General features: G+C 42.3%; 7 protein-coding genes across 15 annotated transcripts in view; 6 read left to right on the top strand and 1 right to left on the bottom strand.

Moving 5' to 3' along the window:
- Window positions 1-71,424, top strand: part of LOC106569068 (ras GTPase-activating protein nGAP) — a 100,393-nt gene extending 28,969 nt beyond the window's left edge. For 2 of the 6 annotated variants that reach the window (XM_014140017.3, XM_014140014.3), the window contains exons 2-18: window positions 8,015-8,142; window positions 8,456-8,579; window positions 31,360-31,466; window positions 40,240-40,352; window positions 52,644-52,797; window positions 53,111-53,209; window positions 53,665-54,219; window positions 54,415-54,559; window positions 54,702-54,846; window positions 56,751-56,987; window positions 57,205-57,406; window positions 58,764-58,963; window positions 59,549-60,560; window positions 60,712-60,846; window positions 61,136-61,338; window positions 63,477-63,564; window positions 70,357-71,424. In XM_014140017.3, the coding sequence (XP_013995492.2) occupies window positions 8,015-8,142; window positions 8,456-8,579; window positions 31,360-31,466; window positions 40,240-40,352; window positions 52,644-52,797; window positions 53,111-53,209; window positions 53,665-54,219; window positions 54,415-54,559; window positions 54,702-54,846; window positions 56,751-56,987; window positions 57,205-57,406; window positions 58,764-58,963; window positions 59,549-60,560; window positions 60,712-60,846; window positions 61,136-61,338; window positions 63,477-63,564; window positions 70,357-70,524 (3,815 nt within the window). In that variant the 3' untranslated portion in view covers window positions 70,525-71,424. The other 4 variants (XM_014140016.3, XM_014140015.3, XM_045694086.2 and 1 more) reach the window with 4 other exon arrangements.
- A 371-nt stretch (window positions 71,425-71,795) lies between these two features.
- LOC106569111 (ATP-dependent RNA helicase A protein) lies at window positions 71,796-85,999 on the top strand. Its single transcript, XM_082960682.1, has 12 exons — window positions 71,796-72,725; window positions 72,811-72,951; window positions 73,059-73,180; window positions 80,849-81,001; window positions 81,302-81,434; window positions 81,787-81,935; window positions 82,107-82,268; window positions 82,411-82,538; window positions 82,697-82,914; window positions 83,160-83,275; window positions 83,418-83,618; window positions 83,924-85,999. Exons 1-12 carry the CDS (start codon window positions 72,540-72,542, stop codon window positions 84,060-84,062), a joined length of 1,848 nt encoding a protein of 615 aa, XP_082816808.1. The 5' UTR covers window positions 71,796-72,539; the 3' UTR covers window positions 84,063-85,999.
- A 22,304-nt stretch (window positions 86,000-108,303) lies between these two features.
- Window positions 108,304-192,857, top strand: LOC106569067 (laminin subunit gamma-1). Its single transcript, XM_014140013.3, has 28 exons — window positions 108,304-108,924; window positions 154,898-155,202; window positions 158,561-158,691; window positions 163,322-163,491; window positions 164,217-164,405; window positions 165,148-165,265; window positions 165,650-165,748; window positions 172,487-172,623; window positions 172,828-172,950; window positions 173,080-173,269; window positions 173,470-173,582; window positions 174,254-174,475; window positions 175,146-175,334; window positions 176,366-176,611; window positions 176,810-176,963; window positions 177,277-177,419; window positions 177,670-177,848; window positions 178,060-178,216; window positions 178,532-178,737; window positions 178,942-179,021; window positions 179,292-179,429; window positions 179,603-179,747; window positions 180,086-180,235; window positions 188,451-188,565; window positions 188,828-189,027; window positions 189,340-189,498; window positions 189,976-190,075; window positions 190,293-192,857. Exons 1-28 carry the CDS (start codon window positions 108,552-108,554, stop codon window positions 190,547-190,549), a joined length of 4,788 nt encoding a protein of 1,595 aa, XP_013995488.2. The 5' UTR covers window positions 108,304-108,551; the 3' UTR covers window positions 190,550-192,857.
- A 6,965-nt stretch (window positions 192,858-199,822) lies between these two features.
- LOC106569065 (laminin subunit gamma-2) lies at window positions 199,823-214,548 on the top strand. The gene is made up of 22 exons (XM_014140011.3): window positions 199,823-200,092; window positions 201,457-201,630; window positions 201,835-201,955; window positions 202,143-202,267; window positions 202,363-202,494; window positions 204,681-204,870; window positions 207,243-207,355; window positions 207,619-207,834; window positions 208,102-208,278; window positions 208,464-208,679; window positions 208,827-208,963; window positions 209,989-210,145; window positions 210,401-210,606; window positions 210,739-210,818; window positions 210,925-211,062; window positions 211,209-211,353; window positions 211,843-211,989; window positions 212,241-212,355; window positions 212,770-212,966; window positions 213,216-213,377; window positions 213,567-213,666; window positions 213,871-214,548. The coding sequence occupies exons 1-22, from the start codon at window positions 199,966-199,968 to the stop codon at window positions 214,122-214,124; spliced, it is 3,429 nt and encodes a 1,142-aa protein (XP_013995486.3). The 5' UTR covers window positions 199,823-199,965; the 3' UTR covers window positions 214,125-214,548.
- A 2,529-nt stretch (window positions 214,549-217,077) lies between these two features.
- Window positions 217,078-228,860, bottom strand: nmnat2 (nicotinamide nucleotide adenylyltransferase 2). Its single transcript, XM_014140012.2, has 11 exons — window positions 228,635-228,860; window positions 225,347-225,435; window positions 224,586-224,653; window positions 223,425-223,503; window positions 220,170-220,299; window positions 219,866-219,946; window positions 219,699-219,743; window positions 219,400-219,476; window positions 218,936-219,037; window positions 218,671-218,738; window positions 217,078-218,152 (listed from the first exon to the last, which is right to left on the bottom strand). Exons 1-11 carry the CDS (start codon window positions 228,717-228,719, stop codon window positions 218,050-218,052), a joined length of 927 nt encoding a protein of 308 aa, XP_013995487.1. The 5' UTR covers window positions 228,720-228,860; the 3' UTR covers window positions 217,078-218,049.
- A 1,139-nt stretch (window positions 228,861-229,999) lies between these two features.
- On the top strand, window positions 230,000-261,993 carry LOC106569064 (nonsense-mediated mRNA decay factor SMG7). Of its 4 annotated transcripts, none has more exons than XM_014140007.3 (24): window positions 230,000-230,335; window positions 232,011-232,045; window positions 237,989-238,106; window positions 240,710-240,842; window positions 245,320-245,491; window positions 245,615-245,686; window positions 245,859-246,009; window positions 247,741-247,876; window positions 248,128-248,290; window positions 248,590-248,749; window positions 248,960-249,030; window positions 249,130-249,190; window positions 249,315-249,434; window positions 252,519-252,936; window positions 253,129-253,267; window positions 254,854-254,993; window positions 255,190-255,450; window positions 255,630-255,995; window positions 256,954-257,100; window positions 257,774-257,848; window positions 258,131-258,284; window positions 258,442-258,612; window positions 258,810-258,976; window positions 259,149-261,993. In XM_014140007.3, exons 1-24 carry the CDS (start codon window positions 230,310-230,312, stop codon window positions 259,254-259,256), a joined length of 3,564 nt encoding a protein of 1,187 aa, XP_013995482.2. In that variant the 5' UTR covers window positions 230,000-230,309; the 3' UTR covers window positions 259,257-261,993. The 4 variants fall into 4 exon arrangements, with proteins under 4 accessions (XP_013995482.2, XP_013995481.2, XP_013995480.2 ...); XM_014140006.3 differs by having other exon boundaries at window positions 230,001-230,335; window positions 232,014-232,045; window positions 255,184-255,450; XM_014140005.3 differs by having other exon boundaries at window positions 230,001-230,335; window positions 255,184-255,450.
- Window positions 261,994-281,129: 19,136 nt separating this feature from the next.
- trdc (T-cell receptor delta constant) lies at window positions 281,130-284,799 on the top strand. Its single transcript, XM_045694084.2, has 5 exons — window positions 281,130-281,171; window positions 282,470-282,763; window positions 282,932-283,009; window positions 283,155-283,264; window positions 283,394-284,799. The coding sequence occupies exons 1-4, from the start codon at window positions 281,132-281,134 to the stop codon at window positions 283,262-283,264; spliced, it is 522 nt and encodes a 173-aa protein (XP_045550040.2). The 5' UTR covers window positions 281,130-281,131; the 3' UTR covers window positions 283,394-284,799.
- Window positions 284,800-288,358: the final 3,559 nt, after the last annotated feature.

Genomic DNA, 288,358 nt, shown 5'->3' with positions numbered 1-288,358 from the left:
AGAGGTGTCACTACAGTCCCTGGTTCGATTCCAGGCTGTATCACATCCGACCGTGATTGGGGCTCCCATAGGGCGGTGCACAATTGGCACAGCGTCGTCCGGGTTTAGCCGGGGTAGGCCGCCATTGTAAATAAGAATTTGTTCTTAACTGACTTGCCTAGTTAAGTAAAAAAAATTAAAATGTATCCAGGCATGTCTGTGGGCTGAGCATGTAAAACAATTTCACTCACTCCAGTAGCGCTGTGCATTTAATAGAATGGAATGGGACTTATTTTTAGGACGTTTTATGGTGCATGAACATGCCCATCTCGATTGTAAATGTCAGCATTTAAGCCAGCTGAATTCCTGTCATGTTCCTTTACTCATGCATGCCTGATTAGAAATGGAGTGCCACTGCTTTGCCGAGATAAGTTGTTTATGCTCAGATGGTCATACATTCATTCACATATACATCTATCCTCTGTATTGGCCTCCTGAGTGGCACAGCGGTCTAAGGCACTGCATCTCAGTGCTAGAGGTGTCACTTCAGACATCCTGGTTCAAATATAGGCTGTATCACAACCGGCTGTGATTGGGAGTCCCATAGGCGGCGCACAATTGGCTCAGCGTCGTCCTGGTTTTGCCGGTGTAGGCCGGCATTGTAAATAAGAATTTGTTCTTAACTGACTTGCCTAGTTAAATAAACATGTTTTAGATGTGCAATTATCTAAAAATGACACTTGTGCAAATTATTATACATTTACATTTTAGTCATTTAGCAGGCGCTCTTATCCAGAGCGACTTACAGTAGTGAATGCATACATTTCATTATTTTTTTCCCATACTGGTCCCCCGCGGGAATCGAACCCACAACCCTGGCGCTGCAAACACCATGCTCTACCAACTGGTAGAGCAAACACCATGCTCTACCAACTGAGCCACATGGGACCAATTATAAAAAGCACTGGGTTCTAGTTATCTTTTCGTGATGATTATGAGGCAGGGGTGCGTTTGTGGCTAGAACTGAGGCCTCAATGCTCAGTCTTGAATCACTTGACTCCTCTAAAAGGAAGTTATTTTCATGAAGCTCACCTAGTAATAACCAGTCTGTTGTAACCTATGCCATAGAGATGAACAATGATTTATCTATATGGCCTATGCTACCTTATCATATGTTATCTTTGGGAAAAGCAGCAGTATATAAGGTACGTCCCAAATGGCACCCTATGACCAGGACCCATAGGGAATAGAGACGCAACCCTAGTCTGTCTTGTGTCTTCCTACCCCCTTCAGGGAGCAGCTGGTCAGAGAGAGAGAGAACACCTTACTGTGAATACAGATAGCCCTCCATACTAAGAAAGCATAACAAAACCCCCTGAATCACCTCTCTGTGGTCCCACATGGCTTACAGCAGGAATGCCACACAATTCAATAAAGACAGGGCCACATTCACGTGCCAATCAGTTAATTGCAATAATTTCTTCCTTTTGAGTCAGGCTCCACCTCTATCGCTCCAGCTACCAATTACTGTTGTTAATATGCAATGTTCTTGAATAGCTTGCTTTTGTCTTCTGGGATACAAAGGCCTGCATTTCAGCTATTGTAGTTAAGCCCCTGTAATATAGGGAGAACAATACAGCTATTATATCCTATTCCCAATTTTGTGGTGATTTATTTTTTTTATTTAGTGACACTGCGTGCGTGTAGCTGTGTACAGTAGGTCAGTTTCAGTACCACACCTCTCTCTGTTTGTGTCTGTTTGTATTCTAAACCCTCCTCTCTTTCCTCCCTCTCTCCCCACCTGTTGGCCAGGTTTTCTGGATAAAGGAGATGTCAGGCCATTGTCATTGGAGGAGCTGCTTTTATTTACTTGTTGCCACAGCAACCTGGCTATTGCTTACAAATAGGTATAGGTTGGTCTCTGTCTGTGTAGGGCTTGAGGTTAAGATTGTTGGCGCACACACAGCATCCTCTATTGCCCTATGTAGTAGAGGCTCTGGGTGTGGACCCACCTGGCAGCAAACACTATGGGAATTAAGGGTGGCGAAATGTATTACACTTTTACCGGTTGCAGCCTAAAATGTAGGTTTATGTCCCACATGATAATTGTGTTATGTTATTCGGCGTGGTGAGTCACCCTTGAGATAAAGGACGTTGTTTTATAGACGTCTTTAAACAAGTGGTAAATGCCTCCAAACAGTTTCCCCCCTCAGAAAGAAAAGACTGCGAGAGCACTGTGGTCATTTGGCAGAATATTCCCCACCATATTTAAGCTTTTCAAACAGCTGCTACTTCCCTGTTTTTAATCACAGCCGTAAGCAAATTCAGTAGGCTTATAGTCTACTTCTGGAGAGGTCAAAACTGAACTAACTTTTTTTTTTTCTCGAGAAACCATATTTCCCTTTAAGCTTTTTTCCTGGGAAAATAGAAGTGAATTCTCTATTTTGAGCCGCAAAGGAGAAGTTCAAGATCCTATATGCCGACTGCATTACAAATAGGTCTGTGTGTGAATGTCTGTGTGTCTGTGTCGGGGTTTCAGTTAGGAAAATGAGGTGCTGGACATTTGACCAGCAACATTTTTGGGGAAATAAATATGCCAATTTACTAATTTACTGATCAGTTTACCTATTCTGTTAGTCAGCTTGTCAAGTAAGAAATAGACTCTGGGACAGTTGTGGGAAGATGGATCCTAAGGCCTATGCTACATAAACAACATGTTAAAAAGCAATGAGTCTGATGCAACCGATCAGAACGTTTAGCTTAAAATGTTGATAAACAATTTCTTCACATTATAGTGCAGCAATGCGCACAAAGCAGTAGGCAGTTGTTCCATAATGCAATTAGCAGGAATTCGTTGTCAAAAGGGCACTGCACGTGTGCACAGTTTCATGTGACAGAGATAGAAATATCCATTAGAAATGTTGAGAGGGGATCTAACAGGCTACTTTGAAGCAATGTAAGACATGCCTCATAATATGTATTAAAAGAGTTCAGGTTTCAAACAGTTATGTATTTGTTTTTCTAAATGCAGAGCCTACTGCCTCCAGGTCATTGCAAAGGGTCATGTGAGGTGAAGCCTGCCTTCCTTTGTTTGAGATGCTGCTGCAGCTCTCGCTGCATGCTGTACGCATGTGATTAAATAAGATGCATTACAAATATACTTTGGTCTACACACACAGCAATTTAATTACACTAAATTAGGCAAATGAACCTATAGAACGGTAAGCATGACCAGGCAAATGTATTTCCATCAATGAAAAGGCTAAAAAGCATTATTTTGCACAAATGATTTTTTTTTTCTTCTCCTGGACAATTGGCCGGTGGCAATTAAGTTTTTCGTCTTTTCTCATTTTTATAGGCCAAAAGCCGGCTATTACCGGATAGCGGAAACCCTGGTCTGTATGTTTGTGTGTGTGTTGAGGAGGATCTATCCTGTATTGGCAGTGATTAGCAATCAAAGTATGCCCCTGAAACCCCACCCTGGACAGGTGGCAGAACCTCACCCTGGCTCTCAGACATTCCAGACAGGCCTCTGGAGGGTTGGGTTTCTCCCTGGCCATGTGGACTGGGCCTGGTCAGGGCCTGCAGCTGGACATCTCTGCCTGGTTGAGGACTGACCAGAGTATTCATAGATGCCACAAGTGCCAGTTGCCTTAGTTCCAGTCACACATTCTCTCTCTCCCTCGCTGTCCTCTCTTTCTGTCTTTCACACATGTATTGTAGACACACACCCAGTCAGAGGACCTCTGTTTCTCTCACTGTTGCCGCTATTTGTGTACTTTGCTTTGACCCCCTCCGGGTCACAAACTGGCAACGTTCTTTTACTTCCAGCTGGCAAGACTTCGCTGCTAATTGTTTTCAGACCTGTATACCTCACAAACAAGCATATGGCAGTATGGGGGCTCAACTCTAGGACACCCACACAGTGACGACCTCATTACTCAATAACCAAAAGCATTCCCTCTCTGTGAGCTGGGGAGATGGTCTGATGTCTCTATTTCCTTTCTCCTGACGCTCACTTAGGCCAGGCAGCAATCTCACACACACACACACACACACCACACACACACACACACACACACACACACACACACACACACACACACACACACACACACACACACACACACACAGACTTCTCTCTGGTCTAGAGAAGTTGACTCTTTGGCTGCTTTTTGACTGTAACATCAGTGTTCCACTAGTGTATACACCCTTATGTTATACTAGGGAAATGGTTTCCATAGCTAGGGCTGACAGTGAGGAATTGTGAAGAGCAGAATCAACAACCTCTGCATAATCAATGCAGTTGCTTTGTGAGAAGGTGTTAAAGTTCAGAGTTAGCCATTGTTATGTAAATACAGGGTGAAAGTACCAGTGGCCTGGCTTTGGTCCCAAGTGAGAGCAGGTCCACTGGACCCATGGCCCAAGTGAGACACTGGTGCTGGCCCGCGTAGATGGAAGCCGATAAAGCTGAGCCTTTTGGGTAAATCCTGGATGGAAATGTGCCATAAAAGTGGCTCTGATCGTTAATGCTTTTCATTGAACTTATTGTAACTGTCAAAGTGTCAGTGACAGATATAGGACCTTAAGCCCTCTGTCGGTCTGTTTCCAGGATGAATGTTAAGTGAGGGGGAACGTGTTTCCTGTTCTGTCATTGAATGAACTGCTTTGTTGCACCCACACAACTCTGTGCACAGTGCAAGTCCCCATCACCCTATAAACCCCCAAATGCGTTACATCTTTTTGGGTCGTATTTCCCAGGCTCAGATTAAGCCTAGTCCTGGACAAAAGCATGCTGTGGAGATCCTTCATTGAAAGTGCTTTTTATTCCAGGACTCGGTTTAGGGCCTATCCTGTGTCTGGGAAACCGGCCATTTTGATTGAATTAAAATCCTTCTTTGCTAGCCTACAGTTTTGCTGGTGTTGATCGCATTGACATTGCTTATATAATTCATTTTTCTTGGATATTCTAACGCTTTATGAGTGTAAATGAAACCAAATCAAATTATGCCTGTTTGAGTCGTCTCTGAAGTACTTGCTCTGCCTCTGGTCAAAGACCTCAGTCCTGAAAATGGGATGGTGACATCAGATAGCAAATGGTCTTAAACCAACCAGGCCAACAAGCTTCTGCAGTCGAGCGTAGATGAGTTATATAGTGAGATGAATTTGCAACAGCAGTCTTCTGACTAAATGGTCACATCTACCTTAAATATATTTTTTTATGTAACCTTTATTTAACTTGGCAAGTAAGTTAAGAACAAATTCTTACTTACATTGACGGCCTCCACCGGCCAAACCCGGACAACGCCGGGCCAATTGTGCATCGCCCTATGGGACTCCCTATCACGGCCGGTTATGATACAGCCTGTTGGCTGATACAGCCTGTCAATAGACTGTTGGTAATTAGGCCTAGTTAGTGACGAGTGTAAGGGTTTCTGTGGATGTGGTAGTTGGATATTCTTACAGGAGAAACACAGAATACTCCAATTAGTTTTTTTTACTCCTGCTTAGGTGAGGCTATTTTGTGGAATTTGTGGCCGCTTTGAATTCCCTTGAGAAACGTGGCAATTTCACACAGTAGACAGCCACATTTGAACAGTAGCAGGTGAGAGAAGATTGTGTTCTCTTGGGTGTTGAGGCAGTGAACCTTTGTGGTACATGATTTAATATGCCTACAGAAATATCTGGTAACGTGTACATTTCTCTGTATAGACTACCATTGTACAGTATAGTGCTGTCATGGGATGGGGAAAACATCGGTGGATGCAGTTTTATTCTTTTCAGTATTGAAGATTTAATGACAGACGTTCCAGGGATGACACACTCAAGTTTAGTTCATTCTTTTGTCTCAAAATAACTTGAAGTCGCTGTATTTCGGAAATGATGAGTGATAAATTGAACCGCATGTCTGAAAGAAAAAAATATCTTATTCCCTCTCGTCTGTAATCTGTGTATGGGAAAGTTGGCCAGATTCAAAAGGAGCTGTGCTGTTCACTCCTCCGCAGTCAATTAGTCAACTGGCACAGAATGTCTCATTTGAGCTCTCAGCTCACATACCCATATGTTGAACATAAACAATGAATACATGCAGCCAGCCATCCTATTCAAAGCAGCCTACACTATCGCTGGATTACGTTCCCCCCTCGCCCACGTCTTCTATATTCCGTGTGTGTGTGTGTGTGTGTGTGTGTGTGTGTGTGTGTGTGTGTGTGTGTGTGTGTGTGTGTGTGTGTGTGTGTGTGTGTGTGTGTGTGTGTGTGTGTGTGTGTGTGTGTGTGTGTGTGTGTGTGTGTGTGGAGCAGTCTCCAACACAGTGCTGCGGCCAAAAGGCGGCACATTACCATCTCTAGTCAGACACTATAAAAACATGTCTGTTTACTCTGTCATTACATCCGTGTTTGTTGAGCCGGCGTTGTAAAAACTATTTGCTATCAGCCCTCGTCATTGCACTCTGTCCTATTGTTCAGCACTGCTTATTGCTATTGGAGTACATTACAGGGTTGTGGCCAGTTAACATGGAGGGGGGGAGGGGCAGCATTGGTCTCCCAAATGGTACCCTATTCCCTACATAATGCACTACACTATATAAGGAATAGGGTGCCATTTGGGACGCTGCCAATGACTGACTCACTTGCGGGAAAGTACATGAACCTCTGGGAATAGGGCCTCCTTTGGACTCAACCTTGTTAGTCAAAGGAGATTGATTACGCCTGAAGGGTCGCCTATAGACCTATAGCCCTTCCCACTTATGCTTGGTGACATGGAGGCATGACCTATGCACTCTTATTCCACAACTACCCTGCACCAACCAGACAGCTAGCCTATCATCAGGCAGATGCACCCGGTGGGTTGATGAACCTTGAATACAACACTTTAATATTTAATCCCAAAAAGCCCCCTTTCGCTTGCAATGACCTCATCAACTATAATTGCCTGCCTGCTATGTCTGCTGCCTCCTAAAGCATTGTCTGCATCCCAAATACCACCCTATTCCCTATATAGTGCATTTTGGACCCTGGTCAAAAGTAGTGCACTATATAGGGAACAGTGCGCCATTTGTGACGGAACCATCTCACCAGTAGGGAAAAGGTCACATCCTGCAGAAGACATCCTGTAGGAGCAGTGAGGTAGTTAATGGACACAAGGCAGTGTACCTCCATCACATAATGATGGGTTGACAGACAGCTGTGAATTAATTAAGCAATAAGGCCCGAGGAGGCGTGGTATATGGCCAATTTACCATGTCTAAGGGCTGTTCTTATGCATGACGCAACGCGGATATACCACAAACCCCACGAGGTGCCACATTGCTATTATAAACTGGTTACCAACGTAATTGGAAGAGTAAAAATATACAACAGCTTTCAGCCAATCACCATTCACATACTTTTGCAGTAATTCTATTGCTAGTTTAGGTAGGCTATCAAGCTTGGTTTCAGGTATGATGATAATATATTATTTCTTGGGCAAGGGGATTAAACTCCACACACGGCAATGATTTTATTTTATGACAAGGTATGGATTCACCTTTTCCAGTTTTGCATGTCAATATTAAATTAATCTATATAGGATGTAATTGAAGGCCTGCAATAACATGCAGTAGCCTGACAGCTGAAATCCATTCTTTGTTGCTTAGCAGAGGACAACTCTGCCCTCTACAGACAAGTTGTGATGACTTCACCTTATTTTCTCTGGGCTCAACAGAGTTGGTGCTAATTCAATTTCCTACCTAATGCTGGTTCCTCTGTCAGTAGAATCAACAATACAGCTGTGTCTCATGATGATCTATCTTCTGTTAGGCAGCAGACTTTGATCAGTCAAAATGAGGCATAGCCCAAAAAGCAGTTCACTTCAGTATGGCATCCTATCATCACATACAAAAGGTGGTGTATAAAGTAAAGTTGAAAGGGTGAAGAGAATGTTCATTATAACCCGTTCCTTAACTTTTTAAAGTTTAGTATCTTCCTGATTTACAGTGAGATCTTCTGTGCTGCTTACTCCCTCCTGAGGTCTCTTTCTTCTCCCCTCTGTGCAGATGTGAAGGGATCACCCACACACCGCTTTTCCTGCGGCCAGTCGCCCTACTCCGAGACCAGTATGTGGGAGAGGAAGTACTGCATCCTGACTGATAGTCAGCTCATCCTGCTCAATAAGGAGGAAGAGGTGAGTAAAGTTCCTCCTAATACTACCCCCCCCCCCCCCTTCTACCACCATGCACACACACCATTTCAGAGGAATGGTGTGGATAGTGAGGGGGCTGAGTCTGACATCTTAACTCTAAAAATATATCCCGTCTTCTATGTGTGCAGGAAACATTTACATTTAAAGAGAAGACCTTAATATTGTATATATGTCCCAGGCTGATCATGGTCCTAAGCTACTAGGAAAACTATTACTTATTCAGTATACGTACTATACATTTGCTGACGATGCCCTACTTAAAATGCTTCCGTTTTTTTCCCTCTGTGATTTTCAGATGCCAGGTGAGGTGGTTGATAGTCCTACAGATTCGTCAAAGGGCAGGATCCTGCGTCGGACAGTCAGTGTTCCATCAGAGGGACAGGTCCCAGAGTTCCAGGCAGAGGGCGCCTCCATTCTAGGTAAGACTGCCACAGACTGAAGAGGAGAGGAGGGAGCATATACAGGGCATTTGGAAAGTATTCAGACCCCTTCCCTTTTTCCAGATTTTGTTACGTTACAGCCTTATTCTAAAATGGATTAAATAAAAAAAAATCCTCATCAATCGACACACAATACCCCATAATGAGAAAGCGAAAACAGGTTTTTTATTTTTTTGAAATGTATAAAAAATGAATAACAGATACCTTATTTACGTAAGTATTCATACCCATTGCTATGAGACTCAGAATTGAGCTCTGGCATCATGTTTCCGTTGATCATCCTTGAGATGTTTCTACAACTTGATTGGAGTCGACCTGTGGTAAATTCAATTGATTGGAAATGATTTGGAAAGGCACACACCTGTCTATATAAGGTCCCACAGTTGACAGAGCATGTCAGAGGAAAAACCAAGCCATGAGGTTGAAGAAATTGTCCTTTGAGCTTCGAGACAGGATTGTGTCGAGGAACAGATCTGGGGAAGGGTCCGAAAAAAATTCTGCAGCATTGAATGTTCCCAAGAACACAGTGGCCTCCATCATTCTTAAATGGAGTAAGTTTGGAACCACCAAGACTCTTCCTAGAGCTGGCCGCCCAGCCAAACTGAGCAATCGGTGGAGAAGGGCCTTGGTCAGGGAGGTGAACAAGACCCTGATGGTCACTCTGATAGAGCTCCAGAGTTCCTCTGTGGAGATGGGAGAACCTTCCAGAAGGACAACCATCTCTGCAGCACACCACCAATCAGGCCTTTATAGTAGAGTGGCCAGTCGGAAGCCACTCCTCAGTAAAACACACGACAGCCCGCTTAGAGTTTGCCAAAAGGCACCTAAAGGACTCTGACCATGAGAAACAAGATTCTCTGGTCTGATGAAACTAAGATTGAACTCTTTGGCCTGAATGCCATGCATCACGTCTGGAGGAAACCTGGCACCATCCCTCCAGTGAAGCATGGTTTGGGGATGTTTTTCCATCTGCAGGGACTGGGAGACTAGTCAGGATTGAGGGAAAGATGAACGGAGCAAAGTACAAAAAAATCCTTGATGAAAACCTGCTCCAGGGTGCTCAGGACCACCGACTGGGGCGAAGGTTCATCTTCCAACAGGATAGCGACCCTAAGCACACAGCCAGGACAACAGCCCTAAGCACACAGCCAAGACAAGTCTCTGAATGTCCTTGAGTGGCCCAGCCAGAGCCTGGACTTGAACCCGATCGAACATCTCTGGAGAGATCTGAAAATAGCTGTGCCGCGACGCTCAACATCCAATCTGACAGAGCTTGAGAGGATCTGTATAGTCCCTATGCCCAAGAACACTAAGGTAACCTGCCTAAATGACTACCGACACGTAGCCTGTCTATAGCCATGAAGTGCTTTGAAAGGCTGGTCATGGCTCACATCAACACCATCATCCCAGAAACCCTAGAGCCACTCCAATTTGCGTACCCCAACAGATCCACAGATAATGCAATCTCTATTGCACTCCACAGTGCCCTTTCCCACCTGGACAAAAGAAACACCTGCATGAGAATGTTTTTCTGGCTGTGTGGTGCCAGGATAACAACCTCTCCCTCAACGTGATCAAGACAAAAGAGATAATTGTGGACTACAGGAAAAGGAAGACCCAGCACGCCCCCATTCTCATCGACGGGGCTGCAGTGGAGCAGGTTGAGAGCTTCAAGTTCCTTGGTGTCCACATCACCAACAAACTAACATGGTCCAAACACACCAAGACAGTCGTGAAGAGGGCACGACAAAGTCTATTCCCCCTCAGGAGACTGAAAAGATCTGGCATGGGTCCTCAGTTCCTCAAAGTTCTACAGCTGCACCATTGAGTGCATCCTGACTGGCGGCATCACTGCCTGGTATGGCAACTGCTCAGCCTCCAACCGCAAGGCACTAAAGAGGGTAGTGCGTACGGCCCAGTACATCACTGGGGCCAAGCTTCCTGCCATCAAGGACCTCTATACCAGGCGGTGTCAGAGGAAGGCCTTAAAAGTTGTCAGAGTCTCCAGCCACCCTAGTCATAGACTGTTCTCTCTTATACTGCACGGCAAGCGGTACCGGAGCGCCAAGTCTGTGTCCAAAAGGCTTCTTAGCGGCATCTACCCCCAAGCCATGAGACTCCCGAACAGCTAATCAAATGCCTACCCAGACTATTTGCATTGACACCCCCCCCCCCCTCATTTATGCTGCTGCTACTCTCTGGTTATTATCTATGCAGAGTCACTTTAACTCTACCTACATGTTCATATTACCTCAATTACCTCGACTAACCGGTGCCCCCCTCACATTGACTCTGTACCGGTACCCCGTGTATATAGTCTCGCTATCGTTATTTTTCTGCTGCTCTAAAAAAAAAAAATACATATTTAAAAGGCCACTCTAAAATGTGCAGTTTTGTCATACAACACAATGCCACAGATGTTTTGAGGGAATGTGCAATTGGCATGCTGACTGCAGGAATGTCCACCAGCGCTGTCTCCAGAGAATTTAATGTTCATATCTCTACCAAAAGCCGCCTCCCACTTTGTTTTAGTGATTTTTGGCAGTACGTCCAACCAGTTACCTCGTGTAACCACATCAGCCCAGGACCTCCACATTCGGCTTCTTCGCCTGTGGGATCATTTGAGACCAGCCACCCAGACAGCTGATGAAACTGAGGAGTATTTCTGTCTGAAAAACGAATTCTGATTGGCTGGGCCTGACTCCCCAGTGGCTGGGCCTGGCTCCCAAGCCTGGCTCCCGCCCTCTTAGGCCCACCCATGGCTGCTCCCCTGCCCAATCCTGTGAAATCCATAGATTAGGGCCTAATAAATGTATTTCAATTGACTGATTTCCTTATTTGAACTGTAACTCAATATAATAATTGTTGCATGTTGCATTTACATTTTTGTTCAGTATAGTTACCAATCTGTTACACCAATGCACTGACTAGAATGGGAGAGGAAGACTTTGGATGCATCCCACATTTCACCTTATTTAGTGCACTACTTGGACCAGAGCCCATTTTTTTGGCCAGAGCCCTGTTCGAAGTAGTGTACTAAATAGGGAATAGATTGCCATTTTGGGATACACATTTTTGTTAGCTTTAATGAGAGGATGTGCCGCACACAATAAATTCATTATATACAGAGGCCTTCCCCCATAATTGATATATAAAAAAATGAATTAATAAATACATGTTATATGTATGCAGTTCTGTGTGAGGACTTGTGTTTTAAATGCATACAGACACATCTGAACATTACTAACTGCTGCAACAATAATTAAACTAGTCTGCAATTTTTTTTAATCTTCTCCAATGGCTCGGGACCGTAGAGAAACCTTGAAATTCTTTATCTGGATGATGGTTGATCACTATCCATGTATCCCTCGTTCGTAATACACCCTGCGACAAAGAAGCAGTCTGCAAGTATGAAGGACAATGGCACAAACGCATCTGTTGAGTGGATTAAAAACTGCCAGCAGTGCCCATTACATAACTACAGCAGAGCTTTTTAGAAAATACGACAGAGCTGCAGCAGCAAGATTAGCATCAACTGAAGTAACTTAAATCTCTTATGATGAGTATGTGGACTGCTGCTGACCTCTTCCCTGCCTGGTCAGTGAGAAACAGCTGTAAGATCTCAAAAGGAACAAAATTACAAGTTGTAATAATAACAAAATGACCGCTATGTTCAGTGTCTTGTGTCTGTTTTCATGAGGGTTTCATTTAATTTATGCCAGTTAGTGTTTGCGTTCTACTACTGCTGTCCATAGGCCGGGAAATGCTCTGTAGAGTCGGTGTCTTTGGGAATGTATCAGGGACAAAGTACCCTGTGTCCAGTCTATTGCTCCATCTCACAGGGTCTGAGTAGCATGGCTGACCCTGCTGTCTTAATGTGGGCTTTTCTCAGCCAGGGCATTCACTGGGGGAATCTGCGGGGGTACGGCCGCTGGCTGGAGGGATGCTGGGCTGGGGGTCAGTGGGAACAGGGAAGGGGTCTTTGGGCTGGTTGTTTTATGACTGCAGCTGATGGGTAGAGGAATGAGGATGAACATGGGCTTACATCCCAAATGGCACACTGTCCCCTATATGGTTAAAAGTAGTTCACTATATAGGGAATGGGGTGCCATTTGAGATGCAGCCCCTGTAACTCAGGGAGTCATCCACCCGTGAATAACCTCTTAATGTTTTCTGTCCTGCCCTCAACCAGGGGAGAGGGCCTTATTTATATGTTAATCTATACTCTTGTTTGACAAAGTGTCTGCAATACTGGGTTTTAGGCCAATACTGGGATTCTATGGACATTCAGCTATCATTTTGATTGACATGTAGAGCAAACAGAAAAAGATGAAACTTTCTGAGATGAATGCAGTCTTCCTCCTTTAATATTGTCTTTTTGTTTTCTAAATATGCTGTTGAGAGATGCACATTTTAATAGAGCTCTGGGCACATAGCCTATTTTGCTGTTTAGATTTATTCTACTAGGGAAATAATGACTTTGCCACCATGTTGTTATATTCCTCCACCATTGGCATTTTTTAGATGACCAGTTTTTGTGACATATGACACTGACTGGCATTTTTAGAGGGAAATCAGTGACATTTTTGGTACTTCTTGTCAACCACACCAAATCATTTACAAGTCATAAATCTCAGTGCATTGGGCGCATTCGTCCCCTCCGAGGTGTGTATACAACAACAGTATTTGAATTCAACTATTTCACTGACTTTTCCTGTACTCCACCTGTAACCTTGTAGTAAGAGGGTTAATACAATACAGGTCGCTTGGTCAGCTGAAACCTGAGGTTGCTGCATCGATGAGATGACTGATATGTGAAGGTTATGATATGCGTGTGACGAGGACAGCTTTATACTCTTGAATGGAGGAATTTTGACTTGACATTTCTGCAGGGCAACACACGTATTGACATCAATTTGTACAATCAACCGTAAATAATTGCCTTATCATTTGCCGCACACCCCCTTTTTACTGAGGCGACTGAGGGGCAGAGGCTTCGCTCTGACGGGTATGTTTGACGATGCGTCTTGAGTACGCATGTGGAAGGGCTGCTATTGTATTGTTCATTTCAAAAGAGAAGAGAGGGGGTGTGTGGGTTTGACCGGCTTGGGCGCAGGCTTTTCTGCATTCCTGCGTGTCTTGAAAGGAGTCAAAATAACAGCCAAGACGAGATAGTAAGCGAGCACCAGGATCTTGTAAAATTGCTTGGTATTTTCAGCAAAATGTGATTTCTGGATTGTAAACTATGGAATACATATGGGGTAAGTTCAAGTCGTTTTAATTAATATTTTTTACTTGCCAAACAATTCTAGAATTCAAAGAGAAATTCTGTGAGAACTCTTGGGTTGCTACTCAGGAGGACCATCTGTACTGTAGAGTTTGTGCAAAAATAACCTTTCCAAGCGCAACCTGTTACTTTTTGCCACTCGAAACAATTGAATTTGTTTGGATGTTCCATCAATTTGTCTAGTCTTTGGTCAGAAACATTTAGGCTATGCCTATGTTATATCCTTGTTGTAAGATACAATGTAACATAATTTGGCTATATGTAAAAACGCTGTTACTTTTAGCATGTTGACAAGCATGTGAAATTGGGGTCACGTAATCACTCAAATTATTTCATATCTATTCTCCAAGGTTATCGTTATCTGCCATCCATAACTTGAACATAATAAACAATGGTTACTGTCATCTAGTCGGGAACGTATGTGAATACATTTTTCCGGTTCCTTGCACTTCACTGCAGATATAGTTAGCCAAAATGTTGAACACTGTCTGGGTTTGACCACAGCTGTCCTTAGGTCGTTGCTTTTCCACAGGTATGTCTGGAGAATGGAGATTATCATTGTTATTTCTACAGTATTCGGAGGCAATCTCATTACTTCACTTGGTTTGTCAATCAAAAGGTTGTTTATGATCGTTATGAAATATATTTGCCAAATAGCACTTATTACAGGCTATAGCATCTGTCAACTCTGTCACAACTCTTTTACTTACATTCTCTCCTTGGGGAAAACACTTCTCTGTATTTACATTTCTGTTGATTACTCTGCTCACAGCCAATGTTTACTGTATTTTGTTGCCAGAGTTGGGCATTTCTAATTTGCACATTTATGATGACTGCGTACACATTTTTTGAAGAAAATGTCATTACAGAGAAGTGTCGGTACCTGCCACAAAGCATTCATGTGAAAATGGACAGGGCATGGAAACGGTTATGTAACAGTGGATAAAGTCAAGAGCATTGCATTGTTACCTGGACATATAACTGGTTCCATGAGTTGATAGGAATTCCTTGTATAGTTGTAATACAGTTGGACAATGGATACATTGCATTGCGTCATTCAGAACAAGTGGCAGTGTCAATGGTTTCCGATGAGGATGATTTCATGGCATACAGTGAGGGAAAAAAGTATTTGATCCCCTGCTGATTTTGTACGTTTGCCCACTGACAAAGAAATGATCAGTCTATAATTTTAATGGTAGGTTTATTTGAACAGTGAGAGACAGAATAACAACAAAAAAATCTAGAAAACCGCATGTCAGAAATGTTATAAAATGATTTGCATTTACCAGTTGTATGTCCAGGTAACAAAGCCATGCTCTTGACTTTATCCACTGTTACATAACCGTTTCCATGCCCTGTCCATTTTCACATGAATGCTTTGTGGCAGGTACCGACACTTCTCTGTAATGACATTTTCTTCAAAAAATGTGTACGCAGTCATCATAAATGTGCAAATTAGAAATGCCCAACTCTGGCAACAAAATACAGTAAACATTGGCTGTGAGCAGAGTAATCAACAGAAATGTAAATACTTTTTTCCCTCACTGTACATGTTGGGACATGTTTTGTGAAACTTCCCTTATCTGATTACATTAATTCTAGATACAGTGCATGAAGACACCGGTGATGCTGTAACACAAAGAAGTTGCCAACAGTGGCTCATAACTGTATTTTTTTCCCCCTGTCTATACCTTACTTGAGGCATTCAGTGTTTTGTATAGAGCAGGGGTTTTCAACATTTCCTTGACCAGGGAACCCCTCCCAGGCAAACTGGTGACCCAGGGACCCCCCACCATACACTATATATACAAAAGTATGTGGACACACCTTCAAATTAGTAGATTTGTCTATTTCAGCCACACCCATTGCTGACAGGTGTATAAAACCAAGCACACCGCCATGCAATCTCCATAGACAAACATTTGGCAGTAGAATGGCCTTACTGAAGACCTCCGTTACGTTCAATGTGGCACCGTCATAGAATGGCACCTTTCCAACTAGTCAGTTCTTCAAATTTCTTCCCCGCTAGAGCTGCCCCGGTCAACTGTAAGTGCTATTATTGTGAAGTGGAAACGTCTAGGAGCAACAACGGCTCATCCGTGAAGTGGTAGGCCACACAAGCGCGTAGCACATAAAAATAATCTGTCCTCGGTTGCAACACACTACGAAGTTCCAAACTGCCTCTGAAAGCAACGTCAGCACAAGAACTGTTCTTCGGAAACTTCATGGGTTTCCTTGGCCGACCAGCCACACACAAGCCTAAGATCAACATGCGCAATGCAAAGCGTCAGCTGGAGTGGTGTAAAGCTCGCCGCCATTGGACTCTGGAGCAGTGGAAACGCATTCTCTGGAGTGATGAATCACACTTCACCATCTGGCAGTCTGACGGACGAATCTGGGTTTGGCGGACGCCAGGAGAACGCTACCTGCCCCAATGCATAGTGCCAACTGTAAAGTTTGGTGGAGGAGGAATAATGATCTGGGGCTGTTTTCATGGTTCGGGCTAGCCCCATTAGTTCCTTAGTTCCAGTGGAGGGAAATGTTAATGCTACAGCATACAGTTACATTCTAGACGATTCTGTGCTTCCAACTTTGTGGCAACAATTTGGGGAAGGCCCTTTCCTGTTTCAGCATGACAAATGCCCCCGTGCACAAAGTGAGGTCTATACAGGTTTGACGATATCCGGGTGGAAGAACTTGACTGGCCTGCACAGAGCCCTGACCTCAACCCCATTGAACACCTTCGGGATGAATTGGAATGCTGACTGCGAGCCAGGCCTAATTGCCCAACATCAGTGCCCGACCTCACTAATGCACTTGTGGCTGAATGGAATAAAGTCCCCACAGCAATGTTCCGACATCTAGTGGAAAGTCTTCCCAGAAGAGTGGAGGCTGTTATAGCAGAAAAGGGGGGACCAACTCCATATTAATGCCCATGATTTTGGAATGAGATGTTCGAGCATGTGTCCACATACTTTTGGTCATATAGTAGACGTTAGCAAAATACTTCCTGTCTTATCAGGTGAATGATAATAGCAAGGAGAAATAATCAACGTTTTAAAATGAATAGATTTGGTAGATCGTTTTTCATTCTTTTGACCTCCCCACAATATAATTGGACGAGGAAGTGTAAACTGTGCTATTAGCTAGAAAGGTAACTCCAAAACATTTTTGCTATGTGCAGCTTTTTAGCTGGTTAAACAAAGGTGAGCCATGTGTTGGCAAAAATTAATGTTCAAGTCAAGAAAGCTTACCAGCAGCCAGCGGCACTTGCCGCATTCGTAGCCTATTCGCGCATGCTTTTTCAAAACCTATGTCAGATGCTCAATATTAGGAGTTGAGAAATAAAGTTGACATCATTAGAAAGAAAATATTATCTTATCTACTGTAGGTATGTCATAACAAATAATTGTATTCTGTTGCTTGCGCTCTTCATAAATACATTGAAATAAAGAAATAAATTGCAGACCCCTTGCAGTACCCCCAGTTAAATAGCCCTGGTATAGAGCCCTTCACACTTTTATTTGTTCGTAGGTTTTGCTTGTCATAAGGCAAACATTGTTTCGCCACGTGCCCCTGTGCTGACCTTACAGTGCAGGTGTGTCTGTTCTGGTTCATGATTGGACAGTGAATGGAACAGAGTGTATTTCACATTCCACACATTCTTCACACAGTTGCCGTGTGCATCACGCCTTACCATTGATATGCCTTCACTTCACAAAATATACACTCGTTCCCACACCACCATGTTGCTTGTGTAACACGTTTCTATGTACCAACTGTGTTTTTCCCCCTTGTTGTGACATCTGTGGACAACCAGCACTGAGTTTGCAAGTTTTATGTATTAAGAAATGCATTTCTATGAAGGCTGCCCCTATAATCCTTTCTAAAATAACCCTAAAGCTGCTGTTCTGTAGTAGATCCTCAACTCCACTTAATCTGTTTTCATCACCCAAATCATTCAGATTTTTCTTTCTTTCAGCATCATCCAAATGATATCACGAATGAACATGATACATGCCTATCTATAAATTGTTACAGTGGCATTCTATCAAATGATGTATCAATTTCTTCTTCGCTGACTGGCTGTCAGTGTTTGCCAATCCAGCCTTTATCTAGCACAGTATGTCAAGGTCACCACTCAGGGCTGTATACAGGAGCTAGTGATGAGGCAAGCAGTTGTCAGGCAGTCTGGTGGGGCCCGTCCTGCAGACAACATGGTCCAGTTTCAAATGGCACCCTATTTATTCCCTAAATAGTGCACTACTTTTGACCAGGGCCCATCAAAGTAATGCACTATATAGGGAATATGTTACCATTTGAGACACCTGCTGCATCCGTTCCAGAAAATCCAGTTAAACAATTGATCCGGTGCAGGCCTTCCTGAAATCGATATCGTGTTAAAAGATAAGCGCAGGGTTAAAATGCATTGCCTGCCATGTGGGGAAATTAGGCCATCGCTGTAATTAGAAGTGATGCTTGCTGGGAGATTCCTACCAGAACCGTCTTTATACCAGGTAGCTGCTAGCCTAATCATCTGGGCCCGTATTCATAAAGCATCTCAGAGTAGGAGTGGGGATCTAGGATCAGGTCCATTCATTAGCCTATAATCTAAAAGGCAAAAGTGAGCTTAGATCCTCCTTGTTAGCATGTACAATAGCTGATATGGTAGGCTATTTGTATGCTGTTTCTCCTTCAAGGTACTCCATTATTTCCAAAAATAAGGGGTTAAGATATCACAATGTAGCATGCATGCTATTGATCATCATATGGTTTCAATAGATCACAATTAATTTGATGCAACTTGATGAAAACATCCTTGTTTGTGGGCTCCATTGGCCACTCACCACTTCATTGTGCTTGCGATATCTGATATGAAGTGTGGATGGTGATCATCAATAATTCATATTTAGAAGTACTTGGGGGTGTTATTAAACTTAGCCCAACCCTAAGTTCTTGATTAACTCACAACACCCACACCATTGCTGCTACTGCACGATAAGGACTATAGAAATCATATTCCCTGAGGATAATTCTGCAGTTTAAGTAACTTTCAGTGTTGTGTCACATGCTGCACAATGGTCATCAATGTAGCAAAATTATGCAGACGAATATGCACTAAACCTCTGAGGTAGAGGACAAGGCACTGCTGCACTGTTCAAATACTGTTACCGGGGATTGCTGATCCACAAATCTGTATTGAGTTCATTGTTGTTTTTCCTAGGTGTCTCTCCCAACAACTGCATATTTCTTACCACTGAGTTTTTGGACTAATGAGGGATATTTCAAAGAACAGCTTTTTAGCAAGGGTCTGGAGTTTTATCTGTGTGGATTGCTGCATAGTAACTTTGTAAATTAACACGAACTCAGTCTTTGTCATCTTTTTGTGTATAAGGAGAAATCTGGCTGGATCTTGCAGTTAGCCCTAAATAGTGTATATTTCTCATTTTCTGATTCACTAGCTTGTGGCAAATCTTCCAATTTTGGAAATTGCCATTTCCGACTGACGTTAAGGATTGTCTTGTAAAAAAAATCTCCCCCCTCCCCCCACCCTTGTCCCTTACTCCCCCCCCCCCCCCACCCTTGTCTCTCTCTCTCTCCCCCGCACCCCCTGTCCCTCTCTACCCCCTACCCCTGTCCCTCACACACAACGATGAGAAAGCCCCCAGGGTTGTTTACTACATCCGTCGAATAAGGCTGCAAGTTATTTTGTAATTAGCCTTAAAGCGTGGCTCTAGATTTGTCCTGTATGTCCTGTGGTTCCAGCAGTGAGGCTGCATTTCAGCTGCAGTAGCAGTCCAGCAGATGCTCCAGTACACAGAGAGAGGGAGGGGGGGAGGGAGCGCAACTGAAGAGGGAAGTACTTGCAGTACTGTTCTGTTCTGTTGAGAGGAACGGTGGAGTGCAGTTACAGTAATTGATTGAATAAATGCGGTAAAATCTCTTCCGCTGCTGGCATGCCAAAAAGGAGTCTGATGAAGTGAAGGTTAGAATTGCTGCCAAGAGGAGAGAGTGAGTGTGATAGGGAAAGAAGAAGAAGAGGGAGGTAGATAGCAGAGGGAGACTCCAAGAGAGAAGGGGTGCGAGAGGGAGACCAGGAGAAGCATGGAGTGCTATTTCAGGGAGAAATAGGTGGGATGCCAGACTGCAGGAACAAAACTAGTTCATTAAGAAAACTGAGATCCTTGGATGATCTTGAAAGAAATCTGAGATCAATGGGATGGCTTCATAGTACTGTAGAAGATGAACAGTTAAAAGGGAAATGACTTCGCCTCGTTAGCTGATGGTGATGTTCTGTGTTTAGCCAATCGGATGCTGGCTAACCCTGTCCATCTCCTCCTCAGATGATGGGGAACAGCTGTGACCGAGGTACTGACTCACTCTCCCGTCTTTTTTCTATAGACTCTATTGTTTGAAATTAAGTTGATTATTCATGCTTAATTCTCATATGCGCAGAGCATCATCGTTAAAAAGCTGTTATGTTCGGTTCTGAAGTTTGTCTGTTTATTTTCATTTAGGGTCTGTACTGTATACATGCAACGCTCCATATGATGGGTTTGCTACCATCTTTCACGAACACTGAACTGAAGATGTGCGTAAATTTGATCATCTTTACTTTGTGCTGTTTGTCAATGTCCGTAGTTTTATTAAGTAGTAAGGGTGTGCATTAAGTTTGATTGGTGTCTCTCTTCCCTAGCCAGAGATCTCAGTCTCCTCTGAATCAGAGTAAGTGGAGTTGAGCGTCTGAAATCCCGCTCACAGGGTGGTGCGCAAGGCGCTCAATGTCCTTCCCTACCGCTAAAACATGCTCCTTGCTCAAAGGGAAAAAAAACTCAAAATTCCCTCCATTCATCCTTTTGTTTAAAATCACAATTTAACCAACACCCATCGATTTGAGACTACATGGACCTACCATTTGATTTGAAGTATGGAAACCAAACCATATGATTTTAATGAAAATTATTTTAATAAACAACATGAAAATGTGACTGTAAGAAGCGGTCATCATTTAAATAGGCTACATATTAATCTGTATATAAACACTAAATAGGTCAGGAGCCAAAATGGGTAGTCTAAGAAGGAACAAACATTTTATTATTTAGACTATATCATTAGCCTATTATTTCAATTATTTCAAGGCTATAGCCTACAAATAAAGCATTTGCAAGTGTGACACAATAGGCTGGCAGGAACATTAAGCGCTCAACATTTAAACAACATTTTGTCTTATTCAATCGTTCATTCACTCACTCTTCTAGAATGTAGAGACAAACAGGGCAATTTAAGAGGGTGTTATGAAATGAATGTAAATTACATTAACTCTAAACATGCTAAATTCTCAGAGAAAATCATCTAACTTTTTAACCATAAATGGTAGAAACATGGGGTTTAGAATATTGTTTTTTTCTCTCTATTGAATGAACATATTTGTATAAACCATTAATTAATTAATCATTTTATGGGTGAACACCCTACTTGTTAGGCTTTTGAATGAACTTTTAGAAGTTTGGCCAGAGTCTCTGGATTCAGGCTCATGCGATGGTGCCTGCAGAGGCCAGCAGTGGAGAATACACTCTGCAGAACCACTGGGGATGCTAAACACCCTTTGGGCCACTTTTGCCAGGCGTGGGAAGGGATACAGAGTTGTCTTTCCAAAAGGTGATAACATCCTCGTCTGCGTTGCTTCTCACGGCCGTTAGGTACTCCTCTACCTCTTCTTTCTTGTCTATAGAGGACAGCTGCTGCTGAATGAAGTAGAAGCTGAACATGCAAGGTCTTTTGGGCACTTTGTTTTGCTAAGGGGCAGGGTTAGGTACTGCTGGTGCTACTGGTATGGCAGATGCACCTGCCAGAGGAGCGTTGATAGCCTCAGTTTCCTTCACAAGGAGGTCTCATCTCTCCAAGAGATTACGCACCAGTTCATCCCTTATCACCCACTAACTTTTAAACCTGGGGTCCAGGACAGCGGCTAGACAAGATGTTTATCATTCTAGTACCGCCTGTACCGAGTGGAAACGTTATCTGATGGTGTTCCTGCAAAAGCAGCAATGTCTATGGACAGATACAGTAGTCAACAGTGTATTTATTTCAGACACAGCAGGGAGAATCATGCCCAGGGTCCCCAACCCTTTCTGAGGTCAGCTAGTGGTGTCAGAACCTCCGCCAGGACCTGTAGGTGACGTACCTTGTTTAAGGTGAGTTTTGCATCATCGGCGGTAGACTTCAGTTTGTTTTGCCACAAGGGGTGTCTTTCGAACATCGTCAACACAGATTCAATCATGCATAATTGGATGTTCCATCTTGTCATGCAGCCTGATGTGGGACGTACTCCCAATCTGTCCCTTTCCTCTGTGTTCAATGTACACTTCCTAATGCTTTTCACAAGTTTCCCCACTTTCTGGATCTGTCCACTAACCCCATCATCTATGTTAAAGGAATCCTTCATTGCGAGCTGAAGCATGTGAATTTGGCACTGTAAATGGAGATTTGACTTTGAAGTACTGGTTTACCATCATGTCCACGTTGTTGGCTATATGGTCAGTTTGGAACTGAGAGCCCAGGTGGCACGCCCTCCTCTGTGTCGGATGCCTCATCTTTCTCCTGTCCATCATCATTGATCTCCTCAAAACCAGGTAAGTTGAAGGCCTTGACCATGTTGCTTGCGCTGTCAGTCACCACTTGCAGGATGTTCACCTGTCGCTGCACGTTCCAGTTCCTCAGGACACTTTCATATTTCTGGTAAATGGCCTTTGATGTGTGGTGTCGTTGAGCTGCGAGCACATACAACAACACTGTGTGGCATTTATATTTTCCTTCAATGAAAGTGGCGACAATCCCCAGTAAACTGTCCCCTTCTGCTAATCCAAATGTCCATTGACACAACGAAACCATCACCTAGTTGCAATAGGTCTCTCAGCTTGGCTTCCATTTCTTTGAGGGCATGAGGCATGAGGATGTCTCGGACCGTACTATAAGCAAAGCAGTGTGTAGCCTGGTTGTGCTGCACTTGAAAAGTACCACATCCCTTCCCGTTCTCCCTTTTTGTTACGGGCTCATAGTCCAAGTGAACAATTTCAAAGAAAGCCTCATCGAATTGCCTCTTTTTCTCCTGCGACACTGCTGGGACTTTACGGGCAGAAAAGTCATCTTGGAATGTGTCTTTCTCCTGCAAGATGCGTTGCTGCAGCGTCTCGTTTTCTATAAATACAAATGAAAGCTTAATTAGCCTAATGATAGCCTACCTTAAATTGGCACCACAATAAGCCAAGACACACAAAGTAACGGATATACGCCTAATCAGACATGTAGCCTACATTTTTATATACTCCTCAATCGGCGTGATAATAAATTGAAATTACTTTAATTGTCATGTGAATGAATTTTTATTGTCATATGGAAAACATGAATTAGGGCTGGGTGACATGGCCTAAAAATCTGCTTTTTTAAAATATTTGTATGTATGGGTGTGGGTTGTATGGGTTCTATTTTTTTTTACATTTTATTTATAAATCTCTAAATAAACGTTGTACAATTTAAATGTCAAATACAATGCATTTCAAACAGTCAGTAATAATGTAATGAATTCGGCGTGTGTGAAATTAGGCTAAATATAAGCCCCACTCATAATGTTATTATTATTTGCAATAATCACTGATCTGGGTTTCAAGTCCGTCTATGAAAATGCAATTTTTGTTAAATGTTACCAGAACCATGCATAATGCACATTCACTAATAATGACAAAGTTTTTGTAGCAGGCATTATAGAAAATTAACACAGGTCTCATAAACAATTCCTCAAGCACAAGCCCACATGCTAGTGAGTAGCCAGCCAGCTAATTTTTATATTTCAAGTTTAGCCAACTTGGATCTATTTTCTAGCCAACAAGGCAGAACAGTTGAAATGTTATGAACACTCCCTTCTGTCCGTCTCCAACTGTATGAACAGTATGCTAGCCTGTCCACTTTGTTCAGATGTTGAAATCAAGTGGCCTACCTTATTTCTCAAAATAAGAACAATTTGCCAATTCCTTATATAATTGTGTTTTTATGCTTATTGTACTGCACACCATTTGAGGAGTTGAGACATAAAAAGGGTATCGTTAGAAAGGTTAACTTCAACTCTTTTACAGTAAAATAATGTCTCAAAGTCCTTATGACCGATTCTTTTGGACCAAACCTTAAATGCAGTTGAAAACATGTAAACAAGCAGACATCAACGCTCATAAGAAAAAAGATTATTGCATTTGGAATATGCAAAAACATTAATTCAAATGAATTTGATATATAGCCTAGCCGTAACATGAATTATGATAGCCTTTCAATTATTCCAATATTAATAATAAACAAGGCTAAAATCATGAAACAAAACATGTATTTTTTCTATAGGTAGGCCTAAAGGTTTTTAGGCAAAATAACAACCAAAACGGAAAGCTCCTTGAAAGAGGTCATGTGTCAGGCCTATTGGGCCAAAATCAATGATAGCCTATTGTATAGATAATAAAATGAACTCAACTTTTAAGAGGTTGGATTTTTTTGTTTATATATACTTTTCTACAATGACACACTTAGCTAGCTACCAACCTCGTTCCTTTCTGTTGGCATGTGTACATAGTACATTTGCACGGGTGTTTTATCAGTTTCTTTATGAAAATATTTAGCAAACTCCATGACTGTAGCTAAAGCAAGGGGCTATAGTAGCACACAAGTACAGTACCAGTCAAAAGTTTGGACACCTACTCATATTTTTACTATTTTCTACATTGTAGAATCATAGTGAAGACATCAAAACTATGAAATGACACATATGGAATCATGTAGTAACCAAAAAAGTGGCATTCTCTCAACCAGCTTCATGATGTAGTCACCTGGAATGCATTTCAATTAACAGGTGTGGCTTGTTAAAAGTTAATTTGTGGAATTTCTTTCCTTCTTAATGTGTTTGAGCCAATCAGTTGTGTTGTGACAAAGTAGGGGTGATATACAGAAGATAGACCTTTTTGGTAAAAGACCAAGTCCATATTATGGCAAGAACCGTTGAAATAAGCAAAGAGAAACGACAGTCCATCATTACTTTAAGACATGAAGGTCAGTCAATCCTGAAAATGTCAAGAACTTTGAAAGTTTCTTCAAGTGCAGTCGCAAAAACCATCAATGATGAAACTGGTTCTGGTTCTCAATGATGAAACTGGTTCTCATGAGGACCGCCACAGGAAAGGAGTTACCTCTGCTGCAGAGGAATAATTCATTAAAGTTACCAGCCTCAGAAATTGCAGCCCAAATAAATGCTTCACAGAGTTCAAGTAACAGCTGTTCAGAGGAGACTGTGTGAATCAGGTCTTCATGGTCAAATTGCTGTGAAGAAACCACTAGTAAAGGACGCCAATAAGAAGAAAAGACTTGCTTGGGCAAAGAAACACGAGCAATGTACATTAGACCTGTGGAAATCTGTCCTTTAGTCTAATGAGTCCAAAATTTAGATTTTTGGTTCCAACCGCAATGTCTTTATGAGACGCAGAGTAGGTGAATGGATGATCTCCTCATGTGTGGTTCCCACAATGAAGCATGGAGGAGGAGGTGTGATGGTGCTTTGCTGGTGACACTGTCAGTGATTTATTTAAAATTCAAGGCACACTTAACCAGCATGGCTACCACAGCATTCTGTAGGGATACGCCATCCCATCGTGTTTGCGCTTAGTCCCACTATCATTTGTTTTTCAACAGGACAATGACCCAAAACACACCTCCCAGGCTGTGTAAGGGCAATTTTACAAAGAATAACAGTGATGGAGTGCTGCATCAGATGACCTGGCCTCCACAATCACCCGACCTCAACCCAATTGAGATGGTTTGGGATGAGTTGGAATGCAGAGTAAAGGAAAAGCAGCCAACAAGTGCTCAGCATATGTGGGAACTCATTCAAGACTGTTGGAAATGCATTCCGGTTGAAGCTGGTTGTGAGAATGCCAAGAGTGTGCAAAACTGTCATCAAGGCAAAGGGTGGCTACTTTGAAGAATCTCAAAGATGATAAAATATATTTTGATTTGCTTAACACTGTTTTGGTTACTACATGATTCCATATGTGTTATTTCATAGTTTTGATGTCTTCACTATTATTCTACAACGTAGAAAATAGTAAAAATAAAGAAAAACCCTTGAATGACTAGGTGTGTCCAAGCTTTTGACTGGTACTGTAGCTTACAAATAAATGCATGCTATGCATGCTGGGCTCTGAATTATGATGCATGCAATAGACCAACTGGGCTACTGCCAGGGGTGCCAAGAGGACAGTGTCTGAGGAAGAACTTGATATAGCACTTTGCAAAGTAGCCTTTTTAATAGCTGACTGCTGCAAGCTGTGTCTCACAACCTTTCTGAAATGTGGGATCGGTCGCCGTATGTGGTGTTGCTCTAGCCTAGACGTTCTCAGTTCATTATCTTGTCCGGTAAAACTTGTTTTCTTTACAGAGCATTAAATGGTTCTGGCTTCTTCTTTCACAGCACAGGCTGCATTCATGTCGCACAGGGCTTATCCTCAAGGGGCTAAATTTAGCTTCCAATCAATAGCTCCCTGGATATCGGCCAGCGATCTCAATGTGACGGATAGTTTGGGACTTCTGTATTTGGAAGACGTGGCTTTCTTTGCTCTGTGCAGCATTGGTAAGGCAGACGGTAGTCTGGTATACAGCTGCAGCAGCAGAACTGGCTGTGGAAGTCTAGGAATGTGTTCTAAATGGCCCTGTATTCCCTATATGGTGCATTGCTTTTGACCAGGACATTGGTCAAAAGTAGTGCACTATATAAGTTGGGTAGGAAACTACACTTTACAAAAATATAGATTAGGACCTAATGAATTTATTTCAATTGACCGATTTCCTCATATGAATTGTAACATAGTATTAGTCAATGAATTTGTTGCGTTTATATTTTTGTTCAAATATAGATTCAGCCATGGGTCTAATATTTGGCGAAACGGATGGTCGGGGGGCCAGAACATAATTATAATTTGGGCACTGCAAATTGACCACAACTAAGCACAAAAAGAGATTTGTATTTGAAAATATAAATTTCATACATTGATTACACACTGTTACAAAGTGGGATTGAAATATACACTGCTCAAAAAAATAAAGGGAACACTTAAACAACACAATGTAACTCCAAGTCAATCACACTTCTGTGAAATCAAACTGTCCACTTAGGAAGCAACACTGATTGACAATAAATTTCACATGCTGTTGTGCAAATGGAATAGACAACAGGTGGAAATTATAGGCAATTAGCAAGACACCCCCAATAAAGGAGTGGTTCTGCAGGTGGACCACAGACCACTTCTCAGTTCCTATGCTTCCTGGCTGATATTTTGGTCACTTTTGAATGCTGGCGGTGCTTTCACTCTAGTGGTAGCATGAGACGGAGTCTACAACCCTCACAAGTGGCTCAGGTAGTGCAGCTCATCCAGGATGGCACATCAATGCGAGCTGTTGCAAGAAGGTTTGCTGTGTCTGTCAGCGTAGTGTCCAGAGCATGGAGGCGCTACCAGGAGACAGGCCAGTACATCAGGAGATGTGGAGGAGGCCGTAGGAGGGCAACAACCCAGCAGCAGGACAGCTACCTCCGCCTTTGTGCAAGGAGGAGCAGGAGGAGCACTGCCAGAGCCCTGCAAAATGACCTCCAGCAGGCCACAAATGTGCATGTGTCTGCTCAAATGGTCAGAAACAGACTCCATGAGGGTGGTATGAGGGCCCGACGTCCACAGGTGGGAGTTGTGCTTACAGCCCAACACCGTGCAGGACGTTTGGCATTTGCCAGAGAACAACAAGATTGGCAAATTCGCCACTGGCGCCCTGTGCTCTTCACAGATAAAAGCAGGTTCACACTGAGCACGTGACAGACGTGACAGAGTCTGGAGACGCCGTGGAGAACGTTCTGCTGCCTGCAACATCCTCCAGCATGACCGGTTTGGTGGTGGGTCAGTCATGGTGTGGGGTGGCATTTCTTTGGGGGGCCGCACAGCCCTCCATGTGCTCGCCAGAGGTAGCCTGACTGCCATTAGGTACCGAGATGAGATCCTCAGACCCCTTGTGAAACCATATGCTGGTACGGTTGGCCCTGGGTTCCTCCTAATGCAAGACAATGCTAGACCTCATGTGGCTGGAGTGTGTCAGCAGTTCCTGCAAGAGGAAGGCATTGATGCTATGGACTGGCCCGCCCGTTCCCCAGACCTGAATCCAATTGAGCACATCTGGGACATCATGTCTCGCTCCATCCACCAACGCCACGTTGCACCACAGACTGTCCAGGAGTTGGCGGATGCTTTAGTCCAGGTCTGGGAGGAGATCCCTCAGGAGACCATCCGCCACCTCATCAGGAGCATGCCCAGGCGTTGTAGGGAGGTCATACAGGCACATGGAGGCCACACACACTACTGAGCCTCATTTTGACTTGTTTTAAGGACATTACATCAAAGTTGGATCAGCCTGTAGTGTGGTTTTCCACTTTAATTTTGAGTGTGACTCCAAATCCAGACCTCCATGGGTTGATAAATTGGATTTCCATTGATTATTTTTGTGTGATTTTGTTGTCAGCACATTCAACTATGTAAAGATAAAAGTATTTAATGAGATTATTTCTTTCATTCAGATCTAGGATGTGTTGTTTAAGTGTTCCCTTTATTATTTTGAGCAGTATATTTTATTTGTCATTTTTTCATTGATCCAGACAAAATACTCCATAATGTCAGTGAAAATAAAACTCTATAAATGTTTACAAATGTAATAACTAAAATAGTCGTTGAATAAGTAAACCCCTTTGTTTGGCAAGCCTAAATTAGTTCTGAAGTAAAATGTGGCTTAACAAATCACTAAAGATATTTGGACTAAATAATAGGGGTTGACATGATTTTTGAATGGCTATTCTATCCTTTGTCCCCCATACATACAGTACATCTGTAAGGTCCCTCAGTCAAGTATTGAATTCCAAGCACAGATTCAACTAAAAAGACCAGGGAGCTTTTCAAAAGTTTATAAAGAAAGGCAGTTGTAGGTGGATGGGTAACAGTAGCAAATCAGACATTGAATATATCTTTAAGCATGGTCAAGCTAATAATTATGCTGTGGATGATGTATTAAACCATCCAGACACATCAAAGATTCTGAACTGAGCTGTAGAACAGGAAGGAAACTGCTTAGGGATGTCACCATGAGGCCATTGGTGATAGTAAAACAGCTATAGAGTTCAGTGGCTGTGATGGGAGAAAACTGAGTAAGGATCAACAACATTGTAGTGACTCCACAATAATGACCAAAATGACAGAGTGAAAAGAATACAAATATACAGAACTAAAATATTCAGAAACATGCATATGTATACAACAAGGAACTAAAGCAATACTGCAAAAAAAACACTGCAAAGGAATACACTTTTTGGACTAAGTGCAAAGTGTTATGTTTGGGGCACACGCATCACTGAGTAACTGCCTCTTTATTTTCAAGCATGGTGGTGGCTGCATCATGGTATTGCTATGCTTGACATCGGCAAAGACTGGGGAGTTTTTCAGGATAAAAACAAACAGGATTGAGCTAAGCACAAGCACAATCCTACAGGAAAACCTGCTTTACACCAGACACTGGGAGAGGAATTCACCTTTCAGAAGGACAATAATCTACAACACCAAGAACAATCTACACTGGAGTTGCTAACCAAGAAGATGGTGATTGTTCCTGAGTGAAAAAGTTACAGGTTTGACTTAAATCTGCTTGAAAATCTATGGCAAGACTTGAAAATTGCTGTCTAGCCATGATCCCCAACACCTTGACAGAGCTTTAAGAATTTTGAAAAGAATGGGCAAATATTGCACAATACAGGTGTGCAAAGCTCTTAGAGACTTACCCAAAAAGACAACAGCTGTAATCGCTGCCAAAGGTGTTTCTAGCATTTATTGACTCAGGGGGTTGAATACTCATCTAATCAAGGTATATTGTGTAGATCATTGACCAAAAATGACAAGTATACAGTGCATTCGGAAAGTATTCAGACCCCTTGACTTTTTCCCCCAAAATGTACTTTACAACCTTATTCTAAAATGGATGAAATAGTTTGGATTACATAGTTTTTTCCCCCTCATCAATCTACACACAATACCCCATAATGGCAAAGCAAAAACAGGTTTTAGAAAATGTTGCCAAAATAATAAATAAAATATCAAATTTACATAAGTATTCAGACCCTTTACTCAGTACTTTGTTGAAGCACCTTTGGCAGCGATTACAGCCTCAAGTCTTCTTGAGTATGACGCTACAAGCTTGGCACACCTGTATTTGGGGAGTTTCTCCAATTCTACTCTGCAAATCCTCTCATGCTCTGTCCGGTTGGATGGGGAGCGTTGCTGTACAGCTGTTTTCAGGTCTCTCCAGAGATGTTCAATCGGGTTCAAGTTCGGGCTCTGGCTGGGCCGCTCAAGGACATTCAGAGACTTGTCCCGAAGCCACTCCTGTGTTGTCTTGGCTGTGTGCTTAGGGTTGTTGTCTTGTTGGAAGGTGAACCTTCACCCCAGTCTTAGGTCCTGAATTCCTGGTGACTTTTGTATTTTTTGGCCCATGGGCAGCCTGTTTCCGACCCCTGATATAGGTATTAAGGTGCCATTTGGGACATAGCCAGGGACTCAGGGAAGAGAAATTGGGGTGTTTTTCAGTTGAGGGCAGCTCTGCTCCAGGAGGCTAGGCTGAGCTGACACTCCGGTGCCCAGGCTTACTGAGGCCTAGCAGCTGGAGTCCAATGATAATGGCCCTGCCCTGCCACTGTAAACTGAGACCACCGGAGGGAAAATGAAATGTGGGTTGAGTCCATCCTCATCCTTGACACACATAGCCATAACCTTACTGAGCTTACTGGAAGAGACAGAATAGGTTGTCAGAACAGACCAAAAATAAAATCTTCTACAGAGAAATAGATTAATATTGTCATGTTTTTATTTTCATCATCCAGAATGTTCACAGAGGATTACAGGGAAGCGAATAACACTATGTGACCTTATAGCAGGAACCTCAATGTCAATGAATTACAGACCCCTCTGAATAGCATTCTGAGATTTATTTTACATTTTTACTTGAGTTAGTGCATTCATTCAATGCTATAGCTTGTCTTTTGGGGGACCACAACACAGACTCGTGGCAGCTTGTGGCCTGAGGTAGTTGCTTGCTCGGTACAGCCCACCTCAGTCTCTTCCTTGGTGATCTAGATATCGTCAACAGCTTGTACACCCATCACTCTGGCTCCCTCTCCCAAATGTGGCAGCATCTGTGTTCATCTAACGCAACCTCCCCCAGTCCAAGGCAGCTAGCTAGATTGATTGAGTAGTATTGAGTTAGTGGAGTAAAGTGCAGACTCACTCCTCTTGTCTGTCCTGTCTAATCTCTCTGTCGCTCTCTCTTTCTCTTGCTCGCTCTCCTTCTCTCTCTGTCTGTTGTCCACAGAAGTGTCTGGTGAGAGGTCCCCCAGGAGGCGGAGTATCTCAGGCCTGGGGAATTCAGAGAAGAACATATCCCTCGACGTACCCAACTCATCTCCCTTCAAAGTACCGGTGAGTGCTATTGTTATGATTAGAAAATATGTTTATTGTCCAATGTACACGGATGTCCAACGAAAACTTGTCTTTTGCTTTAACAAACCCCTCAGAAAAAAACACACACATTAGACATTTTAAGCCTCTTTGTACAGTTTCACATACAATAACTGTTATGTTGGAAGCAATTAGGAAGCCATTAATATTTGTTGCCGTTTTATATTATTTTGCTATTTTATATTATTTTGATATCCAGAAGTCTTTCCCTTGTTTGAAGCGTATGGGCAGACTGCAGACCCAACCCTCTCTGTACTTGATTAGGCTTTATTTCAGTTAAAACTCCACCAAAGCCCCATTGATGGCCATGGGCTTTCAGCAGCTCAGTCAGTGTTAAAACTCTCCGTTATAAACATGGTCTTCCTATTCCATCCTAGGACATGGATAATATCAATCTAGTTGTTTTTTCTTTGCGCCGGCAGGACAGAACGTCAGAGTCCGGTAAGATCAGGGGTGGTGGTGTGTGTCTCTTTATTAACATCTGGTGGCGCGATCTCAATATTAAGGTTCTGCTATTCTGAGTTAGAGTACCTCATGGTAAGCTGTAGACCATACTATTTACCAAGAGTATTCATCTGTAATTTAAAATAGCCGTCTATTTATCATCACAATCCGATGTTGTCATTAAAACCGCACTCAACGAGTTGTATAGGGCCATAAGCAAACAAGAAAATGCTCATCCAAAGGCGGTGCTCCAAGTGGCCGGTGATTTTAATGCAGGAAAACTGAAATCTTTTTTACTTCATTTCCACCAGCATATGTCACCTGTGCAACTAGAGGGATAACAACTCTAGATCACCTTTACTCCACACACAGAGACATGTATAAAGCTCTCCCCCGCCCTTCATTTGGAAATTGGACCTTAACTATATCTTCCTGTTTACAAGCAAAAACTCAAACAGGAAGTACCAGTGACACTCTCAATATGGAAGTGGTCCGATTAAGTGGATGGTAAGCTACAGGACTGTTTCGCTAGCACATATTGGAATATGTTCCGGGATTCATCTGATGCCATTGAGGAGTTAACCACATCAGTCACCAGCTTCATTAATAAGTACATTGATGACGTTGTTCCCACAGTGACCATATGTACATATCCCAACCAGAAGCCATGGATTACAGGCAACATTCGCACTGAGCTAAAGGCTAGAGCTGCCACTTTCAAGGAGCAGGGCACTAATCCGGATGCTTACAAGTAATCCCGCTACGTCCTCCAACGAACCATCAAATAGGCAAAGTGTCAATACAGTACTAAGATCGAATCCAACTACACCGGCGCTGACGCTCGTTGGATGTGGCAGGGCTTGCAACCTATCCTGGATTACAAAGGGAAACCAAGCAGAGAGCTGCCCAGTGACGGAAGCCGACCAGCCAAGCTAAATGTCTTCTATGCTCGCTTCGAGGCAAGCAACACTGAACAATGCGTGAGAGTACCAGCTGTTCCAAACAACTGTATGATCACGCTCTCCGTAGCTGATGTAAGACCTTTAAACAGGTTAACATTCACAAGGCCGCAGGACCAGACTGATCGCCAGGACACGTACTCAGAGCATGCACTGATTAGCTGGCAAGTGTCTTCACTGAAATGTTCATCCTCTCTCTGACTCAGTCTGTAATACCTACATGTTTCAAGCAAACCACCATAGTCCCTGTGCCCAAGAATGCAAGGTAGCCTGTCTAAACGACTACCGCCCCGTAGCACTCACATCTGTAGCCATGAAATGCTTTAAAAGGCTGGTCATGGCTCACAACACCATCATCCCAGAAACCCTGGACCCTCTTCAATTCACATAGCACCCCAACAGCACCACACTGCCCTTTCCCACCTGGACAAAAGGGACACACACCTATGTGAGAATGCCGTTCATTGACTACAGCTCAGCGTCCAACACCATAGTTCCCTCCAAGCTCATCACTAAACTCAGGACCCTGGGACTGAACACCTCCCTCTGCAGCTGGATCCTGGTCTTCCTGACGGGCTGCCCCCAGGTGGTGAAGTTCGAAACGACACATCCGCCACGCTGACCTTCAACACGGGGGTCAGCGTGGCGGTCCCCTTCTTTCAGGGGTGCGTGCTCAGTCCCCTTCTGTACTCCATGTTCACCCACTACTGCATGGCCATGCACGACTCCAACACCATCATTAAGTTTGCTCACCGACGACAATGAGACGGTCTATAGGGAAAAGGTCAAAGACCTGGCAGTGTGGTGCCAAGACTACAACCTCTATCTCAACATGGGCAATACAAAGGAGCTTGTTGTGGACTACAGGAAATAGAGGGCCGAACATCTCCCCATTCACATCGACGGGACTGTAGTGGAGCGGGTCGAGAGCTTTAAAGTTCCTTGGTGTCCACATCACTAAGGACCTATAATGGTCCAAACACACCAACACAGTCATGAAGAAGGTACAACAATGCCCTTTGCCCTTCAAAAGGCTGAAAATAATTGGCATGGGTCCTCAGATCCTCAAAAGGTTCTACAGCTGCACCATTGAGAGCATCTTCACTGGCTGCATCACGGTTTTGTATGGCAACTGCTCGGCATCTGACTGCAAGGCGCTACAGAGGGTAGTGCGTACGGCCCAGTACATCACTGGGGTCAAACTCCCTGCCATTCAGGACTATACCAGGCAGTGTCAGAGGAAGGCCCTAACAATTGTCAGAGGTTCCAGCCACCCAAGTCATAGACTGTTCTCTCTGATACTGTACGGCAAGCGGTACGAGAGTGCCAAGTCTGACCAAAAGGCACCCGGACAGCTTCTACCCCCAAGCCATAAGACTGCTGAACAGTTAATTAAATGGCTTCCCGGACAATTTACGTTGACCCTCTCTATTATTTATTAAATATATTTACCTTAATTGTTTTGCTCTGACTCCCTTGCACTGGTTCTACAGTATGCACACTCACTAGACTCTACCTGTCACATGGAATGACGCTGGAGACGAAGCAGGTATGGGGAGTAAAACATTTAATAAACAACGGACATGGAACGAGACAGGAACAGCGTCAGCAAACGAGTAACACAAACAAAAAAACAATTAATGCAGAAGCGGGGAACAGAGCTGGGGAACTGACAAATATAGGGGAGGTAATAACAGGTGATGAGTGAGTCCAGGTGCCAACCGAGGCAACAAAACCTCTCGAGCCAGCCAGGGCGTGGATGCAAGACGGGCTGGTTTAGGCACCCCCGGTTCCATCGGCAGCGGAATCCACCCCGACGTCACCAACAAAACAAAAAACAAAAGAAAACTCCTGGACTGGCTGGGCGAACAAGAACTGACTATCTGGCTGAGGCCGGACGTGGGATGGGTGCCATCTGAGGCAAGGAAACCTCTAGAACCAGCTAGGGCATGGAAGCCTGACGAGCTGGCTAGGCACCCACGGTTCCATCGGTGGAGACCCAGAGCTGATGCCACCATACCAACTGGAACGCCAGTACTCCCTGATGCTTTGTGTGATGGCTTCTGCATTCTGTCACATGGATGGACGCTGAAGAGACGGAGCAGGTATGGGGAGTAAAACATTTAATAAACAACAGACATGGAACGAGACAGGAACAGCGTCAGCAAACGAGTAACACAAACAAAAAACAATTAACTTCCTACCTGGCCAACATCCGGTGAAATTGCAGAGTGCGAAATTCTAAAATACCAAATTCAAATATTTAACATTCTTGAAAATATGTGTTATAATCGATAAAATTTAAGACAAAATAAACTGTTTCCAATACTGGATGAAAACAACGTGAAGCGAGCTCCAGTTCACGCGCATCAAAACAGTAGAGTCCACCTGGAGTGACACTTACCATGAATAGCACTACTTCTTCATTTCTCAAAAGAAAAACATCGAACAAACAATTTCTAAAGAATGTTGACATCTAGTGGAAGCCATAGGAACTGCAACCAGGCTCCTAATAATAAGGGTATCCCATAGAAAAGAAATGGAAAATCCTATGACCTCAATTTGTTTTTTTCCCTGGATGGTTTGTCCTCGGGGTTTCGCCTGCCTTATCAGTTCTGTTATACTCCCAGACATTATTTTTAACAGTTTTAGAAACTGTTAATCTACCAATTATATGCATATCCTAGCTTCTGGGCCTGAGTAACAGGCAGTTTACTTTGGGCACGCTTTTCATCCGGAGGTGAAAATACTGCCCCCTACCCAAGAGAGGTTAATGCAGAAGCGGGGAACTGACAAATATAGGGGAGGTAATAACAGGTGATGAGTGAGTCCAGGTGAGTCCAATATCGCTGATGCGCATGACGAGGGAAGATAGGTGTTGCTTAATGGATGATAGGAGTGCGTGATGCAGGGCAGCCTGGCGCCCTCAAGCGCCAGGGGTGGGAAGAGAGGAAGCAGACGTGACACTACCCACACACTCACACATACTACATACACACACATGCGTACTATTGTAAAGTGGTTGTTCCACTGGATATCATAAGGTGAATGCACCAATTTGTAAGTCGCTCTGGATAAGAGCGTCTGCTAAATGATGTAAATGTAAATGCATATTGACGCCACACTCACACACACACTTTCACACTTCACACTTCTGCTGCTCTGTTTATTATACTGTATATCCTAGTCACTTTTACTCACATGTACATGCTGTATTACCGCAATTTCCTCATACCCCTTCACATTGACTCAGTACTGGTACTCCTTGTATATAGCCTTATTATTTTTTTGTGTTACTATTTCCTTTTTTATTTAGCAATTATATATATTTTTCTTACTTTTTAACTCTGTACTGTTGGGAATGGGCTCGTAAGTAACCATTTCACTGTAAAGTCTACACCTGTTGTATTCGGCGCATGTGACCAATACCATTTGATTTGATTTGAAACCAATCAAGGATTTCACCATGAGGCCGTGATAGAAGAAATGAGGATGGATAAACAACATTGTAGTTACTCCACAATACTAACCTAAATGAAAGAGTGAAAAGAATAAAGGTGGTACAGAATAAAAACATTTGAGAACATGCATCCTATTTCCAATAAGACACTAAAGTAAAACTGTAAAACATTTGGCAAATTAACTTTATGTCCTGAATACAAAGCGTTATGTTTGGGGCAAATCCAACACAACAAAAATAATGATGTGCAAATATTGTACAATCTAGGTGTGGAAAGCTCGCTGCCAAAGGTGACTCTTTAACATGTATTGACTCAGGGATTGAATACTTATGTAATCCAGATATATTTGTGTTTTATTTTTCATATATTTTTTGTAGATCGTTGACAAAAAATGACAATTAAATACATTTTAATCCCACTTTGTAATACAACAATGTGAAAAAAGTCAAGGAACGCGAATCCTTTCTGAATGCACTGTAATGCAGTAATTTAGACCACGGCCCATAGGGTGCACTATGCAGGGAATAGGGTGCTTCAACCTTGTTAGTGAAAGGGAAAAGGGGATACTTAGTCAGATGCACAACTGAATGCATTCAACTGAAATGTGTCTTCCGCATTTAACCCAACCCCTCTGAATCAGAGGGGTGCGGAGGGCTGCCTTAATCGACACCCACGTCATCGGTGCCCAGGGAGCTGTTGTTGTTGGGGGTTAACTGCTTTGCTCAAGGGCAGAACATCAGATTTTTCCACTTTGCCGGATCGGGGATTAGTTTACTGGCCCAACGCTCTTAACCGCTAGACTACCTGCCGCCCTCTCTGTTATACCACCACGTCTCTCATAGAGCTACATTCTGATTCATGTCATTCTGGTCTCCTCAAAATGAAGCAGTACTTGTCATTTTTGTGTTGGCCTAAGGAGGAGGGATTATCCATAGAATTACACATAGAACTCATTTAATAGGAGCTCTGTGGGTTTATCTAGCTAAATCTTACCTTACTATAGCTTCTCACAGAATGCATCAGCATTTTTCACATTCTCAGACGTGGACTTGAAGTCTCGAACCAACTCTGTGCAGTTGTTGTGAAGTAAATATGGAAGTGTGTTATGATAGATATATATATATATATATATATATATATATATATATATATGAAAACTTTTGCCTCCTAATCAGAGACTATGTGGGAGTGTGCCTCAAAGGACTGCGAAAACGCAGAGACATGTTTTTGGTGATATTTATAGCCAAAAGAATTGGGCCATGCATCACCGTAACTCATATCTCTGGCCTGTTATAGGGTTTCTTGTTACGCGCTTAGAAGATTTTGTTAAGGATAGATGAAGAACAACTTCTACATTTGAAGAAAAACTTCTACTTTTAAAAAGGTCTCTGATAGCTTACATTTTTTTCTATGTCATGTTTTAGATTCACCAAAGGGTCTAGCCTACTTCCACTAGTGGGTAGGTGACTCATGTTTGTCTGCTTAAATGTTTGTCCGTTTCTATAGACAAGCTATTTTACCTGCACAGCAATATGGGAATGTTCCCAGTGGTGTAAAGTAAAAATACTTAAAAAATACTACTAATGTAGTTTTCTTTTAGGTATCTGTACTTTACTATTTCAATTTTTGACAACTTGTACTCCACTACATTCCTAAAGAAAATATTGTACTTTTTACTCCATACATTTTCCCTGACAACCAAAAGTACTTATTACATTTTGAATGCTTAGCAGGACAGGAAAATGGTCCAATTCATGCACTTATCAAGAAAACACGTGATCATCCCTACTGCCTCTGACGGACTGACTAAACACAAATGCATCTTTTGTAAATAATGTTGCAGTGTGCCCCTGGCTGTCCATGAATTTTAAAAACAAGAAAATGGTGCCGTCTGCTTTGCCCCTTTACCCCTACCAATGTGTACATATTACCTCAATTACCTCGACTAACCTGTTCTCCAGCACATTGACTAGGTACCTGTACCCTCTGTATATACTGTAGCCTCGTTTTTGTTATTTTGTGTTACTTTTGTTTATTTAGTAAATATTTTCTTAACTCTATTTTTCTTAAAACAGCATTGTCGGTTAACAGTTTGAAAGTAAGCATTTCACGGTAAGGTCTGCACCTGTTTTATTCGGTTCATGTGACAAATACACTTTGATTTGATTAATATAAGATTTTTTTTTTTTTTTACATTTGATACTTAAGTATATTTTTGCAATTAAATTTACTTTTGATGCTTAAGTATATTTAAAACCAAATACTTTTAGACTTTTGCTCAAGTAGTGTTTTACTGGATTACTTTTACTTGAGTACGTTTCTATTAACGTATCTATACTTTGACAATTGGGTACTTTTTCCACCACTGAATGTTCCCAATGGTGTAACCTGGCTGTTTCAAGTAAGAGAGATTCAGGGTGTCTGAAGAGTGGGAGTGCTGATAGGATCAGGTCCGTGTAATCTTATTCATTATGATCTAAAAGGCAACACTGATTCTAGATCAGCACTTCTAATTAGAGACGTCTAGGTTCCTGGCACTCTCAGCCCTCACTATTGAGTAGCTTCTATCTACTGTAACATCCCCCAACCAGGTGCTGGTTGTGGACCAAGTCAGTGATGACTGCCGTCAGCTTGTGCTGACACAACAGGCTTTATAAATTCAGGCACCCATGGGAGCATAGGGGAGAGGATTGTGCTGTTATTGTCTCTGACTGAAAATGAGCTGTTTGAAACTCACCTCCTCCACACTGCCAAGGTGAATGAGAGTGACAAAAAGCTGACAGACCTCCTGTCCTCTCTGTGGACGTAAAATGTTTTATTTCTCTCTACCTCTCCTCATTGTGAATAATTTTACAAAGCATATAAACATCTAATTATAGTGGAGTGCACTTCCTAGTGTTTATTGCAGCTTTGCTAATAAGTAACATGGCTTTCCTTTGCAGACTTAGCAATACTCTCTCACTGTCAGAGGTCACAATATGTACTCTGTGTTGCATTACCATATCCTATGTCAATATACAGGCCAGGGTAAGCATTATACACTACTCCAAGATATACAATATCTGCCTATGAATAATTTCAAAATTACAAGTGTCTTCTTTCAACCATTGAATTAAGTCATAAAAGAACAACAATTGCATATATATAGTGACCTTTTACCCCAGTATTACTCACATCTAACACCCAATCACTTCCTTGAGCTTTTTCTGCTTAATTTACAGTGAAGGGTGAGATATCAAATAAAACATGATCTGGATATATATATACCTATATAATATATCTCCATGTTTTATTTGATATCTCACCCTTCACTGTAAATGAAGCAGAAAAAGCTCAAGGAAGTGATTGGGTGTTAGATGTGAGTAATACTGGGGTAAAAGGTCACTGACTACACCCCGTCTCAGCTCTGACTCAAGACCCCTATTGGTTTCAATGTGACCTCGTCATAGTATTCAGTCTGAGTGGGGTTATTTCACAATACACTACCAGTTTCCTATGTGTCACCAGAGCATGACAATGGAATTCACTCTCCAACGTGGTCATTGTGGTCAGCTGGTCAGTCACACTGTAGTTACTATATCACAAAATGAGCAAACAAAATCTAAGACAGTGATAGTGTTGTACAAAACTTCATTCTAGTTCTATGTAGGCTACACATTACACAACATTCATTGGAAATTCTGAACTGACAGAGTTTATGACCGGTGTGACACATTAGCCATTCATTGGTACAGCAGCTCTCCCAATGCAGACAGACTAGTTGCAACAGCTGCTGATGCCCACAGTAGAGACAGCCAGACATACTAACAAATGTGCGTCTCTGAGTGTAGCACTTCTCCTGAAGGTCATTTCTTCTGTTGTGTTTTTCAGGGGTTTTTCAGCAAACGACTGAAGGGATCCATAAAGCGGACGAAGAGTCAGACCAAACTGGACCGCAACACCAGCTTCAGACTGCCCTCCCTGAGACCTTCAGAAAATGACAGGTAGGCTGTTCAATTCTCTCCTTCCATATTTTTTTAATGTTTTAATACCAAGGAACTGAATTCACATCTCTTTTCTTAATTCTGCCTCTCTATGAGTGGATTTAGGCCTATCTACTGATCATCATTTGGTTATTCATTTTTCACCACCAAAGTATAGCTGATATTGTAGATATTAAAATGTGGAAGAAAGGCGGGGGGGTTGTACAGCCTTTTAAGAACATAGCCACATCTTATGTTCCCACATTATGTTCCCATCCATTATCAGTCCTGAGTGCTATTCTGAGATCTGTCTTTGATTCCAGGATTATAAGCCTGTGAAATAATGGCCTTACTGTAAACCTGACTGCTTTCTTCCCTCCCTCGCATGCAGTCAATATAATAGGACAATTAGGCATTGTTGTATCCATGCATGTGAGACCAAGACAATTGTATTCCACAGTGCGCTTCCTCCCTCCGTTGGTCTGAACAGGGAGCTAATGTTGATATATTTGGGGTTCTCAACGCTGCAGTGAGTTTGCTGAATAGTATTGTTCTGAGGAGGGGGGCGGAGGGGCAGCAGACAGTGGGCAATGTCAGTGAGTTGCCTGCCCCCCTCCTCCCCATGCGGGTCCCTGCCTGGCGGGCTTCCTCTTTGCTCTGAGATGGGGTCTTCCCCATGCTGGGCTCTTTGCCGCCTGCCGAGGGCCGTGCCAACCGTTGATATGCAGCTCCGTTCGCCAGGCAAAATATGCAGCTTCAACCACTACACAGATACTCAGTCACTCACTCACTCTGACTGTTCTGTGCAGATTGTAGCCTACAGAGTTAGTGATGAACAGGCTAGCGGCCATAGAGAAGTACTGTATCTATCTATGCTAGTGGCTGAGCGGGTAGCTGGTAGGCTACGTGCATATAGTACTGTCGAGCTTTGCTCAGGCTGACATGACATCTGTCACTGTGTAGGACTGTACGCCCATGTGGATGACGTCTGCCTGCCCCGTGAGCCAGAGTAGTGAAAGTGGACTTTAGAGGCATTAGAGCCAGCAGGAGTCAGGGATAATGGTCAGAGTGAGGCGGAGATGCAGCCTCTCTCTGCCATGGTTAACTAATGTGAGTGACTCCCAGTAAGGACCATACTACAACATCAGCATGGCCGCCATGGCGACCAGCGCCTTCCTATTCACTCTTAAGGAGGGCCAGGAATTCCCACATGGCCAAGTCGCTGTACTTCAGGTAGGGCAGCATCATAGAAATAGAATGAGAACTCATTCTAGAACTCATTCTAGTTCTGTGGACAGCATGTCTCCTACTTAGAGAACGCTGAGCTGAATGACCAACGCATTGTTTGCTACATTTATAATGATCTAATTGGTTTATAGATTTATAGATGGGTCATGTAGATGGGTCATGTTTCCTCTGCTGTAAAATGTGATTTTATTTTTTTATTTAACCTTTATTTAACCAGGTAAGCTAGTTGAGAACAAGTTCTAATTTACAATTGCGACCTGGCCAAGATAAAGCAAAGCAGTGCGACACAAACAACAACAGAGTTACACATGGAATAAACAAGTGCACAGTCAATAACACAATGTGTGTAAATGGCGTGAGGTAGGCAATAAATAGGCCATAGTAGCGAAATAATTACAATTTAGCAGATTAACACTGGAGTGATAAATGAGCAGATGATGATGTGCAAGTAGAGATACTGGTGTGCAAAAGAGCAGAAAAGTAAATAAAAACAATATGGGGATGAGGTAGGTAGATTGGGTGGGCTATTTACAGATGGACTATGTACAGCTGCAGCGATCGGTTAGCTGCTCAGATAGCTGATGTTTAAAGTTAGTGAGGGAAATACAAGTCTCCAGCTTCAGCGATTTTTGCAGTTCGTTCCAGTCACTGGCAGCAGAGAACTGGAAGGAAAGGCGGCCAAAGGAGGTGTTGGCTTTGGGGATGACCAGTGAGATATACCTGCTGGAGTGCGTGCTACGGGTGGGTGTTGTTATCGTGACCAGTGAGCTGAGATAAGGCGGAGCTTTACCTAGCATAGACTTGTAGATGACCTGGAGCCAGTGGGTCTGGCGATGAATATGGAGCGAGGGCCAGCCGACTAGAGCATACAAGTCGCAGTGGTGGGTGCTATAAGGGGCTTTGGTAACAAAACGGATGGCACTGTGATAGACTGCATCCAGTTTGCTGAGTAGAGTACTGGAAGCTGATGATGTTTTGTTGTTTCATACCTTCCCTGTGGCTCAGTTGGTAGAGCATGGTGTTTGCAACGCCAGGGTTGTGGGTTCGATTCCCACGGGGGGCCAGTACAAACACACAAAAAAAGACATGAAATGTATGCATTCACTACTGTAAGTCGCTCTGGATAAGAGCGTCTGCTAAATGACTAAACTGTAATGTACATGTTTACTGGAACAATACTACACAATAGTACACTGTTTTTGTCCCATCTGAACCAGCTGAATTATAGAAATGAACTGCAGTTACAACATGCAATATCATGCCAGGTTGAATTGTATGTGATTCTGCTTCAAAGTACTACCAGTTCAGAATCATATGGCAGCATTTTGTTAATTCAAGGACTTGGTCACAGCCGAGTAAGTTCCTATCCTTCCTCCCATTAGACGTATCAGGTTTCCATCCTAATGCAGTGGACATGGTGAGGGCTGGCGTTCAGACAGGCAATCTGATTAGCTTTCAAAAGACTTTGTGGATGGGGGTCAGCAGCAGGTTTTTAAAGAGCAGACTCCCTCAGAAATGTACTCTAGTGTTAGCTTTTTCACCACAAGTGCTCTGTGATGAATTTCAGTATGTAGGCTAGTTATCCACTTCGGTACTGATATACACACTGATTGTTCTCAACATAATGCATATTTCTCATGTTCTCATAAACAGTGTTATGAAACGGCTCAAAGCACAACAAATGACCTTACCGCCCACAATGTGTTTACGACTTTAGCCTAACTGTGACACACAGGTACAGATCTCAATAAATACCCAGGTTGTGAATCACATAAGTAGCATTGTTGTATGTATGCATCTGTGGCATCCATCGCTGTATTGAGAGGGCAGATGTGTTTCTGCCCAAATCCTTAATCTGGGTTTACATAATTCAGTTGGCTAGGTATGTTAAAATGGCTGATTCCAGGAGATTACGGGGGCACATATGTCCTCTGCAGAAGACACAGGCACAATGGATGGATGTGCGCTAGTAATTAGTGAGGCGGCTGCAGACCTGAAAGAAGAAGGCCGAGGTGTCTGCTTTCTCTCTCCTCTGTTGCTACTCATATTACTTGTTCCAATGGGTAGGCATCAGCACATCCCACTCCCTTGTGTGTGGGATTTTGTGTGATCCCCTTTATAAGCTTCTGTTCTTCAAAATAACAGTCTAAAGACTACCTGGTTGATAACTTTGTTGTGACACTTTACAAGCAAGGTAACGTGAAGAAAATGGGTTCCCTTTGTATATGGGGAACTTAAGCAATCATGCTTTGTAAGCATGTTGCAAATCTGAGATGTAGGGTGTGTTCCAAATGGGACCCTATTCTGCCTAGTGGTTAGAGCGTTGGGCCACTAACCGAAAGGTTGCTGGTTCGAATACCTAAGTCGACAAGGTGAGCAAGACACTTAATCCGAATTTACTCCTGGGGCACTGTACTGCTATGGCTGACCCTGTAAAACAACACATTTCACTGCACCTATCTCTTGTATGTGACAATAAAACATATATATATATTATATACATTTTTTTCTTCTAAATAGTCCACTGCTTTTGACCAGAGCCCTATGGAAAAGGGAATAATAGAGGTGCCATTTGGAACACATCCCATGGTAGGTATAGGTCATCTTCATGCAAGAAGCACTGTCCTGTAAGGAGATAAGTTGATAAATAGTGAAGAATGGTATTGTGACACTTGGTAGAGCTTGGACGATAAACCGAAAATGATCGACACCGACCATACCAAGCACTTATTGCAGGCATTTTGCTGATATCGTTCATTATGATAAGTAGTCTATACTAGAGAAATGTCAAGTTTGATGTGAAATAAGGTTGATAATATGGGTTAATGTTAATGGGACAATTGGTGGCTACAACCATCAGACTAGTAGTAGTTGTTTAAAGAATAGTACAAAAAAAAACTGGTGCACATTGTTATAAATGTATCGTTATCGCATCAATTCAGGCAATTTATCACGATTTGAATTTGTCTATATTGCCCAGCTCTAATGCTTGGCCAGTGAGGTAGGAAGGTAGGATGATGTTTTATAGTTGTATGTAGGCCATGACGCTTTAACCCAGACATGGGCCACATAATTAATGAAGACTATTTGCCAGGCCATTGTGGCCAAAAGCAACAGACAGACAGTTTGTTTTCTCAGCATGCTATCAGGATAACGACACCTCAATTCTCCAAATGCCTCAAAAGACAAACATATTTCATTATTAAGGCTATGGACTTTCAGAATAATTTATGTATTTGTGACCAATGTTCCCTCCAAAAACAATTGGGCACTGAACAAATTTCAGGTCAGCTGAGCACAAACTTGAACGTTGTGAAAATTTGGTACAACTTTTGGCACACGTTTACTGTAAACACTGAGGCTGTACCCGCTTTAAATTACAGTTATAACAGTGGCCAAGTAGGCTACTGTGGCTATTTGATCATAATGTAGTACTATCAGTGGCCTACCATAAAATGAAAAATGCATCCCATAACATTTTAACATGGAAATAGCTGTTCTATCATTCAGCCTACAGTAGCAGCCAATGTGTGGCGTTCAATGTGTTTTTTTTCATGGAATGTAGGTCCATGAAAAAGAAAACATGTAGGGATTGACACTAACCTGTTTATCCACTTGTCCTTCAGACAAGGAAGTGACTGAAAATGCTGATGCATTTTATAACGTGAAACCACTTTACAAAATAAAATTCATTATTATTCCCATACCATTATTACAGAGAATCAGACAAAATTATGCAACCCTCTGCTTATTGATTACTTAGCTTATTCTCAAAATACAACGCTGCCCCTTACAGAAAAAAAGCTCTTTACCTGACTTGCTTTTCAAAGATGGCTGGAAATGCACACGTTTCGTGCTCTTGTAGGACGCCACCACTCCCCCATTGCTGACTAGAACGGATCTATAACTGGGCTAATAACGCTACAACGCTCGTGACCAATGTTCGCTCTAATTGTTTGGGGCACTGAGCAAATGTTAGGTCTTGTGAGCGGAAATTTTTACGTTTGAGAATTTTGTACATCTTCCGGCGCACGTTTACAGTGAACACTGAGGCTGTACCCTTACAGTTTTAGGCAGTAGCCAATAGGCTATTTGAGCATAATGTAGGTCTACCAACAAAAACAATGGAGCAAATCCCATAACATTTTCACATGGAAATAGCTTTTCTATGATATAGCCTACAGTAGCCTAAATGTGGTGTTCAATGCAGGCCTACATTGCATGAGACTTAAAAAAATAAAAAAATAAAAAAACATTTTTACATTATGAATGATTTTTTTACTTGGTCTGTAACACCATGGGCCAAATAGGTGACAGTAAATTGCATTGTATTGCGTTGTGTGATGCAAGAAAGAACTTCACAAAATAAAATTAATTATTATTACCATACAGAGAATTAGACAATGTTGGCTACCCCTAAGCCTATTGGCTTATTTGCATATTCAAGCCTGTCTGAAATACAACACTGCCCCTTTAAGACATAAGCTTTTTACCTGAGTTGCTTTTCAACGACTGCTTGAAATGTAGCCTACACGTTTTGTGCTCTTGTGGCCAGCAGTAACTCCCCATTGCTGACCTATACTTATCTATAACTGGGCTAATAACTCGCTAACTAGCAAAGAATATCAACAAATGTTCACGAGCGCATTCAAGAACCCTCGAGAGCTACCCGCCAATAGAATGCTACTCCGTTGCGCTCTGGCTCTGCCTACTACAAAATCACAGACTCAATCTTGCAAAGTTAGATTTGTTTTGGTTTGTTGCATTGAAAAGGGGCTGACATAATGTTGCTTTGATCACAAACTTTGATCTATATAGTGCAAACTAATGGAGTGAATTCAATGACGTTCAATCTCTTGCTTCTGAGCGCAGCTTAGAGGGAACATTGCCAATGACCATACTATAGTTAGAATAACACACATCATGTTGAAAGGGCCTCTCAGAAGGGCCTTGAATGTCTTTTCTTTTAACTGTTAGATTTTTCCAACCAAGTTTCCCTAAAAGAATGGCTAAGATTTGCCTCTTCTCAGACAGTCTCCCAGACAAATCTATTGTTATTATGGTATACAGCTTTATTTTATTACAATAATGCCTCCAGACTACTTTCTCCTAAATTGTCTCACTGTCTTCAATAACTCGTAAACACACCATTGATTGTCTGGAATTGTCAGGGCTTTCGGAAGGATCGGACCAATACGCAGTGTGATCGTAGTTCCACATCTTTTATTCAGTCGTGAAACTAATGCAATAAACTATAAACTTGAAATACAAAAACAAGAAAGCCGTGATGCAGAGCAGGCATAATAATCACCCATAAAACACCAGTGGGACAAACATCAACTTAAATATGGCCTCCAATTAGAGACAACGACAACCGGCTTCCTCTAATTGGAGGTCATGCCAAACAAAACCTAACCTAAAAATACAAAACTAGAAACTAAACATAGAAATATAAAAACAGACAATTACCCCCTGTCATGCCCTGACCTACTCAACCATAGAAAATAACAACTTACTATGGTCATGACGTGACAGGAATCTCTTACTTTCCTTCAGACACTCAAGGGTGTCCTGTAATTCAGAATAAACAGCTTTAACTGCTTTCAATTAATCTTTGGTATTAACCACCGCTAATGCCTACTTAGTTGTCTTCTAAAGAATGAATGATTACCAGCAACTGAAAGTGACAACAGATCAGAATCTAATTGCAACGATCTGTCCATTACTATCTATCCAAGAAATATTGCTTGTACATTACCCTTGCAAATTAATACATATGAGATATTTCTTGGTGATGTTATACTGCCATAGAAAATGGTCATTTACACTGAACAAAATATAAATGCAATATGCAACAATTTCAAAGATTTGACTGAGTTGCAGTTCATATAAGGAAATCAGGACAATTGAAATACTTTAGGCCCTAATCTTTGGATTTCACATGACTGGGATTACAGATATGCATCTGTTGGTCACAGATACCTTAAAAAAAAGGTAGGGGCACGGATCAGAAAACCAGTCAGTTTCTGGTGTGACCACCATTTTCCTCATACAGCGCGACATATCTCCTTCGCATAGAGTTGATCAGGCTGTTGATTGTGGAATGTTGTTCCACTCCTCTTCAATGGCTGTGCGAAGTTACTGGATATTGGAGGGAACTGGAACACGCTGTCGTACACGTCGGTCCAGAGCATCCCAAACATGCTCAATGTGTGACATGTCTGGTGAGTATACAGGCCATGGAAAAACTGGGACGTTTTCAGCTTCTAGGAATTGTGTACAGATCCTTACGTAATGTGGCTGTGCATTATCATTCCTGAAAAATTAGGTGATGACAGCGGATGAATGGCATGACATTGGGCCTCAGGATTATTTCACGGTATCTCTGTGCATTCAAATTGCCACCAATAAAATGCAATTGTGTTTGTTGTCCATAGCTTATGCCTGCCCATACCATAACTACCATGGGGCACTCTGTTCACAATGTTAACATCAGCAAACCGCTCGCCCACATGACACCATACATGCTGTCTGCCATCTACCCGGTACAGTTGAAACCGGGATTCATACGTGAAGAGCTCATTTCTCCAGCGTGCCATTGGCCCTCTAAGGTGAGCATATTCCCACTGAAGTTGGTTACGAAACCGAACTGCAGTCAGGTCAAGACCCTGGTGAGGACAATGAGCATGGAGATGAGCTTCCCTGAGACTTTGACAGTTTGTGCAGTTTCTTCGGTTGTGCAAACCCACAGTTTCATCAGCTGTCCAGGTGGCTGGTCTCAGACGATCCTGTAGGTGAAATGGTGGAATGGTGTGGTCTGCGGTTGTGAGGCTGATTGGAAATACTGCCAAATTCTCAAAAATTACGTTGGAGGCGGCTTATGATCGAGGAATGAGCATTCAATTTTCAGGCAGCAACTCTGATGGACATTCCTGCAATCAGCATGCCAATTGCACGCCCCCTCAACTTGTGACTTGTGTGGCATTGGGTTGTGTGACAAAACTTCACATTTGAGTGGCCTTTTATTGTCCCCGTTACAAGGTACACCTGTGTAATCAGCTTCATGATATGCCACACCTGTCAGGTGGATGGATTATCTTGGCAAAGGAGAAATACTCACTAACAGGGATGTAAACAAATTTGTGCACAAACTTTTAGAGAAATACTTATTTTGTGCGTTTGGAACATTTCTGTGATCTTTTTTTATCCTCAACATAAAGAGCACAGGATTTTGAGCATATATCTTTCAGTCGCTCTGGATAAGAGCGTCTGCTAAATGACGTAAATGTAATGTAAATGACATGTGGCGATTATGTAAGGCTACTGTTATTATATTATAATGTGGCTATCATATTATGCATTTTGTGTTGTGCATTTTCAATAAGCATGTGTTACCTTGCTACACATTTGTCAGTGATTTTTATCCTTTGACTAATGTCCCCCTCTCCTACCATGTGGCTATTATGTAAGGGTATGTTTTTGTGTTATGTATTTTCAATGATCATGTATAAACGCATGAAGCATTTTGATATTGTTGCATTTTGAACATTCAAATGAATGGTTTGCCAGTTGGAACGCATATAGTCCTTTGCTAAACAACACCTTCAGCCAGTGACTTCCATTCCCCTCCACTACCTGTAGTGTTGTGCTCTGATGGAAAGCCCAGGTTGTTTTGTCCAAGGTGTTTGTGAGCACAGCAGCACATCCTCCCTCTGTCATCCTCTGCAGCTGCTTTAGAGAGTCAAGTCTCCTTGTAGGGGCATCTCTATGGAAACTGGCCCAAGGGGCCAATGGATTGGCCAGCCCAGGTCCCTGTTTACCATCTGTGAATCAAAGGAAATCTGCAGCAAGGAAGAGCGAAGGGCATTGGAGCTGCTGGTCCTTCTTCACTTTTCAGCATTTCATGGGGGTAGAATGAAGAGTTGCGACTGTATGGTAGAGGCAGTAGAACCAAGAACAGCGAACTAGAACCGAGAAGAGAAGAGAACCGTCCCAAAGGGAATGTATTGAGCTACAGAGAGAGATGCTCTGGGGATATTCCTTCAAGTGCCTGTTTAGATGTTTTTCGTAGGTATTACTGCTTCCTGAAATGTTCTAGTGAGTGGTTGGATGCTGGAATAGTACGAAAAAAGCTTGAATTCCTTACAGAAAGACAACAGCTGGTTGTGTTGTGTTTTGGGATCACATGTAGGCGACAGCATTGATTCTCAACTGGTGGGTCGGGAGGTTTTGAGTGGTTCGTGGGTGTCCCAAAAAAATTATTATCTCCAATCTGAACTTGAATGACTTAAACCTGGTAGAAAGTGTGTAGACATTATAATGAACCTACCGTTTTTATAATGATCTCTGAACAACTTTTCTTCAATCACAGTATTTTCAATATACTGCTATTAGCAGTGCTATTTTAGTTGATTTTGTGGTCTCAAGCCAGTGAGTTTATTAACATTCTTCATCAAGAATATGGGCAACATTTTATTATTGACAATGAAAGAGGTGGGAATTTTGTACCCTTGTCATATAATTGTAACATTATTTACTATCAATATATAGCATTAAAAATAGTTTTCCAGATTGTATTTTGGCGATTCTTTTTCATGATGCAAATATTGGGTCGTGACTGAGACAACCTGGTTCAATTTGGATCCCGAGGCAAAACCAGTTGAGCACCACTGGGCTACAGTATATTACTTTTTCATTGTCCTCCAACTTTTTGTGTTGTGTTAGTGGCCATTTCCTTTCTGTGGTATACCTAGTGAATAATACAACTAGTCAGTGGAGGAGCCCAAGGTCATTTGACTCATTTTAGGATTTAGAGCCTTGGAGCAGGTTACTCTGCCATGCTTTGAATGCTCTGAATTTTAATTTTTTGATTTCACCTTTATTTAACCAGGTAGGCAGTTGAGAACAAGTTCTCATTTACAACTGCGACCTGGCCAAGATAAAGCAAACAGTTTCACAAATACAACAACACAGAGTTACACATGGAGTAAAACAAACATACAGTCAATAATATAGTTGAAAAATAAGTCTATATACAAAGTGAGCAAATGAGGTGAGATAAGGGAGGTAAAGGCAAAAAAGGCCATGGTGGCGAAGTAAATACAATATAGCAAGTAAAACACTGGAATGGTAGATTTGCAGTGGAAGAAAGTGCAAAGTAGAAATAGAAATAATGGGGTGCAAAGGACAAAAATAAATAAATACAGTAGGGGAAGAGGTAGTTATTTGGGCTAAATTATAGATGGTCTATGTACAGGTGCAGTAATCTGTGAGCTGCTCTGACAGCTGGTGCTTAAAGCTAGTGAGGGAGATAAGTGTTTCCTGTTTTAGAGATTTTTGTAGTTCGTTCCAGTCATTGGCAGCAGAGAACTGGAAGGAGAGGCGGCCGAAGGAGGAATTGGCTTTGGGGGTGACCAGAGAGTTATACCTGCTGGAGCGCGTGCTACAGGTGGATGCTGCTATGGTGACCAGCGAGCTGAGATAAGGGGGAACTTTACTTAGCAGGGTATTGCAGATGACCCGGAGCCAGTGGGTTTGGCGACGAGTATGAAGCGAGGGCCAGCCAACGAGAGCGTACAGGTCGCAGTGGTGGGTAGTATATGGGGCTTTGGTGACAAAACGGATGGCACTGTGATAGACTGCATCCAGTTTATTGAGTAGGGTATTGGAGGCTATTTTCTAAATGACATCGTCGAGGATCGGTAGGATGGTCAGTTTTACGAGGGTATGTTTGGCAGCATGAGTGAAAGATGCTTTGTTGCAAAATAGGAAGCCAATTTAGATTTAACTTGGGATTGGAGATGTTTGATGTGAGTCTGGAAGGAGAGTTTACAGTCTAACCAGACACCTAGGTATTTGTAGTTCTCCACATATTCTAAGTCAGAACCGTCCAGAGTAGTGATGCTGGACGGGCGGGCAGGTGCAGGCAGCGATCGGTTGAAGAGCATGCATTTAGTTTTACTTGTATTTAAGAGCAGTTGGAGGCCACAGAAGGAGAGTTGTATGGCATTGAAGCTCGTCTGGAGCGTAGTTAACACAGTGTCCAAAGAAGGGCCAGAAGTATACAGAATGGTGTCGTCTGCGTAGAGGTGGGTCAGAGACTCACCAGCAGCAAGAGCGACATCATTGATGTATACAGAGAAAAGAGTCGGCCCAAGAATTGAATGCTGTGGCACCCCCATAGAGACTGCCAGAGGCCCGGACAACAGGCCCTCCGATATGACAGACTGAACTCTATCGGAGTGGTAGTTGGTGAATCAGGCGAGGCAATCATTTGAGAAACCAAGGCTATTGAGTCTGCCGATGAGGATGTGGTGATTGACAGAGTCGAAAGCCTTGGCCAGGTCAATGAATAGGGCAGCACAGTATTGTTTCTTATCGATGGCGGTTAAGATATCGTTTAGGACCTTGAGCGTGGGTGAGGTGCACCCATGACCAGCTCTGAAACCAGATTGCATAGCGGAGAAGGTGCGGTGGGATTCGAAATGGTCGGTAATCTGTTTGTTGACTTCGCTTTCGAAGACTTTAGAAAGGCAGGGTAGGATAGATATAGGTCTGTAGCAGTTTGGTCCAAGAGTGTCCCCCCCTTTGAAGAGGGGGATGACCACAGCGGCTTTCCAATCTTTGGGAATCTCAGACGACACGAAAGAGAGGTTGAACAGGCTAGTAATAGGGGTTGCAACAATTTCGGCAGATAATTTTAGAAAGAAAGGGTCCAGATTGTCTAGCCCAGCTGATTTGTAGGGGTCCAGATTTTGCACCTCTTTCAGAACATCAGCTGACTGGACTTGGGAGAAGGAGAAATGGGGAAGGCTTGGGCGTGTTGTTGTGGGGGGTGCAGTGCTGTTGACCGGAGTAAGGGTAGCCAGGTGGAAAGTATGGCCAGCCGTAGAAAAATGCTTATTGAAATTCTCAATTATAGTGGATTTATCGGTGGTGACAGAGTTTCCTATCCTCAGTGCAGTGGGCAGCTGGGAGGAGGTGCTCTTATTCTCCAAGGACTTTACAGTGAATGAAGAAGTTATGTTGTAAACTGTAACCAACTGCCATATTTTTGTCTTCCAGATCCCGAGGGCTTCCTAAGTTAAAGGAGTCGTGTTCTCACGAGTCCCTGCTCAGCCCGGGCAGTGCAGTAGAAGCCCTGGATCTGGGAATGGAGGAAGATGTCTATGTTAAACCTCTCCACAGTAGCATATTGGGACAGGAGTTCTGCTTCGAGGTAAGTCTAAACAGAAGTTAGTCCCGTTTGACTACTTTGAAGTACTACTTTGATGATAAAACTTTAAGCTTTTAGCAAGTAATGGAAGATCACAATCCTGATGATGCATAGTGAAAAGAGCACACTGACAAATTGCAAATTATTATATTACTTGGATCATTTAGCTTACTGATTTAACAAGGCTATATTTTTACATTACATTACAGAACAATTTTACTGTATGTTCTTTGTCTTTGATAAAATCACAGGTGATATAATGCATAGAAGACCTTGTTAGTTATGCTCCTCGTGCTTCTGTCTCGGTCTTCTCCAGGTGACCTACTCAGGAGGAAGTAAGTGTTTCAGCTGCTCCTCAGCCTCAGAGAGAGACAAATGGATGGAGAACCTGAGGAGGACGGTCCAGCCAAACAAGGTGAGACCAGAGACATAGGTTTGCATCCCAAATCGCACCATATTCCCTTCAAAAGTAGTGCACTATGTAGGAAATAGGGTGCCAATTGGGACATAGACATATTGATGCCCTTTACATTGTCCTAATGCTAGTTAATGCTACAATATCCTCCTTAACTTCACTTCTTGTTCTTTTCAATTTCATCTTCTTAACAATGTCAGTTTAGTGTCACTGTTCCCCCCCCCCCATTGGGGCGGCAGGTAGCCTAGTGGTTAGAGTGTTGGGCCAGTAAGCGAAAGGTTGCTGGATCGAATCCCCGAGCTGACAAGGTAAAAATCTGTCATTCTGCCCCTGAACAAGGCACTTAACCCACTGTTCCCTGGTAGGCCATCATTGTAAAATAATAATTTGTTCTTAACTGACTTGCCTAGTTAAAGAAAAATGTTTTGATCCAGTACTCATTTGATGTCTTCCAGGATAACTGCCGACGAACTGAGAATGTCCTCCGGTTATGGATCATCGAAGCCAAGGACCTGCCTCCCAAGAAGAAATACTTCTGTGAACTGTGCCTGGATGATATTCTATACGCCCGCACCACCAGCAAAACCCGGGCTGACTGCCTGTTCTGGGGGGAACACTTTGAGTTCTACAGCCTGCCGTCTGTCCGTAGCATCACCGTGCACATCTACAAGGACGTGGACAGGAAGAAGAAGAAGGACAAGAACAACTACGTGGGCCTGGTCAACATCCCCATCGGGGGGGTGACAGGGAGGCAGTTTGTGGAGAAGTGGTACCCAGTCAGTACCCCCACCACCAGCAAGGGTAAAGGAGGAGGGCCGTCGATCCGGATCAAGTCCCGCTTCCAGACCATCTCCATCCTGCCCATGGAGCAGTATAAGGAGTTTGCAGAGTTCATCACTAACAACTACACCATGCTGTGTTCTGTTCTGGAACCGGTGATCAGTGTGAAGAACAAGGAGGAGATGGCCTGTGCCCTGGTTCACATCCTACAGAGCACCGGACGGGCCAAGGTAATACATACACTTTAGAAACTCCATCTCTGCTCTGTAAAGACTACTTCTCTTCATCTTTTTCATAACATTGTCTGCCACTGTGCCTCCCTCCCTACACTGACCATAACTTCCATCTATTTGCCCACATTAGTACATTAAGTACCGTACTGCAGTTTTTCTCAGTAAATCAAAGTTCCCTCTCCTCCTCCCCAGGACTTCCTGACAGATCTAGTGATGTCCGAGGTGGACCGCTGTGCAGACCACGACGTCTTGATCTTCAGAGAGAACACTCTGGCCACCAAGGCCATAGAGGAGTACCTCAAACTGGTGGGACAGAAGTACCTGCATGACGCACTAGGTGAGAGGGCAGGGTTTATTATAGAAGACATGACCTTATATTGATTGCTGAATTGGCAGGTTTTCAAAATATTCCATGGGTTTTTGGCAATGCCGTATTACTGTTCTTCAACCCAGTCTGTATTTTTTCCTGGGTACTGTAGGAGAGTTCATCAAAGCGTTGTATGAGTCAGATGAGAACTGTGAGGTAGACCCGGGGAAGTGCTCCAGTAGTGAACTCCCTGAGCACCGGAGCAACCTGAAGATGTGCTGCGAGCTGGCCTTCTGCAAGATCATCAACTCCTACTGGTGAGATCAGCCCCTCAGCACTGTGAAACCTAAAGCCACATAGCCTGCTTCTTAACTTCTCAGGGCTACGTGGGACGCTAGCTGCAGGACACACTATTCAACAGCCAGTGAAATAGCATGGCACGAAATACAAAACAGCAAATATCTCATAATTTCATTTTCTCAAACAATCAACTATTTTACACCATTTTAAAGATAAGACTCTCGTTAATCTAACCACATTGTCCGATTTCAAAAAGGCTTTACGGCGAAAGCATAAAATTAGATTATGTTAGGACATAAACTTCACCAAAAAAAAACACAGCCATTTTCCAAGCAAGGACATGCATGACAAAAATCAAAAGTACAGCTAAAATATTCACTAACCTTTGATGATCTTCATCAGATGGCACTCATAGGACTTCATGTTATACAATACATGTATGTTTTGCTCGATAAAGTTCATATTTATATCCAAAAACAGCATTTTACATTGGCGCGTGATGTTCAGAAAATGTATTCCCACCAAAACGTTCGGTGAATGTTCACATCAATTTACAAAAATAGTAATCATAAACGTTGATAGAATTTACAACAGTTATTGAAAGAATTATAGATACACTACTCCTTGACGCAACCGCTTTGTCAGATTTCAAAATAACTTTACGGAGAAAGCACATTGTTCAATATTATGAGTACATAGCTCAGCCATCGAAGCAAGCTATACAGCTACCCGCCAAGTTCTGGCATCAACAAAACTCTGAATTAGTATTATAAATATTCTCTTACCTTTGCTGATCTTCGTCAGAATGCACTCCGAGGACTCCTACTTCCACAAGAAATGTTTGTTTTGTTCGAAATACTCCATATTTATGTCCAAATACCTCAGTTTTGTTTGTGCGTTCAGATCACTATCCAAAGGCATAACGCGTGAGCACAGTACCAGAGACGAAAAGTCAAATAGTTCCATTACCGTTCATAGATACATGTCAAACGTTGTTTACAATCAATCCTTAGGGTCTTTTTAACATAAAACGTCGATAATATTCCAACCGGACAATAGCGTATTAATTTAAGAAGAAAAAGGAGGGGCGCGCTGGCGGGCTCGCACGTCACCAAGTCCTTTGTCCATAGGCAGTTCACTCATTGACTGAGCTCCTATTTTCTGCCCAGTAACAGGAGAAGGATGAAACACATTTCTAAAGGCTGTTGACAGCCAATGGAAGCCTTAGGAAGTGCAACGTGACCCCACAGACACTGTAGTTTCGATAGGGATTCAAAAGAACTACAATTCTCAGATTTCCCACTTCCTGGTTGGATTTTTCTCAGGTTTTTGCCTGCCATATGAGTTCTGTTATACTCACAGACATCATTCAAACAGTTTTAGAAACTTCAGAGTGTTTTCTATCCAAATCTACTAATAATCTGCAAATATTTTCATCCGAAAATGAAAATACTGCCCCCTATACCTTAAAGAGTTAAGGTCAATGACCCTGAGCCACATAGCCAGAGGGCCTTGACTTGCCTCCACTTAAGGCAAGCCCCAGCTCCTTGTAAATGGGTAGCTATGACATTATGTGAATAGAGAAGAATATCTGCAGCACTGCGGAACTTGAAACACAGATTTGGGGTACTTGTTTAGTCTTGTTGTTTTGAAAGAGATAGAGATGGAGGATACAGCATGTCTGGCTTGGCTTCAATTTAGTGATGATGTAAAGTGCATGCTGCCACCTGGTGGTAATATGTGGTGGTGCTTGTACATTTTGTCTGATTCACACCACGGTCGTCACACTCGGGAAACCAGCATCTTAACCAAGAGGACATTCCCTCTTGGGCCGAGTGTTACACTAGCAGGCAGGGCTACCTCATGAGCTTGTGATTCCAAATAATCTCCTATACACTGACTCTTCCCTCTGCCTCCCTAGTGTGTTCCCGCGGGAGCTAAAGGAGGTGTTTGCAGCGTGGAAGCAGCAGTGTCTGACCCGAGGGAACCAGGACATTAGCAAGCGCCTTATCAGCGCCTCCTTGTTCCTCCGCTTCCTCTGTCCCGCCATCATGTCCCCCTCACTCTTCAGCCTCATGCAGGAGTACCCTGACGACCGCACTTCCCGTACCCTCACTCTCATCGCCAAGGTCATTCAGAACCTGGCCAACTTCGCCAAGTAGGTTTCGCCTGTTGCTGGTGGTATGGTAGACCACGGCTACGTATATAAACGGCCCCCTATAGTACATTACTTTTGACCAGGCCCTGACTCTGTATAGGGAATAAGGTAGCATTTCGTTTAGAATTTCACCTTTGCAAATTGACAAGACAATCAAAGCATGTCGCCCTAAGTAGAAAGTGCATCATATGAACGCTTGTTATTGTCCGTGTCCAAGGTTTGGCAACAAAGAGGAGTACATGGCGTTCATGAACGACTTCCTGGAGCACGAATGGGCAGGTATGATGCGTTTCCTCACGGAGATCTCCAACCCAGAGACCATCTCCAACACGCCAGGATTCGAAGGTTACATCGACCTTGGCCGGGAGCTGTCTGTCCTCCACTCGCTCCTGTGGGACGTGGTGTCCCAGTTGGACAAGGTAAGGAAGACCTTGGAGTGAGAAGCAATGATACCTCTGTTAACAGATGTTGTAAAAACATAATTTTCATCCCAAATGGCACCCTGTTCCCTTTATTGTGTCACCCTGTTCCCTTTAACTACTTTTGACCAGGGCCCATAAGGCATTACATAGGGAATGTAGTGCAATTTGGGACACATTCATATCTTTTGTAAGCCTAATGAAGAAAAGGAAAGCGCTGTACTTTAATGAGATGCTAAGGCTCCTAATTGTGGCCCTTAGTAGGTTTCTGTTGAGTTAAGAGGCTCTGCTGCAAATGATACCTTGCAGTGGTGTGTAGTGGGTTTGGGTCTGCCCATCTGATTGTGTGTTATCCTGACAAAGATCTTTCTTTCCCTAATCTGTTTGACTACTACGTTTGCAGGCTTGGAGGGGATTTTTACAGCTGCTATGAATCTAAATGCACAAATGTATGATTCTGAGTAATGCTGAGTGTAATAATGTTTTTCTGGATGAAATGTGGGTAGATGGGTCTAATAAGATCACTGTGACATAATCCCGTGCAATGGTCTAATAATATTAAGTGCCGTTAGGACAAGTCTGCCTAATCAGCTTACACCACATTGACTTACATCTGAAGCCTGCCGTGCCGTAGCTAAAGGGTTAGTTAACGACTTTATGAGAAGAGAGAAACTTAGTTATTACTGTCCAGGATGTTTTTACCCCACATTTCTTTCACTAGGATGTTCCTTAATGTCTGTCGAGTCTAGAAGTCGTATGTTAAAGGTTTTACAGCAGGGTAACATCACCCACTCATTCACTGTTCCCACCACTCCCCCTAACCTTAATCCCGCAAGGCTCCTGCGCTGTACATCAGTTTATTTTAATGCATGTTTATTCTACTGCGTTATTTACACCCCTCTGCACAAATGTTCCGTGAACCCTAGTTGTTTTACAACATCCATTTAAATCCTTCCTGCATCTTACCTCACAACCTTCTGTATTCGTTTGCCCTTGATGCATGTTTGCTGTGTTTGGAATGTCTGTTATTTAGTGGCATGTGTTTACATTTTTTACCCCAAACTTATTAATTTCCTTATGTTTTTTCCTCTTATGTATCTACTTTCTTTCCTTTTGCCTCTACGCCCACCCTTTCCCCCTTTCCCCTTTTCCACTCCGCCCAACACACACACTTGGTGTCTTCATGGTTACACTATCCCGCCAATACCAATGCATTATGGTGCCTCTCATTGCCAACCAACCAACAAATCCAACCCATCAATCCTCCGCCCTCCAAACCTTCTGCCATCCTCATTCCACAATGCTGGGTGACGTGGCCTGGTGCTGCTGCCCCTTGTCTTGGTAACATGCAACCCAGGGTGAAAATTCCTTCCTGCAGGCGACCGTAGCCAAGCTGGGCCCCCTGCCCCGCATCCTGGGGGACATAGCCCGCTCTCTGTCTAGCCCCACACCCATCCAGCAGCAGCTCCGACGCTTCCAGGACTACAGCTCCTCACACAACATCAGTGGCAGCATCTCCTCAGGCCTGCAGAGGATATTCGAAGATCCGGCTGACAGGTAGTGCTCCAAAATGGTCACAACTGCAGCAATGGTATTGCCAATCACCACCCAGCCATGCATGGCCTAATTCTGTGGTGTAGTTATTTTCAAAGGATGTTTCATCTGGTGATTTTGTGCCAGTTATCCCAGAGGTTGAAAGATGTTGGTGTGCTCATGCATTTTATATAGATGAGTTGTTTCATGGTGTATTGACTTGGGAGATGACTTGCTGCTAGGATCTTTCTAAATAAAGCTGCAGCTAGAGACTTCCTATTTTTAGCGGCTGTAGAGGTAATGAGGGAATCCGAGATGGAGGGTTTTAAAGTGAATCAGCGTGAACATTGTTGCTAAAGGAACATTTGAGTTAAACTTGAAAAGAAGGTAGCTTACATTTCATGTAGTGAGTCCCAAATGGAACTCTATTTCCTAGTCATTTATAGTGCACTAATTTTTATCAGACCCCTATGGGCCCTGTTCAAAAGTAGTGCGCTACATATGGAATAGGATGCCATTTGGGATGTACACATGTTCTTGGTCTGGTCCTAGCTTTGGTTTCGGAACTCTCTGTTAATGTGTTGTGTGTTTACTGTCCACGTTTTGCAGTGAGGTTGGCAGAAACAAGTCCCCAGTCCAAGAGCATGTTACGAACGGCCTTCACCGGGGGAAGCACCCTCTCCTGGGCCAGCAGTCGTCCGGCCATAGCATGAGCTTCTCAGACAAGGATGAGAGAGAGAACCTCCTGCCCAGCGGACGCAGCATCTCCCTGGTGGACCTTCAGGACTCTCACATGGTCCAGAGTGGCAAGGGACCCCTCCCCCTCCACGATGCTCCCCCCAAGCTGAGCAGGGTGGGCTCCCAGCTTTCTATCGGACACCCCCACCAAGCTACCACCTCACAGTCACACCAAGCCCTCCACCAGAAGCCCTCGTTACAGGACAACCTCCCCCAGAGTGCACCCCAGGTGCGTCGGCCCCTGCACCCTTCCCTCAGCCAGCAGAGGAGCCTCCAGCCCCTGTCTTTCCAGAACCCTGTCTATCACCTTAGCAACCAGACACAACAACAAACAGCAGTACACTCCACAACACACTCGGTCCACTCCCACTCAGTGCACTCCCTGCAGCCGGACTCCAGCTCTGAGAACCTGAGCACCGATAGCTCCCGCAGCCACAGCAACTCGGAGGTTGAGTTTGGAGGCGGGAGCCAGGGGGGGAAAGGGGGCAGGGTCCCGTCCAATAGCAGTCTGGAGGAGTTCAGCCGGCGGAGCACGCAGAGCGAAGACTGCTCCACGCCGCGCCGCCACAACCTGCCAGACCACCACAGAGGAGCCCACGCTGTGGCAGTGCCCAGGCAAAGCAGCACGGCCCACATCGTAAGGGTGGAGCAGCAGAGCCGCAGCGGGGGGAGTGGTGGGGCCCGAACGCCCCGCTCCCTGCCCCGCTCCCTGCCCCACAGCGCCTCTCTGCGCAGCAGCAGCTCCATCAACACAGAGCCCATGCCTATCCCCATCCAGGCCCAGCCAGGCACAGGAGGCCGCTCACACCAACAATCCACCTGCTCCATGGAGAGCCCTGTGCCCGCTGTCAGGAGCGTGGCCAAGCAGCAGACGCCACCGCAGGTACTGGTCTGGCATACAGAACTACACTTCACACACATTCCGCTCCGACACCCCTATATAATAACTGTTATTATTATTATCAAGAAATAAAGTGTGGCCAAAGGCACTCAGGGTAGATTTGATTGACATACATGTATCTGTGGTGGTGCAGGTGGCATCGCCGGTAGAGCCAGTCACCATGTCACCGGTAGAGAGGACAGCGGCGTGGGTACTGAATAATGGCCAGTTCGAGGACGAGGCGGCCCCAGCAGATCAGAGCAGGGAGGACAGCAGGCACGCCAAGAAGGTAAAGACACAGCCAGAGTTACAGTCAATGAGGGTTTGATGGCCAAAATATTTCCAAGTTAAATGACTGACTTCTTCCTAATCATCCAAGTCAACACATCAGCCTGCTAAGCCAGTGTAGGCAGACAGAGATAGTCTTAGTCATGACTAACATGATCGTCCCCTCCCTCCCTCCCACTCACTTTCTCTTTCCCTCTCTCTCTCTCTCTCTCTCTCTCACTTTCCCTCTGTCTGTCTGCCTCGCTTTCTCTTTCCCTCTATCTCTGTTTTTCTCTCCTCTCTCCCGCCAGTATGAACAGGAGATCTCCAAGCTGAAGGAGCGCCTGCGGGTGTCTAGTCGGTGTCTGGAGGAGTACGAGAGACGTCTACTGGCCCAGGAGCAGCAGATGCAGAAACTGCTGATGGAGTACAAGGCCCGCCTGGAGGACAGCGAGGAGAGGCTGCGGCGGCAGCAGGAGGAGAAGGACAACCAGATGAAGAGCATCATCTGCAGGTAGGCATTACTAGGCACCCTCTGGATGATTTTGCTTAAAACAAGCCCATACTCCAGTCGGAATTCCTTTGAATGAATGAATGAATGATTGAATGGAAGCAAAATCACAGATTGACTGCTTAATGGCGTGTCTATAGTGTCTTGTATAGTTGTCCCAAATGGCACCCTATGCCCTATATACAGTGCATTCGGAAAGTATTCAGACCCCTTGACTTTTCCCACATTTTGTTACAGCCAAATTCTAAAATGGATAAAATAATTTTCTTCCTCATCAATCTACACAGAATAACCCATAATGACAAAGCAAAAACAGGTTTTTAGAAATGCCTTACTTGCTTAGGGTCTGAATACCTATGTTATGAGACTCGAAATTGAGCTCAGGTGCATCCTGTTTCCATTGATCATCCTTGAGATGTTTCTACAACTTGATTGGAGTCCACTTGTGGTAAATTCAATTGATTGGACATGATTTGGAAAGGCACCCACCTGTCTATATCAAATCAAATGTATTTATATAGCCCTTCTTACATCAGCTGATATCTCAAAGTGCTGTACAGAAACCCAGCCTAAAACCCCAAACAGCAAGCAATGCAGGTGTAGAAGCATGGTGGCTAGGAAAAACTCCCTAGAAAGGCCAAAACCTAGGAAGAAACCTAGAGAGGAACCAGGCTATGAGGGGTTGCCAGTCCTCTTCTGGCTGTGCCGGGTGGAGATTATAACAGCACATGGCCAAGATGTTCAAATGTTCATAAATGACCAGCATGGTCAAATAGTAATAATCATAGTAGTTGTTGAGGGTGCAACAAGTCAGTAACACAACAGTAAGTGTCAGTTGGCTTTTTCATAGCCGATCTTTGAGAGTATCTCTACCACTCCTGCTGTCTCTAGAGAGTTGAAAACAGCAGGTCTGGGACAGGTAGCACGTCCAGTGAACAGGTCAGGGTTCCAGCAGGTCTGGGACAGCAGGTCTGTTGACAGTGCATGTCAGAGCAAAAACCAAGCCATGAGGTCGAAGGAATTGTCCGTAGAGCTCCGAGACATGATAGTGTCGAGGCACAGATCTGGGGAAGGGTACCAAACATTTCTGCAGCATTGAAGATCCCCAAGAACACAGTGGCCGCCATCATTCTTAAAAGGTTTGGAACCACCAAGACTCTTCCTAGAGCTGGCTACCTGGCCAGACTGCACAATCAGGGGAGAAGGGCCTGACAGAGCTCCAGAGTTCCTCTGTGGAGATGGGAGAACCTTCCAGAAGGACAACCATCTCTGCAGCACTCCATCAATCAGGCCTTTGTGGCCAGACGGAAGCCACTCCTCAGTAAAAGGCACATGACAGCCCACTTGGAGTTTGCCAAAAGCACTCTCAAGCCTGAATGCCAAGCATCACGTCTGGAAGAAACATGGCACCATCCCTACGCTGAAGCATGCTGTGGGGATGTTTTTCAGCGGCAGGGAGACTAGTCAGGATCGAGGGAAAGATGAATGGAGCAGATCCTTGATGAAAACTTGCTTAGGACCTCAGACAGGGGCGACAGTTCACCTTCCAACAGGACAACGACCCTGACTTCGGGACAAGTCTCTGAATATCCTTGATTGGCCCAGCAAGAGCCTGGACTTGAACCCGATCAAACATCTCTGGAGATAACTGAAAATAGCTGTGCAGCGACACTCCCCATCCAACCTGACAGAGCTTGAGAGGAACTGCAGAGAAGAATGGGAGAAACTCCCCAAATACATGTGTGCCAAGCTTGTAGCGTCATAACCAGGAAGACTAGAGGCTGTAATTGCTGCCAAAGGTGCTTCAACAAAGTACTAAGTAAAGGGTCTGAATAATTATGTAAATGTCATATTTCCAGGGGGGGTTTATTGATATATTTGCAAAAAATTCTAAAAACCTGGTTTTGCTCTGCCATTATGGGTTATTGTGTGTAGATTGATGAGGGGAAAAAACAATTGAATCCATTTTAGAATAAGGCTGTAACATAACAAAATGTGGAAAAGGGGAAGGGGACTGAATACTTTCCAAATGCCCTGTATAGTGCACTACTTTTGACCAGGGTCTACCATTTGAGGTGCAGCCTATGACCTCCCCTTTAGGTTTGTATGCATCTGAGATGGCAATGCTCTGTCACTCACAGGTTAATTGCTGTAGAGGAGGAGCTGAAGAGAGACCATGCAGAGATGCAGGCTGTCATAGATGCCAAGCAGAAGATCATTGATGCACAGGTATAGTAACAGAAAACGCTACACATATTTTGTCTGTACTCTGTGTAGGGCTTGAATAAATCCAATACTCAGACCACCCCCTTATGAATGAATCTTCTACTCTCCATGGAAACCGATTCATTCAGTCTTACATTTGGGGTTGCTTACCATTGTCTTATATCCTTGACAGCTTTTCAGAGCAATCTGGAAATGCCATAGATGGTCTCACTAGAGGCACATAACATTTGCTATCGCTTTTTGGGCTTTTAACAGGGCTGTTTATCAGCTCGTTGCCTCTGAAGACTCTTTGAGAAGGTCATACTTTACGTCAACAGATCTTCAATACCAAGCAGGGAAAGGGGAGAAGAAAATAGAAAATATATTATTGCCCCATCAAAATACATATTTTAAATGCTTTGACTTTTACAAATGTCTACTTTCTTTACCATGTTATCTTTTGGTCAGAGGAGATATAATTGACACTAAATGTAAAAGTATAGACTTGACATGCAGTTAATTCTATAATCCCATCCAAACAACACTTTTCAAGCTTTGGAGGGGGATGGAGTTCTTGTACTCTGTATTGGAGCAGAGAACCTGTTGACGTGCTCACTATCACTATGTTCCACTGAATTCCAGGTCAATAAAGCAAAAGAGGTAATCCAAGCAGGCAAGTAAACCAGTCAGTCCTCAGGTTTTGGAAAATGCCGGTAAGCCTTGTATGAGCGCAACCACACTTGACACCCATTCCTGCCCTCCCTGCCAAAAAAAGTACTTATTCGTGTGCAGACTAGAGGTTGTTTGGCATTGCTTTTGGATTTCCCCATCAGTCACAATATAAATATAAAACATAATCTAATACATTTTCATTACTTTTGCAGTTTGAGTACACCCCTGCTGCTACTCTTAATGTTTCTCCATGTCCGATGTCAATATCATCTCAGACACAAAGTGGCGCTCATAGTTAATAATCAACAATATTATAGTATGAGAATGTCTGTCACGAGATGGAATTAGGGCTGTAAATATTAAGCAGCTACATTGATGTGTTCACCATATCTGTTTCTCCAGGAATGTGTGTTGTGAGTTGCGCTCTTAGCAGATGATAGCTTTGGCTGCTTTTCACCCTGCCTTCCTAATTTAGCTACTGTCACTCCCAAAACCCATTTCCCCTTCCCTCCTCTCACTCAGTTCTGCAGGAACAGTGCCATGACCTGGCTAGATGAGGTTGCCCATGGCTAGTGACACAACTTTATTTTGTTGCAGATTTCAAGGAGAGCAAACTGAATCAGTTTTCCTCCATCTAGGATGGCATCACAGTGGTGGTCATTGGGGGGGACAATCAAATATATAGTGTAGAGGATAGTTCAGTCTAAGGGTTAGGCATAGAATTGGGATTTCAGTAAAACAATGAAATGATAGTTGAATACAAATAATGTGTTTACACAATATAAATGTATAATTGTTTTCAGTTGAAAGCCATGCCACTGTTGACATGTAGGCTCTGTGAATGGTATACGAATGGATAGATACAGTACTAGTCAAAAGTTTGGACACATACTCATTCAAGGGTTTTTCTTTATTTTTACTATTTTCTACATTGTAGAATAATAGTGAAGACATAAAAACTATGAAATAACACAAATGGAATCATGTAGTAACCAAAAAATTGTTAAACAAATCAAAATGTATTTTTGATTCTTCAAAGAAGCCACCCTTTGCCTTGATGACAGCTTTGCACACTCTTAGCATTCTCTCAACCAGCTTCATGAGGAATGCTTTTTCAACAGTCTTGAAGGAGTTCCCACATACAGTGGCAAGAAAAAGTATACAAATCCTTTGGAATTACCTGGATTTCTGCATAAATTGGTCATCAAATTTGATCTGATCTTCGTCTAAGTCACAACAATAGACAAACATAGTGTGCTTAACCTAATAACAAATGATTGTATTTTTCTTGTCTATATTGAATACATATTTTAAACATTCACAGTGTAGGTTGGAAAATATATGTGAACCCCTAGGCTAATGACTTCTCCAAAATCTAATTGGAGTCAGGAGTCAGCTAACCAGGAGTACAATCATTGAGACAAGATTGGAGATGTTGGTTAGAGCTGCCCTGCCCTATAAAAAAACACTCACAAAATGTGTGTTTGCTATTCACAAGAAGCATTGCCTGATGTGAACCATGCCTCGAACAAAAGAGATCTCAGAAGACCCAAGATAAAGAATTGTTGACTTGCATAAAGCTGGAAAGGGTTACTAAAGTATCTCTAAAAGCCTTGATGTTCATCAGTCCACGGTAAGGCAAATTGTCTATAAATGGAGAAAGTTCAGCACTGTTGCTACTCTCCATAGGAGTGGCCGTCCTGCAAAGATGACTGCAAGAGCACAACGCAGAATGTTCAATGAGTTTAAGACGAATCCTTGAGTGTCAGCTAAAGACTTACAGAAATCTCTGGAACATGCTAACATCTCTGTTGACGAGTCTACGATACGTAGACACCAAGAATGGTGTTCATGGGAGGACACCACGGAAGAAGCCACTGCTGTCCAAAAAAAACATTGCTGCACATCTGAAGTTTGCAAAAGTGCACATGGATGTTCCACAGCGCTACTGGCAAAATATTCTGAGGACAGATTAAACTACAGTTGAGTTGTTTGGAAGGAACACACAATATGTGTGGAGAAAAAAAGGCACAGCACACCAACATCAAAACCTCATCCCAACTGTAAAGTATGGTGGAAGGAGCATCATGGTTTGGGGCTGCTTTGCTGCCTCAGGGTCTGGACAGCTTGCCATCCTCAACGGAAAAATGAATTCCCAAGTTTATCAAGACATTTTGCAGAAAATGTTTAGGTTGTCCGCCAATTGAAGCTCAACAGAAGTTGGGTGACTCAACAGGACAATGACCCAAAACACAAAAGTAAATCAACAACAGCATGGCTTCAACAGACAAAAATACGCCTTCTGGAGTGGCCTGACATCAACCCGATTGAGATGCTGTGGCATGACCTCGAGCAGTTTACACCAGACATCCCAAGAATATTGCTCAACTGAAACGGTTGTGTAAAGAGGAATAGTCCAAAATTCCTCCTGACCATTGTGCAGGTCTGATCCGCAACTACAGAAAACGTTTGGTTGAGGTTATTGCTGCCAAAGGAGGGTCAACCAGTTATTAAATCCAAGGGTTCACATACTTTTTCCACCCTGCACTGTGAATGTTTACACGGTGTGTTCAATAAAGACATGAAAATGTATAACTGTTCTGTGTGTTATTAGTTTAGGCAGACTGTGTTTGTCTACTGTTGTGACCTAGATGAAGATCAGATCAAATGTTATGACCAATTTATGCAGAAATCCAGGTATTTCCAAAGGGTTCACATACTTTTTCTTGCCGATGTATGCTGAGCACTGGTTGGCTGCTTTTCCTTCACTCTGCAATCCAACTCATCCCAATATATCTCAATTGGGTTGAGGTTGAGTGATTATGGAGGCCAGGTCATCTGATGCAGCACTCCATCACTCACATTCTTGGTCAAATAGCCCTTACACAGCCTGGAGGTGTGTTGGATCATTGTCCTGTTGAAAAACAAATGATAGTCCCACTAAGCGCAAACGAAATGGGATGGTGTATAGCTGCAGAATGCTGTGGTAGCCATGCTGGTTAGGTGTGCCTTGAATTCTAAATAAACCACAGGCAGTGTCACCAGCAAAGCATACTCACACCGTCACACCTCCTCTATGCATTACGGCGGAAACAACACATTCGGAGATTATCCTCTGCAGCAGAGGTAACTCTGTGACTTCCTTTCCTGTGGTGGTCCTCATGAGAGCCAGTTTCATCATAGCGCTTGATGGTTTTTACGACTGCACTTGAAGAAACTTTCAAAGTTCTTGACATTTTCAAGATTGACTGACCTTCATGTCTTAAAGTAATGATGGACTGTCATTTCTCTTTGCTTATTTGAGCTGTTCTTGCCATAATATGGACTTGGTTTTTTACCATATAGGGCTATCTTCTGTATACCAACCCTACCCTGTCACAACACAACTGATTGGCTCAAACACATTAAGGAAAGAAATTCCATGAATACATTTTTAACAAGGCACACCTGTTCATTGAAACGCATTCCAGGTGACTACCTCAAATCAAATTTTATTAGTCACAAGCGCCAAATACAACAGGTGTAGTAGACCTTACAGTGAAATGTTTACTTACGAGCCCCTAACCAACAGTGCAGTTTAAAAAAAAAATATGGATAAGAATAAGAGAGAAAAGTACAAGTAATTAAAGAGCAGCAGTAAAAAATAACAATATATACAGGGGGTGCTGGTACAAAGTCAATGTGCAGGGCCACCGGTTAGTTGAGGTAGTATGTACATGTAGGTAGAGTTATTAAAGTGACTATGCATAGATGACAAATAGTCTGGGTAGCCATTTGACTAGAGGTTCAGGAGTCTTATGGCTCGGGGGTAGAAGCTGTTAAGAAGCCTCTTGGACCTAGACTTGGCGCTCCGGTACCGCTTGCCGTGCGGAAGCAGAGAGAACAGGCAATGACTAGGGTGGCTGGAGTCTTTGACAATTTTTAAGGCCTTCCTCTGACATCGCCTGGTATAGAGGTCCTTGATGGCAGGAAGCTTGGCCCCAGTGATGTACTGGGCCATACGCACTACCCTCTGTAGTGCCTTGCGGTCGGAGGCCGAGCAGTTGCCATACCAGGCAGTGATGCAACCAGTCAGGATGCTCTCGATGGTGCAGCTGTAGAACCTTTTGAGGATTTGAGGACCCATTTCAAATCTTTGTCTCCTGAGGGGGAATAGGTTTTGTTGTGCCCGCTTCACGACTGTCTTGTGTGCTTGGACCATGTTAGTTTGTTGGTGATGTGGACACCAAGGAACTTGAAGCTCTCAACCTGCTCCACTGCAGCCCCGTCGATGAGAATGGGGGCGTGCTCGGTCCTCTTTTTCCAGTAGTCCACAATTATCTCTTGTCTTGATCACGTTGAGGGAGAGGTTGTTGTCCTGGCACCACACTGCCAGGTCTTTGACCTCCTCCCTATAGGCTGTCTCGTTGTTGTCGGTGATCAGGCCTACCACAGTTGTGTCATCGGAAATGTAATGATGGTGTTGGAGTCATGCCTGGCTGTGCAGTCATGAGTGAACAGGCAGTACAGGAGAGGGCTGAGCACGCACATAGGTGTTCCTTTTGTCCAGGTGGGAAAGGGCAGTGTGGAGTGCAATAGAGATTGCATCATCTGTGGATCTGTTTGGGCGGTATGCAAATTGGAGTTGCTCTAGTGTTTCTGGGATGATGGTGTTGATGTGAGCCATGACCAGCCTTTCAAAGCACTTCATGGCTACAGACAGGCTACGTGTCGGTAGTCATTTAGGCAGGTTACCTTAGTGTTCTTGGGCACAGTCACTATGGTGGTCTGCTTAAAACATGTTGGAATTACAGATTTGGACAAGGAGAGGTTGAAAATGTCAGTGAAGACACTTGCCAGTTGGTCAGAGCATGCTCACAGTACACGTCCTGGTAATCCATCTGTCCCTTTGGCCTTGTGAATGTTGACCTGTCTAAAGGTCTTACTCACATTTGCTGCGGAGAACGTGATCACACAATCTTCCTGTACAGCTGGTGCTTTCATGCATGTTTGAGTGTTATTTGCCTAGAAGCGAGTAGTTTAGCTCGTCTGATAGGCTCGTGTCAGTGAGCAACTCTCGGCTGTGCTTCCCTTTGCAGTCTGTAATGGTTTGCAAGCCCTGCCACATCCGACGAGCGTCGGAGCCGGTGTAGTACGACTCTATCTTAGTACTGTATTGACGCTTTGCCTGTTTGATGGTTCGTCGGGGGGGCATAGCGGGATTTCTTATAAGCTTCCGGGTTAGAGTCCCACTCCTTGAAAGCGGCAGCTCTAGCTTTTAGCTCAGTGCGGATGCTGCCTGTAATCCATGGCTTCTGGTTGGGGTATGTATGTACGGTCACTGTGGGGACGACATCATCGATGCACTTATTGATGAAGCCAATGACAGATGTGGTGTACTCCTCAATGCCATTGGAGGAATCCCGGAACATATTCCAGTCTGTGCTAGCAAAACAGTCCTGTAACTTAGCATCTGCTTCATCTGACCACTTTTTTATTGATCTAGTCATTGGTGCTTCCTGCTTTAATTTTTGCTTGTAAGCAGGAATCAGGAGGATGGAATTATGGTCAGATTTGCCAAATGGAGGGCGAGGGAGAGCTTTGTATGCGTCTCTGTGTGTGGAGTAAATGTGGTCCAGAGTTCTTTTCCCTCTGGTTGCACATTTAACATGATGATAGAAAGCTGGTTGAGAGAATGCCAAGAGTGTGCAAAGCTGTCATCAAGGCAAAGAGTGGCTACTTTGAAGAATCTCATAAAATATTTGTATTTGTTTAACACTTTTTTGATTACTACTTGATTCCATATGGGTTCATAGTTTATGTTTTCACTATTATTCTACAATGTAGAAAATAGTAAAAAATAAAGAAAAACCCTGGAATGAGTAGGTGTGTCCAATCTTTTGAATGGTACTGTATATATAAAAAATATCTTTTCGTTTTAAAAACAAACATGTCGCAATGCTTGGATATGAGTTTGTTTTATCTATAATTTTGGCTGCTAAACAAAAACTATTTCAGACTTCGCTTGTGATATTTGAATTTCACCATCTACAGAGTAGTAATCATCCTTTAGCTTATCCTGCTAATTCGTTCTCCAATGTAAAGTGAATGTTTTTCTCTCTTTCTCAATCCCTCCCTCTTTCCCTTCTCTCTTTCTCTCTTCAGGAGAAGAGGATAAGCTCCCTGGATGCAGCCAACTCTCGGCTAATGAGTGCCCTGACACAGGTGAAGGAGCGCTATAGCATGCAGAACCTGCACAACGGCCTCTCGCCAACCAACCCTACAAAACTGTCGATCACTGAGAACGGAGAGTTCAAAAACAGCAACTGCTGATTTAGTCGGACAGTGCAAGATGGTGTTATGGTCACACTCTCTCCATGCACACAGACCAATTACCTGTGGCTCTACAAGGAATGTCTAGATATTAATGTAAATAGCTTGTATCTTGTATTGGTTGTGTACAGAGATGATACTGAAAGACATGTCTTTTGAAGACGTGAACAGGGGGATCAACTGTTGTCATGAAATAGCGAATTGTTGTTTTATAAATGACATTCCCATATGCAGACAAATGCAGTTTTAAATAGATTTGAAGGATTCTCTAATTAAGAGATGATGAGGAGATGTACATATCAAAGGGGTTTGTTTAAATAAATAAGCACATAGTGAGCAGTTATTGCTCTAAAAACATAGTCATGATAGGAATGGAAGGGCAAAATAAACCAAAAACTGTTTTATGCACTGTTTTTCTAACCCTACTTTTAAAAAATATTTTTAACTTTTGTTTTTGTCGTCTTAAACTAGGGGTTGCATTGGTTTTGATTGGTTGATTTTGAGTATATTGGGACTGCTGCTTGCCCATTGTTAGCTGAAACCATAGGCCTTTGAGGTCAGGTTCTTACGGCCTACTGGATCTTCAAAAAAAGTGTCTGCTCACTCCCACCTTGCCACAGAATAGCAAATGTTATTTATTTCTGTACCTTCTACTGGCACGCCTTCAAGATCCCAAGAGAAGATTTTCAACATGACAGCCCTCCTGACTTTGTACAATTTTCTATTTCATGTCAATAACTACTGTTTAAAAGAGTCTGTTTTCTGTTCTCACCCATCCAACCTCCCCCTAGGCACACACTTTTTTGTTGCACAAAAATCTATGAACTGGTGAATGTCAATGATAGCTTATCTGTCAGTTGTTGAACGTTGTTGATAATAAAAACTGCCTGTAACATTGTGGATGTTTTGCATTCGTGACGTTTATGTGGTTTGTAATTCAGCTACACTGCTGAAGCACATGCATATTTGCAGTGCTTGTGCTACCTAAAACATTCCTTGCACCCAAAATGATTACCGGCACCTATTTCAGTCCAAGTCAAACTGCATATTTGTGGAGTCATTACATAAATCCACTTAATAAAGATTGTTATTGTTACTTTGTAAAATGTGACTTGATTAGTGAACTACAGTTAGTAGAACAGGGTATGACAAAAATACTTGTCAGCTTGATTGGAAGGCCTCAATGACCGATCAAATGTGGTAGATTTAAGCCTAGGCAGACTGGTTGCCACAGCATTGGTTGCTACCCACATTGCTCTAGGTTTGGGGTTTTGAGTCCGGCAACTAGTCATCGTCTGCCCATAGAGATCCTAATGACTAATTATGTGGGCCTACTGCCAGGGGGCTCTCTTTGGCTGGCTGTCTCCAGTAGTCCTAGCCAGGCAACGATTATCTCCTCTTCCTCTCTGGCCCCAGTTCGTGCTCATGACATGTCTGCAGTCTGAATGGTTTGTTTTTGCTAGCCGGCTCGTTTGAAGAAAGTATCTGGTGGAGCTTGAGTGTGTAAAATGAGCAACGTACAAATACAATTCGTACTAATTGTGTCATGTATTTAGCTAGCTGGTCATATCCATAATTTCCATGCAACATCCGTTAACGTTAGTACAGAAGCTTAAGCTTCTAAACGAGCTAACATTAGCTACGTCGAATAAATTAATACACATTAACGGAGTCCCCACATCGGTGATATTGTTAGTCAACTAGCTAGCTAAAATAGCATCCTGAGCTTGGATTTTCTTGTGCTTTCATCAATGTGCCCATTCAGACGTTTATCTGCACTCTCACTGGCTAGAATGGTCCCACCTGATCTCGCTTCCCTCTCTCGTCTGCCTTCCATATTTTACAACACGTATTTCCATTATTAGAGCGGTCATAAGACTATCTTGTCAATATAATAGACAATATTTGATAAAGTCAGTGTTCGACATTGCAGGCGACTGCCGACTGACTGATATACATAGAACAATGCGTCATAAATAACTCATTATTATTTGTAGGTCAGTCACAATTTACCTATGATACTTTACGGTTTTGATCCTCTCGAACACGGCCAATTAATCCTTGTTCCTACAGAGATCCACAAATCCGCCATGGCACACATCAAGAACTTCCTGTATGCTTGGTGTGGAAAGAAGAAACTTACATCCAGCTATGACATTCGAGGAGCTGGAAACAAAAACCGGCAGAAGTTTCTGTGTGAGGTCAGTTGTATTCTTTAAAATGTGTCTGCATCAGCAATGATCAGGTAAATAACATTCATATTTTGACCTATGTTCCTCTTCCAAGGTTAGTATTGAGGGATTCAACTACACTGGAATGGGGAACTCCATCAATAAGAAGGATGCACAGGCAAATGCTGCCAGAGACTTAGTCAATTATCTTGCCCGAGCTGGAGAAATGAATGCAGATGAAGTCCAAGCCCTTGGGGTCAGCTATTAACATATTACACCTAATGCTTTTTTATCCTTCAAGATAAAACATTGTGTCATGCACATGTGGTGATAACGTATTAAAAATACATTTCATATTTATAGGTAAGTGTACCTGACTTCAGTGAGCCTAGCTGTGGGGGAGGAGAGGGTGATAAAGGCAACGTCGGCTTTGGAAGTCTTCCTCCAAGTGGACCTATCCCACCTCACCTGGTTGTGAAAGCTGAGCAAGGTATTATTTTATTTAACTAGGTGTAACAGTATTGCTTCCGTCCCTCTCCTCGCCCCTACCTGGGCTCGAACCAGGGACCCTCTACACACATCAACAACTGAAATGTTTAATCAAATCAACTATATGCACTGTTTGTCTGATGCTTTAAGCAAATTGTTTGATGAAATAATTAAGACACACAAATGACTAGAGGGAGTCTGACCGCAATTGATTTGATTGTGCCGGGCCTGGCTCAGACAGCGAGTGACTGGGTGACTAGCACCCGTTTTTTTCTCTCTCTTCCCTGCTGCAGCGACCACCACAATACACCAACAGTTTGTATCGCGCTGTCCGTGTTGCTGAAGCTGCAACATAATTACAGCCATTTCTGACTGAAAAGTTCTGTTACCGAAATCCCTAATTTGTTTCGGAAAACATTCCCGAATTCCCTCAAGCCTTGCACTCTTTACATGACACAGGTACGCATCTCATACACGTGACCAATAGGGCTTGACCTTTAGCCTTTCATAATTACATTAAAAAAAATTGGTTATAACAAACTCTGAACACCGTAACACATGTGACAGCAAAATTGGATGCAGAGGACGTGACAAAAAAATCAAAACGGGGGAATGTTTACTGGTTGCTCAGGAGGTAAAAGGGAAGTCAGATGTGTGGAATAAATTTCACTAGTTGTGGAAAATGCTGGAGATCAGGAAAGGTAAGGAGCAAGCACTGCGTGCATATTATCTGTGCCAAACAGGTGCTGTTAGACTACAATATCATTTTCCTGACCGGTTTGAACGATGTAAACAACACCAAATAAATTCTACGCATACTAGAGAGTCTGTTGTAAAACCTTTATTACAGCAAAGATCAAAAACAGTTGCATCCATTTGTGAATGCAATATCTGAAATGGAGCGCTTTTTCCCTCTTTATTGTGTACACTACTTATTCAATGGTCGCTTTATTTTACTTTAAAACTAAAATGCTTGATTGCATGTCAAATCATGATTGACTCGTATTCTGTGTAATGACATAAATGAATAAAATATTGATTGATACAGTAGCCTTTATAAGTATTGAAATATAGGCCTAAGTAAGTTACGGTATTAAGACTAAACAGGATGCGCTCTGAGGCCTACAGCTCGATGGTTATACAAGGCTGCTATACTAAGCTTACTAATGATAATAACATTACTTATTATTATAATAATGATGATGATGATGATAATGATAGTAATATTAACAAGAAGTAGATCAAGGAAAAATGAGGGTTATTGTTATATTATTTTTTATTTGGAACAGTGTAAACAACACTAAATCAATTAAAAATAATACCAGATAATTAAGTTGGGGTTTCCTCTCTCCTCACTTTTCTTACATAATATAACCATATACAATTTCAGTAGCACATGTCTTAGACTGATGGACTGTACCATCTCCACGGCCTCCACAATGGATCAGTCCACCAGATGGGCACGTATCAGACAGGTGTCTTGTACACCATGATTTAAAAAATATATATTATTATTCTTTGTTTGCTACTGCTCGACTAAAGAAATCTCGGTCGATCAACAGCCTATCGACCAAACAATCGATCAGTCGACTAAATAGGGTCGGCCCTAAGCAGAAGACACATTGAATTGTTTTGATATTGTCATGTTAATATACAGTGCCTTCGGAAAGTATTCAAACTCTTGACTTATTCCATATTTTGTTACGTTACAACCTTATTCTAAAAGGGATTAAATAGTTATTTTCCCTCATCAATCTATGCACAATACCCCATAATGACAAAGCAAAAAATAGTTTTTAGAAATAAAAAAAACGGAAATATTACATTTACATAAGTATTCAGACCCTTTACTCAGTAAGTTGTTGATGCACCTTCGGCAGCGATTACAGCCTCGAGTCTTCTTGGGTATGACGCTACAAGCTTGGCACACCTGTATTTGGGGAATTTCTCCCATTCTTCTCTGCAGATCCTCATAAGCTCTGTCAGGTGGATGGGGAGCATCGCTGCACAGCTATTTTCAGGTCTTTCAAGAGATATTTGATCGGGTTCAAGTCCGGGCTCTGGCTAGGCCACTCAAGGACATTCAGAGACTTGTCCCGAAGCCACTCCGGCATTGTCTTGGCTGTGTGCTTAGGGGTATTGTCCTGTTGGAAGGTGAACCTTCACCCCAATCTGAGGTCCTGAGCGCTCTGGAGGAGGTTTTCATCAAGGAGCTTTCTGTACTTTGCTACGTTCATCTTTGCCTTGATCCTGACTAGTCTCCCAGTCCCTGCCGCTGAAAAACATCCCCACAGCATGATGCTGCCACCACCATGCTTCACTGTAGGTATGGCGCCAGGTTTCCTCCAGACGTGACGCTTGGCGTTCAGGCCGAAGAGTGCAATCTTGGTTTCATCAGACCAGATAATCTTGTTTCTCATGTTCTGAGTCAGTAGGTGCCTTTTGGCAAACTCTTAAGTGGGCTGTCATGTACCTTTTACTGAGGAGTGGCTTCCATCTGGCCACTCTACAATAAAGGCCTGATTGCTGGAGTGCTGCAGAGATGGTTGTCCTTCTGGAAGGTTCTCCCATCTCCACAAAGGAACTCTAGAGCTCTGTCAGAGTGAGCATCAGGTTCTGGGTCACCTCCCTTACCAAGGCCCTTCTCCCCCGATTGCTCAGTTTGGCCGGGCGGACAGCTCTAGGAAGAGTCTTAGTGGTTCCAAACTTTTTCCATTTAACAATGATGGAGGCCACTGTGTTCTTGGAGACCTTCAATGCTGCAGACAATATTTGGTACCATTCCCCAGATCTGTGCCTCGATACAATCCTGTCCACCTACTCATCCAAGGGTTTTTCTTTATCTCTACTATTTTACACATTGTAGAATAATAGTGAAGATATCACAACTATGAAATAACACGTATGGAATCATGTAGTAACAAAAAGGTGTTAAACAAATCAAAATATATTTTAGATTCTTCAAAGTAGCCACCTTTTGCCTTGATGACAGCTTTGCACACTCTTGGCATTCTCTCAACCAGCTTCATGATGGAATGCTTTTCCAACAGTCTTGAAGGAGTTCCCACATATGCTGAGCACTTGGTGGCTGCTTTTCCTTCACTCTGCAGTCCAACTCATCCCAAACCATCTGAATCTGGTTGAGGTCAGGTGATTGTAGAGGCCAGGTCATCTAATGCAGCACTCCATCACTCTCCTTCTTGGTCAAATAGCACTTACACAGCCTGGAGGTGTGTTTTGGGTTGTTGTCCTGTTGAAAAACAAATGATAGTCCCACTAAGCGCAAACGAAATGGGATGGTGTATAGCTGCAGAATGCTGTGGTAGCCATGCTGGTTAGGTGTGCCTTGAATTCTAAATAAACCACAGGCAGTGTCACCAGCAAAGCATACCCACACCGTCACACCTCCTCTATTCATTACGGCATAAACAACACATTCGGAGATCATCCATTCACCTACTCTGAGTCTCACAGTGACACAGCGGTTGGAACCAAAAATCTCAAATTTGGACTCATCAGACCAAAGAACAGATTTCCACCGGTCTAATGTCCAATGCTCATGTTTCTTGGCCCAAGCAAGTCTCTTCTTCTTATTGGTGTCCTTTAGTAGTGGTTTCTCTGCAGCAATTCGACCATGAAGGCCTGATTCACGCAGTCTCCTCTGAACAGTTGATGTTGAGATGTGTCTGTTACTTGAACTCTGTGAAGCATTTATTTGGGATGAAATTTCTGAGGCTGGTAACTAATGAACTTATCCTCTGCAGCAGAGGTAACTCTGTGTCTTCCTTTCCTGTGGCCGTCCTCATGAGAGCCAGTTTCATCATAGCGCTTGATGGTTTTTATGACTGCACTTGAAGAAACTTTCAAAGTTCTTGACATTTTCAAGATTGACTGACCTTCATGTCTTAAAGTAATGATGGACTGTCGTTTCTCTTTGCTTAGTTGAGCTGTTCTTGCCATAATATGTACTTGTTTTTTTATCAAATAGGGCTATCTTCTGGATACCACCCCAACCATGTCACAACATAACTGATTGGCTCAAACACATTAAGAAGGAAAGAAAATCCACAAATTAACTTTGAACAAAGCACACCTGTTAAGCTGGTTTAGAGAATCCCAAGAGTGTGCAAAGCTGTCATCAAGGCAAAGGGTGGCTACTTTGACTAATCTAAAATATACACTGCTCAAAAAAATAAAGGGAACACTTAAACAACACATCCTAGATCTGAATGAAAGAAATAATCTTATTAAATACTTTTTTCTTTACATAGTTGAATGTGCTGACAACAAAATCACACAAAAATAATCAATGGAAATCCAATTTATCAACCCATGGAGGTCTGGATTTGGAGTCACACTCAAAAGTAAAGTGGAAAATCACACTACAGGCTGATCCAACTTTGATGTAATGTCCTTAAAACAAGTCAAAATGAGGCTCAGTAGTGTGTGTGGCCTCCACGTGCCTGTATGACCTCCCTACAACGCCTGGGCATGCTCCTGATGAGGTAGCGGATGGTCTCCTGAGGGATCTCCTCCCAGACCTGGACTAAAGCATCCGCCAACTCCTGGACAGTCTGTGGTGCAACATGGCGTTGGTGGATGGAGCGAGACATGATGTCCCAGATGTGATCAATTGGATTCAGGTCTGGGGAACGGGCAGGCCAGTCCATAGCATCAATGCCTTCCTCTTGCAGGAACTGCTGACACACTCCAGCCACATGAGGTCTAGCATTGTCTTGCATTAGGAGGAACCCAGGGCCAACCGCACCAGCATATGGTCTCACAAGGGATCTGAGGATCTCATCTCGGTACCTAATGGCAGTCAGGCTACCTCTGGCGAGCACATGGAGGGCTGTGCGGCCCCCCAAAGAAATGCCACCCCACACCATGACTGACCCACCGCCAAACCGGTCATGCTGTAGGATGTTGCAGGCAGCAGAATGTTCTCCACGGCGTCTCCAGACTCTGTCACGTCTGTCACGTGCTCAGTGTGAACCTGCTTTCATCTGTGAAGAGCACAGGGCGCCAGTGGCGAATTTGCCAATCTTGGTGTTCTCTGGCAAATGCCAGACGTCCTGCACGGTGTTGGGCTGTAAGCACAACCCCCACCTGTGGACGTCGGGCCCTCATACTACCCTCATGGAGTCTGTTTCTGACCGTTTGAGCAGACACATGCACATTTGTGGCCTGCTGGAGGTCATTTTGCAGGGCTCTGGCAGTGCTCCTCCTGCTCCTCCTTGCACAAAGGCGGAGGTAGCGGTCCTGCTGCTGGGTTGTTGCCCTCCTACGGCCTCCTCCACGTCTCCTGATGTACTGGCCTGTCTCCTGGTAGCGCCTCCATGCTCTGGACACTACGCTGACAGACACAGCAAACCTTCTTGCCACAGCTCGCATTGATGTGCCATCCTGGATGAGCTGCACTACCTGAGCCACTTGTGTGGGTTGTAGACTCCGTCTCATGCTACCACTAGAGTGAAAGCACCGCCAGCATTCAAAAGTGACCAAAACATCAGCCAGGAAGCATAGGAACTGAGAAGTGGTCTGTGGTCACCACCTGCTGAACCACTCCTTTATTGGGGGTGTCTTGCTTATTGCCTATAATTTCCACCTGTTGTCTATTCCATTTGCACAACAGCATGTGAAATGTATTGTCAATCAGTGTTGCTTCCTAAGTGGACAGTTTGATTTCACAGAAGTGTGATTGACTTGGAGTTACATTGTGTTGTTTAAGTGTTCCCTTATTTTTTTGAGCAGTATATTTTGATTTGTTTAACACTTTTTTTTTGGTTACTACACTTACTACACTTACTATTCTACAATGTAAAACATTCAGAAAAACCCTGGAATGAGTAGGTGTGTATAAACTTTTGACTGGTACTGTATTTCAAAATGAAAATCAAATTTACTAGCCTAACTTTGTAGGCCGCATGTGCTGCACCAGAATCACATGTTCTCTCCCTGCTTTATCAAGATTTGAACGATTTGCATATTCCAGTCCATATAATACATTACAGTAATACAGTTCCCGATCAAAAGGATTAGCCTACTGGAGCTAGTTTAATATATTTACCCAAGACAGCATATACAGTCCCTTTGGAAAGTACTCAGACCCATTGACTTTTTCCACATTTTGTTACGTTACAGTCTTATTCTAAAATTGGTTAAATAAATGTTTTCCCTCAATCTGCACACAATACTCCATAATGACAGAGCGAAAAAATTGCAACAAAAAATCCCTCTTATTTACATAAGTATTCAGACCCTTTACTATGAAACATGAAATGGAGTTCAGGTGCATCCTGTTTCCATTGATCATCCTTGATATTTCTCCAACTCGATTGGAGTCCACCTGTGGTAAATTCAATTGATTGGACATACACCTGTCTATCTAAGGTCCCACAGTTGACAGTGCATGTCAGAGCAAAAACCAAGCCATGAGGTTGAAGGAATTGTCCGTGGAGCTCCGAGACAGGATTGTGTCGAGGCACAGATCTGGGGAAGGGTACCCAAACAATTCTGCAGCATTGAAGGTCCCCAAGAACACAGTGGTCTCCATCATTCTTAAATGGAAGAAGTTTGGAACCACCAAGACTTCCTAGAGCTGGCCACGCTGCCAAACTGAGCAATCAGGGAGAAGGGCCTTGGTCAGGGAGGTGGCCAAGTACCCGATGGGAGAACATTCCAGAAGGACAACCATCTCTGCAGCACTCCAGCAATCAGGCCTTTATGGTAGAGTGGACAGACAGAAGCCACTCCTCAGTAAAAGGCACATGACAGCCAGATTGGAGTTTGCCGAACTGGGACGAATTTTCAACCTTCCAAACAGGACAATGACGCTAAGCACACAGCCAAGACAACGCAGGAGTGGCTTTGGGACAAGTCTCTCAATGTCCTTGAGTGGCCCAGCCAGAGCTCGGACTTGAACCCGATCAAACATGTCTGGAGAGACCTGAAAACAGCTGTACAGCAACGCTCCCCATCCAACCTGACAGCTTGAGAGGATCTGAAGATAAGAATGGGATAAACTCCCCAAATACAGGTGTGCCAAGCTTGTAGCGTCATACCCAAGAAGACTCGAGGCTGTAATCGCTGCCAAAGGTGCTTCAACAAAGTACTGAGTAAAGGGTCTGAATACTTATGTAAGTGCGATATTTCAGTTTTCTTAAAAAAACAGTTTTTGCTTTGTCATTAAGGGGTATTGTGTGTAGATTGATGAGGGAAAAATACAATTTAATCAATTTTAGAATACGGCTGTAACAAAATGTGGGAAAAGTTAAGGGGTCTGAATAGTTTCCGAATGCACTGTAGTTAGCTACGTCTATGGGATTTTATTTTTCTGTCGTGCGTAATGTGCAGTAGCGTGCGTGTGTGTGTGTATCAGATAACGGCACAATCATTTGGTATATTTTGGGCTTGGGCTCATTAACTGAGCCATACATTAAATACATCTAGTGTCAGGCTTAAATTTTCTATCAAAGCTCTAACAACCTCCAGGCCAATTGTATATGCTTTATAATGCTTTTGAATGACACTTCCGGTTTTGGTAGGAAATACCGGGTTACCTGGGAGAAAAGTGATTTATTCTCGGGATGGAACGTTTGTAAAATACCGGCAAAATATTCAACCCTACTAATGACCGCCCATGATGGTGTGTTTTCTCTTAGGGAGAAAGTGAAGCTGTTCATGTCTCACAACAACATGACCAACTACACCATGGTCTGGGACTCCAAAACCAACCTGGAGCAGAGGAAGGGTCGGGCCGGCCGCATCCAGGCTGGCTTCTGCTTTTATCTGTGTAGCAGAGCATGCTTTGACAAGTGCGTCTCTGAACTGCAACCTTTATTGAATTAAAGAGATGCCAAACGTCTGTGCCTGTATTCAAAAAGCCTCTCAGAGTAGGAGTGCTGATCTCGGATCAGGTCCCCCCTTCCATGTAAACATATTAATTATGATGTAAAAGGCTAAACTGATCAGCACTACAACTCTGAGCTGCTTTATGGATATGGGCCCTGTTTATTCACTCTTATCCTTGTATGTCAAACTATGAGTTTGATTTGAAAAACACAAGTGAAGAATGTATGCCTCTGCTTCTGTGCTTACCCTTTTCTTCATTCCAGACTGGAGACCCATATGACCCCTGAGGTATTCCGTACTCCTCTCCATGAGGTAGCCCTGAGCATCAAGCCGCTGAGACTAGGATCCATTGGCCATTTATTTTCCAAGGCCATCGAGCCCCCTCCCCTGGGCGCAGTTATCGAGGCAGAATACACACTGAAAGGTTAGTCTTTTAGCTTTGACCTTAAAGCTAGAACCCTTAGTTGCTACATCCATTTTTGGACTGATAAATGAATGTATATTAAACACATTGATTCTTACAGAATAAAACTACAATGTTGACATCATGGATGGTCAGTCCTTGCATCCATAGCTCTGTCTATGAATTTGAGTGGTTACATTTCTCCAGACCCATCCATCAGCTTTATACCAACAGAGGGGTAACCGCTTTATTGTTTCTATTGAGGTTCTAGCTTTAATAGATTGTTTTTTCCTCAAGTTCTAAATGAGGCCCATTGTTGTAAGCATTACCAACAACCTTGAATAGTGTTGGCATTTACGGTTCTTCAATATTTGTCTACTAGAACTGGATACCTTGGACACAAATGACGAGTTGACTCCACTTGGTCGGATCCTTGCAAAGCTTCCAATCGAGCCACAGCTGGGAAAGATGATGAGTATGGGCTGCATATTCAAGTGAGTGCTGCATCAGAAGTCATGCATGAATTTAGTAAAATCCTTCCCTAAGATACTATCCTTCCTTAAGATACTATTCCATATTGACAAATCGCTATACACATACACTGTTTTATGTTTCCAATGAGAAATGGTTTCAGTAGTTGGTGCTTTCTCTGCTCTGCTTTCTAGTGTTGGAGATGCAGTGTGCACCATCTCCGCAGCGTCATGCTTCCCAGAGCCCTTCATCAATGATGGCAAGCGCTTGCACTACGTGCACCGTAACTTTGCTGGTACCCGCTTCTCAGACCACGTGACACTGCTGTCAGTCTTCCAGGCTTGGGACGATGTGAGGTGAGTCCTGGCTTCATAGAAACATGCAACATGTACATCTAGAAAACAACCAATCCCCTCTTATGGATTAGAATGAAACACTCCTATTCTCTCTCACTACCTGGAAAATTAAGGTTAGAAAGGCTTGTTAACTTCATTGTAGAACGGGAGGTGAGGATGCGGAGTCCAGATTCTGTGAACACAAGAGGCTCAACATGTCCACACTAAGGATGACCTGGGAGGCCAAAGTGCAGCTGAAGGAGATCCTCATCAACTCTGGCTTCCCTGAGGGTAAATTGTCTGTCTCAAATGCCCTATGGGTCCTGGGCAAAAGTGGTGCACTTTATTGGGTATAGGGTGCTATGTGAACAACACAATTTGTGTAGCTGTATTGGCATAATTTACAATCACATCTGAAATAGTTTACTGTTTTTTTGTCTTTTTATAAGAGTGCTTGATGACACAGATGTTCAACAACGTTGGACCTGACAACCACCTTGACGTGGTCATCTCTCTCCTGACATACGGCTCCTATCCCAACGTGTGCTACCACAAGGAGAAGAGGAAGATTCTCACCACTGAGGGGTGCAATGCCCTCATCCATAACTGCGCCTTCAGCAGCCAGGACATAACCTACCCATCACCGTTCTTTGTCTTTAGCGAAAAGGTATGATCTCAAATTAGAAGTTGTCGATGTCTACATAATATGAATATACTGGTGTGTCATCGGTTTTACTATTCTATAGGTTGTGTACCGGTTATTTATATGCTTAAATGTGAGCTAACGGGGTCCCTGTCAGTGTTCGATGACAATCTATTATTGTAAATTGGTGTACAATTCAGTCTGACTGCACGCAACCAGTTAACACTACTACTACAATTCATGACCACTCGTCTTTTGTTTTCCACCAGATCCGGACTCGAGCCATCTCCGCCAAAGGAATGACACTAGTCAGCCCACTCCAGCTGATCTTATTTGCCTCCAAGAAAATCACATCAAACGGGGAAATCATTGAGCTGGATGATTGGTGAGTGTAGCTACCATCTTTAAAGTGGTGCAATAGTGGAAACATGGTTTTTCCTGCATATTTACTTAGAATACTTCAAAGGGTTTTAGATTAAGCATCAATTGTGAGGTGAAGCAAATAAAACCACCATCTGTATTTACAGGATCAAACTGAAGATACCTCATGATGTGGCTGGCTGCATAGCTGCATTGAGGGCTGGAATGGAGGCCCTTGTTGTGGAAGTCATCAAAGACCCTGAGTACATCAGACAGCTGGACCCCACAAACGAGCGCATGCTCAACATCATCCGCCAAATCTCCAAGCCCTCCGCAGCCGGGCTTAACCTTATGGTCAACAATCTACGGTAAGATCAACATGACTGACTTCTCAGCTCAGGGTAGTAGGAAAATATCGAGATTCTGTCCCAAATGGCACCCTTTTCACTACATAGTGCACTACTTTTGACCAAAGCTCTAGCAGCCATAGTCCGATAAACATGACATAACATACATACTTGTAGTGGCATTATTGGATTAGTTTATTCTCTGTAGGTTATCAACATTTGTGCACGGTATGATCTACTCCACTCGGTGAGTAATACCACAGCATATTACTTTTTGTTTTGAATACCAAATGCAGCTGGTTTACATGTTTTTCTGTCTTTATCAGTTTTGGCGATGGTCTATGTCCTCGTAAAATGGGCAGGTTTGATGGAAGTGGAGGAGGGTACAGAGGAGGTGTAAGTAACAGAGGAAGCGGTGGCGGATACCGTGGAGGTGGTGGATACAGGGAGGGTCAGGGATATTAGAGCATGTAACTTTTTGGATGTTGTATATAAAAATGCATAATATGTTTGTTTATTTTACTGTAATATTAGAAAAATGTCTAAGGATGTTTTGTTTTAGTTGTGCATTGTGTGACACCCCACCACCACCACCACTATGAAGTCAAGGTTATTGGCCCACATATTTACATTTACGTCATTTAGCAGACGCTCTTATCTAGAGCGACTTACAAATTGGTCCATTCACCTTATGATATCCAGTGGACAACCACTTTACAATAGTACATCTATATCTTTTTTTTAGAGGTGGGGTTTCAGGTGTGATAAATGAACAATTTTAAGTCTTTGCTATATGGATCATCCATTCTCTGTATTGTCTTTTAGACCGACTCATTGGATTAGTTAGTGTTAAATATTTCATTTCATGAGCTTCATTTTGTCAGTGATAACTTAAAGATGATCATTAAAGAAATCAATTCAATAAAATACTTTTCTCCAACACCGCCAGATTTCCTTGGCATTTCCGCTGAAGGCACAAAAAGGAGCACAATTTTGACAAAACGATTTAATTAATTGTTCATATAAAGTGCACATTTATGTGGCCAGTGCATAAAGAAAGCATTTAAATGGACATGAACACAAGAAAAATTATCGACTTAAGTAGTAACATCTGTTACATGGGAAGATACTGAGCAAACAGCTACATTCAATAGTGAATTGTCTGTCAAAGGTCTGGTTACTTAAACTTGTTTTAACCATTGTGTACAACACATTTACGCTGCAATCCTAGACTCAGGAATCCACCCACATTTTGTGCAGCAAGCCAACATCGCCCTTGGTGTTGTACTCCAGTTTGTTGGTGGTGATCTCCAAGCTGAGTTTCTGCAGGGCCTTGGAAAGATGATCTGTCTCGTTCTTGTTGCCACTGGCTGTCTGCTCCAGGTCCTCACTCACTTTGTACAGATTGTCAGGAACAACAATGGTCACGCCATACCCGTGGTTATCATGAATGTGGTTGTTGGTGAGCTTCAGCTGGGGCTGAGGGAGAAGCTGAATAGAAAGCACATTTCATGTTACTGATCAATCCTTGGTTTTCTGCTTGAGTCGACATAGACATAAGTGAGTTTGTACACTATTTTCACTAAGGTGAAGCTTACAGCGTACACCTATTTAAATTGGTCTGCTTAACTATGCCACATTTATTACACTTACTACAACACTCACAGATGTATCATGCTGCTGACAATCTAGGGTTCCTCCTAGCTTTAGTTGATTCATTTCCCCAGAATCACCACTTTCCCAAGAGTAAGCGGCGAAGAGAGAGGTTTTACTCCACCCAAAATCTGTCCACAAAAACACCCACGAAGTGAGGAATTTTTGTATGGAGGTCAATGACTGTTAAAATGTAAATACCAATTTCCTAAGTAAGGCTTATTTGATCAAATAGAAGTTTCATAATGGTTAGGTTGTTACGAATGCACTGATAAAAGTGGACGCACGTGGCATTTTGACAACTTTGAAAAAAACAACTATAGGCGTTGTGCATGTTGTCATAACGGACATCTTGTATATAACCCGTTTTAGCATGGACATTGTCATCGAGGACTTCCATAATTTAAAAGTAGTAAACTGAGTCGGGATTCCTATGAGTTGGGAGCAATCAGCCAATTAAGAAAATTGGCCGCTTCAAAATGGAGATAGCCTCAATGGCGCTGCCCATGCTATCACAGATGCTATAATGGCAAAGATACAAAGATGAGTCCTCTATCCATCTCTATGGCTTGAAAGTTCATATGCGTATCTGCCCTCTCATTGGCTAGAAGGGTCTCACCTGAGGACATATTTCCATTGTTAGAGCGGCACTTGACTGTCTTGTCAATATACAGTGAGGGAAAAAAGTATTTGATCCCCTGCTGATTTTGTACGTTTGCCCACTGACAAAGAAATGATCAGTCTATAATTTTAATGGTAGGTTATTTGAACAGTGAGAGACAGAATAACAACAAAAGAATCCAGAAAAACGCATGTCAAAAATGTTATAAATTGATTTGCATTTTAATGAGGGAAATAAGTATTTGACCCCCTCTCAATCAGAAAGATTTCTGGCTCCCAGGTGTCTTTTATACAGGTAACGAGCTGAGATTAGGAGCACACTCTTAAAGGAAGTGCTCCTAATCTCAGCTTGTTACCTGTATAATAGACACCTGTCCACAGAAGCAATCAATCAGATTCCAAACTCTCCACCATGGCCAAGACCACAGAGCTCTCCAAGGATGTCAGGGACAAGATTGTAGACCTACACAAGGCTGGAATGGGCTACAAGACCATCGCCAAGCAGCTTGGTGAGAAGGTGACAACAGTTGGTGCGATTATTCGCAAATGGAAGAAACACAAAAGAACTGTCAATCTCCCTCGGCCTGGGGCTCCATGCAAGATCTCACCTCGTGGAGTTGCAATGATCATGAGAACGGTGAGGAATCAGCCCAGAACTACACGGGAGGATCTTGTCAATGATCTCAAGGCAGCTGGGACCACAGTCACCAAGAAAACAATTGATAACACACTACGCTGTGAAGGACTGAAATCCTGCAGCGCCTGCAAGTTCCCCCTGCTCAAGAAAGCACATATACATGCCCGTCTGAAGTTTGCCAATGAACATCTGAATGACGCAGAGGACAACTGGTGAAAGTGTTGTGGTCAGATGAGACCAAAATGGAGCTCTTTGGCATCAACTCAACTCGCCGTGTTTGGAGGAGGAGGAATGCTGCCTATGACCCCAAGAACACCATCAAACATGGAGGTGGAAACATTATGCTTTGGAGGTGTTTTTCTGCTAAGGGGACAGGACAACTTCACCGCATCAAAGGGACGATGGACGGGGCCATGTACCGTCAAATCTTGGGTGAGAACCTCCTTCCCTCAGCCAGGGCATTGAAAATGGGTCGTGGATGGGTATTCCAGCATGACAATGACCCAAAACACACGGCCAAGGCAACAAAGGAGTGGCTCAAGAAGAAGCACATTAAGGTCCTGGAGTTGCCTAGCCAGTCTCCAGACCTTAATCCCATAGAAAATCTGTGGAGGGAGCTGAAGGTTCGAGTTGCCAAACGTCAGCCTCGAAACCTTAATGACTTGGAGAAGATCTGCAAAGAGGAGTGGGACAAAATCCCTCCTGAGATGTGTGCAAACCTGGTGGCCAACTACAAGAAACATCTGACCTCTGTGATTGCCAACAAGGGTTTTGCCACCAAGTACTAAGTAATGTTTTGCAGAGGGGTCAAATACTTATTTCCCTCATTAAAATGCAAATCACTTTATATCATTTTTGACATGCGTTTTTCTGGATTTTTTTGTTGTTATTCTGTCTCTCACTGTTCAAATAAACCTACCATTAAAATTATCGACTGATCATTTCTTTGTCAGTGGGCAAACGTACAAAATCAGCAGGGGATCAAATACTTTTTTCCCCTCACTGTAATACATAATCTTTGCTTTCCCTTAAAGCTGCAATATGTAAACTTTTTGGGCGACTGATAGAATAATTTCTATGTTTAAGATAATGACTAAAGTATTCCACCCTGAAACCATATAATTGTATGAAATGTGTAAGAGTCATAAGTCAATAATGTGTGTGACTAGGCCATTGTGTTACTATTTCGCAATATGAGCTGTGTATATTTGAGACACTCAAGGCCAACTGAACTGTCGACTTGTGAGAACTCTGAAACCAATAACAGGAAAGAGGCCTCCCCAACCTAGGTAGGGGATTAACTGTTATAAATGGCTAGGCTTGCAGAAGATAATGAGAAACTTTGTGTTAGTATTGTGGAAAAATACAGCCACCTAAAGAGAGGTGGAGTTTCTTCTGATGTGAGGTCATTTGTGTGTGTGTATGTGTGTGTTATAAGAAGATTGTGTTCTCATTTTGAAGCCAGAGTGCTATCTGAATAAAGTATTGATCTATTGCAGAATCTGAGACTTTGTCTAATTTTTTATTAAACCGGAGATTTACGACCTCTGGGGAAATAAACAAAGCTTGAGTGATAGTTGAGTTCAACCATTGGGATAAAAATTCTCGTGACAGCGACTTGAACAAATTCTCATAGAATTGTGAGATATAGATCTGACACTTATTGAAAGCAAGTCTAAGAAGCAGAAGAGCTGGTCTATGTGCGCTATTAGTGTTTTCTGTTCTTAAGTATCGTTTTTGCGTCTTACTTTCGGTTTTTGTACACCAGCTTCAAACAGCTGGAAATACAATATTTTGGTTACTGGAAGGTTATTTCACAGCGGTTTACATGGTACAATGATTCTCTACGCTATATATTGCTTGTTTTGTCACAAACTGAAATTAGGCAAACTATTTGAATTCTAGCAACCCGGAAATGGCGGAGCGATTTCTGCATATTGCACCTTTAATGTTCCATACTACGAAACCTTTTCTTGCCCAGGGAGCCCCATCATATGTTAGCAAAAACTATTTTTTTCATCTGGGGGGCAGTTAAGACCAGAGTTAAGCACGCGTAAATGGAACGTACAGTGCATTCTGAAAGTATTCAGACCTCGACTTTTTCCACATTTTGTTACGTTACAGCCTTATTCTAAAATGGATTAAATAAAACAATTCTCATCACTATACACACACAATACCCCATAATGACAAAGCAATAACAGGTTTTTATAAATGTTACTTATTTAGATAAGTATTCAGACCCTTTGCTATGAGACTTGAAATTGAACTCAGGTGCATCCTGTTTCCATTGATCATCCTTGATGTTTCTACAATTTGATTGGAGTCCACCTATGGTAAATTCAATTGATTGGACATGATTTGGAAAGGCACACACCTGTCTATATAAGGTCCCACAGTTGACAGTGCATGTCAGAGCAAAAACCAGGCCATGAGGTCAAAGAAATTGTCCGTAGAGCTCCGAGACAGGATAGTGTCGAGGCACAGAAGGTCCCCAAAAACACAGTGGCCTCCATTGTTAAATGGAAGGAGTTTGGAACCACGAAGACTCTTCTTAGAGCTGGCCACCCGGCCAAACTGAGCAATCGGGAGAGAAGGGCCTTGTTCAGGGAGGTGACCAAGAACCCGATGATCACTGACAGAGCTCCAGAGTTCCTCTGTGGGGATGGTTGTCCTTCTGGAAGGTTCTCCCATCTCTGCAGCACTCCACCAATCAGGCCTTTATGGTAGAGTGGCCAGACAGAAGCCACTCCTCAGTAAAAGGCACATGACAGCTCGCTTGGAGTTTGCCAAAAGGCACCTGAAGGACTCTCAGACCATGAGAAACAACAATATCTGGTCTGATGAAACCAAGATTTAACTCTTTGGCCTGAATGCCAAGCGTCATGTCTGGAGGAAAGCTGGCACCACCCCTACGATGAAGCATGGTGGTGGCAGCATCATGCTGTGGGTATGTTTTTCAAGCGGCAGGGACTGTGCAAGGTACAGAGAGATCCTTGATGAAAATCTCCTCCAGAGTGCTCAGGACCTCAGATGGGGGCGAAGGGTCACCTTCCAACAGGACAACAACCCTAAGCACACAGCCAAGACAACGCAGGAGAGGCTTCAGAACAAGTCTCAGAATGTCCTTGAGTGACCCAGCCAGAGCCCGGACTTGAACCCGATCAAACATCTCTGGAGAGACCTGAAAATAGCTATGCAGCAACGTTGCTTGAGAGGATCTGCAGAGAAGGATGGGAGAAACTCCTAAATACAGGTTGCTAAGCTTGTAGTGTCATTACCAAGAAAGCTCGAGGCTGTAATCACTGCCAAAAGGTGCTTCAACAAAGTGCTGAGTAGAGGGTCTGAATACTTATGTAAATGTGATAGTTCATTTTGTTTTGTGATGATGGAAAAATACAAATTATCCAATTTTAGAATAAGGCTGTAACGTAAGAAAATGTGGAAAAAGTCTGAATATTTTTGAAATACACTGTATATAATACTGTCCGTGTTCTTGAATTTATTCTGGATTTGGGGACTGTGAAAAGACCCCTGGTGGCATCTCTGGTGGGGTAAGTGACTATGCAAACAATTTGGGATTTTCAACGTGTTCATATTTCTTATAAAAAGAGGTGATGCAGTCAGTCTCTCTGCAACTCTTAGCCAGAGAGACTGGCATGCATAGTATTTATATTAGCCCTCTGATTACAATTGAAGAGCAAGACGTGATACTCTATTCTGGGCCAGTTGCAGCTTAACTAGGTCTTTCCTTGCAGCACTCGACCACACACCTGGACAATAATCAAAATAAGAAAACTAGAGCCAGCAGGACTTTTTGGAGTGTGGTGTCAAAAAAGCAGAGACCTCTCCCCATCTTTACAACCAATGAATCTATATGTTTTGACCATGACAGTTTACAGTCTAAGGTAACACCAAGTAATTTAGTCTCCTCAACTTGTTCAACAGCCACACCATTCATTACCTGATTCAGCTGGGGGTCTAGAACTTAGGGAATGATTTGTACCAAATACAATGCTCCTAGTTTTAGAAATGTTCAGGACCAGTTTATTACTGGCCACCCATTCCAAAATAGACTGCAACTCTTTGTTAATGGTTTCAGTGACTTCATTTGCTGTGGTTTCTGATGTGTACAGTGCCTTGCGAAAGTATTCGGCCCCCTTGAACTTTTCGACCTTTTGCCACATTTCAGGCTTCAAACATAAAGATATAAAACTGTAATTTTTTGTGAAGAATCAACAACAAGTGGGACACAATCATGAAGTGGAACGAAATTTATTGGATATTTCAAACTTTTTTAACAAATAAAAAACTGAAAAATTGGGCGTGCAAAATTATTCAGCCCCCTTAAGTTAATACTTTGTAGCGCCACCTTTTGCTGCGATTACAGCTGTAAGTCGCTTGGGGTATGTCTCTATCAGTTTTGCACATCGAGAGACTGAAATTTTTGCCCATTCCTCCTTGCAAAACAGCTCGAGCTCAGTGAGGTTGGATGGAGAGAGTTTGTGAACAGCAGTTTTCAGTTCTTTCCACAGATTCTCGATTGGATTCAGGTCTGGACTTTGACTTGGCCATTCTAACACCTGGATATGTTTATTTGTGAACCATTCCATTGTAGATTTTGCTTTATGTTTTGGATCATTGTCTTGTTGGAAGACAAATCTCCGTCCCAGTCTCAGGTCTTTTGCAGACTCCATCAGGTTTTCTTCCAGAATGGTCCTGTATTTGGCTCCATCCATCTTCCCATCAATTTTAACCATCTTCCCTGCCCCTGCTGAAGAAAAGCAGGCCCAAACCATGATGCTGCCCCCACCATGTTTGACAGTGGGGATGGTGTGTTCAGGGTGATGAGCTGTGTTGCTTTTACACCAAACATAACGTTTTGCATTGTTGCCAAAAAGTTCGATTTTGGTTTCATCTGACCAGAGCACCTTCTTCCACATGTTTGGTGTGTCTTCCAGGTGGCTAGTGGCAAACTTTAAACGACACTTTTTATGGATATCTTTAAGAAATGGCTTTCTTCTTGCCACTCTTCCATAAAGGCCAGATTTGTGCAGTATACGACTGATTGTTGTCCTATGGACAGAGTCTCCCACCTCAGCTGTAGATCTCTGCAGTTCATCCAGAGTGATCATGGGCCTCTTGGCTGCATCTCTGATCAGTCTTCTCCTTGTATGAGCTGAAAGTTTAGAGGGACGGCCGGGTCTTCGTAGATTTGCAGTGGTCTGATACTCCTTCCATTTCAATATTATCGCTTGCACAGTGCTCCTTGGGATGTTTAAAGCTTGGGAAATCTTTTTGTATCCAAATCCGGCTTTAAACTTCTCCACAACAGTATCTCGGACCTGCCTGGTGTGTTCCTTGTTCTTCATGATGCTCTCTGCGCTTTAAACGGACCTCTGAGACTATCACAGAGCAGGTGCATTTATACGGAGACTTGATTACACACAGGTGGATTCTATTTATCATCATTAGTCATTTAGGTCAACACTGGATCATTCAGAGATCCTCACTGAACTTCTGGAGAGAGTTTGCTGCACTGAAAGTAAAGGGGCTGAATAATTTTGCACGGCCAATTTTTCAGTTTTTTATTTGTTAAAAAAGTTTGAAATATCCAATAAATTTCGTTCCACTTCATAATTGTGTCCCACTTGTTGTTGATTCTTCACAAAACATTACAGTTTTATATATTTATGTTTGAAGCCTGAAATGTGGCAAAAGGTCAAAGTTCAAGGGGGCCGAATACTTTCGCAAGGCACTGTATATTCTACTGATTTCAGCCATTGTAGGTGATACTTTAGAGGATGATATTACTCCAACCAGTCCTGAGGAGTATTATTTAGGGTAGCATAGTTAAGATCGCCTGTAACTATACAGTAAAAACAGATTTTCTGCTGTGATACTCTGGATCAGCACCCCAATTCCTCCTCTACACTACAGTCACCTCAAAGCCCTCTGTAATAAGAGCTAAACCTGAAGACCTTCGACTGTCGATCTGAATAAAGAGAGAACCAGTGTGGATCTGGTGCTTATTCTACACATTCTACCATCTACAATGTTGTTCTGTTCATTTTTACTCTTCTTTGACTTGATAGGTAAGTAATGACATTTTCATTCAAACTGAGTGTGATTATGTTGAGAGGTATTTATTTTTCAAATCAAAGATTACAAAGACAATACATGATATGAGTATGCATGTCTTTAACTTTGAAAATGTTTTCTCTTAAACTGTATTTGAAACACCAGAGTTCTATCTAAATTATGACAAAAAAGCCAAATGTGTGGATCTGGAGATCTCCTCTACTGAAGTGACAGACTCTGCTCTCTACTACTGTGCCCTGATAGCTACAGTGACAGGAAACCCAGAAACACTGTACAAAAACCTTCATATGCTATTCATACAATAATGGAGGGAATCTACCTCCAGTCCCCCCGATTTCCCCCCCCATTCCCCCTTCTTTATAGCAACTGTACTTTGGGGTGGAGCTTGTAGGTAAACTAAGCAGAAATGATCAACTGAAAACCTTGCAGATGAAGTTGGTTTGGAGTATTCAGCTTCTGTTGTACTATTAGTCAGTTTGAAGATGGATGGAGCCAAATACAGGACCATTCTGGAAGAAAACCAGATGGAGTCTGCAAAAGACCTGAGACGGAGATTTGTCTTCCAACAAGACAATGATCCAAAACATAAAGCAAAATCTACAATGGAATGGTTCACAAATAAACATATCCAGGTGTTAGAATGGCCAAGTCAAAGTCCAGACCTGAATCCAATCGAGAATCTGTGGAAAGAACTGAAAACTGCTGTTCACAAACGCTCTCCATCCAACCTCACTGAGCTCGAGCTGTTTTGCAAGGAGGAATGGGCAAAAATTTCAGTCTCTCGATGTGCAAAACTGATAGAGACATACCCCAAGCGACTTACAGCTGTAATCGCAGCAAAAGGTGGCGCTACAAAGTATTAACTTAAGGGGGCTGAATAATTTTGCACGCCCAATTTTTCAGTTTTTTATTTGTTAAAAAAGTTTGAAATATCCAATAAATTTCGTTCCACTTCATGATTGTGTCCCACTTGTTGTTGATTCTTCACAAAAAATTACAGTTTTATATCTTTATGTTTGAAGCCTGAAATGTGGCAAAAGGTCGAAAAGTTCAAGGGGGCCGAATACTTTCGCAAGGCACTGTATATGGCTGAATCAGCAGCATACATGGACACACATGCATTGTTTAATGCCAGTGGCAGGTCATTGATAAAAAATAGAAAAGAGTAGAGGGCCTAGATAGCTGCCCTGCGGTACACCACACTTTACATGTTTGACATTAGAGAAGCTTCCACTAAAGAAAACCATCTGAGTTCTAATAGATTTGAATCCACAATATGGCAGAGGTTGAAAAGCCATAACACATAACTTATGGTCAATAATATCAACGGCTGCACTGAAATCTAACAGTACAGCTCCCACAATCTTCTTATCAATTTCCTTCAACCAATCAGTCATTTGTGTCAGTAAAGTACATTTGGAGAGCCCTTCTCTATAAGCATGCTCAAAGTTGTTAATTTGCTTACAGAATTACTTTGGCTTCCCTCCAGGCCTGAGGACAAAGAGTTTCCTCTAGGCTCAGATTAAATATATGAATGGCTATAGAGTCAGCTACCATCCTCAGTAGCTTTCCATCTAAGTTGTCAATGCCAGGAGGTTTGTCATTATTGATCGATAACAATTTTTCCCCCTCTCCCACACTAAATTTACAAAATTCAAAATGTTCAATGCTTTTCTTTATGCATGAGTACGATGGCTTACTGTTCGTTGTTGGCATTTCCTACCTAAGTGTGCCCACTTTCCCAATTAAGTAATCATTCAAATAATTGGCAACATCAAATTGGTTGTGATGAAAATGCCAACTGATTCAATTAAATATGGAGTTGAATGTCTTTCTGCCCATAATTTAATTGAAAGTACTGAAAGTTTTTTTTCCATCATTCATCTTGGCTTCATAATGCATTCTCAAATTTTTGTTGAGTTTAGTCACATAATATACAGTGGCAAGAAAAAGTATGTGAATTCTGTGGAATTATCTGGATTTATGCATAAACTGGTCATAAAATTAGATCTGATCTTCATCTAAATCACAACAACAGGCAAACACAGTCTGCTTAAGCTAATAACACACAAATTATTGTATTTTTCTTGTCTATATTGAATACATCATTTAAACATGCACAATGTAGGTTGGAAAATATATGTGAACCCCTAGGCTAATGACTTCTCCAAAAGCTAATTGGAGTCAGGAGTCAGCTAACCGGGAGTACAATAATTGAGACGAGATTGGAGATGTTGGTTAGAGCTGCCCTGCCCTATAAAAAACACTCACAAAATGTGTGTTTGCTATTCACAAGAAGCATTGCCTGATGTGAACCATGCCTCGAACAAAAGAGATCTCAGAAGACCCAAGATAAAGAATTGTTGATTTGCATAAAGCTGTAAAGGGTTACAAAAGTATCTCTAAAAGCCTTGATGTTTTTCAGTCCATGGTAAGACATATTGTCTATAAATGGAGAAAGTTCAGCACTGTTGCTACTCTGCCTCGGAGTGGCCGTCCTGCAAAGATGACTGAAAGATCACAGTGCAGAATGCTTAATGAGTTTAAGACGAATCTTAGTGTCGGCTAAAGACAAAAATCTCTGGAACATGCTAACATCTCTGTTGACAAGTCTATGATACATAAAAAACATTAAACAAGAATGGTGTTCATGGGAAGACACCATGGAAGAAGCCACTGCTGTCCAAAAAAAAACATTGCTGCACATCTGAAGTTCGCAAAAGAGCATCTGGATGTTCCACAGCGCTACTGGCAAAATATTCTGTGGACAGATGAAAGTAAAGTTGAGTTCTTTGGAAGGAATACACAACACTATTTGTGGAGAAAAAAATGGCACAGCACACCAACATGAAAACCTCATCCCAATTGTGAAGTATAGTAAAGGGAGCATCATGGTTTGAGCTGCTTTGCTGCCTCAGGGCCTGGACAGCTTGCTATCATTGACGGAAAAATGAATTCCCAAGTTAATCAAGACATTTTGCAGGAGAATGTAAGGCTATCTGTCCGCCAATTGAAGCTCAACAGAGGTTGGGTGATGCAACAGGACAACGACCCAAAACACAGAAGTAAATCAACCACAGAATGGCTTCAACAGAAGAAAATATGCCTTCTGGAGTGGCCCAGTCCTGACCTCCTGACCTCAACCCGATTGAGATGCTGTGGCATGACCTCAAGAGAGCGGTTCACACCAGACATCCCAGAATATTGCTCAACTGAAACAGTTTTGTCAAGAGGAATGGTCTAAAATTCCTCCTGACCGTTATGCAGGTCTGATCCACAACTTCAGAAAACGTTTCGTTGAGGTTATTGCTGCCAAAGTAGGGTCAACCAGTTTTTAAAACCAAGGGTTCACATACTTTTTCCACCCTGCACTGTGAATGTTTACACAGTGTGTTCAATAAAGACGTGAAAACATATCATTGTTTGTGTGTTATTAATTTAAGCAGACTGTGTTTGTTTATTGTTGTGACTTAGATGAAGATCAGATAAAAATGTATGACCAATTTATGCAGATGTCCAGGTAATTCCAAAGGGTTCACATCATTTTTCTTGCCACTGTTTCAATTTGCAGTAAGTCAGCCAGTCAGATGTGCAGCCAGACGTATTAGCCACTCCTTCTGCCCGATCTCTTTCAACCAATTTGTCATCAATCCATGGAGTTCTAACAGTCAGTTTCTTAACAGGTACACGTGTCACGCACTGACCTGAGAGAGAGGGTTTGTTTCTCTATGTGGTTAGGTCAGGGTGTGGGGTGGGCATTCTATGTTTTTGTATTTCTATGTTTTGTTTTCTATGTTTTGGCCGGGTATGGTTTACAATCAGAGGCAGGTGTCTATTGTTGTCTCTGATTGGAAGCCATACTTAGGCAGCCTGTTTTTCCTTTGGGTTTTGTAGGTAGTTGTTTTCCGTTTAGTTGTAAGTACCTGACAAAACTGTCAGCTGTCATTTTTGTTTAATTTGTAAATTGTTCATTTTCTGCATTAAACTACAAGATGAACATATTCCACGCTGCACCTTGGTCTACTCATTTTGACGCCTATGACAGAACTACCCACCACAAGAAGACCAAGCAGGATGACTGGACCTGGGAGGAGATCCTGGATGGGGCAGGACCCTGGACAAGGCCTGGGGAATATCGCCGTCCACAATGGAAGATCGAGGCAGCGAAGGCGGAACGGTGATACTGGGAGGAACAGGCAAGAAAGCAACAACGGAAGCCCGAGAGGCAGTGCCCACATTTTTTTTGGGGGGGGGGGGGGGAACACGGGGAGATTGGCTAAGGCTGGTTTAAGACCTGAGCCAACTCCCCGTGCTTACCGTGGGGAGCGAGTGACCAAGCAAGCACCGTGTTATACGGTGATACGCACTGTGGCGCCAGTGCGTACTCACAGCCCGGTGCGCTCGGTGCAAGCTCCTCACCATTGCCGTGCGAGAGTTGGCCGGCAGCCAGGGAGAAGTGCAGCGGCTCAACGTATCTGGTCTCCAGTGCGTCTCTTCGGCCCAGGTTATCCTGCGCCTGCTCTACGCACGGTATCCCTCATTCACCAGCACAGCCCAGTTCGTCCTGTACCAGCGCTCCGCCCTTGCAGGGCTAAAGTCAACATCGAGCCAGGACGGGTTGTGCCAGCCCTAAGCGCCAGACCTCCAGTAAGCCTCCACGGCCCAGGGTGCCCTGTGCCTGCTCTGCGCACCCAGTCTCCTGTGTGTCTCCCCAGTCTGGTGAGACCGGTTCCAGCACCCCGTAGAAAGCCTCCAGTGATAATCCATGGCATGAAGCCTCCAGTGATGATCCATGGCCCGGAGCCTGTAGGGATGATCCATGGCACGAATCCTCCTGTGATGATCCATGGCCCGGAGCCTGTAGGGATGATCCATGGCATGAAGCCTCCAGTGATGATCCATGGCCCGGAGCCTCCAGTGATGATCCATGGCGCAGAACCAGTAAGGATGATCCTTGGCACGGAGCCTGCAGCGAAGCTTCCCAGTCCGGAGCCTCCAGCGACGCTCCCCAGTCCGGAGCCTCCAGCGACGCTCCCCAGTCCGGAGCCTCCAGCGACGCTCCCCAGTCTGGGGCCTCCAGCGACGCTCCTCAGCCCCGAGCCTCCAGCGACGCTCCTCAGCCCCGAGCCGCCAAGCGACGATCCGCAGCCCCGAGTCTTCAGCAACGGTCCGCAGCCCCGAGTTTTCAGCGACGGTCCGCAGACCCGAGTATTCAGCAACGGTCCGCAGCCCAGAGTCTTCAGCGGCGGCCCGCAGCCCAGAGTCCTCAACGGCGGTCGGCAGTTCAGAGCCTCCGGTGCTGATCCACGGTCGGGTTCCCCCGGCGTCACAGAAGCGGGGGGATCAGCGGGGTGGTGTGGGGGCTACGCCCCAAACCAGAGCCGCCGCCAAGTATAGATGCCCACCCGGACCCTCCCCTATAGGTTCAGGTTTTGCGGCCGGGAGTCCGCACCTTTGGGGGGGGGGGGGGGGTATTGTCACGCCCTGACCTGAGAGAGAGGGTTTGTTTCTCTATGTGGTTAAACTGCATTCTAATGTTGACTGTTTAAAGAAAACTTCATCAAGCGAAGGGATTTATGCATGCCCAGTTCTTGGGTCTCGGGGGCTGCCGAGTGGAAATTTGAAATGGAAGTTATGGAACTCCATCATGTGGTTCTTTTTATGAGGGGAAAAGTCCTCTATGAAACTAACATTAGGCTAAATGTGAAGAATGATTAATTTGCCTCTGTTGGCCATCAAGTAGCCTATTAATGTATATGCCATTGTAGGCTACCATTTGATACAATACAATACAATACAATATGTTGAAATGACGATATCACTGGAGTCATTGTAAATTAATTTGGCACTTAACAGCACAATTTCCAGAAAATAGCCTAACATTAGTTTTTTTCTGTTCATCCAAGTTTTTCTTGATCAGAGATTTCGAGATCCTCTGTCCAACTTTCATCACTCAAATCAAATCAAATTGTATTGGTCACATACACATGGTTAGCAGATGTTAATGCGAGTGGAGCAAAATGCTTGTGCTTCTAGTTCCAACCGTGCAGTAATATCTAACAAGTAATCTTACAATTTCACAACAACTACCTTATACACACAAGTGTAAAGGAATGAATAAGAATAAGTATAGAGTACAGTATATACATACAAGATAAGTCATGTAGGGTATGGAAACATTATATAAAGTGGCATTGTTTAGTGACTAGTGATACATTTATTACATGCAATTTTTAATTATTAAAGTGGCTAGAGATTTGAGTCAGTATGTTGGCAGCAGCCACTCAATGTTAGTGATGGCTGTTTAACAGTCTGATGGCCTTGAGATAGAAGCTGTTTTTCAGTCTCTCGGTCCCAGCTTTGATGCACCTGTTCTGACCTCGCCTTCTGGATGATAGCAGGGTGAACAGGCAGTGGCTCGGGTGGTTGTTGTCCTTGATGATCTTTTTGGCCTTCCTGTGACATCGGGTGGTGTAGGTGTCCTGGAGGGCAGGTAGTTTGCCCCCGGTGATGCGTTGTGCAGACCTCACTACCCTCTGGAGAGCCTTACGGTTGTGGGTGAAGCAGTTGTCGTACCACGCGGTGATACAGCCCAACAGGATGCTCTCGATTGTGCATCTGTAAAGGTTTGTGAGTGTTTTTGATGACAAGCCAAATGTCCGCCCCCTAGTAGTGAAGGTAGGAAACAACACCTCCACTACGCTGATCCTCAACTCTGTGGCCCCACAAGGATGCGTGCTCAGCCCCCTCCTGTACTCCCTGTTCACCCATGACTGCAAGGCCACGCACGCCTCCAACTCAATCATCAAGTTTGCAGACGACACAACAGCAGTAGGCCTGATTACCAACAATGACGAGTCAGCCTACAGGGAGGAGGTGAGGGCCCTGGGAGTGTAGTGCCAGGAAAATAACCTCTCCCTCAACGTCAACAAAACAAAGGAGCTGATCGTGGACTTCAGGAAATGAAACAGCAGAGGGTGCACCCCCCTATCCATATCGACGGCACCGCAGTGGAGACGGTGGAAAGCTTCAAGTTCCTCGGCGTATACATCACTGACAAACTGAAATGGTCCACTCACCCAGACAGCGCCTTTTCAAAGGCTGCAAAAATCTGGCTTGGCACCTAAAACCCTCACAAACTTTTACAGATGCACAATTGAGATTATCCTGTCAGGCTGTATCACCACCGGGTACGGCAATTGCACCGCCCACAACCGCAGGGCTCTCCAGAGGATGGTGCGGTCTACCCTAAACATCACCGGGGGAAAACTACCTGCCCTCCAGCACCCAATGTCACACTTTAATAATGTTTACCTATTTTGCATTACTCATCTCATATGTATATTGTAACGAGTGCGCTGAGAGTATGGAAGCAAGTTCAAGAAGTGAGTGTTTTAATAAAATAAACGGAACATAATACAAAACAAGAAACACTAACAGCACACAGACATGAAACCGAAACAATGACGCCTGGGGAAGGAACCAAAGGGAGTGACATATATAGGGAAGGTAATCAGGGAAGTGATGGAGTCCAGGTGAGTCTGATGACGCGCAGGTGCACATAACGATGGTGACAGGTGTGTGCCATAACGAGCAGCCTGGTGACCTAGAGGCCAGAGAGGACGCACACGTGACATATATAATGTATTCTATCTTATTCTACTGTATCTTCGTCAATGCCGCTCTGACACTGCTCGCCCAAATATTGATATATTCTTTATTATATTCCTTTACTTTAGATTTGTGTGTATTGTTGTGAAACTGTTAGATATTACTGCACTGTTGGAGCTAGAAACAAAAGCATTTCACTACACCCGCAATGACCTTGAGCCTTCTTTGATGGGCACTTCTAATGTAACTCTATGGCAGCACCCAAGGGGCTATAATTTGAGGTCTACCCTTAGACTTGGCGGTGACGTAGTGTCCCCATGAGTGACAGAACACTGAGCCAATCATGGCGCAATGCTCCGTATTTTCTGCTGACTTGCCCCACCATCACAGAAAGCACTGAGCTAGGCTGAACCACCTGCATTTTGGAGCTGCCTTACTCAAGAAAACAAAAAAAGAGACCATGTTTGGATGCAGCTTTATTAACTCAATTCACTTTTATTAACTTTTTTTTACATTGTTTGCAAACTGATATGTGACGTATTAATGCCAAAATAAAATGTGTATTTTTTGCTAAAAATGTGGGGCTCTGCCCCACCTGCCCTGAATGACGGGTCACCACTGCATACACCTGGAACATTATCTGAATGTATCCAAAATGTATCTTAACGTAACAACAAAATGATTACAGTTTCAGTAATTAAATTGCTAACTTACGTCAAGAAGCACACCCACGAATGGCAGGTCCCCAATATCGCAGTTTACCAAGAGGAGTTCTGGGATAGTTTTCCACACTGCAGTCCAAGAGCGTTTGCTGGCAAGTTTTTTGATTATGTAGAAGCTTCATCTGCGTCTTGTGCCCGTTAAACATGCAAATAAAATGTGTGTTACTTGACTGTGTAGCTCGTTAGGTTCTTCGAAGAGGTTAAACGGCAAGTTGCATCCAATAAATGTTGCATTACTGCCACCTACTAGACTGGAGTACAACTCCCTTATACTTTGCTTGAAGAAATAAACAAATACCCTACCGTCTAACACTACACTCACAAATAAAATTAAAATAACACCACCCTACTCCACTATTTAAATCTATTTAATCCTACCTCAGGCCAACAACCTGAAAGAATAGGACACCACCACTTAACACACCCTATAACTCTTCTGATGTCAAGTCTCGCACACACAAATACCTCTCTACAGCTGCCACCACAACCTCAATGTTCTGTGATTTACGTTCGTTCCCTGCAGTACTGTTGATAACCATTGCTATAAATGCGAAAAATCCAATCTTACTGAAACATATATCACTTGTTGGCCTATCTCTCTGTACTGGTACAGATCTACAGTACTACTCACACCACTCCTCTCAGGATCCCTCCCCTTTGATCCATGTTCCTCTACTTTCTTCACTGCCTCAGCATATGACAACTTCTGCACTACTCTAACCCTGGAACCCTCAAATTTCCATTTCTGATCCCCAGCCCCATGGGTACCCCAACAATTAACAAAAACCATTACTTTCCCTAATGCTACACATTCCTTTGTCTCATGCCCTTCTGCACACTTCTCAGACCTAGGAACCTCCCTCCTACACACTGCTGCCACATGCCCATAAGAGTGACAACGTAATGTATTTGGCACAAAAGCTCGTACAGGATAACTTATATATCCTAACGTCACTTTGTCGGGCAAAGACTAAACATCAAAACTCAAAAGAACAGACAATAACTCTTCTGTTTCACCACTCACGCCACCCTGTCTGCATCGCACCAAACGACGAGCATCACAAACATGGGGAATCTTCCCCTTCAGTAGGATAACTTTTACATTTACTGCTACCCCAGTAATCACTCCTTTCAATGGTGCCCTTTTCTTGCCCCCATTTGTTTAACGCGGTGCGCCTTCTCCCTCTGACCTGCAGAAACACAACCAATTATCACAAGACAACTTATGGTTACCCTCACCGATTCCATAGCACCCAATTCTGTTTTCACCCACCCTGAAACCACAAATGGATCAGCCAAAAGGCAAGGGTTCACTTTTTCCAAAAACTTCATTCCTATTATCACAGACTTTATCCTGACCCTCGATGCAAGCCTCGGGCTCTGAGAACTTCACCACACCTACCACCTCCGATACTTCACCCTCATTCACTTCCATTTCTCCTCCTGTCTTCAGCTCACTCTACTTACATTTTCTACCATTCTTCTTTAACAAACCATCTCCCGTTTTTCCGCCACTCAAGCTCACCCTCTTCCTCCCTCTCTCTTAGACCTCCTCTGCCTCTCTTTTTCCCTCCATTCCTCCTCCGTATTCTAAGTATACGTCTCCTTATGATAATACTGCACTTCTGACATACATTTTGTCCTTGCTTTCTCAAGGGACGCCATTAAACCGGCTGTCGCAATCTCCGTACAATCAGCACGAACCCCTCGGGATCGAGGAGAAGGGTCTGGGGCACAAGTTGCCATTGTATAAAGATTGGCTAATTACAGCGACTGGCTATCAATGTCTTCTGTTCAAAAAGGACGTTTGCTTAAAAAACTACGCTTGGCCCGGCCCCACGAGCCTGGGTTGATTGAGGTTTTGAAAAAATTTGCACCAAACAGTTCATGGACTAGTAGCAGAAAGTAGCATGCGCCATTACAAATACTCAAAGAACAGAATAAGTTGATAAAGCCAGCCAACCAGCCAGGAGGTATCGCGGTCAGTCAATAGCAATTTTCCCTCTAGAGTCTAGTTTGTTTTCACTTTTTAGAGAGAATGTGATCTTAAATGGTTTGCTAAATATATTTAGCTAGCTAACTCGCTAGCTTGCTAGATTGTGATGGCAAGGTCATCCAACCAAGATCACAGGCTTCTGACACAGATGAATTGTAAGTATCTTTCCATTAGCAAGCCCCATATGTCTGCACGAGGAAATAAGTGCAGCTAGATAGTAACAATGTTCTTCATTCCTGGGGACCCACTGGGTGTGCAAGTTTGAGTTCCACCCAATACTAACATATCAGATTCTACTGAACCAGGTGTGTTTACTGGGCTGGGGCTCTAGAGTGGCGCAGCAGTCTAAGGCACTGCATCTCAGTGCTAGAAGCATCACTACAGACCCTGGTTGGATTCCAGGATGTATCACAACCGGCCGTGATTGGGAGTCCCATAGGTGACACCCAGTGTTGTCCGGCTTAGGGTTTCGCCGGGGTAGGCCGTCATTGTAAATAAGAATTTGTTCTTAACTGACTTGCCTAGTTAAAAAAGGTTCAAAGAACAAAAGCCTGCTCACCCTTTAACACTGTTGTCTATTTTCACCTTGAACAACAGGGTACATTTAAGGCCTGAGGTGGTGTGATTTGTTTTACACCATGGCAATAATTTAACACATTTGTTACTAGAAATGGGTTCATTTGCTGGTAGAAATGTGTTCAACATCCACAAAAGTGACTAGCTGACAAGTTTACTTGCTAGATAGCTACAGTAGTTGTCCCGTGTGGCTCAGTTGGTAGAGCATGGTGTTTGCAACGCCAGGGTTGTGGGTTCAATTCCCACTGGGGACCAGTACGGAGAAAAAATGTATGAAATGTATGCATTCACTACTGTAAGTTGCTCTGGATAAGAGTGTCTGCTAAAATGACTAAAATGTAGTTGCGGTGGTAACCAAACATACTTTCTAGTTTAGCTAACCAAACCATCAGTCCTAGCTGTTTTCAATTAGACTTTGCCTTTCAAAAGCAGCTCAAACAAAACATGTAAAAATGAACTACAGCCATTGAATAATACCGTGGAAATATACTGTGCATTATAGGGAAATAATGCACGCTCTAGAATGCCCATCAAGTCAATCAGAAAGGAGTATCAATCAGCATCCAGGACTCAAACTCTGTGGTTTATAATAAATTGTAGACCAGGCCCACATTATTTTTGCTAGTAGCCTTAATACACAGTGAGCGAACCTCTCCAACAACAGATTTTAAATGACTCACACTCTTCTTTTATATTTATATTGACATGATAGCCTAGTTTGCACATAGCCTAGTAATGGCACTCTAAATAGCTAATATAACCCTTTCCAGGCTACTTTGTTTCGTTGGCTGATCATGCAACTTATAGGCTACTTTTAGAATTTATATAATTAGTCAGCATTTAATGAAAGAATAGTAGAGGGCCATGCAACATTGAAAAAAAGAGAACTCTCAGGACCCCAAACTACTTGAGTTCCAAACTAAACCGAACACTTACTCAACTACAGTGAACCGTTTGATTGAATTAATGTGTTCATATTGCTGTGTTATTGACTAAATGTAGCTTGGGAGGACTTTTGATTACCCAGAGCAATAAGAGCATCAATTATAACTTTTTGCATTGACTAAAGTTGTGATTATGTAAATTGACTATCATTGTGCTGTGTTGTGCAGTGCTTAATGTAAGTGACAGAAATTGCAACTTTAATTCATATTTCAGTATATCTTATTTTCATAAAATATCAGGAACAATGTCAATATCATTTGACATAATAGATTTCCACATTAAATTTCTAGTCTCCATCTGATAGCCATAGTGAAATTGTACACTGTGGTGGTACAACTACCTAAAGTACTGGTGACTACATCCAAACTTCTATTCTTGGTATGTCATACCAGACTCTTGCCGAGCAGAGTATATTTAACCTTGCTCCCTGAACCTACAGCACAGCAAAATTACTTTTGGTTCAGTTTTCCCCTTCCATTACTTAGGCAGGACAACAACCCTCCTGTTTAGCTCGAGCTTATGGGATTTCTTTACCAGACTTTGATTAGTTTCAATCAAAAATGTAGGTTTTAATGTGCAGCTCTGGATTTTGTTTTTGCCTCTGCTTCACACTGCCGAAGGTATTTTCACATATAGTCCAATCTCAGTTTGAGAGAATGCCAAGAGTGTGCAAAGCTGTCATCAAGGCAAAGGGTGGCTACTTTGAAGAATCTCAAATATAAAATATATTTTGATTTAAAACTTTTTGGGTTACTAAATGATTCCATGTGTTATTTCATAGTTTTGATGTCTTCACTATTATTCTACAATGTAGAAAATAGTAAAAATACAGAAAAACCCTGGAATGACTGGTACTGTACCTACTTACATTTTAGAAGCTAATAGATTGCATTTAGTTAAAACTCCCTAGAGTCGACTGAAGCACCGGTTTGTCAATCTACAGTTGAAGTCGGAAGTTTACATAAATCTTAGCCAAATACATTAGAACTCAGATTTTTCACAATTCCTGACATTTAATCCTAGTAAATATTCCCTGTCTTAGGTCAGTTAGGATCACCACTTTATTTTAAGAATGTGAAATGTCAGAATAATAGTAGAGAGAATTATTTATTTCAGCTTTTATTTCTTTCATCACATTCCCAGTGGGTCAGAAGTTTACATACACTCAATTAGTATTTGGTAGCATTGGCTTTAAATTGTTTAACTTGGGTCAAACGTTGCGGGTAGCCTTCCACAAGCTTCCCACAATAGGTTGGGTGAATTATGGCCCATTCCTCCTGACAGAGCTGGTGTAACTGAGGCAGGTTTGTAGGCCTCCTTGCTCGCACACGCTTTTTTAGTTCTGCCCAAAAATGTTCTATAGGATTGAGGTCAGGGCTTTGTGATGGCCACTCAAATACCTTCTTGACTTTGTTGTCCTTAAGCCATTTTGCCACAACTTTGGAAGTATGCTTGGGGTCATTGTCCATTTGGAAGACCCATTTGCGACCAAGCTTTAACTTCCTGACTGATGTCTTGAGATGTTGCTTCAATATATCCACATAAATTAACTTCCTCATGATGCCATCTATTTTGTGAAGTGCAGCAGTCCCTTCTGCAACTAAGCACGCCCACAACATGATGCTGCCACCCCCGTGCTTCACGGTTGGGATGATGTTCTTTGGCTTGCAAGCCTCCCCCTTTTTCCTCCAAACATACTGATTGTCATTATGGCCAAAAAGTTAGATTTTTGTTTCATCAGACCAGAGGACATTTCTCCAAAAAGTACGATATTTGTCCCCATGTGCAATTGCAAACCGTGGTCCGGCTTTTTTATGGCGGTTTTGGAGCAGTGGCTTCTTCCTTGCTGAGCGGCCTTTCAGGTTATGTCAATATAGGACTTGTTTTACTATGGATATAGATAATTTTGTACCTGTTTCCTCCAGCATCTTCACAAGGTCCTTTGCTGTTGTTTTGGGATTGATTTGCACTTTTCGCACCAAAGTACGTTCATCTCTAGGAGACAGAACGCGTCTCCTTGCTGAGCGTTATGACGGCTGCGTGGTCCCATGGTGTTTATACTTGCATACTATTGTTTGTACAGATGAACGTGGTACCTTCAGGCATTTGGAAATTGCTCCCAAGGATGAACCAGACTTGTGGAGGTCTACAACTTTTTTTCTGAGGTCTTGGCTGATTTCTTTAGATTTTTCCATGATGTCAAGCAAAGAGGCACTGAGTTTGAAGGTAGGCCTTGAAATACATCCACAAGTACACTTCCTATTGACTAAAATGATGTCAACTAGCCTATCAGAAGACATCATTTTCTGGAATTTTCCAAGCTTTTTAAAGGCACAGTCAACTTAGTATATGTAAACTTCTGACCCACTGGAATTGTGATACAGTGATACCTATATGTGAAATCATCTGTCTGTAAACAATTGTTGGAAAAATGACTTGTGTCATGCACAAAGTAGATGTCCTAACTGACTTGCCAAAACTATAGTTTGAGAAGAAGACATTTGTGGAGTGGTTGAAAAACGAGTTTTAATGACTCCAACCTAAGTGTATGTAAACTTCTGACTTCAACTGTAAGTATCATGATAAAAAATCCCTTTAAAAATCTGTCTGTTTAAGCTAGAAATATCAGTTTTTTTTGCATTTGATGCATCTCAATCCACCACATCTGCCTATGTTGCAGTTTGTAGTATTTCCGCATCTGTGGTGAAAGGTGTAATGCGGCGTTTGTCAGACCATGGGACATCCCAAAAATGTTCTCACGAAAACTACTGTAGCGTCCAAAAGGTTTGACCTACATCTATTATGATCACTGTATGGAAAGGGGAGACTCTCACGAACACGATGGTCGTCTCCCACAAGTGTCAGGGAACTCGTCAGAGGTCGGTACTGTTGATTAGCCAACTTCTGTTTGTAGCGTCCGAACCATTTGGGTTACAAGCTAATGTGACCCTACTGTGGAAAGGGGAGATTCTTACAAACACAATGTTGTTCTCTGTTTTGCTCAAGACCCCCACAAGTGTCATGGGACTCATCTGAAGGTAACCAGTACCGGTTTTCAAAACATTTATGGAAGTATGGTAGTGTTGTACCTACCCAAAATAGGAGTTAAATATGTTTAATAATAAACATTTCCTGAGCGTTCCTATATCCTAGATATAGGACAGACACTTCAAAACCTTGTTTCTTATAATACATTTTTTTACTGTGTATTTTGCAATTTATGAACATGTTATTCAAGGCCATATTCAATATTTTATTAAATAATTTTGTACTTTTTTACACCTAAAATTCGAAATCAAATAGCTAAATCCCCCGCATCATGGCTTAGACTTTTAAGTATTCAAAGATGAGGCATAATAATTACAATTTTAATAATTATAATTTACCAGGTTCTGTAAAGCAATTGTAATGACAGTCCACCACAACATACCCAAGAGTTTCCTGATTAGCAAAGGGTAGTCTGTGTTTAATTTCATTTTGTATTATTAACACAGTTTGAGATCATTGTGAGTGGATTTCGCCACTGGTTGACATTTTAGTCGCAACAAAGAAATAATCTTACCCACTACAAGGCATTGAAAAACGTTTTGTTTGTCTATTGTGCTGTATTGAATGTTTACTCTTCCTGTGCGGCTTTGCGTTTCTGGCAGACTATTACCACAGTCAAGGGTGCAAAACTAAAACAGAGGGGTGTCTATAATAATTTTATGATGTTACGCCCACTTCTGTCCATCCTCTGGGCTGCATCCATTCGTTCCTCATCAAAGCATCCTCCATACGGAAGTCAACGTCGTTTTTTCGTGACTTGCGCAGTAGCTGCTAGGGTGTAGTCGGATAGTTTCCCCCCCCTTCTGAAGTTTCTCAATGGCGGTGGACACAAAGCACTGAAACCGTGGGAGTCTGGGAAACAGAAAGAAGGGTGCGCGAGTGCAAGGAGGAGAATTCGAAAAAAACTCATTTGTAAAAGAGAAGATATTGAAAGAGTTTAACGCATGGTTTTACTTGTTTTGTAAATATAAAAGTTCGAAGGTGTAGAGGGATTCGTGTAGCTGTAGTTAAAGTTTTGAACTTTTGCTTTAGACGGGCTGAGAATGCGTTGGTTTATTCAAGTTGTGTTTTCATTGACTTGTTTGGCTATATGTAGCCACAGTGCTATGGATGAATGCACTGATGATTCGAGTCGGCCTCAGCGATGCATGCCAGAGTTTGTCAACGCTGCTTTCAATGTCACTGTGGTAGCTACCAATACTTGTGGCTCTCCCCCAGAAGAATACTGTGTACAAACCGGGGTTACGGGGGTCACCAAGTCGTGCCACATCTGCGATGCCAGCGATCGTAGACAACATCACAGTGCTGTGTACCTCACCGATTACAACAATCAACAGGACACCACCTGGTGGCAAAGTCAGACTATGTTAGCGGGCATCCAGTATCCAAACTCAATCAATCTATCTCTTCATCTTGGTAAGTGTTTGATTATGTTTAAAACACATGAAAAAATGCATCATGTTTTTTAGCTACCTTAACAGCACTATTCACCATCTCATCTGCATACCGATTAGGTGGTGGGGATTTAAGTCTGAGAAGAGATTGATTTCGAAACAAGTCACTGTCAATCATAAACCACGAACAGAATAGAGTTATGTTGCAATTTGAAAACGAATCCTAGCTGAAGAGCTGAGATTTGCAACAATGTTTCAAATAACGTCTGGCAATCACACTGACTGCTTAGTTTTTTTGTGGCAGGCATGAGACAGTTATGAAAGTTACTAATATATTCATAAAATAGATATTTGCGTGTCCTTTGTATATTCCGATTTTGTATATATATAGTTGTCATGCTCTCCGTGCCTTACATTTAGACAGAGGAATATATTTCTGATAATTAGTTATTCTTTTATATAACGTGATTTACGCAAGCTGCCGCGCCAAAAGTTTGGTTCACAGCTAAAAGTTCTAGCCTTGACTAAGAAGATGGGGTGTTTCTTTAGCTCTATCTGTGTATAATGAGTATTGTAGGGATTTTGTAATACATGCCAGGTGAATGGACGATGAAGCCAGACATAAGTTTGAGTGGGGGTCACATCATGTTGTGGAGAAGACCCATTTACAAGCCATTGTACTGAGAGAAAAAATAACTCCTTCGGGTTCATGATTGTAATGGGAATATTCGAAGGCTTTTCCAGAGATTACTTCAGAAGATAAACTTTACATAAGATATTTATGAGAAATGTTTTTGTCTATAAACCCAGCACTACTGTTTTTAAATAGTTATAGACATTCTTGAGCGGTTTAGTCATAGGTCTCGTTGTAGCTTCTTTGTAACCTAAGGTAGCAAACTTTGATAAACTGGTGGAGGCTGTAGTCGCCTATTCTATAAATGGACACAACGTTGGTGTAAACTGCACTTTGTCTAGTTAATTATAATTATTCTTAACTTTAAAAAAAATAGTTTTGAAACAAAAACTAACGTTATTGTTTTGGCGGACTACACGTTCCTCTATATAACACAGTCCAAGCACAATACACTTCAGTAGGCCAGAGATCAACAACTAGATTCAGCCGCAATTTTTTTTTTTTTTTTTTTTTTTGTGGATGGTCAATTACAAATAATTTTTAGGGTGAAATTGACCACATGAATCCTAAACAGATATAATATTAAACTAAAACATAATTTAAAACCTTGCTTCTGTTTGTATACAATCACACATCTCTCTCTTATGAGTGGGGATACTTTGAAACAGATTTCCAAAATTCTAATCCCTTGGAGTTGATTTACTGGTGTTTTTAGATTTATGTCCAACAATAAAATGTAGTATTTGAATTTATAAAAAAAAAAATGTTTTGCTCTGTTCCGTGTGATTGCAGTATCTATTTGATGCACAAAGAGGGAGATTAGATTAAGCTCTGTAAAATGTCATTGTTCCCTTTGTGAAGTAGCACTCAAGATTACAATTCCTATTGACTATTGGTATTACCTAAACTCCTGGTTCAATGAGCTCTAACATTTAGGATTGTTGATACTGTCTTACTGATATTATTAGTGTGCTTGCTAGAAATGGCAAGGACACTACTGTTATCTGACATGCCTTTCAAGCTTAAGTTGTTGATATTAATAAACGTGAAGCAGTACGTGGGGAAAAAGTGAAACGTTTCTGTACAATCATATTCTCTCAACGTATTTCCTGCATTGATTTGTTGGCAACATTGAGCTTTTAATATAATTTTATTTTTGACTTAGTCCTATTAATACATTACCTCACAAGAGCCCTCAAGGCTGGCACTCTTGGCATGAAGTGACCTCTGCTAGTGTCCCATTATCACTCTACAGTCATGAGTTCACTGATTAGATTGTTCACATTTCGCAAATCACAGAATTTCTGCCAACCAAGCAAAATCATATTGTGGAGGAGGTGATTCTGAGGGAATGGGAAAGAATGCGCTTGAGCACCTATTCTGCTTGTCAGCCACTCAAAGCCACAATGGCAGATGTGGCCGGCCTGTCTTCCTCTTTTTAAGTTAGGCAGGCCTCTGTTTACATTTTGTTTGCCAACCTTTGTTTGAAGGAAACATTGACTTCACTCCAAGTTTGGTTGTAGATAGTTGACTTGTTGAAGTCAAATCAAATCTTTTAATTCACAATCATGCTTGTGTAGGCATGCGTTTGATCTTATTCTCCAGAGAATAATTGGTCCAGATGGCTCAATCGGTTCAACCACAATACCAGCAACTTCAAGCAGTTTGTGGTTTAATTTCCACATAGGCTGAATCTACTGAGTATGTGTGTTAATGGTAATTCACTTAAAACAGGTTAAATTACCACATTTTTGTTAAGATTTAAGCTTTTGTTTTTATCTATTCAAGGCTTTGATTACTTGCATGTCTGTATGCCTTTGAAGGGCTAGTTTGGGCAGGAAGAAGGCATGTCCCGACTTGAAAACACACGAGACATTTAACTAGAGGTTGAAGATGTGGGGCTAGTAGCAGGTAGAGGTAGAATTAGGAAAGAAATAAGAGAGCAGGGGGTATACTGAACAAAAAAAATATAAGCGCAACATGTAAAGTTTTGCTCCCATGTTTCATGAGGTAAAATAAAAGATCACTGAAATGTTCCATATGAACAAAAAGCTTATTTCTCTAAAATGTTGTGAACTAATTTGTTTACATCCCTGTTAATGAGCTTTTCTCCTTTGCCAAGATAATCTATCCATCTGACAGGTGTGGCATATCAAGAAGCTGATTAAAAAGCATGATCATGACCCAGGTGCACTTTGTGCTGAGGTCAGTATATGGCCACTCTAAAATGTGCAGTTTGTCACACAACACAATGCTACAGATGTCTCAAGTTTTGAGGCAGCGTGCAATTAGCATACTGACTGAATGTCCACAATTGCTGTTGCCAGATAATTTAATGTTAATTTCTCTACCATAGGCCGCCTCCAACGTTGTTTTAAAGAATTTGGCAGTACCTCCAACCGGCCTCACAACTGCGGACCACGTTTTTGGTGTGTGGGCGAGCCTTTTGCTGATGTTAAAGTTATGAACAGAATGCCCCGTGGTGGTGGGGTTATAGTATGGGCCGACATAAGTTACAGACAACGAATACAATTGCATTTTATCGATTGCATTATGAATGCAAAGATATAACGTGACGAGATCCTGAGGCCCATTGTCGTGTCATTCATCTGCTGCCATCACCTCATGTTTCAGCATGATAATGCAAGGATCTGTACGCAATTTCTGGAAGCTGAAAATGTCCCAGTTCTTCCATAACCTGCATACTCACCAGACATGTCACCCATTGAGCATGTTTGTGATGCTCTGGATCGACGTGTACGACGGCATGTTTCAGTTCCCGCCAATATCCAGCACAGCCATTAAAGAGGAGTGGGACCACATTCCACAGGCCGCAATCGACAGCCTGTGAAGGAGATGTGTCGCACTGCATGAGGCAAGTGATGGTCACACCAGACACTGACTGGTTTTCTGATCCAAGCCCCTAACTTTTTTTTTAAGGTATCTGTGACCAACAGATGCATATCTGTAATCCCAGTCATGTGAAATCCGTAGATTATGGCCTAATGAAATTTATTTCAATTGACTGATTTCCTTGTATGAACTGTAACTCAGTAAAATCTTAAATTGTTGAATTTATATTTTTGTTCAGTATAAAAAGAGAAAAGATGTAACGATCTGTTATGTAGCAAATAGGCAGATGTTCTAATTGAACTCGACAGGCTTTCTAGTACAGTGTCCTCCACTCCTGAATCCCTATCCCTCAAATACATGATGATGACGCCATATAAATAAGGAGGCTGGTCTCACATTTCTGTATTGCAAGTTCAGGAGTGTTAATGTTAACAAATTCTGTTCCCCAGTTTACCCTACATGTTGAAGAGTGATGAATATTTATGATGTGCCCATTTGAGTGGAATTTTCTTCACCTATTCCCTGAAATGTCAGTGTCTATAAAGAATGTGAACAATGAGGGAGACGTCCCCTTGAGGATGTTGTTTCAAATGTACTTTTTTAAAGGCATTTCTAAAGGTCCTTAAATGGGAAGCTTTTTCCTAAATAGCATGTATTCCCCCTGCTTAGGCTATTAACAGTGCACACATGGTTGCCAAGGTTGGTTACAATTATTATTCTAAGAGGCAACACCATAATTTAGTAAAGTGAAACAAACAAAGCAAACTGAACAATCTTTTAACAATTCTGTACTCTTATGAACGTGCAGTGAACACCTGCAGGATATGAACAGTTCTGCCTATTGTCCACATAACAATCATAAAGTACCATATTAACCCAAGATAGTGACTGATTTGATTGTGGCACGTTTAAAAAAAAAAAAGCATACATTCTTGTGTACTTCATAGATTAATGCTGCACCATTACAAGATTGCTTTCAGTGTACAGGTATTGACCAAATCTTCTGCTACTGAAGTTGTGCTTCAACTCTGTATGTTCTATCCTGTGTAGGCCTACATCCATCTGAAAGCATTCAGTATCAGGATATGAAAAACTCTCCACCATAATTTACCCCTTTGTTTTGTTAATGTGACATATATATATTAGTCAAATGTAATATATGTCTTTCTCAGTATGTGAATCCTGTTCTTGGATTCTCCTGTGATCTGGGAGGGGGTTAATGGCTATAGCTCTGGCCACTAGCACACAGGAAGTGGTTCGTCTGTCCCAGAGATGAAATGGTGCACAGCAGTGTGGGAAAGCCAGGAGGAGTATTTCTCTGGCCCCTGTGGACTCTAGTCATGTTCTTTATAGGCTTTCCCAAACACTATGAAAGACAGTCATTTTTTTAAGACAGACCAGCTGTTGCAAATTATACCAATCTTAAAGTGCAGTGGGGACGAGACGTCATCCTGGTTAGAACCTGGTTAGATTGTTTTGCCGGTGAAGGAATGATCTCAGCGTGGGAACCTTGTATTTCTAACGCCCTAGGTCAGGGTTCCGCAACTGGCATCCCACGGGTGATTTAAAAAAAATGTTTATTTTTATTATTTAACCCCCCCCCCCAAGTTTTCTGACCAAAAAAAACAATTAAAAACAAACCTTTAAAAACACCAGCAAATCAGCTCCAAATTATTTTATTTTTGGAAATATGTTCCAAAGTATTCCCACGCATAGTAGAGTGATATGTGATTGTATACAAATGTAAGCAAGGTTTGAAATTATTGTTTTAGTCAAATATTATATATGTTCTTCATGCAGTTCAGTTGATGATCCTTGCTCTAGGTTTTGCTGAAGATCACAAATGTGTGTGTCTGAATAACATTTAGGATTAGAAAAGGCGTAGATACGTTTAACAAAGGATGCAAATGATTAAGTGGCAAAGTGACAATAAGCTCCGAAACCCAATCTACTGTACATATCCCAGTAATGAAGCTCTGTGGGTGTATGTGCACAGGTTTGTTTTAATCAGTTGAATGTTGTTTTGCAATAAGATGGACCACTAGGCTATTTGTTATGAGTTGTGTTTAGGGAGGTGAATTTGAAGAGTTGAAAGGATTGCACTCACTGTTACCCTTTTCCCCTCTGTATACAGTTTTCAGTAGGCCTATATTGTATTGTGACTTATAAAACAAGGCAACAGTAAACAGTTTGTCCAATACGAATGATGCAGGGCCACCCCCTTGGGCCAATTGAGATCGCGTGTGACCAACATATTTCAGTTAATTACTATAGCTCCTGCTTTGGGCCAATCTGTCATTTTGTAAATGCAGGATCTCTCTGGCAAGACTCATCATTCACCCAAGTTTTGTCAAAATCAGCCCAGAACTGTCTGAGTTCACGTTTGACGAACAAACAGAGACAAATCCACAGTCCCTTTCCCGATTTTTATCGTGGGGGAGAATGTTTTGAAATGTGAAGAAACATGTCCTATTGGACTTTACGGACTCACCCAGCCATTTCTTTTCAGCCACAGGACACATGTTTATAGAGAGGATGTTGAATACACCCGTAAAACAATATATATATATCTATATCTATCTATATATATATCTAATATATATATATATCTATATATTGGTAATTACTGTCTTATTTTCCACAAACAGTTCAGAGACTTCAAAGAACTGTATGGAGGTATTAAAGTGAGTAACTGATCCTGCTGCTATTACCCATTACATTACCAGTCTAAGTACAGCTGTTTTCACGTGTAAGTGGAGGATTCATGTGACAGTCAGGTTCGTATGGTATTTCACCACTTTTTTCTTCAAACACAGCAGAGGCAAAGAAATGCAATAGAATGTAAATAGCTGGTAATTAACATGGGGAATACAGTGCCTTTGGAAAGTATTCCAGACCCCTTGACCTTTTCCACATTTCTTTACGTTACAGCCTTATTCTAAAGTGTATTACATTTTCCCCCCCTCATCAATCGACACACTACCCCATAATGACAAAGCAAAAACTGGTTTTTAGAAATGTTTGCAAATTTATAAAAAACTGAAATATCACATTTCTATAAGTATTCAGACACTTTATGCAGTACTTTGTTGAAGCACCTTTGGCAGTGGTTACAGCATCAAGTCTTCTTGGGTATGACACTACAAGTTGTCACACCTGTATTTGGGGAGTTTATCCCATTCTTCTCTGTAGATCCTCTCAAGCTCTGTCAGGTTGGATGGGTAGCTATGCTGCACAGCTATTTTCAGGTCTCTCCAGAGATGTTCAAGTCCGGGCTCTGGCTGGGCCACTCAAGGACATTCAGAGACTTGTCCCGAAGCCACTCCTGTTGTCTTGGCTGTGTGCTTAGGGTCATTGTCCTGTTGGAAGGTGAACCTTCATCCCAGTCTGAGGTCCTGAGCGCTCTGGAGCAAGTTTTCATCAACGATCTCTCTGTACTTTGCTCCGTTCATAATTTCCTCCATCCTGACTCGTCTCCCAGTTCCTACCTCTGAAAAACATCCTCACAGCATGATGCTGCCACCACCATGCTTCACCGTAGGGATGGTGCTAGGTTTCCTCCAGATGTGACGCTTGGCATTCAGGCCAAAGAATCTTGTTTCTCATGGTTTGAGACTCTTTAGGTGCCAATTGGCAAACTCCAAGCGGGCTGTCATATGTCTTTTACTGAGGTGTGGCTTCCGTCTGGCCACTCAACTTGAAATCGGTCAACCTCTAGTATTCTTAACAATCGGTAATCTGCATTTTTGGACGCCGATTACAATGCACTCCACGAGGAGACTGTGCGGCAGGCTGACCACCTGTTTAGCGAGTGCAGCAAGGAGCCAAGGTAAGGTGCTAGCTAGCATTAAACTTTTCTTATTAAAAACAATCAATCTTAACATAATCACTAGTTAACTACACATGGTTGATGATATTACTAGTTTAACTAGCTTGTCCTGCGTTGCAAATAATCAATGCGGTGCCTGTTAATTTATCATCGAATCACAGCCAACTTCGCCAGGTGACGGGTGATGATTTAACAAGCGCATTCACGAAAGAAGAACTGTCATTGTACCTAACCATAAACATCAATACCTTTCTTAAAATCAATACACAAGTATATATTTTTTTAAACCTGCATATTTAGTTAAAAGAAATTCATGTTAGCAGACAATATTAACTAGGGAAATTGTGTCACTTCTCTTGCGTTCTCTGCAAGCGGAGTCAGGGTATATGTAGCAGTTTGGGCCACCTGGCTTGTTGCGAACTGTGTGAAGAACGTTTCTTCCTAACAAAGACCGTAATTAATTTGCCAGATTTTTACATAATTATGACTTTGAAGGTTGTGCAATGTAACGGCAATATTTAGACTTATGGATGCCACCCGTTCGATAAAATACGGAACGGTTCCGTATTTTACTGAAAGAATAAACGCTTTGTTTTGAAAATGATAGTTTCCGGATTTGACCATATTAATGACCTAAGGCTCATATTTCTGTGTGTATATTATAATTAAGTCTATGTTTTGATATTTGATAGAGCAGTCTGACTGAGTGGTGGTAGGCAGCAGCAGGCTCGTAAGCATTCAGTCAAACAGCACTTTCCTGCGTTTGCCAGCAGCTCTTCGCAATGCTTGAAGCACAGTGCTGTTTATGACTTGAAGCCTATCAACTCCCTAGATTAGGCTGGGAATACTATAGTGCCTATAAGAACATCCAATAGTCAAAGGTTTATGAAATACAAATGCTATAGAGAGAAATAGTACTATAATTCCTATAATAACTACAACTTAAAACTTCTAAACTGGGAATATTGAAGACACATGTTAAAAGGAACCACCAGCTTTCATATGTTCTGAGCAAGGAACTTAAACGTTAGCTTTTTTTTACATGGCACATATTGCACTTTTACTTTCTTCTCCAACATTTTAGTTTTTGCATTATTTAAACCAAATTGAGCATGTTTCATTATTTTTTGGAGACTATAAATAGATTTTTATTTAAGTTAAAATAAGTGTTCATTGTTAGTTCAGTATTGTTGTAATTGTCATTATTACAAATGTGTGTATATATAAATAAAAAAATCGGCCAATTAATCGGTATTCTACCATAAAGGGCTGATTGGTGGAGTGCTGCAGAGATGGTTGTCCTTCTGGAAGGTTCTCCCATCGGGTACTTGGCCACCTTCCTGACCAAGGCCCTTCTCCCCCGATTGCTCAGTTTGGCAGCGTGGCAAGCTCTAGGAAAAGTCTTGGTTGTACCAAACTTCTTCCATTCAAGAATAATGGAGACCACTATGTTCTTGGGGACCTTCAATGCTGCGGACATTTTTTGGTACCCTTCCCCAGATCTGTGCTTTCGACACAATCGTGACTCGGAGCTCTACGGACAATTCCTTTGACCTCATGGCTTTGTTTTTGCTCTGAAATGCACTGTCAACTGTGGGACCTTATATAGGCAGGTGTGCCTTTCCAAATCATGTCCAATCAATTGAATTTACCACCGGTGGACTCCAATCAATTTGTAGAAACATCTCAAGGATGATCACTGGAAACAGGATGCACCTGAGCTCAATTTTGAGTCTCATGGCAAAGGGTCTGAAAACTTGTGTAAATAAGCTATTTCTGTTTTTTTTAACAGAAATGTGCAAATTTGCTAAAATTGCTAAAAACATGTTTTCGCTTTGTCATTATTGTGTAGATGGCTGCAAAAAAAAAATGTTCATCAATTTTAGTATAAGGCTGTAGGGTAACAAAATGTGTAAAAAGTCTAGGGGTCTGAATACTTTCCGAAGGCACTATCTGGGGAATATTTTCTCGCAAGCATGATAGCTGCTTTTACTGTAACAGTTGTTCTCAAAGTAACAGTGAATAAGCACTTTTATTGATGTATGTAATGTTAATGTTTTTTGGTTTGTTTTTAATCATAGATGTTAGGTATTTACAGCAGGTGTCGAGTTGATATTTTGTGTATCAAATCAAAGTTTTTGTCATGTGCGCCGAATACAACAGGTACCTGTTCACCTTACAGTGAAATACTTACTTAGAGGCCCTAACCAACAGTGACATTTTTAAGTAAAAAATAGGTATTAGGTAAACAATACTTAAGTAAAATAACAGTAGCGAGGCTATATACAGGTGGTACCGGTACAGAATCAATATGCGGGGGCACTGGTTAGTCGGGCTAATTGAGATAATATGTACATGTAGGTATAGTTTAAGTGACTATGCATAGATGATAAACAGAGTTTAGCAGCAGCATAAGAGGGTTGGCGTGGGGTGTGGCGGGACACAATGCAAATAGTCCGGGTAGCCATTTGATCACCTGTTCAGGAGTCTTATGGTTTGGGGGTAAAAGCTGTTGAGAAGCCTTTTGGTCCTACACCTGGCGCTCCGGTGCCACTTGACATGCGGTAGCAGAGAGAACAGTCTATGACTGGGGTGGCCTTCCTCTGACACCACCTGGTACAGAGGTCCTGGATGGCAGGCAGCTTAGCCCCAGTGATGTACTGGGCCATAAGCACTACCCTCTGTAGTGTCTTGCCGTTGGAGGCCGAGCAGTTGTCGTACCAGGCAGAGATGCAACCAGTCAGGATGCTCTGTTGCAGCTGCAGAACCTATTTTGGATCTGAGGACCCATGCCAAATCTTTTTCGTTTCCTGAGGGGGAATAGGCTTTGTCGTGCCATCTTCACGACTGTCTTGGTGTGTTTGGATCATGATAGTTTGTTGGAGATGTGGACACCAAGGAACTTGAAGCTCTCAACCTGCTGCACTACAGCCCCGTCGATGAGAGTGGGGGCATGCTCGGTCCTCCTTTTCCTGTAGTCCACAATCATCTCCTTTGTCTTGATTAAGTTGAGGGATAGGTTGTTATTCTGGCACCACACGGCCAGGTCTTTGATCTCCTCCCTAAATGCTGTCTCGTCGTTGTTGGTGATCAGGCCTACCACTGTTGTCATCTGCAAACTTAATGATGGTGTTGGAGTCGTGACTGGCCATGCTGTTGTTGGTGAACAGGGAGTATTGGAGGGGACTGCGCACACACCCCTGAGGGGCTCTAGTGGTGAGGATCAGCGTGGCAGATGTGTTGCTACCTACCCTCACCACCTGGTGGTGAGGGTAGGAAAAAGTAAAATTCCACCACTTATCTCCTGACTTGTATTAGTTCCATTGTTATTCTAACAGGAAGTTGCAGAGGGAGGTGTTTTGTCCCAGGATCCTTAGCTCAGTGATGAGCTTTGAGGGCACTATGGTGTTGAACGCTGAGCTGTAATCAATGAATAGCATTCTCACGTAGGTGTTCCTTTTGTCAAGGTGGGAAAGGGCAGTGTGGTGGTCTGCTTGAAACATGTTGGTATTACAGACTGTCAGGGACATGTTAAATGTCAGTGAAGACCCCTGCTAGTTGGTCAGCACATGCCCGGAACACACGTCCTGGTAATCCATCTAGCCCTGTGGCCTTGTGAATGTTGACCTGTTTAAAGGTCTTACTCATGTCGGCTACAGAGAGTGTGGTCACACAGTCATCTGGAACAGCTGATGCTCTCATGCATTCTTTATTGTTGCTTGTCTCAAACCGAGCATAGAAGTGGTTTAGCTCGTCTGGAAGGCTTGTGTCACTGGGCAGCTCGCGTCTGTGCTTCCCTTTGTAGTCTGTAATAGTTTGCAGGCCCTGCCACATCCAACAACCGTCGGAGCCAATGTAATACGATTCAATCTTAGTCCTGTATTGGCGCTTTGCCAGTTTGATGGTTCGTTGGAGGGCATAGCGGGATTTCTTATAAGCTTCCGGGTTAGAGTCCCGCACCTTGAAAGCGGCAGCTCTAGCCTTTAGCTCAGTGCGGATGCTGCCTGTAATCCATGGCTTCTGGTTGGGGAATGTACGTACAGTCACTGTGGGGACGACGTCCTCAATGCACTTATTGATGAAGCCAGTGACTGATGTGGTGTACTCCTCAATGCCATCGGAAGAATCCCGGAACATATTCTAGTTTGTGCTAGCAAAACGGTCCTGTAGTTTAGCATCTGCTTCATCTGACCACTTTTTTATAGACTGAGTCACTGGTGCTTCCTGCTTTCATTTTTGCTTGTAAGCAGGAATTGGGAGGATAGAATTATGTTCAAATTTGCCAAATGGAAGGGAGGGAGAGCTTTGTACGTGTCTCTGTGTGTGGAGTAAAGGTGATCTAGAAATTTTTTTCTCCCTCTGGTTGTGCATTTAACATGCTGATAGAATTTTTGTACAACTGATTTAAGTTTCCCTGCATTAAAGTCCCTGGCCACTAGGAGCGCTGCCTCTGGGTGAGCGGTTTCCTGTTTGCTTATTTCCTTATACAGCTGACTCAGTGTGGTCTTAGTGCCAGCGTCCATCTGTGGTGGTAAATAAACAGCCACGAAAAATATAGATGAAAACTCTCTTGGCAAATAGTGTAGTCTTCAGCTTATCATGAGATACTCTACTTCAGGTGAGCAAAATCTAGAGACTTCCTTAGATTTCGTGCACCAGCTGTTGTTTACAAATATACAGACTGCTCCCCTTGTCTTAACGGGAGTCTGCTGTTCTATCTTGCCGGTGCAGCGTATATCCCACCAGCTGAATGTTATCCATGTCGTCATTCAACCACAATTCGGTGAAACATAAGATATTACAGTTTTTGATGTCCCGTTGGTAGGATATTCATGATCGTACCTTGTCTAATTTATTGTCCAATGATTGTACATTGGCAAGTAATACTGATAGTAAGGGCAGATTTCCCACTCGCTTTTGGCGTATCCTTACAAGGCACCCCGCCCTGTGTCCTCTATACCTGCGTCTCTTTCTCTTGCTAATGTATGGGATTTTGGCCTTGTCGTGTGTCTGAAGTACATCCTGTGCGTCCTGCTTGTTGAAGAAAAAATCTTTGTCTAATCCGAGGTGAGTGATCGGTGTCCTGATATCCAGAAGCTAATTTTTTGCTGTAAAATACGGTGGCAGAAACATTATTTACAAAATAAGTTACAGATAACATGGGGAAAAAAACCACATAGTGGCACAATTGGTTAGGCGCCCGTAAAACGGCAGCCATTTCTTCCGGCGCCATCTTGAGACTATATTAGACAGTACTAGGCTTTGTGTGCCACTCACCAAGCTGCCTAGATTTATCCTAGAGAAGAGTAGCGTATTTGAACGATAATAACACATTTATTTAGACTCTCTTATTATGATTTGGCTGTACTGTATTCGAGTCCAGTTCACCAACGGTCACTTGAATTTCCGGCATACAAAAATCTGATTCCTTTGTCTGCCTGCCTGGCCAAACATGAGCTCTTCCTGTGGAACATCAAGGCCATTTCTTCACTTTGTTGTGAGATTCCCGCCTTTGTACAGCGGACCACCTGACTTCAGTGGCTGAGCACTTATATTTAGCCACACTCCGGTCTCAGTTCCTAGTTCATTTCACATGGAGTAGACACAGTCTTCATAAATTGAAGTGTAGGCTTTTCAAGTTGTCTCGTACACAAGTACACTGAAATGCCTTTTTTGCCAGCTCCAAACCCAACAATACAGTTATCGATATGAATGTAGCACAAAAAATAGCATAAGGTAGAACAAAAACACACGAGAAATAAGAAGAATTCGAGAAAGTAAGAAGCTATATACAGGGTCAGTTCCTATACAGTATTTACAATGTGCAAGCATACTGGTGATGGAGGTAGATATGTATAGGGGTAAGGTGACTAGGCATCAGGATATATGATAAACACTGTAGCAGTAGTGTAAATTCTGTCTGTCCATTAGGCAATATTGTGTGCCTCTTTCCTAAAACTGAACTTAAATATCTTGTTATATAGAAGTTTATTGGCTGCGTACACTGATTTGCAGACGTTATCACAGGTGCATTGAAATGCTTGTGTTTCTAGCTCCAACAGTGCAGTTATACCCAGCAATATAAAAAGTACACACAATCTACAAACTTTTAAATATAAAAGTTTTATAGGATGAGCCATGACTATAATACAGTATATACTGTACGTATAGAGTGTGAAACAGTATGTAAACAGCGGCAGGTATCCTAATGATTTGAGCGTTGGACAGGTAACCGGAAGGTTGCAAGATCGAATCCCTGAGCTGACAAGGTAAAAATCTGTCGTTCTGCGCCTGAACAAGGCGTTGAAAATAAGGATTTGTTCTTAACTGACTTGCCTAGTTAAATAAAGGGGAATCATTTTTTTAAAATTAAGTAACCAGTGTTTAATGACTGTTCATAGGGCAGCACTCTCTGAGGTAGAGTACCCGGTGGTAGCCTGCCAGAACAGTGACTAAGGTCCAGGTAGAAATACACCATGGAGTCTGCATTTGTGAGTTGGTTAGCCTTTGCTTTAACTATGTAGTATTATGTTGTTAGTGCAAGTAATTGAAGTATTCCTTAATATTAGTAATTGTAACTTAGATCTTAGGCTTATTTTATTTCAGTTAGATGTATTTGAGTTGATGACCACCCTTGGTGTGCAAATCACTGCTCAGGCTAACTTAGTTATTTTAAATATTGACAACCGGGAATAACCTTTCCAAGGACACATTATTAAAGAAAAGATTTAGCCATATCAGGTATTCTGCCAGTGGCAGTTTAAACTTGTAACTCTTTGAATAAACCTTCTCTCTATCAAAGGCCTTCCAGAGTCTGACGATGACAGTCCTATCTTTAGATCTGAGGCATGGGTGACCGCTCCCCACCTTCCCCTCCTAAAGTCCTACAACCTCACAAAACTATTTTCTTTACAAGGGGGAGGGGTTTTTCATTTGCAGGATTAGCCTTTTTGTTTGGTCATTCCTACCCGTCTGACCATATCGTCCCCTCTATCCCTCCAATCCTTCTCCCTTTCTCTCCTGAATCTCTTTGTTACTTTAATTTACCTGCCTGTCTTTCCATCTTATAGGAAAAGTCCCTCATGCACACCCCTCAAGACAAAACCCTTTCTTTTTGGAGACCTTACATTCTCAAGATTCATCCTGTGATGGGGATCCCTAAAAAGCTTAACTACAGCCTATGTTTGCTGTCCATTCATCAGTGTTTACTTTGAAGTTGAAACTTAACATTCTTGCTGCTCTGAGCTAATTAAAAAGCCAGTGGTAGGTTTAGGGGCAGTCCTTAGCACTGCCAAATCAAAGCGCCACCTCTTGCTCTTGAGGCTAGGCAACGTAGACATCGGGATCGGAGATAACCCCTCTTCTCAAAATATTGTTATTCTGAGGGCTGAGTTTCCGCTGAAACAGCCAAATGCTTTGGTTTGAGTTCCCTCTGCACACTGTACTTCAGGAAGGGCTGGATGTTCCACTCCTTATGGGAGATAAGGACGCTGTCCTGCTGGCCCATGATATTTAATTTCCCCACTACCCCAAAAAGAACTTGTACTTGGGTCATTCCATGTCATTTCAGTGAGCCATGACACCCACCATCTGATTGTGCTGAAGTTGTTTTCTGTAGTTAGAAATATTCCGGAAACATTATTTTGTTGCAATATAATTTGATCTCTGAGATATTAGGCTAATTGATTGTACCCAAATTGGGCATTTTAATTTATTGGATGAATTTAATATTCAATAATTATAGTACCTAACATCTGATTTGGACCAAACTTTTTTCAGACAATGTGTAAGACATGAGGAATCCAAAGAAGTGGTTAAAAGCCATCCACGTTCACCCCACACCAGTCCCTCCACAACAACAAGTGTTGTCTGTTTGACAAGGAGTATGGAGCTGTGGCTAGGAGTGTTTCTTCATCTTATTGTTAATGTTGCGACAGTTCGTTTCAGGTAACAGAACAAAATAGTCAGCACATAGTAACTTCTGATTTAGCTGTACTTTAATTAATGCAAACACGTGTGTGGTTCGTATATATACGGTCTCGCTGTTTTACCTCGCAGGGCAAAACAGAGAAGAGAACGACACCTCCTTTGTTCTCTCTTTTATTCTGACAGTTAGTTCCCGCTCAATGCTGGCCTGTCAGAGGGAGGAGGAGCGTGGTTTAAACTTGCTCCTCCTGTCGTCGGCGTGCAGGCTGATCCCAGCCTCTTGACGCACTTCCTGTTGCCGGTTGTAATTCTTCTTGTCTTCAACAGTTGATTTACTCGTAGTTTATGTACTTAATATTGTAGCATAGCTTCCCCGGTATATTATATAAGTTATGCATACAAATATCCAGTTCAACCCTAACATTATGTAATGTATTCTCAGTGAATTTGGGGCTGTTTTTTTTTTCTTCTCCCCTGTTCAGATAAATTAGTCATTGAAGTTGTTAACAATGTATGAAAACTTTTACTGATAGCAGGAATAGCACCATCTAGTGGGCAGATCCTATTAATATCAGGATGTTGAAAATCAGATTGTATTTAAACAAAAATAATGTTGCAGGAATGATAGTCTTATGTTTCCAACAACAGAAACCATTTCAGAACAATCTGAAATGGTCAGTGTCAATCCTCTTTCTTGTGCTTTTCGAGGTGGAACGACTCGCTTGCGACATTGCTAACTAAAAAGCCAAAGCGATACTAATTAGTACCCTAGGTAGCACAACAAATAAGCTCATTATCCTGTGCTCTCTCATTGTTCTAAAACCTCTTTCTTGTGCTTTTCGAGGTGGAACGACCTCGAAAAGCACTTATTTGTTGTGCTACCTAGGGTACTAATTAGTATCACTTTGGCTTTTTAGTTAGCAATGTCGCAAGCGAGTCGTTCCACCTCGAAAAGCACAAGAAAGAGGGTTTAGAACAATGAGAGAGCACAGGATAATGAGCTTATTTGTTGTGCTAAGAGCTCCGTTTACATTCTTATCTAATTGCGTTAGGTGTAAGGACAAAATACTTATACAATGTTAGACATGAGAGGCAGAACATGCAGTGTGTCTGCGTTAACCTCTTACATCTAGACGTTCCGCTAGCGGAACACCTGCTCCAATATCCAATGATAGGCGTGGCGCGAATTACAAATTCCTCAAAAATACAAAAACTTCAATTTTTCAAACATATGACTATTTCACAGCATTTTAAAGACAAGACTCTCCTTTATCTAACCACACTGTCCGATTTCAAAAAGGCTTTACAGCGAAAGCAAAACATTAGATTATGTCAGCAGAGTACCAAGCCAGAAATAATCAGACACCCATTTTTCAAGCTAGCATATAATGTCACAAAAACCCAGAAGACAGCTAAATGCAGCACTAACCTTTGATGATCTTCATCAGTTAACACACCTAGGACATTATGTTATACAATACATGCATGTTTTGTTCAATCAAGTTCATATTTATATCAAAAAACAGCTTTTTACATTAGAATGTGACGTTCAGAACTAGCATACCCCCCGCAAACTTCCGGAGGAATTTGCTAATAATTTACTAAATTACTCACGATAAACGTTCACAAAAAGCATAACAATTATTTTACGAATTATAGATACAGAACTCCTCTATGCACTCGATATGTCCGATTTTAAAATAGCTTTTTGGTGAAAGCACATTTTGCAATATTCTAAGTACATAGCCCAGGCATCACGGGCTAGCTATTTAGACACCCAGGACTGCTACTTCAATAACAAATGTTGGTTTGGTCCAAAATAATCCATCGTTATATCCAAATTGCGGCGTTTTGTTCGTGCGTTCCAGACACTATCTGAAAGGGTAAATAAGGGTCGCGCGCATGGCGCAATTCGTGACAAAAAAAATCTAAATATTCCATTACCGTACTTCGAAGCATGTCAACCGCTGTTTAAAATCCATTTTTATGCCATTTTTCTCATAAAAAAGCGATAATATTCCGACCAGGAATGTCCATTTAGCTAAACAGAGGAAAGTAAACAAAGCTTTCGGTCGACGCGGGCACGAGCCTGAGTCTCACAATACTGTAACCAGCCACTACGCAAACGCGCTACTTTTTTTCAGCCAGAGCCTGCAAAGCCACGATTCTGCATTTTACCGCCTTCTGAGACCCTATGGCAGCCGTAGGAAGTGTCACGGGACAGCTAAGATCCTCACTCTTCAATAAACAGAGACAAGAAGAACGACACCTTGTCAGACAGGCCACTTCCTGCATGAAACCTTCTCAGTTTTTTGCCTGCCAAATGAGTTCTGTTATACTCACAGACACCATTCAAACTGTTTTAGAAACTTTAGGGTGTTTTCTATCCATATGTAATAAGTATATGCATATTCTAGTTACTGGGTAGGAGTGGTAACCAGATTAAATCGGGTACGTTTTTTATCCAGCCGTGAAAATACTGCCCCCTAGCCATAACAGGTTAACACCTTTTGTGTCTCTAAAAGTTATGATTAACCAACTTTTGTACATGTTCTAAAAATTTAAAACATTATTATTATTTTTTTTTATAATCATGAGGCATAACAGAAAAGTCTGAAACTCCCAGTACATGGCGACAGTTTATTATACCTTAGAGGTTAAACGTCTGGAGCAAGTAATTCAACCAATTTATACAATATATTGCAAAGTTGTAACTCATTTTTGCTCGCCAATTTTTTTGTGTACTATTTTTCTTTTCTTTTTTACATAGACAATAGACAACATTTCACAGACATGGGTCCACTAAACTAGACATGACTGGCGTAGCTGGGACTTAATGATGATGATAATGAAGACAAACACCAACTCGTACAGTTCCTTCAGAAAGTATTCACATCCCTTTACTTTTTCACACTTTGTTGTTACAGCCTGAATTTAAAATTGATTCAATTTATTTTCACACAATACCACATAATGTCAAAGTGGATTTTTTTGTTGTACACTGCTCAAAAAAATAAAGGGAACACTTAAACAACACAATGTAACTCCAAGTCAATCACACTTCTGTGAAATCAAACTGTCCACTTAGGAAGCAACACTGATTGACAATAAATTTCACATGCTGTTGTGCAAATGGAATAGACAACAGGTGGAAATTATAGGCAATTAGCAAGACACCCCCAATAAAGGAGTGGTTCTGCAGGTGGGGACCACAGACCACTTCTCCGTTCCTATGCTTCCTGGCTGATGTTTTGGTCACTTTTGAATGCTGCCGGTGCTTTCACTCTAGTGGTAGCATGAGACGGAGTCTACAACCCACACAAGTGGCTCAGGTAGTGCAGCTCATCCAGGATGGCACATCAATGCGAGCTGTGGCAAGAAGGTTTGCTGTGTCTGTCAGCGTAGTGTCCAGAGCATGGAGACGCTACCAGGAGACAGGCCAGTACATCAGGAGACGTGGAGGAGGCCGTAGGAGGGCAATAACCCAGCAGCAGGACCGCTACCTCCGCCTTTGTGCAAGGAGGAGCAGGAGGAGCACTGCCAGAGCCCTGCAAAATGACCTCCAGCAGGCCACAAATGTGCATGTGTCTGCTCAAACGGTCAGAAACAGACTCCATGAGGGTGGTATGAGGGCCTGAAGTCCACAGGTGGGGGTTGTGCTTACAGGCCAACACCGTGCAGGACGTTTGGCATTTGCCAGAGAACACCAAGATTGGCAAATTCGCCACTGGCGCCCTGTGCTCTTCACAGATGAAAGCAGGTTCACACTGAGCACGTGACAGACGTGACAGAGTCTGGAGACGCCGTGGAGAACGTTCTGCTGCCTGCAACATCCTCCAGCATGACCGGTTTGGCGGTGGGTCAGTCATGGTGTTGGGGTGGCATTCCTTTGGGGGACCGCACAGCCCTCCATGTGCTCGCCAGATGTAGCCTGACTGCCATTAGGTACCGAGATGAGATCCTCAGACCCCTTGTGAGACCATATGCTGGTGCGGTTGGCCCTGGGTTCCTCCTAATGCAAGACAATGCTAGACCTCATGTGGCTGGAGTGTGTCAGCAGTTCCTGCAAGAGGAAGGCATTGATGCTATGGACTGGCCCGCCCGTTCCCCAGACCTGAATCCAATTGAGCACATCTGGGACATCATGTCTCGCTCCATCCACCAACGCCACGTTGTACCACAGACTGTCCAGGAGTTGACGGATGCTTTAGTCCAGGTCTGGGAGGAGATCCCTCAGGAGACCATCCGCCACCTCATCAGGAGCATGCCCAGGCGTTTTAGGGAGGTCATACAGGCACATGGAGGCCACACACACTACTGAGCCTCATTTTGACTTGTTTTAAGGACATTACATCAAAGTTGGATCAGCCTGTAGTGTGGTTTTCCACTTTAATTTTGAGTGTGACTCCAAATCCAGACCTCCATGGGTTGATAAATTGGATTTCCATTGATTATTTTTGTGTGATTTTTGTTGTCAGCACATTCAACTATGTAAAGAAAAAAAGTATTTAATAAGAATATTTCTTTCATTCAGATCTAGGATGTGTTGTTTAAGTGTTCCCTTTATTTTTTTGAGCAGTATATTTCTTTAAAAAAAAAGTTATTAATGAAATGTCTTGAGTCGTGAAGTATTCAACCCCTTTGTTATAGAAAGCCTAAAATAAGTTCAGGAGTAAATATTTGTTTATTAAATCACATAATTAGTTGCATGGACTCATTCTGTGTTCAATAAGTGGTTAACAAATTGTTTTATGACTATGCCATCTCTACCTCTCTCACACACACACACACACACACACACACACACACACACACACACACACACACACACACACACACACACACACACACAAACAATTATCTGTAAGGTCACTCAATCAAGTAGGGAATTTCAAGTACATATTCAACAACAAACACCACGGTGGTTTTTCAATATCTCACAAAGAATTAGTAGATGTGAAGAAAAAAAACTACTGCTGAATATCCCTTTTGCGCATGCTGAATTTATTAATTAGGCTTTAGATGGTGTATCAATACACCCAGTCACTACAAAGATACAGGCGTCCATCCTAACTCAGTTGCCGGAGAGGAAACTGCTCAGGGATTTCCCCATGAGGCCAATGGTGATTTTAAAACAGTTACAGTTTAATGATTGTAATATGAGAACTGAGGATAGATGAACAACATTGTAGTTACTCCACAATACTAACCTAAATGAGTAAAAAGAAGAAAGCTTGTACAGAATAAAAATATTCCAAAACATGCGTCGTGTTTGCAACAAGGCAGTTAAGTAATACTACAACACATGTGGAAAATAAATTAACTTTTTGTCTTACATGCAAAGTGTTATGTTTGGTGCAAATTCAACACATCACTGAGTACCACTTTTCATATTTTCAAGTATGGTGGTGGCTGCTTCATGTTATGGGTATGCTTGTCTTTGGCAGAGACTAGGGAGTTTTTTTAGGAGGAAAACCTGGTTGTCTGCTTTCCACCAGACACTGGGAGATGACAGTCACCTAAAACACAAGGCCAAATATACAATGGAGTTACTAACAAAGACAACATCGAATGTTCCAAATTATTGACGAGGATGGAATGGTCCAACCCATTGGGTATCCCACCCCACCCTCATATGCCATGTCTTGAAATATGCAGATCGATGGATTAAAAGTGAACTTACATTGCAAAACTTCTGATAGAAAGTTAGCTAACTCCGCCCATAACTTTTGAACTTTGTAGCACTCCCAGAAGGCATTAATTATTAAGTCATTGTTTGTTATACACTTAAGACATGACTCTGTCTGCTGAGCTGTAGAATGTGTTAATTTTGTCTCATGTGTAATACATTCTGTACAGGTTAGCCTGGATTAAGTGTATGTTTTTGTTAAATTTGTTATGTACCAACACTCCCTCCATCTTGTGTCAATATCAGTTATTTTTAGGTCTTGGTTCCAATAGTTGTCAGTTGGATAGGCTTTCTGCAAGGTTTTGTATATCTCATCTCCTATATCGTATGACTATCCTTTTCTGACTCAAGTAGGTTTCCTTTGATGTCCAAAAGATTTCAGATCTACATTTCGTGATATAAAAAGTTTACATTGGTCAGTTCAAAATTGCTTGTTAATTATGTTATGGTTATCTTTTTATTGCCTTTTACCAAGTCATTTGCCTGTTACCTGCCAAGGTATTTTGACTCTGGAGCCTTAAATCTTAACGGTGTACTTAGCACTGGCACCATCTCCTGAGAAATCTATGAGAATGGCACCCCAAGAATGATAGGATTTGAAAGATCTACGCCCTCAAGCCTGAAATTGTTTGGCAAACAACTGAATACCTAATGCGGGAGCTTTTCTCTGACCTCTGTTTTAGCCTCTCCCAACCAATTATCATGGATTGATTGATTAACTGTATAAGTCCCAATTTTCTTTTTAAATGTGGAATAGCAAAAAACTTCAGAGTCATCTAAATATATTTTTGGGGCATATTCTGAATAGTATTAGATGACCAAATGCTTATTTGAGAAATGTGATTGGGTGTGATGCACTGTTATCTGGTTAGCCTTGTTTTATTCTCAGAAGCTGTGCACTTATTTGTTCACAGCAGGGTTTCCGTTAGTCGGTAATTTAATGATTTAAAGTCAAATGCTGATAAATAAAATATTTGCCAGCCAAATTGAACAGGAGACAAAAAACAATCCCATTGGGATTTTTTTATTTATTCATTGATGGAAATATCAGTCGATGGAAATATATTTGACCATCATGCTTATCGGTCTATAGGTTAATTTGCTAACATAATATAATATAATTTGTTCAACAGCGCTGCTACTGCAGCTCTTCCACCGTTGCTGCTGGAATGAAACGTGCTTTTATAAGCCCAGTCATTGCGCAACAATTCTAAATGCAGTTGCGTGTTAAACAATTTTGATGGCCTCAAAAGCCTTTTTTTATCAAATGGTAATTGAAGTGCATCTCCCTTCTGCCATTCAAGTGCATAGCCTGCCTACCGTTGACTGTCAGCACGCCACCCACCACTTTGCAATGTGAGCTGAAGGCAGTATGCATTTTCAAAACATATACTGAATTGTTTTAAAACCTGAACATTTTTACTTCAAAGTAGCCTAGGCAAAATCCGACCTTAGAAACGTGGAGACAATTATTTTATAAAGACTTCCTCATATGCCATTTCTCATGTTTTTGGGGGTTTTATATCAACTTTCTTTGTCCAGAAGCCAAAGGCACAATCCTAGTAATATTAGCAACCCATCCTAGTTGTTGCATCTTTAGATTCCCCATCTTTCTAAGTTTCTAACTAAAATGTTCTTCTCTGTCACATATAGAACCTCTCACATCAGGTGTGCTGTTTAGAATGGTGTTTTCCCACAAATTGTGTTTTGGCAAATGTTTGAAAATGACGTTTTATTGGGTGCTTCATTACAGGAGTTGCATATTCTGTTAAGATGAATTACCATCTAAATGTGATTGTTGTCATTCTGAGCACTGTGGGTGGACTCCCTAATGAGTTACGCACCCAATGCAAATGGGTCTGGTAAATATCTCAAATGGCCGGTAAATGTAATATCTTCCTGGTCACGTTGTCTTGCGCCACGTTTTCCCGAACAGAAACTCTGGTTCATAGACCATATTTAGCATGGAAAGGCCACTGCAATTAACTGTCAATCTTTTTGATCCCGTGAATGCATGAGAAGGCCCACTCAGTTGTACTTTGAGTACAATCCTTTTATTCACTTTGTGCTATTGCAGCCATTTAAATCTAATAGCTAGAGTTCATACCTTCACTAATTCAAACTCGCTCAGACAGATCCAGCTAAGAGAGGCCAAGCTCATGAGCTCCATCAGCAGCATATTTTTATTTAGAATGGAAAATAAATGTGTTTATTCAACAGATGTTAGTGCATCGAATCGTTTTGCACCAAATCGCATCAATTTATTTCTCAGAGGAAAAACAACGTTGATATAACATGCACAGCTTCGAAGGTTCTGAAAGCTTCTATAAACAATATTATTTTATGACCAGGTAACTATCATACACCTGATAACGTATAGAAAAGTATGCAGGTCTACTGGTTTAACGCAATATTTTTGCTTATTTTCTTCTTGTGACCTCTGACTAAAAATGAGTTTGGGAAACCTTGTATTAGGGAGAAGATGCCTTTGAACAGTACTTTTCTCTTGTATCTGAGATGAAGTTGTTTCTCTTTTAGTCTTTATAACTTGAATCACATCTTGTTCTGTTCTCTTTACGTTTTCTGTTTAGTGGCTGGTTTAACTTTTTGTATATTGCAGGGTTTTTAAACAAGCATACCGGTACCTCTTTCTTGGTGGAGGTCTGTTGATAAGAACCCGGGTTGGGATGCCTTATGGGATGAAAATGCCATCTTTGCGCCAACATTAATATTTATTTTAAACCTTTGCTTGGCTACTATCCCTAAGGTATGTTATCTCCAGGGGTGGGCCTTCAGATTTTTGGCAACGGGCGTTGAAGCTGGTAGATCGCAATTTCTATCAGCAAGGGTGAACTCTTTACCCCAGGATCCAAAACATGTCCTGTGGCTTAAATAAATGTTTGAGAAAAGTGCGTATTCAAACAAAACATCAATATTTATGTACTATCCTAGACCAGTGGCCACTCACCAACCCTGGTCCTAGAGAGAGCAACTGGGTGTGCCAGTGTTTCCAGGCATTGACATAAAGCCTAATCTTATGTGTAATCAGACCAGCAGTTATCAATATGATTTACCATATTGACACATTAGGTCATGTTGGCGACCTAGCTAAGTGACGGTGCTCTTGTCGCCTTTTCTAAAGACAGAATGTGAACTGACATGGCTATCTACTTCCGCCCTGCCTTAACCTAATGCTGTGGTAAATAAACTTGACAAACTTGGTTTAGAGCTTATTCTCACTACAAGAGCTTGCCTGGAGATGTAGATAAAATACTCTCGGCTAGACCTTATACTGTAATATAAACTTACAAACTTTCATGTAGCGCACAATACTCTCCCATCAGTTGCCCCCCTCCAAGCAGGGCAGTGTACTTTTGAATTGTGTGGTTGAGCCCGATGCTCCTACAGTAAAAATAGTTTATAGCAGAGCAATGTTTTTGTTACAGCTGACATTTTGAATAGACATTTTCCTGTAATGTAGCCCGAAGAGCCATCTACCTATAGTTCAGCTAATGCCAGCATTCAGCTAACTAGTAGCTAGCTATTATGATGTAGCTAAGGAGAATGCAGAAATAATTTTGTTTAACAAGCTCTGTACTATACTAGGAATGACACTATGATAACTTTACTGTACTTTTATATTCATGTGAGAGGGGTAAACGTTCATGTTTCATAATTGTACTAGCTAGCAGTAGCTAGCTGTGTTATTGTCTTGCAAGCTAAATTGAATGGGTGTAGCTACGAACGAGAAAATAAACCCTTGAATTGTCTGCTTGTGAATCGTTGCATTATTCAAAAGTGTAATATGGTTTGGTTTAGAGGTCGACCGATTATGATTGTTCAACTCCGATACCGATTATTGGAGGACCAAAAAAAGCCGATACCAATTAATCAGCCTATTTTTACATATATATTTGTAAAAATGACAATTACAACAATACTGAATGAACACTTATTTTAACTTAATATAATACATCAATAAAATCAATTTAGCCTCAAATAAATAATGAAACATGTTCAATTTGGTTTCAATAATGCAAAAACCAAGTGTTGGATAAGAAAGTAAAAGTGCAATATGTGCCATGTAGAAAAGCTAAAGTTTAAGTTCCTTGCTCAGAACATGAGAACATGTGAAAGCTGGTGGTTCCTTTTAACATGAGTCTTCAATATTCCCAGGTAAGAAGTTTTAGGTTGTAGTTATTATAGAACTATTTCTCTCTATACCATTTGTATTTCATATACCTTTGACTATTGGATGTTCTAATAGGTACTTTAGTATTGCCAGCCTAATCTCGGGAGTTGATAGGCTTGAAGTCATAAACAGCGCAATGCTTGAAGCATTGCGGTGAGCTGCTGGCAAATGCATTAAAGTGCTGTTTGAATGAATGCTTACGAGCCTGCTGCTGCTGCCTACCACTGCTCAGTCAGACTGCTCTATCAAATCATAGACTTAATTATAATATAATAACACACAGAAATACGAGCCTTAGTTTCCAGATTTGACCATATTAATGACCTATCATTTCGAAAACAAAACATTTATTCTTTCTGTGAAATACGGAACCGTTCCGTATTTTATCTAACGGGTAGCATCCTTAAGTCTAAGTATTCCTGTTACATTGCACAACCTTCAATGTTATGTCATAATTACGTAAAATTCTGGCAAATTAGTTCGCAACGAGCCAGGCGGCCCAAACTGTTGCATATATCCTGACTCTGCGTGCAATGAACGCAAGAGAAGTGACACAAGTTCCCTAGTTTAATATTGCCTGCTAACCTGGATTTCTTTTAACTAAATATGCAGGTTTAAAAAAATATATACTTCTGTGTATTGATTTTAAGAAAGGTATTTATGTTTATGGTTAGGTCCATTCGTGCAACAATTGTGCTTTTTTTCGCAAATGCACTTTTGTTAAATCATCCCCCGTTTGGCGAAGTTGGCTGTGTTTGTTAGGAAGAAATAGTCTTCACACAGTTTGCAACGAGCCAGGCGGCCCAAACTGCTGCATATACCCTGACTCTGTTGCACAGAACGCAAGAGAAGTGACACAATTTCCCTCGTTAAAAGAAATTCATGTTAGCAGGCAATATTAACCAAATTTGCAGGTTTAAAAAATATATACTTGTGTATTGATTTTAAAGAAAGGCATTGATGTTTATGGTTAGGTACACATTGGTGCAACGACAGTGCTTTTTTCGCGAATGCCCTTGTTAAATCACCCGTTTGGCGAAGTAGGCTATGATTCAATGATAAATTAACAGGCACCGCATCGATTATATGCAACGCAGGACAAGCTAGATAAACTAGTAATATCATCAACCATGTGTAGTTAAATAGTGATTGTCTTAAGATGCGTTTAATGTAAATGTAAATGTAATGTAAATGTTTAATGCTAGCTAGCACCTTACCTTGGCTCCTTGCTGCACTCGCATAACAGGTAGTCAGCCTGCCACACAGTCTCCTCGTGGAGTGCAATGTAATCGGCCATGATCGGTGTCCAAAAATGCTGATTACAGATTGTTATGATAACTTGAAATCGGCCCTAATTAATCGGCCATTCCGATTAATCGGTCGACCTCTAGTTTGGTTGCCTTATTGTCCCCCATGATGGGGACTGTGGATCTGTCTCCATCCGTTCGTTCGTACACTGACGTTCAAAAGTTTGGGGTCACTTAGAAATGTCCTTGATTTTGAAAAGAAAGCAACTTTTTTTGTCAATTAAAAAAAAAAAAAAAATACATCAAATTGATCAATAAAACAGTGTAGACATTGTTAATGTTGTAAATGACTATTGTAGCTGGAAACGGCTTATTTTTAATGGAATATCTACATAGGCGTACAGCGGCCCATTATCAGCAACCGTCACTCCTGTGTTCCAATTGCACGTTGTGTTAGCTAATCCAGGTTTATCATTTTAAAAGGCTAATTGATCATTTGAAAACTTAGCACAGATGAAAACTGTTGTTCTGATTAAAGAAGCAATAAAACTGCCGTTATTTAGACTAGTTGTGTATCTGGAGCATCAACATTTGTGGGTGCGATTACAGGCTCAAAATGGCCAGAAATGAATAACTTTCTTCTGAAACTCGTCAGTCTATTCTTGTTCTGAGAAATGAAGGCTATTCCATGCGAGAAATTGCCAAGAAACTGAAGATCTTGTGCAACGCTGGGTACTACTCCCTTCACGGAACAGCGCAAACGGGCTCTAACCAGAATAGAAAGAGGAGTGGGAGGCCCCGGTGCACAACTGAGCAGGAGGACAAGTACATTAGAGTGTCTAGTTTGAGAAACAGACACCTCACACGTCCTCAACTGGTAGCTTCATTAAATAGTACCCGCACAACACCAGTCTCAACGTCAACAGTGAAGAGGCGACTACTGTTTTTTGTTGTTGTTTTTTTAACGGTAAGTTAGGAGCTAGAGAGTAAATGTCACATTGCCAGCCACAACGAAAGGTAAGGCAAGGATGTCATGTAAATTTTGAAATCTAAATCTATTCGCAATTCCATTCCTAAGACTCTCTTCCAACCCACTGACCTCCCAAAAATCAAATAGGAAGTGCACTCGAACTGCATGGGGGGGCCAGGTCGTTTGAGAAATTATGATTTTGGCTGTGCCCAGGAAATGATTAAATGCCTAAGGGAGAGGATTTTCTATTATTATAGACAGTGTGTGTCTGTGAAAGAGATGTATTACACAGGCATGCAGACTCTTGCAGGGTAATTTCAGCCTGTTCTGAGTGATGATCCCCTTGTGGTTGGGGGAAAAGCAAGGTAAAATGTGAATTCTTCTTTCAAGGCACTCTGCACAGGGGAGCAAACGGATAATTATGGGTAAGGTGTCAGATGTGAAATGATTTATACATAGCTAGTCCAGGTAGAAATGTAATACTTGTACCCTTTTGTAGTTCCTTTGCTCAAGACATCTTTTCAAGCTGTATGTGATAATTGTATAGTTGATGGAAATGGGAGATAATACAGAAGACCTCCAACCTTTGTTGTTCATTTTGGAGAACCCCTAAGTTACTCATGCCCATCCCTGGTTTCATAATATCTTTAAAAAGAGAGAATGTTTTTCCCCCCAAAATATGCAAATTTTCATCAGAATCATTAAGATTAGGGGACAAGTACATTAGAGTGTCTAGTTTGAGAAGCAGACGCCTCACAAGTCCTCAACTGGCAGCTTCGTTAAATAGTACCCGCAAAACACCAGTCTCAACGTCAACAGTGAAGAGGCAACTCCGGAATTCTGGCCTTCTAGGCAGTTCCTATATTCAGTGTCTGTGTTCTTTTGCTTGTCTTAATCTTTTAGTTTTATTGGCCAGTCTGAGATATGGCTTTTTCTTTGCAACTCTGCCTAGAAGGCCAGCATCCCGGAGTTGCCTCTTCACTGTTGACGTTGAGACTGGTGTTGTGCGGGTACTATTTAATGAAGCTGCCAGTTGAGGACGTGTGAGGTGTCTGTTTCTCAAACTAGAGACTCTAATGTACTTGTCCTCTTGCTCAGTTGTGTACCGGGGCCTCACTTCTCTTTCTATTCTGGTTTGAGACAGTTTGCGCTGTTCTGTGAAGGGAGTAGTACACAATTTGCTTTTCTTTCAAAAACAAGGACATTTCTAAGTGACCCCAAACTTTTGAACGGTAGTGTAGCTGTTTGCAGATGTAAGAAACACAAACTAATATTGTAATTATAGAACGCTTGTGGATTTATATTAAGATCAAAGTGGAACAACATCGTTGTCATCAACATTGTTGCATGTGCTGCATTGACCATGCAGACTGAACGAAAGTGTCTCGTGGTCAAGCAACAACAAATGCGCTCTTTGAGTGACGGGGTAGGGCTAGGTCTGTGTGGAAAGCGACATGCGGAGAGGGATGACTTAAGTAGCGGAGTAAACTATAAAAGTGTGTGTGTGTGTGTGTGTGTGTGTGTGTGTGTGTGTGTGTGTGATATACATGTCAAATACGGTTTGGGATGAGTTGGAGCGCAGAGTGAAGGAAAAGCAGCCAACAAGTGCTCAGCATATGTTGGAACTCCTTCAAGTCTTTTGGAAAAGCATTCCTCATGAAGCTGGTTGAGAGAATGCCAAGAGTGTGTGTATAGGCGTTATCAAGGCGAAGGGTGCCTACTTTGAAGAATCTAAAATATATTTTGATTTAACACTTTTTTGTTACATGATTCCATGTGTTATTTCATAGTTTTGATGTCTTCACTATTATTCTACAATGTAGAAAATAGTACAAATAAAAATAATAAAAACCCTTGAATGAGTAGGTGTGTCCAAACTTTTGACGGATACTGTAATTACGTTTTCTCTGACTCAGTACATTTATTAGCTAGGTAGCAATTAGCATGAGCAGCTAACAGGATTAAGGCCCAACTTGCTAAGAAAAGACAAACTAGCTGTTTGCAGATGTAAGAAATACAAACTAATTGTGTAATTCTAAAACGCTATTGGATTTATATTAAGAAGCAAAGTGGAAAAAGCATTTTTGTCATCAACTTTTGTTGCGTGTTCAGCATTGACCATGCAGACTAAACGCAAGTGTCTAGTGGTCAAGGAACAACGAAACTCGCTAGGTCTGTGTTAAGAGGCATGGAGAGGGAGCTATGGAGATGACTGAAGTAGTGTAGGAAACTATAAAAATTGACGTTACTCACGGCGTATCAGATTTGAACAAAACATTCAAATACCGTTATAAAAGGTAAAGTAAAAACCCAAACCGGTTCGTGCATCAATATCGGTATATAGTTAAATACAGTATACCGCCCAGCCCTGTGTGAGTTTTTTCTTTTCTTTCTGAGAACAAGCCATTCAATCAAAGGACATTAATTTCATGACTCCCTTTTCAAATATATATATATATATATATATATATATATATATATATATATATATATATATATATATATATATATATATATATATTCTTCCGTTGAGTAGTATAGGCATACAAAACCCATACAGTTAATGATTGAATCTGTGTTTTTGTACGGTTAATATTAGGCCGGGTGGTTGTAGTTTGACACCTTTATCGGTGTAAATGTTTTACTGATAACAACAGGCCTGGAACGACAGGCCTGGATAAAGCTGAGATTATTTCCTGCTAGAACTCCCACCCAGAGGCAGTGATAGGAGTCTCACTGTCCCCCTCCTGTGCGTAGTATGCTATTTGCGGAGGAGGGCCGGACATGAGGTTTGGCATGACTTCAGTAACTGTATATGCAGCTGTTACATGTCTGACATGCATGTTAAAACATGCGTCTGGGAAAACTGTTTTAAAAACTGTTATCTTTTGACTTACTTCGATATAGGTTAGTTTAATCGAACATTTTTGAGAGCCTTTCCATCTACCAGGAGACAGTTAGACCCATCATTAGCATCGCTATATTTTTCCTGTTCCTTAATTGTTTGAAACCTGGATGTTTTACTTCATATTATGAGGCATGTCTTATCTTGCTTCAAAGTAGCCTATAGCAAAAATCCCACCATAGAAACGTAGAGGCAATTATTTTATAAAGACTTCTTCATTGTGCGCTCTCCTATTCTATTGGGTTTTTTTCAACATTCTTTAATTGTCTAGCAGTCAAAGGCATTATCCTAATCAGATTAGCAACCCAGGATAGTTGTATCTTTCAATCCCCCTCTTTATAACGGATATTTCCATCTCTGTCCATAAAACCACTTGCATGTGCGGTGCACATTTTAGAACGGTGTTTTCCCGCAAATTGCATTTTGGAACATTCATGGCCTACTGCCATGTGTACATTGTGAAGAAATAGTTTTATCAACATTTTCAAGCTAAATATTCCGATCTGTTCTATCAGCCCTATTAATTGATGACGTGTACCTCCACTACACTACTTTGATACGTGTCAGTGGGGATTAAGAAGTGAGTATAACAATGTCCACTGAGAACTAAGTGCATATACCTGTATATACTCTCCACTACACCACTGACTGGCACACTTTTGGAATACATTTTTGTTCTTGAAGTGCTTTTTCAAGCTGGTCTTTAACTATGAGTGAAGTGAAGACATGCTGTTGAGGTGTGAGGCAGAACCCCTTACCACTGCTGTCTTCCTCTAGATCAGATCCTCCAATTTATTTTTATATTTTATGAGCCTAGTTCTCTACACTACTACATTGTCCCCTGTAAATTCTCTGCTTGTAGAGTTGAAGCGGAAATCAATATCACAAACTTATCACTTGCCCTCAGTCTACCCTTACGTGAGCAACTTAAAGAAAACTGCAGATGTATGCAACTCTACCGCCAGATGTGCCTTATCAGGCCAGTTGGTTTGTTTAAAAAAAGTATTGAATGTTTTTCCATTTACGCTTTGGCAAACTTCTTAATTATTTAACATTCATTATGCTCAGCTTCACAAGTAGCCTACCCAGTTTAAAGATAAAATCTTATCATATTGTGATTTTAATTTGAACAAGGAAACAAAGCACTAGCTTAACCTTTCGCACTTACACACATTTTCACACTTGCATAGTACAAGCAGGTCTTTTCTTTTAAGCTTTAACAATCCAAATGTTTCAAGAGGGCCAAAATGAACCACATAGTAACTTACAAATCCTCAGGCAGTCTCACTGCATACCACCAAGTGTGAGCAGCATTTTGAGATGGTTGTATAACTTTATGAGCTGGGTTGTCTGTCCTTGCATTTAGTTTATGTTCGCTTGCGCTTGTTAGCATTTAGCTAGCATCCGATATGGGAATTCGCTAGTACTTTGTTGGCATTTGTTAGCATAAAGTCATAGCACCCCTTTTGTGCACTGCCGGTAATACCGTATACCCCTGTATGGTACAGGAACGGTATGAAGGTATCTGGATGCTGCCCAACCCTAGTTGTAATAATACTATGAAAATGATAAATGCTCTTTTAGTGTAAGAGCTACTTCAAAATTACACCTGAAATTTCAGCCTGTTTTGGTGGGATGGAGATTTGGCCTTCCATGGTGACATCATCATGCAGTAAATTAGTTAATAGACCAATAACAAAGTTCCAAACCTCTGCCAATAACAGCTTATTTTCAGTTTTCCCCTCCCCACCCAGACCACTCCCAGACAGTCCTAGCAAAATTCTTGCTTGAGAAATTGCCCTTTGCTAAGAGGCTTTTGATCATTTTAATTGAAAACAATCACCAGAAATTACATTTGTTACTGAGATTACAACGGCTGCATTGGAACTTAAAAAACTAGATCACACAGACATTTGAAAGTAATAACATTGGCTTTTCTGCACCATATTACAACACACATGCTGGTGGTCCAGGAGGGGATTGATTGTCTCTGCTGTAACCAAGAGGCTTGATCTTGCAAGATAGTCACCTATAGCTGTCAAGTTAGCAAACCAAATGCATAGCTGGAGCCCTGAGCTGGAGAAATGTATTTGGCACGTCTTAAATAGTTAACTTATAGTTTAAAGATTATATTTAGCTGCCAATTTGTTTGTGTGAATTTCTTTATAACCTCACTTGTGCTGCTCAACAGTGGATCGTCAGGTCACAAATCCTCCCTTTGTTCCATGTGCTCTTTGTAAACAAATTTACCATGTGACTTGATTAATATAATTTTTGTGAATAAAAATACGAAATAAAACTAATTTGGGACGGTATAGAAAATCATATTGGCGATGTTTCAAAATACCCCAGTCTACTGTATTTATGGTATACCGCCCAAGCCAAATTCCAACCTCATAGTGTGGAAATATAAAACACAGGGAAATCACGTTTTTGACTGCACTGGGCCTTTAAAAGAGCTGAATGAGATTTACAGACGTGAGTGAGTATTCATCAGACCCCTGTAGGTGGCCTATTCAATGCGGTGCTATAAAATTAGATACATTACTCATACTTTGTCAATCAAAGTAATTTTTTTGTTAACCTTCGTTTTCCCTAAGGCATTAGTTAGGCCTACCCGTGTAATACATGTGTTGTTCTGAGGCTAGATACATTTGTTGTTCTGTAAATTGCCTTTTCCATGGTAGTTTTTCATAAAGCCACAGAAATTGTTTGAGGACTTGTCCCAACTACAGTATTCAGAGAAAAGCCTGGGAGGGTGGTGAAGCAACACTGAGCAAATTGTCCCTGCTGTGTCCTATTGAGATCTTTTGTCTCGATTTAATTTAGGCATGGTGGGCAAAGGGGGACACTTTTGTTTGTTCCTGTCATCCATGTGTTGTAACACCTATTGGCTGGGTGGCTTCATCTTAGGTGGCCTGAGCAGTTAACGCTTAGCCAAAGAGTCTCTGTTTTGTGACCCCCATGGATCTAGGCCTACATCGAGGACGAAACAAAACTTCTTAATCATTTTTTTTCTTCGTTAATACATAACAGAATAGCCTACAGCACTTTTGTTTCTGGTTTTAATCTAGTTTGATCAAGGCAGATGGACATGTTTTATGTTAAACAAGAGACTGCTTGCTCCCCCCCATGTATTACCAAAACTTGAGGATTACCTCAATCTTCCCATGATGTAACCAACCCCACATTATTCATTAGTCAAGGGACAGTAGCTAGTGGGACAATCACAGCCTTGCCAACACCACTAGTCGTTTTCTTTTCACACTGGTAACTAAGGAGATGAGACCCCCCCTCCAAGTCCTGAATGAATGATGGGGCAGTGTCTTTAACCATTAAAAGCAATCATTACCTCCCACCCTCCCTTGGTCACTTCCTGCTTGTCCTCCTCTGCCCTCCTTAATTGGAGACCCCATGGTGTCCCAAATAGCACCCTATTCCTGATATAGTGCATTACTTCTGACTCTGGTCTCTGGTCAAAAGTAGTGCACTATATAGGGAATAGGGTGCCATTTGGGACGCTGCCTCAGAGAACCTCCCATCAGCCCACCCCCCGGGATACTACACTGTTGTTCAGTATTCTCAACAATGGTCCACCACGACTAGACTACCTCCGTCTTGCGAGGATGTGCTTCGATTTTAATCTCCTCACCACCAATCTGTGCCTGCAGGCTGCTGTGTTTACTGCTAAAGCAGAGGAGGAGATTGAATTGATAAGAACAGCATTCCACTATCATGTGAAGAATTGCTTCTAAGTAGAAATAGGCCTGCGTTTGTCCTTAAAGATTGCTACTCAATTGATTTAGGCTAGAACTAGGCTATTGTTTTTCATAGTTTTTTTGTGTTTAACAGGTAGACTTATCAAATGTAACTAGAAATGCAAACATGTAGCCCAAGTCATGTGAGTATGGAACACATTGAAACGTGGTTATATATTTACAAGAATATGAATGTGTCTGTCAACAGTATTACAGGTTTTAATGTAATACATGTTCCTAATACCAGCCAAGGCTCCGTCCCAATACTGGCCATTGTCCCTCCCCCTCATTTTCAAGTGTCCCTCGTGGGGGAGTGGCACCTGAAAACGGAGCAACTAGTGGTAAGGAGAGCTATATAACCCTACGGAATGGGACATCATTACATCACTCACTTACATTTGCTTCCTTCCTAGTATTGTTTTGAGCAACTTCCCAGCCATGGGTCGCAGAGCTTTATCGGAATTTTGGGTACCACTTGCTAGCAAGTCAGCAACTTCATTCACTTTGTTTGGAGGGCCAATTAATGTGCTGAAAAGGCACTACGCCTCGCTCAAATTTGAATCGGGACACCACTCCCACTTAAGGGGGCAGGGTTCCGGTCTAGAAGCAGTTTTGACTGCTCCTACAGCATTGCTTGGGTACTGCAGTTTAACTGACGCCCATTCCAAATCAAATTTTAGTGGTCACATACACATATTTAGCAGATGTTATTGCGGTAGTAGTATCTAACAATTCACAACAATACACACATCTAAAAGTAAAATATATAAAAATGAGGACGAGCAATATCGGCGTGGCATTGACTAAAGTACAGTAGAATAGAATACAGTATATAAACTCCGCAAAAAAAGAAACGTCCTCTCACTGTCAATCGTGTTTTTCAGCGAACTTAAATATTTGTATGAACATAACAAGATTCAACAACTGAGACATAAACTGAACAAGTTCCACAGACGTGACTAACAGAAATTGAATAATGTGTGCCTGAATGGGGGGGGGGGGGGGGGGGTCAAAAACCAAAGTCAGTCAGTATCTGGTGTGGCCACCAGCTGCATTAAGTACTGCAGTGCATCTCTTCCTCATGGACTGCACCAGATTTGCCAGTTCTTGCTGTGAGATGTTACCCCACTCTTCCACCAAGGCACCTGCAAGTTCCCGGACATTTCTGGGGGGCATGGCACTAGCCCTCACCCTCCGATCCAACAGGTCCCAGACATGCTCAATGGGATTGAGATCCGGGCTCTTCACTGGCCATGGCAGAACACTGACATTCCTGTCTTGCAGGAAATCATGCACAGAACAAGCAGTATGGCTGGTGGCATTGTCATGCTGGAGGGTCATGTCAGGATGAGCCTGCAGGAAGGATACCACATGAGGGAGAAGGATGTCTTCCCTGTAACGCACAGCGTTGAGATTGAGCTTGTTGTCATTGCAGGCAGTCTGATGATGCTGTGACACACCGCCCCAGACCATGACGGACCCTCCATCTCCAAATCGATCCCGCTCCAGAGTACAGGCCTCGGTGTAAAATTCATTCCTTCGACAATAACCGCGAATCCGACCATCACCCCTGGTGAGACAACTTTTTTGTTGCCGGTGATGTCTGTTGAGGACCTGCCTTACAACAGGCCTACAAGCCCTCAGTCCAGCCTCTCTCAGCCTATTGTGGACAGCCTGAGCACTGATGGAGAGATTGTGCGTCCCTGGTGTAACTAAGAGCAGTTGTTGTTGCCATCGTGTACCGGTCCCGCAGGTGTGATGTTCGGATGTACAGACCCTGTGCAGGTGTTACACGTGGTCTGCCACTGCGAGGACGATCAGCTGGCCGTCCTGTCTCCCTCTAGTGCTCTCTTAGGCGTCTCACAGTACAGACATTGCAATTTATTGCCCTGGCCACATCTGCAGTCCTCATGCCTCCTTGCAGCATGCCTAAGGCACGTTCACGCAGATGAGCACGGACCCTGGGCATCTTTCTTTTGGTGTTTTTAGTCAGTAGAAAGGCCTCTTTAGTGTCCTAAGCTTTCAAGACTGTGACCTTAATTGCCTACTGTCTGTAAGCTGTTAGTGTCTTAACGACCGTTCCACAGGTGCATGTTCATTAAGTGTTTATGGTTCATTGAACAAGCATCGGAAACGGTGTTTAAACCCTTTTTTTAATGAAGATCTCTGAAGTTATTTGGAATTTATTTTTTATTTTTTTGAAAGACAGGGTCCTGAAAAATATACTTTTCTTTTGCTGAGTTTACATATGAGATGAGTGAAGCAGTATGTCAATATTATTAAAGGGACTAGTGTTCCATAATTAAAGTAGACAGTTATTCCATGTGTATGTATATAGGGCAGCAGCCTCTAAGGTGCAGGGTTGAGTAACCGGGTGGTTGCTGGCTAGTGATGGCTATTTAAGTCTGATGGCTGTTTTTCTCAAATAAACTGTTTCCGGCAGGTCCAGTGATTCACAGGGAGCCCTGCTTTACTCATATCATATGTCCCAGCTTTATGCACCTGTACTGACCTCGCCTCCTGGGTGAACAGGCCGTGGCTCGGGTGGTTGATGTCCTTGATGATAATTTTGACCTTCCTGTGACATCGGGTGCTGTAGGTGTCCTGTAGGGCAGGCTGTGTGCCCCTGGTGATGCGATGGGCAGAACGCACCATCCTTTGGAGAGCCCTGCGGTTGTGGGTGGTGCAATTGCTGTAGTAGGCAGTGATACAGCACAACAGGATGTTCTCAATCTGTAAATGTTTGAGGGTTTTAGGTGCCAGGCCAAATTTCTTAAGCTTCCTGAGGTTGAAGAGGTGCTGTTGCACCTTCTTCACCACACTGTCTGTGTGAGTAGACCATTTCAGATTGTCAGTGATTTGTACGCAGTGGAACTTGAAGTTTTCCCCCTTCGCCACTGTGGTCCCACCCTTATGGGGCCCCTGTGTTGAGGATCAGCGTAGTGGAGGTGTTGTTTCCTACCTTCACCACCTGGAGGTGGCCCGTCAGGAAGTCCAGGACCCAGTTGCACAGGGCGGAGTTCAGACCCAGGATGCTTTCATAGGTATTCCTCTTGTCCAGATAGGGATAGGGCAGTGTGCAGTGTGATGGCGATTGCATCATCTTTGGATTTATTGGGGCGGTAAGCAAATTGAAGTAGGTCTACAGTGTCAGATAAGGTAGAGTCGATATGATCCTTAACTAGCCTCTCAAAGTACTTCATGATGACAGAAGTGAGTGCTACAGGGCGGTAGTCATTTAGTTCAGTTACCTTTTGCTTTCTTTGGTTTACGAGCAATGGTGGACATCTTGAAGCAAGTGGGGACAGCAGACTGGGATAGGGAGAGATTGAATATGTCCGTAAACATTCCAGCCAGCTGGTTTGAGGACGCCAGCTTGGGATGCTGTTAACCCTCGCAAGCCAGCAGCCTTGCGAGGGTTAACACGCTTAACTGTCTTACTCACGTCAGCCACGGAGAACGAGAGCCCATAGTCCTTGGTAGCAGGCCTCGTCGGTAGCACTGTGTTATCCTCAAAGTGGGCGAAGGTGTTTAGCTTGTCCGGAAGCAAGACATCGGTGTCCGCGATGTTGCTGGTTTTCCCTTTGTAATCTGTGATTGTCTGTAGACCCTGCCACATATGTCTCGTGTCTGAGCCGTTGAATTGCGACTTCACTTTCTCTTTGATTGCCTTTCGGAGCGAATAACTAAATTGTTTGTAATTCACCACATTCCCATTCATATCCCAGACCGCGTGATCAAAACATGTATATATATTTTTTTAACCTCTTTTTCTCCCCAATTTTGTGGTATTTCATTGGTAGTTGCAGTCTTGTCTCATCGCCGTGCGTCCTCCGAAACCCAACCAAGCCGCGCTGCTTCTTGACACATTGCCCTCTTAACCCGGAAGCTAGCCGCACCAATGTGTCGGAGGAAACACCGTACACCTGGCGACCGTGTCAGCGTGAACTGTGCCCAGCCTGCCACAGGAGTTCCTAGTGCGCAATGGGACAAGGACATCCATGCCAGCCAAACCCTCCCCTAACCCGGACGACGCTGGGCCAATTGTGCGCCACCCCATGGGTCTCCTGTTCGCGGCCGGCTGCGACAGAGCCTGAACTCGAACCCAGAATCTCTAGTGGCACAGATAGCACTGCGATGCAGTGTCTTAGACCACTGCGCCACGTGGAAGGCAGATCAAAACAATATTACACAGAAAGATAATTTCCATTGAAGGCCACATAGAGAAGTCAGATTTGAAAATTCCTAATTAGACACTTTAGTCATCACCTGTGTGCAAAAAACATCCATTTAATTATTGAAATAATTGTCACTGAGGCTGATTTTTTTTTTTTTTTTTTTTTTTTTGTAATTATTATTATTTTTTTATCACTCACAGCTGAAGAGCTTAAAATGTTGTATTCATCCAATGTCTGCCATGTTTTTGGATGTTGTCATGAAATAGTCGCTGCTCCCTGTGTGCGCTGAGTGCTAGTGTCCATGTGAAGTTGGGCCGTGTAAACCAGATGCAACCCGGATATAGACGGTCAATGAATCGACGTATGCGAACCTGAGTAGATTACGTAAAAAATAACGGTCGGTCATTTTGGACGCAGTCTCCAGTTTTGTTTTATACCTAAGTGCCCCCACTCCATGCGGTTCACGGGATCACGCAAAACAGCCCTGGCTTAGTTTAGGCCAACCTGGTTTCTTCTGCATCAGACAGTGTTTGAAAGATGTGAGCATGACAACCTTTTCATGTTTGTCAGTCATTTTCAAAATGGTTAAGCCTGTTGTCCCTTGGATTCCAACTGTCCAGAATATTTTAATTGACCAGCTAAACTACAACAGTTGTATCACCAGTGGCAATGATTCTACTGTTTGGTGGAAATAAAGAGCGGTCAGCCTTTTGGCATCATTGTGATGTTTCTTAAAGTGTTGGGAAAGCACCTCTTTCTGACAGGGAGGGGGCTCCCTGTGAATCACTGGACCTGCCGGATCAGCCGGGTGAGGGGGGATCTTTGCACCCATCTGACACTTCTCACCGAGGCAGTTCGTAACGTGTTATCTGCCCTTCAGATGATGAACTTGGGCACATTCCTCAGATTCCTCAATTGTAACGTTTCCCTCCCTCACCCTTTCCAAATAAAACGTTCAATTTGTTCCACTTTTTATCTTGGGAGGTTTTACTTGTCAGACTCAGACCCAGCATGGCACCTGTTAGAGAAAAGGAAAATGTCCCTAATGCAGAAGCAGACGGTCATCTCTCATGCAGCTCATGCTTACATTGACGGGGGGGTTGGGTATCCACTTGACAGTGAGCCGTAGGCTACATGGTGTGTAAGCACCCAAGCAAGTGATATTTGATATTAATGAATTAGCCCTATAGGTTACAAGATCCTACTGTGATCATATTAGCGAGGTCTATTGGATTAAGCCCTGAAGTGAATTGATCGCAGTGAGTTTATGGTTATTGCTGTATCCTATCCCAAAGTCTGTCCGTGTATTGGTTCAGCCCGTGGGAGTGTTGAGTTAAACAGATGTTCTACATATCTCCTGAGCAGATGGAGAAAATTGTGTACGGGGGGGGGGGGGGGGGGGGGGTGAAGTGGACATGCCCACATGTTGAAAGTCAAAGCGGTCATTGTTCATCTCCTATGTAAAGAATGCGATGAGGTCATGGGAGGAAATTTAATTGGACCATGCTGTGGCTCGAGGCCTTCCCCTGGAATTAACCCACACCCCACAACAACCCATAATCCCCCACCACCTAGATATTTCCTGCTGCTCACCCCCAGACTGTGCCTCTACTGGGTGTAAGGAGATGGAAGGTATGCAAGCAAGAGGCCCAAATCACACAGGCAAAACATCCCAGCAAATCCTCTAAAAGGCGCAAATAAGAGCACACCTAAAAGTAGCATGTAGAGGGAAAAGTTTCTATATGACACCTCGAGATGATATCAACCCAGAGATCACTTGAAAATGTCTTTTTAAATGTCTTATTTTGCTGTTTTCCCCTCAACAATGTACATGGAGTGAATCCTATTGACAAGATTTTATGTCTCAGCTATTTCTACTAATTTGGCTGAACTAATGGGGGTTTTTCTAATGGTCTTATGGAATAATTAGGCCTTTCATAAGATGAGAGCTTGAATAATCAGAGTTCTCAGCCAGACAAAAGGGTGACAACCACCACCCCATATTTGCTCCCCAGGAGGAGTTGGAGAATTAACGACGTATGCAGAGATTGATTAAGAGATTTGGTGGGACTGAGCCTTTTCTCCCAGGAAGACACCGACTACCGACTTTAGGTACCATTTTCTCGTACAGCCTCGCTCTGGTTGCTAAAACACTCAGCCTGAAGTCATCAGCTTTGTTTGTTGATGCCTTTGTGGGATATCAGTTAAACCTTATCCCAAACCCAATCACTAATCATCAGTTTCACTACCTCTCCTCTGAGACAACTGAGAGGTGTGTTGAAAGACCCTTCATCAAATAGCCAACAGCAAAACATACCACCTTTTATTTAACCCAAGGATTTCTACAATACATTCAAAGGAATTTGACGCCAAAGTAACGTGCCTCGTCTCAAGGGGTGGGAAGCCACCATATCATGGCTACTGTTTAAATAACTAGCCTTTAACCGCATACTTTATATTATTAATTCTATGTAATAAATTGCTATGGCTAAGGACAAACATCTGGGTTGACAAATTAAAATGTTCAGTTTTGAACTGTTGTCAGACATTGTCAGCAAGGGAACTATGGCAGAAACCACCTGGCATTGAAAATGTCAATGAGTCTCCCAACAGCCACAATGTCAAGGACAAAAAGTTCTGTCTGTTGGCTGATTGGGAACTCACGTAGGCTAGATAATGAATTAATAGGTGTGGGAGTCTTCCTCCCTTGACTGTAATGTTCTCAAGGAAGGATCTCTACTGTGGTAAAATAGATTTATGAGACTCTTCTGTGGTAAATAGATTTATGAGACTTTTCTGTGCTAAAATAGATTTATGAGATTGTCTTTGGGAAAAGCAATATTTTTTTCTTCCTCTGTTCACTGCTTTTGAGCATAGAAATTGCCTGTGTGATTAACTGGCCATGAGCTCGGCAAAGATATTTAAACGTTTTGACAGTGACTTTATGATATGAATTTACTACCTTTTCAAAGACCCCCTGCTCACCCCCTGGAATGTACCCCTTGGTAGTTATCTACATAAAGGTCCTGGATCTGTTGGTAGAAAAATGTTGGTCTTTTCATTGGGTTGTTGTTTTGTGTTCAATGGATAGGCCTATCAAATTTAACTTGAAATGCATGTCCAAGCTTACTGTGGTGACACACATCATGTTCTAATGACATGTTAGAGACCCTAGGAAACCACAGTGTGGCTTGTCAGAATGTTTGGGAATGCTTACTCCTAAAACAGCCGAATGCATATTTGATCGTCAGAATATATGTTATATAAGCTGCATTATTATGAGCGAAATTGACTTGTAATTAAGGACTTTTTAAAACATACTTTGAAGATTACATTTAATCTTCAAAATATGTTTCAAAAAGTCCTTGTTAAGTTCTTGCCATTAAACAATTGTAAGCCACTAAAGACAGGTAGGAAATCTCAGATTCAATCAATGCTTAATTTGTTGTTCTTCTGCAGAACTTTTGAAGATGATTACTGATCAGACGATCCACTTTTAGGAACAGTCATGAGCTTTCTCTCACATTTCAACAATAAATATTTGCCTCCCAACACAGACCATTTCCCCAAACGGTGTTCTCCCTCTCAAGTCTTTCTCTGGTTCTCGTCAGCCCTCCACTTCACTGGCGTCACTCTGCCAAGCGGAAGCACATTCCAGCCAGTTCCCTCTCAACCTCCCCTCCCCCAATCACCACCACCATACCACCATGTCACAGCCTCCCTCAACTAGAACATGTTTGAGGAGTGGACAGGTGCACACATGGTTGAAGTCCCCACCTTTAGTTCTCTGCTGTAACTCACAAGAGTGGCTTATAATTTTAAACCTTACTAAGGTGGGGGTCCTGAAAAGTGTTTCATGGGGTTAGTGTCTAACAATGGTAGGGTGTAAGTCCGGGTTAACCAATACCAGTTAATTGAGTATTAGGCTACAGCATCAGAGTTCTGGAGATTTCTTTAAGGCTAATTCTTGTGTAGAGTATCATGGTGGCTGATGTGGAAGGAGTTTTGTAGATTGTAAATCTGACAACTCCCCACCCTAGCCGACCCCCACTGTTGCTAATGTGGAAAACGACCCCACAGTTAACTGACTTGTATGTACCTTCGTCTTTATCTTGCGTCTTTTTAAGCCTTTTTTTTTTATACTTTCTTGTAGAAGAACGCAAGGGGTCCCCACAGCCTGCCCTTTGTTTGCGTTCTCAACTGTACTATTTTGCTTCTCAATACACCGATTGTTCTGTAAGGAAGGACGGAATTCCTCTTGGTTTTATGCTAGACAGCTCTGGGCCAGAAAACTTGGTAAATCCATGGAACACTGCCATTCATGAATTTCAAATAAAGCTACTCTCCTGTGTGTCTCCTTCGGATTAGTTGAGACATCTGGAATTCTAACAACTACAAATGGTGTTTAATCAACTTTTACGTTGAGTATTATTGGCCATTTTATGTGCATCAGCTCTATCATAACTTTAATTGCATTAAAGACGTGCAATATTTAACTACAATTAGACACATTTTAGTAAAGACTGAATTGTCAGCTATTCCTGCTCACTATTGAAATGACAGATTCAAAGGGTGTAGCTGGCCCTGTGGGCCTATGTGTATACCGTACTTTGTATAGTTTCAGCTAATCAGTGAAAGAATGCATCTCAGGCTTGATACCTAAAAGTAGGCCTCCAGTGACAGCCACAACATATTGTAAAACTCATTTTGTTTGAGAATGTACTAAGAACCCACCTTGGCCACCAAAGACTATTAAAAATCCCAGCTGCCAAAGAGTAACCATGTCCTTGTTCAAAGCTAAACTGTGATTTTCATGGCCCTTTGCTCATTATCTTCAGGACTAGCCTTTCCTTGCCTTGCCTGTGAACTAGACTACTAGTCTCTAGTGACTGCCTGACCACCTGTATTCAGTGTTGAGGCTTCCTTTGTCTCCACTGAGTGGGCTCCTCTATGTTGGGTTGACGAGGGGCCCTTTGTTGTTTGCCCCTATGCTTGCCACTTCATTGCTGCGCCAACAGATGCTGTTTGTCTTGTTTGCGAGGATGTGGGGGGGTTTTAGAAATTAGATGTCAATGATAGTCTGTTCCCAGTGTGATTTCCCCGCTGCTCCAACCCTCTTAAGATGTGCTTGTTCACAGAATTTCACATTCAGTTATTTTGGTGTCATGCCTGTGCATTGTAATGGAAGTGACTAGTGGAAAAAGTAGGCAAATTAGTTGTAAATGGTCAGACAAATGCTCAGTTGGCCAAATTGGTTGAGCTATGCCTATGTCCTATGTCTCGTTGCACTTTGATTTGACATTTTTTCCCTAGTTTTAATTTGCAACTTTCTCACTGTAAAGCTGAACTTCTTTCTACTTGAATAGATTTATAAGGAGAAATTGAACATGAGCTAATGGATATTAATGCAAATAATCTACATAACTGTTTTTATTTCATTTGAAAAGATTTCTCTGTGTGTTGAAGCAGACCTGTTGAAATCCACACCCTAGTTTAATGACTCACGGCCCAGTTGAGGTCAAATTTGTACCAGTCATGTTTGAGTAGGAGACTCACACAGGGCCAATGCAGGCACTCCAGAACATAGCATACTTGACAGTTCACTTTAATCTCAATGTAACGTATGCGTTCATGACAACCAGCTCACACCCTGCAGTAAAATATACACTGCTCAAAAAAATAAAGGGAACACTAAAATAACACATCCTAGATCTGAATGAATGAAATAATCTTATTAAATACTTTTTTTTTACATAGTTGAATGTGCTGACAACAAAATCACACAAAAATAATCAATGGAAATCCAATTTATCAACCCATGGAGGTCTGGATTTGGAGTCACACTCAAAATTAAAGTGGAAAACCACACTACAGGCTGATCCAACTTTGATGTAATGTCCTTAAAACAAGTCAAAATGAGGCTCAGTAGTGTGTGTGGCCTCCACGTGCCTGTATGACCTCCCTACAACGCCTGGGCATGCTCCTGATGATGTGGCGGATGGTCTCCTGAGGGATCTCCTCCCAGACCTGGACTAAAGCATCCGCCAACTCCTGGACAGTCTGTGGTGCAACGTGGCGTTGGTGGATGGAGCGAGACATGATGTCCCAGATGTGCTCAATTGGATTCAGGTCTGGGGAACGGGCGGGCCAGTCCATAGCATCAATGCCTTCCTCTTGCAGGAACTGCTGACACACTCCAGCCACATGAGGTCTAGCATTGTATTGCATTAGGAGGAACCCAGGGCCAACCGCACCAGCATATGGTCTCACAAGGGGTCTGAGGATCTCATCTCGGTACCTAATGGCAGTCAGGCTACCTCTGGCGAGCACATGGAGGGCTGTGCGGCCCCCCAAAGAAATGCCACCCCACACCATGACTGACCCACCGCCAAACCGGTCATGCTGGAGGATGTTGCAGGCAGCAAAACATTCTCCACAGCATCTCCAGACTCTGTCACGTCTGTCACATGTGCTCAGTGTGAATCTCCTTTCATCTGTGAAGAGCACAGGGCGCCAGTGGCGAATTTGCCAATCCTGGTGTTCTCTGGCAAATGCCAAACGTCCTGCACGGTGTTGGGCTGTAAGCACAACCCCCACCTGTGGACGTCGGGCCCTCATACCACCATCATGGAGTCTGTTTCTGACCGTTTGAGCAGACACATGCACATTTGTGGCCTGCTGGAGGTCATTTTGCAGGGCTCTGGCAGTGCTCCTCCTGCTCCTCCTTGCACAAAGGCGGAGGTAGCGGTCCTGCTGCTGGGTTGTTGCCCTCCTACGGCCTCCTCCACATCTCCTGATGTACTGGCCTGTCTCCTGGTAGCGCCTCCATGCTCTGGACACTACGCTGACAGACACAGCAAACCTTCTTGCCACAGCTCGCATTGATGTGCCATCCTGGATGAGCTGCACTACCTGAGCCACTTGTGTGGGTTGTAGACTCCGTCTCATGCTACCACTAGAGTGAAAACACCGCCAGCATTCAAAAGTGACCAAAACATCAGCCAGGAAGCATAGGAACTGAGAAGTGGTCTGTGGTCACCACCTGCAGAACCACTCCTTTATTGGGGGTGTCTTGCTCATTGCCTATAATTTCCACCTGTTGTCTATTCCATTTGCACAACAGCATGTGAAATCTATTGTCAATCAGTGTTGCTTCCTAAGTGGACAGTTTGATTTCACAGAAGTGTGATTGACTTGGAGTTACATTGTGTTGTTTAAGTGTTCCCTTTATTTTTTTGAGCAGTATATATTGCTTTCAGATAAACCTTGAACCACGAAGCTTGCTGGGTTAAGAGGTCCCTCAAGTCAGGAAGTTCATTGTCATGGTGACTGCAACAGCATGCATAAACACTTACTCGGAAGGAAATTAACAGATTGAGAAATCTATATTATCTGTGAGCTACATGTCTTCACCTATATTTGTGCCACAATGGTTCCTGTATATATGTTTGTATTTGCAGCTCTGTTTAGAGAGCAATTTCTTTGCTGAAGCAAACTGTACCCCCTGTAGCCATGTTGAAAGATTGCCATTTCTTTAAACAAAATAAATAACTCCCCATAACATTTCCCCAAGCTCTTAGCAGATACATTTTGGTGTTCATCCCCCTACAACTCCTAGCCTGCTCAGTCATGCCAAATAGGTTTTGAAAAGGCCCTCTATTATTACTGGAGGACACTGGAGACCTTCGGAAATCCTCCTTTGTCTTGCCTTAAACCAACAATGAATCTGGAAAAGACTTGTTGTAAACTGTGACTTTTAGTTCCTGATTTAGCTTTTGGTATCAATTATCTCATGTTTCTTTTTGGTTCTTCAGGCAAGGCTTTTGACATCACTTACGTGCGACTCAAGTTCCACACCAGCCGCCCAGAGAGCTTCGCCATCTACAAGCGCACAAGTGAGGATGGACCATGGACGCCCTACCAGTACTACAGTGGCTCCTGTGAGAAGACCTACCAGAAGTTCAACAGGGGCTTCATCCGCACCGGAGAGGACGAACAGCAGGCCCTCTGCACCGACGAGTTCAGTGACATCTCACCCTTGACCGGAGGAAACGTGGCCTTCTCCACTCTTGAGGGCCGACCCAGTGCTTACAACTTTGACAACAGCCCAGTTCTTCAGGTAAAGAAAACAAACTCAGCAGTTTTATAGCATTTGAGAAACCTTGATAAAATAACTTTTTGTGATCGTCTCTAATACTGTATGTTCAAGCTCAGTTCTACAGGTAAAAAAACCTGCTGTTTTTATAGTGTTCTAGAGACCTTGATATAGGAACTTCGTGATGCTTCTTGTTCCAGCTCCAGATGTGTGATATCCCATACTCGTGTGTCCCTGGGTGGCTGTTTAATATTTTGTTTTATTTTTCCAGGGCTGTCTGAGGCACAGAGTTAGTAGTACATCTTATATCAGTAGCGTTAAAGAAATCAGTGATGTGGAAGAGCAGGTGGACATAGTAATGATAAGTTGGCCCGTAGACTTGAGATATTTTGGCATGGACATATGTGCTGTTGGCAGGCATGCCCAGTGGAAGCGAGTAGCACACTAGTTCAGGTGGGAAAGTGTGAGAGCCTGACCAGTGCCAAGTGTTGCAACAGGTTGCTAGGTGACGCCTCCAGATTTCCCACTACAGTACTGATTGAATTTGGCTCTTAAGAGGCACAGCTGGAAATGTTTGTTGCGCATTGCTTTCAGCAAGTGAGAATTTGTGTGTGTTTCCAGACGAAGCCCAGGGAGTCTACTAGCCTACATCAGACTTTAAACCCAAATGACTCCAGTAAGATTTTATAGCCTAACCATTAGGTTATAAACTACTGTATTTGTTGCATGCACCGCGCCGAATACAACAGTTTTACAACAGACTTTACCATGAAATGCTTACTTATGAGCCCTTTCCCAACAATGCAGAATGAAATAGTATAATAATAATGAGGCTATATACAAGGAGTACTGGTACTGAGTCAATGTGCAGGGGTACGAGGTAGTTGAGGAAACATGTAGGTAGGTGTAAAAGTGACTAGGCAATCAGGATAGATAATAAACAGTAGCAGCGGCGTGTGTATGTGTTGGAGTGTCAGTGTAAGGATGTGTGAGTGTGTGGTAGAGTCCACTGAGTGTGCATAGAGTCAGTGCAAAAAAGGGTCAATGGAAATAGTCCGGGTAGCCATTTGATTAACCGTTCAGCAGTCTCATGGCTTAGGGGTAGAAGCTGTTCAGGAACCTTTTGGTCCCAGACTTTGTGCTCTGGTACCGCTTTCTGTGCGGTAGCAGAGTGAACAGTCTATGGTTTGGGTGGCTGAGGTCATTGACAATTTTCCGGGCTTTCCTCTGACAGCGCCTGGTATAGATTTCCTGGACGGCAGGGCGCTCAGCTCCAGTGATGTACTGGTCTGTCCGCACCACCCTCTGTGTAGAGCCTTGCGTCATCAGTCGATCTGTTGGGGCAGTATGCAAATTAGTGGGTCCAGGGTGTCTGGGATGATGATGGTGTTGATGTGAGCCATGACCAGCATTTAGAAGCATTTTATGGCTACAGATGTGAGTGCTACGGGCCAATAGTAATTTAGACAGGTTACCTTGACGTTCGTAAGCACAGTGACTATGGTGGTCTGCTTGAAACATGTAGGTATTAAAGACTGGGTCAGGAAGAGGTTGAAAATGTCAGTGAATACACTTGCCAGCTGGCCAGCGTATGGTGTCCTGGTAATCTGTCTGGCCCTGTGACCTTGAATGTTAATCTGTTTAAAGATCTTACTAACATCGGCTATGGAGAGCGAAATCACACAGTTGTCCGGAACGCTGGTGCTCTCATGCATGGTTCAGTGTTGCTTGCCTCAAAACGAGCATAGAAAATATTTAGCTCCCCTGGTAGGCTCATGTCACTGGGCAGCTTGCGGCTGTCTTTCCCTTTGTAATCCGTGATAGTTTGCAAGCTCTGCCACATCCGACAAGCATCAGAGGATTTGATCTTAGTCCTGTCTTGACGCTTTGCCTTTTTGATGGGTCATCGGAGGTCGTAGCAGGATTTCTTAAAAGGGTCTTACTATGTTCATGTAAGAAAGTTGTATCTGTCGGTTACATCTAAAGGGTGTATATCAATGTAGGCTAACTGCTAATGAGAAGTAGTCAGCCTGGTAATTTCTGATATATTATCTGCTGTTGGCTGATCTGGCTATTTTTCACGTGTGTGGAATACCCTAACTTTTCATTCGGAATACTCTACCTCTAACAAATTAACACATTTAGCTCTGGCACAATACACTTCCATATTTGACTTTCTCATGTGGCATATTTATACCAAAGCCCAGGACTCTTTGGAAGGGATACCTTTCTGAGGCGACACAGGGCTACATTGCATGCATAGTTTATTTGTTAAGTGGAGTCTCTAGGTAATATTTCAATAACTGTTAAAGATTCTTTAATATGGGACAGCAAACATTTTCCTACAACAAAATCAACCAAAACTTTTTCACACAGACTCACTCTGTATATAGAAAATATAGCCCACAGGTGTCTCAAGATAATTAACTGGGGGTAAAAATGATATTTTTGTCCAGCTTTAAATGTCTGCCTGGATACAGTTGGAAATGTATGAGATAGTGCCAGTGAAGTCAGTAAAGTAGTCGACCAGGAGAGCCATTGGTCCCATGCCCGAGACAGACGGAACCTGCTTTGACTCATGACTGCCCTATGGATGTATCAGACTCTTCTCGTAGAGTTGGGCTATAAGTGGCAAAACATTGGAGCTGTTGTCAGCAAAAACTCTATCCTGAAATATGTTTTTAATTAGTCTACTGGTAGTAGTTAGGCTCCCAATAATTCTGCAGAATGTTTGTTGGCAAATAATTTTGCATGTGCAAGCGAGATGATACATGCTTGACTTGGCTGCGTTTACAACTCCTCTTCAGAAATATTCAGAACATTGTGTTACAATGTTAAATGTAAAACAGACTTTATTATAAACCTCCATGTGTGGAACAGGATAGACATTTTTTTAATTTTTTTTTTACAGATGTTACGCTATGGTTTCCAACTTACTTGGTAATACTCCTTGAGAGATCTTCCGGTGCTCACTCCAGATTTGTCCTCTGCTGCTGTAATTCTAAGCAAGCGAACAAAAGGCTTTCGATATGTTGTTCTGATTCTGGGACCAGTCTGATTCCACGAGAATGTCTGAGGTTTGGTTTAGATTAGTTTTGCAGTATTTATTTTTTTCTTCTAAACAGCTGCACTAGGAATAGGGTTTTATCTCCCATTTCAAATAGAAACTTTCAACAGGAAAATAATTAGTTTCAAGTCAAACACACCTATCGTGCAGTTAACTTTGGAATCTTCAACCCTCTCTCCCTTTTCTCGTCCGTCAAGCAAAGTTGTAAATTAATAACTCTCCAAACATATTTAGCAGGCAAGGCCTGGCAGACATATTTGTAGAGTCTGACCTGGCTGTGTTTTAACACTGTCCATTTGTCTTTTTTCTTTTCAGGAATGGGTGACAGCCACAGATATCAAAGTGACCCTGAACAGGCTCAACACATTTGGAGATGAAGTTTTCAATGATCCCAAGGTCCTAAAGTCCTATTACTACGCTATCTCAGACTTTGCAGTGGGAGGAAGGTGAGAGCAGTTCCTTCAGCTTTATGCTATCTTCTAACAACTGTTGTCAGCATCCACTGCCTGGCTTTTCCCTTGTTCACAGTTTTTTATTTGACCAATGCCATTGAATAGCAATTTTGCACACACGCATAAAAACATTATCTTACAAACATTAGTTGTTTTTGTCTCTTCTAGAAATTATAGCGTAAAAAGGAAAAATAGCAACAAATCATATTATATTCCTTTAAAGGAGGAGGCCCTGTCTATTAACCACACAGCATGTTTTCTCTAGTGCATATTCACTCTATACTTTTTTTGGTTCTGAAGACCTGGAATAACTGCAAGAATAGGAATCGCTCTGTTGGATTGAAGAAAAAATCATGAATTATCAAACCTCAAGTGCTGACAACAAAGATGTTTTTGTCTGGGTGTTGAATCATTCATCTAAAGTAGCGTAGTGTGTTGACTTCAGATCAACTTCATATCACATATCTGGCCACATTTTACATTGTGTGGGTTCATTCTCAGTGGATCAACCGAGAATCCCAAAAAACAATCCCTCCCAAATTCTGAACTGAAAAGCCAGAAGAGAATAGGGGATCAGACACGTGTTAAACTGCCCCCTTGCCGGTGCAGTGTCTTTTCACCTCAATCTGTTTGAAATGTGGAGCAGATTTCCATTACACAGCCGCATTCTTTGCATTCCTGCCTGGGAGTGCTGGATTACAGTGCACGGAGACTGGAATGGGGCAGGCACCAATATGACGGCAGAGATGAGTCCAAGGACCAAGCCGGGCCAAGCTTGGGTGTAGTAGGTCTACTCTCTACCTGTCAGGGCACCAAGTTCACTGTCCACCAGTCAGCGGCGTCATCACATCCACCAGCATATATTATGAGTAAGAAATGGATTTGACTGATATTACACGTACTACAAAATGGAAAAGAGTGTGAGGGAGGTTAGCTTTGTTTTTCTAGATGAACAAACCGCCTATTAGTCTTAATAGGCCCCTAGTGCTATAGTGTCTTCCTTCCTGTTGTCACTTTTTCCACACTTCGCTGCCAAGTAACACCTGAAACAATACCCGAAGGTGGCTGCCATGCAATTCTTCTCTTGTACGGAGGGGTTCTGTTGAAGTGTCTCAGGTGGAGAAGCTGCAGCCTTTCTGAATTGGGTAAACGCCATGGAGTTATCAGGGAAAATAACTCTCCCTGTGCCAAAATTGATTTGACTAATGATGTAATTGAGGATGGATCAAATACTCAGTATCTCAAATAAATGACGTGTATTCGTGATTCCCAACAACACAGACTTAGAATAATGACTCTCAAACATAATCTAAGCTACAAATAGTGGTATGTTTTTGATAGATCAAATCAAACTTTTATTGGTTGCGTGCATACGGCACAGTGAAATGCTTTCTTGCTAACTCTCCTCAATGATACAGTACATTAACTTTGTCAATTAAATGCCTAATACAAGTCCAAAAATAACAAGTAATGGAAAAAAGTAATAACAATTATGAGAAGTATGCACAGCTCAGCGTTCAACACCATAGTCCCCTCCAAGCTCATCACGTAGCTAGGGACCCTGGGACTGAACCCCTTCCTCTGCAACTGGATCCTGGACTTCCTGAATGGTCCGCCCCAGGTGGTGAGGGTAGGCAATAACATCTTCGCCGCGCTGACCTCAACACGGGGGCCTCTCAGGGGTGTGTGCTTAGTCCCCTCCTGTACTCCTTGTTCACCCACGACTGCGTGGCCACGCACCACTCAAACACCAAGTTTGCCGACGACATGAGGATGGGAGGCCTGATCATCAATGGTGATGAGTCAGCCTACAGGGAGGAGGTCAGAGACATAGCCAGGACAACCACCTCTCCCTCAATGTCAGTAAGACCAAGGAGCTGATTGTGTACTATAGGAGAAAGGGGGGAGAGCACGCCTTCATCCACATTGACAGGGCTGTTGTGGAGCGGGTCGAGAGCTTGAAGTCCCTTTGCGTCCATTTCACTAAGGACTTAACTTGGTCCAGACACACCTGCACAAGTGTGAAGAGGGCACGGTAGTGCCTCTTCCCCCTCGGGAGGCTGAACAGATTTGGAATGGGGCCCTCAGATCCTCAGTTATACAGCTACACCATTGAGAGTATCTTGACAGGCTGCGTTACTGCTTGGTATGGCAATTGCACCGCCCTTGACCACAAAGCGCTACAAAGGGGGGTGAGGACAGCCCAGTGCATCACTGGGTCTGAGCTCCCTGCCATCCAGAACCTCCATATGAGGCGGTGTCAGAGGAATGCCCCAAAAATTGCCAAACACTCCAGCCACCCAAGCCATGACTGTTCACTCTGCTACCGTCCGGCAAACGGTACCAGAGCATTGGTTCTTGGACCAACAGGCTGTAAGACAGCTTCTACCCCCAAGCCATAAGACAGATAAATTGCCAGACTGCTAAACTATCTGCACTGACGCTATCTAGCACTGACCCTACGAACACTCGCAACACTTTATATACACACCATGTACACACTCACGCAGTACACTGTCACTCCCTCACATTCAAACATTACATATGTGCTCGCACCCACATACCGACACAAACGCACTCATCATTTGCTGCTGCTACGCTGTTCTGTATTTTACGGTTGTTGTTATCGATTGGCATGCCTAGTCACTTTATTCTGCCGTCATTTACATATCTACTTCAAGTACCTCGTATCCCTGCACATTGATCTGGTACTGATACTCCCTGTATGTAGCTCCATATTGATCTGGTGCTGGTACTCCCTGTATGTAGCTCCACATTGATCTGGTACTGGTACTCCCTGCATGTAGCTCCACATTGATCTGGTACTGGTACTCCCTGCATGTAGCTCCACATTGATCTGGTACTGGTACTCCCTGCATGTAGCTCCACATTGATCTGGTACTGGTACTCCCTGTATGTAGCTCCACATTGATCTGGTACTCCCTGTATGTAGCTCCACATTGATCTGGTACTCCCTGTATGTAGCTCCACATTGATCTGGTACTCCCTGTATGTAGCTCCACATTGATCTGGTACTCCCTGTATGTAGCTCCACATTGATCTGGTACTCCCTGTATGTAGCTCCACATTGATCTGGTACTCCCTGTATGTAGCTCCACATTGATCTGGTACTCCCTGTATGTAGCTCCACATTGATCTGGTACTCCCTGTATGTAGCTCCACATTGATCTGGTACTCCCTGTATGTAGCTCCACATTGATCTGGTACTCCCTGTATGTAGCTCCACATTGATCTGGTACTCCCTGTATGTAGCTCCATATTGATCTGGTACTCCCTGCATGTAGCTCCACATTGATCTGGTACTCCCTGCATGTAGCTCCACATTGATCTGGTACTCCCTGCATGTAGCTCCACATTGATCTGGTACTCCCTGCATGTAGCTCCACATTGATCTGGTACTGGTACTCCCTGTATATAGCTCCACATTGATCTGGTACTGGTACTCCCTGTATATAGCTCCACATTGATCTGGTACTGGTACTCCCTGTATATAGCTCCACATTGATCTGGTACTCCCTGTATGTAGCTCCACATTGATCTGGTACTGGTACTCCCTGCATGTAGCTCCACATTGATCTGGTACTGGTACTCCCTGCATGTAGCTCCACATTGATCTGGTACTGGTACTCCCTGTATGTAGCTCCACATTGATCTGGTACTGGTACTCCCTGTATATAGCTCCACATTGATCTGGTACTGGTACTCCCTGTATATAGCTCCACATTGATCTGGTACTCCCTGCATGTAGCTCCATTCTTGTGTATTTTATTTTTTAAACTCTCTATTGTTGTTCGTAAGCAAGCATTTCTCTGTAAAGTCTACCTACACATGTATTCAGGGCATGTGATAAATAATATTTGATTTGATAGAATATTTACAGTATGATTGATTTATCAAAATGAAGACCGTTCTATACCAGTAGTAAACTGACTTGTTATATCAAGTTGCAGTCAACGTCAAAGTTTGCCGCTATCTGTCATGCTAATGTGGATGGATGAACACCTATTTGTAGATTACTGTAAATATAATCCAGTGTTTCCCCTGTAGGGAGACGATGAGAAGCAAGCAGTGGCTGTGCTCTCATTCGTGCCACTACTCACTCTGATTGCTAGCAATATAAGTTTTAACTTGGCACTCTGATCTTAAAGGGGTAGTGCGAGATTTTGGCAATTTAGCCAAACTGGTGGGGCGCCGCTGCTAAATGAATATAGGGGAAACACTCTAATCATGCTACTATCCTGTGCTGACAGGTCATCGACTCATATGATTACACTGAAAATAAGTGCCACTGATATACAGTATGGTTGGACTATTAGACTGCTTAACCAAGTAATCACGTCCATTAATCAATAACTGAGTTCCATTTGATGCTTATGGTCAGGTCCTCAAAGACCAGTGCAAAGGACCATATTCATAAAGCGTCTCAGAGTAGGAGTGCTGATCTAGGATCAGTTTTTGCCTTTTACATCATAATGAATAAGATGACATAGACAGCGGGGACTTGATCCTCTTACTCTGAGACACTTTGTGAATACGGCCCAGATGTTTGAGTTGTGCATCGTAACTCTCACGATGACTAACAGACTGTTCTCCGCTGTTCCAGGTGCAAGTGCAACGGCCATGCGAGTGAGTGTGTGAAAAACAACGGCTTCGACAAGCCGGTTTGCAACTGCAAGCACAACACAGAGGGTGATGACTGCAATGTGTGCAAGCCGTTCTACAACGACCGTCCCTGGAGGCGAGCTACAGCCAATAACCCTAACGAGTGTCTGCGTAAGTCAGTCCCATGCTGTCCCAAATGGCACCCTATTCCCTATGTAGTGCACTACTTTTGAACCTGGTCAGGGGCCCTGGTCCAAAGTAGTGCACTACGTAGAGAATAGGATGTAATTTGGGACACAGGCCAAGAGATGAGTGTCTGCATAAGTCCCATAGCAAGAGATCCTTCCTGTTTCTGTGCAGGCCGGGCAGACATTCATATCATACCGCAAATGTGTGACTAATCCTGTTCAGAACAGTCCACACCACACTTCTCACGCCCACACTGCCTCAATCTGCTCCAGGCCACATAATCTGTCTCCTAAAACCAAACTTTGCCAGCAGACCACTTAGGGAAAAGTACGCCTGATATGGAAAATGTGCCAAATGAAATGACCAGCCCTTAACTGCAGAGAAGGTTCAGTTTGAAATTTGCTTTCAATCATATTACTATGTAGCTCTACCACCTCCTTCCCCATATACAGTAAGTACCTCTACATTAAACCCATCTATGCATTGTCCTTAAAACTGTATGGGATAAACTAATGGCTAGTTTACCAAAGCCTGGTATGGAAAATGTGCTTTTAGCTTTTCCCACTCTTAAATCCAGCTGTTTAAAATCACATTAGTCTGTAGTTGTACTGCTCCCTCCCCATATACACATATGTTGATCCCACCCACACGTTGTCCTATACATTTGTATGGGATAAGCTAATATCTACTTTTTCTGGTGGTCCCAGAGTGCAACTGTAATGGCAAGAGTGCAGAGTGCTACTTCGACCCTGAGCTGTACCGTGCCACCGGCCACGGAGGACACTGTCGCAGCTGTGCCGACAACACAGACGGGCCTAACTGCGAGCGCTGCCTGGACAACCACTACAGAGACAGACCTGGCAACCGCTGCCTGCCCTGCAGCTGCAACCCAGTGGGTGAGTGTCTAGACTATACAATTGCGTATTTACTGTTTCTATTGGGGTTTAAAGAGGGCTGCGTCCCAATTTGTACCCTATTCCCTATATAGTGCACTACGTTTGACAGGAGCCACAAGTTTTAATGTATCATTAAATACTTACGGTTTATATTGTCTGTATCGCATTAATTGAAACCAAGACTGTTCTCAGGGCAAGTCTGTTTGTTTTGACTAGCAGATGCTACTTTTCATAGCAGGTTAGGAGAATTAGCAAGGCAGGTTAGGAACATGTTATGTGGCGGGTTAGGAGAATTAGGTTAGGGTTGGCTAAAATGCTAAAATTGTCCCAGATGCAACTCGAACATATCTAACTACAACCAGGCCTGCCCTGAGAACAGTTGTTTTCCACTAATGCGATGCTGCTTTCTATTGGGTAAAACAATATACAGTCTGAAGGCAGTCTGTGTTTTGTAGTGCTGTGGGTTAACATTTTATTGGATTGCGAAGTCTTAATAGGTTAAAGCTGTTGTCACATGTATGTTAAGTTTCATAATTCCTCTCCTCTATAACCACATATGCTACCCTTGAAAACCACCGCAAAACAATTGCGACATGGACACCACCAGATCCCATTACAGGCAATTCGAACAAGATTGCCCACATGTTGTGTGAATTTTCTGGGCTGTTTAACAATGATAGTTCACATGTGTGTTGAAATGATGAACTGATGATGGTCTGTGCTTCTTTCTCTCTACTGTCAGGCTCTCTGGCCACTCAGTGTGACAACACAGCACGCTGCAGCTGTAAACCAGGTGTAATGGGGGACAAGTGTGACCGCTGCCAACCTGGCTTCCACACCTTGACCGAAGCAGGCTGCAGGTATATACCTCCTGGCCAATCACTCTTGCTATTTGTGATATTTATATTTGCATTGCTCCAGATCAAACAATCTTAATGTTTTATGATGGTTTGTTCTTATTCATTTATTGTTTGCTCTTCACATGTTTATTTCGGAGTGAGATGGAGGTGGTCAATCTTAGTGTGTATCCCAAATGGCATCCTTCTCCCTATATAGTGCACTATATCGGGAATAGGATGTCATTTGGGATGTAGTTGTGTGCCAGGCCAGCAGTGGTCCTTTTAGATAAACAGGCTCGCAGCAGGCTTGCTTTAGAATAGATGGTGGTTATCAGACCCATGCTGTTTATGTGAATGGCTGTTGTTCTCTCTTCCCCTCCCCCACCCCACCCCTCTTCTCTCCAGACCCTGCTCCTGTAACCCTTCTGGAAGCACACAGGAGTGTGATGTCCAGACAGGCCGTTGCCAGTGCAAGGACTTCGTGGAGGGCTTCAACTGTGACAGGTCAGTGTCAGACCCACTTGCTCTGTCTCCGCCACAGGGATTAATTACACAGAGGCACAGTACACACACAAACATGATTTCCTCATACCGAAAATACACTCTTAACAAGGTGGCTTTTCAGTTAGGAATGTCTTTGTCTGGGAATTGTTGAATTTTGATGGGTTTAGAATGAAACAGGGTTACGAAAGACTGTCACTTTGGCAGTGAAATATGGTCACTAGTCAGATCATTCCTACAGCGTTTCCCTCCAGAAGCCATGAGAAAGATGTCCGGCTGCAGGGACCGTGCGAGGGGGTTTATACTAACGTTACTATCTGTACTTACTGGTGGCACAGACGCTGTTTCATCCTTTCCTACACTGAAATTACCGTTGCCTAACGATTGCGTCTGAAGCTGGGCTTGCAGCACAGCTATCCTTGCCGTAAGGCGATCGTTCTCCTGTATATTATAAGTACAACGACTGCAATTAGAAGGCATCATGTTAATGTTACTTCGCTTCGGCTGTTTGAAGTCCTGACGAACCATGTCCAGATAAAACCTCCGGGGTAGAAAAAAGTTGAGTGAGGGGGAAAAAGTAAAAATATACGTTAATGAAAAAGTAAAAACCGTCAGGTAGCAAAGTAAGATCGGCAACAAAAACGCACAGCAGCGTAAACAAGTCTGTAAGTTGCTGTAGGAATGCTCAACCGGTGTCGCTTATTCAGCCGACAGAAACTTTCAACCGGTTCTCCCCATTAAGCGAGTCGGAGTCGGAGGCCGAGACTTCTCTGGTCTCTACTCCTCCCGCTGTGGGGTCTGAGACGCCGAATGCTCCCACCATTAGCTCTGACAAATTGAAAACCCTAGTCATTGGCGACTCCATTACCCGCAGTATTAAACTTAAAACTAATCATCCAGCGATCATACACTGTTTACCAGGGGGCAGGGCTACTGACGTTAAGGCTAATTTAAAGACGGTGCTGGCTAAAGCTAAAACTGCCGAGTGTAGAGAGTATAGAGATATTGTTATCCACGTCGGCACCAACGATGTTAGGATGAAACAGTCAGAGGTCACCAAGCGCAACATAGCTTCAGCGTGTAAATCAGCTAGAAAGATGTGTCGGCATCGATTGTCTCTGGCCCCCTCCCAGTTAGGGGGAGTGATGAGCTCTACAGCAGAGTCTCACAACTCAATCGCTGGTTGAAAACTGTTTTCTGCCCCTCCCAAAAGATAGAATTTGTAGATAATTGGCCCTCTTTCTGGGACTCACCCACAAACAGGACCAAGCCTGGCCTGTTGAGGAGTGACGGACTCCATCCTAGCTGGAGGGGTGCTCTCATCTTATCTACGAACATAGACAGGGCTCTAACGCCTCTAGCTCCACAATGAAATAGGGTGCAGGCCAGGCAGCAGGCTGTTAGCCAGCCTGCCAGCTTAGTGGAGTCTGCCACTAGCACAGTCAGCGTAGTCAGCTCAGCTTTCCCCATTGAGACCGTGTCTGTGCCTCGATCTAGGTTGGGCAAAATTAAAAATGGCGGTGTTCGCTTTAGCAATCTCACTAGTATAAAGACCTCCTCCATTCCTGCCATTATTGAAAGAGATTGTGATACCTCACATCTCAAAATTGGGTTACTTAATGTTAGATCCCTCACTTCCAAGGCAGTTATAGTCAATTAACTAATCACTGATCATAATCTTGATGTGATTGGCCTGACTGAAACATGGCTTAAGCCTGATGAATTTACTGTGTTAAATGAGGCCTCACCCCCTGGTTACACTAGTGACCATACCCCCCGTGCATCCGGCAAAGGTGGAGGTGTTGCTAACATTTACGATAGCAAATTATTATTTTTATTTTTTTAAAGCAATGACGTTTTCGTCTTTTGAGCTTCTAGTCATGAAATCTATGCAGCCTACTCACTCACTTTTTATAGCTACTGTTTACAGGCCACCTGGGCCATATGCAGTGTTCCTCACTGAGTTCCCGGAATTCCTATCGGATCTTGTAGTCATAGCAGATAATATTCTTATTTTTGGTGACTTTAACATTCACATGGAAAAGTCCACAGACCCACTCCAAAAGGCTTTCGGAGCCATCATCGACTCAGTGGGTTTTGTCCAACATGTCTCTGGACCTACTCACTGCCACAGTCATACTCTGGACCTAGTTTTGTCCCATGGAATAAATGTTGTGGATCTTAATGTTTTTCCTCATAATCCTGGATTATCGGACCACCATTTTATTGCGTTTGCAATTGCAACAAATAATCTGCTCAGACCCCAACCAAGGAGCATTAAAAGTCGTGCTATAAATTCTCAGACAACCCAAAGATTCCTTGATGCCCTTCCAGACTCCCTCTGCCAACCCAAGGACGTCAGAGGACAAAAATCAGTTAACCACCTAACCGAGGAACTCAATTTAACCTTGCGCAATAGCCTAGATGCAGTTGCACCCCTAAAAATTTAAAACATCTGTCATAAGAAACTAGCTCCCTGGTATACAGAAAATACACGAGCTCTGAAGCAAGCTTCCAGAAAATTGGAACGGAAATGGCGCCACACCAAACTGGAAGTCTTCCGACTAGCTTGGAAAGACAGTACCGTGCACTATCGAAGAGCCCTCACTGCTGCTCGATCATCCTATTTTTCCAACTTAATTGAGGAAAATAAGAACAATCCGAAATTTCTTTTTGATACTGTCGCAAAGCTAACTAAAAAGCAGCCTTCGCAAATGGAGGATGGCTTTCACTTCAGCAGTAATACATTTATGAACTTCTTTGAGGAAAAGATCATGATCATTAGAAAGCAAATTACGGACTCCTCTTTAAATCTGGGTATTCCTCCAAAGCTCTATTGTCCTGAGTCTGCACAACTCTGCCAGGACCTAGGATCAAGGGAGATACTAAAGTGTTTTAGTACTATATCTCTTGACACAATGATGAAAATAATCATGGCCTCCAAACCCTCAAGCTGCATACTGGACCCTATTCCAACTAAACTACTGAAAGAGCTGCTTCCTGTGCTTGGCCCTCCTATGTTGAACATAATAAATGGCTCTCTATCCACCGGATGTGTACCAAGCTCACTAAAAGTGGCAGTAATAAAGCCTCTCTTGAAAAAGCCGAATCTTGACCCAGAAATTATAAAAAACTATCGGCCTATATCGAATCTTCCATTCCTCTCAAAAATTTCAGGAAAAGCTGTGGCACAGCAACTCACTGCCTTCCTGAAGACAAACAATGTATACGAAACGCTTCAGTCTGGTTTTAGACCCCATCATAGCACTGAGACTGCACTTGTGAAGGTGGTAAATGACCTTTTAATGATGTCAGACCGAGGCTCTGCATCTGTCCTCGTGCTCCTAGATCTTAGTGCCGCTTTTGATACCATCGATCACCACATTCTTTTGGAGAGATTGGAAACCCAAATTGGTCTACATGGACAAGTTCTGGCCTGGTTTAGATCTTATCTGTCGGAAAGATATCAGTTTGTCTCTGTGAATGGTTTGTCCTCTGACAAATCAATTGTAAATTTCGGTGTTCCTCAAGGTTCCGTTTTTGGACCACTATTGTTTTCACTATATATTTTACCTCTTGGGGATGTCATTCGAAAACATAATGTTAAATTTCACTGCTATGCGGATTACACACAGCTGTACATTTCAATGAAACATGGTGAAGCCCCAAAATTGCCCTCGCTAGAAGCCTGTGTTTCAGACATAAAGAAGTGGATGGCTGCAAACTTTCTACTTTTAAACTCGGACAAAACAGAGATGCTTGTTCTAGGTCCCGAGAAACAAAGAGATCTTCTGTTGAATCTGACAATTAATCTGGATGGTTGTACAGTCGTCTCAAATAAAACTGTGAAGGACCTCGGCGTTACTCTGGACCCTGATCTCTCTTTTGAAGAACATATCAAGACTGTTTCATGGACAGCTTTTTTCCATCTACGTAACATTGCAAAAATTAGAAACTTTCTGTCCAAAAATGACGCAGAAAAATTAATCTATGCTTTTGTTACTTCTAGGCTGGACTACTGCAATGCTCTACTTTCCGGCTACCCGGATAAAGCACTAATAAACTTCAGTTAGTGCTAAATACGGCTGCTAGAATCCTGACTAGAACCAAAAAATTTGATCATATTACTCCAGTGCTAGCCTCCCTACACTGGCTTCCTGTTAAGGCAAGGGCTGATTTCAAGGTTTTACTGCTAACCTACAAAGCATTACATGGGCTTGCTCCTACCTATCTTTCCGATTTGGTCCTGCCGTACATACCTACACGTACGCTACGGTCACAAGACGCAGGCCTCCTAATTGTCCCTAGAATTTCTAAGCAAACGGCTGGAGGTAGGGCTTTCTCCTGTAGAGCTCCATTTTTATGGAATGGTCTGCCTACCCATGTGAGAGACGCAGACTTAGTCTCAACCTTTAAGTCTTTACTGAAGACTCATCTCTTCAGTAGGTCCTATGATTAAGTATAGTCTGGCCCAGGAGTGTGAAGGTGAACGGAAAGGCTGGAGCAACGAACCGCCCTTGCTGTCTCTGCCTTGCCGGTTCCCCTCTCTCCACTGGGATTCTCTGCCTCTAACCCTATTACAGGGGCTGAGTCACTGTCGTACTGGTGTTCTTCCATGCCGTCCATGGGAGGGGTGCGTCACTTGAGTGGGCTGAGTCACTGACGTGGTCTTCCTGTCTGGGTTGGCGCCCCCCCCTTGGGTTGTGCCGTGGCGGAGATCTTTGTGGGCTATACTTGCCCTTGTCTTAGGACGGTAAGTTGGTGGTTGGAGACATCCCTCTAGTGGTGTGGGGGCTGTGCTTTGGCAAAGTGGGTGGGGTTATATCCTGCCTGTTTGGCCCTGTCTGGGGGTTTCATCGGATGGGGCCACAGTGTCTCCTGATCCCTCCTGTCTCAGCCTCCAGTATTTATGCTGCAGTAGTTTATGTGTCGGGGGGGCTAGGGTCAGTCTGTTACATCTGGAGTATTTCTCTTGTCTTATCCGGTGTCCTGTGTGAATTTAAATATGCTCTCTCTAATTTTCTCTTTCTCTCGGAGGACCTGAGCCCTAGGACCATGCCTCAGGACTACCTGGCATGATGACTCCTTGCTGTCCCCAGTCCACCTGGCCATGCTGCTGCTCCAGTTTCAACTGTTCTGCCTGCGACTATGGAACCCTGACCTGTTCACCGGACGTGCTTGTTGCACCCTCGACAACTACTATGATTATTATTATTTGACCATGCTGGTCATTTATGAACATTTTAACATCTTGACCATGTTCTGTTATAATAGCCACCCGGCACAGCCAGAAGAGGACTTGCCACCCCTCAGCCTGGTTCCTCTCTAGGTTTCTTCCTAGGTTTTTGGCCTTTCTAGGGAGTTTTTCCTAGCCACCGTGCTTCTTTTACATGCATTGCTTGCTGTTTGGGGTTTTAGGCTGGGTTTCTGTACAGCACTTTGAGATATCAGCTGATGTACGAAGGGCTATATAAATAAATTTGATTTGATTTTGATTTGACTTGGCTCCATTCAGCTTGTGCAACACAGTTTACGGTATTGTTCATTGGGAAGGGAAACTGTTAAAGATTCATGGCAGCATTTCAGCTCTTCTGTTATGACATTTTGAGGTTAAACCACAGAGGTTTAAAAGCAGCCCCTGACACACAGAAACACAGATACACACAGGAGAGTACCTCTCTCTCTATGAAAGAATGCTCTGTATGTGTGTAAAATGGAATTAGACAGGCAGCATGACTCCCCTAGCAGCGAAGGAGACAAAATAACCCATAGATGGCTCACTCCTCCCCACTGAGACCGACTGGCAGCCAGGCCTTCTATGGCTTCTCCCATGTCCGGCCACCCAGCCAGTCACCACTGCCTTGTCTGCTGCCTGCCTGAGACACTCTTCTCTCTGCCTTTGTGCAATGGCCACCACCTAACCCCCGCTCCACAACCTCGGCTCCTTGACACTGGTGGGTGTAACATTCCTCCCAGCCACCCAGCTGGGCCACAGATGGTATGAATAATCCCCCCCAGTATGGATTCGTCCCAAATGGTACCCTATTCCCCAAATGGGGCCTGGTCAAAAGTAGTGTGCTATATAGGGAATAGGGTGCCATTTCGGACACATACAGTTTGTCAGATGCTGCATGGTCACTCACAACAAGTGGCTGAAATTACAGACCGTTATTTGTCTCTCTGCCTTTTTGAAGACAGCAGTTTCACAGTCTACTAAATTGTCGTTCTCCCAAAGGCTGTCATTAGCTTAAGGTGTCAGCGCATTTCACTTGAAAGGCAATATGGGACTCATTATAGAATATAGCCTACACCTCAAACTGAATGTCAATACTTTTACATTTCCAAGCCTAAAGCCATATTTTAACTCAGTTTCATACAGTTAACTTTGTTTTCATATAATGAAATGAATTACTACAGTATATGGGGCGGCAGGTAGCCTAGTGATTAGATCATTGGGCCAGTAACCGAAAGGTTGCTAGATCGAATCCCCGAGCTGACAAGGTAAAAAAATCTGTCGTTCTGCCCCTGAACAAGACAATTAACCCACTGTTCCTAGGCCGTTATTGTAAATAAGAATTTGTTCTTAACTGACTTGCCTAGTTAAATAAAGGTAAAAAAAATATATATATATATATATGTATACGTGTGTTGACTTTATCTCATATTTGCAGATAGACTTACCCATGCTAATATAATTTTTTATGGAAGTTGACGTTAAATGGCTAATGTGGTTTATTTCAGGTGTAAGCTGGGGTACTTCAACCTGGACCCCCAGAACCCGCAGGGTTGCACTCTGTGCTTCTGCTTCCAGCACTCCTCTGTGTGTGACAGCGCTGAAGGTTACAGCATCGACACTGTTTCTTCCACCTTCGACAGAGGTGAGCCCATACACACCTTTTCACCTTTTCATTATGGGCTCAGACCAGGCTTACTTACTAACAAAAAAAGCTGAACTAAGTTTATAGAAATATTCAGGAAGTATGCAAATATCACTGTTTAGATTAGGATCATTCAGAGGTAGTTGTGATGTAAAGATATGCCTTGATAGAATTGAATGTAACAAACATGAAACCTGTTCGTAGATGATGAGCAGTGGACAGCCCAGCAGCGTGACGGCTCCAGTGTTTCAGTCCAGTGGTCTGCTGGTGGAGAGGAGATCTCCCTCATCTCTGAGGACTACTTCCCCATGTACTTTGTGGCTCCAGGTACTGTGTGACTGACACTAACTCAAAGACTTTTCTTGAGAAAGAGGGACTTTTATTTTTAAACTATTGTGGTGAAGAAGACTTCATTGGCTTGAGCCTAGCAAGTCTTTTCCTATCTCGTTACTTTAGAGAGGTTCCTGGGCAATCAGCTGCTGAGTTACGGCCAGAACCTCACGCTGAACTTCCGGGTAGACAGGAGAGACACACGCCTTTCGGCTGAAGATGTGGTTCTGGAGGGGGCTGGCCTCAGAGTGGCTGTGCCTCTCATTGCTCAGGGAAATGCCTATCCTGGGGAGAACATGCAGACGTTTGTCTTCAGGTTGGTGGAACCTACAGATATATTGGATTGTATACTGTAGAAAAGCAGCACAACAAAAGTAAATTGTTTGTAATATGAAAGTTGACTTTTTACCCTCTATTCTGTGGTAATAACATAATTTAGAAATTGTCACAGAAAGCAAATGCATAAATGTGTATTTTATCTGATGTTGTGAATGCCCCTCTTTTTTTTCCTGTTAGGCTCCACGACAGCACAGACTACCCCTGGAGGCCCACCCTCCCTCAGTCTGAGTTCCAGAAGCTCCTGCACAATCTGACGTCCATCAAGATCCGTGGCACCTACAGCGAGAGAAGTATGCGTCCAGTCGTCCACCCCGCCTCACCTCATTTCACAATGTAAACCATACATCCTGGTTCAGGGCCTGTATTCATAAAGGATCTCAGAGTAGGAGTACTGATCTATGATCATGTTTCCCCCGTACATAAAGAACAGAAAACGGATCCTAGATCAGCACTCCTACTTAGAGACGCTTCATGAATATGGGCCCAAGCCTACAGTAGTATCTGTAGGATTGGACCATGACAAGCTTGGGAGTAAGTTAGGTCAAGCGAACTGATACGCTTGGATTTCATATGCTTTTAACTGTTCTAAGGATATCTCTCAGCTAATCACAGAGAGGATGTTGAAACTCCAACCTAGTCATAATATTAGTGCTCAGGTTAAGGCTGAATCTTTCTCATTTCCCCTGAAGACACCACATGGTGATGATTTCCCCTGTTATTGAGGTCATCAGATCCTCTCCGAACAAATATCCAGATAACTCTAAGGGCAAAAACATAGTAATAGTCACTTACCTCAATACTTTAGACATTACCAGTGAGGCCTAATCAATGCAATGAAAATGGAAAGCTGGGAGACAAGAATGTTGGTGGTCTGTGTCTTTGATTCCATGTCAACATTTCGGCCTAGTGGCCTTTCTCAAGACAAGATACAGACATCTAATCAATGCTCATCGTTCCCCAGGTGCTGGCTACCTTGACGATGTAATGCTGATCACGGCGAGGAGAGGTCCCGGGACCCCGGCCCGCTGGGTAGAGATGTGTAGCTGCCCTCAGGGCTACATGGGACAGCATTGTGAGAGGTGTGCCCTGGGATACAGGAGGAGCAGACCAGACCTGGGGGCCTTCAGTTCCTGTGACGCCTGCAACTGTAACGGACACAGTGACACGTGCAACCCCGACACAGGTCAGTGAGATGACAATGAGTGGCTGACACCCTAATTCCCTATATAGTGCACTACTGTCGAGCAGGGCCCATAGGGAAACAACGAGGAGTAGAGACCGGAGATGAGTCCTCAATCATCACATGACTGGTTGGGTATATGTCCCAGCCAGGAGCCATGCAGTACACCTGGGGTTCTATCTGCTATAGCTAAATGTGTCTGTGTTTGGAACAGTGGAAGGTTCAACATTTTAAATGTCCTTGTTATCTTAGAGTGGAACAGAACATGGAGTAACATATCACACCAACATCAGCCAGTAATAACACTCTGCTATAAAGAGATTTGTCTGTGTGTCCAATAGTTTAAAACATGACTGATAGGATGTCATTGTAAATAAGAATTTGTATCTTAACTGACTTGCCTAGTTAAATACAGGTTAAATAAAAAGAAATAAAATAGGCAGCCTACTCTCTTCTCATCTACTATAAAAAGCTGTCTGGATATAAAATAGTGGGCCCTTTAAACACTCATCGGTCTTAGACTCCCCCCTGGTGGCGGCTAGGGAAAGGGAAGGGAAAGGGGATAGCTAGTCAGTTGCATAACGGAATGCATTCACCCGAAATGTGTCTTCTGCGCTTAACCCAACCCCTCTTAATCAGAGACATGACGTGTGTGTTTGATGTCTGTTTGAAGGGATGTGTGACTGCCAACACAGCACAGTTGGTCTCAGTTGTGAGAGGTGTAAAGACGGTTACTATGGAGACTCCACTGTGGGGAGTTCCAGCGACTGCAAGCCCTGCCCCTGCCCCGGAAGATCCACTTGTGCTGTCGTGCCCAAGACCAAGGAGGTTGTCTGCACCAACTGCCCCACAGGAACCACAGGTAATATTTAAAGAGAAATTGTGATAAAAAAAAAAAACGCATGTAAATAATCTGGGATGGAAACTTTGCCGATGTATAGATTAGAACCACAGGTTCTAATCAACTGTTTGGTATAGTCTGTAGGTAGTTTTGAAATTGTCAAATACTGGTTGAATTATATACTATTTATCACAATTCAAGACTGTTTATAAAAATAAAATAAAAACATATTTATACAGTGGATCAACTGAGACCAAGGTCTCATTTGCAGTAGAGCCTGTTTTTTAATACAAAGAAAAAACAACATGCATAAATACACAAGACATATACGCATTAAGAAAAGAATCACAATGAACATTTAAAAGATCAGAAATAGATTTTTTTGAATTGTGTAAGAGGCACTAGAACATCCATTCTAATAGTTTTTTTGTAAATTGTTTCACATGTGAGGTGCAGCGTAACTGTAGGTGCATTTTCCGATCTGTGTAGAAACTGGGAGGATCTGAAGTGTAATGTAATTCATCGACCTAGTTTTAGAATGAGTCATTCTATAAGAGATTAGAGATATCAAATACATTGGATGTTTTTGCATTAACGCTTTATAGATAAATAACATAAAGTTCTGCTCTCTTCTGGCGGCTAAAGAGGCCCAAAACTACTTCTAGATATAAGGAAAAGTGGTACGTTTTAAAACCAGAGCCAGTAATGAACATCGGGGCACAACGATATACAGCATCCAAGGGTTTAAAGTGTGGATGCTGCAGCATGCATGTAAATAACATCCCCATATTCCAATACAGACATGAAGGTGGCCTGAACCATTTTCTTTCTATTAACAGATGATAAACAGACTTTGATTCTGTAAAAGAAACCACTCTTAAACTTCAACTTTGTAAATGGATAAAACATCATAATCAATGTTCCAAATTGCGTTTATTGTATGTACCTATTTCTCAATTCAGTTCAGTAGTTGTATGTATAGCAGCTTTTATTAGATATTCAAATATATTCATTATCATGTAATCTAAACTATGAATTGCATCTTTCCCCAGGCAAGCGCTGTGAGCTGTGTGATGACGGTTTCTTCGGAGACCCCCTGGGTGAGAACGGGCCGGTGAGGGTGTGTCGGGCCTGTAAGTGTAGCGACAACATCGACCCCAACGCTGTGGGCAACTGTGACCGAGAGACCGGGGAGTGCCTCAAGTGTATCTACAACACAGACGGCTTCTTCTGCGACCACTGCAAAGAGAGCTTCTATGGAAGCCCTCTGGCCACCAACCCCAACGACAAGTGCAAACGTAAGATGAGAAATTGACCAGCATGACGTGTGTGTGTGTTTGTACAGTTGAGTTCCACATACTGACTGATGTGTTCATCGGTGATAATAGGTCTCTCTATTCCGTTCTATCCTGTGTACTGTTGAGTTCCACATACTATACAGAGATGACTGATGCTTGCAGTGTTAGTCATGGGTTTCTCTTCTCTCCTGTCCCCAGCCTGCTCCTGCTCGCCGTACGGCACAGTGGACAGACAAACCAGCTGTCTACGGGTCACAGGCCAGTGCCCGTGTCTCGCCCACGTCACCAATAGGGACTGCAGCGCCTGTGAGCCTGGCTTCTTCAACCTGCAGAGCGGAACAGGTTGTGTACGGTCAGTACCCACTCTGTAGACCTTCACTCTTTACACCTTAATATCCAGCTTTTAGTAGAAGCATTTCTGAGTAGTTAATAAGGTACTCCCTTGTAGAAAAGACAAAGAAATGTATCATCTTTTTTGGTTTGGGATTTGTCACATTCAACACAAAAATAAAGACCAATAAACATTAATAATTATTAAAATTAATAATCATCTTACTAGAAATTGTGGTCTGTTATATGAAGCCATATCTGTTTGATTGTGTTCATGACTCTGTTTCAATAGCTAAGGTAAAATATGCCTTGATTTTATTTTGGTGTCGTGACAGATGCACCTGCAATCCTATTGGGTCCACCAATGGTCAGTGTGACATCGGTTCCGGTCAGTGTGAATGCCAGCCCGGCGTCACCGGTCTGCGCTGTGAACGCTGCGAGGTCAACTTCTTTGGATTCGGATTGTCTGGCTGCAAACGTATGGCTACCATACTTTTCCTTCTTTTTCTATCCTCTACCATTGTGATTAAACTCTTGCAACATTTCATATTATGGCGTGCAGATGTGCATTACTATATCACGTGTGGAGTTTGTGTCTGATGGGAAGAGAATATCATTCTAAGTCCCCTGTGTATTTGTCATTGTAGCTTTTCAAACCTCCACTCTGGAATCACACATGTTTTACGAGCCTTTTTCATTGATCTGTTTCTCTTCTTCCTCTACTTCAGCGTGCGACTGCGACCCAGAGGGCTCCTCCACGACCCAGTGTAAGGACGATGGCCGCTGCGAGTGCCGCCCAGGCTTTGTGGGAGCCAGGTGTGACATGTGTGAGGAGAACTACTTCTACAACCGCTCTACTCTTGGCTGCCAGCAGTGTCCGTCTTGTTACTCTCTCGTCAGAGACAAGGTACAGACTCTTGGTGTTGTTTTTGTCAGTTGATTATTTTTGTTAATAAAGTTGAGTTCTAGCACACCATCTCTCCTCCTTCCTTTCCTGTCTCTCTTCACTTTCTTTGTCCAAATATTTTTAAAATATATTTAATTAAGTTGTGTGCTTGACATGTCTGTATAGCTGCATAGGCAACCACACTAACCCTTATGGTTTTACACTTCTATAGGTGAACCAGCAGAGACAGAAGCTGCATGACCTGCAGAATTTGATTGACAACCTGGGCTCTACGTCGGAGGCTGTCAGCGACAAGGCCTTTGAGGACCGTCTGAAGCAGGCAGAGAAAGCCATCATGGACCTGCTGGAGGAGGCTCAGACCAGCAAAGGTACAGGACTTTAAATATGTCCATTTAAAAAATAATATATGTCTTTTTTAAAGTAGGTCTCACTAGCTTGAAACAACTAGAATTAGACAAGAAAGGCCCTTGTGTCAGTTTTTAAAGATGTATTCGGCCTAATTAACTTGAAAGAATGCTGTTCTATCCCAGTAGAGTTAAATCAAATGATTCAGGAATGTTAGTTGTGAATGCTGTTTTCAGTTATGTAGTGGGGTGGTATGCACACATCCATTAAACCTTGTGCTGGATCAGAGAGGATTATGTGAAATGTACTTTTATTTACTTCATGTTCTATATTTTCAGATGTAGACAAAGGCCTGCTGGAGCGCCTGGGAAACCTGAACAACACGCTGACCACTCAGTGGAACCGTCTGCAGAACATCAGGAACAGTGTGGACGACACGGGAACCCAGACCGACAAGGCCCGCAACCGGGTCCGAGACGCTGAGAACCTGGTCGACCGCGCCCGCGAAGAACTGGATAAGGCCAAGAACGCCATCAGCAAACTGGTCGGTCATCCCCTAATGATAATTTTGAGAAATGTATTTGTTTTATACAATATTCATCCAATATTCAACCATGTATGATCTATTTTTGCTGTACAGACCCCCAGTTCATATTTGGTCCCGTAGCACAATGAACAAGTCCTCCTGCATGAAAAAAGAAATAACGGGGGTTCATTGATTTCGTACTTTATTATTTTTCTCGCCCAGGACATCAAAACACCCTCAAACACCGCAGATCCTAACAACATGACCGTTCTGGCAGAGGAGGCTCGCAATCTGGCCGACAAGTAAGAACTGCTACAATGATGAAACAATTGTTGTTCTCTGAAATGTATTGTCTGGGATGTGCTATTCTTGGCTGAAAAATGGGGAACACGCAAAAAAATGAAATATTAATTGCTTTAATTAAATCAATATAATTGGTAGGCCAGAACAAAAATATATATTTTTTGGCGCGTGAACCCTATCACCACTTTTTATCTTATTTTTCTTGAGCTGTAAGAAGCCCCGTCACGTAGTCGATGAAAAATATAAGCCTCATCCTGTTACCTCTGTAGACATAAAATGGATGCGGATCAAATTGAGAAGATTGCCAAGGATGCCAACGACACATCCACCAAGGCTCTCAACCTGCTGATGAAGACTCTAGATGGCGAGGGAAAGACCAACAAAGACATTGACGAGCTCAACAGGAAGTATGTCACTGTCAGCAACAGCACTTTTCTGTGATGAATCCTCCTTTATTTTCTCAATTGAAATAAATCCCATTTCAGGAACATTTATTCTGTCCGGAACATGTCATATGCTAGTACAGGTTCAAATCCCCTCACCACTTTTATAATTGAAACTGTCATGTTCACCCTCTCAGGTACAATGAAGCAAAGGACCTGGCTAAGAACCTGGAGAAACAGGCCAACAAGGTGCATGCTGAGGCAGAGGAGGCAGGCGACAAAGCCCTGAAGATCTACGCTAACCTGACCAGCCTGCCACCCTTCAACACCAAATCACTGGAGGTCAGTGGCATGAAGTGACTAATTCTCTTTTAGGGGGAGACAAAGACTGCATCCCAAATGACACCCTATTCCCTTAATAGTGCACTACTGTTCAAAATTAGTGCACTAGAAAGGGAAATCGGATGTCATTTGGGAGGTAGGCAGCATCATCAGGCGTCTCTTCATTGATGAAACAACCCTTTGGAATATGTTCCTTGTCTCGAATGATTGACAGGATACTCTTCAGATTCATTGAAAGGGTTTGTGTATCACAAGACGTACATGTAAATGGCCATCAGGACATTACTGAAGTCGTTTCCAAGTCTTGAAAGATAACTTACCTTGACTTCTGATTACAGGACGAAGCGAGCAAGATCAAGAAGGAGGCGTCAGACCTGGACAAGCTGATTGACAAGACAGAGAAGGAGTACAAAGACCTGAGGGACGACCTGAGAGGGAAGGAGACTGAGGTCCGCAAGCTGCTGGAGAAGGGAAAGACTGAGCAGCAGGTAGGACAGGAGACCATTACTTAGGGTTGCAAAATGTTGATAACTTTCCAAAATTCTCAGGCTACCAGAAATCCCAGTTGGAGGATTCCCTGATTTCCTGCTTATTCCAGCCTGATTCCAGGAATCTTCCAACCAGGATATCTGGAAAACCAGGGGCCTCATAACAATTGTGTACATTTCACACTAAATATCTGCATGTGCCATTTATGAAAGGAATACGTCCGTAAGAAAATATTGAGATTTATAAACTTGGAGCACGCCATACGTACGCATGTTTCCCGTTCTAAATCCAACCCATCCTACAACTGTGAACTTGCGTTAGAACTTTGAAAAACACCCTCCATTCACTAAGACTGTGAATTGCCAGGGACCTGGCAATACAATATTATCCCGATACCTAGGTGCCGATACGATGTGTCTTGCGATTCTCACGATTCTATATTTATTGCCGATTCGGTATTGTGATTCGATGTTCCAAACGTGTTGCTCACCATTTTTCTGCTGCAGAGGGACAAGAGAGAGCCATGAGAAAACCAGTTTTGATCAGTAATAGAAATAAAAGTGCTAAAAACAAATTTGCTCCATATTTAAAAAGAAGATGGTGCAGGTACATCCAACAAGCGCAAAAAAAAAATTTGCGATATTGTCAAGACGATACGGTATATCGTAAAAAATGATATCCCGAAATGTAACTGTATAGGATTTATGGGTATATTGAAGCAACATCTCAAGACACAGTCAGGAAATTAAAGCTTGGTCGCAAATGGGTCTTCCAAATGGACAATGACCCCAAGCATACTTCCAAAGTTGTGGTAAAATGGCTTAAGGACAACAAAGTCAACGTATTGGAGTGGCCATCACAAAGCCCTTGCCTCAATCCATAGAAAAGTTGTGGGCAGAACTGAAAAGGCATGTGCGAGTAAGGAGGCCTACAAACCTGACTCAGTTACACCAGCCCTGTCAGGAGGAATGGGCCAAAATTCACCCAAGATATTGTGGGAAGCTTGTGGAAGGCTACCCGCAATGTTTGACCCAAGTTAAATAATTTAAAGACAATGCTACCAAATACTAATTGAGTGTATGTAAACTTCTGACCCACTGGGTATGTGATGAAAGAAATAAAAGCTGAAATAAATCATTCTCTCTACTATTATTCTAACATTTCACATTCTTAAAATAAAGTGGTGATCCTAACTGACCTAAGACAGGGAATTTTTACTAGGATAAAATGTCAGGAATTGTGAAAAACTCAGTCAAAACTGTTCGCTGCCCTGGCACCCCAATGGTGGAACAAGCTCCCTCACGACGCCAGGACAGCGGAGTCAATCACCACCTTCCGTAGACACCTGAAACCCCACCTCTTTAAGGAATACCTGGGATAGGATATAGTAATCCTTCTAACCCACCAAAAATATATATATATATAGATGTACTATTGTAAAGTGGTTGTTCCACTGGATATCATAAGGTGAATGCACCAATTTGTAAGTCGCTCTGCTAAATGACGTAAATGTTTGTCTAAGGTGAATGTAAACTTCCGACTTCAAATGTATATAAGGCAGCAGCCTCTAAGGTGCAGGGACGAGTAACCGGGTGGTAGCCGGCTAGTGATATCTATTTAACAGTCTGATGGCTGTTAATCAGTCTCTTGGTCCCAGCTTTGATGCACCTGTACTGACCTTGCCTTCTGGATGATAGCGGGGTGAACAGGCTGTGGCTCGGGTGGTTAATGTCCTTGATAATCTTTTTGGTCTTCCTGTGACATTGGGTGCTTTAGGTGTCCTAGAGGGCAGGCATTGTGCCCCTGGTGATGCATTGACCAGACCACACCACCCTCTGGAGAGCCCTGCGGTTGCGGGCGGTGCAATTGCCGTACCAGGCGGTGATACAGACCGACAGCATGCTTTCAATTGTGCATCTGTAAACGTTTGTAGGGTCTTATGGGTCAAGACAATTTTTTTCAGCCTCATTCATCACACTGTCTGTGTGGTTGGACCATTTTCAGATTGTCAGTGATGTGTACGCCGAGGAACTTGAAGTTATCCACCTTCTCCACTGCGGTCCTGTCGATGTGGATAGGGGCGTGCTCCCTCTGCTGTTTCCTGAAGTCCACGATGAGCTCCTTCATTTTGTTGACGTTGAGGGAGAGGTTATTTTCCTGGTAACACTCCGCCAGGGCCCTCACCTCCTTCCTTTCGGCTGTCTCGTCTTTGTTGGTAATCAGGCCTACTACTGTTGTCTTCTGCAAACTTGATGATTGAGTTGGAGGTGTGCGTGCCACGCAGTCATGGCTTAACAAGGGAGTACAGGAGGGGGCTGAGCACGCACCCCTGTGGAGCCCCTGTGTTGAGAATCAGCAAAGTGGAGGTGTTGTTTCCTACCTTCACCACCTGGGGGCGGCCCGTCAGGAAGTTCAGGACCCAGTTGCACAGGGCGGAGTTCTGACCCAGGGTCCCGAGTTTAGTTATGATCTTGGAGGGTACTATGGTGTTGAAGGCTGAGCTATAGTCAATGAACAACTTTCTTACATGGGTATTCCTCTTGTCCATATAGGATAGGGCAGTGTGCAGTGCATTGGCGATTTCATCGTCTGTGGATCTATTGGGGCGGTAAGCAAATTGAAGTGGGTTTATGGTGTCAGGTAAGGTAGAGTCGATATGATCCTTAACTAGCCTCTCAAAGTACTTCATGATGACAGAAGTGAGTGCTACAGGGCAGTAGTCATTTATTTCAGTTACCTTTGCTTTCTTGGGTACAGGAACAATGGTGGACATCTTGAAGAAAGTGGGGACAGCGGACTGGGATAGGGAGAGATTGAATATGTCTGTAGACACTCCACGGCTAGGGATGCCGTCTAGGCCGGGAGCTTTGCGAGGGTTAACACGCTTAAATGTCTTACTCACGTCGGCCACGGAGAATGAGAGCCCACAGTCCTTTGGAGCGGGCTGCGTCGGCGGCGCTGTGTTATCCTCAAAGCGGGCAAAGGCTGTTTAGCTTTTCCTGGAGCAAGACATCGGTGTCTGCAACATGGCTGGTTTCCCCTGCATGCCATACATTGTCTGCACGTTCTGCAAGATTGATTGTATATTCAAAACAATTTAAAAGTAAATGCTACTGCACTTCTATGCAAAAGACTAATATATATTTTGTTTAGTAGGGCTGACCCCAATTAGTCGACTGGTCGATTGTTTGATCGTTAGGCTGTAGGTCGACCGAGATTGTTTTAGTCGAGCAGTAACAAATAGATACAGTGCATTCGGAAAGTTTTCAGACCCCTTGACTTTTTCCACATTTTGTTAGGTTGCAGCCTTATTTTATTGTATTAAATAGTTTCTTTTTTTTCTCATCAATTTACACACAATACCCCATAATGACAAAGCAAAAAAACGGAAATATCACATTTACATAAGTATTCAGACCCTTTATTCAGTACTTCTTGGGTATGACGCTACAAGCTTGGCACACGTGTATTTGGGGAGTTTCTTCCCTTCTTCTTTGCAGATCCTCTCAAGCGCTGTCAGGTTGAATGGGGAGCGTCGCTGCACAGGAATTTTCAGGTCTCTCCAGAGATGTTCGATCGGGTTCAAGTCCGGGCTCTGGCTGGGTCACTCGAAGACATTCAGAGACTTGTCCCGAAGCCACTCCTGCATTGTCTTGGCTGTGTGCTTAGGGTCATTGTCCTGTTGGAAGGTGACCCTATGTCCCTGTCTGAGGTCCTGAGCGCTCTGGAGCAAGTTTTCATCAACGATCTCTGTACTTCGCGCCATTCTTCTTTGCCTCGATCCTGACTAATCTCCCAGTCCCTGCCGCTGAAAAACATGGCCCGCAGCATGATGCTGCTCCAAGCGGGATGTCATGTGCCTTTTTACTGAGGAGTGGCTTCCGTCTGGCCATTACCATAAAGGCCTGATTGGTGGAGTGCTGCAGAGATGGTTGTCCTTCTGGAAGGTTCTCCCATCTCCACAGAGGAACTCTGGAGCTCTGTCAGTGATCATCGGGTTCTTGGTCACCTCCCTGACCAAGACCCATCTCCCCCGATTGCTCAGTCGGCCAGCTCTAGGAAGAGTCTTGGTGGTTCCAAACTTCTTCCATTTAATAATGATGGAGGCCACTGTGTTCTTGGGGACCTTCAATGCTGCAGAAATGTTTTGGTAGCCTTCCCCAGATCTGTGCCTCGACGCAATGCTGTCTTTGACCTCATGACTTGGTTTTTGCTCTGACATGCACTGTCAACTGTGGAACCTTATATAGACAGGTGTGTGCCTTTTCAAATCATGTCAATTGAATTTACCACAGGTGGACTCCAATCAAGTGGTAGGAACATCTCAAGGAGGATCAATGGAAACAGGGTGCACCTGAGCTCAATTTCATGTCTTCATGTCTCATAGCAAAGGTTCTGAATACTTATATGGTATTTTTTTTTTTTATTATTATTTTTATACATTTGCACATGTCTAAATCTGTTCTCTTTGACATTATGGGGTGTTGTGTGTAGATTGCTGAGGATTTTTTTTTTTTTAATCCATTTTAGAATAGGGCTGTAACGTAACAATGTGGAAAAAGTCAAGGCGTCTGAATACTTTCAAAAGTTTGGGATCATTTAGAAATGTCCTTGTTTTCCATGAATACCTACATGAAATGAGTTGCAAAATGAGTAGGAAATATAGTCAAGATGTTGGCAAGGTTATAATTAATGATTTTTAATTGAAATAATTGTGTCCAAACTTTGCTTTCATCAAAGAATCCTCAATTTTCAGCAGTTACAGCCTTGCAGACCTTTGGCATTCTAGTTGTCAATTTGTTTAGGTAATCTGAAGAGATTTCACCCCATGCTTCCTGAAGCATCTCCCACAAGTTGGATTGGCTTGATGGGCACTTCTTACGTACCATACGGTCAAGCTTCTCTCACAACAGCTTAATAGGGTTGAGATCCGGTGACTGTGCTGGCCACTCCATTATAGACAGAATACCAGCGCTGACTGCTTCTTCCCTAAATAGTTCTTGCATAGTTTGGAGCTGTGCTTTGGGTCATTGTCCTGTTTTAGGAGGAAATTGGCTCCAATTAAGCGCCGTCCACAGGGTATGGCATGGCATTGCAAAATGGATTGATAGCCTTCCTTCATCAAGATCCCTTTTACCCTGTACAAATCTCCCACTTTACCACCACCAAAGCACCCCCAGACCATCACATTGCCTCCACAGATGGCGTCAAGCACTCCTCCAGCATCGTTTCATTTTTTCTGCATCTCACGAATGTTCTTATTTGTGATCCGTACACCTTAAACTTAGATTCGTCTCTGTCCAGTGTCTGTGTTCTTTTGCCCATCTTAATCTTTTCTTTTTATTACCCAGCCTGAAATATGGATTTTTCCTTACAACTTTGCCTAGAAGGCCCGTATCCCGGAGTCGCCTCTTCACTGTTGATGTTGAGACTGGTGTTTTGCGGGTACTATTTAATGAAGCTACCAGTTGAGGACTTGTGAGGAGTCTGTTTCTCAAACTAGGCACTCTAATGTACTTGTCCTCTTGCTCAGTTGTGCACCGGGGCCTCCCACTTCTCTTTCTATTCTGGTTAGGGCGAGTTTGTTCTGTGAAGGGTGTAGTACACAGCGTTGTACTTCAGTTTCTTGGCAATTTCTCGCATGGAATAGCCTTAATTTCTCAGAACAAGAATAGACTGACGAGTTTCAGAAGAAAGTTCTTTGTATCAGGCCGTTTTGAGCCTGTAATCATTTTGTGTGTGTTTATTTGCACCCATCTCATTGAACTAATCCATTGCGGAGGCTTAGAATAAAAGCCAATTTGTGCTTGATCCGAAAATGTGGTCGGAGGCTCCATATGGATGGTGTGACACAATTGCGAAGCCTCCAGAAGCATGGAGAGGCCAAATCAAGCTCTGTACTGCATCACCATGTGTCTCTGACATTTTTCTTTACAACTCGCAGGGCTCTGTATAGCACTTCTCTCCAGAATGTGCTCCCTCCCGCCTATTTGTGCATATTCAGAACTTGTTTGCGTTTGATTGTTAGTGTATGTCAATATACATTTACATATATCACCAGTAGTACATTTACTGTTAATTCCTATCATTTCTAATCTACAATGTTTGTTACTTTGGCTATGGTCATTTTTGCTAATGCATTCAATATTATTATTCCTGTCTTTCCATTGTCGGAGTGGACACATTGTTTGCGGAGTGCACAACCTATGCCACACTTTTGAGAAACACGTTTTTGGTTTATTTCATTCCATTTACGAGTTTTGGCAATTTATTTATTTTATTTGGAGCTCTCCTGTCAATGTAGAGTAAGGCCGCGCACGCGTAGAAGTAGGCCTATAGTCTACCTGGCCAAATGTAAGCATATAAATGTGCCCATTTGGGGATCTGATAGTATTTCTGATTGGTTTAACACACCACCACTAATGACCTGTGGAGCTTCTCAAGGTAATGTTTTCTTCACATCAAACAAGTCTGTTTTTCCATCCATTGAGAATACAATAGTTCTTTAATGTATTTAAGAAATCTTTCCAGCTCTCTCCCTTTCAATAACCACTCTGATCCAGTGGAAGCGTCATAAAATAGGCCAACCTGGTTACTTCTTATCAGTGCTTGCTTTGGACTGAAATAGGTTCTGGTACTCATTTTGGGTGCTGGTACTGTTTATATTTAGGTGCAGGAGCTCCACAATACTTTTGAGCAGTATAACATTTGAAGAAGCCGGTACTCCGCTCCGGTGAGCTACTGCCAAAGTCAAGCACTGCTTCTTATCCCAAATAGCACAAATAGCCTACAGCTGTGTCTGTCTCGAGCTCACTGGCAACTCTGAGGGACCAGAATATTTTATACAATGTTGCAAGTTCACTAGCTTCAGGCCAGACCCAAGTTAATAGTTGATACAATGTTTCAAATAAAACAATTGGTGAGGACGATGAGCACGCAGATGAGCTTATCGGAGACTGTTTCTGACAGTTTGTGTAGAAATGCTCATGATCAGGAATGTCAACAAATTTGCGCACAACATTTGAAATAAGCTTTTTGTGTGTATGGAACATTTCTGCTATCTTTCTTTTGTTTAAGCTTATGAAACATGGGACCAACACTTTACATGTTGTGTTTATATTTTCAGTGTAATTGCAGTAGCCTACTTACAGTAGTAGCATACATATTTCAATGTAAAAGGTCAACTGTCTGTTCAACTGTTAAATTAAACTATGTAAACTATGTAGCCTATTATAAACCACACTGTCTATTGGATCGCATACAGCAAAACGTAAAATACTAGGCTCAAATTAAATGAGAGATTCATATGGTAATTTGTTGTAGGGAATATGAATCCATCACAGCCAGAAAAGGTGAGGAATTTCTTCTGCAATCGTTATGAAAATTAAATAAATAGGAAATAGATTCCTATGTCTAATTATTCTAGATTCCAAAAATAAAACACAGCGGCAAATGGCTCCTGTTTTTTATTTTATTTTCAATAGCGTGTCATCACATCCCCCATTTGCACAAAATATGCCTATTTACATGCCTACTTACTTGCCTCCAATGCAATACTTCAACCACTAGATATTGTATGTAAAGTTTAAGGTTTGCGAGGAGTTAAGCACATTCTCATGTGAAGTTCAGTTTTTATAAATGCCAACTTTTGCATGAAAACTGGCGAATGCATGTTTTGTACATAAGCAAATGAGGCCCCTGGAAAGTTTGGGAACATTTACCAGAATTTCGCAACACTACCTTTTTACTTTCTCTTTCTTGTGTCTATAACTTTTGCTCTAAATAGACAAACGTCAACATGTGATCTATGCCTCGCATGTAAACCTCGTAAGGTGGTGGTTTCCTCCTTGAAAAAGCTGGAGTATGTCTCCGTCTAAGATTAACGTGCCTCATTAATTGACGCTTGAAATTGAAATTGACCACATTGCGTATGTGATGAATTACCACAGTATTTATGGGCCTCCTCACTCGTTCAGCCACTAAGTATAGTGAAAATGAGCAAGCCATGAAGCCAGAATTATTCAAATAAAGGTAGTAGTATGCATGGCTCTAAATTAACATGTTTCATTGGTAGCACTGGTGCTCCTAGCTAAGAAAATTTAGGAGCACCCAGAAAAATATATGTTTAAATTGACTGATGACTGATTCCCCCGTCTGTCTCTCTCTGTCTCTCTGTCTGTCTGTCTGTCTCTGTCTGTCCGTCTGTCTGTCCAGACTGCAGATCAGTTGCTGGCTCGTGCTGATGCTGCCAAGGCGCTGGCTGAGGAGGCCGCCAACAAGGGGAGGTCCACCTACCAGGAGGCCCAAGACATTCTGGGGAATCTGAGAGGTACGTAGGAGCAGGGCTGGTAGAGAGGCCAGAGAAGGGTCCCTCTCTGCCCCATACTAACATTAGATCAGGGGCTTTTTTAAATTCTGAATGGTAACGGTGAAAAGCGTATCCACATTAGTATGTAGGATCTCAGATGGATGTTAAAGGAAACGCTATAATAATAGTATAATGCAAAGTAGTGAGTCACCAGTATTTTCTATCACATATAAGATATGTAATCAATCTGTCTTCTCATTTTCCTTCTCCATTGTCAACACAGACTTTGACAAGAGGGTGAATGACAACAAGACGGCAGCTGAGAACGCCATGAAGAGAATCCCAGAGATCAACGCCACCATCGCTGCAGCCAATGAGAAGACCAAGCAGGCTGAGGTGGCGCTAGGCAACGCAGACGCAGACGCAAAGGAGGCCAAGAGCAAGGCGGAGGAGGCAGAGAAGATAGCCAGCGTTGTGCAGAAGGTACATTATATTTCTGTTATTTTATAGCTAGATACATTATATGACCATTGTGTATGCTAGAGTCCTGAAATGACAGGGCCAAAATCAATGGTGGCCTCTTGATATAAAGTGTATTAAATGTTTTGTTGATTTGTTTTTGTGGTAATTTAATGTGATGTTTCACATAAAATAATAAACCCTCTCTGTCCCCCTCTCATATGATGTTTCACATACTGTAATAAATAATTAAACCTATAATTAATGTAATGCCTACTTTCAAATTGTCAACATCACTAATCCCTCTCTGTCCCCCTCTGCCTGTGGACCACACAGGGTTCTGCTAAGACCAAGGCGGATGCAGAGAAGGCCTTTGAGGACACCAGGAAGCTGGATGGGGAGGTCAATAACATGATGGACCAGCTAAGTGCAGCAGAGGCAGAGCTCGCCAAGAAGAAGGCTGATGCTGACCAGGACATGATGATGGCTAGCATGGTGCGTGTCTGTCTGGGTGTGTCCCAAATGGCACCCTGTGTTGTGCACTACTTTTGACCAGGGCCCATAGGGCTCTCGTGAAAAGTAGTGTACTATATAGGGGAATATGGTGTAATTTGGGATGCATACTCTGTATCTGGGGCTCTGTTGTTTTAAATCTACTGATATCATTCAATTCTCAGAATCTTAGGAACCCAATTCTTAGGAATTCCTAGAAGATCTCTTTGGGTTGGAAATCAGCCCCAAGAGCTCTACGTGTTTGTGTATAGAAGCAGTCTACACAGAGCTGGAGTTGCAAAATGTTTATTGTCCTTGTTTAAAGTTGTTAAGAGACAATGAGACTAAACAATACGCAATAGGAAGTGGATGAGCAAGCTACTGAAGGTTAAAGGACCTCACAAGTGTTTACTGAGTTACAGCTATCTTCGTTGTGGATTGGAATCCTGACATGTCAACTATGTTGTTTTGGTATTTCAGGCATCAGACAATGCGAAGGAAGCTGAGGACAACGCCCGGAAAGCCAAAAGCGCAGTCAGGACCGTTCTCAACACCATCAACGACCTGCTTAAGTCACTGGGTGAGTGGTATTTGATTTAGCAAATGGTTATTTCTGTAGGTATAAGAATACAAACAGGGATATAATTGTCTTGTGATTCTGTTCTGTTATTGTTTCTGGCTTGTGCATCATGTGTAACCAAACAATATTCCATCATTCAGGGTTTTACTTGCACAAGTGAAAATGACTGTACTTAAATCATTGAGCTAAAGCTTATACCTCCTCTTTTCTGTTTCAGGCAACATTGACAAGGTGGACCTGAGCAAGCTGGGCTTGATTGAGGGGTCGCTGAAGCAGGCCAAAGACAAGATGGCGAATAGCGACCTGGACCGCAAGCTGACGGAGCTGAACAACGTGGCCAAGAGCCAGGAGGAGATGATCACCGACTACGACAGGCAGATCAAGGAGATCCAGTCTGACATCGCCAACCTCAACGACATCAAGAACACGTTACCCAACGGCTGCTTCAACACCCCATCCATAGAGCGGGCTTAACCCCCTCTATCTCCGCCCCCTATCCCGCCCCCTATCCGACCCCTGTACCCTTCCTCATATCCCGTCTGTACCACTCCTTCCCACATCTAACACTCGGGCAGAATGCCACCGTTGTACCAAAACAGTTTGTCTTTTTTGGTATTTTGTTTGTCTTTTTTTCAGCAAGAAGCCAATTGAAGCCAAGTTTCATGTTTTTAAAGAAAGGAAGAGGGAAGAGCATAAGCGGCAGAACCTGAAATGAACTAAGGGCGGTCGACAAAACCCGCGCATCCATTCTCCTTAGGTGCAGCAGGTTAGGAGAGGTGTGGCTTACCTCGCTCCAGAAAACCCACATGACTGCACCACCTCCAGACTGTTCCTACACTACTACGTAGAGGAATCACAACCTAAACCACACCAACAGAGAAAACAAGGAGAAATGTCCTCAGCCTTTTCAGATGCGTCTGTGTCATATTATATACTTTTTTTTAAATCTGATATGGTATCAAACAAGTTATCCTTACCCATCATTCTAGACCCAAGGGCATGTTGGGAATGGTTTGTCTGTGTGAGATTTTTTTTGCTAAAGGTATTGAGAAACGTTCAATGCATATGTACCATCCTCTGTGTTATCAACCATTTATTTAAAAAAACAAACCGTGAAGGAATCCTTAAGTTTCTGTTTGATTTGCCTCCATTCGCTCCCAAAGCTACATGTCTTGCATGGAGAAAGTATTCCTGTTACAATTATACATTTTTACAGTATTCAACACTACTATTCTGTTCCACATGCACAACTGAAAAGCTGTTGAATGAAACCAGTTTGTCGGTCTTTAAAATGGCTCTGATATGTTTGCCAGTTGAGACAGGCCTCTACCGCCCAGTGAAACAGCATGGTTAAATATCATTTAAATCATTTATTTTAACACTACAAATCATGATTTTTGTTAGTTCCCCTCCCCCCCCCGAAGCTGCTGCTTAATACAGGTTTGCTGCAAATCACACATTAACATTCTACACTACAAGGCAAAATTCTACACTATGCAACTTTGTACATTTGCGTAGCAAGACTTTATCTGATACACTGGTGCTAATAATGATTTCAAATGTTATATTTTTTGTGTGAATGTTTTTTATTATGATAAAGAGTGAGGAATTGTTATTTGTGTAAATATGTGCTTAAATGATTCGGGGCTGGCTGATTGTTAAACCCAAGACCCATCAGCCACCTCATATAGGTTCTATCACAAAAACAATCGACTGAAACCTCCACATAATATATAAATATATATGATAAGTTCTGTGGTATAATATGCTTGCTTGTATACATGGCTCAGTGTTGTTGCCTCATAGCTCTGCCATTATTCATTTGTTTACTTCTCAGTGGGTGGTCACAAGTTAATTGATGAATGCTTTTATAAGAACCTTTACCTTTGACTGACAAGATCAGGACTTTTGTGTTTGTGTGTAAAGGATGGCCCTAAAGAAGCCATCTGTCTACATTAAGCCTAACATTTCGTTTGACTGAATTTATATGCTCGTCTCCAAGAAAATAAGCTTGGTCACAAGTTGCTAGTTAACCATTTTTTTTTGTTAGTGTTTTGTGCCTTAATATGTGATTGTAATATTCACATCACTTAGTCCCTAACGAGGGCATCACGTTTATCGCATACGTTGCATTGCCTTTCAGACATACACTCGTCTCATCACACGTTCACTACATGGTATCCTTACATTTGAGTAGAACAGCAGGGACTTTGACGACAGGTCCAAAACATCAGTCAGCCAGCCCCCATACAGTAAATTAATAGGTTATAACCTGGAAACTACTCATCCTTCCCAGTTCCCATTCAACATCGCTCATATCCTCAATACACCAATACTCACTCCTTTCCTTAGCCTTCTATCATGTTATCTGTTTGATAGTTATGTTTAGCTAACTTTTTGCCTAATTTTATAGATGATGTGGCAGGGACTAAAACGATCTCCTCTGCAGTGAACCATCTTTTACCCTCTATTACTCCTCCAGGTCACCACGCTGCTGTGGAAGGATGTGCAGCACATACTGTTTGATGTATAAAACAGTATTTCTAATTTATAATGTCTCAAGTATTTGTATTATTTTGTTCTTGTAGATGATGATATGTATGTGTTGCACAATCCTTTGGAGGACATCTTCTGTTCTGTTTTGGTTCTGTCGTACAATACAATACAAGGCACCTAGTCACTGAAACATTTCATTTGTAAGGACCTGAGAAAACCCAGCTTGTTACCCATTTGCCTGTAAATTCAATCGTAACATTGAAGTAATAAAAAATTATTACAGGAACTCTTCAGTTGATGTGTGATTGTATTGAATGTCATGCTGACTCAGTGTTCTGTACATTGCATTTGCGGAAATATGACAATGTTTCTCATGAATCTACTCCAGTCTACTCCGCAATGTAGTTTTATCTTGAGGTTATTTAGTCTTTAGGACATGCGGGACAATGTTCCAGTTTATTAGTTGGGTCGTTACATGAAATGAGTGCTTTAAAAAAATATATATGTCTGTGCACAAATATTGAATTTTAAAAGCCTGTTATATTAAATAAACTCTGCTTTACTATAGACTACATGGAGAATTGTATACATCAGATTTTTGTTATATGAATAAAGACTTAAAGTGCCAAAGTTCAGCATTTTGACCGTGCACCCTCTGTGACTTCTAGGCAGATTTTAACCCACTCAACCCAAAAAGTTCAATTTTTCAGCATCATTGTCAAGCACTAGTTATTTTGTTGCTTTGACAAAGTCATTTCTGAAGATTATTTAATGTGATTAGTGATTTCATTTTAAGGTTACAAAAAACCCTGTCACGTGAAATGAGCTCTTGTTTTAATATAGTGTAACTATTCCTTAAAAAAAAAAAAAAAATTCTAAAACATTGAACGTCAAAGCAGGTTCTACTCTTCTGGCCATTTTATGATGTTTTGTTGTGAAAAACTGAGTGGGTTGAGCATATTACGTCAACCCTGTTACCCATCGATAGACACGCTAGAAATGGTTAAACAATGTTTTTATTTTTGGTGAATTTTGCATTCAATTGCACCTTGTTGCACACAAGCTTAAACCCCCCTTGTCACAAGGAGATTAACGGCTGATTTAAGATCAAGTTGTCAACCCTGTTACTTTATTTTGAATTTATGGTCATTTTTTATTTTACCTCTTTAGATAGGGGGAAAACTTGTTTTTTACTAAGTTGAACATGTGCTCTTTATGACAATGTTCAAATTATGTGAACTCAAGTTTGTCTTCACTAAGTTACACTAAAAAGGCACTTAATTGGCAGAACAACCCAGTTATTGTTATGGTTGGATTTTCTGCCTTGTGTATTGATTGTGAAACACTGTTTTATAAATCATTATTGATTTGGTGATAATCTTGAAAGTACATTAAAAGAAATGGAAGATGCATCTCAGCAACTGTTATGCACAAAACTATGAACTTTGAATGAATACCTATAGATGCCACAATGTTTCTTATCTGTGCAGTGAAACATGCCAGTGTATTCTCAAAATGAGATGCAACACTTATTTTCAGCTGCTGCATTCATGATCCCCCAAAAAAGATTCAGAAAAATCCCCTCGTTCACACTCCAAATTAGTTAAGCAGCCAGATCTTGACTGCACATTTTCAGAAGTGTGTTAGAAAAGTACATAAGTTACATTATTTCCTCTGAATTTCAATGTTGGGTTCACCGTATTGGTTTGTCACGTGACCCGGAAGCAGAGAGTGGCGATAGAGTGCTTCTCTGTTTTATACTTTTTAAGACACATTTAATTTAAGTGTTTTAGTTTGGAGCAATGATGTTAGTGCTGTTGTTAATACATTGTGTTGGCTGGATCCTGGTGATAACGTTAGCAGGCTAGCCCTGGGTAGTTCCAACTAGCTAGGTTACTGGGCTGTCACTGGCAAAGCTGTTGGCTCAAGTAGCCGGGACCGCTATTTCTGACTCGAGTATAAGCATATTAGATTCAATTATTTGAATACAATTATTTGAATACAATTATTTCTGGTACCATCCCCTGGGTCTGGAAAGATACTCCCCCTTCACATACTCCCCCTTCACAAAGGTTGTGACCCATTTGAATTAAATAATGATCGCCCCATTTTCAAACTCTTTTGCCTAGCAAATATTGTAGAATCATTTGTAAATTCTTAACTTAAATCCTTTTTAACTACGAAATGTATTCTAAATGTACACCAGTCATGTTTCAGACCAGGTCATAGCACTATCTCTGGTACTTCCTTGTTTTTAAATGATGTTCTTTATTATTTTTATAAGCAGGAACATTGTGCGGCCCTTTTTATTGACCTGTCTAAAGCCTTCGCCGCTAGATCACTCATTATTTATTCAGAGGCTTTCGTCAATTGGCCTGGACCAGGCTGTATGTAGCCGGTTTGAAAAATGATTTAAAGGACAAAGAACAGTGTGTATTTACTCATGGTGTTAAGTCAGGTTTTCTGGACATGACAAAGGGTGTCCCACAGGGATCGATTCTTGGTCCAGTTCTTTTCACTATTTACATAAACCAATATTGTTAATCTGTTAAATATATATATATATATATATATATATATATATATATATATATATATATATATATACTGCTCAAAAAAATTAAGGGAACACTTAAACAACACAATGTAACTCCAAGTCAATCACACTTCTGTGAAATCAAACTGTCCACTTAGGAACCAACACTGATTAACAATACATTTCACATGCTGTTGTACAAATGGAATAGACAACAGGTGGAAATTATAGGCAATAAGCAAGACACCCCCAATAAAGGAGTGGTTCAGCAGGTGGGGACCACAGACCACTTCTCAGTTCCTATGCTTCCTGGCTGATGTTTTGGTCACTTTTGAATGCTGTCGGTGCTTTCACTCTAGTGGTAGCATGAGACGGAGTCTACAACCCACACAAGTGGCTCAGGTAGTGCAGCTCATCCAGGATGGCACATCAATGCGAGCTGTGGCAAGAAGGTTTGCTGTGTCTGTCAGCGTAGTGTCCAGAGCATGGAGGTGCTACCAGGAGACAGGCCAGTACATCAGGAGACGTGGAGGAGGCCGTAGGAGGGCAACAACCCAGCAGCAGGACCGCTACCTCCGCCTTTGTGCAAGGAGGAGCAGGAGGAGCACTGCCAGAGCCCTGCAAAATGACCTCCAGCAGGCCACAAATGTGCATGTGTCTGCTCAAACGGTCAGAAACAGACTCCATGAGGGTGGTATGAGGACCCGACATCCACAGGTGAGGGTTGTGCTTACAGCCCAACACCGTGCAGGACGTTTGGCATTTGTCAGAGAACACCAAGATTGGCAAATTCGCCACTGGCGCCTTGTGCGCTTCACAGATGAAAGCAGGTTCACACTGAGCACGTGACAGACGTGTCAGAGTCTGGAGACGCCGTGGAGAACATTCTGCTGCCTGCAACATCCTCCAGCATGACCGGTTTGGCGGTGGGTCAGTCATGGTGTGGGGTGGCATTTCTTTGGGGGGCTGCACAGCCCTCCATGTGCTCGCCAGAGGTAGCCTGACTGCCATTAGGTACTGAGATGAGATCCTCAGACACCTTGTGAGACCATATGCTGGTGCAGTTGGCCCTGGGTTCCTCCTAATGCAAGACAATGCTAGACCTCATGTGGCTGGAGTGTGTCAGCAGTTCCTGCAAGAGGAAGGCATTGATGCTATGGACTGGCCCGCCCGTTCCCCAGACCTGAATCCAACTGAGCACATCTGGGACTTCATGTCTCGCTCCATCCACCAACGCCACGTTGCACCACAGACTGTCCAGGAGTTGGTGGATGCTTTAGTCCAGGTCTGGGAGGAGATCCCTCAGGAGACCATTCGCCACCTCATCAGGAGCATGCCCAGGCGTTGTAGGGAGGTCATTCAGGCACGTGGAGGCCACACACACTACTGAGCCTCATTTTGACTTGTTTTAAAGGACATTACATCAAAGTTGGATCAGCCTGTAGTGTGGTTTTCCACTTTCATTTTGAGTGTGACTCCAAATCCAGACCTCCATGGGTTGATAAATTGGATTTCCATTGATTATTTTTGTGTGATTTTGTTGTCAGCACATTCAACTATGTAAAGAAAAAAGTATTTAATAAGATTATTTCTTTCATTCAGATCTAGGATGTGTTGTTTAAGTGTTCCCTTTATTTTTTTGAGCAGTGTATATACATACAGTGGGGGAAAAAAGTATTTGATCTCCTGCTGATTTTGTATGTTTGCCCACTTACAAAGAAATGATCGGTCTATAATTTTAGTGGTAGGTTTATTTCAACAGTGAGAGACAGAATAACAACAAGAAAATCCAGAAAAACGCATGTCAAAAATGTTATAAAATGATTGCATTTTAATGAGGGAAATAAGTATTTGACCCCTCTGCAAAACATGACTTAGTACTTGGCAATCACAGAGGTCAGATGTTTCTTGTAGTTGGCCACCAGGTTTGCCCACTTCTCAGGAGGGATTTTGTCCCACTCCTCTTTGCAGATCTTCTCCAAGTCATTAAGGTTTCGAGGCTGACGTTTGGCAACTCGAACCTTCAGCTCCCTCCACAGATTTTCTATGGGATTAAGGTCTGGGGACTGGCTAGGCCACTCCAGGACCTTAATGTGCTTCTTCTTGAGCCACTTCTTTGTTGCCTTGGCCGTGTGTTTTGGGTCATTGTCATGCTGGAATACCCATCCACGACCCATTTTCAATGCCCTGGCTGAGGGAAGGATGTTCTCACCCATGATTTGACGGTACATGGCCCCGTCCATCGTCCCTTTGATGCAGTGAAGTTGTCCTGTCCCCTTAGTAGAAAAACACCCCCAAAGCATAATGTTTCCACCTCCATCTTTGAGTGTGCTCCTAATCTCAGCTCGTTACCTGTATAAAAGACACCTGGGAGCCAGAAATCTTTCTGATTGAGAGGGGGTCAAATACTTATTTCCCTCATTAAAATGCAAATCAATTTATAACATTTTTGACATATGTTTTTCTGGATATTTTTGGTGTTAATCTGTCTCTCACTGTTCAAATAAACCTACCATTAAAATTATAGACTGATCCTTTCTTTATCACTGGGCAAACATACAAAATCAGCAGGGGATCAAGTACTTTTTTCCCCCACTGTATATATATACTTTCACCTGTATGCAGATGACACTGTGGTGTATGCTATTGCCCCCACAGCTGACCAAACTCTGTCAGAGCTTCAATTTTCCATTATTTGTTGAACTGAAATGGTATAGTATTTACATTTTTACGTGATTTGGAAAATCAGTATCTGATTATTTGTGCATATGCATGTTGGTTGGTGCCCTCATTGATCGCGTCCCTGTTTATGAATATCTGGGCATCTGAATTGATAAAAAGCTATCTTTCAAAAAGCATGTTGATGAATTAGTTAAGAAATTAAGAATTAAAATAGACTTCTTCTATAGGAACAGGCCCTGTCTTTCGTTCCATTTTAGAAGACAAATAATTCAGTCAACATTCATTCTTGTTATTGATTATGGCAATATCGTCTATATGAATGCCGCTGTTACTGTATTGAAGCCATTGGACACAGTTTAGCGCATTTTGCATCACTGAATTGACACAGTCTTAATGTGTCACTGCACAGTTAAGAAATGTCAAACTGCTTTCTTGCATGTGTCGTGTTTTCATGTTTTCCTGTACATACAGCAAATCACCACCATGGAGCTTCTGTGTGTTTGTGTGTGTGTATGAGCTGAGGGTGTGGTGTTGGCAGGGGCCTGTGTGTGTCGGGAATGGTGTGGCTTTTAGGGCGCGGTTGCGTCTGTGTGTGAGTATGAGTGTGTGTATGACTTGCATACATTGTGTCAGATAATGACACTATAAGGGTGTGGCAGTCATTTGCAAACAGTGCTAAACTCATAGCCCTTAGGCACCTTTTTTCACTTGTCAGGAATCTACTCATCGCTGATGGATGTCTATTGCTGTTTGTCTGGCCACACGTCTGATACCAAGGGTGTGGCTATAGAACAATGAAAGATACATTCAATGAATCTGTACAGTATTTCAGTCATGGAAACTTATTTCCAAGGAGGCAAAAGAAAAATATCAGATCGATTGAACAGGTGACTAAAAAAGTTGCCTTGTAAATTGAACAAATATGATTAAATACTGTATACAGTATGTGAAATTAGTTTTGAATTTGTCTTTCAGTTCTTTCACCTGTAACTGACTCGTTCCATTTTGTCATGTTATTATGCTTAATTCTTTTACAGAGTGTTCCAAAGCCAAACAATACTGTCCATATGCTCAGACACAAAGTGGGCGAATCATTCTTATTGTGGATTGGTAAATAAACTGCCAACCATTTGACGAGATGGAAAAAGCTATTATTACTTCAGGGAATGTTGTCTCTCCAAAGTGCTGTTGCTCAGGAACATATTCAGGTTTCCAAATAAAACAGACCCTCGCAGATTATAGACAATGGATTGAACAGTTGCCACGTCTCCCTTATAAAATAGATGTTCTGACCTCAATGGGACTTCCTGGATAAAAAAAGCAATCATGTTGAGCCATTTATTGAAAACCATTAAACACATTATTGAAGAAACGTACAGCTTCAACTGTTAGTTTGTAGTAGGTGCCTCATGTTAGATTTAAGCAAAAAGGCCCAAGGGGGTGTGGTATTTTGGCCATATACCACAAACTCTAGAGGTGCCTTATTGCTATTATCTACAGGTTACCAACATAAATAAACCAGTAAATATGTATTTTTGTGTCATATCTGTGGTGAATTGTCTGATATACACATGGCTGAAATGCTCTATCAGCATCCAGGACCCAAGCTATCCAGTTTATAATTTGTTATATAGCAGCTTTTACAGGTTCTTTCTCAGGATGTTCTTGGCTACTCAGTTGTAATCATCAGCAGAACAATACCAAACCCTTCATAATAATTGGCAACAATTACCTATGTCAGATATGTTGGTTTGAGATGATTAGTAATTATGCTTTTGCTGAAAAGGTCAAAATACACAAGCATTATAAGCATTGATTCACATTCTGCCATTGTCTTTCAGAGTATGTCTACTGAATTGTAAAGCGGGTGTAAAAATGTATTTAAAAACCTTGAGTGAGTGACTGTGTCTATTTCATGCTGCATCAAACAACGCTCCCCTTTATTCACGTCTTGACAACTTCCACAATAGTGATACAGAGCCAGCCATTTCCTGTGAGCGAGTGGGCACAGCCAGTGTGTTGGCTCTGAATCACAAGTGAGTAACCTTCCAGCTGAGAGACTGTGCCCGACGTGTCACAGCCTGCCACAGGGGAGGTGTTAAAAGAAGCTCACCTGGGTATCTTGAGCAGAAGCATCAGGTGTAGCCGGCCTGATAAGCCCATTAGTTTATGTTATATGAGACTACTGATGTACTTCATTCCTATTAGAGTTTCTGCGACCATGAAGAGCAGTTGGATATTTCTGTGTGGACTTTCTCTTTGTACCTGGTTGTCTGTCCAAGGAACGTACAGCTATGGAGGATGTGAGTGTCTACTACCTTTTTATCTTTCCTCTCTGCTAGCCTTGAATAATGTAATAATGAATTGTAAAAAATTCCTTAAATAGGTTGTTGCTTTCGAATTGGGGACATGCATTTAGAATTATTTGACTTCTTTCATACTCAGATGATAGGAGGTGCCCTTCAAAACACTATTGTAGCTAATTGGCCTACCTGCAGCATTTGTTGTATTCCTATATACCTGTATTTGTATATTCTGCCTCTGTAACTATAGCAGTAGATATCAAAATGGCACATTTCTTCTAATGATATTTAATACAGGTATGCATTCAGGAGAAAGGGGTTTGTGTTTATAAGAAACATGATAATACTACAGAGCCTCTATAGTCTATGAAGGTCTCACAGTAGATCTTTATGTGAAAGTGGATATGTTTATTTGTGGTACTCTTGGCGAATAGAGTAAATCATCAACACTTTCTAATGTTACTTACTCTGTGGTGAGGTGATAAGGTGGGGCAGATATAGGTATTAAGTCCTGGAGCTGCTGAGCTGAGTGTTGTTAAGCCTTTGGGCAACCATATCGACCTGGAGGCACTGAATCACTGCATCGCTGATGACTCTGTCCCTAATGGCATCCTATTCCCTATGTTGTGCACTACTATGGGCCCTGCCCAATAGTAGTGCACTGAATAAGAATAGGGTGCCATTTGGGATGCAGGCAATGACTCATGTGGTAATGGGTAAAGTCTATCTCCTCTTAGGGCATGACGACTTTAGGTTCTGAGCTCTGTGTACCTTTCTATATTACCCAATCGACCAAAACAGCTACATGCAGCAGCCTGCCATCACCACAGGAACTCCTCAGAGCTATCGTTTAGTGTGTGAAATGAGAACTTGATATCCTCAGGATAGCTTATGCTTGGGAACATGGTTGTCAAATATTTGTGGCAGTATGGGTTTGCTATGATGATACAAACCATTACCATAGCAAACAAACTGACATTTGCTTGATTGCAAACATGTTGTTGCCCACAGTAGGAATAATTGATATTATTGTGAGTATCTCTCGTTTCTCATCACTTGGGAATAAGGTATTATGGGATCTGGGCCTGCTGACGGTAGTTTACCTCACTGTGAGAAAAGAATGAGGCTGTGCTACTGCCAACCCCTCCTTAGATAGTATAAAGATGGTAGCCTACATAATAAAACATTTCCCCATTTTATGTGACTGTCAAAGTGCAATAGCTAACTCTTCACGGTGTTCAAGAGACTTTATGAGGGGGTGACTGCTTATCGCATAGGCTGACAAATATACTCAAATTCATGTTTTTATGATTCTATACACAGTGCTCACAAATGTCTGAACAATGTGTATGTCACCCCTGTAGCAGACATCTGTAAATGCAATGGAAAGTCACGTTATTGCCTGCCTGACTCTGGGGGGCTCCATTGTGTGGACTGCCAAGACAACACTGAGGGAAGGCATTGTGAGAGGTGCAAGGAGGGGTTCCACCACCAGAGGGAAGGAAACAGGTGTCTGCCATGTAACTGCAGCCGTATAGGTGAGTGAACAGAACAGGAGGGGACATGGAATGATAACAATACCTGGGCCCATATTCAAAAGTGTCTGCTGATCTAGGAACAGTTTAGCCTTTTCGATCATAATGAGTAAGATTACGTGGAACAGATCCTAGTTCAGCACACCTACTCTGAGACTCTTTATAAATACGGCCCCTGATGTTTGGTGTCAATGTGGTTTCTTCCAGGTTCTGTAGGATCACACTGTGACAGTAGAGGTCATTGCAGCTGTAGAGCGGGAGCACAAGGGGATAAATGTGACCGATGCCCCAATGGAACACCTATCAGCTCAAATGGCTGTGCTAACAGGTAAAATACATTTTACATTTACTTACATTGTACTGTTTGGTAAGTACAAGAATGGAATTATAGGGGCATAAAATGAAAGGACTGAGAGGACTTCAAAAGGATCTACTGTATTGCCTCTCCTTTCATTATTGAATTTTAGAATAAAGATTGACTAATTCAAATGTGTGTTCATGTTTTTCTTATGCAGTGGTCAGCTCGCAGACAACTCAGTGACCGCTCAATCTCTACCTTGCTTTTGCTATGGACACTCGACCCAGTGCTCCCCAGCAACGGGCTACTCAGTCCACACAATCACCTCAACATTCGACAATGGTAACTTAACACCCATACGCTTGATCAGAACATAAACACCTGAAATATATTTAATTTTAAGTTATTTAAATGTGTGTGAATCTTCTGTTTTTCAGGGCCTGAGGGGTGGAGAGCGGCCACAGGTCATGGTGTGACCCCATCCCAAGTCCACTTCCGCTGGTCCCCCACTCACAAAGACATTGAGGTCATCTCAAAAGACATCATGCCTGCTTACCTCTATGCCCCTGGTGAGTGCTGCTTTCCCTGCTTCCTGTTCTCAGCTCTTAGCCCTGACTTCTGTACCCTCTTATTTTTACACCCCTTCAAATTAGTGGATTCGGCTATTTCAGCCACACCTGTTGCTGATAGGTGTATAAAATCGAGCACACAGCCATGCAATCTCCACAGACAAACATTGGCAGTAGAATGACATTACTGAAGAGCTCAGTGACTTTCAACATGGCACTGTCATAGGATGCCACCTTTCCAACAAGTCAGTTAGGCAAATTTCTGCCATGCTAGAGCTGCCCTAGGCAACTATAAGTGCTGATATTGTGAAGTGGAAAAGCCTAGGAGCAACAACAACTCAGCTGCGAAGTGGTAGGCCACACAAGCTCACAGATAGGGACCGCCATGTGCTGAAGCCAGTAGCGCGTAAAAATCTTCTGTCCTCAGTTGCAACACTCACTACCGAGTTCCGAACTGCCTCTGGAAGCAAAGTGCCTCTGGAAGCAATGTCGGCACAATAACTGTTCATCAGGAGCTTAATGAAATAGGTTTCCAAGGCCAAGCAGCCGCACTCAAGCCTAAGATCACCATGTGCAATGCCAAGCGTTGGCTGGAGTGGTGCTCGCCACCATTGGACACTGGAGCAGTGGAAATGCGTTCTCTGGAGTGATGAATCCCGCTTCATCATCTGACAGTCCAACGGACTGCCCCAATGCATATTGCCAACTGTAAAGTTTGGTGGATGAGGAATAATAGTCTCGGGCTGTTTTTCATGGTTGGGCTAGGCCCCTTAGTTCCAGTGAAGGGAAATCTTAACGCTACAGCATACAATTACATTCTAGACGATTCTGTGCTTCCAACTTTGTGGCAACAATTTGATGAAGGCCCATTCCTGTTTCAGCATGACAATGCCCCCGTGCACAAAGCGAGGTCCATACAGAAATGGTTTGTCGAGATCGGTGTTGAAGAACTTGTCTGGCCTGCACAGAGTCCTCAACCCCATCAAACACCTTTGGGATGAATTGGAACGCCGACTGCAAACCAGACCTAATCGCCCAACATCAGTGCCCGACCTCACTAATGCTCTTGTGGCTGAATGAAAGCAAGTCCCCACAGCAATGTTCCAACATCTAGTGGAAAGCCTTCCCAGAAGAGTGGAAGATGTTATTACAGCTAAGGGGGGACCAACTCCATATTAATGATTTTGGAATGAGATGTTTTGGTCATGTAGTGTATATGTTACATCACGTGCATCCACAATAATAACCCCCTAGAGTCGATGTGTGCGCCCCACAGAAATCAAATTAGCATAATACAAAAATCCCCATAAAAATCAGTCAATTTAAGCTAGAGATATATATTTTTTGCATTGGCATGCGTCTCAATTCACCGCATCCGCCAATGTCGTACTTCTGCATCTGCGGTGAAAGATGACAGAGCTGGAGCTATGTTTGTCAGATCATGAGACATCCCAAAAATGTGTCTGCTCACAAAATCATCTGTAACGTTAGAACGGTTCGGCCTACAAACTATTATGACCCCTGTATGGAAAGATGAGACTCCCACGAACACGATGGTGTTCTCGGTTTTGCTAAAAACCCCACAAGCATCTTGGGACTCGTGTGAAGTCGATACAGCCGATCTGCCAATTTCTGTCTGAAAAGCTACACACTAATATGACCCCTCTGTGGAAAGGTACGATTCTCACAAATGCGTACATGTTGGTTGATTTGCTCTAGGAAGCCCACAGGCCTCACAAGACTCATCTGAAGTTCCCCCAGTACCAGTTGGAAACATTTATGGAAGCATCTATAGAGACTGTTTAGTGACAAAAATAGAGGGTTAAATACAAATGTTTCCTGATCTTTCTTATATCTCTCAGATATAGGACAGACACTTCAGAATAAACTTCCTTTTCATTATTGGAGGGGGGGGGGGGGGATTATCTGTTGTTCCATGTAGTGAATCTGTCATTCAATGCGTTTGTATGTGCTAATAGCAGTAAGGCCAAATAAAATGTTTAATCAGATACATTTTTATATATATTTTTTTAGACTTCAAGGGGTCTTAAAATTCAAAATCAAATAGCTAAATGGTTCCCCTCCAGCTTAGACAGGGCATGGACTGTAATGGGTTTTAAGTCCCCGTTCATCAATTATTATGATCCTAAAATTATCTTGATCTTGTTCTATTTTGTGATGGCTAGACTCTTACCTGGGCAACCAGGAGCTGAGCTACGGTCAGAACATATCCTTCTCCCTGAGGCTGGACCGAGGGGTTCGCCACCCGTCCACGGCTGATGTGGTGCTGGAGGGATCTGGGCTGAGAGTGGCAGCTTCCCTGGGAGACCTGAGGACCATCGTCCCCTGTGGACAGAAGATCACCTACACATTCAGGTGGGAATCAGCCAAAGCATTGTAGTCGACAGATAAGCTTGATACTAGCATTAAGCAAAACGTGAAGTTATGAATAGTTCCTTCAGAAAGTATTCACATCCCTTTACTTTTTTCACATTTTGTTGTGTTACAAAGTGGGATTTCAAATTGATTTAATTATCATTTGTTTTGCCCAACGATCTAATCAAAATAGTCTGTAATATCAAAGTTTTTATGTATTTTTTTAATTAATGGAAAATAAAACACTAATATATCTTGATTAGATAAGTATTCAAGCCCCTGAGTCAATACATGTTAGAATCACCTTTGGCAGTGATTACAGCTGTGAGTCTGGGAAAGTCTCTAAGAGATTTAAACACCTGGACTGTACAATATTTGCCCATTATTCTTTAAAAAAATTGTCAAGCTCTGTCAAGTTGGTTGTTGATCATAGCTAGACAGCCATTTTCAAGTCTTGCCATAGATTTTCAAGCTGATTTAAGTCAAAACTATAACTACGCCACTCAGGAACATTCAATGTCGTCTTGGTAAGCAACTCCAGTGTATATTTGGTCTTGTGTTTTAGGTTATTGTCCTGCTAAAAGGTGAATTTGTCTCCCAGTGTCTGAACCAGGTTTTCCTCTAGGATTTTGCCTGTGCTTAGCTCTATTCTGTTTATTTTTATCGAACAAAAAACTCTCTATCCCTTGCCGATGACAAGCATACCCATAACATGATACAGTCACCACCATTCTTGAAAATAAGAAATCATAAATGATCAATTATGAAAATAATTGATCATAAGGTGAATGCACCAATTTGTAAGTCGCTCTGGATAAGAGCGTCTGCTAAATTACTTAAATGTAATGTAAATGTAAAATCTGAAGAGTGGTACTCCGTGATATGTTGTGTTGGATTTGCCCCAAATTTAACGCTTTATTTTCAGGACAAAAAAGTGAATTTCTTTGCCACATTTTTTGCAGTATTACTTTAGCACCTTATTGCAAACAGGACGCATGTTTTGGAATATTTTAATTTTGTACAGGCTTCCTTCTTTTCACTCTGTCAATTAGGTTAATATTGTAGAGTAACTACAATGTTGTTAATCCATCCTCAGTTTTCTCCTATCACAGCCATTCAACTGTAACTCTTTTAAAATCACCATTGGCCTCATGGTGAAATCACTGAGCAGCTTCCTTCCTCTCCGGCAACTGATTTAGGAAGGGCACCTGTATCTGCTTAGTGACTGTGTGCATTGATATACCATCCAAAGTGTAAAATGAATAACTGCACCATGCTCAAAGGTATATTCAATGTCTGCTTTTTTTGTTTTATCCAACTAGGTGCCCTTCTTTGCAAACCATAGGAAAACCTCAGTGGTCTTTGTGGTTGAATCTGTGCTTGAAATTCACTGCTTGACTTACGGACGTTAAAGATAATTGTATGTGTGGGATACAGAGATGGGGTAGTCATGTTAAACACTACAGTATTAACGCACACAAGCAGAGTCCATGCAACTTATTATGTGACCTGTTAAGCATATTCGTACTCCTGCACCTATTTAGGCTTGCCATAACAAAAGCATTGAATACTTATTGACTGAAGACATTTCAGCTGTTCATTTTTTATTAATTTATAAACATTTCAAAAAAACAAAAATCCACTTTAACATTATGGGCTATTATGTGTAGATCAGTGACACTCAAAATGTAACATAACAAAATGTGAAAAAAGTCAAGTTGTGTACAACACACAGCTATGGGGGTACCAAGTGTACCGACTGATAGGAAACAGTCCATCTCAGGGCAGGTACAAACATAATTTGATCTGCAGGAGATAAGTATGCAGGTGTGAATAGTGAGATGGATGCCAAAGATAACAATTGAGAAACACATTATACACAATTTCACATTGTGAATGTGGAGTGTGAAGGGGTCAATGTTTTTCTCACACTGATTGAATGTAAAAGCTTGATAACAGTTAGTAAGCCAGAGGGTCATCTGCTTGTCTGATTCAAGTTAATTACAATTAAGGGGAAATGGCTGGTTGCAAAGCAGCTTATCTCTAATTGGTCAAATCCAATCCTGTCTCACAACAAACTGCACCATCGTGACCATAATAGTAGCCTAATACAGTAACAACCCTGGTTTTTGCTTCCATGAAAATACATGTTTCCATATTTATTCTCATATTCATGATAAGCAAAATATACAGTGTAACGATGAATAATTACAATAGCTACAATGTAATTACAGCAATAACTACAGTAATAAGGACATGGTGGTGTAAAGTGTGACTGTGAAATCCATAAGCATAATACTGATGTTCCCTCATGCTTTATGAGTCTGTGCACGTCTTGGGTAAACATTGCATGCTGTGTCTTTCATTCTCAGACTGGATGAGCAACAGAGCAGTAAATGGAGGCCCCTCCTGTCATCTTTCCAGTTTCAAAAACTCCTCCAGAATCTGACTGCCATCAAAATCCGTGGGACATTTGGGGAAAATGGTAAGTGTTTATTTTTGTATGACTGAGACTATGAGATTGGTTACTGTTTTGCATAAACAGATCCTTAGAGTCATTCCTGGATCGTAAATAAGTGCTTTGGAACAGTTTTATATCAAGTTTATTTCAGTAGTTTTAATTTTTATTATGTAATCTTTCTAAATCAATTATCAAAAATGACACTGGTACACATCCTCAACACATTGCCTTCTCTTCATCTCTTGTCAATCCCTCAATAAAGCTCAATACCTTATTGTCCTTTGCAGGGCGCGGTTACCTTGACAATGTACATATGGAGTCTGCCCGTCAGGGGGCCGGTACCCCTGCTGCCTGGGTCCAGAACTGTAACTGCCCAGTGGGATACGAGGGCCAGTTCTGTGAGAGGTGTGCTTCAGGGTATAAGAGAAGTTCTCCAAGCAAAGGTCCATACAGCTCCTGTGAGCCCTGCAGCTGTAGAGGAGGAAGCTGTGACTCTGAAACAGGTAGGTGACGTTTTAACTTTGTCCAAGTGTTACTGTATGTTTGTGTTAATATATTTTGTATTGTTGCTATTAATGATGAGATTTGGCTGATTTTCATCAGAACAAACGTCCTTTTGCAATATGCCATTCCCTGGATAAGTTATAGAAGTTCAAATCAATGCTTGAAATATAATGTTCATATATAATAAAAATAATGTAATGCAGGACAAATAATGTCTTGATGAAAGTGTCTGTGTGTGTCTGATTTTGTGTTGTGCCGTTCCACAGGAGACTGCTACTCTGCAGATGAGACCCCTGGTCGCCAGACCTGCCAGCTGGGGTATTATAATGACCCTGCCCAGCCACGGTCCTGTCTGAAATGCCCCTGTCCCAATGGAGCTGCCTGCTCTGTGAGCCCAGGAACCGTGAAGGTCAAGTGTGACCTCTGTCCACCTGGAACCACTGGTGAGTCACTGTCACAAATCGTCAAAGTAGTGCACTATATAGGGAATAGGATGTCATTTGGGACACAGTCACAGACCATGGCTGTTAAATGGGATAGAGTACTAGGGCATTCATCATTCAATGTCAGCTATTTGCATATTTGATATTTCATATTGTACCTCTTCCTCCCTTCTCACTCTCAATAGGTTCACGTTGCGACACCTGCCAGGATGGTTTCTATGGGAATCCCTTGGGGGAAAATGGCGTCCAAAGGCCTTGTCGACGCTGCCAGTGCAACGGTGTCAGTAGCTGTGACCCGCAGACAGGGGAGTGCCTGAAATGTCTGAATCATACCACTGGCTTCTTCTGTGAGAGCTGCCTGGATGGATATCACCACAGCATGCCATCAGAGGCATGCAAACGTAAGGACAGCACGTTGTTGGCTCCCCATATCCAGCTCTTTCACACGTAGACATGAGGCACATAGCTCCTCCTTTAGATTCTAACAGTCAAATATTGTCTGCAATTTTATATACATTTTAACAACTGTTTTTCATTTTGCGTTCTAGCTTGTGGCTGCAATTCCCAGGGTTCTCTGTACAACAAATGCGGTAACCAGGGCCAGTGTTCATGCAGAGAAGGCTTTGAGGGTCTGAAGTGCCAGCGTTCTGCGTGTCCCTCCTGCTTCAACCCTGTCAAGACCAAGGTAAAATCCACTGGGATTATTTGATCAATGTCTTCTTTTTCCATTCAGGTCCAACATGTCATTGTGCTCTCTCCAATTATTAAATGGCAGCACAGTATGCATCCCAAATGGCACTTTATTCCCTATATACAGACCTTGGTCAAAAGTAGTACACTAGGCTATACTGTATAGGGAATAGGATTCCTTTTGAGATGCGGACACAATAACTGGACCAGAAATAAGGCTGCTGGCTGTGGTATTTGTTCTGGCTTCACTGTGCTCACCTTGTCGCTGATTCAACATCCTTATAGCTTAGTGGGTTAACAAAAGAATAGCTGTACAAGGATTTTGTTATGAGAGGAAGAGATTTAGAGTGTCTTCTTACAAGTTGTGATCTGGCATTAGTATTTTTGCAAGAACATTTCTTCATCAGGTCCTCTCTGTAAATATACTACTTCTACCTGGGAGGGGAAAGTACTTGACAGGCAAATGAAATATTTGTGTGGGGTGTGTTCTCTCTGACATTGCCTACGCATCCTGTGAACTAGGATGAAAGTTGTGTCCCAAATGGCACCCAATTCCATATACAGTATAGTGCACTAATGTCCACCAGAACCCAAGGGCCCTGGTCAAAAGTAGTGCACTAAATAGTGAACAGGGTGACATTTGGGGTGCTCGCTCCCCTCAGGCTGTAGTGTGGGAGGAGGAATTGAAAGGAGGACTAGTTGAAGTATTGAAACACAACAGTTAACCTATGAAGTTATTTCTCTTTCATAATGAATACCTTTCAGGGTTTGAATCTACTGCTCCATCTCACACTTTGCCTCCAATTACATATTCTGAATGTACTATGTAGGCCTACAGTAAAGTATTGCAGAGGTAAAAAAAAAGTTTTTTTTGTTAACCTTTAATTAATCTCGCCAATCTAGACCCAAATATTGTGTGAGGGCTGGCCTCCAGCCAGCTATCTTTTCATCTATCACCAGAGAATAACCTTTCATAAGCTCTATTTAAGCTTTCCTATCCCATTGGGTCATGTGTCACAGATGGAGGGGTACACTCGTAAACTGCGGGAGATAGAAACTCTGTTTACGGGTACGGAGAGTGGCAGTCTGCCAGTGAACGACGCCCAGATGGAGAGAGCCATCAGAGCAGCAGAGGACATAGTCACAGACCTGCAGAGAAATGCACAGACACTCTCTGGTAAGTCATTTATAATAGTTATACATCATAGATACTTAAAGGATCAGAGCATTAGTCATTTTCTAATTAGTCAACATATGTTAATACCATTCAGGATGGTTACCAGGCATCTGAAACATGGTGAATCACTGTCCATGCACTGTATCTCTGTCACACCCCAATGCATCTCACATTCAGTTTGTGAAGCTTTCGGTTTATATGTGAAGTGCAAAGATTTAATGTTGGTGACTTGTTTTGTTTTGTTCTATTGAATAGAATCAGAGAAAGACTTACAGGCCCGGCTCTCAGACATCAGTACAACCCAGCTGAGTGAAGGCAGAGACATCCAGGTGATCTCCAACACCATCAACAACATAAAGTTGCAGGACCAGAGGTACCAACGACAGGTCTCTGATATCCAGACACTCATTCATGATGTGCGGCGCAAACTAGAAGAGGCAAGACTCAACATCAAACAAGCTGTGAGTTATATAGTAGTACAGTAGTATTCTACTTTTATCACTGATGTCATGAGAGTAAGGAGATATTAATATGTCAATGTATGCGTGTTAGTGATCTGTTTCATTAGTGTTTACCTTCCACCCCGATGTTAGGAATTCCCTTTAAGTGATGCAGAAGTGGACACAGACAGCCTCTCTACTCTGGTTCAGAGAGCAACAGGCCTGGCTGAAAAGTGAGTACTGCACCCCTCCATGTCACATTCATACAGACTGGAGAATCCCATGTCAGAAAATGACTTGTCGTGCTAAGGATGACTCTATGTTGTAACTGTTTATTAGACATCAGAGCAAAGCGGGGACAGTGGAGAAGACAGCAAACAGTGCTCTTGCAGAGTCAGAGAAGTCCCTGGCACTCATGAGAACTGTCATGACAGGGGAAAACAAGATCAGAGAGCTTATCAGTGATCTCAAAACCAAGTAAGAAACTCATGTCAATCTCCTCTCTAAATACAGTAGACAATATATCCTCTACTACCAGCCATGTAATGTTCTGCATAATAACATAATTGATGAACCGTTGTTGTTATATTGATATTTGTTATATTTGGTTATCCTCTGGTCAGGTATGATAAGAACTCAGCCCAGGTGAAGGCCATGGAGAGCCTGGCCACTCGCCTAAGCAGCTCTGCCCAAGATGAGAGCAGGATGGCGGCTGACACCCTGGAGCAGATAGCCTCCCTGGAGCTGAACATCCCTGGTCCTCTCAAGGTATTGAGCAGAACAGGCCTCTCAGCAGGCTCATTTCTCTGGTCTCTATTTGGTGACTACTCTCAGGTCAAGTCTTCTGAGATATCTTAAAAATCATAATAGGCAAATATTGATAGATATACAGTGTCTGCGTCCTGGAAATGAAGGAGAGAAGGATTCCCTCACAATGTGCTTGTGTCCTAGAGAGCTGAAAAGAGCATTCAATTTCAACACCTTTCACTATGAACAGTATGAAATCATTGTGTCTAACCATTGGCAACTGAACCTGTCTCATGGCATGTTTGTAAAGCTAGATCTAAAAAAAAAAATCCTTGCTAATTTACATTTAAACATAACAAAGCAATTAACAATCAAGGACATGAGTCAGCAAAAAATGCAAAGAGGGGGAGGAGATCTAATTAAAACCTAACTGGTGAGGAATCTAGTGCGTCAGTAATTACACTTGCACAACACGCTGAGTCTGAATGAGCTCCTGTTTTCTGGCAAAAGGACATTGACAGTGTGGCGTCTAAATTGGATGGCCTGAGGGAACGGGTGGAGGAAAATCTGACAGAGTACCAGGCGCTACAAGAGGAGACCCAGGAGGACAAGGCTGCAGTAGAGGACCTCCTGGCCCTGGGGAAGGCAGCTCAACAGGTACACTTGAGGCCTTTCACTATTCACTCATCAGCTTTCAGAAAACTTTCTGTGTAGGATTGGTAGTATATCATATCTTATATTCCAACTTCAAAGGTTTCTGAGAAATACTTTCCTGCGACGTCTGAAATTCACTGATAGATTATCCAACTGAAGTATTTCAATATTGTATAATTCGCTAATGACTTCACTAACCCTTATAAATGGTAATAACTGGCACGATGTTGATTGTTGGTATTTCTCTCGTACAGGAATATGACCAGCTCCTTGCCAGAGCGAATGCAGCGAAGGCTGACACAGAACTGGCCCTGAAGGCTATCACAGACAACATTGATGGGGTGGATGATGCGCTGGAGATGCTCAGAGGTATGACTTTCACATTTCTATAGGTGTTATTCCAACTACAGCACAGTAGAAATATGAATAAACTATCAGCACATTATGTGACAAGGCCGGCCCACATATTAGAAAAGCACAGACACACAGTAACTGTAATTATATCTGAGCTTATATTTCTCAGTTGAATCAATAATGACATTCAGCAGCACTATAGGAGGTTACAGCAGGTGTAAGTTAATCAATAACATTTTATTTTGTGTCCTTTGCACCGAATACAACGATTCTCTCATCTAAAAAGCACATATTTATGACATAGTATCTACAACATAGCAAATGTATTTAAAACTGTATAACAAAAAAAAATATCTAGATATTGATACACTACAGATACACCTGCCAGAAAACACTGATGGTTATGTCTAAATCTCTTGTATCCTACAGGGTTTGACGGCCAGATCAGCAAGAACAAGGCTTTGGCAGACGAGGCCATAAAGAGACTCCCTGGCATAAATGCCACCATTCAGCAAGCTGTTGGCAACAACACAGAGACCTTATTCATCATAGGCAGTGTGTCTGATGACTACAACGATGCACTGGGCACATTCAGCAGGCTGGAAGCTGTGGTTTCTCGACTGGAGGTACCCTAACTAACAGACTCTTTCCTTTCAATTGAAATATCCAACTGGGGTTCATATGCTAATCCACAGCTTGTGCATTTAGCTAGAGTCTCTAGAAGGAAAATGTCTCTTGGGGAAACAATGAGGTTAATGTTTCGAGTCACTTATGCATATGAGCCCATTCAATTCAAGACATGACCTATTCACAACCAAAATACTCGCATGGAAACTTCAAAATGAGCTCATTTGACTGTTTCTTGTTGTCCGCAGGAAATGTCCGGCTCTTTACCAGTAGCTCCCGCTGATCTACTGAAGGACGCCACCAAGCTGAAAGGGGATGTGCAGGACCTGAAGACCCAGGCGATAGCCACTGTTTCCAAAGTGGCGGCAGAGAGGGCCAATGCTGAGGGACAGAGAGATAGAGCTGCAGAGGTCCATTTTAGTGTGATGCCCTCAGATATGATATATTATACATTAACAAACCTGTGTCAATATAAAGGATTCATGTGAAACACTCCAGTACACAACTCCAGCACACACAAATGGTTCTTAAAAGAAATACATTTTTCCAAATGAAAGGTCTGTAATATTTATAATGCTTTGTCATGTTCTTTCCCTCAGGCTTTAATGGGAGGAACGGGTGCCTACATCAATGCCAAGCACACTAGAGATGCAGTGGGAGAAACACTCCTGGTCATCAATAACCTCCTGAGCATGATCGGTAAATTCCCACAACAACTACAATCAGCTAACTCAAACAAAACAAAACCACTTGTGTTTTGTCTAATTTCACTCACTGTCCTATCTTCATATTAATGTCATAAAAGCACATATTTATGACATTATGATTTAAGCTGGTGCTGACCATTGGTCTTCTCCTCTCATCTCCCGCCCCGCCCCGCCCCCTCCTCTCCTCTCCTAACAGGTAAGCCAGGCAGTGTGGACGAGGAGAGGTTGGGTGAGTTGGAGCAGTCCATCTCCAGTGCTCGTGGCCAGGTCAACCAACAGCTCCGGCCTCGGCTTCAGGACCTGGAGGAGAAGGAGGCTGGCCAGAGGGCCAGGTTGTCTGGCCTCAACCTCGATATTGATATGATCCTGGACGACATCAGGAACCTGGAGGACATCCACGCCAACATCCCTAAGGGCTGCTTCAACACCCCACCTATTGAGAAACCTTAATCCCCCCTATTCAAAGATCTAATGTTCCATCCCAAATGGCACCCTATTTCCTATATAGTGCTCAAGGGCCCAAAGGGCTCTGGTCAAAAAGTAGTGCATTATATAGGGAGAAGGGCTCCATTTGGGGTGCCATTTGGGATGCCTAAGAGTTTGGAAAATTACTCTGAATGTGTTATGGTATTACGTGTGAGAAAAATGTGTGTTAAACTAAATGTATTTATAACTGTCGGCAAAAAAATGTTTTCTGTCAAGTTTCAGACTCAAGAGAAGCAATATTTTCAGTGATCTAGTAAGTGTTGAAAACAATGTATTTTTTGTTGTATTCTGTAAAATAAACTGCAATATTTATTACTTTCTTAACAATACAAACCTGGTGCCACTTAATGCAACACAACCACATTGAATGAATGTCAATTAATATGAATGTGTTTCATGTGTCCTTCTTTTGCTCTTCAACTGAGGGACTTACTAACAATGTAAGCAACTACAAAATATATATTGTTACACACTTGGTTTATTATGGAGGTATTGATAAACTCAGAGTAGATGTTATATTGTGTCAGTCCAGTCAGTCCACAGTTGAAGACGAGAAAATACAAATCATTTCCAACCCAGAGCACATTATATAGGATTCCCCAAAAAATATTTTTCAGGACTCCTATCCAAATAAATCAATGAACAGAATAAAATCAAACGTCTCTTGATATTATATCTATAAGTCATCTAACCCAGTCAGCTCGAATTAAAGCCGCAGGTTCTATGAAACCTTCTCTGAGACTATAGTATACTAAAATTGGCCCATATTAACTTGGACCACGACAATGCTTATTTTTCATAGCAGATTTTCCACTACATCTTGTTTTATCTAAACCAGTCTTTGAAGAATACAAAGTAACTGACGTTGTGTATGTAAGGAGTACCCTGCTGAGATGTGTCTGATAGAAAGACTCAAGGGATGCATGTATAAAGACCATCGGCTTGAAGGGACATTGGACCCAGTCCAGTTTGTACATAATGTATTACATTTGGAGCACACATAAAGAAGCAGTGTTGTGAGTCTGGAGCATCTTACACAGTGTATTACTGATAGTATGTTTTGTAATCAGCTTTGAAATTGGCAGACAGATTAGTCTATAAAATAACATTACTTGCAACCTTTCTATAGCCTCCTGCTGTTTGTACTGGAGTCTAAGTTCATTCTCAAATCAACCAGTCCTTCTGATCTTAATTCCACCCCTAAGATGTCCACAGACCAACCCGTCTTTCCCAGTATATTACCATTTTACTATTTCCATTTGCAATACATCCTTCTATTTTACTGTGATGTCTTACAAGAGTCTTGAACCTCTCTATTTGTACCATTTCTACCACGATTGCCCTAAAAATAAATACTTTAGCTAAGCATATAATCATATTTCCCATTGATTGATTGTGGTTTATCAGATCTCCAAACATGACTGTTTGTAGGTCCATCTGAACACAGACATGATGACTTAGCAACCACTCCTGGACCTGACTCCAAAAGCCAGCCACCGTAGCACAGTACAAAAATAAATGATCTATTGATTCTATTTCTTGGTTGCAGTCTACACAAGGCTGACTGTTCAATGCCCCTTATAGTGAACATTATTTTTGCCAATAATTGTATATAATAGTTTAAATGGAAAAGAACGGATTGTGTCAAATGTTGTTTTATATATCAGTTCATAAATCCGATGCCGTGGTATTGAAACATCAAAAATCTGTTCCCAACTATCTTGAATTCTATGCGGTATAGTTGTCAAACCTCTCAAGCTTAAGTAAAACGGATACATTTTAGGATTTATGCTAGTCATTTTAAGCCATGCATGGTTTTTGATTGGCGGCAGACAAACTAATTCATCCTTTTTCTCTTATGAGTAATTGCCCCATCCATTTTTATGTGTGAGCTGCAATGAGTTGGTTATACTTTTACATTGAGCATACATCTCCATAGACCTTTGTTAATTGCTTGTGTGACAACATTTGACTGTCCTTATTTACAATGTCATTCATAAACATGATACCTTCCTTATACATTTTCTCCAAAACAATGCGTCTTTCCTCTATCAGTACGTTCGAGTTTAGCCATATTATTTTCTGTAATATTTGTTACGCCTCTTCTGGAGGATGAAATTGGAATTGTAACCAATTCTGTATGGCTTTAAACAGGGTTCCATTTACAAGCATTTCGCTACACTCGCATTAACATCTGCTACCCATGTGTGTGTGACCAATAACATTTCATTTGATTGTCAAATGGTTGGTTTTAATGGCAAAGAGCCCACTTTAGAACATTGGATGTGCCTCTCTTAGTAGCCTACTCAAAAACCATTTTGGATTTAGATATCATTTTGATATAATGGAGTCTTTAAGTGAGAGGTTTAATGCCTTAATATTAAATAGTTTTAACCCTCCAACTCGTTTGTTTTCTAAATATGCCCGTTTTAACGTTTTCTGGCCATTCCAGATAAAATTAAATATTACTTTCGACACGACTTGAAAGTTGTCTATTGATAGTCTTGCATCATGTCAGACTTCTATGTTCTCCACAAGGCTGGAGAATGAGATTACTACATGGCAACTAGCACTTGTGTGTCTATTTCTTAAAAATCATGAACCATGAGATTTCCGGAAATAGTGGAATGTATTTTGCTTTTGCTTCATCGGCTATTAAAATTGAATAACCTAATAATCTTAGCCAAATGGACACATATAAAGCTACTGTAAATATGTATGCAAGATGCTTTGGTCACAATTAAAGACACTTATTAAACCAAAATGTGCACACCCATTTACCCTTCCTTGCAGTAAGACTGTCTAAAGCAATGGTTACATACAATGCTCATTAAACTAAACTGTCAAAAGTGTCTTGGCCCTGACCATGCGGAGTTTCAGTAAGAAACTACTGATCAAAGGCTATGTCCCCACTTCCTTTGCAGTACAACATTAGAACACATTTATTTCAGATTGATGTTATTATGACAGAGTGTTATGTGCAAGGAGAGTGAGAGACTTGCATATGTGAATTCATCCCCAGGGCACATGAAATGCACTTCTACAGTTTGTGCTGTTGTTTTTTCCTCTATATGTAAAATAATCTAGCTACATAGCACACAGTAAGAAACAGGTTAATTGCGTGGTCATTTTCTTGGTGGCAAGCAGAAGAAACGTGTAAAATCCTTTGCACACAAAAATAAATCAACGTTCAAATCATTCTCTTATGTGCAAACAGATGTACATTTTGCATCAATGCCCACTGAAAACCAAACATTTAAGCATTGATATGCAGTCGCAGATACATTAATACAGATACTGTATATACAGTAGACTTGGAGTGAACAGAAAATGAAGTGAGAGGTGGGTACCCACTATATGTTAGTTTGTTTTGCAAACACTTTCACAACATATATCTATCTACAAAGTGAGTAAGTACTCATGCCAAAACAGAAACATTCTAACCATGCAGTCTAAAAACTGACAGATTTTAAGTCAACAGCAAAGGCCCAAATTCAATAGGTTACAATCTCTGCACCCTCTCTTAATGACACCAAGGCAGCATCCCAAATTGCACCCTATTCCCCATAAAGTGCACTATTGTTGACCGGGTCAAAAGTAGTGCACAGTAGGGAAAGTTAGGCTATTTGGGACACGGCCCAAAACCCCATCCTCCCTCTCCATCCCACCCGGCCGGCGCAGCCTACACAAAGTCAGTTGTGAAGGTGGTCCACACGTACACACAGCTCTCAGGCACCTCGCTGTACATCCACAGGTCAGATGAGTCACCATGATACAGTAAGAAGGGATATGAATATCTTTAAATGGAAAAGCAGTAGCTCAAGAGGAGTATACGTTTCACATGAAAGACAGACAGGGACAATATGCCAGCAGGCCGGAGCAGTAGTTCCTATCCAGATGCATTGATGTAGAGCTGACTCTGCAGGATGTAGTCGATGACTGGCTGGTTCAGGTAGTCCACCACATGGCCGTCACCATGCTGCAGGGCCAGTCTGAGGGAAGGGAACAGCCATAGAATTACAATGATTCTAATGTTCTACGGGAACGGCTTGGTTCAACTTCTAGGGGCGGTTTCTTGGACACAGACTAAGCCTAGTCCTGGACTAAAAGGCAAGCCTAATGGAGAATCTTCATTGAAATAGCTTTCTTGTTTAGGACTAGGCTGAATCTGTGTTTGGGAAACTGCCCCCTAATGTTTAGCAAATGTTGTGGTTACACCCAAGAGACACTAAACAGCAACCAAAGTGGTACATTAAGAGACATCCATATTTGTGAAAAATAAGGGCTGTTAGGGCTGTTCTTCTGCACGACGCAACGCGGAGTGCCTGGATATACAGTAGCCCTTAGCTGTGGTATATTGGCCATATACTACAAACCCCCGAGGTACCTTATTGCTATTATAAACTGGTTACCAACGTAATTAGAGCAGTAAAATGCATGTTTTGTCATGCCCTTGGTCAGCCAATCAGCATTCAGGGCTCGAACCACCCAGTTTATAATTCACACTAACCTGCTCTTGGTTGAACTGACAATGGACATAGGGTGGTTGGCATCATCTTTGACGACAGTGATGTTATCCTGGAAAAAAACCAAAGAGAGCATCTTTTACACATTATACAATTAATACATTGACATTTATAATTATCTACGGTACAGAGTTGATTATATGTTAATACATTAACATAATAAGCTTCTTACAGATTACATTATCAGGCTTATTGGTTTTCTACTTTTCACCAAGCTCATGACTCATACGCTCACAGTGTAGATATTACCTTGTACTTGCGCAGCACAGAGGAATGGTTCATTATCCTTTCTGTATCAACTCCGTCCCGAGGCACAACAACAATCCCAAAGTCTCCCACAATCACCTCCATCTGCAAACCATTTGTATGACACATTGCAGTATTGCCTTACAAATGCTAATGAAATGGGTGACTGTAATAGTTTTGGTAAAGTATCTTGGATGCAGCATTATGCTCATTAGGGTATTAAATCACTTGCATTCATGCCTCTAAGTGGACACTGGATAGATTCAAATGTCGTCCTTATTTAAAACTATTCGTCTTGCAGTGTCTCCTTTGACCTCTACAGGTCTACCTATGTCTGCTTTAATATAACTTTAGCGCATGCCAATAGACAAGTATGTATTCTATGCAAAGTATGAACATAATTCTTCTGTGAATGAGTCTCACAACAGACCTAAGAAGATGGGGAAGAGAAAGAACGAGGGGCTTACATCACTGTCTTTCCATAGGCCAGGGATGCAGAATGACTCCAGAAGATCACTGCCACATAGGAGCAAGATGCGCAACTCTGCACAATAGAGAGGGATACAGAAATTAGACACCCAATAAACAAAGAGTTGGATAAGATAACTTCCTGTTCAATGATTCGATAATGAAGAAAGTTCTTATGGTTTGTTGAGGGAAAATCGAATGACCTAAGCAAAAGCTTTTGTATTCTGATGATATACAGACTGTATGCAATATTGGTAATACATAAATCTTATGGAGACATAAAAGAGTGTTAACTCACCAATTTCCTCATATCGCATTGCAGTGCCAAGGTTGGCATTTTCATCTTTTGAGATAAAATAAAAAAGATACAAGAAAAAGTTATAATTTAATTCATCAATCATTGTGAACTTACTATACACTTAGAAATGTATGTTTTTCAGGAAGTTGCTTGTGTAGCCTACTTACCTACAAAGGTGAAACGGTCAATGTGGGGGCGAACACAGCAAATTTTACCCAAGCTCTCACTCATCTTCCCCCACAGCTTAACTGTTTAGATATATGTAAGAAACATCCAACATTTTCTAGCAGCAAATTACATCCATTGAAAAATGTTTACAGACCAGACAATTCATTTCTTGGTACATTATAACAAAGTTTCCTCTTTTCCATCAATCATACATTTTCAAGATATTAGACCTAGATTCTCATCCTAATCGAAATGACATAAATGTTATCTCAAATACATTTGTGTATGTACACCATCACTCACTGGCAGTGGGCTTGTTGTTCACTGTGTTGTGGTTCTGATAGATGGCAGTCTGAGTCGTATTCTGTGGTTGGCCGATCACTGGAGTTGTGGACGGTGTGTTCACATTGGATAGAATACACCCTGTGACTCTCTGTGGACAGGAAAACACCTGAATTTACATTTTCAGTCCCAGAGAATTGCATTTGGGCCAGCTTAGGTCAGCAGCACAAACAGATTGACTACATTCTAATGGAAGGATTGGATTTGTCACATACTACCAACATGATATAATTGAAAAGTGTCAATCTGGTAGGTCTGTAGCAAAAAGAAACACATCAAAGAAACATGACGCGTATGTGTATACATTATGTTCAATTGGGGGAAGATTAGTGTCACAATATTGATGCCTACGGATAAGCGCCAAAGCTCTCTCTCTCGCTCCCTCTCGCTCACTCTCGCTCACTCTCGCTCACTCTCGCTCTCTCTCTCTCTGCCTCCCTCTGTCTCTCTCTCTACCTCCTCTTTATTCCCTCTCCTCTTCTCTCTCTCCCTCCCTTCTTTCACCCCTCCACCATCTCCCCCTCCTCTCTCTCTCTCCCCACCCTCTCTCCCCCTCCTCTTCATCTCTCTCTTCTCTCCCCCTCCCTTCCTCTCGCTCTTTCTCTCTCTCTCTGTCTACCTCCTTATATCCCTCATCCTTCTCTTTGCTCTCCATCTCCCTCTTTCCCTCTCTCTCTCTTCTATTTATTATTTTCCTCTCTCTCTCGTCTCTTTCCCTATCCCCGACTCTCTCTCTCCATTTTCTCTTTCTCTCTCTTTCTCTCGCTCTCTCTCTCTCGTCTCTTTCCCTATCCCCGACACTCTCTCCCCCCTCTCTCTCTCTCGTCTCTTTCCCTATCCCCGACTCTCTCTCTCTTTCTCCCTTCTCTCTCTCTCTCTCTCTTTCTCTCGTCTCTTTCGCTATCCCCGACGCTCTCTCTCCTCTCTCTCTCTTTCTCACTCTCCTCTCTCTCTCTATTCTCTAATCCCTTTTCCATCTCCCCCTTCTCTCTCTTCCTCCCTCCTACTCTTTCTCTCTATTTGCCTCCTTTTCTCTCTCTATCTCTTCTTTATCCCACCTCCTTAACTTCTCTATCCCTCCCCCTTCTTTCACCCCCCCCCTCTCTCTTTCTCTCTCCTCTCTCCCACCTCCACCTCTCGCTCCTCTCTCCCACCTCCACAGACTAGATATTGACACATAGATATTGACACATAAGTCAATACATTGCATTCAAGGCAAAAAAGTTGGTGATAAATTAGAAATGTGTAATTTGGTGAAAGACAGGCAGACTAACAGACAGACTTATACACTCACAGGCAGATAGACCCTCTGGTACTGCAAGACCATTGTGTCCAATGGAGGTCAAAAATCTGTCGTTCTGCCCCTGAGCAAGGCAGTTAACCCACTGTTCCCCGGGCGCCGAAGACGTGGATGTCGATTAAGGCAGCCCCCCGCACCTCTCTGATTCAGAGGGGTTGGGTTAAATGCGGAAGACACATTTCAGTTGAATACATTCAGTTGGACTGAATAGGTATCCCTTTTCCCCTTTCCCCAATTTAGTAACTTCCTATAATAGCAGGATGCTGAAATTCAATATACGGCCTCCTGGGGTCACTTGCCCCAGTTTAAATGCCCCAGTTTCAAGCTTTGACATTAAAAACTGACTGTTTTACAGAGGCTAGAATGCAGTATTTTTGTGTAACTACAGGGTGAGTATAAAGGACCATCTTGAGGATGAATTAAGCCACTTCCCGTTGCCATAGGAAGCTGAACCTCATCATGTAAGGTCGCGATCGGTTGTCTGCAAGGATGGTTAGCTAGCTCAATCCCAGTCCACGGGGGCATCATGGTTATGTAATGGCTGAACATAATGTTTTTCTATGGAAAAAAGCCGTGTTCTCTGTGGGACGAAGTTTTCACTGTGAAGAGTTCATTTCACATGGTCAGGTGTAGGCTTGCGTTCATCGGAAGTGTCTGCTGAACTATCCCATATGTGAATTGTGTTTCTAGCCTCAATCATTCTAACAATGTCAATCAAAAGCACCTTAACTCTAGGAATTGTACACATTTGTGACCGGGCGACTGTTATCACCCGGCATATGAAATTTGAAGTAAATCGGCACAAAATTATTTTGGACCTCCATTGGACACAATGTTCTTGCAATACTCTATCTGTCTGTCTGTGAGTGTCTGTCTGTCTGTTTGTCTGTCTGTGAGTGTGTCTGTCTGTCTGAGTCTTTCACCAAATTACACATTTCAAATTTAGCACCAACGTTCTTGCTATATAGAATAGAGATAGATAGAGTCGGAAGGAGAGCGAGAGAGAGAATGAGGGAGAGAAGAGGGAGAATGAGCGAGATAGAAGACAAAAAGAGAGAGAGGGAGGGAATGGTAGTGGATGGAGGGGGGAAATAAGGGGTAGGGGTTAGAAGAAAAGGAAAGGGGATAAAGATGAGGCAGAGGGAGGGAGGGAGGGAGGGAGGGAGGGAATGAGGGAGGGAGGGAAACCAGCAGACATGAACGCAATTGACTTATGTGTCAACTATTTGATATATATCTATGCATCAATCTTATTGAAAGTAATGTATTCCCTTGGGCATCAAGACCCTGAAGCTTATCTCGAGGCATCAATATTGTGACACTAATCCCCCCCATTGAATGCAATGTATGTACTTAGGCATCGTGTAACTGATGCTTAACTCTAGGCATCAATACCGTGACACTAATTTTCCCCCCATTAAATGCAATGTATTCACTTAGGCATCGTGTATCTGATGTTTAACTCTAGGCATCAATATTGTGACACTAATTCCCCTAGTGAATGCAATGTATTCACATAAACCAGATTGACGCTTTTCTGCTGATACCAGGCTGATAATACAGTAGATGTTTGAAAAGAACGTAATATGTTGGTGCCATTTAAACAATCCCATCATACAGTAAAGGTACAGGTCATTTATAAAAACAGTTCAAATTGCTCTTAGCCCTTATACATACTTCCACTACGCATGTCAACTAGCCAGTGGGCCGCGCATTAATTCAACATCTATGAGTAAATTCCATACACAGTAACTGATGCATTTAGTGTAGGCTACCTTGAACTCTCTTCTCTCTGATCTACCACATATTTTATCAAATTGCTCTTGATATTATCCTTCACTGCCAAATGTACAGCTCATGCAATACAGTGTGGTCTGAGTAACCGTAGCCAGTCATTATTCCATGGCCTGGCTTACCTTCATGAGGTCACGATGATGCTCCAGCACACTGCATGTAGTCTGCCATGTGTCCTGGTAGCACTCCCAGGGATCCACTCTGCAGGAAAATGACACATGATAGATTAACAGCGGTGTAATCCTGGGCCTGTATTCATAAAGCGTCTCAGAGAAGAAGTCCTGATCTAGGATCAGGTCCCCCCTGTCCATTCATCATAATCCCCAGTTCACCTGGCCGTGCTGCTGCTCCAGTTCCAACTGTTCTGCCTGCAGCTATGGAACCCTGACCTGTTCACCGGACGTGCTACCTGTCCCAGACCTGTTGTCCCAGACCTGCTGGAACCCTGACCTATTCACCGGACGTGCTACCTGTCCCAGACCTGCTGTTTTCAACTCTCTAGAGACAGCAGGAGCGGTAGAGATACTCTCAAAGATCGGCTATGAAAAAGCCAACTGACACTTACTCTTGTGTTACTGACTTGTTGCACCCTCGACAACTACTATGATTATTATTATTTGACCATGCTGGTCATTTATGAACATTTGAACATCTAGGCCATGTGCTGTTATAATCTCCACCCGGCACAGCCAGAAGAGGACTGGCCACCCCTCATAGCCTGGTTCCTCTCTAGGTTTCTTCCTAGGTTTTGGCCTTTCTAGGGAGTTTTTCCTAGCCACCGTGCTTCTACACCTGCATTGCTTGCTGTTTGGGGTTTTAGGCTGGGTTTCTGTACAGCACTTTGTGATATCAGCTGATGTAAGAAGGGCTATATAAATAAATTTGATTTGATTTGATTTGATCATAATCTAAAAGGCAAACTGATCCTAGATCAGCACTCCTACTCACGCTTTATGAATACGGGCACTGATCTCTATCCTTCTCATTAGCAGGATAATAGGACTGATGATATTGCACATCTGCTAAATACCTCACACACTGTGTTTTGTTAATGACATTGCCAGAAACACATCCTGTCTCAAGGGACTAATAGAGGCCATTCAAGATACTTACTGCCAATCAAGATTCACTTGGTCTACATCCCAAATGGCACCCTATTCCCTAGTACACAACCTTTGTCTAGGGCCCATAGGGTTCTGGTCAAAAGTAGTGCACAATGTAGGGAATAAGGTGTCATTTGGACGCAATCTTGTTGTTCTGATTGGATATATCCACTGACTCACCTGATCCAGTCAGAGGACTGGACTGCCAGCTGACACATGGTGAGACGATGTCTGCTGGGGACTAGACCCTGTGAACACACAGGGGATCGATAAGCTGCTGACATTGTGTTCGTTGTATGCATCCCAAATTGCACCCTACTCCCTATATAGTGCAATATTTTGGGAATAAGGTGCCATTTGTGATGCAGGCATTGTGTTCATTCTCTCTATTGTGTGCCTCTTCATGGTAATCGACTGGTTTTACATGTTTTATCTATGAGGAACATATATTTGTGGAAAATGGCTGAAGATGACATTCTATAGCTGATGTCAATCATTTGTGCAACCACAACAATGATAACATAGTAATCCAATCCTCATTCGTGCTAGAGACACAATGATGAAAGAAATGCACAGAAGATTCATGATCTGACTGAAACAGCGTTTCTCTTACATTTATTATTCATGTTTTCTGTTTCTTATAGAGAGAGAAACTGGGACAAGCTTTTAATTTATTCCAGAAACGGCTTGGGAGAATAGATGACGATAGAATTAGAGGTGGCTTATATAATCTGAATGCAGCAACAACACCTACACAGGAGGACCACCCAAAGCAATCACTCATTCATAAAAATAACCCCCAGTTCATTTTCTCTAAATTGCACTCCTGTCACTCAAATCAGATAATTGGTTTGAGGTAGTTGTTTGTTAGTTAATCAAACAAATCCACTTTGTAGATACCAAACAAAGCAGTCTGTGAAAATACTGTAAGAAGTTCGTACCGGTTTGCCATAGGAGTCATGTACAGGAGAGATGATGCCCCCAATCACAATGAACTTCCCTGTTTTGTGCAGGTATTCTTTGGCTTTCTCTGTGAAGCAGATGCAGTACATACTTGTCAACATACTTATTATAGTTCATAGTGTGCACAACATTACAGTTTTAATCAGCTAACCTGTGTCTTATTGTCTGCCATCAGCTAAATGTTTCCAATTCTGTCATGAGAAGTTTGGTCACTGAATTTCTGCTTGTAATAAACAGTCTATAACGGTGTTGTCATTCATTCATTCATTCATTCATTCATTCATTCATTCATTCATTCATTCATTCATTCATTCATTCATTCATTCATTCATAACTGTTTTCCACAGGGCACTACTGTGAATCAACCTTATGTGTTGCTGAATATTTTGCTTAGTTACAGTACAAAAATAAATTAACCCTGACTCGCCAGTGGATCTGTGCAAATTACAATTTTTACAGTTCATCTCCAGGGAAACAGATCAAAGAATTCCAGAAGCCTTTTTCAGCCTTTTTTAAATTGAAGTTGATTGATGAGGACTTTTTGTTTCGACCACAGGGCAAGCATTCATCTATTCATTCTGTTGTTGTTGTGGAGTTACTGCCTGCATGCCACCAATAGAGAAACTCATTGTTTCAGCCCTCTTCAAGCCTGTATGTGAATGTGGAAACCTACTGGAGCCTATGTGTTGCAAGTCATCAGCTCAGCTCAAAGTGTGTGATGTACAGTGCCTGTGTAAATTGACCAGAGCCATTATAGATGTAGAGTCATAAACATCAATATGATTAGAAAATGCATTATTTATTAAGGAAGAGAGGGTAAACTCATAGAAAAGAAGGTGCTATTTAGAACCTAAAGGGGTAATTTGGCTGTCCCCATAGGATAACCCTTTGAAGAACCCTTTTTGGATCCAGGAAGAACCACTGAGGTTCCCTTTACACAGAGGGTTCTACATGAAACCCAAAAGGGTTCTACCTGGAACCCAAAATGGTTCTGCTATGGGGACAGCCAAAGAACCCTTTAGGAACCTTTTTTGTGTGTATGAGATAGAAAGTTAAGAACATGGGAACACTAGTGTATGATTTGAGGAGAGTGTTAATGAGAAAATAAAAGAAAATAGAATCGTTTGGGGTTGTCCTTCAAAGCAGATGGTTTGGGGGCAAATAATGAACTCAAGGACTGCGTTCCAAATGGCACCCTATATAGTGCATTACTTTTGAAAGTACATTCTTAGAAAAAAGGGTTCCAGGTAGAACACTTTTTGGTTGCAGGTAGAATCCTTTTGGGTTCCATGTAGAACACTCTGTGGAAAGGTTTCTCCGTGGAACCCAAAAGTGTTCTACCTGGAAACAACAAGGGTTATTCAAAGGGTTCTCCTATGGGGACAGCCAAATAACCCTTTTAGATTCTAGAAAGAAAAAAAGGTGCTAAGAGTGTAGTGCACTATATATGGAATAGGGTGCCATTTGGAACATAGCCAAGTGTTCTACTAGTGAAGACATGCAACTTTGAATGAGGTATTAATGAGCTACATGCCCCCACCATTACCATCTCAAGAGAAGAATCGCAATCCTTCTTAACAATGACTTACAACATAGATGAAACTGAATCAATATCGAAAATGTATGATGATCTGAGACCATCCATACGTTTTTATATTCTGTAGTCTTAGTCCATGATACATGCATTTGTCTGCTTCTTCACTTTCTGTTGTTTCATGTAATCCCTTTATGAGTCAGAAGGGCTCACTGGGGGAGTTTCCATTCCACTCGTGTGCAGCTAGAGTACTTTCCTTTTTCTATAACAGCCACTGGTTTGGAAAATAGGTCATGGAAAAATTGATGTTTTTCCCCTCTGCCTCATGATATTCCAGGTTCACTCACTACTGCTGCAGCATAATCATTTCACTCACTCTATTCTAATGACTATCTCTTAGGATTTAGTCATTTTCAGGGTACTAGCCTATGGTGCACCCTCATATTCCTGATTTTGGATGACAGTATTTTTAACTCCCTTTCATATAAATTGTTTTCCTCCATTAGAGGTGCATTCATTTTTATAGCATATAGCCATTACTATATATTGATGGGCAAGATAGCTTATGTGTATTATAAAATACAATGCTTTACTAGTTCTACTGTGATTGTTTTCATCAATATACTGATGCATTTGGCTGGCTGTTGAAATGTGATCTCCCTACTTGTAGCATTGTGCCATTACTGAATAGTGTGTAGAATCAGTAATGTTTCAGGTAACAAGAAAACCATAATATTTTCCTAAGTGATAAGCCATGATGAAATAGTCCACAGTTATTTAATTGATTAAATGTCAGTTGAAAACTGACAACAGTTAAGGCAAAGACAACAATGCATTTGCCTTCATTAACTATTCAAATTGTATGTCAGCAGTAAAAGAGCATTAAAAAGAAGGGATGTACAGGACAACAATAATGTCAAAAAGGAGAAAATATTTAGTCATGAGATATAGATTTGCCTGTGTTTTCTTGCCATTTTGCTGCATTTCCATTAATTGGTGAATACCTGTTGTGTTTTAGCTCATTATTTTACATTATTGCTCGCCTGCACAGAAAGATTGTTTGCTATTGTGATTTGAGATACGATTTCTCATTCATTATAAGTGACGCAGTATCTGCTAACAGGCAACCAATGCTCAAACATGCTGAATAGGCTCCTTGTGTCCAGTGGCTCAACATCCGTATACATGCTGCATTTATATCTCAAACTAGCCTAGCCTGCTCTTTCAAGTCCATTTGCTGTCGTTTTCAGGGCTGGTCGGCCTATGCAGCATACACCTACGTAGGCTACACTGAAATGATACATACTGTTCGCTCAATATAGCTGTAGAGGATAATATAAACCTGTAGATTTAATGGTTCTGTTGTTAATTCATGTCATTCATACGTGGTGTTCAGAAACAGAGAGTGAAATAAAGACCCCCAACTGAAATTACAATGATTACACCATTAACTTAATTCTGACATAATCACAGTTCCGTCACTGAGGCCGTAGCCCACTTCAGCACCTCCCTCATGGACAGCGAATACCAATAAAGGTCTATGGCAAAAGACCAACCCAACAACACCACGCAATTCTGACATTATAATGCTGGTTAATTAGGTTAATTTCCATGCTAACCTACTGTAGACTGCCATACGCCTTGTCCTTTTTAAACATATCTCCTACCCACAACATCTGGAGAACAAAACATATCTTTAAAATATACAGAAGAGCGCGTAGGTAATGCTTACCAAACATATGAATGTGTCCTTTAGTGATGGGGTTAAAACTTCCACATGACAGCAATATAACGTGCGTTTTAGTGTTCTCCGTCATGATATGACTAGATATTCGTTTTTTTCTGCAACTACCGATTTGTTCTCCTTTGTTTTGCTATTAAGCGAGCGCAGAGAGAGAGGCAAGGTTCATTTGGATGCGGCAGTATCCCAGTATCCTCGCAGGATACAGAGCGTCACTGCCCTCTATATTAAAGGCACAGGATCAAAGGCACTCACAGTTCAGAAAATCTGAACATGTATGATTTTACAATACAATTTAAACAATAGATAGGCCACATACGTTGGCTTTTATTATATACTTCGTGCGGCAAGTAAATCAGAAAGAAAAATATATAAAAATGTTGGTAATAAAACTTTTAAAGTATTTACAAGAAACAACAGACAAGATTACCAGCACTTTCCGGCCTGAGCCCTTCCAATTTTATCACTGTTTCTATTGTCCGTGTCCTATTTCTACACGTCTAGATGAAGGAGATGTGTCACCACCTACTGAATGTGCTGAACTCTAAAATACCCTACCCTTTTGTCAGAATATTTGTATTACTAATTGAGTTTATGTTAATTGGTTATATACTGAAATCATTATTTTTGATCTCATAGTCGTAGTTTAGCCTCCCTGTATGTGAGCGTAGGCCACCGTTTTCTCTGTAAACATGTCTTGTCTTGGGCGCCTTGGTGGTGTGCTTGGCTCATAACAGCAGTGTAGCTGGTTCAAACCCAATTCTGGCTATTCCGAATTCGATTTGCCCCTTAATTGCTACACTAGTGGCGAAGGTGGGGGATAATCCCGCTGCCTTTGTTGGAAGTACCCCTGTTTGCATTGGCGTTGGCTTGTGCAGTATTGCAACCTTCATGTTGTAAACGAGCATAGCTATATTTGCCAAGAGCTCTGGATCTTTAATGCAGTGATGCTTAAAAAATGGGCTCAGCTTGTTAAATAGACAATGGAACTACTGTACATTGTCTGGGTGATCCCATTCTAGTAGCAAATGAATTTGGATAATTGTTCTTAACCTGACCAAAGCAATGAGGTCAGACTGTATATATTATTATAAACTGGGTGGTTCGAGCCCTGAATGCTGATTGGCTGACAGCCGTGGTATATCAGAACGTACCAGGGTATGACAAAACATGTATTTTTACTGCTCTAAAGACGTTGGTAACCAGCTATAAGGCACCTCGGGCGTTTGTGGTATATGCCGAACGGCTGTATCCAGGCACTCCGCGTTGCGTGACCGTTTAGCTGGGTATATTCGCGTGGTATATTCGCCATTTACCACGCCCCCTCGGACCTTATTGCTGAATTGTAAATCAGAGTGTGTGGATGAGAAAGTGAGACATCCCACTCGCTCGTTTTCTCTGGTTCAAATAGAGACATTTTACATTTACAATGAACTAAGCAGATCAGATACAGCTGCCACCACTTCAGCAGACCTAAACTGTGACAACTTTTTCTATGGTAAAACGCGTGAGTGGGACATCTTAATTTATCCCCTATCTTTGCTATAGCACCCTCTATCTTCGTGTGTACACAGGGCCGGTGGCTCTGCTTGTGTCGAACAATATGGCGCCGGGAGTAGCTTTTGCTTCTGGACCAATCGTTGTCTAAAGACCCTTATCGGGCAGGATGAACCTCTGCGGCCAATACTTAAGGTGAATGTGAAAGTGTTTTTTATGTATTAAATTGTATTGTTTCTTACTTACTGCTTCAAATCGTATATGTGCTATCGCCGTAATTTGGCATGCTAGCTTAGTTAGCAACGCACAACAAGAAGCCAAGCATGTTCGATAAGTGTGACTGAGTAGGGCCAGTTATTTAGCTAGGTATCTAACTGTAGATAGCTATGGCTGTTTGTTGCCGCTGGCTACTGTATGCAGTTAACGTTAGTTAGCTTGGATGGCTAGCTAACTTAAAATGACTAGCTAAACTAGTTTGATACGTTAACAGGTTTGCGAGCCATACTAACCACTGTGGGTATTTTCCTAGCGAAATAAAATGCCAACGTTTGTCATGTGTCGTGAACAAAATTAATACGTAGATAATTAATTTACTTTAACTACATAACTAGCTAGTTCTCGAGCGCGTTAACTAACTCGCCTAATAATGTCAAACTGGTTTAACCATAACATTAGTTTATACAGCCCTCCTGCCCTTTTTTTGTAGCTAGCATTAGCTAGCTAGCCTGCTGTGCTGGCCATGTCGTTTCTAGTTTGGTTTATAATGAATGTCTGACTGAGTCCGGATATCTACCATTAACTAAATTGGATAACAAACACATTGAGGTTTCGCCCATTCGTGATTTTTGGAAGTAAGTTATTATTTCCAGCAAGTCACTGCAGTGAACCTTTCTGTCCACGTTAACGTTACTTGCTAACAATATTCAAAACATGGCTAGCTAAATGGGCCTTAGCATTAGTAAAACGCTAGGCGACGTTAGCTACCTTCCCATCTGAGTGTTATTGGATTAACCATACAGGGATGATTTAAATCAAAGAAGTAAAGGCAGCAAGCCAAATATAACCAAAGATGCACCTTCTCTAGTCCATGGTATAGCTAACGTAGCCACAATCGTTGGCTGTCGCTAGATGACATTTGGTAAACATGCATTCCAGTTAGGCCTGTTTGAGCGCGAGCTTGCTAGATTGACACTAAACTGTGTATGTCTAACGAAATTAAACTAACAAGTTTCTGTTTTAATGATCATATGCAGCTACTTTATTTCAGAGGGGAATAGAGAATAATGGGATGTCATAACAAATCGTGCTTTGGCAAGCAAACCAAAATAAACACTGCACCTGCCACACTGGTAGCGCGAGCCCTGTCTATTCTTTTCTAGTCCAACCTGGTGGAAGATATCAGGATAACGACAGTAACGTCAATATATGGTCAATATTGATTATTTTACGAAATACCAGTAATCATTTCTCATTTGAAAGCATAGCAATCCAATAAATCTGTGTTTGAGTCTATTGGCACAATGGAATTCGCTGTAGTGAGAGGTAGGCTATTGCATAAGAGGACAATTTATGTTTGCTAGCAAATAGTGCTGTTACCATTTGCATTCATAGTTGCTGTAGTTTTTAGCCAATCTCTTTCCAGCATGTCAAAGGAATACAATCTTCTGTTACATGTTTTGATTACATTGAGCAGTCAGTGGCAGCGGACAAACTTTAATCCCTTTTAGTCTTTATTTGTTATTTTTAAATGTGCAATACAGTGCTTTGTTTATTCTACTGGTTTTAATTTCCTATGGTTTATGCTATGCATAAAGGTAGGGTGTGGGTCTGTGTTGATTGACTTAGCTTCTTCTGTTTGTTTATACCCGAGCAGGCAGACAGAGGCCCTGAAGGCTGACATGACAGGTATGTTTCACACCTCACCTTTGTGGTTCCTTCTTTGTTTTTACCCACAACCCCTTATTACTAGACACTATGCATTGCGGACAATATTGTTTTTGCTAATATTATGGTCTCTTATTCATTTTGATCTTGAAAGCTTTGCCATTTCTTTAATGTGTGTGATATATATATATATATATATATTTTTTTTTACCATGTAAGTTGACTGAGAACATTCTCATTTACAGCAATGACCTGGGGAATAGTTACAGGGGATGAATGAGCCAATTGGAACTGGGGATGATTAGGTGGCCATGTTGGTATGAGCGCCAGGTTGGGAATTTAGCCAGGACACGGAATAACACCCCTACTCTTACGATAAGTGCCATGGGCTCTTTAATGACCACAGAAAGTCAGGACACCTGTTTAATGTCCCATCCAAAAGACTGCACCATACACAGGGCAATGTCCCCAATTACTTCCCTGGGGCATTGGTATATTTTATTTTAAATCAGAGGCGAGTGCCTCCTCCAACACGACTTCCAGCCGCATCTTTTCCTAGACCATGTTGCTTTGTGCATAATAGAAAAGTTAACCAGTATATTGGTGTTGAGATCAATGCGGCAGAGGCAGCAGTGGACTTAGGAGACGAGGAAGTCCTTGCCTTATTTGCCTAAGAAAAGTGAGGAGCAGGGAAACCCCAACTTATTTAGGTCTATAATCAATAGCCTAACTGTTAAATGTGCCTGGCTTTCATAAGTCATCCATATATATCTACAGAAATAAGACAGATCCTGCTTCTGTTGCCTTTTTAAGTGTTTTTTTTTTAAATGGCCTACTCATTCCGTGAGCACCAAGCCTCACGCAACTACAAGTGGGATAAACAATTTCACAAATTTGCCAGTTTTTAGTCTTTGCTATGCTGTATTAAAGCCTCTCTGGTATTATTTTGAATTTATTTAGTGTTTACACTAAATCCTCCTTGATACCCTCCTTGTTTATAATAAATCATTGTTTATAATAATAATAAACAACAAGTAATGTCATTATCATTAGTAGGCTGAGTATAGCAGCCTTGTATAACTACCATCAAGGCTATAGGCCTAAGAGTGCGTCCTGTTTAGTCTTAATACCGTAACTTACTTAGGCCTATATCTTCATAGTTATGTTGGCTACTGTATCAGTCATTCGTTCATGTCATCACACAGCATACGAGTCATTCATGATTTGAAATGCAACCAAGCATTTTAGTTTTTAAAATAAAATGACAAAGCGACATTTGAATAATTAGCATAAACAATAAATAAACCGTTCCATTTCGGAAATTGCATTCACAAATGCATGTGACTGCTTTTGTCTTTGATGTAATAAAGGCTTTTAAAAAAATGTCTCTGGTAGGCTTCTAATTTATTTTGTTTGTTGTTCCAAACGGACAAATTATATTGTAGTCTAACAGCACCGGTTTGGCACACATAATATGCACGCAGCGCTTGCTCCTTACCTTTCCTGATCTCCAGTATTTTCCACAACTAGTCAAATTTATGCCACACATCAGACTTCGCCTTTACCTCCTGAGCAACCAGTAAACATTCCCCCGTTTTGAGTTTATTTGTTACGTCCTCTGCATCCATTTTGCTTTCACATGTTTGGACTTTGTTATAACCTATTTATTGATGTGATTATGATATGCTATAGGTCAGGCCCTATTGGTCACGTGCATGCGACGTGTCGTGTAAAGAGCGCAAGGGTTGATGGAATAGGGAATGTCATTCCTTAACAAATTAGGGATTTCGGTAACAGATGGCTTTAATTATGTGCCATCATTAGCAACACGGACAGCGCAATAAAAACTGTTGATGTTCTGTGATGGTCACTGCAGCAGGGAGGAGAGGGGGAGAACGGGTGCTAGACAGTCACTCATTGTAAATCTTTTTTTAGACAGTGCTGTAATTCAGGCACAATCAATTGGAACTCATCTGATGGCATCGGAGTTTACCCCATCCGTCACCATTTTCATTAAGTGCAATAAGTCACCCCCACACTGACCGTACATGCATACCCCAACCAGAAGCCATGGATTACAGGCAACATCCGCACTGAGCTAAAGGCTACAGCTGCCGCTTTCAAGGAGCGTGCCTCTAACCCGGACACGTATTAGAAAGCCCACTATGTCCCCTCAAACAGGCAAAGCGTCAATACAGGACTAAGATTGAATCCTACTACACCAGCTCTGGCACTCGTCAAATGTTGCAGGGCTTGCAAACTATCATGGGAAAAGTCATGGGAGCCGCTAGCTGCCCAGTGACGCGGCTCTGCCAGACAAGCTAAATGCCTTCTATGCACGCTTCAAGGCAAACAACACTACACCGTGCCTGAGTGCACCAGCTGTTACGGACGAGTGGGATCACGCTCTTCGTAGCTGATGTGAGTAAGACCTTTTTAAACAGGTTAGCATTCACAAGGCCGCAGCGCCAGAAGGATTACCAGGACACATACTTGGAGAATGCGCTGACCAGCTGGCAAGTTTCTTCATGGACACCTCTTCCTGACCCAGTCTGTAATACCTGTTTCAAGCTGATCACCATACTGCCTGTGCCAAAGAATGTTCAGTAAACCTGTCTAATTCAGTTCAGTAACCTGTCTGACTATTGTCCCGTAGCACTCACTTTTCATTATATATTAACCAACCTAAAGGTTTCTGGCAAGGAACACAAGCATGTTCAACTTTTCTGGCTTTAATAGACTCCGGAGTGGAGTAACAATATTGCCTGCTGTAGGCCTACTGAAGACACGTTCACACGGAACACTTTTTGCACAGATGCAGAGGTATTTGACGTTGGCCTAGAGCAGAATGCAACCCTCATTCCCTCTCCACCATGCCAGTGGGTCATCATCTCCTGATTTACATATTAGAGTAGGTACGATATGAGCTCTGCGTTGGCCAGCTGTTGCACACCGAGTGTGACTGTTTGCTTAGGTCTCCCAAGAAGACTACAGTGATGTCTTCTACGGTGAACATGCACACTCGATCTCAGTTGAAATTGTCCAAAATCATCATTGAAAGGGTCTCGTATCACACTGTAGGCCTACAATGTTTGGTTCCAAATCACCATACAAAGTTATTGGTAGGTTTATATTTATTTCCGCACAAGAAAATACAATATTGTTAGGATTTCCATTGTACTCTAGTGGTTACTCTTATCAGATCGTTTACTGCATTGGTAACACTCCAGCCCTGGATGCAAAAAGGAAATGTCTCTGGTGTTAAGTTTAATTTAATAAGAGAAAAGCTGTGAAATGGAAAAGGGGGCCAGAAAAGTAATGTTTGGTATAGATTTGGTGAAGTGGTAAAAGAGGATGATAGCAGTGCCGGTTATGTGTGATGGTTGTGAGGCGCTATACGAATTCGACAGTCACAAAACAAGGACTTCAAATCGACATATGGCACGTCAAGGGAACTTTTGCCTACTGTTCAGATGGTTATTTGGAAACTGAAGGTCTATAACTCCTGCAGAGTTAAGCATTTCAGTAAAATTATAAATCATACTGTATGTAGGCACAATTTTTGACTTGTGGAGAAATATGATTTCTTTCAGAATCTTGAGAGAATGCAATTAGATACTGTCTTTATCTGCATCAAAAGCTGATAGTGTTTTGCAATCAGATGAAATATGCATCCAAGCCAAACTGAAATCTTATCAGAAACATCTCATTTTCACTGCTTTCTATTTCCTTACAAAAGGTCAAACTGATTTTTGCACAGAATTTTAATTTTTTGTTATTGCATTTTGTCCCCGGTCCCTAAATATCTTTACTCCGCGAAGAAGCAGAGCTGATGGGGAGAACTTTACAGATGTTAACTGCATTAATTCTATTGATTTGAGTTTCAAGTTAGCAAGGGTTTATGTCGTTTTCGAAATCTCGAGCAACATATGACCGAAGAGAAGCTGCATGTATCTAATTATAGACAAGTTGACTAACGGCTTACCAAAATGTCAGAAATTATAAGCAGTATCTAAATTAGGAAAAAATAAAACTGCACCCATGGTCAAAATCGTTATGCTGTCTCTGACTGTAGCCTACAGTGTATTTTCTACATTAGCAGGTTAGGCTCTAGTGCAGGCCTCAGATTTTTCCTTTATCACAAAGTCAGGCGACTGCGTCCATAAGACTGCTAAATAAACTCAGCAAAAGAAACAGCCCTTTCTCAGGACCCTGTCTTTCTAAGATACTTTGTAAAAATCCAATTAACTTCACAGATCTTCATTGTAAAGGGTTTAAACATTGTTTCTCATGCTTGTTAAGTGAACCATAAACAATTAATGAACATGCACCTGTGGACAGCTTACAGTCGGTAGGCAATTAACATCAGTTATGAATGCTTAGGACACTAAAGAGGCCTTTCTACTGCCTCTGAAAAACACCAAAAGAAAGATGCCCAGGGTCCCTGCTCATCTGTGTGAATGTGCCTTAGGCATGCTGCAAGGAGGCCTGAGGACTGCAGATGTGGCCAGGGCAATAAATTGCAATGTCTGTACTGTGAGACGTGTAAGACAGCGCTACAGGGAGACAGGACAGACAGCAGATCGTCCTCGCAGTGGCAGACCATGTGTAACAACACCTGCACAGGATCGGTACATCCGAACATCACACCTGCGGTACAGGATGGCAACAACAACTGCCCGAGTTACACCAGGGACGCACAATCCCTCCATCAGTGCTCAGACTGTCCACAATAGGCTGGACTGAGGGCTTGTTGTAAGGCACAAACCCACCGTTGCTGGACCAGACAGGACTGGCAAAAAGTGCTCTTCACTAACGAGTCGCGGTTGTGTCTCACCAGGGGTGATGGTCGGATTAGCGTTTATGTCGAAGGAATGAGCGTTACACCGAAGCCTGTACTCTGGAGCGGGATCGATTTGGCAGGTCCGTCATGGTCTGGGGTGGTGTCATGGTCTGGGGTGGTGTGTCACAGCATCATTGGACTGAGCTTGTCATTGCAGGCAATCTCAACGCTGTGTGTTACAGGGAAGACATCCTCCTCCCTCATGTGGTACCCTTCCTGCAGACTCATCCTGACATGACCCTCCAGCATGACAATGCCACCAGGCTTACTGCTCGTTCTGTGAGTGATTTCCTGCAAGACAGAAATGTGTTCTGCCATGGCCAGCGAAGAGCGGTCTGGGACCGGTTGGCCATTTCTCCCCCCCCAGAAATGTCTGGGAACTTGCAGGTGCCTTGGTGGAAGAGTGGGGTAACATCTCACAGCCAGAACTAGCAAATCTGGTGCAGTCCATGAGGAGGAGATGCACTGCAGTACTTAATGCAGCTGGTGACCACACCAGATACTGACTGACTTTGGTTTTTGGACCCCCCCCCCCCCCCTTTGTTCAGGGACACATTTAATCCATTTCTGTTAGTCATGTGTCTGTGGAACTTGTTCAGTTTGTCTGTTGTTGAATCTTATATTCATACAAATATTTACACATGCTATGTTTGCTGAAAATAAACGCAGTTGACTGTGAGGACGTTTCTTTTTTTTTGTTGCTGAGTTTAGTTCATCGGGGTAGTTATTTAGTTAACTAGTTAACTATCTGCATTGACCCTTTTTGCGCTAACTTTGTTTTTGGAATCATCACATGCGCTGCTACTGTTTACTGTCTCACTTTATTCCTATTTATGTGTACATACTGTCTACCTCAATTACTTTGTACCCCTGCACATATTATTGTTACTGGTACCCCTTGTATATAGCCAAGTTAGCGTTATTCATTGAGTATCTATTGTTACGTGTTTTACTTTTCTATTTTATTTCTCTGCATTGTTGGGAAGGACGTGTAATTAAGCATATCACTACTAGTCCACACCTGTTTATGAAGAACGTGATGAATAAAATGTTATTTAATCCAACAGAAGTGTATAAAATATAAGTGAGAGGAGTGCCCATAATGTCATCCTTTCCCCTAGATTCTAAGCTTGGCGCAGCAGAGGTCTGGACTTCAAGGCAGGCTCTTCAGGACTTGTACCAGAAGATGCTGGTGACTGACCTGGAGTATGCTTTGGACAAGAAAGTGGAGCAAGATCTGTAAGTCCCAGTCTACATTAAGTTGGTTATGTAATTAAACCTATTAGGCAGCCTACTAATATTGTTACACTTGCTAGGTCTAGGGATCTTAGCCTCACTTCGTAACAATAAGATGGTCCTAATTTTATAATGGGGAAATGTTTTGCTGTCTTTCTGAAATTCATCTGAAGGTCACAGAATTATGTTATGTATTCCTGTTTCATTCAGTCATTTGACCTTACATCAACCTACTCTTTAGTCCAATAGTTATCACTCTAGTTGTAGTTATCACATTCCAGGCTCTATCACATCCGGCCGTGATTGGGAGTCCCATAGGGCATTGTCCGGGTTTGGCTGGGGTAGGCCGTCATTGTAAATAAGAATTTGTTGTTCCTGACTTGCCTAATTAAATTTTAAAAAAAGTGGTTGAATGACCTTAACTGGATTTTACATTTGTAAGATTGCAACACAACTGTAAAGAAAGTAGATTAGTAATAACCAGAAGTGTGGACTCAAGTCACTTGACTTGGACTTGAGTCACAAATTTGTTGACTTGAGACTACTCTATAAAATAACTTGGTACACAACATTGACTTGAGACCATTGTTCCCTCTAAACTGCGCGCTGCTCACCTGGGGCTGCTGTGCAGAAGAAATATCAGCCCCCGCAGAGAAGCACGACAGTTAACACTGTCAATGTTTCCATTTACTGTTGTTATTGTGATCGGATCAATGCAATATTAGCCACATTCAATGCAACATAAAGAAACAAAACAAACTATGAAATACTTAGTATGCAAAATGTAACTATGCAAGAGATTTCTGTTGTAGACAGAACACATCGGAGAAGGATTCTATTGATTTGACAGGTATGACTCGGGGCCCGTACTCTACACAGACCGGTGCGCCATAACCAATCAGAGCTGCAGTAGGCCAAGCGTCACCTCTGGAGGAAACCTGGCACCATCCCTACGGTGAAGCGTGGTGGCAGCATCAGGATCGAGGGAAAGATGAATGCAGCATAGTACAGAGAGATCCTTGATGAAAACCTGCTCCAGAGCGCTCAGGACCTCAGACTGGGGGTGACGGTTCAACTTCCAACAGGACTATGACCCTAAGCACACAGCCAAGACAATGCAGGAGTGGCTTCGGGACAAGTCTCTGAATGTCCTTGAGTGGCCCAGCCAGAGCGCGGACTGGAACCCGATCGAACATCTCTGGAGAGACCTGAAAAATATCTGTGCAGCAACGCTCCCCATTCAACCTGACAGAGCTTGAGAGGATCTGCGGAGAAGAATGGGAGAAACTCCCCAAATACAGGTGTGCCAAGCTTGTAGCGTCATACCCAAGAAGACCCGGCTGTAATCGCTGCCAAAGGTGCTTCAACGAAGTACTGAGTAAAGGGTCTGAATACTTATGTTAATGTGATATTTCTGTATTTATACATTTCCAAAAATTAATTGTTTTTGCTTTGTCATTATGGGGTATTGTGTGTAGATTGATAAGGGGAAAAATCTAATCCATTTTAGAAGAGGGCTGTAACATAACTTTGGAAAAAGTTAAGGGGTCTGAGTACTTTGCGAAATGCACTGTACATACCATTTTTTTTATTTATACCTTTGTTTTTTCAGGTTTCTAGCATAGGCCTACGGTATTGCACAAATTGTTAAAAAAAACAAAATCTTCAGAACCAAAAATTGTAAGTCTTGATTGTTGACCAATGACCATTCATCAGTGTGATAATATTATCCATATAAACATTATGTAAAAGATAAGCAATCTACTACGGACACTTATTTGCCAGAACAGTGACGCTAAGCTATCTGCCAGTTTCATTGATCATTTTCATATAGTCTGGTGGCTACTGGCTATGTCTGAAGATAGTTGTAACATTGGACTGCCTTCAATATTATGTGATGAATATGTTACATTCTGGAGAAATTAAGATATTGATGATGATTAGGGGCTACCTGGTGGAGGTGTCAAAGTTTGAGGATCACTGAGCTATCAACTGGATTGCTGTACAGCTATAGCATCGGATGTAGTGGTATTATGAGATTGTAGGGAGAGAGGATTACCACAAATATGCAGCTCCAAAAATGGTTTGCTAATCAAGAATGTTAACTGTTTACTTTGCAGGCTCTCCAGCAATGGCTCATGGAGCAACAATTACTACTAGCATAGGCTTACTGGTCTTTTGTTTTGAAATTGCTTATGTACTTAACCATTTGGAATTTGTTGGTAAAATGAATTATTACGTAATCAAAATATTTTGTAGACAATGAAAAGGGCTGTCTGGTAGCCTCAGTAGACAAAGATTAGTTTTATTGACAGGACTTGAAAAAACGTGTGACTTGACTTGCTCTTAGAATGCACGACATGGACTTGACTCGAGACTTGACCCGTTCTACTTGAGACTTGGACCTTGTGACTTAAGACTTGCTTGTGACTCGAAGAGTAGTGACTTGGTCCCACCTCTGGTAATAACTGTGTAGTAAGTCAATTTGCTCTCAAGCACAATATAACTATTGTACTGTTGGAATTATATTATTATTATCATCAGCTGTTTAGTTAAACTCTGAAACAAGAAAGTATACTTTCATTTTCTCACCTCTTTTTTTTCAGCTGGAACCATGCTTTTAAGAATCAAATAACAACACTACAGAGTCAAGCCAAGAACAGAGCCAACCCCAACAGAAGTGAGGTGCAGGCCAATCTGTCCTTGTTTCTTGAGGCAGCTAGTGGATTTTACACACAAGTAAGTTGCATCTAGAATGTATGCTAACGTTTTTGAATAATCTTAGGTTTTGGCCCACCCTTATTTGCCAGCTCTGCAGATATACAGTTGAAGTCAGAAGTTTACATACACTTAGGTTGGAGTCATTTAAAACTTGTTTTTTAACCACACCACAAATCTCTTGTTAACCGACTTGCCAAAGCTATCGTTTGTGCATGACACAAAGTAGATGTCCTAAGTAATTTTCCCAACAACTGTTTAGACAGAATTTCACTTCTAATTCACTGTATCACAATTCCAGTGGGTCAGAAGTTTACATACACTAAGTTGACTGTGCTTTTAAACAGCTTGGAAAATTCCAGAAAATGATGTCATGGCTTTAGAAGCTTCTTATAGGCTAATTGACATCCATTTAAGTCAATAGGAAGTGTACCTGTGGATGTATTTCAAGGCCTACCTTCAAACTCAGTTCCTCTTTGCTTGACATCATGGGAAAATCAAAATAAATCAGCCAAGACCTCAGAAAAAATTTTTAGGTCTCCACAAGTCTGCTTCATCCTTGGGAGCAATTTCCAAACCCCTGAAGGTACCACGTTCATCTGTACAAACAATAGTACGCAAGTATTAACACCATGTGGCCATGCAGCTGTCATACCGCTCAGGAAGGAGCCGCGTTCTCTCCTAGAGATGAACGTACTTTGGTTCGAAAAGTGCAAATCAATCCCAGAACAACAGCAAAGGACCTTGTGAAGAAGTTGGAGGAAACAGGTACGACAGTATCTGTATCCACAGTAAAACGAGTCCTGTATCGTCATAACCTGAAAGGCTCCTCAGCCAGGAAGAAGCCACTGCTCCAAAACCGCTGTAAAAAGCCAGACTACTGTTTGCAACTGCACATGGAGAAATGTCCTCTGGTCTTGAGGTCGACCGATTTATGAATTTTCAACACCGATACCGATTTTAATCAGCTTTTTTTGTTGTTGTTGTAATAATGACAATTACAACAATACTGAATGAACACATATTTTAACTTAATATAATACATCAATAAAATCAATTTAGCCTCAAATAAATAATGAAACATGTTCAATTTGGTTTAAATAATGCAAAAACAAAGTGTTGAAGAAAGTAAAAGTGCCATGTAAGAAAGCTAACGTTTAAGTTCCTTGCTCAGAACATGAGAACATATGAAAGCTGGTGGTTCCTCTTAACATGAGTCTTCAATATTACCAGGTAAGAAGTTTTAGGTTGTAGTTATTATAGGACTATTTCTCTCTATACGATTTGTATTTAATATACCTTTGACTATTGGATGTTCTTATAGGCACTTTAGTATTGCCAGTGTAACAGTATAGCTTCCGTCCCTCTCCTCGCTCAAACCAGGAACACATCGACAACAGCCACCCTCGAAGCAGCGTTACCCATGCAGAGCAAGGGGAACAACTACTCCAAGTCTCAGAGCGAGTGACGTTTGAAACTCTATTAGCTCGCACCCGCTAACTAGCTAGCCGTTTCACATCGGTTACACCAGCCTAGTCTTGGGAGTTGATAGGCTTGAAGTCATAAACAGCGCAATGCTTGAAGCACAGCGAAGAGCTGCTTGCAAAACGCACGAAAGTGCTGTTTGAATGAATGCTTACGAGCATGCTGGTGCCTACCATCGCTCAGTCAGACTGCTCTATCAAATCATAGACTTAATTGTAACATAATAACACACAGAAATACGAGCCTTAGGTCATTAATATGATCGAATCCGGAAACATCTCAAACAAAACGTTTTTCCTTTCAGTGAAATACAGAACCGTCCCTTATTTTATCTAACGGGTGGCATCCCTAAGTCTAAATATTCCTGTTACATTGCACAACCTTCAATGTTATGTCATAATTACATAAAATTCTGGCAAATTAGTTCGCAACGAGCCAGGCGGCCCAAACTGTTGCATATACCCTGACTCTGCGTGCAATGGACGCAAAATGACACAATTTCACCTGGTTAATATTGCCTGCTAACCTGGATTTCTTTTAGCTAAATATGCAGGTTTAAAAATATATACTTCTGTGTATTGATTTTAAGAAAGGTATTGATGTTTATGGTTAGGTACAGTCGTGCAACGATGGTGCTTTTTTCGCAAATGCGCTTTTGTTAAATCATCCCCTGTTTGGCGAAGTCGGCTGTCTTTGTTAGGAAGAAATAGTCTTCACAGTTCGCAACGAGCCAGGCGGCCCAAACTGCTGCATATACCCTTACTCTGTTGCAAGAGAAGTGACACATTTTCCATAGTTAAAAAAATTCCTGTTAGCAGTCAATATAAGTCTATACTTGTGTATCGATTTTAAGAAAGGCATTGATGTTTATGGTTAGCTACACGTTGGAGCAACGTGTGCCTAAGCGATTATATGCAACGCCGGACAGGCTAGATATCTACACATGGGTGATGATATTACTAGTTTAACTAGTGATTATGATTGATTGTTTTTTATAAGATAAGTTTAATGCTAGCTAGCAACTTAACTTACCTGCATTTGCGTAACAGGCAGGCTCCTCGTGGAGTGCAGTGTAAAGCAGGTGGTTGGAGTAGTTAACCGTAAGGTTGCAAGATTGAATCCCCGAACTGACAAGGTAAAAATCTGTCGTTCTGCCCCTGAACAAGGCAGTTAACCCACCGTTCCTAGGCTGTCATTGAAAATAAGAATGTGTTCTTAACTGACTTGCCTAGTTAAATAAAGGTGTAAAAAAAAAGAACTCGGCGTCCAAAAATACCGATTTCCGATTGATATGAAAACTTGAAATCGGCCCTAATTAATCTGCTATTCCGATTAATCAGTCGACCTCTGGTCTGATGAAACAAAAATACAACTGTTTGCCCATAATGACCATTGTTATGTTTTGGAGGAAAAAGGGGGAGGCTTGCAAGCCGAAGAACACCATCCCAACCGTGAAGCACGGGGGGTGGCAGCATCATGTTGTGGGAGTGCTTTGCTGCAGGAGGGACTGGTGCACTTCACAAAATAGATGGCATCATGAAAGAACATTTATGTGGATATATTGAAGCAACATCTCAAGACATCAGTCAGGAAGTTAAAGCTTGGTTGCAAATGGGTCTTCCAAATGGACATTGACCCCAAGCATACTTCCAAAGTTGTGGCAAAATGGCTCAAGGACAACAAATTCAAGAAGGTATTGGAGTGGCCATCACAAAGCCCTGACCTCAATCCCATAGAAAAGTTGTGGGCAGAACTGAAAAAGCGTGTGTGAGCAAGGAGGCCTACAAACCTGACTCAGTTACACCAGCTCTGTCAGGAGGAATGAGCCAAAATGTCCTAACTTATTGTGGGAAACTTGTGGAAGGCTACCCAAAATGTTTGACCCAAGTTAAACAATTTAAAGCCAATGCTACCAAATACTAATTGAGTGCATGTAAACTTCTCACCCACTGGGAATGTGATGAAATTAAATCAAATTTATTTATATAGCCCTTCTTACATCAGCTGATATCTCAAAGTGCTGTACAGAAACCCAGCCTAAAACCCCAAACAGCAAGCAATGCAGGTGTAGAAGCACGGTGGCTAGGAAAAACTCCCTAGAAAGGCCAAAACCTAGGAAGAAACCTAGAGGAGCCAGGCTATGAGGGGTGGCCAGTCCTCTTCTGGCTGTGCCGGGTGGAGATTATAACAGCACATGGCCTAGATGTTCAAATGTTCATATTTGACCAGCATGGTCAAATAATAATAATCATAGTAGTTGTCGAGGATGCAACAAGTCAGTAACACGAGTGTCAGTTGGCTTTTTCATAGCTGATCTTTGAGAGTATCTCTACCGCTCCTGTTGTCTCTAGAGAGTTGAAACAGCAGGTCTGGGACAGGTAGCACGTCCGGTGAACAGGTCAGGGTTCCATAGCTGCAGGCAGAACAGTTGAACAGCACGGCCAGGTGAACTGGGGACAGCAAGGAGTCATCAAGCCAGGTAGTCCTGAGGCATGGTCCTAGGGCTCAGGTCCTCCGAGAGAAAGAGAGAATTAGAGAGAGCATATTTAAATTCACACAGGACACCGGAAAAGACAAGAGAAATACTCCAGATGTGACAGACTGACCCTAGCCCCCCGACACATTAAATACTGGAGGCTGAGACAGGAGGGGTCAGGTGACACTGTGGCCCCATCCGAAATAAATAAAAGCTGAAATAAATAATTCTCTACTATTATTCTGACATTTCACATTCTTAAAATAAAGTGGTGATCCTAACTGACCTAAGACAGGGAATATTTACTAGGATTAAATGTCAGGAATTGTGAAGAACTGAGTTTAAATGTATTTGGCTAAGGTGTATGTAAACTTCCAACTTCAACTGTCTAGAATTTATAAAGTAAGCAGTTCATCATATTGACATAAGTATGTTAATCAGGACACATGGTGCTTGACATTTTTTAATTTCTCAAATGTCGAAATGACAGAAGCAAAACTCGTTAACTCTTAGTAACTTGACCCTTTCCTCTAACAGTTACTACAGGAGCTGTGTACCGTGTTCAATGTGGATTTGCCGTGTCGTGTGAAATCATCTCATCTGGGAATTATCAGCAATAAACAGACCAACCCCAGCACCATTGTAAAACCCCAACCTAGCTCTTGCTCTTATATCTGCCAGCATTGTCTCGTCCACCTTGGCGACATTGGTGAGTTTTAACACTATCACTACAAAATAATTTTACTGGGCAGATCATTTAGAGGTCAATATTTATCAGGCTCCCAATCAGTGCTTTGAGCAGTTTTGCTTATCTTCTCCCCCCCCCTTCAAGCACGATATCGCAACCAAACCAGCCAGGCAGAGTCCTATTACAGACATGCAGCTCAACTTGTCCCCTCAAATGGTAAGTACTTACAAACGTTTTAATGTACAGTATTTGTTTACTGGTACACAAAGCATCAATGTACCTTTTTGCAGCTTCCAAAATTTCACCTGAAAAATAAAATAATTTCAGCATATGAAATCTTTTAACCTGTTAATTTCACTGATGTCCCAATGTCTATCTCCTCCAACAGGTCAGCCTTACAATCAGCTGGCCATCCTGGCCTCCTCTAAAGGGGACCACCTCACAACGATATTCTACTACTGCAGGAGCATCGCCGTCAAGTTCCCTTTCCCTGCAGCCTCCACCAACCTGCAGAAAGCTCTCACTAAAGCTATTGAAAGGTAAAAAATGTAAAAAAAATGTATCATTGAGTGTTTTTATTGTAGCCTCATTTCAACCACTCTTTTCAAAAAGTGTTATGCTTAGCTGTATCTATTTTCCCACCTTTATCAACGATCATTTGGGAAGGGACTAATGAACAGTTTGATGTCCTTACAGGTGTTTATCAGCCAGCTGGTTTACATTAGGGATGGGAATTTGGACATTTTTGACTGAGTATTCACAGAATGTTTTTCTGAGCACTCGAATGAAAATAAGTCTATTTTTAGAATACACTGGAAAATATTTGGTGCAGTTGTCTATATTCCAAAAGTGTGCAACAATGCCTAATTTATCATAACCATTACAGAAAAAAAATCCTAATAGCTAAATTGCCATATTTAATAAAAAACTATTGCCATTTTAAAGAAACTCCACCCACAAACAATATTTGGTATTTGTTTTATTAGTCCATTGTTGATATAGTCAAATGTTTTGCATGTCACAAATCACGTTTTCAAGATATGCAACTTCCTGTATTTGGAAAGTTACATGAAGTTGCATATCTTGAAGATGTGATTTGTGACATGCAAAACATATCCTTTCAAGATTAATAATATAACCAGTTGTTTTCAATAAATATCATGGAACACAATCTTCAAAAAGGCATTAACCTCGGCAGTGGTGCTTGCATGTAGAAGCTGATGGTTTTGTAATGGCATAACCTTGTTGTGTTAATTTAGCAGACAAGACGCTCTTATTTCCCGAGCCCTTATCACAGTCAAGACACACCTATGTTATAGTAAAAATACATGATGTAATATAACAGAATAAAATAGAACAGAATATTTTTCCAAGTGAAAAAAGTTGTCAGTGCGTAGTGATGCTCATCTCGTGTCTGGAACAGTTCTTAACAGTTCATATACCTTTTCTTTTTTTCTTCAGGTTACAAACCAAAATTGGTATTTTCGATTATGTAGATTTAGTTTATTCTGCCTGTTTGGAATTTTCCAAATGGATTAACAATTCCACGTTGAACACTGCATAGTGATTAAATTATGGCCATGACATCAGTTTGGTGAGTAGGCCTAGCCTTAATACTTGAAAATACACTCTTTATCAAACTGTTTTTGCATATTTTCAGTGTGGAACCTGTATGTTTAGGGGGGGTTATAGAATTGGTTAGCCTAGGCTAAGTGGCACTGCCAGTTAGCAAAGTAGCCTAGGCAGAAAAGACGGAACAATTATTCCAAAACTGCATCTTGTTGTTGGAACATATTTCCCTACTTTAATCAACAAGTCCATTTAGAATTTCTGATAAACTGTCATTTGGCAAGTGATCTAGCTTGTGTATGACGATTTATTTCTGTAGGACTAACGGGAGTTTGTGCGTGGACTTTGCACGCATGTGTAGAGAGAGCGGTCGGAACGCAATTGAGTGAGCGTCATGAAAGGGAATTTAGCGAGAATGGTGTGATGCTTTGTTTCTTTGTTGTGCCACGCAAATGCACATGCACAAATGTAACACTAATGTCAAAGCAAATTAACATGTCTTCAAGACATTCGGGCAGCCACTGCACATTCCACCAAATAGTTTTGCAGTATTTATTTATTTTTTCTCTGGTTAAAGACCGAGTTTTGACGTCCGTTTGAATACTCGATTACTCAAGTCCATCCCTAGTTTATAGTGTGTGGACTTGAGAAAGGAGTTGAACTTGTTGTATACATGCTTAATCCCAGTCTGTTATCTTCAGCCAAGATGAGGTCAAAACAAAGTGGAGTATGTCAGATTTCATCAAGGCCTTCATCAAGTTCCACGGTCACGTTTACCTGAGCAAGAGTTTGGAGAAGCTCAACAACCTTAGGGAGAAGCTGGAAGAGCAGTTTCAGGTATCTTGGATATGTACTTCCCTACTGACGTCTTTGCATTACTGCACTAAACAAGCTATGGGCTGGTTTCCCAGACACAGATTTAGTCTGTCCTGGACTGAAAAGCTTTCTCAATGGAGAATCTCTACTGAAATAGCTTTTTAGTCCAGGACTTGGCTTAATCTGTGTCTGAAGCTACCCCAATTCCATATATTAAAATAGTTTAAACACTGTTTATTGATTATTTTTTTTAATCAATTTTGTTTTTGCAGAGGCTGATTCGGCAGAAAGCCTTCAGCTCCCAGCAGCTGGTCCACATCACGATTATCAACCTGTTTGAGCTGCACCATCTGAGGGACTTTGGCAACGAAGCAGACGACCAGAGCTTCAGCTCCGACGAGCAAATCGGCTGGTTCCAACTTCTCGGCCTCTTCAGTATGTCCCCAACTCCAATTGTTTCTCAATATGCATGAGGCGATTCACCTTGTGGTTGACATGCCTGTTCGTGGTTATGCAGTTTTTAGTTTGTTACTTTCTATATTTAAAAATCTGGAACTACTGAAAATGGATTTGATAACATGCATCTTAGATGTAATTGTATTAACTGCAAGGCCCAGCTATCAGATTGTCTCATACGCTTTTCTCAACCTCAGTCTATCAGATGTCACCACACTTTGTTGAATTAGAATGGCAGAATTGGATTTACTTGTATTTTATTCCCCTCTTCCTTTCAGTGTCATTTCTGGGTATCATGTGTAGCCAAGCTTTACTAAATAAGAACCGAGGAGAGGAGATCATGGGAGAATGTCCACTGCCGGCCATCAAGGTGTCTCTGGACTGGCTCAAACTGCGATCCACTGTTTTTCAGGACAGTGCTGTGGACAAACGACAGTAGTATGTTTTTAACTTTCTATGTCAACATTTGCCCTCCAGGTGTTATATTTTAGTTTGGTACATTCTGCTTGTCTGATGTTGTAGAGTCATTTTATTGTTTACTCATTTTTGGACCCTTTCTTTTAGATCTTAGCAATAGCAGGAATACTTTTGAATGTGTTTTTGTATTGTCTGTGTTTTACTTAAGATTTTGCTCTTATTTCACCTCAGTGTTTGGCCTTGGCTGGTGTCCATTCTGAACAGTTTCCAACCGAAGGAAGATGATGTTTCCTGTGCATCAAGTAATGCCCATTTGAAATCTCTGCTTTGATACTCTGCTCATTCTTGGTTAGAGCTCTAATTTTGTTGATTGTCTCTAATGTCCCTTATCTGTTTTCCAGTGATTCCACTTCCAGAGGAGTTTGAACTGCAGGGGTTTCTGGCTCTCCGGCCAGCTCTACGGTACACGCATTACTTACCCTTTTGTCTCAGCCCGTCTTCCATATAGACTGTGTGGTTGTGTGAATAGCATGTTCCATGTTCTCTTGTATTAACCATGGTCTGTTTTGGTATACCCCTTTCCCAGGATCCTTGACTTCACTAAAGGCCACCAGGGCGTTGCTGTGGACAAGGAGGGTCTGCCAGTCCGTGCCCGTCACCAGAGGCTCATCAGTCTGGGGAAATGGGTGGCAGACAACCAACCAGGGTGATTCTTCAACACTCTACCCACTACTGTTTTAAAGACTTATTACGAACTACCACATCCATACCGCCAATATCAAAGTTTCCGTCTTTGAAAAATGGCCTGCTTTTCAAAGATGCAACAGTCTCTCTCTACCTTCGCACTACTGACTTATTAGGCATTTTCACACTGCGCCTTAGCCCGGGGCTAAGGAAGATTTTAGCTCCAAGGCCAAGCGAGTGTTCACACTTGCTCATTCTAAAATGAGCTAGCACCGACCTTAGCCCAGGGCTAGCTGGCCCTGCTCTGGAGCAGGGTGAGCATTGACGTTTTGGGGCTAGCCCCAGAAACATGGTGCCAAAATAGCCAGTGTGAAACAGGGTCAAGAACAACGCATAGAATTTTCACTGTCCAATCACAAAAGCTGCACTTTCACACAATTTGCATATGCCTGTGATGCGTTCTCACAGTATTTTAAGTAAATGTATACTATTTCATCCTCGTGGACAAAAACCTGTCAATAAAAAAAATTGAAAGAACATTGGTTACTATGGCTAACAAATGGTTGCTATGCAGGCTGGCTAACTGCAGGATTTTTGGAGTCTACTCCGCCTCCTGTGGTTCGACTCCCAAAACACGCTGAAACGGCTGCGTACACACCACCTCGTTATTTCAGAGTCCTACTAGGAAGACATTTGCATTCAGGAGGACTGACATGAGCATGATCTTGCCCTATTGCTCAGCAACTTAGCCTATAAAAAAAACCTTTTGTTTGAATACAGGTGATGTGTAGGAACTCGAATATTTAACTGATATTTTGTCATTATTATCCAAACGTGTGTTGTTCCAGAGGAGTAATCACACAGGATTAGTTTTTCCAAACTGCTCCTTGTAATTCTTAATTTATTCACATTTAATTGACTTTTATTGTAGCTGTGAATATATTTCAACATCATGTCTAGACTATATAATATGCTACACTGGTAACTTGGGCTTGGCTGCCAAAGGTGTCCCCATTAATATTTAAATTGATGAAGTGTGATCCTAATAATTATTTTAGGGCTCCATGGTAGACGTCCTTCCTGCTGAATCATATTTGCACTTGACTGTTTATGAATGAGAAAATAAACTGGCCATTTCCAAAAAGTTTAGCGGGGATGCCTTGCTTTGCAATCTATTGCCTAGGACAGGGATCTCCAACCAGACTATGGAAAATCGTTTCCTCCGTTGCAAAATTACTGAATCTTAGGAGACGATTCCTAGCAGAATCGACGCTTGACACACAGAACTGGGAGTCGATGGGTTGAACGTCGAAGAACATGGGTTGAACGTTCTTCGACGTTCAACCCATCGACTCCCAGTTCTGTGTGTCAAGCGTCGAGATATATATATCGATCTTGCAACCTGCCGGGAGGTAGCTGGGAGGTAGTCTAGTGGTTAGCGCATTGGACTAGTAACCGGAAGGTTGCAAGATCGAATCCCTGAGCTGACAAGGTAAAAAATCTGTATATTTTTTTTATATATTTTTATATATCTATATATTTTTTTTGTGTTGGGGAAACTCCCCACTACACTTAGCTAGTCAACTGAAGGCAGTCAAACTCTACAGCTGGAAGGGCAGCAAAGCAAACACTCCGTTTTCATAACTTTTCTATTGACATTTAATTGGATATAGTTATCCATGATGATAATATTGTTGCATGATTTGATTTGGATGAGAAAAGTTGATGTCTCGTCCGTGCACAGCATTCGCTGTACATGGGCGATATCGCATGTGAAAAATGATAGATTATTTCCAGAGGTTGGACAGGCAGACCATCATAAAATGCTGAGCGTGAAGCAAAATAATGAGGAAGTAATGTGTTTAATGCCTTTATTAACATTGGTTGCATGTGTTTGTCCGTAAGCCCATGGCATTAGAATAAAAGTGTGACTCCTCTGCCCGTGGCTAAAGCTTAGCCCAGGGTTAATAATAGTGGTGCACGACTCCATGATTTTTGGAGTCGATTCTGACTCCTGTGGTTAGTCGACGGAGTGAACTCTTGCTCGACTCCCAAAACGGATGCGCACTCACCACCTCATTATTGCCGGGAGGTAGCTGGGAGGTAGTCTAGTGGTTAGCGCATTGGACTAGTAACCGGAAGGTTGCAAGATCGAATCCCTGACCTGACAAGGTAAAAAAATCTGTTGTTATGCCCCTGAACAAGGCAGTTAACCCACTGTTCCTTGGGCGTCATTGAAAATAAGAATTTGTTCTTAACTGACTTGCCTAGTTAAATAAAAAAGTATATAATAATTGCGGAGTCCTACTAGGAAGACTACATTTGCGTTCTAGAGGACTGGCATGATCTTCCCCATTTGCTCAGCAACTTAGCCTATAAAAGGCCAATTTTGTTTGAATATAGGTGATGTGAAGGAATTAGTATACTTTAATATTTACAATGCTTTGCTAGGCAAGACATTGTGAGATGCAGATAACCAAGATATATGCACGGTTTTGTCTGTCTGCCTGCCCCGATCCTCTCTCCCTCGCCTGCTCTTTCTCTTTGCTATGCAAAACGCTAGTGTGTGTTCGGTCTGTTGCGTGTAGAATAGCTCAGCCTACTTTAGTTAACTTTCACGAGACATTGCCTAAATGTTTTGATTATCGATGCACAGTTCTGTCTGCATGGTGGCCTGGCTGTGCCCCTCCCATTTCTCTCTCTCCCTCGCTCGCTCTTTCTTTGCTGTGGAAGATGCGAGAGTTTGTTCTCGAAATAGACTATGACAACTAGTTTACTCCATCGAAAAAAAATACAGAATCTTAAGAGTCGATTCCTAGTGGATTGACGCTTGACAACCAGAAATGGGAGTCGACGGGCAAGGAATTATTTTGGAGTCGACTCCCCACCTCTAGTTAACAAATACTTGTGTAAACACAGGATAAGCTAGCCCAGGGCCAGTCTTAGCCTGGGGCTAAGATAGCCCAAAACTAAGAACAATGCCGTGTGAAAAGACCTATTATGAACTAAACTACCACATGCGCCAATATATCAGTAGTTTTCATCCTACTCGAATAGCCTACAAGATGCAACAGTATGTGACAATGCCTGTGGCTGTGTATTCCAGGCTGATTCAGTACAAATTCAGCGACAGTCTGCTGTTGTTCATCACTGACATTGAGGAGCTGGCCATCGAGGAGCCCCAGGAGAAGGATGCCCCTGTGCTCCAGGAGTCCTCCAATGGAGAGCAGACTCCCAACGAGGGCAACATGGGTCTGAAGTCAGTCCTATCCATGGGCAAGACCCAGAACAGTATGTTGGAGATCGGCGAGAGACCCGTGGTGACTTTCAAGGAGAACATCAAGCCCCAGGAACAGAGCAGGGAGCCCAGCCGCAACCAGCACCATAAGGATGCAGGGAAGGAACGGAGGGACTTTGGCAAAGGTAACGGCGCGCTGGGAAAAGGAGAGCAGAAGAGGGATGGCAAGAGGAAGAGTGAGGTGAAGAAGAACAGCCATGAGAAGGCTGCAGATGCAGGGAAACAGGTAAAACGAATGCATTGTTTTTCTAAAGGTGGGATATATCCTGTGATTGTATGTTTGCGTCCCAAATGACACCCTATTCCCTATATAGCGCGTTACTTTTGACCAGAGCCCTATGGGATCTATTTAGGATGCAGACATTTTTACTGGGGTTTTTACTACCTACTGACCCAGAGTTTGTGTGTCTTGGTGCAGGTGAAAGCCCAGCCGGAGATGAGGACACCAGTGTCTGAGGCCAGGAAGACTCCAGTCACTCAGACCCAGACTACCTGCTCCTCCCAGTTCATCCCCATCCACCACCCGGGAGCCTTCCCTCCCCTGCCCAGCCGACCAGGTACCAGCACCACCTCTCACAGTGATCACATACCTAAGTTGAACAGTTTTACACTTAAAAGATTTTTAGATCTAAGAGTAGCGAATAACCCTCTCTATTTTATGTGTAAACTGTTTGCAGTTCAATTGTATTCTGCCATGTAAATTCATTAACCTCTCTAGGGGAGGTGGGATGAAATTGTCCCCCACTATTCAACAGCCAGTGACAAATCAGAGCGCCAAATTTAAAACCACAAAATGTCATAATTGAAAGTTCTCAAACAGAACTATTTTACACCATTTTATAGATACACTTTTCCTGAATCGAACCACGTTGTCCGATTTCCAAAAGGCTTTACAGCGAAAGCAAAATATTAGATTATGTTAGGCGAGTACATAGACACAAAAAACCACACAGCCATTTCCAAGCAACTAGCATGCATCACAAATACCCAAAACACAGCTAAATGCAGCACTAACCTTTGCTCTTCATCAGATGACACTCCTAGGACATTATGTTATACAATACATGCATGTTTTGTTCAATCAAGTTCATATTTATATCAAAAACCAGCTTTTTGCATTAGCATGTGACGTTCAGAACTAGCATACCCACTGAAAACGTCCGGTGAATTTACTAAATTACTCACGATAAACGTTGACAAAATACATAACAATTATTTTAAGAATTATAGATACAGAACTCTTTTATGCAATCGCTATGTCCGATTTTTAAAATAGCTTTTCGGCGAAAGCACATTTTGCAATATTCTGAGTACATAGCTCGGCCATCACGGCTAGCTAATTTGACACCCACCAAGTTTGGGACAACCTAAACTCAGAATTACTATAAGAAACATTTGATTACCGTTGCTGTTCTTCATCAGAATGCACTCCCAGGACTTCTACTTCAACATCAAATGATGTTTTGGTTCCAAATAATCCATAGTTATGTGCAAATACCTCTGTTTTGTTCGTGCGTTCAGGTCACTATCCGAAGGGTAACGCGCGAGCGCATTTAGTGACAAAACATTTCTAAATATTCCATTACCGTACTTAGAAGCATGTCAAACGCTGTTTAAAATCAATTTTTATGCTACTTTTCTCTTGTAAAATAGCGATAATATTCCAACCGGGCAACATTCAGAGAGAGAAAGAAAAACATGGAGAATCTCAGTCTCACTGTCCCCAGGCTGACCACTTACAAACAGAGCTGTTGTACTTTGCCCAGAGACAGCAGACACCCCATTCCACTTTCTGGCGGCTTTAGAGAGCCAATGGAAGCCTTAGAAAGTGTCACGTTACAGCACAGATGCTGTATTTTGGATATAGATGCAACAGAAGGACAACAAATTGTCAGACAGGGCACTTCCTGTATGGAATCTTCTCAGGTTTTGGCCTGCCATATGAGTTCTGTTATACTCACAGACACCAAACAGTTTTAGAAACGTTAGTGTTTTCTATCCAAATCTACTAATTATATGCATATTCTAGTTTCTGGGCAGGAGTAGTAACCAGATAAAATCGGGTACGTTTTTTTATCCGGCCGTGAAAATACTGCCCCCTATACCACAACAGGTTAAACTAACTTGATGTTGAACTTTTCAGGTTTCCCTTCTCCGGCTTATGTAATCCCTCCTCCCGTGGCGTTCTCCATGAACCCCGGCTTCACCTTCTCTACAGGCATGTCTGTCTCTGGGCCATTCCTACAGCCGTCCTCCCACCCTCAGCAGCCTGGCGCCCAGCAGGTAAAGGGCAAGATTTCCCAGACACAGATTAATCCTAATCCTGGACTCAAAAGCATTTTCATTGGAGAATCTGTGGGCTGAATTTGTCTGGGAAACCGGTCCTATATCCTCTTGTCTAAGCAAATGGAAGTGCTTGGAACCAAAAAACAATCACACAAAAAAATGAATGACAACTTTTTTTTTTGTTGAGACCCAGCAGGTGCAGGTCCAAGCCGGGAAGCCGTCTCACATTCCATACAGCCAGCAGAGGCCAGCAGGGCCGGGGGCCATGAACCAGCCGCCCACCCAGGGCCAACAGGGTCCTCCCCAGCAGCAGCCCTCCCAGGCCCAGCAGTCCATGCAGCAGTCGGTGCAGTTTCAGGCTCTGGCCCAACAGCAGCAGCAGCAGCAGTCGCCCACTAAGCCAGTGCAGCCAGTACAGCTGGGCAAAAGCCCACCTCATCCAGGGATGCATCAGGTAAATTATAGATCACAATAGTTCTGGACTGGAAAGATACAGCGTCATTCAGGAAAATTTGATATTTAAAGGAGTGCTATTGTTCTACTGTAAAGAGTGTTGTGATTTATAAATGCACTTCAAAGAAATGCACGAGCTTGTCTATTATAGAGTTGTCCGGTTTTCCTTCTAATCAACAGTACATGCAGGTTGACCAGGCTGGCCAGATGTGGGGCCAGCACCAGGGGCAGCCCACCATGCAGAAGATGCAGGCCATGCAGGTGCCCGTCAAGCAGCCCTACTATGGCATGCCCCCCCAGGACTCCCTGAAGCTCTTCGAGCAACACTCCGTGCAAACGGCTGGGCAGATGCCCGCGCCACAGCAGCAGAACAGCATGGACAAGAAAATGAAGTACCCAGATGTGAAAATGCAGGATTTTTACTGGGAGCTTCCCTACCGCATGGGGGATAACAGACAGATGGTGGGGGAGAGGATGGGCAAGCGGCCACCCCCAGGGGTCTTCCACCCAGACCAGGACAATGCACCCAGAGGACCTCCCTTTGAGGTGAGTGTTGTTGAACTCCTCAACCATAGATATAGGACACAAGATAGATTATATACTAGGCTGATATTGTCTGTCCTCAACCACCTAGACCTAGCAATGTGAATTAGGGAATGGGGAGTTAGGGCTCTATCTTGTTCTTCCTAACACTTCTTTAGCATGTTTGGATATGGATTGTATTTTGTCACATGTTATTGGAATGTTTGTGTAGGTAACTTGACTCTAAATGTAAGCAACCCTATTGGATCGGAGTCCATTGGGTCTATGGCTTCCTCCCTCAGAGAAACGGATAATAGTTTGGTTTGAAGTCCTGGGGTTTGTGGCAGATACGGTCAGTCTAACGGTATATAGGCATTGGAAAGTCCAGCTGTAAGTCTAAGACTCTACCATTCCCGTCTGACCCCATGATAGATGAGGTCCACTATGTAGGATTATACGATCTGTTATTGGACTGAGCAGACCTGTTTGATAGAGTAGCCAATTGGGAGCCATGTTATGCATTACATAATGCTCTGCCATCACATTGATTTGGTACTAGAGCAGGCTCCTCCCACCTTCTGTTTTGGCCTCATTTCCTCATTTTCAAGGTGATTGACTTGTATAGGAAGGAATTTGAATGTTGATATAATATGGTTGTATGATCAGTCACCAGACTGTTATATTAGTTTCAAATATTTATGATTGTAACAACTCAAACTGGAATGTATGGGCTTATATGGCACAATCATTCTTTGGGTAACCTAGCTTGAGGACAGGGCTTGGTTTAAAGTCGTCTATCTTTGGAAAGCTAGGCATATCTTTTTACTACCTTTACTGGCTCCTCTTTGCCACCTTTTTATGAGCTTTATCTTTGAAAAAAGTATTCCTTTGAAAAAAGTATTCCTTTGCCAACCTATTTCTTACTGGCTTACCTTTTTGTTTCTTTTTTTTCCCCCTCCTTTTTGCTTCATTCTCTCACTAGGACAACAAGAGCACCCCTCTTCTGCCTCCAGACCTTTTAAAAAGTCTATCAAATTTTGAGGAGGAAGAGCTGGTCTTTACTAAGCCTCATGGTTTCTACCAGGCCTTGGCGAGTCCTCTTAGCACTGCTCCAGGAAGAAACCTATTTGTATGTAGTCTACTTCGCTTAACGTAATCCTCTTGGTTTAACCAGCATGTTAAACATCAGGGACCGTATTCAGAAAGTGTGCTGATCAGTTATGAGTAAGATTACATGGACGGGTGGACCTGATCCTAGATCAGCCATCCTACTCTGAGACACTTTATGAATGCAGGCCCTGATTCACTTTCACAAAGTATGTGATGTGAGTAGAATAATTGAGTTGCGGGGAGATATGGCTCATTAAAATACTGTAAGGCTCATACTTTGAATAAGAGGGCAGTATATGTAAATATGTTTTCCAGGCTAGTGTTGATATAATTGGTTGGTTTTGTTCATTCTATGTTAACAGAAGTCGACCCAATATTTGTTTGACTTGTCAGAACAGTCATTGTGCTTTTGGTAGATGAGGCTAAATGTTGTGTGTTCCATGACTCCTGTAAAATGTACACTATAAGATACGTTGTTGAACATATACTGTAACTGGGATTAAATGAGACATTATCCAACATATTGCGTACATTCCATCCCTATCAGTATTCATAGCAAACATACGAACACCTGCAGAGTCGACTAGGAAATATGCTGATGGAATAAATAACATTTATCAGAAGGCGATTACTAATCACAACATTCTATCTGATAACATTTTCCCAATCTTCTCCTGTATTTGTCAAATCAGTCCAGAATGGAGAGTGGTGCTGAGGTGATGGGCCAGTCGTCTTCTCTCATGCCTTTATCTGGATTTCCAATTCAGGTCAGTATGCATGGGAGAATCTCTGCTCTTCAAAGGCCTGCCGCCAGACTTGTTTGACTGCTTTGTGCGGGAAAGAATGTAGACTGCATCTCACAGGCAGTGGTTTGATTAAGGCTACTCTGTGAGCCCTTGTTGCTGCAGTCTCACAGAGCTTCTGTAATGTTTGCTCTTAAATCCCTGTTGAGTTTGAAATGCCACATTTAATGTTGTAAACCAAAGGGGAGTGACTGACATTTGATATGCCTGAAAGCTGTGTTTTCTTGGTATGTTTTTTTTGTTTAGGAGAGATCCTATCAAAACAGCATTTTCAGTCAGGCGTATGGGAAAAACATGTCTCCCAACCCCAAGCCTGATGCTCCCATGCTGCACCAGGAACCTTCCCTGTACTCCCTGTTTGAAGGAACTCCATGGTCCCCGTCCCTTCCCGCCAGCTCAGGTACTTGCCTCCATAAACGTCACAACAGTCCCCTGTTAATGTTAAATCACACGCTTAGCATCTGAAAGGGTTGCAATTTCAATATAATCATATTGAAAAGCATTTAATAATAATTTATATATAATTACATAATGATATTTCTCCATTTTCATAACAGACCACTCAACACCAGCAAGCCAGTCCCCTCACTCATCCAACCCAAGCAGTTTACCCTCTTCCCCACCCACACACAACCACGGCTCCATCCCCTTCTCTAACTTCGGCCCCATAGGAACGCCCGACAGCCGAGACAGGAGGATGGTCGACCGCTGGAAGGTGGAAAAGACTGGTTAGTCAACCTATTTATTTATTTTATTTATATATATTTTTGACCCTCCCCTCAATCACTTACACCCACTGAAGTATTTAAATGTCATTTAATGTTAGCATTGATTTATTTTCACTTTCGTATGAGACTTTTCTACACTTTTTGAAGTAATTCTTAAATCATGGTGTTTTATATAATGAAAACCTGTTTTTGTCCAGGAGCTGTGAGTGGGTTTGGTTTGGACTACCTGCCTGCTGTGTCATCCTCTACAGATCACCGAGCCCCCGAGAACAGCTGGCACCAGGGAAACGCCCCCAGCAGCTCCTGGGCGGCCCAGGAGTCGCCCATGGAAGACTCCTCCACTGTGCTCCTTGACAGTCTGAAGGTACCATACACACAAACAGAATTGCATGCAATGTCCCTTTGATTGCAACTAATATTACAATACCATTGTAGCTAGTTGATACTAGTTTAGATGTGTAAGGTTTAGCTACTGTTAGTTACACTAGACTAGTTGAATAAATGTCATACAATATTCTTCTCTCTATTCTCCCCAGTCCATCTGGTCCAGCTCAATGATGCAGCCGGGGCCGTCGGCTCTGGAGCAGCTCCTCATGCAGCAGAAGCAGCAGAGGGGCCATGGCACCATGAACTCTCCACACTGAAGGGCCTGCAGTCAGAAGCACTTGTGTGATGAAGTAAAAAAAATAAAAACACGCTCCAAATCGGAATTACCGGCATATGGAGGCTGGGGAAGGTCAAACGATTTCCCAACAGGCTCAAAACACCCCTCGGATAACGAGGAACGGTACAAGTCTTCTCTCGCTCTCTCTCTGTGCCTCGCATGGCAATGAGGGCGTGCAAGCACCACCTTCTCCACCTCACTGCTGAGCACGAAGCTACTGCGGGGTCCAATTTGTAGGATTCTTACGTTGAGGAAACTGAACCTCTGACAACCAGTCACCATGCTCAACACCTGAATTCCTCTGGAGAGTGTGGGCATAAACGACCATCCTTCAGTCCATTTCACTTGGATTCCATGTAGCTGGTCTCCTCTGAAAGCTCCTTGCGCTGCTCTTGGTGTGGATTTACTACCACTCTGTCTTGACTTACCTACTGTACAAGAGAGGAGAATAAAGGTGGTGCAGGGTCTTATTGGGAAGGCAAGGTGGGCCTAAAACGGTAGATGTGGTGGCAGGGAAAAAAGACTGAAATCTTACTGAATTCTTGACTAAATTGTATTTATCTTGGACTAAGAAACAGGAGGAAGATGGACTATGTAGCTGGGGTATGAATGAAGGAATGAATGGAGTTGTTCTAGCTATATTGCCGCAGTTGGTAATATGTGGGGGTAAAAGCGTGCCCGTCTTTCTGTGCACAGAATCGTTTGAAAATACCGAAGCAGGTTATGCTATAGATGCGAGTTTTCCAGTTTGCTAATTGGACTGCGTCTTGTTGCTTTCTGTAAATGTTTTCTAAGGAGGGAGGTGCATCTCCAGGTCAGTTGAGGATGATGGGAATGCTTTAAAAGCTCACCACAATGTTAGCTCAACAACAAACGGAGAAAGGGAAGAGAAAATAGATGTAGGGATAGTATTATTAGCTCTAATAGATTGCAATTATTAGAAATACTGTATTTTGTGATTTGTTCGTAACAGTTTTAGCTTTATGAAATATTGGGTAACTGTCATAGTTTACTGCTTATAGGGGAAGTCTATATTTATATGTTCCTCGTTCCCCTTGCTTCTTTCCCTTCACTCAACTTTCTTTGAGGTGAAATGTAACTAGCTTACCTGCGTAATTGTTTTCGTTTGTTCATGTTCTGCCTTTTTAATAGTTTTAAGCATCTTTATTGGCTCTCATTGTGCCTGGTCAGTTATTTTTTTTCTTATTACTATCATGGTTGGCACTGTCTTGTAATTGAAACAAGCAAACGGGTCCAGCAAAGCTGCTGGTTCAGCAATATGGGGCACAAGCCGAGCCAGATGGACAGACAGTGGGCTGGGCTATGGCTGGGGGACAGAGGGCAGGACAGGTGTAGTAGTCCCTGACTCCCCTACATGGCTCAGAATAGGGGAGAAAGATTGATTTATGGTAACCTCTTTGCAACCACTACTATTATCACAACAGTTATTGAATAAAAGTAATTACTTCATCCTCTAGGATAGTGGTAATCGTCATATTATACCCCGGAGAGTGGCTTGCATGGTTTTCTTGTCTAAAGTCGTAGCTCAGCTTTTTACATAGCTATTGTGTAACTAACTGAACTAATTGTTTGGGTATTAAGTTCCTGCCACTTGGGGTACGCCAGTGTGAATCTGTTATTGGCTAAGTTCCTCTGATGTCACGACAAACGCCTTAGCCAGATAATGACTGTTTCCTCCCAAATAATGGAATCCCTGAAGTACTGAGCAACAATCAGCAGACTCGAGGCTCTCCAGGACCAGTCTTTGAGGCATAGCTCTAAATTGTCAGTTGAGTCTAGGGGTCACTGTTGGATAAGATTAGACATTTGCTGACTATATGCAGTGGTTCCCTCTTTATGGTTTAGGCAGCATAAAGCATTTTGTATTTAGAAGGTATACGAAGACTGAAAATATTGTATGACGGGGGAAGTGTTTTTATTTTCATGTAGAGAACATTTTATTAAAGCCAACTTTAAATGTGTATTTTCTCTGTGCTTTTCCTGTTGCATTTACAATTGTATTTACAAAAATAGACTGAATCTTGGGACAAATTTGTCCTGAAATGCTTATAAAAAAACAAATTATTTAGCACATCAAACCAAGAGTGAAACTGTGGCCCTGTTTTCTCTCCTGTATCTGCTCATTGTAAGGGGTTCTGATCTGAAATGTGTGGTAGGATCATCATGAATGGTGTTTGTCAGTGGTGTTGAGCTTAACCAGTTCTTGCTGTCTAGGAGGGGGTAACGGGTAAAATGTTGGAAACACTCTGCTCTGGGCCTTCTGCCATTTACTACATTGTTAATGTGGACTCGCCTCTCTCTGCCCCATCCTTAATACATTGACTCAAATTTAACTGTGGCTTTGGTTTCACCACCGCAAGATGTGTGGAAGAGAACCCTGCACTTCGGGCAGGTGTAACATTCCATACTTCAATAGTCCTGTGGGACATTACAGGCACTGAAAAATGACCAACCAACAACATTAAGCACTGTGTCCCAGTTTAAGTTCATTGCTTAGGAGAGAATCACTGATACTGCATGAGGATTTGGAATTCAGAATGCTTCACTTGTTATGGGGAGGGAAAGGGGGTTCATTCAGAAATAGGCTTGTGTTCTAAGTTTTTTTTTTTTTTTGTGTGTGTTTTGTCTTTCTGTAGACATTCAGAAATGGTAGAATCAGCTATGCCTTTATTAAATAAAGTAAACCATGTTCTCCATATCTGTTCACTGAACTGTATTATTATTATTTTTTGACTATTATAGGCCTACTCTTAAGTATGGTTTCTCAAAGTATTATGGTATTTTGTGCACCATTTTTCCTACAGCTCACAATTCTGCACAAATAGTTAAGTTTAGAATTGACAGATTTAAATAGCAAATATGACTGGTGTTATGCCGTTTTGTCAATGCTATCAAGAGGATCTGCTCAAGAACCTTTTCACACAGGCTGTCTCCCTCCCCACCACACACTCAGGAAACCCTAGTGGTTTCAGGTTAGCTTGCCAAATGCACAAGTTACCTGTTAACATCTCTCATCAATACAACAAATGATTGAAGAGTTTTTGCTGAGCAGTATTTCAGTGTGTGGAGTACCACATTGATTTAAACTAGTTATGTGCCTGAACAATACCCTTTTTATTCACTTTTCTCTCTACACGTATTCTGACCTTGAATTTAAGCACGAGAATAGCATGCTATTCACCTGACGTATCCCCCCACACCCCTTTACTTGCGTGGAAACCATGAATAAGATCAAGCGAACATACCGGTTCCAAGTGGAAATAGCATCTCCTTGATTGATTTTTCTGAGCTGTAATTTATAAGAGCTAGGTAAATGAGTAATCATTTTGGATAAGGGAATTGTAAATATAAATGACACTCGTTTTAATCTATTTTACCTTGTAGTCATTGGAGACGTGAAACCAGTCATACAGTTTAGCAGCAAACTGAAGCATATAGACACAACATTCCCACTGTAAATTTAATGAAATGCTGTGCCATTACGCATCTTTTAAATTGTACGGCCTTTTAACTTGCGGAGATGGGCACTCTCGAATGTCTTAATTATAGGCTGCCCCGATTTTCTCTTTCCTATTTCTCTCATGTTAATTATTAGCCACTGTCAGTAGGCCTAATAACCACACACATTTAATGACCAATTTACTGTTAGTTTGCTTCAGTTGGTATAGCATACATTGTAATTAAATGGAATGACATTGTTTCGCTTACCTTTTGCTTCCTCTGTAAAGACTCACAGCCGTGTGGTTGTTGCTGAGGATCATTAGTAACAGTTGATGTAGACTAAAAGACTAATTCAATCGTTGTGGAGCGCAGAACAAGCCGTTAGGTTGAACCCACTGTGTGATGCAGTACTTGCCCATGTCACACAGTTCCATAGTTGGTGCAAGCGATATACAGTTGAAGTCAGAAGTTTACATGCACCTTCGCCAAATACATTTAAAACTCAGTTTTTCACAATTCCTGACATTTAATCCTAGTAAAAATTTCCTGTGTTAGGTCAGTTAGGATCACCACTTTTTATTTTAAGAATGTGAAATATCAGAATAATAGTAGAGAGAATTATTTATTTCAGTTTTTGTTTCTTTCATCACATTCCCAGTGGGTCAGAAGTTCACATACACTCAATTAGTATTTGGTAGCATTGCCTTTAAATTGTGTCAAATGTTTCCGGTAGCCCTCCACAAGCTTCCCACAATAAGTTGGGTGAATTTTGGCCCATTTCTCCTGACAGCTGGTGTAACTGAGTCAGGTTTGTAGGCCTCCTTGCTCCCACACGCTTTTTCAGTTCTGCCCACATTTTCTATAGGATTGAGGTCAGGGCTTTGTGATGGCATCCGCTACAAGACCATGGTGATTGCCTACGGAGCTGTGAAGGGAACGGCACCTCCATACCTTCAGGCTCTGATCAGGCCCCACACCCAAACAAGGGCACTGCGTTCATCCACCACTGGCCTGCTGGCCCCCCTACCTCTGAGGAAGCACAGTTCCCGCTCAGCCCAGTCAAAACTGTTCGCTGCTCTGGCACCCCAATGGTGGAACAAGTTCCCTCACGACGCCAGGACAGCGGAGTCAATCACCACCTTCCGGAGACACCTGAAACCCCACCTCTTTAAGGAATACCTAGGATAGGATAAAGTAATCCTTCTAACCCCCCCCCCCCCCTTAAAAGATTTAGATGCACTATTGTAAAGTGGTTGTTCCACTGGATATCATAAGGTGAATGCACCATTTTGTAAGTCGCTCTGGATAAGAGCGTCTGCTAAATGACTTAAATGTAATGTAAATGTAAATGATGGCCACTCCAATACCTTGACTTTGTTGTGCTTAAGCCATTTTGCCACAACTTTGGAAGTATGCTTGGGGTCATTGTCCATTTGGAAGACCCATTTGCGACCAAGCTTTAATTTCCTGACCGATGTCTTGATGTTGCTTCAATATATGCCATCTATTTTGTGAAGTGCACCAGTCCCTTCTGCAGCAAAGCACCCCCACAACATGATGCTGCCACGCCCGTGCTTCACGGTTGGGATGGTGTTCTTTGGCTTGCAGGCCTCCCCCTTTTTCCTCCAAAATAACAATGGTCATTATGGCCAAACAGTTTAATGTGGATATAGATACTTTTGTACCTGTTACCTCCAGCATCTTCGCAAGGTCCTTTGCTGTTGTTATGGGATTGATTTGCACTTTTCGCACCAAAGTACGTTCATCTCTAGGAGACAGAACACGTCTCCTTCCAGAGTGGAATGACGGCTGCATGGTCCCATGGTGTTCATACTTGCATACTATTGTTTGTACAGATGAACGTGGTATCTTCAGGCGTTTGGAAATTGCTCCCAAGGATGAACTAGACTTGAGGTCTACAATGTTTTTTCTGAGGTCTTGGCTGATTTTGCCATGATGTCAAGCAAAGAGGCACCGAGTTTGAAAGTAGGCCTTGAAATGCATCCATAGGTACACGTCCAATTGACTCAAATGGTGTCAATTAGCCTATCAGAAGCTTCTAAAGCCATGACATCATTTTCTGGAATTTTCCAAGGTGTTTAAAGGCACAGTCGACTTCTGACCCACTGGAATTGTGATACATTGAATTAAAAATGAAATAATCTGTCTAAACAATTGTTGGAGAAATTACTTGTCATGCACAAAGTAGATGTCCTAACCGACTTGCCAAAACTATATTTTGTTAACAAGAAATTTGTGGAGTGGTTGAAAAACGAGTTTTAAAGCTTCTTTGGGATAGGGGGCAGTATTTTCACGTCCGGATGAAAAGCGTGCCCAAAGTATACTGCCTGTTACTCAGGCCCAGAAGCTAGGATATGCATATAGATTTAGATAGAAAACACTCTAAAGGTTCTAAAACTGTTAACGACTTACATCTAGACGTTCCGCTAGCGGAACACCACTCCAATATCCAATGATAAGGCGTGGCGCGAAATACAAACTCCTCGAAAATCCGAAAACTTCCATTTTTCAAACATATGACTATTTTACACTATTTTAAAGACAAGACTCTCCTTTATCTAACCACACTGTCCGATTTCAAAAAGGCTTTACAACGAAAGGAAAACATTAGATTATGTCAGCAGAGTACCCAGCCAGAAATAACCAGACACCCATTTTTCAAGCTAGCATATAATGTCACAAAAACCAAAACCACAGCTAAATGCAGCACTAACCTTTGATGATCTTCATCAGATGACACTCCTAGGACATTGTTATACAATACATGCATGTTTTGTTCAATCAAGTACATATTTATATCAAAAAACAGCTTTTTACATTAGCATGTGACGTTCAGAACTAGCATTCCCACCGAACACTTCCGGATGAATTTACTAAATTACTCATGATAAACGTTCACAAAAAGCATAACAATTATTTTAAGAATTATAGATACAGAACTCCTTTATGCAATCGCGGTGTCCATTTTGCAATATTCTGAGTAGATAGCTCGCCATCACGGGCTAGCTAATTTGACACCCACCAAGTTTGGTACTCACCAAAGTCAGATTTACTATAAGAAAAATTGGATTACCTTTGCTGTTCTTCGTCAGAATGCACTCCCAGGACTTCTACTTCAACAACAAATGTTGGTTTGGTTCCAAATAATCCATAGTTATATCCAAATAGCGGCGTTTTGTTTGTGCGTTCAAGACACTATCCGAAGGGTGACGCGCGGACGCGTATCGTGACAAACATTCAAAATATTCCATTACCGTACTTCGAAGCATGTCAAACGCTGTTTAAAATCAATTTTTATGTGATTTTTCTCGTAAAAAAGCGATAATATTCCGACCGGGAGATATCCTTTCCGTTCAAAGACTCAAAATCTAAAATGGACTCTTCACGTGCACGCCCGTCTCATTGTTCTCAGATCGACCACTTACCAAATGCGCTACTGTTTTTCAGCCATGGACAGCAGAGTCATCATTCAACGTTCTGGCGCCTTCTGAGAGCCTATGGGAGCCGTAGAAAGTGTCACGTTACAGCAGAGATCCTTTGTTTTGGATAGAGATGACAAAGAAGGCCAAGAAATTGTCAGACAGGGTACTTCCTGTGTAGAATCTTCTCAGGTTTTGGCCTGCCATATGAGTTCTGTTATACTCACAGACACCATTCAAATAGTTTTAGAAACTTTGGAGTGTTTTCTATCCAAAGCTACTAATTATATGCATATTCTAGTTTCTGGGCAGGAGTAATAACCAGATTAAATCGGGTATGTTTTTTATCTGGCTGTGAAAATACTGCCCCCTATCCATAACAAGTTAATTATGTCTGTGAGTAGAACAGAACTGATATGGCAGGCGAAACTCCGAGGACAAACCATCCCCCCCCCAAAAAAACATTAAGCTTACCACTATTTTCATCCCTCCCAGATTGCACTTCCTAGGGCTTCCACTAGATGTCAACAGTCTTTAGAAAGACTTTCAGGCTGGTTTTTGAGAAAATTACCCAGAAATTGTAGTTTTTCTAGGTGGCTCCCATTTTGGCTGTAGTGTTTCCAAGTGCGTGGATGAAAGCACATTCTTTCTTATTTATCTCCGGTAATAAACATACTATTCTCCGTCTTAAATGTTATAGTTTATTTGCGTATTAGGATACCTAAGGTTTGATTTATAAACGTTGTTTGACTTGTTTGGAAAAGTTTTAGAAATGTTTGGGATTCATTTTGTATGCATTTTGATGGAGGGAAACTGGATGGATTATTGACTGAAGCGCGCTGGCTAAACGGAGTTTTAATGAATATAAAGGACATTATCAAACAAAAGGATAATTTGTGATGTAACTGGGACCTTTTGGAGTGCCAACAGAAGAAGATCATCAAAGGTAAGGCATTTTTTATATCGCTATTTCTGACTTTCGTGTCGCACCTGCCTGGTTGAAATGTTTCATGTGTTTGTATGCGGGGCGCTGTCCTCAGATAATCGCATGGTTTGCTTTCGCCGTAAAGCCTTTTTGTAATCTGACACGGATTAACAACAAGTTAAGCTTTATTTTGATGTATTACACTTGTGATTTTATGAAAGTTAAATATTTATAGTAATTAGAATTTGGCGCTCTGCAATTTCACCGGCTGTTGTCGAGGTGTCCCGCTAGCGGCACACCTTTCCCAAACAGTTTTAATGACTCCAACCTAAGTGTATGTAAACTTCCGACTTCAACTGTATGAAGGTATAGCCTACTATTGTACACTATTCTCCCTATAATTCTAAAAACACTAATCTTCCAACATTAGGGATGGATCAACATTTACATAATGGGTATCTGGAGGAAAATGGGGTAGGGTCATGCTTTTCTTTTCAATTTCAGTCAAGGGGAGGCTTTAGTATGTTTTTGAAAATGTAGTCCATGGGAGGGTCATGTCCTTTTGTAATTGAGGAAATTATTATATTTCTCAGTTTTAGAATTAGTTGACCTTCATCTCATTCTCCGCTGGGAGCACAATATCAAGTGTGCCTATAGGCTATTTAGGCTATGGACCATTTGATTGAGACCACACTATCTACAGTGCATTCGGGAAATATTTAGAACCCTTCACTTTTTCTACATTTTATGTTAGAGCCTTATTCTAAAATCGATTTAAATAGTTTTTCCCCCTCAATCTACACTCAATTCCCCATAATGACAAAGCAAAAATTTTGAGAGAAAATGTGTTTGTTTGAAATGTGAGAAATGTTTTTAAAAAGTTGTACTTTGTTGAAGCACCTTTGGCAGCAATTACAGCCTCAAGTCTTGATTTCGACGCTACAAGCTTGGCACACATGTATTTGGGGAGTTTCTCCCATTCTTTTCTTCAGATCCTCTCAAGCTCTGTCAGGTTGGATGGGTAGCATCGCTGCATAGCTATTTTCAGGTCTCTCCAGAGAAGTTCGATTGAGTTCAAGTCCGGGCTCTGGCTTGGCCACTCAAGGACATTCGGAAACTTGTCCCGAAGCCACTCCTGCTTTGTCTTGTCTGTGTGCTTAGGGTCATTGTCCTGTTGGAAGGTGAACCTTCACCCCAGTCTGAGGTCCTGACCGCTCTGGAGCAGGTTTTCATCCAGGATCTCTCTAAACTCTGCTCTGTTCATCTTTCCCTCGATCCTGACTAGTCTTCCAGTCCCTGCCGCAGAAAAACATGCCTGCAGCATGATGCTGCCTCCACCGTGCTTCACCATAGGGAGTGTGCCAAGTTTCCTCCAGACGTGACACTTGGCATTCAGGCCAAAGAGTTAAATCTTGATTTCATCAGACCAGAGAATCTTGTTTCTCATGGTCTGAGTCCTTTAGGTGCCTTTTGGTGAACTCCAAGTGGGCTGTCATTTGCCTTTTACTGAGGAGTGGCTGCCATCTGGCCACTCTGACATAGAGGCCTGATTGGTGGAGTGCTGCAGAGATGTTTGTCCTTCTGCAAGGTTCTCCCGTCTCCACAGAGGAACTCTGGGGATCTTTTAGTTTATTAATTTGACCATTTAAAAAAAAACAAGCACACATACAACTTAAAAGGCATACATGCATAAAATCATTGAGGATAACACACAGTCTGGGACTTATTTCCATTGTGGTCCTCTTGAGACAAGATGGCTAGACAAGATCAAACACAGTGTGACGGTGAAATAATAAAACAAAAACATAGAAGAACATCTATCTCATCATTCCAGTTACATCATAGGGGTTATTCATATGGGCACAGAAGACATCAAACATATTTTTACTTTATTTTTAAAGCTGTCCAGAGAGGACGTTGTTTTTATAGGCAGAGGCAACTCATTCCTTTCTGAGGCTCCAGTATACAAGAAAGTACCTTTCCCAGCATTACTCCTGAACCTGTATAAGCACACATCAGCAACACCTGATCTGGTGCTGTGATTGTGTGCATCCCTAACACGAGGAAAGTAATCACTTAGATATCTGGGTGCAGGACCATAAATACTCCTTTAAACCAAACCTAGTCTAATTTGGGATACCCTAACCTCAACAGGCAGCCAATTTAGTTCCTGAAAGCAGCTCCTGCCTATGTGAGTACGTGGACTCACCTTCAATACTACCCTGATCAGCTTATTCTGGGATATCTGGAGCTTCCCCTTCATAAGTTTAGATAAGCCCCCAAATCAGGAAGTACTAGCATAGTCAAAATGGCATTGAATGAGGGCAGTTGCTAGCACTTTCCTGGAGTCCTTATCAAGCAGCTTGGACTTTCTAGCCAAAAACTTAGTCCTGGCATTAACCTTCCCTAGCACCTTATTGGCCATGCTCACACCTCCCAAGTTTTCATCAAGGATACATCCCAAGTAGCTAACAGAGGTTTTAGTAGTCAGCACATCCCCTAACTCCTCTCATTTCAGACGACCTACACAATTTTGGTCTGGATCCAAAAATAATTTCTTCAGTTTTCCCTAAGTGCAGAGATAGCTTATCTCCAAGCCATTTGCTAATGTTAGTAAGCTCTGTGCTCCAACAGTTTTACTTTTGTGAGACACCAGAACTGTAGAGTCATCCGCATAAAGAAAAAGACGGCAAGAACAAGCATCTTTCATATCGTTAATATACAATAAAAACAGCAGAGGCCCAAGCACGCTCCCCTGCGTAACGCCACAACTCATTGGTTTTGCCTGAGACAGTGAACCATTAACCTCTACTACTTGCTTCTTTCCTGATTAAATAGGACTTTACCCAGCCTAGAGGGATACTGCTTAACCCCAGTGCCTCCAGTTTGGAGATTAGGAGACAGTGGTTAACTGTATCAAAGGCCTTCTGTAGGTCAAGCAGTACCATTCCACACACTCTGTCAGAGTGATCATCGGGTTCTCGGTCACCTCCCTGACCAGGGCCCTTCACCCCCGATTGCTCAGTTTGGCTGGGCGGCCAGCTCTAGGATGAGTCTTGGGGTTTCCAAACTTCTTCCATTTACGAATGATGGAGGCCACTCTGTTCTTGGACTTTCAATGCTGCAGACATTTTTTGTTACCCTTCCCCAGATTTGTGCCTCAACACAATCCTGTCTCGAACAATTCCTTCGACCTCATGTCTTGGTTTTTGCTCTGACATGCACTGTCAACTGTGGGACCTAATATAGACAGGTGTGTGTGCCTTTCCAAATCATGTCCAATCAATTGAATTTACCACAGGTGGACTCCAATCAAGTTGTAGAAACATCTCAAGGATGGTCAGTGGAAAGAGGATGTACCTGAGCTCAATTTCGAGTCTCATAGTAAAGGGTCTGAATACTTATGTAAATAAGGCATTTCTGTTTTTCATTTTTAATAAATTCGCTAAAACTTCTAAACCTGTTTTTGCTTTTTTATTATGGGGTATTGTCTGTAGATTGAGGGGAAAAATATTGAATCAATTTTAGAATAAGGCTGTAACGTGACAAAATGTGCAAAAAGTCAACGGGTCTGAATGCTTTCCGAATGCACTCTAAATGTACTAAAATGTGAATAAAGTTGTAATTAAAACTTTGAAACAAGGCAACAAAGATGGTTGGAGGTCCACACATCAGAGGATGTTGACTTGATTGGGAATATCCATTGTTATAAATTATACTGTAAATCCTCCATAGGAATCCTATTGAAATCGTAGAAATATTGATAATAGAATATACATTCCCATTCAAGTTGACATTCGACAGTGCCTGTGGCCATCTTTCTGGTAGTAATTGGAAGTAAAATTTCATTTGAATGTCTATGGTGTACCACCTAAATTGCAGGAGTCTGAATTATGAATACATTCTATGAATTCTATATCTATGATTTGAAATGTAGTATTCAAGAGTATTCTGTGTCTCAACCGATTGTGGGCACAACATAAACACTTCAGATGACATAAAATAGGGTCTAAGCTACAACATTTGTGAAGATGAGAAAATGTTTTATTAAAAAGTTTCCAATAAATCCTAAAACCGTGTGACAACCCTGTTTGTAAGCTTTCAAATGGGTCAACTTGAGCACCTCTAGCTCCTGAATGTTTTGGCATTCCGGTTCAAAAAGTAACTTTCTGACCACCTCCACCATGGGCAAACGTATGAAAGGTTTTATTAAAGTCAAAAAGGGGTACAGTCAGAAAGTGATTGTAGTCATATGGAATGCTCCGACTATCACATACTGTTTGTATGGTTTCTCAAAGTATTTTGGTAGTTTACTTTACCTACAGCTCACTATTCAGGACAAAAGCATGTATAATACATTTGTGTATGATTTACATTCATACTGTACTTGTATTCTGATAGATTTAGTATGGTTTAGAATTTGTATAGAAAGTAACTAAATGGGTGTATACAATGGATCATTTTGACTGTGTTATGTAGGCTTATTGCTATCAAGAAGAACTGAAAAAGAATTTCACGTTTTCACACAGACTTGTCACCCTCCCTCCTCACCACACACACTCAGGAAACCCTAGTTTTCCACATGCACAAGTCACCTGTTAATATCTCACATCAATACAACAAATGATTGAAGAGTTTTTGCTGAGCAGTATTTCAGTGTGTGGATTGGCGTACCACATTGACTCAAACTAGTTATGTACCTGAACAAAAACTTACAAATAAATACAACTGATCATCAGGGCTGGCCTTATTTGTATGCTAGTGACATGATGATCGGTGCTTAGCTGCCAATTAACAAATCAAATGTATCTTTCTCTTCTGAATTTCATCATTTAACCTAACCTGTCCAGCAGTGTTGTAGTACTCTCAAGTCCGGTCTCGAGACCATGTATTGAGTGTCTTGGTCTTGTCTATGTGTCGAATACATTTTGATTGGGTCTTGACTTTGTCTCGGACAATGATGATTGGAGCATGAAGACTAGTAATTTCTTCCTGAGACCAGCAGAGGAGAAAACTCATTCTTATTAACCCCTGTTCAGTCAACAAATACACGCTTCTTTCATGACACATTTATAAAGTATGGTTCATACTTTACTCATAACATTACTGTCCTTTATTTGTTGAAAGATATCCTCAAACCTTGTCATCCTTGTGGGAATTTTCTTACTCCACTAGTATGGGAGTCTGGGCAATTTTCTTTGTCTTGCACTCACTAAGGGGAGACCGGGGGTTGCTTAGAAACAATTTGTAGACTGGCTCTCTATTTCTCAGCATGCATTTTTTTAAAACCATTTTGAATGCCTAAAGAATCCATATCTATATTTTGAGCTCTTATGGTGGCGATCTGACACAGTTACAATCATGGTCTTGACTCTGTCTCGCTTTAGGTGGTCTCGAACACAACACTGCTGTCCAGTGTCCACTTATAGAGGCGCATGCGCAAACCAGCAAGTTTGCCATTTATTGCAACAGTTTGTGTGACAAAACCCTTGGTTGATGTGGAAAATGCAATGTAAACACATTAAACTCATGTTTTTTTTCTGTACATGAAAACAAGCACAAAAGTTTTTTTTTTTAATGTACAGTACGTCATCACGCACAGCCTTTTATCCGCAACAAAATCAGCCAGATGGAAACACGCCTCTAGTGGGGAAATGAGCATATTTTCATGCAGGTTTTATAATATTCTCATGAAAATCTGTCGTGAATTGGATGGAAACCTAGGTAGAAACAGTCACTCAATTAGCCTACAGTATGTTAAAAAAAATAGCTGGCTAGATTAACCTACCAATCAATCTAAACTTCGAATTACCGACCGGACATCCTATTAAGAGGTGTATTATTGCAGGAATGGGTATAATTGCCGGAAATTAGCTGTAGAACTGCATGATATTTGTTATAAAATGCTAAATCTTCTCTCCGCCCCATGGTAAAATATGTATAATTGCAGCAAACTTGCTTTAAAACAAAAAAGTGTGGTCTCCACCATTTACATTTACGTCATCAAAAGGGAGGACAGTAAAATGTTTTACCCAAAAGGTTATGGCTGGATCCTTTGATCATTTACACCTACAGTAAATGTACCTAAGGAAGTATAGTTAAACTTCGTTAGATGACACTTACTTAAAGAGGAAATCTGCACTTGCTGCATACGTTTTGGCACTTTTAATGATAAGTAGACTGGCTGCGCATTGATTCTTGAAGAATATAACTTATAAATGCCTCATGAGCAATTGTCATACACCAACAGAACCCAAATTATAAGCTTGTTTTACTCCAATGTTTGTAAACAAATGTAATATAAACAAACACTATTGAAAGATTAGTGGAATCTGTGTGGGTAGCTGGACAGGTAGGATGACTGACAGTGAGGGTGAACAGGTGGTCACGGGTCAGGTGACAGAGGAATGGATGAGATTGAGGCAGGAATTCCTTTAATCATAATGGATTCATGGACGCACAGAACTTCTGGATTAGACGGAGTGAAGGAAGAGAAAGCAGCGCGATCAGGCGATGGTGATTTCCTCCCTTTATGGAGTGGAGATCAGTTGGACATTTCCACCTGACCTAATTAAAGCACCCCTGGCCCAGCTGAGTAAGTGGCAATGAATTAAAGGATTATTCCACCAACTCCATGGGCTTTATCTACAGCCACCCTGGAAATTGGTTAATTTCCACACTCCTCAAAAAAGGCTCATTGCTCCCCGTCCTCTGTCATCTCAGGGAGAGGAATTAGTCGGGCAACTGGCCGGATATATGTCCAGTTCTTTACCTGGATCTCCACCGATCTAACGCGACCATCAGTCCCAGGCATGATCTTAGTGATACGGCCCACCGGCCAGGAGGCTCGAGGCAGCTGAGGGTCCACCATCATTACTACTTGGCCAGTTTCCAGGCTGGCCATTTCTCTCCGCCATTTCCCTCTGTGCTGTAGACTTGGTAGGTAATCCCGAATTAATCGGGCCCAGAAATGGTTAGCCAAGATCTGGCTGTGTCGCCACCGGCGCCTGCCAACGAGGTTGGTATCAGCATACATGGCTTGAGGAAGTGACGCATCTCGGCGTCCCATCAAGAGCATATTCGGTGTAACCGGATTGGGGTCAGCGACGTCTGCAGAGAGATATCCCAAGGTTTTGGAGTTCAGTATCCCTTCCACCTCTATCAGGACAGTCCGCAAGACAGTTTCCATGACAGTTTGGTCCCCCAGTACAACTCGTAAGGCCGTCTTTACAGATTTGATCTCTCGCTCCCATGTTCCTCCAAAATGAGGAGCTCCTGGAGGGTTACATTTGAATGAGATTTGTTGGTCCATCAGCTGATCCTGGAGGCTGGGTTCCATGGCTTGGAAGGCTTCCTCTAACCTGGCTTCTCCTGCCTTGAAGTTTGTGCCTCTGTCAGCCAGGATCTCGTAGGGTTTCCCCCGTCAGGAGATAAACCGCCGTAGGGCCATGAGGAAGGCTTCAGTATCTAAACTCTCCAGTAGGTCCAGGTGGACACATCTAGTGGTCAAACACTTGAATAGAATGCCCCAGCGCTTTTCCACTCAATGACCTGGCTTGATCGTCAAGGGGCCAAAGCAATCGACTCCTGTTGACCAGAAGGGTGGTTTGAGGAGGCGCAAGCGAGCAGGGGGTAAATCTGCCATTTTGGGCACCGTGGCTCTGGCCCGCCATCTCTGACATTCCACGCAGGCGTATTGGTGCTTACGAATGGCTCCTCGTCCTCCAAGTATCCAGTACTTCCGCCTCATCTCCCCATAGACTCTCTCTGGCCCTGGGTGGAGAAGCCTCTCATCATAACTCTTGATGAGGAGCCTGGTACTAGGGTGTCTGGAGTCAAGGATAATTGGGTGGATAGCTTCGGGATCCAAAACTTCTGCTTGGCGCAGCCTCCCTCCGACTCTGCTCACTCCAAGGATTTGATCATATTCTGGGGCAAGAGAGAGAAGACGGCTGTCCTTAGCCACTTCCCTACCGGCTTTCAGAGCTTTTAGCTCCTCAGGGAAGCTAACTGCTTGTGCATGCTGGAGGAGTAGTGTCTCTGCCGTGAGGGAGGTGGGTATGGAAGCCACCCCATCTGAGGTCTGGTTTGTGGTGGTGATCTGATCCGGCAGGGTTTGGGATTGTGTCAGGTAAGGGAGAGCTGTTATTGGTTCCGTAGAGATGCTGTAGCATTGGACGGACTTCCTTAACTCATGAGTTTCAGTTGGTTGCGGAGGGGCTGCACACCTGGGGGCTGTCGGCCACTCGTTCTCTGGTTGGGACAAGAATGGTGGCCCCAAACTCCAGCGATAGGGTTGAGCCAGTTCCTTAAGTGTTTTACCACGAGTAACATCATCAGCAGGATTGTTTACGCTGCCAACATACCTCCAGTCTTGGACTTCTGTTAGGTCTTGGATTTCCGCAATGCGAGTTCCGACGAACACCTTATACCTGCAGGACTCCGACTTGAGCCAGGTCAATACAGTGGTTGAATCACTCCAGTAGATGACCCTTTGGATTGGCAAGGTGAGCTCGGCTCGCAAGGTCGATGCCAACTGGGCTCCGAAAAGGGCAGCACTGAGTTCCAGCCTAGGCATTGACAACTGCTTCTTGGGTGCGACCCTGGACCTGGCCAAGACGAAGGAGACATGGGTGTGGCCTGCCTTATCCTCCACTCTTAGATAGGAAACCGCCCCATAAGCTGGCTCCGAAGCATCACAAAACACATGCAGTTCCAGGTATGATCCCAGTTGGTCAGCACAGGGTCGTACATAACATCTTGACATTTGGACTTCAGAGAGCGATAACTCTGTTTCCCAACAGATCCATCGTTCCACTAGGTCAGCCGGGTGGATCAGTTCATCCCAGTCCCTCTTGGTCTGCCACAGGTCCTGGACTAAGACTTTGGCCCGGGTTGTGTATGGCAGAATATACCCAAGGGGATCGTATTGACTGGCCAGGGTCCGATAGATGGTGCGCAGAGTGGGGGTTTCGGTACTCAGGGCTGAGCGGTGCTTGTACCCCAGGGTATCCGGTATGCAGCTCCATCTCAGTCCTAGAGTGGGCTCTTGTGGGTTAGCGCCAGACTGCGATAGCCATAGTTCACTGCTACTAGACCTGGCTTGTGGCGGGAGGTGCTGGATAACCTCCGCTCTGTTACTCGCCCACTGTCGGACCTCAAATCCCCCTTTGGACAGGAGATTCCGTACTTTGTCAAGGAGTGCTTTCGCTTCAGCCGTGGATGGAACGCTCTGTAAGCAGTTATCCACATAGAAGGCATTTTCCACTGAATCCCATACTTCTGGGTCACTGTCTGGGTGCTCCCGTGAGTGTCTCTGCAGAGCGTATATGGCACAGCAAGGACTGCAGGTGGTGCCAAATGGGAGTACTTGCCATTCATAGATTGTGGGCTCTGCGTCTCGTTCCATATCTCGCCATATGAACCGGAGCAGTGTGGTGTCGGAAGGCAGCAGACGAATCTGATGAAACATGGCTTTAATGTCTCCACTGATGGCTGTAGAGTGCTGCCGGAACCAGAGAAGGACACCGAGCAAGGAAGGACCTAAAGTTGGTCCGGGGAGTAGACAGTCATTCAGGCTTTGACCAGCAGCTTGGAATGAACAGTTGAAGACAAGTCTGTACTTCCCACTATGTTGCTGGATAACATGGTGAGGGAGATACCAGGATTCCCTGAGTGCGTTTCCCTCTTCTTGAGCTGTCACTTTGGTGACATAGCCTGCCTTTACAAGGTTATGAATCTCTTGGTTATGAACTTCAGCAAGCTCAGGATTCTTCACCAGGCTTCGCTCCGTTCCACGCAATAGTGGGAGTACAGCCCGTGTCGTGGTTGCCAGAGGAGGATGGTTGGGCACCCGTAGCAGTGGGGTCGCGTACCTCTGAACGCCATCCATTTCAGTGGTGGTGGTGCGCTTCTCCAGGAGGTCTAATGCATAGGAGTCTTGTTTAGAGCGGATGACCTCCTGTAGCTTCCGGTTGGAGAAGGTGTCCATCTTCCAGAGCATCTCAACATTCCGAAGGAGGTCAGTGGCTGGACAGGGGGATGGAGCTGGATTTCTTCTGGTGAAGAGGACTTGCTGAGACTGTACAACTTGGATGGAGAGAAGTAAATGGGCTGAACCTTGCACAGCCCAACCCAAGGATGTATGGATAGCAACGGGCCCGCCTTCTGGTCCAGCTCGTATAGGCTCAGTCGGGGTGATGAGATGTGGGTGGTCTGACTCAATCAGGATAAGTGGCGCTACTCTGGCCAGGCTAGGAAGAGGCAATCCTCGGAGATGAGGATATTGTTTCTGTAGAACACTTACCGGGCAGGAGTGCTCTGCAAGATTCAGGCCATCTGCCGTGAAGGCATTGGTGATGGTATAGGCCACATCCCTGTTTCCTGAAGGTGAAATGCTGAAGGTCACAGCAGAGCCTTTCATTTGGATAACATCATGTCGCACCATTCTGAGATTAAGGGTCTCGGGGGTCCCCTCCAGGTTAAGCTGACGGGTGGCCGCCGGGAGAATGATTGTTCGTTCAGACCCATCATCTAGAACGGCGAATGTATCAATGCTTCTCCCTTCACTTTGCAGAGTGACCTTGACCACCTTCAACATGACCCTTGCAGACCGGTTCTGCTGGTCGAGGTAGAGCTCTTTTGCAACTCCTACCATGAGCATACTCTGTTCTTTCTGTGCTTGGGGAATTACATCATGCAACACTGTGAGATGGATTTCCGTACAGCGATTGCAGGGTTTCCTCAATGTGCAGGTCTCCGCCTTATGGCTACAGGCACACTTGTAGCATCGCTCGCCTGAAGTGATCCAGGCCTTCAATTGAGGTTGAGTGAGCCTTTTTACCCTGGGGCATGAGCCAAGGAAGTGCCCCTTACTATTGCAATATGGGCAGTAAGGCTGGAATTTGATGTTCTTGCTCTTGAAAGGGGTCTTCTTCCCTGGTTCCTCCCCGGCTTCACTATTTAAGTACATAGTAGTGGGATTTGGCCTTTTTTGTCCCTCCTGGCGCTCAAACTCCTTCCTTCCCCCATAGGCTATGGCTGGGATTGTCGCCTGGTGAGCGATGCTCTTCGCCCTCGCTTTCACCTGCAACCATGCGGGCAGGTCTCTGAGAGCATAGGTGCTTCTCGAGCGCTCTTTCAGGATGCCTTTGTTCAAACAATGTTCAATGAAACTGTCTCTGAGGGACTCTGGAAGCTTGCTAAGAAGCCTGTCCACGTGGGAGCCACATTTCAGCTCGTTCCCGTCTTCTCCTTCAACGGATTGGAGCAACGAGGTCAGGGATTGGACAGCCAGGGAGAACTCTTGGAAGGCAGCATGGTCTCTTAATTGGAGACGTGTTCAGGATGTTGTTTAGTTCATTCTGGACTAACTGGCATGGCTCACCATATCTCGCTTTCAGGGCCTGGAGAGCGGCAGTGTATGGTGTTGCGGAGTGCATAAAGGATTGGGCCAGCTTGTATGCACTGGGAAACCGCAAGTGATCCATTAGTACTTGGTACTTGTAGCGATCTGTCAGATGACTGTGAATACCAAGTAGGCTCTCCAATGCCATTTCCAAAAGGACAAATACACTCTCCTTTCCGCTCTCAAAGTATGGTAGTTTGGGTCTGTGAATTCCATAGGCTGAGGCTACCAGCAGTTTCATAATTTTGGCTCCCTCTTCTGGTTGCGTGAAGGATAAACCCGGGACTTCTGATGAGCCCACTGTGGCCTCATTGGGCCTGTCCCCTACTGTCCCAGACCCTCCATGGGTGGCAGCCGGAATTGGGTGAGAGCCCTCCCACCTGCTGTCTTAGGACTGGCCTGGTCCGGGCCCTGGACGAGAGGAACGATTTGCCATGGTTGGTAATTGGCGGAAAGGCGAAGGAGTGATGCTTTATCTAGATGGAGGAATGCTAATTTCTGTCACTGGCATAGAGGGCGTTGGCGGAGTAGCCTGTCCCCCGTGCTCCGTGTTGGCTGTTGACCTCGGAGCCTCCGGTGACTGTGTGCCATGCTGTACCAGAGGGGCAGATTGGGAAAGAAAGGCAGCCTGGTAAGGCCAATCTGGAGGGGTGGTCAGGTCAGCTCCCTGTTCGTTCCTCTCCAGGAAGGATGAGACCATCCGTGCCTCCTCCAATTCCCTTCTTGCCTGACGGTGCCGTCGCTGCTGTGCCAGGTCCTTGGCAATGAATTCCCTTTCCTGTAGAGCTCTACGGGCCTGCACATCCAACAGGTGACATCGTTCGTCAGCCTGTCGTTCCTCCTCAATCTGACGCTCAATTTCCTCCAACGCTAAGAGTTTCATCCTCTCTTGTAGGACATCGGTCTGTGATTCACTGAGGGCTAGTGAATGGCGGCTGCCATGGCCACTTACAAAGAGGTATCTACTGGTCGAACTCTCACTCCGTCTAGAGTGCCTCGACGATTTTGCTTCAGTTAAGGGGTGAGCGGAGCCTGTCTCAGGAAGCTGGTCGACCTGTGCGGTGGGAGTTACCTCCTCCATAGGTTCTTCCTGTAGAACACTTTCCTGCCCCAAAGCAGTTTCTGGTACTTGGCCCAGAGGGGATGGTTAATGGCTGAAACGTACAGCTGATCCATCACCACTTTGAGCTCTGTTGGGCTTGCCCTTGGATGTGGGAAACTCAACCACATAATCCTTAAGATTACCAGGTGCTTGCCTGGTTCTCCTGGTGCTACTGGTGGTTGAGGATGAAGCCTTTGTTACTTTAGGCTTAGCTCCTGGATCTTTTCTTTGTTCCAAGACCTTTCCCTCCGCTGCTCTCTCTTCCTTTCTCCCTCCTTCTAGTGGAGACAATTCCTCCTTCTCCCCCTTCATTTCCTTTTCACCTGTCTTTGGTTCCGTCATCATCCGGCTCAAAGGACCAATGAAAGATTAGTGGAATCTGTGTGGGTAGCTGGACAGGTAGGATGACAGACTTTGAGGGTGAACAGGTGGTCAGGTGACAGAGGAATGGATGAGACTGAGGCAGGAATTCCTTTAACCATAAAGTGGTATATTTACTGAGTAGTCTGTGGTGGATTCATGGACGTACAGAACTTCTGGATTAGACGGAGTGAAGGAAGAGAAAGCAGCGAGATCAGGCGATGGTGATTTCCTCCCTTTATGGAGTGGAGATCTGTCGGACATTTGCACCTGACCTAATTAAAGCGCCCCTGGCCCAGCTGAGTAAGTGGCAATGAATTAAAGGATTATTCCACCAACTCCATGGGATTTTTCTACAACTATATAGCCTCAAAACATGGTTAAAATGTAAATGTCATGGATGGTCAGTCCTTGCATCCATAGCTCTGTCTATGAATTTGAGAGTGGTTACATTTCTGTAGCACCATCCCTCAGCTTTCTACCAAAACAATGGTGGGGAGTTGCTTTGTTATTGTTTCAACTGCTGATTGCTGCTTTAAAGGGGGTTCAGACAGTGCTTGAATGACTTTTTCTCTACTGGGCCTGATTCACAAACAGAAAAAAAATGTAGAAAAACGTTTTACATTATTTTTTTTTAAATCATTGACTTTTTAAACTTTTCAGAATGCTAAGGAAATGCTACCTGTCTATCAGGAAACATTGTCGTTCTATGACACCTATCCAAAGGTTGATGATATCAATGTGTATGGGTTTTTGTGCTACGTTTTCTCACAGTGTTTGGTGGGATACCACAGTGACTGAATATTCATGTTGCGTTGTACAAAAACCCTCAACATAATTTCTATGTTCAGAACCTTAAAAGTCAACAAGGCACCTGACACTACTGGACAAACAAATTGCACTACAGTTTTGGTAAGTAGTTAGTTCATTATCTTTGCTAACATGGCAATATATGTAGTTATTTGTTCAAGTTGGTCTTAGCCTTAGTTTTACAACTTTGATTATGAAAGTGTGAAAATATTTTTTTAAACTTAAACATGAAATAGGTTGCCATCTTGACTCTGCCATTAGTCCCAAACTGTATTTGGAAGTGACATAACGCTGTAATTATACAAACCAAATGTAAGAGGTTTTTGTACTGACATGTTCCACAGTGCCAATGACATTTGGAAAAGCCATCAATCTCATTGTTAAACCCAGTAAGTAAATTCTCAATTTGCAATAATGAACATGTTAATTAGGACATTTGTGAAAATCAAAAATATCTAGGGGGTGAAAGTGTGTTAATTTGATACAAGTAGCCTATGTTACAAATGTTTTGTGAGAAAGCCTTATTTTAGATGATATTTGCAAACAGGCTGTGAATGTGCAACAAAAGCTTTAGTTTTGGACCAAGCTCTCAGTTATCACACTATATGTTTTTGAATATTTCAAATTATTTATAACATTGCTGTGCTATTGCTGTCTCGTACCAGGTCTCATGTAAAATAGATTTATCTCAATGAGCCTAAGCTGGATAGATAATGGTAATAATAATGATAATCATTCAGTATTTCAGTATATGAACCACCTAAATCTACCACACCAAGTGGTTTTATCGTACAGAAAATACATAATGTTGTAAGTTACAAGTTGATTTGTGATGTGGGGCCAGTTCTAATTTTCTTTGTCTGATCATTTAAGTTACTGAAATACTTAAAGTAAACTGTCCATCAGATTATACAGAATTATTTTATTATCTGGATATTAAAATAAATATTAGTTAGACTATCATTGGACAATTTAGATCAGGGATGGGCAACTGGCGGCCCCCCTTTTGAAGGCTGTCAGTCACTGATAGTCAGTCAATTAGCCCATGTCCGCTAACATTTTTTAGATTGCCAAATTAGTTTCGTGGCCAGCAATCTAAACTTTTTATCATGGTTGAATCACTGGCCGGGGGACCCTCATTAATTTTGTTACTCATTCTCACATAGATTTCAATCATATTAAAAACGGCAAACATTTCTCTACACCCTATGGCAAATGTGTAAAAATGTGTAGTTTTGCTGTCAAACATTTTATTTTCCGCTTGCACCCGATAGCAAAATGAGTAGAATAACATGACATTTGTTATAAAATTGCTGAATCTGAAGCAAAATGTGTTCAATTGCAACAACTTGCTTTAAAACTGCAACATTTTCTCTACACCGCATGGCAAAATGTGTAGAATTGCACAAACTGTACTCTAAAACTTGGAGAATGTGTCTTTGCTGTCACAAAAATTGTTTTGCTTGCAATGTGGGTGGGTGGGATGTGGGTACGCTGACCCGCGAGCAACTGCGGCCCCATTATGATGAGTTCAGATTTTGTGGTCCCCGTCAAAGTTGCCCATCCCTGATTCAGATCATATATTTGTACCTGTTTTTTATATATATTGTCTGACATAACATTTTATTTGTGTTTCTGCATATTTACCAAGATGTTTAAATAAACCTAAACCTATTGTATTTTCTAGATGGAATTGCTGCCCGCCCAACACTCTCCATCCTCACCCCACTACACAAGAGTGGGGATGATGACCAGCCCAAGGTGTGCCTGGCTACAGGCTTCTTTCCTAGTACGAAAAACATGAATCTGATCCTGGGGAATAATGATACTGTCCAACTCAGCACAACCAAGGCAGCTTTATCTTCCACACGTACCTACTTCTTTGCCGGATTCTCCAAAGAGAATATCAAGCGTTGTGAGATGGATGGCAACGTCGAGCCGCCCGTTGATGATAAAGATGATTCTACAGATGTGTCTAACTGTAATAATTTATATACAGTAATACCTCACATTATTACTGTGGCTTTGAACAATTCATTAAATAAATATATTTATCAATGAACATCTCAATCATTCATCGAGAATGGTAAAGATGGCTTTAAATGACATGATGAGAAATAACTTTTAATAATCACTTATTGGCTTTCAGATAACACCACGGCTACAACTGCTTCTGTCAATTGCAAAGATGAACCCCTCAACAATGTTACTACCACCAACTATACCGGTTGGTGATACTTTGCTACACTTCGTAAAAACATGGTGTAAAGTCAATTGTACTGCCGTACATTTACTGCATAATGCACACATGTTTAAATTTCAGCAAGTCTAAGTGTGCAAAACACTGAAATGACAACATTTATTTTTTACAGATTATACCAAGATGAACTTCACATCCTTGGTTGTGTATGGTTTGAGAGTGCTGTTTGCCAAAGCCGTGGCATTTAATGTGCTATTTACTGTCAAGGCCCTGGTGTTCTAGGTAAGTGAAATTAACTCTGTTTTTGTTTGACAGATTGTTGACATAAATTGATGCTGTAAAGAAAAAATATGATATATAATAATTTGCTTGATTGCATTACAGAATAATTCACAATTATTCTATTTACAGACATTATTTCACTTGGACTCCTACTTTTCAGTTCTGCTTTGCATCCAGTTTGTCAAACCTGCCTTGTGGTTTTATCAAGAGCTTCAACAATATTAGTATCTGACTTCTTCAGGGTTGAATGCTGCAATACCTCTGCTTACATTTTGGAAATACTAGATACTAAATACACATGTAATGCATGTGATTATTTGCTATTGAACATTAGATTACATTTTATGTTCTATATCATTTTATATTATGTTATATTATTTCTATTTACATGTATTATATATTTAACTGCAAGTTGTCATCAAGTGTATAAAGACTCCAAAAATGATTTCAAACAATAATGTCATTGTACATTGATCAAGTTATGTACGTGGATACCTTGCAGTTGTTTCTAAATGCACAAAACCTGTCAATAGAGAATTTAAACCACATTTTCACCAGTACATTGAAACCATATGAACAGTCAAACCAAATGAACAGATAAAGATCTATCAGACACCTTGACTTCCAAGAAATGGCTCCATCAGTTACTTTATTTGCATGCGTGCTCAAGAAGTGACAATAGCGAGAAACACACATGATAGTGAGAAACACACACCTTATAATGGTTGATGAATTGTATTATGAAAATAATTTGCAATTACATGTGTGTCTGATATCAGTCAAACATTTTTATTATCGTATATGGGAGCTGTAAATGTATTGAAATAAACAGACACAGCTTTTTTTATTCTAATCTAAACCATTATGAACGTGAAAAGGTGGATGTCTATCAAATGACTAAAATGGTTGGAAAGTAGTTGTCAGACTCCGGTTTACCAGAAACATTTGCTTCGGACTATTCATTAGGCCTTCAGATTTAGTAGAGAAGTGCACATTTTAAAATATGAGATGATGTTGCCCTCTGCTGGTTGTAAATGTATTTTTCTCCGTTGACATTGTGACCACTAAATCAGCTGGGCTCAGTTTTTCAAACGTTATCTGTCTGGATTTTGCCTATTGGATAGGATTAAATGCATAGAAATAGACTGACAGGAATGGGAATCCCCATTCAAGTCAACGATTTGTCCATTCTATTCATTCTATTTCCATGCACTTAATCCTATCCGATAGGCCAAATCCAGAAAACGTTTGAAAAACTGGGCCCTGGGTGTTGCTTCACTGCGTGTATCTTATTGTATTTTCTTGATTCTTCATGTCCTTCCTCTTTGTCTCCTTCTGGTTCCTTCTCCTCTGATGCGTTTTGAGAAGGAGGCATAGAGAGATGATGTGAGGGAAAAATGTCATGCAGTATTGTGTTTTCAGTTGTGTATCTTCTATATGATCAATTGAACCACTGTAATACATTTTGCTTGTGAATTTGCAGCTTTTTGGTGTTCAAGTGTTTTATTAAATGAATAAATACATCATATTTTTCATGTTATTGGTACATTTTGGTGGAGATGCACATGTAGTACACATCTAGAGGCCCTATAAGCACTGGTCAAAAGTACTTCACTATATAGGGAATAGGGTTCCATTTGGGACTCAACCTGATCTTTTCTCCACACACATGGTCGAGTAGCCAACAACTGGTCCTAAAAACTATAGTGTTGAAAGTCTAAACCTTTCCTAGGTCTACCTGATCTCTTTCAACACTGAGACTGGCACACAAGACCAAGGTCTACCTAATGTAGGCCACAGGTGAGGCTTTGAATTTGTGGTCTCTTCAGTGGAGCAATGTAGGCCAGTAGGTCAAAAGTATGTACATTATATATCTGATATCCTGATCATTTCCTGCAAGACAAAGATGTATGATAAAGAGAAGTATAAATGAGTCCTGAATGGAAGAACATGCCGGTATTCAGCAAAGAGCACACAAAGACTTAAAGGTACTTTATTTCATTACAGTTATCCAAAGATCATATATTAAATATTACACATTAATTTGAAACACAGTTTAGAGGTGCAGTGGCTATGTATGTATCTAAGACAATGTAAAACAATCAAGTAATGGTGCATTGGTGACACTAACTGTGTTTGTTTTGAGAGTTTGCAGTGAGAGCTTTTCCTCAGCCAAGGACTTCATTTCTCAAAGGAACAGAAGAGCTGCAGTCATGTAAGTGCATCAACAGATTTATGTAGTTATGTAGAGTTCTTGCAGGTGGAATATATGAAAATCACTAGGTGGATATTTACATTATCTTATACTTGCATGTGCACATTGCAAGATATATTACTATAAATTATGCATTGTGAAGTATTGTACAGTATGTTATGAACCACATTAATATTGCTCTGATTATCTGAAGTTTTGAAGTTTTTGTTTTTCAAATTCTTGTATGTGACTAAAATACTGACTGAGATTGCTTGGTATATCTTGAATAATGTCTTTGACTTGACCCTAAAACTGTTTTGTTGTCCCTGTAGTGAAGAAGAGGATTTGTGTACAGGAGTGTAGCACTGTGGTTGGCTGGCTCTAACAATAAGCTGATTTTTGGATCTGGAGTGAACGTCATTGTGCAATCCCGTAAGTATTACTTATTGTTTTCAATATTGTGTAATTTCTCAGCTATGCAACAGTGAAGAATATAGCTCTCTCTGAAATTCATTTTATAACATCATTGGGAATAAACTGTTTATGCGTTAAAATCCGCTCTTCTGCTCAATGCTTAATACTTTTCTTTTCAATTAGATTTTTGTTTTCTAAGCTGATTTTGGAAATGGTCCGTTGTCAGTACAGAGTAATTGTCATGGTCTGTATCTCAGTGTGAATGCTCAGGGAGCAGGAAAGATATATTTTGGGAATGGAATCAAAATGATTGTGGGGACACGTAAGTTTAATATTTTTGTTGCTTAAATGCTATCAAATGCATTCCTAACAAACAAATTATTTGATTTTCAAATTTAAAAAAATGTGCTAAATATAATCCTAAAAACTCAACAAAACTGTGTGTTCATATGTTTTTCATATATATTTATTTTAAATATATCTTCCCGTTGGTTAAGATTAACTTAATAGTGAAAAGTGAATTCAAATAGTGACTAAAAATATGTAGTCAAAGTCGAGGCAAATCAGGTTTTTAGTGAGAAAAAAATACGCTGAGTGACGACAAGTGAAAAAATGTATTTTGCACGTGGAACTCAACTGTTTGTAGAGTAAGGTGAGATTGTTTAACATCACTGGGACACTTATTTTAAACAAATACGGTAGATAAATAAATAGTGAGATACACATATCAGGTAACCAGTAGCCTAAGCTAACTACAGTGTTGGCTTTTGAACATCTATATTCAATATTCAAATAACAACCTAAAGTTGGTTTGTTGAGGGATTTCAAGATATATCTGAGAATGAGTTAAAAATGCATTGTCTCATGAAGTCTTACAATATTGTATAGGTGCACAACAACCTTCTGTAATTGTACTGCAGTTTAACACTGTGTGACTACTGGAACAAACGGAAAATTCATATTTGGTAGCGGAACCAAACTGTTCATAAATACTGGTAGGTGATGTATCCATCATCGTAATTTTAACTTATTTGTATCTTTTTAGCATTGATTTAATACCGAATCAGTTTGGACAGATTCAGATTGTAATTTCCAACTGTTTTCTGCTGAGATGAGCTGAAGTTTTCATTGTGTCAGGCTTGTGAATGATGCTATTGTTTTTGAGAGAAGCACAAGGCTACTGGCACTAAGCGGTAAACCCAGTTTGCTTTAAAAAGGTCAAACTGCCTTTTTGAATAATATAATGCAGTCCCTATTCAGTATTTTCATGGTTTTGCATGGCTATAGGCATGTAAGAAAGGAAAAGAGGCTTTCATATGGTGTTGCTCAGAGGTTTGTGTGAAGTTCTATGTAGAAAGAAGGGCAAATATTAAGGTTTCATCATGGCATTATGAAATAAGTATGTGGTGTAGCTTCATGATGATCGTAGGCTTAGATGATAAAAGTATGCCAATTGATACAGAGGAACGTAACAAAATGCATAATCATATGAGTTCATATTTAAACATCTTCATTTTTCATTTCAATTCATATTTAGCATTTTGTTATGTCTGAAAAGCTGATTTGGAAATTGACATTTTTTAGTGCAGAGAGTAATCGTCATGGTCTGTATCTCAGTGTGAATGCCCAGGGGGGAGTAAAGCTTATTTTTGGGAGTGGAACAAAAATGATTGTGGAGACACGTAAGTTTAATATATTTATTGCTTAAATACTGAATGAAATGCATTTTCAACAGCAGAAAATATGGTATTATTTGGATTTAACCCCAAAAACTCAGAGTTAATATATTCTTAAAATGTTTACAAAACATTCTGTGTTCATACAATGTTTTTTTATTTTGATGTTTTTCCATTAGGTAACTAAAACCTAATAGTCAAAAGTTACTTAAAATAGTGACTTAAAATGTCTAGTCAGGAACTCTGGGCAAATCAGGTTTTTAGTGAGCAAGAATACACTGTGTGACAAGAACAAGTGACAAAATTACTTTTGCACGTGGGACTCAACTGTTTGTAGAGAAAGGTGAGATTATTTCAAGTATAACATCATTGGGACTTTTCCTTAACAACTACTGTAATTAAATACATATTGAGATACACAACTCAGGTAACAGTAGCCTAAACTAACTACAGTGTTGGCTTTGTGTGGATAAAGGGCAGAACATCTATTCAAATGACAACCTAAAGTTGGTTTGTTGAGTGATTTCAAGATATATCTGAGAGTGAGTTAAAAATGCATTGTCTCGTCTGAAGACTTACAGTATTATATAAGTGCACAACAAACTGCAGTAATTGTACTGCAGTTTAATGCTGTGTGAATACTGGGTCTGCAGGAAAACTTGTGTTTGGTAGTGGCACCAAACTGTTCATAAATACTGGTAGGTGATGTATCCATCATAATCATTTAAACTTATTTTTATATTTTTTTGTACTGATTTTATACTGAATCAGTTTAGACAGGTTGTAATTTGAAGTGTTTTATGCTGAGAT

Source organism: Salmo salar, chromosome 14 (genome assembly GCF_965601325.2).
Source record: "Salmo salar chromosome 14, fSalSal1, whole genome shotgun sequence".
NCBI lineage: Eukaryota > Metazoa > Chordata > Actinopteri > Salmoniformes > Salmonidae > Salmo > Salmo salar.
Note: the sequence above shows the minus strand (reverse complement) of the source record. Positions and strands in the feature narration are given on the sequence as shown.

Coding starts and splice junctions, on each gene's coding strand:
- nmnat2 (XM_014140012.2), bottom strand. CDS start 228,719: ATGACGGAGAACACTAAAACGCACGTTATATTGCTGTCATGTGGAAGT. Junction 224,654..225,346: donor ATGACTCCTATGGCAAACCG/GTACGAACTTCT, acceptor GTGTGTTCACAG/GGTCTAGTCCCCAGCAGACA. Junction 219,947..220,169: donor GAACAACAAGCCCACTGCCA/GTGAGTGATGGT, acceptor ATATCTAAACAG/TTAAGCTGTGGGGGAAGATG.
- LOC106569065 (XM_014140011.3), top strand. CDS start 199,966: ATGAGACTACTGATGTACTTCATTCCTATTAGAGTTTCTGCGACCATG. Junction 208,964..209,988: donor TCAACCCTGTCAAGACCAAG/GTAAAATCCACT, acceptor CATGTGTCACAG/ATGGAGGGGTACACTCGTAA. Junction 210,607..210,738: donor GACTCAACATCAAACAAGCT/GTGAGTTATATA, acceptor CCCCGATGTTAG/GAATTCCCTTTAAGTGATGC.
- LOC106569111 (XM_082960682.1), top strand. CDS start 72,540: ATGATACTTTACGGTTTTGATCCTCTCGAACACGGCCAATTAATCCTT. Junction 73,181..80,848: donor CACCTGGTTGTGAAAGCTGA/GCAAGGTATTAT, acceptor GTTTTCTCTTAG/GGAGAAAGTGAAGCTGTTCA. Junction 82,269..82,410: donor CAGGCTTGGGACGATGTGAG/GTGAGTCCTGGC, acceptor ACTTCATTGTAG/AACGGGAGGTGAGGATGCGG.
- LOC106569067 (XM_014140013.3), top strand. CDS start 108,552: ATGCGTTGGTTTATTCAAGTTGTGTTTTCATTGACTTGTTTGGCTATA. Junction 178,738..178,941: donor AGAACGCCATCAGCAAACTG/GTCGGTCATCCC, acceptor TTTCTCGCCCAG/GACATCAAAACACCCTCAAA. Junction 188,566..188,827: donor CATTCTGGGGAATCTGAGAG/GTACGTAGGAGC, acceptor TTGTCAACACAG/ACTTTGACAAGAGGGTGAAT.
- trdc (XM_045694084.2), top strand. CDS start 281,132: ATGACATTTGGAAAAGCCATCAATCTCATTGTTAAACCCA. Junction 281,172..282,469: donor CAATCTCATTGTTAAACCCA/GTAAGTAAATTC, acceptor TGTATTTTCTAG/ATGGAATTGCTGCCCGCCCA. Junction 282,764..282,931: donor TTCTACAGATGTGTCTAACT/GTAATAATTTAT, acceptor ATTGGCTTTCAG/ATAACACCACGGCTACAACT.
- LOC106569064 (XM_014140005.3), top strand. CDS start 230,310: ATGAACCTCTGCGGCCAATACTTAAG. Junction 245,687..245,858: donor TCAACTTGTCCCCTCAAATG/GTAAGTACTTAC, acceptor CTCCTCCAACAG/GTCAGCCTTACAATCAGCTG. Junction 258,977..259,148: donor TGCTCCTTGACAGTCTGAAG/GTACCATACACA, acceptor TATTCTCCCCAG/TCCATCTGGTCCAGCTCAAT.